This window comes from Diplotaxodon limnothrissa, linkage group LG1 (assembly GCF_057381915.1).
Source record: "Diplotaxodon limnothrissa isolate DT_005_m linkage group LG1, D_limnothrissa_male_GT1.1, whole genome shotgun sequence".
Classification (NCBI taxonomy): Eukaryota; Metazoa; Chordata; class Actinopteri; order Cichliformes; family Cichlidae; genus Diplotaxodon; species Diplotaxodon limnothrissa.
This window is the reverse complement of record NC_140596.1, coordinates 19,362,440-19,640,717: the sequence shown is the minus strand read 5'-3', so window position 1 is coordinate 19,640,717 and position 278,278 is coordinate 19,362,440. Positions and strand designations below refer to the sequence as shown.

The 278,278-nt window shown below is 40.2% G+C and overlaps 7 protein-coding genes across 9 annotated transcripts in view; 2 read left to right on the top strand and 5 right to left on the bottom strand.

Moving 5' to 3' along the window:
• Nucleotides 1–2,250: 2,250 nt before the first annotated feature.
• aqp9b (aquaporin 9b) lies at nucleotides 2,251–16,307 on the bottom strand. The gene is made up of 6 exons (XM_085374843.1): nucleotides 16,199–16,307; nucleotides 15,369–15,495; nucleotides 12,138–12,275; nucleotides 11,799–11,917; nucleotides 10,431–10,648; nucleotides 2,251–2,433 (listed from the first exon to the last, which is right to left on the bottom strand). The coding sequence occupies exons 1-6, from the start codon at nucleotides 16,298–16,300 to the stop codon at nucleotides 2,271–2,273; spliced, it is 867 nt and encodes a 288-aa protein (XP_085230969.1). The 5' UTR covers nucleotides 16,301–16,307; the 3' UTR covers nucleotides 2,251–2,270.
• A 3,734-nt stretch (nucleotides 16,308–20,041) lies between these two features.
• On the top strand, nucleotides 20,042–46,871 carry aldh1a2 (aldehyde dehydrogenase 1 family, member A2). Its single transcript, XM_085374740.1, has 13 exons — nucleotides 20,042–20,230; nucleotides 27,773–27,877; nucleotides 29,384–29,524; nucleotides 30,082–30,211; nucleotides 32,546–32,607; nucleotides 33,285–33,413; nucleotides 35,702–35,815; nucleotides 42,921–43,023; nucleotides 43,633–43,817; nucleotides 43,934–44,098; nucleotides 44,417–44,574; nucleotides 45,752–45,826; nucleotides 46,058–46,871. Exons 1-13 carry the CDS (start codon nucleotides 20,114–20,116, stop codon nucleotides 46,128–46,130), a joined length of 1,557 nt encoding a protein of 518 aa, XP_085230866.1. The 5' UTR covers nucleotides 20,042–20,113; the 3' UTR covers nucleotides 46,131–46,871.
• A 39,186-nt stretch (nucleotides 46,872–86,057) lies between these two features.
• polr2m (RNA polymerase II subunit M) lies at nucleotides 86,058–90,842 on the bottom strand. Its single transcript, XM_085374635.1, has 4 exons — nucleotides 90,546–90,842; nucleotides 88,430–89,026; nucleotides 88,044–88,266; nucleotides 86,058–86,683 (listed from the first exon to the last, which is right to left on the bottom strand). Exons 1-4 carry the CDS (start codon nucleotides 90,653–90,655, stop codon nucleotides 86,540–86,542), a joined length of 1,074 nt encoding a protein of 357 aa, XP_085230761.1. The 5' UTR covers nucleotides 90,656–90,842; the 3' UTR covers nucleotides 86,058–86,539.
• Nucleotides 90,843–98,949: 8,107 nt separating this feature from the next.
• myzap (myocardial zonula adherens protein) lies at nucleotides 98,950–109,659 on the bottom strand. Of its 2 annotated transcripts, none has more exons than XM_085374453.1 (14): nucleotides 109,187–109,659; nucleotides 108,350–108,430; nucleotides 104,986–105,078; nucleotides 103,841–104,002; nucleotides 103,633–103,725; nucleotides 103,406–103,519; nucleotides 103,139–103,291; nucleotides 102,355–102,480; nucleotides 102,024–102,152; nucleotides 101,287–101,381; nucleotides 100,560–100,665; nucleotides 100,051–100,134; nucleotides 99,703–99,809; nucleotides 98,950–99,614 (listed from the first exon to the last, which is right to left on the bottom strand). In XM_085374453.1, the coding sequence occupies exons 1-14, from the start codon at nucleotides 109,262–109,264 to the stop codon at nucleotides 99,014–99,016; spliced, it is 2,022 nt and encodes a 673-aa protein (XP_085230579.1). In that variant the 5' UTR covers nucleotides 109,265–109,659; the 3' UTR covers nucleotides 98,950–99,013. The 2 variants fall into 2 exon arrangements, with proteins under 2 accessions (XP_085230579.1, XP_085230649.1); XM_085374523.1 differs by having other exon boundaries at nucleotides 99,703–99,764.
• Nucleotides 109,660–123,338: 13,679 nt separating this feature from the next.
• cgnl1 (cingulin-like 1) lies at nucleotides 123,339–156,639 on the bottom strand. Of its 2 annotated transcripts, XM_085374286.1 has the most exons (19): nucleotides 156,494–156,639; nucleotides 151,819–153,409; nucleotides 151,565–151,659; nucleotides 149,797–149,902; nucleotides 149,286–149,387; nucleotides 148,601–148,737; nucleotides 146,477–146,615; nucleotides 145,946–146,158; nucleotides 135,901–136,107; nucleotides 135,678–135,782; nucleotides 135,441–135,593; nucleotides 134,583–134,753; nucleotides 130,350–130,511; nucleotides 130,071–130,160; nucleotides 125,719–125,802; nucleotides 125,403–125,527; nucleotides 124,979–125,087; nucleotides 124,629–124,792; nucleotides 123,339–123,999 (listed from the first exon to the last, which is right to left on the bottom strand). In XM_085374286.1, exons 2-19 carry the CDS (start codon nucleotides 153,355–153,357, stop codon nucleotides 123,849–123,851), a joined length of 3,852 nt encoding a protein of 1,283 aa, XP_085230412.1. In that variant the 5' UTR covers nucleotides 153,358–153,409; nucleotides 156,494–156,639; the 3' UTR covers nucleotides 123,339–123,848. The 2 variants fall into 2 exon arrangements, with proteins under 2 accessions (XP_085230412.1, XP_085230462.1); XM_085374336.1 differs by lacking the exons at nucleotides 123,339–123,999; nucleotides 124,629–124,792; nucleotides 124,979–125,087; ... (1 more) ...; nucleotides 125,719–125,802; nucleotides 130,071–130,160 and adding an exon at nucleotides 130,183–130,224.
• A 4,969-nt stretch (nucleotides 156,640–161,608) lies between these two features.
• On the bottom strand, nucleotides 161,609–252,549 carry tcf12 (transcription factor 12). Its single transcript, XM_085374212.1, has 20 exons — nucleotides 252,401–252,549; nucleotides 251,523–251,611; nucleotides 251,224–251,296; nucleotides 238,480–238,571; nucleotides 227,923–228,025; nucleotides 201,934–201,995; nucleotides 199,495–199,627; nucleotides 197,013–197,065; nucleotides 181,298–181,397; nucleotides 179,902–180,041; nucleotides 179,243–179,384; nucleotides 178,981–179,051; nucleotides 176,302–176,446; nucleotides 171,928–172,001; nucleotides 169,592–169,783; nucleotides 167,090–167,195; nucleotides 166,847–166,997; nucleotides 165,349–165,578; nucleotides 164,767–164,914; nucleotides 161,609–163,690 (listed from the first exon to the last, which is right to left on the bottom strand). Exons 2-19 carry the CDS (start codon nucleotides 251,592–251,594, stop codon nucleotides 164,772–164,774), a joined length of 2,082 nt encoding a protein of 693 aa, XP_085230338.1. The 5' UTR covers nucleotides 251,595–251,611; nucleotides 252,401–252,549; the 3' UTR covers nucleotides 161,609–163,690; nucleotides 164,767–164,771.
• Nucleotides 252,550–267,403: 14,854 nt separating this feature from the next.
• LOC146639688 (zinc finger protein 280C-like) overlaps nucleotides 267,404–278,278 on the top strand; it is a 20,585-nt gene continuing 9,710 nt past the window's right edge. Inside the window, exons 1-13 of the mRNA XM_085354709.1 lie at nucleotides 267,404–267,508; nucleotides 270,647–270,771; nucleotides 271,848–272,056; nucleotides 272,159–272,258; nucleotides 272,380–272,601; nucleotides 273,161–273,235; nucleotides 273,337–273,443; nucleotides 273,600–273,787; nucleotides 277,003–277,160; nucleotides 277,253–277,353; nucleotides 277,444–277,590; nucleotides 278,028–278,162; nucleotides 278,250–278,278. The exon at nucleotides 278,250–278,278 is cut by the window's right edge and continues 201 nt beyond it. Coding sequence (XP_085210835.1) covers nucleotides 270,654–270,771; nucleotides 271,848–272,056; nucleotides 272,159–272,258; nucleotides 272,380–272,601; nucleotides 273,161–273,235; nucleotides 273,337–273,443; nucleotides 273,600–273,787; nucleotides 277,003–277,160; nucleotides 277,253–277,353; nucleotides 277,444–277,590; nucleotides 278,028–278,162; nucleotides 278,250–278,278 — 1,589 coding nt within the window. The 5' untranslated portion in view covers nucleotides 267,404–267,508; nucleotides 270,647–270,653. The remainder of the gene's footprint in view (nucleotides 267,509–270,646; nucleotides 270,772–271,847; nucleotides 272,057–272,158; nucleotides 272,259–272,379; nucleotides 272,602–273,160; nucleotides 273,236–273,336; nucleotides 273,444–273,599; nucleotides 273,788–277,002; nucleotides 277,161–277,252; nucleotides 277,354–277,443; nucleotides 277,591–278,027; nucleotides 278,163–278,249) is intronic.

Below are 278,278 nucleotides of genomic sequence, written 5' to 3'. Positions count from 1 at the left end.
GCAGCCTCAATGCATATTATATTGTAAGGTAAGGTGTTTGGTATATTAACCTTACTATTAAACACTCTCTATACCTGTTCTGAACAGCAGCTATATTTAAAGCTGAGGTTTGTTTAATACATGATGTCGCCTGACACACTTTCAGACAGCAAACTTGATGACCCTGCTCTTTGCCAAGGATTGTGTACATCCATGCCTTCTTCACGTGTGTGCACACAGTTTTAGCAGGCAAGGACTGCCTTTGTGATGGTACTTTAAAAATTTACATACAGATGAGGGAAACATGGTGACAGCATAAAGACTGACGGGGAATCAAAGCTGCCATAAACACTTAATCTAGATCACAGCATGCAGCAGGCTCGGGTAGTGAGAGGCTGCTTTCTGAGGAAAAACCACTGATAAGCAAAACACTTTGCATCCATTCTTCATGAAGCTGTTTAAGCTTCACAACCTGTCTTCACTGATTCGTTTTAAATGCTGCTTATCAGTTTACTACATTGATACAGTGACACGTGTTAAAGAAGAAAATGTGTCACACATTACAAGTACATGTGATTTCAAACAGCTCTAACATAGAAGTATTAGAAAAATAAACAATGAAATATAATCTCACTAATGAACAGTTGCATACATACAGTTAACAGTGCAGCGTTTAATGGACCAGTTCATGCATGGTGCACAGACAAACATCAGAGATTATGTCATCATTATTTCCTGTTTCACAAAACAAACAACTTTTAAGTGCTTTGAGTGCTTTTATATCACTAAACCACTGCGTTGCTGTAAAATGACACTCAGCATAGTAATTATGTGAGAACGGCTATTTTTCTTCAACTGACAGCCAATATCAGCATCCATGCATTAGCAGAGATTATATGCTTCCTGTTTTCTGACAGCAGTGCCTATTCTGAGTGATCCAATCTTCAAGGCTGTGTTTAACGTCATGTTATGCTGAAAAACAGCCTTATGAAGACCAAACAGGTGATGTGATTGGTTTAATTTATTTGTTTGTTTGTCTGGCTTTTTTCTTTACTGCACATATGGCTCAGCCCATCTAAGCAGTGATTCACATATAGATGAGGCATGTCAAACGCATTATACATGGTGGGCCACATGCAGCCCACGTTGATCTTATGTAGTGAAAATGAAACCTGTCGCCTTTCTTTGCTTGCTGGGCTGATTCTGGCCCCCGGGCCTTATGTTTGACACCCCTGTTTTAGAGTATATGAAGATGTAAATTAGATTCTTCAAGGCTGCAAGATCGGGCAAAATTGGACATTTCAAATCATGTCTTAAACAAATACGTATCAAGAGTAAATAGTGCAGATAAGATAATCTCAAAATATCACAAACTAATCTGAATCAAGAGGCTCAATGATTGTGTGCTTTGGAGGGAATTTTCAGCCTTTATTACACATTTCCCACATTAGCTGCGAGAAGGTTTTAATGTAAACAGTTACAGTCAGTGTTTGCATACTGCCTGTGATACAGTGACACTACCGCTACAAAGAACATGAAGGAATTCAGTGACATGTGCTACATTCTTTGCAGAGAAGAAAAGTTTATGCGAGCATACATAAATGAAAATATAAACTTATACCAGTATCGTCATTTTAAGGCTCGACTTTCTACATATACACGTTAAAAAAACAAAACGACAACAGCAAGATGCAGCAATCGTACATTTTTACATGCACGCAAAGGATGGTGTGACACAGAGCGAAGACACTCCACGATACCAATTAATGCCACTACCTAAACATATCATAAATTGCTACCTTTCAGCAGTTTTCAAATACATGCTGTATATTTAATGCCCACTTGTTTGACAGAAGCACATAAAAAAACAATATTGTTCAGAAACTTGGCAAATATTTCTAACAGGAGAAGATGGTCCCAGTTAGGAAATAGGAGATTAAAAATACTGCATAGCTACTGATTAATGCAGAAAAAACACTTTATATAAGGTTTTATTATTATGATACTAAAGAGAATATATTTTTTGTATAGTTGATATATTATTTTAGTCAAATTTGATATATAAAAGAGCCCCTGGAAGATAAACCCTGATACCTGAAGTCGTATAGACTTTTAAAAAAGAGAGACTTTAAAGGCTTCATAAAATATTCATGTGTATATAAATAAATGACTATAAAATGTTCCATTCACGTACATGCTTCATGCAACTATTCACTGTAAATATACTCAGATATTTTTTTATAGTAGAAATAGATTTCAGTTTTCATGCTAACACCTGTTTTTTTTTAGTATTAAGTCATAGTTACGATCTCATATTTGTCCTGGACATTGTTCTCCTCTTGTTTTTCAGGTTCAGGGTGGTGCAGCTCAATGAAGATAAGGTAAACACCTGCTCCCACTGCGCCACCCACCATGGGCCCTACCACAGGAATCCACCACCAGCAGCCTCCAGCTCTGCAGACAGGGGACATACGCAGAGATTATGATGTCACAAAAACACAGCCCCAAACGTATCTGGTCTTATTAAGGATTTAAAAATAAAAATTTGCTTATTGCGCAGTCCTAAAAAACAAACAAACTAGGATCATGAAGTAAAAAGTTTACCATACAGAGAGAGGCTGATGTTAGATTCATGCCGAGGAATCACTAACAAGAGTGAAATTCTAATATTTTTATTTAGACTCTAATAAACGGGATAATCATTAAGACAGACAGCTGACGGAAATGTCTTGTTAGGATTTTAAAAAACACTACAAACAATACGAAAATATTACATTTATGTTTTGGTTTCAAAGAGTAGTTTTATGTTGATTTGCTAGAACTGAGCAGGAACCTCCAGTGCTGAAAAATGTAACAAAAACTGTAGTTCCTCCAGTGGCCACTTGAGGCCAGCTCCAAAAGTGAGTTAAAATCATTCTTCTAATGCTCGACATAGCCATCGTCACATCAGGAATAAACAAAGTTATGACCTGATACAAAAATTTTGTTTTTTACAACTCTGACTTCACTTTGAGTTTCAAAGGTTGGTGCCAGTAGAGTATGAGTTACTTCATGGCTAGGTTTGTAGAGTGTGTTGGACAAACAATATGACTAACATTATTGTTAATTATACCTGTAGACTGCCCAAGAAACCTGAGTGCCAGTTTTGAGTTAAATTCTAGTGGTTTTTGTTTTTCAAATTAATGTTACTTAGCCCTAACTAGCAGATATCTCATTCTGTGAAATGCAACTAGCTAGCATTATCTGATAACTTAGATGTAGCTTCTGGGTCCGAAAACAGGAACCAGTACCCTAAACTTGCATTCCTTTTAATGGCCATCAGGGGGCGAAAGCTATGTTTGCAGAATGACTCACAGTCCAATAGATGTCTCTCTACTGGGACCACAGTAAATACTGTTAAGGTTCAAAATTGAGGAAGGAGAGTACAAACCACCCATGGTCCAGAAGGTCTTGGTCAAACAATGATTTTAATGAATACACACGTGTGGGAAGAACACTCTGTACGCCGACAGCAAGTGATCTCCGACTTCCTCAAAGCATACACAGATTTTATACCGTCAGGGCTTGTTTACTGACGCCCCTTCATGCGTCACAGATACATTTTATACATAGATCAGATCAACACCACAATGACTTTTAACCCAGAAGATCATCTTCTATTTTCATGGCTGGTACTTTCCGTTCTTGTCTTAAAGTGAATTGTTCCTCTTTCTTGCCGAGACATGACTAATCTCTCCTCTAAATAAATCTAACTCATGTGTGTGTGTCACGACCTCACATGCTCTTTCTCAATTCACCTGTTGCACTTCTGACCTTTCACCAGACCAGAGGCTCACTGAGACTATATGTATGTCTTCTACTAAATAAATGTTTTAACCAAGAACTTCTACTAAAACCTTAATATAAAATGACCTGATATAAGTGTTTTGTAAGCATGTATTGCAATTCCTTCTATGGCTCCAAGTCACTTGCACAATAGATTGTCCGGACATCGCGCCGAACAAAGCTTCCAACCCCCAATTAATTGACCGAGCTCCAACTCTTTAATAAGCACAGATATGCATTGTGTATAAAATAGTCATAACTGCACCTGAAATACAAGGTCAACATAATAACTGTATGCATAACATCTTAAGGCCTTCTTAAAGCTATCTGTTACATTGTTAAAGCCTCGTCTTAGCCTGCTGCTCAAAATAACTTCCTGCTTCTGCAAACTCTCTGCAAGCCTGTTTCCTGTCAGCCTGTGACTTTTAGCCTTTCTGAAAGACACACACTGTTCAACCCCTGGATGCAATATAAACTCCAGATTATATTATTAATGCAATGGTAATAATGATGATTATTTAACAATAGCAGTAAAATAATTTCCCTGCTCCACAATACTTTACTGTTGAGTTTATGGTCTTTGGAAGTATTTTCTGGTTATACTGTATAAAGCATTGAGTCCATTTTGTAATGTTTTATAACTTTAAGTTTCAGAAAGGAGGATTATCCAGGAAATATTCATTAGCTGGCAACTTAACAACTAATGAGCCAAAAACAAGTCAGCAGCTAATAAGCATATGGCTTCAAAGTCAGACATACCCCTTATTGTCTCATCTCAAAATGGCTCAAAATGGGACTTCATCAGCTCTGTCCATCTTTTACATACAGTCTGTGGCTAAAACCTGAAGAGTCCGTCTCCGTCCTAAGATAATTAAACCTACCTACCACCACCTTCAATGCTCAGTAGGTAACATGTTTTATCCCATTTTATTGATCTAAGGATTTGCAGGTTTATTGGTGATATTGTGGCCGATTAATCTGTCCACATCACAGTGGGTTCATGGATGATACTGCTATGCTAATATAAGCAATTATGGTGTAACTAGCTACTAGGATTGTCTTTATTTCAGACATAGATGGTGTTTATTACTTGCCTTTGGCTGATGAGTCTCTTGTGTTTGTCCATCTCGCACTGACACATGCTGACACATGTGAGATGGTTTTTTTTGTTGTTGTTTTAACATTTTGAGTTAAAAAAAAAAACCCCAAATGGATCAGATGGGAATGAAGATTATAGTCATAATGCCTCAGATAGGCAGATATGCTAGCTATATTTTTGAATCAAAATTGCAACTTGGATGTTGTTTTAAATGCTATAAAAAATAAAAGACTGCAAACATGGCACAAATGCAGCACAATTAATGTTGTATTATTTTTTTTTCTTTTGTATGATCTCTAATTTTATTAATTAATTAGGTAGGTTAATTAGTAGGTTTAAAAGACATATTGTGAACTGCTTCACTAGTCTCTTTGTTTATGTTAGTATCCTCCTACCGGAGACAAGTTATCCCAGATTACAATAAAGACTAAGAAGCTCTGTTTGTTGGACCAGCTGCTTGTGTCCTCATTTTCACTCTGCCCCCCCCGCAAAGACTCTTTTACTTAGAAGAGGGAGTTAGAGTCTTGTGGGTTAATGTAGCAATAGGTGAAAGGGCTTCAATTAAAAGAGCAGGCCTGAAAGTAAACAAGGTCCAGCAGACATTCAGGAAGTAGACTTGAGGAGAGAGGCACCCGGATTATAGACTTTAATCTATGGCCACGGCTAAGATGATCAGGCTGGGAGGCAGACACTCAGTGGGTCACATTGACACCATCAAATGCAAATAGTGAGCGAGAAAAGAAACGGAATATCAGGAAATCCTCAGCCCGACTTCCATTTTTTCTTTTGTTTTACTACATGTTGTCTTTTGTTGCATTTTTTTCCCAACAATATCTTTTTTTTTTTTTTTACATTTTAATGACTTACAAACAGTCCAACATTCTAAATACTACATGAACATACACTCCTCTCAGACAGCAAAAAGAAAACAAAAAAGTCATCAGATTTATCACTCCGTTAAAGGCCTAAATTTATCATTATCCCAAATCAAATGTCATTGCCCTCAGTCCTCGTCCTCCTCAGATAATACAAATCCTTCTACAAAATTCACAAATGGTCTCCACACCTTCTCAAAAACATCCAATTTCCTTTTCAGTATACATGTTATCCGCTCCAATGGCAAAGCCACCATCATTTGTTTTATCCACTGTGTGATACTCGGTTCCCTTGTTCTTTTCCATTTTAGTGCGATTAATCTTTTTGCTTGTAACAAACCCATATCAATAAACATTCTGTCACTTTTTGTGTACTTCATGTTTTCCGGGTACAATCCCAAAATAAGGAAGCCAGGATCCAAAACAACCTCTTTGGATAATATTTGTTTCATAGTTTGTGTTACTGCAACCCAAAAAGAGCCTATCTTCCTGCAATCCCAAATACAATGCCAAAAGTTACCTTTATCTTCATTACATTTATTACAAGTGTCTGGAATATTAGAGTTGTACTTATTTCATTTTTCCGGAGTAACATATATTCGCATTAACCATTTGTATTGCAACAACCTTAGTCTAGAATTAATAGTTTGTTTATGAGCTTTTGCGCAAACCAATGCACATTGTTCCATGGATATGTCCTTCTTTAAATCATTTTTCCAGGCGTTCAACCTTCCCAAAGAATTGTCAGATGTTTTGGACCTAATCTTTTGTTGCATTTTTAATCAGATTTACCACAGTGATACGAACCTCTTCAGTGCATTTCTACCCAGCGAGAAAAGAAACGGAATGTCAGGAAATCCTCAGCCCGACTTCCATTTTTTCTTTTGTTTTGTTGCATTTTTAATCAGATTTACCACAGTGATACAAACCTCTTAAGTGCATTTCTACCCATTAGTATAGAAACATTGCTACACATGAGATATTTACGGCTGTAGTGCAGTAACAGATAACACCAGAACATTTATATTTCTCAGGCTTGTTGAAAAAAAAAAATCCAAGTCTGCATTTATATGCCCTATATTATTCAGAGAGCACCTGGGTCTTAGTTTGTGCTCAGACACTTTCAGGTCCAGGGGTTAAAGAGATTGGATCAGGGCACAGCCAATGATGATCGGACGCTGAGGGCAAATCCACAAACAAACAGCACAAACGCTTTGTCTTCAGGCAAACTGTACTATTAAACTGTGTTATGTTGCCAACCCAAAATAAACATTTTGAGTTAAAACCCAGCTGGATCAGATGGGAATGAAGATTATAGGCCTAATGCCTCAGAAAACTGCCATCAGTTCTGAGGGGTACTTTTACGAAAGCTTTAGTTTTGATTTGGTACAAAGAATTTGCTTTGGGCAGAGAAACCCAGAGGATACTGTCTTCATAAAAGGGAAACCTGAGGGAGAATGAAGCAACAACTGGAAAAACTAAACATGACCTGGAATATCTGGAAGCTTGAATCCTACAGGAGTTAGTTAAAAAGCCCAACACTGTATATTTGCCAGCAATTGATGAGATCAGCTCCTGAAAATTCTAATACTTCAGCGTTCAACAGCTGATGTGGTTTTCTAATATCACAAAGATTCTGGGGAGAGATCTTCTAAATTAAGAATAAGAATCTGATTCAACACTCGGAGACTGAGATGAGCCATCAGAGGAGTGTTTTCTAACTCTGTTAGGACCAGAAGTCTAAGTGAAGACGGTGTAAATGATAGTCTGTTCAGTGATACTACTTCTTGGGGTCTCTGTCCAATATTTTCACTACAGACATTACCGATTTGTGAATAGTTGGTCAGACAGCTGACACAAAGTTCACTGTTATAAAGCATTCAGGTAATTTACATGTAGCCAGACAGTTCTGTTTGCACTCCAGTCAAAGTCCAAAGTGAAAGTGAGACATGGAGACACACTGAACCCATGTATGTTTGCAACATACTGGAAAAATATAAAAGGTACACTTTGATGACACAGCATCATTTTGATGGTGGTTTGGAGTGGTCAGTACTTCTTGATCTTTCTAAGATTAGTAAGTGGTTAATTTAGGAATCCACATACATATTTATGTGGTCTGAAGGGTGCTAAATACAAAAAAACTGTCTCAATTTCCCAAATTTCCAGATAATTTTTGGTTCCAAGAAGCAAAACATTTCACAGAAATGTCACAACACCTGGATTCTGCAGGTTTCTCTAAACTGTTAGGGTTTCTGTCAACTCTAAATTGCCTGTTTGTCATGGTCCTGGGTCGTGTGACCCAGTGTGTTATGCTTAACCTATTTTGATGTTTATTGTTTGCTTAGGTTCTTTAAGGTAGTCCAGTCCTTTTTGTAATTATGTTACCCTTGCATTACGTCTCCCTTGCCCTTCGTGTGTTTATGTCTGTGTGTCTTGTACTGTCAAGTTCATGCTGTCAGTTATGTCACCTCCCCCTGTACTACGTCTCCCCGGTTCATGTCTCATGTTTCCTGTTTTACTTTGAAGGCCTGCATTCACTGTCTGTGTATTCAGCTCACTCCTCCTGTCCTGTCGTTAAGTTCATGTGTGTCAGCTGCGTTCCCATGTGTGGCCACTTCCCCTGATCATCCCTCATGTGTATTTAGTCTCTGTGTTTCTTACAGTCTGTGTCGCGTCGTCTGTGTTCCCACCCTCCGTGTTTCCATGCCTGGTCTGTTGTCTTCCAAGCCATAGCCTCACCATAGTTTGTTCCCAGTTTAGGTTTTTGTTTAGCCACGCCATCCCTGCTGTATTTGCACACCTTGTTTTCAGCCATAATAAAGGCTCGCCTTCTGTTAAAGCTCACTCCTGTCTGTTCACTTGTGTACGCACCTGGGTCCATTACACGCATTCTCCACTCGGTCCGTCACAGCGGACCGTGACACTGTTGTTTTTCTGTGTCTCTATGTCACGAGTGTGTACCCTGTCAGATCCGGGGAGCTCTGTGTGCAACCTTCATGACCCTTTAAATCACTTCTTAGAGGGAGGAGAGAAATTTTACAGAACATTGCACTGTTGTTAAAAATTCTTTGTTCGAACATTTACATATAGAAAGTATTAAAGCACAACTTTTTTCTTTTTTTTTCTAATTGCACTGATAACACCCCGCCTGAAACCAGTGGGATGCACCTGACAGTTACAGCTGAGTTTAATATCATCTTCCACATAGAAACGTGTCCTGAGCTCCTGACTGAGTCTTCATTGAGTCAGGACTGACTCACATGGGTAAGAGGGAGTGGGAGCAAAGTTGTCATGCTCTGAGAGTTCAGGATACTTAACGGGTTGGCCTAAATACTGCGTGAGACACCTGCTGGTATTTCAGGATAAATCCACCAGTTTGTTGCGACTGGGGCACAAACAGTCCTAAACTTTAGTTTTAAAATCAGGGAAGTATGAAGTGAAATGTTGTCTGTGCTAAACACAGAGATCGATGATGTATGATTTTCTCCATTCCTCAGTTTTTCCATAAACTTACTTAGAGAATGGATGTGTAACCTCCTTACATTTGCAACGTTTTGCTCTTTGATTATTTTTCTTCATTCTTTATTTTATATACAGATCTTTTAGGTTTACTGGAGGATTTGCTTGGGTTATTAGGGTGTTGGATTGTTAGACGGTGCTTTAGCTTGGCTTGCTTAAAACCGAAGAGAGATCTGTCAATAAAGCCAAAATCAACATATAAATCAACATCATCGTGTCACAGCTTCAAAAATGTTTCCATCCTGCCAATGACGCTATCTTCCCAGAGCATAGCCAACAGTTTGACGATTAGCCGTTTTCGTGGCGATGATTAATTGAACGCTTTTGTAGCAACTTTGAAATAATATTTCTCAACTTGTTAGAATTTCCTTTGGCTCAGAGATAGCATGAGGGAATCGGGGTCAAAATGATGTATTTGTTTTTTATAAGGGGTGTTAAATATATTTTTAAGTTAGTGGAGATTAATCAAAGAACCCCACTTTAACTACTGCATATACCGATGGACAGATGGACTTACATGAATGCACATGTGACAGTTAGTTTTCATCTTTTATAGCAGCTGTTACTAGTGATTTAAAATACCCCAAAAAGTGCCATTAATGTAGTAAGATAAGATAAGATAAGATAAGATAAGATAAATAGATGCAGCATAACCTAACACTAATAATACTATGCAAAAAATAGACAAAAAATATGTAAGTGTATATTATAATATACATGCAGTGGTTGAGTGTTAATAACAGCAGGTATTGAGTACTGCACACTACATGTGTAGACAAAATAACCCTTTTTGTGATCTTCCAAATCTGATTAAAACCTTTTTGTGGAAAAACACAAAACAGGACCAGCTGAAGGTAAAAAGGAATAAAACTGAGGAACATCCAGTTGTTTCATTTCAGTAACAAAGCGCTGAATATTTTATATCTATCTGCATTGGATTGCCCTCTGCTCCTCGCTCTCATTGAAATATTAATTCAGTTGTCACAGGAGTGAAGATGGTGCAAATGCTGCTCATCATGTGCAATAAGAACAGAAACTCAATAAATGAAATTCTTCCCAAAGTCTCAATAAAATGCACTTAACAGTCGATAACAACCACCTTTTGTTTAAATATCAGACAGCTAAGTTACCTGAAAACTTCCATGCCCCATCCAGCCAAAGCTGTGAAGAAACGGGGGCCAAGGTCTCGAGCCGGGTTGATTGGATAGCCACAGTTCAGACTCATGGACACTCCAATGCCTGCGATGATCAGGCCAATACTCAGAGGCTCCATGCCCTTTGGAGCGCCGATATTCTTCCTGTCAGTGATAGCCAGGATGCATATGACCAGTGCAGCGGTTGCAATTACCTTAAACAATAAAAAATAAGGCAGTTAGCACAACTCTGAACATATTTGCTATAGTTGCTGCTGCAGCTGCTGCAGTGTTTGAAGGACTTCACTGTACATTAAATATATTCCATAATGAGATAATAACAGGAATATTATTTGATGATTATTTGATGTTAGTTTATTTAATATCATGTTTATCAACAATATAAGCATATTATGACACACTTATTGTTAAAACATCTCTAAAACAGTGAACATGTCAGTTAATTTGGAAATGTTATTATACTTTTGCATACCCATGTTACAGTAGTGTTTGTGCTGTTGGCAAACTGACATACTGTATCTCATTTAGAAAATAATAAGTAGGGTTGGTGGGTCTTTTTTTTACTCCAGATTATCTTTAACCATGTCATGTCTTTTTTGGGCGCACTGCAATGATGAGGTTCTCCTCTATCACATAAATGCCATTGTTAGGTGGTTGCCAGGCAACATGATGGCATCATGATATATGATAGTATTCAAATTTTAAACTAAATGAACATAACTGCTGTGAAATTTTGTATACAGTGTTACAGGCCTGGATAATTTGCTTGGGGTTGCTTGGCAACATGATGGTGATGATGATGTCATGTCTGATATAGATAAGAACCTTCAGCCGCCTGAAATGTACCTTTGTATCCCTGATCATGGAGGAGGAGTTTGCGGACAAAAAGGTTTGATGTATTATAATAAAATGTCTTATATATAATTTTTTCTTTTTTGGATTATTAATTTTATATAAAAGAAATTAATATTTTGTAAGGTTATAATTCACATTGATTCAATAACATGTTTTGTTTTGTCTTTTTAGGCTTATCAGGCCATTTATATAGCTTGTAAAGGTCTATCAAATGTTATGCTTTTACTAAAAGGGTAAGTCTGGCCAAGCTCTTTTACCTCAATTATATATCTAAAGCTCAATGTATTACGGTAGGTTTCATAAACACACATGATTTGAAAATATATTTGCTTTCTGCTCTTACTTGTGTATGCATGTAGTCCCAAACTCAGGGCACTTCTACTTCTACATCCACAATATACTGTGATCAACTGACAAAAATATGTAAAGGAGTGTAAAAGTCATTAAGATCTAAATTACAAAATATAAGTGACAGGTCTAAAGGCCCACCTGATCACCAAGCCCGTTTAGGACAGACAGATGTTTTGAAGGATAGCTTGCAAATATGGTGGCTGTGGCATTTTCACCTGTAACAATAAATTCTCCTTTGGTAAAGTCCATCAAAGCATCTGCAAAAGAAATGTTTATAAAATTACTGCCATGAAGCTCATCTAATATTTAAAAAAGAATTCAGGCATTAAAACAGTATCAACTATAATAATGAGAAGCATCATTGTTTCGGCTCTTTAACATGTACATCTGGTTTGTGATTATTGTTATTGTTGGATGGTTATTCCGGGTTTCCTCAGAAAAATCCTGCCTTTTGGTACTGGCGAAATTTACACCCACCATAATACAATCCATAGACGGCACATGATCCAACAAAAGCCCCCAGGAATTGTGCTGCCACGTATATGGGGAACTTCTTTAGAGGCAGCTTCCCCAGGATCAGCATGGCCAGAGAGACTGCCGGGTTCACATGGGCTCCTGGAACAATGCAACAATGCATTAGGAACATAGCATTGCAGCATTTACAAGTCAAAGATGAGAAACAATAGTAATCAACAATGATTTTATGACACAAAAAAGCTTTGGCAAAAATTAAGACCTGTTTTCTATGATGAATGATGGCCACACAGTTCTCAAAGCCCTATAACCTCAAACACTGAGTTTATCACTCTGAATACTTTGCATTGAGCATGAGACTCTTATATTACACCTAGGCTCACTGTAAGGCTGTTTTTTTAAAAAATAATCAAAGAAGATCCAGCATGGCTACAGACGTCATTAACTTCTTTATTCCATAGTCTTCTTCCTTGTTAAGCTACATCAGGCCTTTCTCCCCTCCCCCACATCATGAAATATTCCCCTAGACCTGCAAACAAACTTAGATTTGTGAAATTGACGGAGTTACCCTTTAAACGATAATTATCAAATGTTGATTGACAAATTAATTGACTAACCATTTAAGCTCTAAATCAGATGTCAAACATCTGAGACCAAAGAGGAGGACTTGGCCAGGCATTTAAAAGTCTCTTATGTCTTACCAGATGAGGTGAAACCAGTGTGCAGTAGATTAAAACACTTAGTGACGTCCTGTCTGATCATTTCATGCTTGTGATCAAACCCTCTGCTAACAATCTTCAGGATACTTTCAAACAAAGGGCACCGGGTTTGTGTGCCTTCAGAGTCAATACTTTTTCTTCTGCATTGTCCTGAAGAGGCGTGTTTGAACACATTCCAGCCAATTGTTATTGGGCTGTGATGGCAGTGTGGGGTCATTTATTTAACACTCTGGGTTCTTGGCTTTGACCTAGATGTGGTAACACCACTGGGGGTATCGGCCATGCGCCCATTGTTAATCTCCCCATCCTGTTCACAAACACAGACCACGACAACCAGCCAGACCTGCCTGTCTGAATTGCATCTGACATAATCTGCCTGAATCTGCTTAAGGCACACGTAGGCTGCGGGTCATTAGAGTGACCATGATGTGTCACACTTACCGTATACTGTCATCTAAAATCTCAGACTACAAAGTGAAAACAATTGTGTTTTCTTCTCCTATGGAGCCTCCCTGCCAGGGGAGCCTAGAAAGCCAGGCTTGCCACACCTGACTCCCCTCCTCTCCAGAGACCCATGCCCCAGTAAAGCTCATTAGTCCAATACCTATGATCATCTTCAGAGATGTCGTTGGACAGAAGATTCCCACTGAGCCGTGGACCCCAGGGCTGAATGGCTCAGTCATGCAGCAAAAGCTCTTCATATATTAACCTTGCTGTCCTCAAGTTTTTCAGCGACTCTTCTGAAGCTTTAAACTATTCTTATTAATCATGTCGCGCAAGTAAAACTGAACCATGAGTCTCAGTGCTCACAGCAATCATCCCTAACAGCAAAAAAAAAAAAAAAAAAAAGGAATGGAAATAGGTGGAAAAAAGTAAAGAAAAGGCAGGAAAAATTCAACCACATTATGGGTGTTGAGCTTGCGTAGTTAACCAAATACTAAGACCTTTAACGAAGTACAGCCTACATGACATTAATATTTATATATATATATATTTATATTTATAAATTCTTTTAATGTCGCAGGCCACATACAACATACATGGGATCTTAAGTGGGCCATATTGGACCAGTAAAACTATGTGATAAGTGTGTGAAATTACAGACAAACTTCTGGTTGTTCATTACTCAGACTGTCCTGTAATTATGAAATATAAAGTTTTTAATTCACTGAAAATTTCAATGTTTTGTTTGCTTTTGTAACTGTGAAGTCACTGTAAAGTAAAACCAAGCAAACAAAAAATCAGTTTTTATGGCAGATGGTGAAAAAACATGTACTTTTTAATCATTTGATTGTTTAACCAGAAATTGCTTTGGTTCGGGCCAGATTGGAGTCTTTGCTGGGCCGATTCTGGCCCCCAGGCCGTATGTTTGGCTTCCTTGATTTAGCGTAAATTGGATATTTCAGTCTTTGATTCTTAAAAAATAATAATAATTTTAAAAAAATGAATTCACTTATTATACTATGTTTGTTTGTTTTTTGTTTTTAAAAACCCAAATTTTATTTATGAAACTCTGTCTTCTCCAAAGCCAAAAACAAACTCTGAAGCCTGCAAAGAATTGCACACGTAACCCTCATGAAACAGCAAATATTCACTTTTAAACAAAGGTGCTGGTAAGCTCATGTTACCACTGAACTTGCCGCTTCCCCTTACTTCAGATACATTAAACTTTTCTTTTCAGCGGTGACTAAGCCTTCAGATGCCACAGCATTTATATAATCTCTTATTTCAGCCTTGAAGCTTTTTCCCCTTCAAATACTGATGAAATGTCCATACATCTCATGGAGTCTGCACAATGCAACCCTTGACACACTGGATACTGTAATCACTGATTAATGGACGCTCACTTTGGCTCAGACAGCCTGTGAGAAGCACCGTGACATTTAACAACTATCCCCTTCTATCCCTGTCATTGCTGGCAAAGCCGAGCAGGGTCTGCTTAATCCTCAAGGAATGCACCCGATAAAGTCCCATTGGCGCAAAATTTCCAGACTTAGACCATTCAGACTACTATTAAACAGAAATGTAGCCCATTAGAGAGGATAATTAAATAATGGCAGTAATTTAGTGTCACAAGGATCATAAAAATATAAACTTTACATTAAGACCTGTGTGTTATCATTTAAACACAGAGAAAAGTCATCTGGAGCAGAGTGACCTTCATTACCAGCCTAGTTTTGTTTTCCAGGGTGAATTATTAAGTAACGTTAAGTATTTTATATAAGAAAACAACTGAATTAGTGAGGGAAAACAATGTGACAACAAACTGAAACTAGCATTTTTATCATGTGCCTGCAGGTAGACCCTAAACACATAGTTATTACACAATTATGTGTCTGTATTGTGGGAATGTGTCCTTTCCTTTGTTACTTTTGTTACTTTTAAACTCAGTATTTTGGCTGTTTTTAACATTTGAGTGACCAAAACAATCGATTCATCTGCTAACAATCTGATATTCAAATTGTTAGTTGTTTAAAAAAAGGGGCGACATAATTAACGCGAGGGGAACTTTTACCTGACACTCCCCCTGCAATATAGACGGCCATCATGACTCCAAGAGTGAAACCAATGTGGACGCTCAATATGTCACCGAGACCTGCTCTGCTCAGGACCATCTGGGCCACCGAACCACATCCAAAGAGCTGGAACACAAACAAGAACAGAAACGTAAACAGCAGAGGCAGAGAGGCTCACTGTGTTTAATTTAATTGGTCCAATTATACCCACCATTAACACTAGCCCCCTTTGACCACCATCTGCAGCAATTAGTACAATTTGTAGCTGGAAACAGTAATGAGTCCCCCACTTAATTAGGTAAAGGGTGTGGGTGATTTAAAGGCAAATAAAAAAGGAAGCTGTTGATGGTGTGTCACAGGCTTTGGAGGTCGGGGTGGACAGGTGGATAGAGGAACATAACTGTAAAGCAGGCCACCGCTTGAATGAATGAAAACACCAGGGTGGGAAATAAACACACTTCCTATTCCTGCTATAATTTAAGTCCATGTTCAGCCCCCCCCCACATGTGACATAAGAATTATGATGAAATAACATGTTTGCAAATTTTCAAAATTTGTAGAGCGGGATGCCTTTGCTTGCCTGAAGAGAAACATTCCCTAAATCAGAAACATTTTGTTGTGATTTTTACAGTCTGTCAGCAGCAAATCAAAGCTGAGCACATGAAAGACAAAGATATTTTCAAGATATATAGTCTGTTAATAGACTCATGACAGACAGCAGTTACAGTCCCTGGAGACCCAGTTTGACACCTTATTATCATAGGCTGCTGGCTCGCAGCTTTAAAGCGTCTATTTAAGCTGGATGACAGGTGCAGAGGGAGGTACTCACTATCAGGAAAAATATCCCCAGAAACTCCGCCAGGAACTCCTTAAAGATGTCTCGCCTCAGGCCAAGTTTCTCCTTCATCTTCCTCCTGTATTCGTTTTCCATTTTCCCCTGCGGCTTCCTTCTTGATGTCTTCCTTGTGACACAACAAACAGCTAACAGCTCTGATGGAGTCTCCGTGAAACACTGGCGGTGTAGGTTGTCGCCTCCCACTCGGTGCGCTCGGACCGCGCAGGCTGACAGCGATGTTAAGCTTTCTCAATCCGTTTCCCTTGGTGACCACAAGAGGTCTACTTCTACTTCAACAGGGTTTTTTTTTTCAGCTGCTTTCACTGAATTTTCAAATCTCACTTGAAGTTGTAAAAACAAAAAATGAAATGCTTCCTGTGCACAACACCAAGAGCACCAGCGCACATTTTTTAACACAGCTAAGCCAATGTGACATCACCTGCCTACCACCTGAACGGTTACTAAATTGTAATGGGCTAGTTTTACAGCACAAAATATGCTGGGGTTATTTATTGTGCAAGTCACCACGACGGCCGAAATCTGTCGATCCTGCAGGTGTAAGTCACACGAGAATGTGGATTGTAAAACAAATTTAGCCACGGCGAGAGGAGGTCAGCACAACGATGCACGGGCGTGCAGACGATGGTTGCAACATGCAAGCCAGTTATTCCCAAGTTACGCTGCAAAGGGATGCAATAAGTGCAAGAATTTCTGGAAAAAGGAGCGACATGATGAGATTCCCAGCAACATTTTGTTGCTATATGCACACGTAGGCCAATGCTTTCTTTCTACCACACGTTTTTGGGCACTGACGGTCTGTGTGTTTTGTTCAGTGCTGGGTACAAATGTATTTGTTCTTTATATTTTCCCCTTGTTTTTGCTCAATATTGTATGTGTTACGTGATCATCGCAGGGCAGTTGATTTCCCCTCACGTGTTAGCGCTCTTTTGCTTTACAAGTTATAGGTTGAACCATGTGCTCAGCATCGGAATTAAACACACAACAGCGGCCAGTTATCTTTCCTCTTAGAGATTTAGAACCACAGCACATCCAGTGTCAGTGAAAACATGTCGGGCCACTTTTCAGAAATTATCATAAGTCACTTGTAGCACATTCAGTGACGCAAATTATGAATTTTGGCACAAAGAGTCTGAGCCAGTTACGGCATTTTGCAGCTTAAATAAAGATTTCTACTGCATGTATAGACGGTACTAAGCAACTGATCTTATGTGAAGAGAACTTTAAAGTTTTAATTTGAAATATACAAAAGGCAAAAAATGCTAAATATGCTCCTCAAATAACATAACATTTTATACTTAAGTTCCATGGGAAATGTGACCTAAAAGCACACATATTTTACTTTACACCCATACAATTTCAAAGGTGCAACAGTTCTAAAAAAATCTCTTATTTTAATGAGCTCTAGCTGAGGGATTTACTTATAAGTACATTTAAATATAACCCTATAAAACGGATTTTTCTATTGGGCGTTTAGAGGATTTTTTAAAAGCCCAAACAGACTAGTTTTATTTATTTTATTTTTTTTGAAAGACTTTCGGGTCTGAAGTTACATTTAAAAAACATTATGTGTGTGTATTTTAACAGAACGTGATAGGAATTACAGGCTTCTCTATTTGGTGCTCGAGCAGCCGCCTTACATCAACATATGTTAAACCTTTAAATAACAAGCAGCTTTGTCTCGGTTTAAACCATAAAATCAAATTATTTATGCAAAGTAGACGAACTAGTGCACAGGGGGAGTTAAAGTTAAGATATTTACAAATGTGTGCGCCATCAAATAACCAAATAAAACTGAGAATAGTTTAAAAATTAAAATATTAAAAAATATGTTTAATCTACCGAGTATAAGAGGTTAACCTCGGTTAAGGGTTGAACAGATTATCTTCAGCCTCGTTTCTTGATTTAATGCGTCTTTCCATCAGTATTATTACGCTTGTTTGTTTTGTTTTTTTTTTTACATTTTTAATCTCACTTATGGGAAAAAATTGAGTCCATAAAAAAATTTGGTTGATTTTGTGAATAAAATATTTCGTAACTTTCAGAGGTCTTCACCACCATCCATTAGTCGCGTATTTACTCTCTGTAATTCGTTTGGGGGGCAACTGGGAGCGATGCTGGTTCATTTCGGGGGACACTCACCTCTGTTTTCTCTCTGAAATGCTTTCCCACTCACCTTCTTTCAGCCTTCCTTCAGGAGGGTTTGCGCTCCTTGCACTCATCCTGGGCTTTCGGTCATGCCTCCATTTGTTATCGTTTCGTGTTCCCATCACTTCAGCTTATCGAGTCGCTCTCTCCAATTATTCAGACTCATGTAAACGTGTGTGACCCTGCAGAGTCCTGGGCTCTCTCCGTCCAACAGAGGGAGCTCCATGAAAACATTTGAAGTGTTGAAGTGGCGGCTACACGTTTGTCACACCGTCTCCCCGGTATGCCTTATCTTCCGTTCACTGCGCTCTGTGAAAAGGTGAGACGACAGGCTGAGAATGGGATGTTTTGACTCCATTAATCAATGTCACAGTTTCGGAGCCGTCCTCTTTGATGTGAAACAGACACTTGGAGAGTGTCGCCCATGCTGTGAGAAAAAGAGTGATGTGCTGATGGAGAAAAAGCATCCTGCGGGGATTTGCAAATTATGGACCTACATCTGTCTCAAACTCCTTTGTGCTGTCAAGAGGCCCGCGTTATGAAATCTGAAATTCACGCCTCTTCAGTAAGCCCTGCTAGATACACTTTCTCCCCCCACGCCGTTTCTTCACATTTCCGCCAAACTTAATGAGCAGATAATCGTAAATAAGCACCTCATTCACCCACAAACTGCTGAGTGAGTGACGTCACATTTAAGTATGACGGTCTATTTGTTGTGGATGTGTTAATACGCGTGGATTTTCTTTAAATCCTTTAGTTTTCCCAGATAGGGCCTCTTTCGGCTAATTGGAGGATGTATATTGGCCGGTTTTGAAGGAGGCGCTGGAAGGAATTATCACCTACAGGACAAATCTGTGCCAACAATACCCCGCACGCAGGAACAATTGCTCCAGTGCGCATTTGCATGACATCTCAGGCCGTGGGGAGGTTGTGTTAGGCAAATAGGACTACATGGTGACTGTGAGGCGAAAGGTGGTGCGACACTTTAATGTCACTTAGGAAAAGGTTAATGACGGTGTAAGTGTGAGGTTATGGTGTGCTTTATGTATGAGGGGTTGTTTTGTTGACTGTGGGATCCGAGAGACAGAGTTAACTTTTAATCTGAGCCGAAGCAAGGCGCTTAAAGGGCTCAGAAAGACCGATATTTGCACATTTACAACTGCAAGACAACAGGGCAAACTCCGTTTGCGGCGAAGGAGCAAGCGATAAGCTCCAGAAACTAATGGACCCTGTTGCGAGACTGGTTTACCCAACAAATATGTTGGCTATTACGCTTTAGTAACTCTCTGTTTCCCTGAAGGGCCCATTTATATTAACTATATAAACTTGGCATAGCTTTTACATGCTGAATTGTTATTACCATTGAGTAATACTACACTTGTGACTATCATAACAATCCATTTCAGACTTTCTCGAGTATGAGCGTGGTCTATTTGTACATGTAACAGGATGAATTAGTGTAGAAAAGCGTCAGCTGTTGGTGAGTGAGAACACTGGAAACTGAGTGCACCGGGAGTGTGAGGTGGGTGGGGTGGATGTGTTCCTCCTCCTTAACACGCATGGCTTTATGTAAATGCTTGAATTTATTTTTCAAAAGGACAGCCCTTTTCTTTACCCAATGAAAATGAACCGCTGCTGACACCTGGCTATAAACCCAGGAAGGAGTCCAAAATCTCAATCAGAACTGTGCTGAAAAAACCCAGAGAGGCGCAGGCAGGCAAGACGAGCGCAGAGACGGCCGCGATGACTTCCAGTAAGATCGAGATCCCGGGAGAGGTGAAGAGCGACCCCGCTGCTCTCATGGCATCGCTCCAGCTGATGCCCTCACCGGTGCCCAACCCGGAGATCAAGTATACCAAGGTCTGTGTCTCTCCACAAACCGCCGCCGACCGAGCAGAGTTTATTTTACGCGTAACGACTCACAGCCTGTACGCGCAGATCTTAAACCTAAACTTGGAAATCTTTAGAAGTAAAGCGAGTTTGTGAGTCAGCAGCTGGAGCTTCAGTGTCAGAGCGTGTGGCTGAAAGCAGACTAGAGGTGATGAAAAATGATCCAGCAGAACTTTAGAGCTTTAAACCTGGCGCGCTGCAACTTTTAATTAGATTGTTTTTCCGCTCGCACGCGCTCAGAGATGATCATTAAATCTTAAACAATCCGTGCGCGACTCACTGAAGCGGTGACGAGCGTGTGGCTGATAAAACACGTTTTATTAATATTTTTAGATTGTTGTGTTCTCTAGATAGGCCCATCGCTTCGTGCGTTTTGAAACACAACTGGTTTCCTAACACAGTTCAGCCTTTTTGTTCTTAAAAAAAATTAAACATGGTTAATTGGCCTGGTTTTGCTTGTAGTTAAAAGTGCGCATGGTGCACAACGGCTATGATTTTAAGTAGACGCCAACAACGTATTAACAAAGGGCGTGTCATAGTTTGACCGTGTTTTAAGAAGTGCACCACATGCTAAACTTTTACAACACTGAGTCACGTGGCCAATTTTTTCCGCCGTTTTAATGTAGTTTTTATATTTATTCCATCTGGAATACATTATCCCTAATATCACAGGCCAACCTCATTCCAGGTTACAGCGTGGGAAAACAATTTATAAAATATACTTTAAAGGGGTATAAAATAATGATACTGGGAGACTTGAACCATGTATTGAACCACTGGTTTTTATTTAGTCTATTTTTATTTTCCTTCCTATGTGTTCTCGTCATATTCACTGAGTCGATTTACTGTTATTATTACGGCCCAGGATCATATTAGGCATCAGCTAAAAAGAAAAAAAAAACCGCAACCAAAATAGTTTCTACCTGATCTTTAAGCATTTTTCTATTAATGACATGAGTGATGGCAGCACACTCAGGTCAAATGTTTCCGTTTCTTTTATCTAAGAACAACATATTTAGTGAGGAAATAGTTTAGAATTAAAATTTATTTAAAATATATTTTCTATTGTTCTTTCCTTTTTCTTTTCTTTCTTTTTAAAGATATATATATATATATATATATATATATATATATATATATATATATATATATATATATATATATATATATGGTGAATTGCTTAATCCTGCTTGAATAAATAGATGTCTCTTAAAAAAACAAAACAAAAAAACATTAATTAATCGGATGATGTCACTTTAAGCCTCTGGGCTTTGAAAGTGAGTCTTCACCCACCACAAGTGATGAGTCACATGAAAAACTGGCATGATATGAGTTGTTTTGATTTGGTTTGATGTCTAGATTATCTTCATTCTTTCAGTTTTATTTTTTATTCATGCTTATGTTGCTGCACTTTTAGGTAAATTCACAGTATCAGTAGCAGAGGTTTGATCATCAGTCTGAGCAGCCTGATTGTGTCTTGCTGCACTTTGTCGCTACTAAAACAGTCTTTTAGCTGCAGAACAAATGTTTTTATGATTGTAAGATTAAAGGGCATCTCGTGCAGAGGACAGGCTGATGATAATGTGGTGGAAGTTCATTTGCTTTTATAATTGCTCTGCGTTAACACATACCTCAGTGTTTTAAGTGCAAAGGGCACACTACTGCTGCCCTGTAAAGACAATGGTGTGTGTTGTCCTGCTAAAAGCTTTTCATTCCCTCTCAGTGCAGAATGTTAGTTAAAGGAGTGGAAACAACAGTGTACAGGAGGAAATTTAGGAAGCGACTTGGTGAATTAACCCCCAGGAATTTGGATCATCCAGTCCCTGATGGTTTGGTGGACATAGGGGGCAGAAGGGCCCTGATTTATGGGCACCCCTGGCGTGGACTCTCCTCACACCCTGTTCCTGTTCTCCTCCCTGCTGACTGCAAAGGAATCAGCCCACATTGTTCACTGATGCAGTCCTTTTCCCTCAAATATGATTTTTAAACACATTTTCTGCAACATAAAGGCATCTGAAACTTTTTCCAACTTAATGAGAATTCAAAAACTTTAATCAAACTTTGATCGCAGTGACTTTTCTTTGCTTTGCAATGCAAAGATCAGATGACTCCGGAAGCAGAGATATGCTGATCCATTATCGTGCTTCAACAGATCTATAACAGGGAAGCATTTGATTAAAACAAAAGGGATAGTTCAGCCAAGGTTTGCCCCTTGTCCTTTTCACCAAGTCACAAACCACTCACAGTGAAATTGTGTGATCGTATCAAGATATCTTCCTGCTTGGATGCAAATCATATTAAAGTGGCATTTATAGTTTTTTAATACCTTCAGGAGACTTTGTAGTTTTAATAAATACTCTAAAACCTTGAAAAGAAAGCATACCCCCTCCCATCCTCTACCCCCACATTTCTATTATTAAAAGGATCCAACAGCTGGGTTACAAGACAGAAAGAGTTTAAAGCCTGATATTACCACAACGGAAGCCATAAATAAGAGGACGATGATAGCTATTTATTGACATTTTCCACTTGTGCCAGAAGTGGAGAGGAGAAAGACTGATAAATAATTAAGGAGAAAGTATCCCTGCTCTTTGTAGCAGGTGATACTTGTGGCTTTGTTGTGGTTTTTCACACTGTTGAGTGGTAATGACTTGTTAAAACAGACACTCGGTGGGACAAATTTAACAAGAAAGGCCCAGCTTTGTTTCTTCTGCTGTGGATGAAGAGTCTATAAAATGTTTTTACATGTGGTGAGAAGAGACGATTTAGAGGTATTTTACGACATTTTTATTTAGTTATTCTTAAACGTTTGCACATGTCTTGTCTTTCTGATATTATAGAGACTTTATTAGAGACTAGAAACTACAAGAATGCTCCACAAATGTTAATATTAAGCTTCTGATAAAAATGCACTTTTGTATTTGCGTTCATAGCACAAATAAAGTGAGAACGCATCTGAAGAATTGACAAGGACCAGATTCAGTGGCCTTGTTCACCGTCTGAGTTACAGATCTCTTAATCTAATCAAGTTATAAATTTTCATTGTTGCTTTACTCGTGGTGGCATTAGTGCACTTTCACCATAGGAACCTGTGCAGAGCCCCTCTGATGAAGACCCATGAATTTGTAAAGCAGTCTATGCACAGACATCCACTCAGTGTGGATGAATAAGAGACTCCATCAATCTGTCACTGATTGAGATAGTACAGATGGAGGCTTGGGGCTCCCCGATGCTAGGTGCTGTCCACCGGGGTGTAAATTATGACCCTGCCTCACTGTGTGGGTTAGTGGCCCTGCCTTGCCAGAGTCTGACCTGCAGTTCTGGAGTTTTTCACTTCAAAACCACCATCTTACCGCGATCAAGATCAAACAGAGGCAAAGTTAGTGGATACTGTGCAACTAAATGATTTATCACAACGAGCACAGCAAGATCCCCTCCCTCCTTTCTGTGCCTTTGCTTTCACAATCTCCTCGTTCGCACACACATGGCTGCGTACTCTCTAAAACACATCTCTTTGATTGTGACAGGGTACGTGTGCACCGCCATTAATGTGTCCATTGGTGTGAAATGCCTGCTTGTGCAGCGAGTGTAAATTATCATCTTAGCAGACACGTCAACATCATGTCCCCTGTCTCTTAATCACTTTTTAAGGAAGAGCAGTGACAGCGAGGTTACCCTGTTAACTTCCCATACCTTCAGTCTGCGGCCCTCTTGACAAGAAAACGTGTAAATCCTTACGGTGTCATTATGAAAAACACTTGGCTTCATAAATCTGTTGGAATGGGCTCTTTTTCGCCGGCGAGCACAACACGACACAGCAGAGACCGCTTTTCTAGATGTTTATTTGTCCGTGGAAAAAAAGCATGACATTTCTTTATAAATTACTTCCTCCTTGTCCAGTGATCCCATGAGTGAAACTATGTTAAAACGTTCTTTAAAACCTCCCTTGACCTGAAATATAAAGAGTGGTTAAGTACACAGGAAACCCATCAAACCTCAAATGGTAGAAAAAACACCACGAGTGAGAGGAGAGGTCAGTTTTATTGTTGATTCATGGAAATTAAGCCGCACATGGTCTCGAGGTTTTTTTTCCTTTGTTTTATTTTGCTCTGTCTTTCATTAGGACTGCAGATTAAGCTCTTCTAGGTTTTGCAGTAAATAATATTCATATTGAGTCTGATAAAAATTGAGCGTTAGTGTTGGGATTCATTGCCGGCCGAATAAATCTGCCCAGAAACGTTGTCACACTGGCACCAGCATCACTTCTGGGGATGTTATTAGAAAGGTGTGCGTTGTGTTAAGCTTGTTTCTTGCTTAACGTCGTTGTCAGGACAAACAGCCTTTATCAGTTGCCTACTCAAATTGACAAGACAAAGGCGTTTGCCAGGCAGTGACAATGAGGCCGCCCTCGCCAAACCCGAGAGGGCAGGGTGGCATTGTCTCTGGGTGTGTGAATGAAAAACATGAAGGCTCCACGGTGTCAGACATGTGGAGAGGAGTAGGAGAAAAAAAAAGAAAAAAAGAAAATACCAGCTGGTCTCCACTTTCACATGCTCTCCACTCACTTGTAACAGTAGTAATTATAAGAGTTTTGAACACCATCCAAAACCAGAAAGGAAATAGAGGTCCTGTGATAGGGGAGGATATGAAACTTCCTGCGCAGACGAGTGTTGCAGGTGCCCGTAGGATTCATCTGGCTGTGGAATCTTGGCGTGTTGTGTGTAAACACACACGTATGTAAACCTTCACACACACACGCGCGCGCACACACACAGACGCCCCTAAACCCCCGCGCCCCCTCTGTCCAACCGACGAGAAACGAGTAGCCTTACATATTCTTTCAGCATGTGAGCTGTGAGAAGAAGCAAAGAGCCAAACAGATGTTTTGTTGGCTGCATGAAGTATTTTGGCATTTCATACTTCCCGTTACAGTTCACTCCGAAAAAATGAATCGACACAAATACCGCACAAAGTTTTTATTAACGTGGAAAAAAAGAAGGAAAAAAAGGAAAAGTCGGTATCGTTTACATTTTAAACTTTGTGTAACATGAACAAATCCTGATTTTAACGTTAATTTATTTGTTGTTGTTTTTTGTAATTACAGAAAATTAAAGCTGAATTGAAAAAAATACAATCTTAAATTGTAGTTGTTTATATTGTGCCTCATCTTTTTGTGATCCCCATCCCTCGCAGGCTCGTACCGGATGATGGGACCGGCGATTTTTATAGAAAAGCAAGAGATTTGCTAAATGTTTGCAGCTGCTCTGTGACCCATGCAGAAAGCCCTGACCTATAGGCTTACTCATCCACATCAGGCCTCCTCGTTATTATTCAAGCAACATATATTGGACTCAGTTTTAATCCTCTCTCCCATTTGTATAAAAAGCTGCAGAACTAGATCTTTAAAGAGTTTTTCATACCTCTAGTTTAAAATGAAATATAGAGTAAATAAAACCTGGGATTATTTGTATCCATATTAATTATTTTCTTTCATCTTGCGTGCACTTTTGGGATTTTAGGCCCTGAATGGCAGCACAGACTTTCATAAACATGAACCTATCATGTGAAGTGATAGTAACGACCCCGCAGGGAATGGGAAAGAAAACACAATTAGTCATTTGAAAATGTGAACCCTTGCACTTGCTTTTTCATCCTTGCGTTCTTTGCCCCTCGTCCAAATGATCCTAAAAGCAATTTTAAGAAACCTTGAGAGTTGATTTACGACTCCAGCCTGTCATCTTAATCAAGTCTCTCAATGGAACGAGACAAAAGTCTAACACCAGTCCGAGCCCAGCGAGAGGGCTGAGCCAAACGGCGTCTGACAGTTGTCCTTTTCTGGCTGTGATTTAGGTGGGGCCTGCTCCACTGTTGTCGTGCTTCATCCGTTCTCCTTTAGCAGCATCTTGTGAGAGGGGTTACGCCATGCATAAAGCTACCCATGGTCTGCATTCTTGCTCGGACTGTTGAGGCTGTCAGGGGGCTCCTCTGATTTAGGGCGCCCCACTTCAGTGGCCCCTATAAATTTAAAAACTAATTCAGTGCTCTACAGGACTTTTTGTTTTTGTAGCTGGCCCTCTGCTCCTTATTGTTACTGACAATTTTATGAAGTGCTCTTAATGAGCAGCAGATTAAAGGTGGCCTCTGATGGTAGGCGCCTGAGAATACCAGGCTGGTAGAGGGAGAAGTTACTCAGGCCTTTGTGTGGGGGACGGTTTGGGGGTAAGCAGTGCAAAGGAATGATAGGAAAATGATCGTGTACTGTATTTTTTTGCCTTGTGAAGTGGTACATGGAGATACTGAACACCTTAAACACGTGAATGCGAGGTAATCAGATGCAGAGTCCACATTATGAGCCAGTGAGCCGTGGGAATGATACGGAGGAGGGATTGAGGGAGGGAGGGGGGCAGAGTGATGTGTTTTTACTGTGACTCCAACGGTTTTCAGGAACTTCGGCATTTTATACCAGCCCGAAAGTAAACACAGCTAACACTTTACAGCCAATTAAATAGTACTTAAAGCCCGGCGTTTATGGAGGTAAACATGTTGGAGAGTTTAGGGAGGCTACAGCCAGTGGGATACTTGAACCCTGCTCTCAGGTTTGCTCTCAGTACATCAGAACTCCTCTAAAGTAGAAGGAGGGTAAGAGCGAATATATACACAGAGGGATTTGTGCCAGCAGATGTTCTCCTTGCACTCTATCTATCAGGCAGACTGACAGCCATTAAAAACAGTGTGAGTAAGTCAGCCTAATGAATCCAAACATGTCAGCGGGGAAGGAGGTTTTTGTCGCTGACCTAATATGCTGGAGGTACGTTTAAAATTACATATGACACATACATGTACTTCTGTGTCATAACTCTCAGTTTTGGAGTTGTGTAAACATTTATTTTTCTTTTTGCTCGGCAAAGATGTTGCATATGTCTCGTGTTGGAATCCAAGGACTTGCTGTTTAACGGAAGACTTGCTTTAACGCATCACAGAAACCAAGTGCAGCACGTGTTTTATGATCTCGTAAACGAGCAGCGATGTTGTGAAACGTGTGTCTGTGTGCTTGGGGGGTGGGGGGGCGGATTGTGTAGGTGGGTGGGGGTCGAGTGTGTGATTGGGATTTATCTGTACCCCCACATCCACCCACCCCCTTTGTCTGGATGGTGGAGCACTCCCTAGAGAGCAATGCTGAACAGACAGGAATCTGTGTCCAGATTTCCAGAGATTCTCCCTGGACGTGTCGCTGCGTGAGAGCTGTTTTTCTTTCGCAGTCCACAAACACATAGCTGCAGCAAAATGGTGAAATGAACGCATTACTTAATATAATATAAATATTTTTAAATTAAAAAAAGAGCAGCCATTGTTGCACGCTCATGCTTAGCATGTTTGGAAACTGCCTTTTCAGGCTTTCAGTGCTACGTGTGAAAAGGATACATTCCAATAATAATTTTGCCTATTTAATGAATTTAAAATGGGTTATATCTCTTACTAAAATGCCCAAATTATCTTCTTCTTTTTTTGCAGATCTTCATCAACAATGAATGGCAGGACTCTGTTAGTGGAAAGGTCTTCCCTGTCTACAACCCGGCTACTGGAGAGCAGATCTGTGAAGTCCAGGAAGCAGACAAGGTAAATGTTATACAATGTTTTATGGTGGAGTATTATTATAAGTATTACATTACATAAGTATAGTTAAACCAAGTAAATGGTTAAAGTCATTACTGTTGATGGATGTAGAAGTTTTTATTGGTAAAACTAATTTTTAACTTGTTCATGTTGGACTAGCGTGCAGGCTTAAACAACAAAAGCAAGCGTTCAGTGGATGTTAGACAATATACAAGATAAAAAAAGATAAAAAAGACAGAAAAGATAAAGGCAGAACTACACACACACACACACACACACACACACACACACACAGGTGGGAGGGTAACCCAAGTGAACCTCATGGGGTGGGGCAGATGATCCCAAAGGACAGAAAGCAACATGAGCAGAAAGTAAAACCTCAACAAGACCCTTGATGTTCAGCAGATACATTCACATGATGTGCAAACACAGAAGAGATAAATGCAGCTAGAAATAACAAATTATTCTTAAAGTTTTTCTTAATTCATTTGCTCCATATTTTTATTCTTGGGCTTTAAAAGAGTAGCTTTAAATTATTCATAGTTCAGTGTTATCTTTATTAATCATATACTTGGCCTTGCTCCATTCCCTTAGTTCATCAGTTTAGCCCCTCCCACTTAAAGCCAGTTTTCTTTTGATTGGCTGTCTCTCACAAACAGTGGGTTTGAACAGCTGCCAGCGTGGCCTCTGTACTCACAGTACAGTACTTTGAGATGAAAACGTTAGGATGCCCTCTCTTTCTCTTTCTCATCACACAGAGCCAAGAGTTAAAAAAAAAAAAAAAAGCTGGTGTAAACTGAGCATGCAGTGAGGTCTGGAGTTTCTGGCTCACAGGGATTACTTTTATACATGATGACCTAATTTTCTGAAACTTAAGCCATGTTTAAAGTGAGCATGTAACAGTATATATATTTGAAAAGCATAATGGAGCTACCTTAAATACATGTAGTACAGTAAAAAGAATAATGAATTTCTCTGTACTTAGGTTTCAGCGCTGGAGAGTCTAACAATGAAAGGTGGGGGGGGGGGGGGGGGGGGGTTACCCATAATCAGGAAACATATCACTTCATTTGCATCGCAAAGATTAAAAAAAGTCACACTTTAGGGTTAAAGTTGAGACTTTCTGTGTATCTTAGTGAGTGCCCTGTAAAAGGTTAACCATCTTTTTATTGGATAGGGCAGTGCAGAGAGTAGGAAAGTGGGGAGAGAGTGAAAACATGCAGGAAATGGTCTGTAATGAACTCCAACTCTGGCTCCTGCAGTAAGGACGCTATCCTTTGGTACATGCGTTGCATGCTTAAACAGGTATAGCAATAGTGTTGGCCTGGAGTCTAGTCTTTAGCCGTCATACATGAGTGAAATAGCTGGATCTGAAATATTAAAGAAAAGCAAAAGCACAATATGAGACAAATCATCTTCAGCATTCAGCATATACACTTCTATGTCAGATGTAGGCCTGCTAAAATGCAGAGACAGATCATGAAGTGACATGTTTTTTTTCCCCTGTAGGCTGACATTGATAAAGCCGTGCAGGCAGCTCGCCTGGCCTTTTCTTTGGGCTCTGTGTGGCGAAGGATGGATGCTTCAGAGAGGGGTCGACTGCTGTCCAAACTGGCTGACCTGGTGGAGAGGGACAGTGTCTACCTAGCAGTAAGTGGACAAATACTGGGAATGTTCTCTTATTTTTCCTCACATGTTATTAAATGCATTTTATGCCTTTTGGAAAGAAGGATCTACAGTTGCTTTTGTGCTTGATAGTACAAATACATGCAAATTCTATTTATCCCCTTCGTATATTTTATTTATATTGTCTCTGTATTTATATATATATGTGTGTGTGTGTGTGTGTGTGTGTGTGTGTGTGTGTGTGTGTGTGTGTGTGTATATATATAATATTCTGTAACTCTGTAACTTCTGTCGGTGCTGTGCTTTTTTGGAAATCGAATTTCCCAGAGGAACCCACCCGAGGGATTAATAAAGTTCTATCTTATCTTATCTTATCTTATCTTATCTTATCTTATCTTATCTTATCTTATCTTATCTTATCTTAAATGTCCTAAAGCGAGCATATTACTGCCGTATTTGTAGTTAAGTGTTATCTTAGTGTCACATTTCACCCATGGGTGCGTGTAAAAGATAGAAAACAGTATGGAAATATGTGAAGATCAAAAGGTTATATCACATATTTGTCCCTCGTCTCTCTTCAGACTATTGAGTCACTGGACAGTGGAAAGCCTTTCCTGCCCACTCTGTTTGTGGACCTCCAAGGAACCATAAAGACACTGAGATACTTTGCTGGATATGCCGACAAGATCCATGGTACTTCCATTCCAATGGGTAAGAGCCATTTGGACTGAGAGAGATGAAGGGTACTAGCAGTTAAAGAAAGGATTAGTCAGATGGTATTAAAGAAAGAGCCAGGTTTGTGTTTTTGTGTTTGTTCCTCTGACTTTTTGGTACCAAAAAACAAACAAAAAACGCAACAACACTCAACTGAAATTGCAAACTTAACATATATGATTAGTCAGGATTTAAAAACTGAAGCATGTGTGGAAGATCTTTAAATCTACTTCTTTCTTCTAATGGCCAGCAGGGGGCGACTCCTCTGGTTGCAAAAAGAAGACTGACTGTATAGAAGTGTATGAGAAAGATCACTTTCTTTATGATCTGCTCTTTGACCTCAGTAAACACTTTCCTTGATTAATAAACCAGTTAAACGCTTAAAGATTGCAACATGATGTTTATTTTGTCATTTTTAGTTCCCATTTAGAGAAAATCTATGATAATGAAAGATATGCCTTAGGGCGTGGCAACCTGTAGTTGATAAATCAATTCAATATGAATGCAACACGTCGCTCTTTGCATCAGCTTGAAGTTTCAATACAGAATTCCTCAAACAATTGTTGATGTTGAAAAAGTTAAGAAAGTGCCATCTTTATAGAGATCCTTAAAAGTATTAATACCATGACGCTTCCACTGTACATAGGTACCAAAATCGGTGTTTATTATATACAACAAGCAGCTATAAACATGATTTTAAAACACTCAGAACAATAAAATAAAAAAAATCTTTGTAGCCTCCGTTAATCTTTTCCTACGCTGACTGAAAAGCATGTGGACAGTCAGGAGAACTATGTTATAATATAGGAACCCTGTAAGAGGAGCATGAGAATGCACAATTAATATAGGGATTTAAGTTGTGCAACATAAATTTTTTTTGCTTTTAAGCTACTTTAGAGACCTTTGACTAGGATCATTGCATAAATTCTTGCAATATTTTAATACAAGGCTTTTTACAAGTACAGGAAATTTTAATCTTTTTTTGGGGGGGGGGGGGGGGGGGGTGTCTCTATTTGACATCACCATTTATTACATTTTTTAGTAAAACAAAACACTCTTTTTATTTCATTGTGTTCAGAGTTTTGCAGAAAGCTAAGCTTACATTCAGCGGGTGAAGGTAACAAATTGGTAATCAATCTAAACACATTAGAGCCAGCTGCCAGTGTTGCCCCTCTAAAGCAGCTGAATCTGAGGGTGGAAGAGAAGAAAGTTGGCTGTGTGTTTTAAAAGGAAGAAAAAAAAGAATGAGAGAGACTGAGAGGACATGGAAAACATCCTGATACCGCTGTATTGTCCCTCTCAAAGCTTCTCTTGTACGCTGCTGCCAAACCAACCACGGCGAGCGTTTTCCCAGGGCTTTGGTCTAAGCTTTATTCCACTTGTAGGCTTTCAGAGTAAATAAATAAGGGTATTCCTGTAGCCTGTATGATGTAAGTAATCATGTTTGTTCACCTGTTAGAATGAGGCGCAACACAGCTACCATGAGCTGCTCCTCTGCAGCTATTTGTCTTGCCTGTTATGCTGATACTGTGGTGTTAAATTTATATCAGAGACGGCATGAAATGAATGGGGAGTGTCATTATGTGCAGCACCTTTGGCAGTACAGTTTGGTATCATTTACACCACCTGTGCCAAATTGAAATATAATTCATGTGCAGGCGTCATTCTTTCAAACAAGGCTTCAGATACTCGAGTTCCTCCAGAAAATGTCATGCCTACTGGGTTTGTAGATTCATTCCACAAACAATAGCAGTTTTGCAAGATCCACACTGGAATACACGGACAAAAAAAAGAAAAAGTTGAAATATGGGAATCTTACTGCAGTTTTGTATCTGTTGTCAACGTGATTGTTTAACTTGTCATCCCCCCACTGATCCTTCCAGTCCAAGTGCAACATTAAGCAATCATCAGCTGACCACTGTGGTAACAAATTTATACACACATTTCTCAATATGAATTGTTTTTCTGAAAAATGAACAAGCATGGCACACCCTCAGCAAGTACCTCCTTTTTACTCAAGTAATGCAAGAGGAATGAGCAAACCTTTCCAGCATAACACCCATCTCTATGACCTAAAACAGTTACACACATGCCTGTGCTGCTGGAGGAAACGTAATCTCTCACCAGGGTAAAGCAACAAGGAACAAGGAATGTGGATTCATTTGCAAATTAACATGTCGAGTCAACAACACCAGGGGAGTCAGGTGGTGACGTTTTTCATGTGTTTAGAGGGATTTTTTAGTATTTCCTATTAAGTGCTTATTTGTTAAAGTGTTAAAGCTAGGAATAAATAACCCAGTTCTCTCTTTGCTCATGTGTGTTCCTCTACAGATGGAGAGTATCTGACATTTACCAGATATGAGCCTATTGGAGTTTGTGGACAAATTGTCCCTGTGAGTATAACTTTTCTGAAAAGTGACATGCAAACATGACAGGGAAGTGTGAAGAAAAAATAAAAAAGATGGAGTTAGCTGCGTCTAAAAGTACTGAATTACATTCTGAATTTTCCAGTAATTCCCTGTCAGCCACAGTTTTTAAATCTTACCGGTAATCCCCCGCAACCACTCCAAACCCCACCCCCTCCAGTGTGCCGGTGGCTTTGAGGAAAAGGGAACAAGAAGTGAGAAGCAGAAGAATGAGCTAAGGGATTTAACAGAGTGTGTTTGAGGAAAGAAGAATGATGAGAAAGGAGGAAAAGATCAAGGAGAAAGAGACACTGTTGATTGTGTAAGAGTGCAGAAAGCGTGTGGTTCTGTGTTGAGCCCCATGGGCTCCTGTGCAAAGCAGAAATAACACAGGCCTGTGTGTTGAACAGTGATACGGGTCTATTGCACATGTGTTGCAATTTCCCGACTTTCTCAGAATACTGTGGGAAGAGAAAATACTGTACAAGTGCCGAGAACATTTTCTCACTTGACTATGTTTAGACAGAGTGAAAATGAGAGTGAGTGACTTAAGAGCGATGAGTTATTGAACTTGACTTGTGACCACCCAGTGTGTCAGATGCATGATGTCTTTTTCCGGTGTTTGTGTGTGTGTCTGTGTGCGTGCGCGTGCGTGTTGTACACAGTGGAACTTCCCTCTGATGATGACAGCATGGAAGCTGGGCCCAGCACTCGCGTGTGGAAACACTGTCGTCCTGAAACCTGCTGAGGAGACGCCGCTCACCTGCCTCTACATGGCAGCTCTAATCAAGGAGGTAAATGACAGAGTCACTATGACGACAGCAAACATTTCGCACGCACAGTTTCAAGCATGAGTGCTGAACTAACTGAAACAGAATCACTTATAGATTTTATTTTGCCAAGGACACAGTGTTCACTTTGACTTTGGCCAACACTTTATTTAGACAGTTCAATGTTAATGTAACCAAAAGGCGATAAAAAACAGATGTTTAGTGAAGTGTCACATCGATTTGGTGCATCATCTCAGAGTCAGTGAAGTAGGACTTGGCCTTTATGTTATCTCCAGCCAATATAGAGCCAAAATGAAATGGTTAGTTTGCCTCAATTATGCAAATGAACTTTTTAATGATCTAAAACATACACATTTTAGTCTCTTAATACAACAATAAAATTAATTAAGGATGATAAAAATGAAACATTTAAAATCTTTCTTTATTTTAATGAAAAAAAAAAAGCTCAGAATTAGCATCTGTCTGGTGGGAAATGCTGCAGAAACAGTAATAATGAGATTAATATTGTGAATATCTATTTTTGCTGAGCTTTCACGCTGCATTTAAAAACCTTCATGTTGGTCTCTGTCACATAATTAAGTGTCAGAAATACAAAATAATTATCTGATGCAGAACTAAACACATGTCTAGTGTCTCTAGTTTACTACCTCTGGTAGTTTAGTCAAAATAAAATCCAAATATTAATATTAATACAGCTAATTCAACTCAATTCAATATTCACTGTATGGACAAAAGTACTGGGTCAAACCTATTAATCTTTGAATTCCAATGTTTTCATCTACTGCCTTCACACACATTTGTAAAAGACTGGGTCGTTCTAAAGAACTCACTAAATTTGAACGTTTTGCTGTAATAGGATGCCACCTATGCAACAAGTCAGTTTGTGAAACTTCTACCCTCCTAGATATTACACGATCAACTGAAAGGGGAATTACTGCAATGCGGGAGGCTTTACTAAGAACAGCAACTCAGCCATGAAATCAAAGACCACATAAAGTTATAGAGCAGCAGCACCAAGTGCTAAGGGAAAATAGTCCCTGAATGTCAAATTACAAACAGCAAAACCTCCTTTTGCTTTAACATCAGCACAAAAACTTTGTGCCAGGAGCTGTGTCATCATTGTGTCATCAGTACTCGAGCAGCATTAACAATGTGTCTCACATCCTTCAGCAAGTATGGATGTGGTATATATATATATATAAACAGTATATGAAGTATATACAGTACTGCTGTCTCATGATAATTAGGTTATGTACTTAGCAGAAATGGCTACTGAAGCATTTCACAGTGGTTAGCAAGCTAGCTGTGCCATTTTGTAGACATTTACAGCTTAACTTAACATGTAACCACTCATACTAAATTCTTCCACGGGGAACATTATTAACAATATTTAAACATTAATACATAGACAAGAAAAAACACCCATAATGTCAAGGTCTGCTAAAAATCACCTGCTGCTCGGTTGCTAATTAGAATTAGCATTCCCTCGTACAGACTTAAAATATGTACTCCCTAACCTTCTGCTAAGATGGCAACCTTTGAGAATAATACAGGCAGTATTTTAGCAGTAATAAGTACAGCATTATCATACCACATTGAATAATCCCACTTTAACAATAGCATGAAGAGTGATGAGAGCCTAATGATGCACACACTAGCTAAAATGCTAAATGACTAATAAGGAAAGTTATTTTAAGTTTTTATTTCTAAATTTGATATCAGTTTATTATGAATTCAGAGAGATCACAAGAACAAATGTTATATAATCACATAGTTTCATATGTTAAGTATGGATGTGACAGTCAACATAAAAGTGCTTTAGAAAAATTAATTCAGGGATGCTCTGGTGTCAACTTTCTTTTTTCTTTATTCAGTTTTTCCTGGCAATAGTGCCGAAAACTCCACAAAATAATAAAATAAAATCTGAACATCTTAAACACGCTGATATAAATCTCGAGTAAATTCCAAACCAGAGCTCTTTGTAGTGAGTGCAGCTGTGTACAATAAGGATAAACACATGAGTAAGTTCAACAACACAGCCTGACATGGCAATGTATTGAAGCCAAATAATGGACAAATTTAAGTGTCTACATCCTCTCTATTTTTCCCCTGTCCTCTCCGGCCTCGCCTCTTCTTGGAGACTATCTGTCTGTTGCCTTTTTGATGTTCTCCCTGCTCTCTGCTTGTAGGGAGGTTGGGTTGGGTCCGGATTCCCCCACACTGCCTGTGGTTTTGCTTGGCTCTGCTGTCATCTCCGCTAAAGCTTGTTTCCTCTCATATTGTTTTGACAGGCCGGCTTTCCACCGGGAGTCATCAATATTTTGCCAGGATTCGGGCCAACAGCAGGAGCTGCAATTGCTTCACACATGGGCATAGACAAAGTGGCTTTCACAGGATCAACCGAGGTACTTTTCTCTCTAGTGGAACTGCTCAGATCAGCATCTGCCTACTGCTAGCTTTTGTCACTGAACACAGTTGACACAGTGACCAACATGTGCAGAGCATAAGAGCAGGCTGGGTAATTAGGGGATGTTGTGTGCCTGTATTGAAGTTTAAATGACAAACAAATGGGGTCTTACATAAGCCGCGCACCCTGTCATTACTCCTCATGACAGGGCTCTGATTTTATCGCACACACATGCACATATTTGCGCTGTCGAGAGTATACAAACAGGTCTCTCTGAAAACACTGCCTCTCGTCTGTTTTCCCTCAGCTGTCTTTGAGGTATTAATGCACCTCCATACCGCTTTTCATTTAGCTCACCATCAGGATATACCCTTACAGCTCTTGAGAACAGGGAAGCAGTTAATAGGAAGACAAAGGACATACCATGTTAGGTGTTGAGCCTTGTGGTCTGAACAGATTCCTGGAGTCAGCGAGAACAGCCAGAGTGACGGCAGATCCCTTTCTACAGATCATTTATAAACATCTGTCATTTCCATGTTGACTAACCCCTGTATTAAAACCATTTACAGTAGTCCTGATGTTGTAGTGATATTTTTATGTGACCATCCTGTAATTTACACCTATCTTTAGCAAATAACACGGCCTTATGTAATATTTGTTTTGACTCCTGCATTGTGTTGGAGGCGCCATGTGTACAGTATGTGTAATTGGAGCAGTCCCTGATAAGCCCATACAGGTACAGATGTCACAGATAAAAGCAATGAAAGCAAAACCGACTGGAACAATGAGACATTCGCTCGTTGGACCTTTTTTGCCTTCAGAGGTGCCTTAATCCGTCATAGCATAGGTTCTACAAGGTGTTGGTAACATTCCTCAGGGATTTAGGGTTTTGTTGATGTGATGATAGCATCACACAGTTGCTGCAGATTTGTCGGCTTCACGTCCATGATGCAAATCTCCCGTTCCACCACATCCCAAAGGTGCTGTACTGGATTGAGATCCAGGCAAATTGTAGCCTTCCTGTTTTTAACTGCTGTTAGCCGACAGGAGTGCCACCCGGTGTGGCTGAAGCCAATCTGCGTGCTGTGCGCTTTAGCGATTCTGCGCTGGCATTCTGGCCATTCCACTCTGAACTTATTTCCACCCAGAGAACTCCCACTCACTGGATATCTTCTCTTTTTCAGATTATTCTCTGTAAAATAGATGGCTGTGTGGGAAAATCCCAGTAGATCAGCAGTTTCTGAAATAGTCACACCGGCCTGGCACCAATAACCATACGCCCTTCAAAGCCGCTTAAATTACATTTCTTCCCCATTCTGATGCTCAGCATGAGCAAGGGGCAGTTGAACCAGTGTACCTAATTAAGTGGCACATGAGTAGACATATTCCTGTAAAATGTAAACGTGAATGTCACAGGGAGAGATCATCATTAGTGTACGCCGTTGTTTGCATTTCAAAGATCCTGGATGTCGATGAGGCGGATTTTAAGTGACGCTAATGGACTCGAGGAACAGCTGTGAGAGTTGACCAGTCTGTTGCTTCAACACTGAAATTTCCCCAAAACATTTTTAAATGACTTTGGTGATATGCTGGGTTTTTTTCTTTTTATGAAACAATGGTGGATTTTTTTGTTTATTTTTTTAAATATCTGGATAACTTGCAGAACTGAATTTGTTACACACATTTATGTCTCAGTTTAAAAATCAACATTAGCATCTGGGCAGGAGAACAATTCAGCTTCAGATATATTAAGAACTGTTGGTTACAGTTATATCTGCTAAGGTTTGGGGTTATGCAGTTGTTTGTGGGGTTCATTGTTATTATAATAATAATTAATATTATTATGTTGTGTGATTTATGTCTGTCCTCTTGAAAATTCCAGTAAATTTATTGTCTACGTGATATGGAAACAGTTGGTGTTCGTACCAATGGTTCTAACTTTTAGAAAGTCATGACAGGGACCAGACTGAAGTAATTGCAGGTAGTGGTTGCTGTCCAATCGATTAGTACTGAAAAGTCTCATAAATGACATTATTCATTTATTAGCCTTTGTAATCTTTACCTCTGTTCATTTATAGGCTGCAAAGCGGAGGCATCACTCCCTCAGGACCTTTAGTTTCTTCCATTTTAAAACCAAAATATTCCCAAAATAGTGATTTTTAAAAATATTTTCACAAACAAATGCTTCCATTTGCTGAAAGGGTGTCGGGAGTCTTTTGCCCTGCTCCCTGCACTTGCTGCACAGACAACCCTTAACAAATATATCATCAGTTGCCTGTCGTAGGACTGACGGCAGGCCGTTGGAAAATATTTACATATTGCCCAACCCAACTAAGCATGTTAATATCATATTGTGTGTTTGTGTGCATGTGTGTGTGTGTGTGTGTGTGTGTGTCCATGCTGACATAAGCATTAAGCTCAAACCACAGCTGTAGACCATATTGTTCCTAAAAATGGCCACAGCATTGCAGAGTTTGTCTGTGTGGAGCCAGGACCTTGGGCTAGCCCATGCTGGTATTAGTTACATTAACCACAATGTGTTAAAGATAAGCATTACCAAAATAATGCATGACTGCATCATATCAAAGTCTCCTTAAATACAAACAGAGTAGTAGAAGTGTGCGTCTGGAGAAAAAAAAGTTTACTCTTTAAATAGAAACTCTGAAACAGCTGTCAGCCAGCTGTAAATCAACGCCTCCTGCCGGGCGTTACAGCCTTCCGTTAGCTACCAGTCTTAGTAACACAGCAGTAATTTATAAAATGACCAATGGTACACACATTAGATTGTACAGCTGAAATCATCAAAAACTAATGTGATCTAGTTTTTGCGGGAAAAAACGGATCCATTTTGAAGCAGGAGACACATTTATTTTGGAGCCAGCATCTAGCAGCTTTCAGCAACACTGCATTAGCTACATTTTGGAGACTAGACCACACTGATATTAGAAACGATCAGACACCCATGAGTAGTTCTTGATCAGAGACTGTATAAAGCATGGATGTGCCCACATTCAGAAATTGTATTGTGGACTCTGTTAGCATTTTGGCTGTTGCCATGTTGGATTTTGGGAGGAAGAAGTTACTTTATATGAATAAACAAGTGGCGTGCTAATTTATCACCTATCCATGAACTCGAGTGCAAAACACAGAAGCACATATCAGCAAAGCATGTTAAGGCAATTTACAAGCGTAGTGTTCATACTGTATTGGTTAACACATGTCAAATGATTAAGGGACACAAATCCCTAGGAGGGTTGTGTCAGGAATGGAATCTGGCATAAAAATCTGGCAAATCAAACTTATTGATTTATCCGCTTTTGTGGTGTCTTGTGAATAAGCAACCCAAGTAGTGAACTAATAAAACACCAGAACTTCACTCACCAAAGCACATAACTTCTGGGATGATTTGACCACACATCAAGCCCTAATGTTAGTCAGATAATCAATTAAAAATTCACCTACGGCAATACCGGCCCAGTCTAATGGCTGGATGTAACAAAAGTGAGGCCTCGTAGATGCTAGTCAGCTCCAGCTAAATGTGTTGGGAAAGCTGTCTGTTAATTAATAAGGCCACACCCCTAACTCAGTTAAGCAGGTAGATCAGTTATTAAAAAAATAAATCATTCTACTTATAGTTGATCTGAATGGCTATCTGTAAAGCACAGGGACATTTTTATGTCAAGCTAAACATGCTTTGTAATGCTGTACATGGCCATTTTATCATGGAAGTCTAATGAGACTCACTCCCTTTTGAAGCCAGCCTCAAGTGGCCACTAGAGGAACTGCAGTTTGTTTTGGTTTTTTTGGTTTTTTTGGGTTTTTTTTTAGCATTGTCTTAATTCATTCCAAGGCTTCTGATTGGCTGATAACAGTAACTATGTGTCCTTCCCTGAGTCGTACATGTATCGTCACATGATTTGACCTTTTCTAGGCAAACGCAAATAGTTCCTAAAATAAAAGTTCAGAACAGAAATGCGCTATTGTGGACACAGCATCCTTTGTGTTCTTAGCTTACTTATTTGTGTGTGTAGGATGTCTGTTCAATGTTCGTGTGAACTGGAGTCAATTACTGAGAAAAGAGCCAGCACTGTCAGAGACTGCTGATGCCCAGACAGTGAGTCACTGCACTGTAGTAGCAATGGTGGGATCCTAGCAAGCACCTCATCTCCTCAGACAGGATTGAAGGTGCTGGAGTAGCTACAGGTGGATTTTAGGAGCTCAGCTCATCTCTCACTGACTCACATGTGGCGGAGGAGTCTAGCAGCCCAGTGTGTTTCCTTTACCCTTGAATAAACACATGCTAAACTCCCCTTAGTCAGCCACTTTATGTTTCTGATCAAAGACAGACAAAACACATCAGAAAAATGAAGCCGAGCCAAGTTTTGTGTTGTATTTAGGCAGCTTCGGTACCAGCCGCAGCCCAGCTGTTCTGATCTTAGTCTTTCAGTATATAATGGGAAGTAGAGCGAAGAAGAAAAGAGCAAGAGAATGAGTCTTTAACATGTTTGAAGATGTTTTTCTTAGGGGTGGTTTGAAGAAGGGGGGGGGGGGGGACTTGGACACTAAGGGGTTTTTTCTTCTTCTTTATCTATAAAAGACACAGTATGAGTAACAGGAAGATGAATACTTGTTTAGGGTGTAGGATTGTGAGGGTGGTGTATGGGATTTTCCAGGCTTGTTATCAGTCCAGTTATTGCAACGTGTCAGAACAGTGAAAAATATTGATTAAAAACTGGTGACTCATTCTCACAACCTAAAATCATGTTTACCGAAATTGGCAAGGGGGTCAAATAGCGTCCGGCAGTTTTAACCTGTATCTTTTCATGTCGAGTACGTATTACTGCAACTGCCTTTATTAGTCTTAAAGCAGCAGGTTTAGATTAAAGGCTGTAACCAGAGGTGCACAGTCAGCCTGGCTCTGTCCAAAAGTGATGAATCCCACCATGTATTTATTATTTTACCAATTTAATTATTCATTTAAATGTCATGTTTATTTTTTTTAAGTTGCCTCATTATATGTTTGTTTTGTGTCTCATTTAAAACACGTTGAGTTGAATTGAAAAAGTGCCTAAACAAATAAATGTGCCATGACTTTAATCTCATATTAGCACAAAGTTCTGTTGCCTTTAGCTCAAGCTAGTTTCTCCTGCTCATAAGCTCATAGATGGTATGATGAGTGGGCGTTGCCACTGTGATGTCGCCTGTTTGGTACCTGAAATCTTATTTGGATTCCCTGAGTGGTTGGCGGTGGTTGCTGGAGGCTGCAACAAAAACTCTTACCACCTGCTCTCCAAGTGGTAGTAAAACTGGGAAAAATGCAATGCAAACTGGGAAGGCAGAACACTCACCTTCAAAGTAAAAGTTGTACCTTACCACTGGAACCAGAAGATTTCAAAAAGTGCTCAACTTTTACTTTGATGGTCTTTGTTCCTGGTTGGTGTCGCACTTTTAGCAGTTTTAGCAACACTACCGCTAGGCGAGCAGTTAACAAGCAGAGGCCCATAAAATACAAAAATTTCAATCACCAAAGTGGAGTACAAACCTGGACAAATAATCACACTGAAAACCATACTAATCAGTATGCAACAAAAACCTCCTAGTGATTGCAATCTTCTAGTGGCAATCTACCAGCAACACTAACAATCTGCTAGCAAAGCAAGTAGTGTGTTGCCTTTGCTTTATCATGTTTGTCTTCAAAATATCTTTGACCACTAGCCAAGCACTAGTAAAACTTAAAAAAGTGTGTCACAAACTGAAAATTGTAAACAAGAAAAATTAATTTGAGCTTTTTTAACAAGGTTGGCTGCAATGCTAAGACACAAATTTAAGCATCTCTTTTTCTGGTTTGTGTCATACTTTTCACAGTTTCAGTATTAGCTCAGACACTAGCTGGACAATGTTTATATGCAAGTACAATGCTTTCTTTTAAACTACAACTGCAGCAAAATGCTAACAGCCAAAGCAATCACAATGAGGTTTTTGCTAACTAGTTGTAGAATACATATTTTTGCTAGGGAGCATGTAGGCTTGCATTACTGGGATTTTATCAGTCATCTCCCAGTGACTGCCATCAGCATCCAACCACTCCTAAGCAGTCAGGGAATACAAATTTTTTCCTCATGACCAGTGGTTCTCCGATGTTTGCAAACTAGTTTCTTGGTCTATGAGACTAATGCCTTATTCAAGCGATCCTACATTGCCACCAAGCTTACTACACATCCAAACAGTGAATATATTAATGTTATGTGGTTAATGGTCACGTGCCTCCAAAAACCTCATCGCCTTCAAGTTTCACTAAATCTCCAGTCACCAGAGAAAAATATCTTTTCCCTGACTGGCTTACTGGTGATTGGTGGAGGTACAAGGGTATTGCTTGGTCTTCTTACCTTAGCCTGCTTCTAAAATATCTTACTATGCATAGCCTGTAATGTAGCAAAAAGAAGTGTGGATGTTATTTAATGATGTATTACAGAGAAAAACAAGGTTCAAGTAAAAAAATATTCATGGCTTGTATTCAAAACATTTTCAAAGATTTAATGATTTGTACTAAATAAAAATAAAACGTTCTCCCCCAGGATGAATTTTACACATGATTCTCTTGAGCAATAGATCTTTATCAAGGAATGTTATTCCTCAATCCGTAATTTATTATTCTTCATTTAGGTCATCTGATATCATCGCTCCTGATAAGGAGTAAAGTGGAAATTAGGGCAATAGAAGGATGAGATAAAACACCACAAATCCCTTGCCGTCTTTCATATCGTCACACCAGGCCCAACTCATACCGAATATCCCGTCTCGGTGTTATATCACAGTACACCACCCACACACCTTGTGGTTGCCTCTTCCTGTCCTACGGCACATATCAAATACTCTTCCCGGCAGAAACATCATTTTGTTTTCCTCTCGCTGTCGCCAAAAGCCTGTAACAGATATTCTTTCTGTGTGTTTGCAGAACTCATGTTTCAGGTGGCCTACCAGTATATTCCTTGTTAGGAGCTAACCAGCCTATTTAAGATATTTAATGGTTCCAGCTGATTTACTGATCTGGCTGTGAGCCTTGCATCGCCACGAATAAACCTCTGATCTGTTTCCTCTGTTAGGTCGGCAAGCTGATCCAAGAGGCAGCTGGGAAGAGTAACCTAAAGAGAGTGACGCTGGAGCTGGGAGGAAAGAATCCCAACATAATATTTGCAGATGCTGATTGTAAGTTTTGTTTTGTTATTTTGTTATTTGTCACTTCATTTACCTGACCCCCTCCCACCCAATGTCTGTCTGTCACAATCACGTTTTTTTTTGTAGCTGTGTGTCATATTCTTAGAAAAGCACTCACAGCTCTCACCCTTACTGAGAACCTTAAAATGTTCGGGGCTTAGCAGTGCTATGAAAACCTCTGGATGGATGGGTTTCATATAAACTCCAAGTGTCTCACCAAACTGGGGTTGCAGAGCGTCTCAAATGCTTTCAGCAGCCGTGAGAGGGGCACACTAGGGCCTGTAAATCAAGGGAATGGACCCCGACTCGGCCGAGACCCATAAATCACAGGGGTCCATTAACCCTTTGTGCACAACAGCGGGATCCTGTCTCTCAGGTGTCAGGTGTCAGATTTGCATGGGATAGCTCCAATAACATTGCACACATTGCTTTTTATAAACAGATAAATTTGTTCTGTCTTTATTGATATTTAATTTGTGCGTTGTTTCACTTTTAAAGACCAGTCAGGTCTTTTTTTTACCTAATAAGTAGCTTCATGGTTATAATTCTATACTACTTTTGTTTAGTTATTAACAAGCACAAATCTCTCCATTTCCCCAGTGGATCTGGCTGTAGAAGAAGCCCACCAGGGTGTGTTTTTCAACGCAGGCCAGTGTTGCACGGCAGGCTCTCGCGTCTATGTGGAGGAGCCCATATATGACGAGTTCGTCCGGAGGAGCGTGGAGAGAGCAAAGAGGAGGATAGTTGGCAGCCCCTTTGACCCCATGACTGAGCAGGGACCACAGGTGAGGAGCACAGAATCAGAAGCTGTGATCGGTTTTTCTATCATTTGCTCTGTAAATTTCATATATTGCTCATTTTTTCTGTCATAAGGGAGTAAGTCTGTCCTCCACCTCCACAGATCAGCCGAGAGCATCAGAGCCGTGTGCTGGAGTTCATCCAGATCGGCATTACCGAAGGGGCCAAGCTGGAGTGTGGAGGCAAAGCTCTGGGCTTGAAAGGTTTCTTCATTGAGCCTACGGTCTTCTCTAACGTCAGAGATGACATGCGCATTGCCAGAGAAGAGGTATAGTGATAAAGACTCCAGCACTACTAATGCATCTTGAGTTGATTTAAGGGCTGCAATAGAAGAGGTAGCAAAACAGTTCATGAATAAATGTAGAGGCTGTTAATAACCTGTTTCTCTAACCTGGAGAAAAAAAGAGTCACTAAAGCTGTCAAAAAATGTAAAAAGGTACCAAAAAGGATGGTGATACATAAATTAAGTCCCTAATTAAATGCGTTTACCTAAGAATAACTAATAATTTTGAAGTTCATAGTGAGTCTGTGTATTCTCATTTCTTTGATGTGTGATGTTAGCTTACCATTTACCATATTTCTACAGATTTTTGGGCCAGTCCAGCAGATCATGAAGTTCAAAACAATTGATGAAGTGATAGAAAGAGCCAACAACTCAGATTATGGTTTGGTTGCCGCTGTATTCACCAAGGACATCAGCAAAGCCATGACCATATCCACAGCCATGCAGGCTGGCACTGTCTGGTAAGCTCTATCTGCCGTGCTTCTTCAGCTCCATTCAGTAATATTTTTCATGTGAGAAATATCAGCCACTTTCCCGAAGCTTTAACTAACAGTCTGCTGATTTAGAATCATTACAGTAGCCACAAAGAAAAGCTTTTCTTCCCTTTTATCCACCCATAAGCTCAGATATGATGAGAAAATATCAGAAATAATGTTCCAGGACAGGACAACTGAAATGAAATTAATAGTAAATGTTACTTGTTGAGTTAACCTGCAATAGTTTCCATTTTTAATTACTTACAAATGGTTATGAGTAGAAGTATAGATAGCTGCCAGAAATCTTGCGTCACTTGTTATGCTTAGCTATTTTAATAACTCTTCCTTCATCAATGATGTTGACCTAATCACCATCGGGCAATTTTCATCACAAATGCCACATAAATTATTCTGTAACCAAGAAAGGATATTATATGCTCCATCCTTAATTATAAACATTATATTTATGAGTCCAATCACAAGACATCAGTAATAGGTAAGATCCAGAACTTTAATCATAGACATTGAGAAATTCACTCAGCAGGTGGTCAACTCAGGCAAAGAGACAGACTCCAAAAGAGGGGAGAAAAGTCATGTATGAGGAGGCACACAAATATACAAAAACCTGAGCTAGAAAGGAAAAAGAAAACACAAGTAGTGCAACTATTAAAATGGCATGAATGTTTGAGACTAAAAGGACAATCTAGAAATTGGGGGGTACTGTACAGGGGGTGTATGAAGACTCAGAGAGCGATCAGCTGAATGTGGTTCAAAAAACTGGCGAGAGAAGAACAAGGACATAAGTGATGAAGCACGAGAACAAAGTCTTTCAGCAGAAGGATGAGAAGGAAAAAAATCGCTGAAATATTTAATAATTTTACTTCATATTTTCGAGTTACTTCAAAGCATTGTTTCTGCAGCTACAGCAGCTGTAATCACTACGTTTACAGATATAGAACCTGACATTTTTTAACTGTGTTTGCTAAACAGCAAAAGAATAATTGTTATTGAGTTCAGGGGTTTTTAAAAATAGCTGTGATGATGAGAATGTAATTTTACATCCGTCTTCCCAAATGACGCTTTGGATAAAGTTGTGCAAAATTTTTATAGTAAACTGCAAGTCAACTGATCAAGAGTGATCAATGCTTTGTGTATTTCACAGGATAAACTGCTTCAACGCTCTGAGCACACAGTGTCCATTTGGAGGATATAAAATGTCTGGCAATGGACGTGAAATGTGAGTAAGACTTGGTCGTCTGCCCGCTGAATACACACAAATTAGTTGCAACACTAGTATTGCTGACTTAGTGTTTTGAAAGCCGACTTTCCAAAAAAGCTTAACATGATGTAAATCGCTATCTAAGAGGAAATATTCCTGCTCCAAGGGCCTCCAGCAGTGTGTACACTGTAATTCAATGTTGCTGTCAGCATTCGAGTTTAAACAAAATGTTTCTATTTCTTCTTTCAGGGGAGAAAACGGCTTGAAGGAGTACTCAGAAGTGAAGACCATCACAATAAAGATGGTCGCCAAGAACTCTTAAGGCAGCCACACTTTTTTTGGGAGTGGGGAGGGAGGAGGAGGTAGTGTCTTCCTCATTGTTGACAAGCTTTTGTCAGTCTGTCCATGGTGTCACACCACGACCCATCAGAGCTACTTATATCCATGATAACTCCAGGCTGTACCCACTCACTGCCTCCCATCCCTCCGTGGACATTCAGCCGCTTCCAGTCCAGGTATCGCCACTTGTGTTGCCCCCCTCCCACAGTACTCCATACCTTCTCCACTAACTACACTAAAGCACTCACAAAGACGATGGGGGAGGCTGCTCTGACTTCAAAACCCAATAACGACGCCCGTCCCAGCCGTTACAACCCCGATTCTCACCACCAGATGCTGGATGCTCAGAGACTCAGTTGCCGCACTTGCAATCAGCCCTTTAGCAGCTTGTAACCCGCTGGGTGACAGTTTTTCTCTGTACTGTGCGGTGTGATCGTCAAAACCTCATGTGTCACTGTCTTGTTAGAATTTGTGCGAGCACGTTCGCTCATTCAAAACCACTGATGTCGTCAGCCTCAGACACGAATGGATGAAATGTTAATTCTGAATTAAGATTGATTTCTAATTGTCTTTGTTTGTATTTTAGCTCATATGACTTAACACTGTATGTCGACCTTTGACTGATGTAAACGTGAAAAAACTTTAACCTCTTAAAAGCATTTTACTCTCACCTGCTAAAAGAGGAGTAGATGTGTTTTAAAATACATGTAACTGATTTTCATTGATGTCCATCTATTTTTATGTTTATACAATCATATGCTATAAAATTATAAAATGACTATAGTTGTTTTTTTGTTTTTTGTTTGTTTTTCAGTAAAATCTTTTTTTCTTGGAAAAAGTGTTTCGAGTCTTTGCCGATCAAAAAGTCTCACATTTTAATTCAGGCTAAATCTGTCTATTTAATTATTACATTAAATATCTATACTTAGCTCGTTATATTGATCCACATGTTGAACAGTACTAATAGTACTACTCATTATTATTATACTTTGAATACTAATTCAAAATCTCCATCCACTCAGATGTATTTTTGTCAGTGTTTGGAAAAAAAAATCAGTTTTAGATTTACCGAGCCAAAATGATCTGTGACGTATAAATCAGCCCATCCAGGTCCAGCAGGGAAGTTACACAAGTCTGATGTGAACATTTGAACTCTGAGGTAAAAACCGTTTCCAAACTTATGAAATTGGAAATATTTGCATAGTGATAAACGCTAGAGTTTTTACTTGCACCACAGAGGAGGTGGAGGTGTCATTGTGGGAGTTATTAATCATATTTTGTGGGGGACAACATTTAACACACTACTTATCCTCTTCCTTCCTTATTTAGTTGGCCAGTGCTGCAAAATATTAAAGTTGTATCAAAGTGTTCCAGTAAAAAAAAAGTCGTGGTGGGGGCAGCGGCAGGTAGCAGCGGGTAAAGTTAAGCCTACCAGGTGAATGGAAATACTGTTTATTTCTATTATGAGAACACCAAAACTGCGTAAATAGCTCTGACACAATTCCAAAGAAGAAAAGTAAGAATAACGTTAGCGTGTCACACACATCCTCTTGCTGTGTGAATTGCTGTTTTACTATAAATAATAGAACGCTTGTCAGCATGAGTGACGGTTGTGTCCTATTAAGTGGAAGTAGGGTGGGACAAGGAAGTAACTGCTTAATAACAACTTCTGACATTTACATGTGTGACCTTACGCCTTCATCTGTCTCTAAATTTAGACTTCTAAAAGCAACTGAGGAATGTCAAAGAAGTGGAACATTTGAGTACATTGCATGAAGGAGTAAAAACACATATATTAAATATGAGATTTTGCCTCAGCTGCCCTCTTTACACACTATTTGTTTACTTAAACACAGGCTGGTTTAGTTTCAGGTCCTGGTGTCGTGCATGCTGGCTCATAGTTACTCAATCACAGCTTAATGGGACTAAATACAAAAACAAACAACAAACTGCTATTAAGATCTTTTGTCTGTGACATGTGGAAAGTCTGACACAAGAACTAAACCACAAAGGCAGCACGCATACTTTTTAAAAAATGGCCATTTAGAAAAAAAAAAATCACTTTTCCTTTTTTTTTTTAAATGAAAGAGGGCCCTAAAGACAGAAGTGACCACTGAGGGAGGCTACAGCAGAAATATGAGTCTGTTTGGTGACGGCGTTCATGCTGGAGGTGAAGACACCGTGCTGGAGTGTTTCTTTGGCAAATAGCTTTTAATTTACCAGGCTACGGTTTCCCACAACTCCTTTCCCAGTTTATATCAGTCTTTCCAAGGACAAGATGAAAAAGTGATCTCCTTATTGCAGCACTCTGTTAACACTACAGGGTATGTCAGTGCAGACCAGGAGATTACACTCTCAAGATAAAAACGCATTTATGAACCTGTTTATCTTCTGACTTATTTAAAAATTTACTTCTAACCTCTATCCTTTTTTGCTCTCTTTTTAAATCAATTTAAATTCACCCTTGCAGCGTTAACACTACCCTGTGAAAAGTTTCTGTCACTTTTCACACAATTAAAAACCTCACATGCACTCAACAACATAACAATCAGCAAATGAGAAAGACAAAGAACTGAAATTTCCTTTTTTTTGAGGGGATTTTATTCATCTTGTTCTTCTTTAAGAGATTTTGAAATGAACAGACTCAGTATTTCCTTCATGCAGACGCTTCAGAGCATCTCATTTTCTCAGCGTGCACGTACATAACCCCACAGTTAAGGACATCAGCCTAGAAACAGACCACACACTGACAGGGACATTCACCCTTTGTCCAGAAAAAACCCTTATCCTTCACAAGCCTTGTTTATAGTTTCAGTTAATATTCCAGAAGATAGCGCTGCTTTTCCTATTATCTGTTCCTTCATAATATTTTCTCACAGAGTTAACGGAACAAACAGATGTGTCTTTGTGATGTCCGGTCCTCTTTATTTGTCACAAAAGCGATTTCCACATTTACGGACACTTTGGAGAGGTAGCTAAGGACAGAGATTGTGTGTGTATGTGTGCGTGCGTGCTTTTGCAGAGGTGGTCTGATTCTTCTCACTGAAACATTGTGCAAGCCTCTCTCTGCATGCTTCTCATTCCAGTTTAGTGTGAGTCAGGGCTCGCTGAGCGAACAGAGACTCCTCCACACCAGCGATGCTGTGATGAGTTAATGTGTGCATGCGAGCGAAGAAGAAATGGCTGTTGAACATTACAGAAAATAACAACAGCCCTGGATGGGGAGCCTTTGTCCTTAATTTAGGAGAATTAAAGCAATAAATTCAACATTCACAGAAGATGGAACTGGCGCTAGTGTAACTGGAGGGATCATTGCAGGGTAGCAGTCAGTTAAAGGGGCATTCTTAAACACAGAAGTGTACTTTGTTCTGTAAATGAATACTGCTTCTACTACTGCTGCTGCCCTTCACTGCACACTTGAAAACTACAGAGTTAGAATGAAGAATTTCTACTTTATTATGTACAGCTTGCTTGTACCGGGTTGGACCCCATTTTGCCATCAGAACTGACTTACTTCTTCCTGGTACAGATTCACCAAGGTGCTGAAAACATAAAAAACATTCCTCAGACATTTGATTGATATGACAGCATCGCAAAACTAGTTTGAAGTGATCTGATGTTTATGACATATCCTGCTGGAAGTAGCTATCAGAAATACATAGTGAGATAGACATCATCAAGAACAATATTCAGCTAGGCGATGGTGAAGTATCCCTGAGAAAATATCCCTCACACGATTACACCAACACACTCTGAACCGTTGATACAAGGCAGGATGGGTCCATGCATTCGTGTTATTTATGCCAGCCTCTGATCCTACCAGCTGCACGTCACAGCAGAAACTCATGAGTCCAGACAACATTTTTCTAACCGTCTGGTGTTCGATTTTGGTGCGCCTGTGTGAAGCACAGACTGGGTTTAGTGTTCTTAGCTTACAAGAGTGGCGCCTGGTGTGGTCTTCTGCTGCTGTAGCCCATCTGATGTCTTGTGCATTCAGAGATGCTCTTCTGCATACTTCAGTTGTAACTGCTATCAGACTGCTGATAGGAAGGCAGTCTGGCCATTCTCCTCTGACCTCTGACATCACAACAAAGCATTTTCACCCTGGGATTTGCAGCTTACTTCTTTGGACCTTTTCCCTGTAAACCCGAGAGTTGGCTGTGTGGGAAAATCCCAATAGATCAACAGTTTCTGAAATTCTCAGAGGAGCGCGTCCAGCTCCAGCAACCTTACCAGGTTCAGACTGACTTAACCTCTTAGCGTACAGTGTATCATGTTTGATACATAAGTTTTTGTGAGTGAGGTTTTGAGACTTCTACATCATCACTGTGATATATTCATCTTCAAAAACCTAAAAAATTATATACTTTAAGCATAAATTATAAAGAAATAAAATGCCGGTTCTAACAAATTAAGAATCATATGTGCAAATTAATATTTTTTTAATCTCAGAAGGTTCAATAAACACTTAAACTTAAAAACAAAAAGAATGTCCTCACAATTATTTCATAATTGAGGTCTTAAAGGGTTAAATCACTTTTCTGTCCTTGTTCTGCTGCTCGGCTGACTGAATATAATGAGCCATTGAACAGATGTACCTAATGAAGTGGCCTGTGAGTGCGTATCAGTGCACCACTCATTTGCTTTAACCTCTTATCTGTTGTGATCATGAACAGATTCTGTGTAAAAGTGAGACAGAAGGGAATCATAGTTGATGTTCTGCTGAAAAATGCATTAATTCCACATTTAGACAAAAAAAAAGGATGCGTTTTCTAGACAAGCTTATGTGTGGATAGCAGCGACATGGTCTGTCTGCACTGTCAGAATGAAACATGTAAACATCTCAGGATTGCCCCAGAGACCGCTGACTTTCCAGATTCATACCATGAATGAACGCACCGGTCAGGATTATATCGACTTCTAAACTAACTGTCTAAACATGCGTGTCAGCATTTTTAAGCCAGTTGTGAGAAACTACTAACTTCCGAACGCAGCTTTAAATGTTTACATGAAAAGCAGTGATGTTTACTCTACTGTATGATGATTCTGTGGCGTGAAAGTCTTCAGATATAATTGTGGCAGGCAGGGTCAGGGTCAAGAGAGCCAGCTTTCAACAAGAAGCACATGACCACAATCAGCATTCATACATCACTGTCCTGCTTTGTTAGTGCATTTATGCAGATTCGAACCTGCTTAACCTGACAGAGATTAAACGTGTCTCTGGAGCAGGTTACGTGTGTTGCTACTGCCTGCGATCCCCTGAGCAACGCTGTTACACGTCAGTGTGTCAAAATAATAATAATAATCGCATGACCATAATATGGGAAACATGCATACAGTAGCAACCTTTCACAAAATAAAAGGATAGAGGTGCCCTGTCATGAGTACATCTAGGTGATGAATAGGTCACTAACACCTCCGGTTTAATTTATCACATAAAACATATTTTACATTAAGAAGCGATATCCTTAAAGACTGGTCAGCCGTTATGGGATAGATAATGTATTGGATGATTTAAGCGGTGCCTTGGAATTACTCCAAGGTTAAGTGGTAATCCCATATCCATCAACACGTGAATCTCAATACAAATGACCTGGACTGCGTATTTATTGGAAGGAGCACTTACAGAGCTTGATAAGTATCATTCACCAGCCATTACCCTGTAGTCAGAAAGATGATTTATAGGAGCCATTTGCATGGAAATCTCCCCATCTGCTCAATAGCCTCAAAGATTCAATTCTGAAGAACAATTTCTCAGATTCAAACACTGAAATATAACTTCTTTAAGAACAGAATTACTGAGGTGATCTATTGAATTTCCATGGTGTGCCAAATCCATTTTGCGGCTAATGAAACGACTCATTTGTACCATAAGGACTTTAATGAGATAGTGACATTGCTGCTTTGAATGTCATCATAAAACTTGTGCTTGACATGTCTATGATCAAGTCTGAGTAGTGTTTTTCCAATAAAACTGTGGCAGAGAGGCCCAACGGGGTCAGTCCTCAAGGCAGAGATGGCTAATTGTTTAGCTTGGCTGATTCAGAAATATTCCCCGATTGTTCTACCAGCGTAACAGCAAATATATCTCATGGATTATATTTCACTTCATCAGGAACTATTTGTAAAAGCTGGGTGGGGTGTTAATTTGTCCACAAAGGAATTCCAAAAATAACCACCGGCTTGCGTCCAGTGTGATGTCAGTGTAATGAACATAATGCTCACTGATGATGTTGAAATAGTTTCCATCTGCCGATCTGATTGAGCACGAGTTAAAGTAAGGTGCATGCGTGTGCTGTAAACTATTCTCTCATTTTTAGACATTTAGAGTTTACAGTTTTTGTGGGAACTTATCTGCTTGCAGCAAAGACTTGAAATAAAATCCACTTGCAAGTACTCGCAAGTACAGTTGAACTTTTTAAGGTTATGCATGCAGCATCCAAACGCCTTTTTGCCACTATATTGATTATAGGGATTGTTTTGCACAATGTAAAAAATAAATGTTTGCTACAAGGTTGATTTAAAAAAAATATTCCTGGTATTTTATCTTAAAAAGGGACTGTTGATATAAAATATTCAGTACTCCAGCACAGCCAGTCAAATCATTTTATGCCTTCTTAGCCTGTTGGCTTTATTGTATTTGAAATATCATGTGTAACGTGTCCTGCATCGTCATGAAAAACAAAGCAAAAGTGTTTATGGTAGTGTAGAAAAAAAGCAGGGTCTGCAAACCAAACTGCGGATTCACACAGAAACAACTTCTTCTGTTTACATCATATCGGTCTCGTTAACATTTTTTAATGTTGCAAAAGACTTCATGTAGGAGCTGATCTTCAGCAGCTTTTATCGTACTACACAGATCTGTTTGTTTCTGTTGATAATATTGCAGTGATTTTGCAAATGCAAATGTCTAAACAAGCACTAACTGACCAATTTCAAGTCTGTTCCCAGAAGAAGAGAAGAGAAGCAGGACTGTATCTTTCCGGTTTCCCGGACAGGTTAAGGACAAAAACACTTATCCTTTCTGAACTAAATCTTCTGACACTGTGCTTCTAAACCCAGTTGTACATTTTTAAAGGAGCACTCTTATAAACCCTCCTTCACTATATTCATGAACCTCCTCTGGGGCCTTCCTGTTTCCTCCTGCCTGGCAGCTCCATCTTAAACGTCCTCTCTGTCAAGGGAGGCCATCTGTGGAACAGTCTTCCTCAACCCATTAGAGAATGCTCTACACTCACTTTGTTTAAGGCAAAGGTTAAAAACTGGTTATGGACAAATCAAGTGTGTGATCATGTATGAGTTGTATAGTTTTAATGTTTTATTTGGGAACAGAATGGTGTGTATGTGTAAGTTTGGTGATGGAGTTTTTATTATGAATGAATGATGAATTTTTATGAATTATTATGTCTATTTTTTATGCTTAAGGACAACAGATGGAAATTAGCCCTTGGCTATAATCTGGTATGTTTACATTCATGTAATTTTTTTTTTTTTTTTACATTTATGTTCATTAACATGCACTGTCCTAAATAAATAAATAAATAAAATCATGTCCATCTTCTGGACCTCAACAGACCATCTCAACCTTGCCTCTCTGACTTTGTCACCAAACCACTCAACCTGAGCTGTGATCAGCTCTAATCTTGTCCATCCTGCTCACTCCCGATGAAAATCTTAACATCCCCCTCCAGCTCAGTCTTCTGCCTTTCTTTTGTGCCACTGTCTCCAAACCGTACTTGATAGCATGTCTCAGCACCATCTTGTAAACCTTCCCTTTCACTCAGGCTGCTATCCTTCTGTCTTCTGTTACGAGCCATCCCCAGCTCTCCTTTCCATCCACATGTGATCCAATAGTAAAACTGGATTTAATAAAATAACAATAACAGTTTTTTTTCTGTCACCTCCCTCAGAGAGGATGGCATGAGAACAAGCTGTGAGCCATCACAAGCCTTCACAAGAAACTTTATTGAAATTACATAACTGCTGCCCAGCATCCATAACTGATTCTTATTCATCATCACTGCTTAAGCACAGACTGTACATCTGCACACGTTTGCATTTGCTCACTCTTAACTTACTCACACAGCATCCAAGGGCTTTTATGAGACAAGGTTCAGATAAGAAGATGCCAAAGTTACAATGTAGTCTGCCTGCAGGTTGCCAGGAACCAAACGTTAGCCATCCCTTTTCAGTTGATACTGTAGACTAATTTGTATTTAATCAAATTACCCAAACTGACTGACACTCTGCCAGTCTGGGTTCTTCAGGCCATCTGGCTCTGTCAGTAATCCACTCTTGGTACTGAGAGCAACATTATGCAACCAATGCAACACAGGTGCACCTCCTCTGAGTGAACTGGATGTAGCAACAGCTTGTGCCACATTTCCATAAACAAACCAATCTCTCATTTTATCCAGTATCTCAAGACTAACTGTACCACTCTTGCACAGATCAAGACTGATAAAGATTCTGATGGGTGGGAAAAATACTGTGGGACCACTTTTTGGTTCAAATATGCACATTTTGTAAACCTCAGCGACAAGGACTGGAGATATTGATGCTTCTGCCAGGAATTCAACTGAAGCTAGACTCGCTGTCCTACACACTCACTATTTGGATTAATTCGACCTGAAATATGGGTAAATTGTTCTTCCTTCTTCTTCTTTTGCCTCAGATCTTTTTCCATGTATAAACTGGATGTTGTTCATTTGTTGTGTGTGGCAGTTGTATTTGTTTGCAATGTTTGTTTTTAATGGTTGTGGTCACCCCACCATCTGATCTGTAGTCACCCAGGAAGTGCTGCTTCCTGCAAAACAATGCAGGAGTGCCACTAAATCGATTCAAGCATAAATAACTGTCTTTAATAAAGCGGAGGACTATCCTAACATGTTATATAGCAAATAAATTATGATGCCACTGTATACAATACTGTCAGTTTTCCAACAGTGAGACTTGTGAGCTGTGCTGTGAGAGCATGTCACAGATTTGTGCAGTGACGGTTTACATCAGCAAACTCTTTCAGATGCAGAAATGCTGCATGCAATCTCTCCAGGAGGCTCCAGAAGAGTTTAAACTTTAAAAAGTCTTCTCTGATCCCTCCCCTCCAAAGGAGTCACACACTGGGAACATTTGGGGGATACAAAATGGTTTTTCCACGTTATAGATCGGCTGGTGTTGATTTTCTCATTACTGGTGATGAAAGGCTTGCTTTAATGTAGCAGATGAATTAGTTTGTCCATCCAGTCATTTGTCTCAGTTTCATCCATTTACAACAGTGCGTTTCATCAATGCGCAGCCATCTCACTGGATGTTCCATTTAATCAAGCTTTTATATTTAACCCCAAAATGACAACTATTAGTCCACAATGATAAATCACAGCTCTGTGCCTGATATGCTAAAGGAGGCAACATCCTGTCCATGCAAGCCATTTGGACGGAGTGACTATGCTTTTAAGGAAAGGAAAATGGAAAGAGAATAAGGAACATCTTTAAGCCAATCTGGGTTTCTGCCAGCCTGCCTCTAACCTTTGCTCTTTTAGTTTGGGAGTTAGCTAGTTTCCTTTTTCCTCTGACATCACTCTCCAGGATCCACACAGTGATAACACGGCCCGACTGCATGACATTACTGCTTCCTTCAATACACATGGGAGAATTGTGTTAAAAATCCCACATGACTACAGCCTAACTGCAGTTTCCAGTGAGCACCAGCTGCACAGCTGGTGTCCATGGGAGAGACAGAGCGGATACACAAATTCCAGACTGTTATGAGGCAGGGAAATACATTTCCTTGGGCAAGATTTTTCTTACGGCACACCACACTGTGGTGTGTGTCCAAACTATTATGGTATCATATGGCAAATGTTACCTCATGCACATGTTTCTGCGCCACAAACGCAGAAACATGTGCATGATGTTTCAGCCGAATATTGCAAATGCCGCGTTTAGCAACTAAAATCAAACTCTGGAGTAGATGCATTCATTCATTTTTTTTTTCATTTAACAGAGTGCAGCTGACAGAGAAAGCTGAATGAAATCAGTGTTTTGCAGTCAGTTTTTCAAGGACTTGTGACTTCTTGGCACTCTGTTGGCAGAATCAATGACTAATCAGGTGTGATGAAAATAAAATAAAAATATAAACATCTAAAGCATGAAAAACATGGAAAAGTCCTGCGTGCTGATTTGTTGATGAAAGTTTGATCAGGAATACTCTTGCTTGCTGAAATCTTAGTGACAGTGCATTTTACTTCAATCCATCCATTTTCTTAACCACTTATCCAATTTAGGGTCAGAGGGCGACTGAAGACATTCCCAGCTGGGTAAGCATTAGAACAGAAATGTGTATTTATTTACTCCCTAAATAAATACACTGGAGCTGCTATATGCAAAACATCTCTAAATTAAAATCTGATAATAATTGTTAGGGACTTGGGACCTGTTACAAGTAAAGGTATTTACCTACAAAACAATCTGAGTCACTCTTTGCCAGCTTTGAGGAAAAAAGGCTTCTGTTATCTTTGTAAAACAGAGCTTTATATTGTAATAAACTTTGCAGCGCTTTCAAATTCTTGGATTTGATATGTTCAGACCCCCAGAGAGTCTAGTTCTGAAATCTGAAAGCAAATTACTGCTCCTCATAAGTTTTGTTTTTTGTCTCATGCCTCAGATCTTAATTTGTTGTTCTAGCCTATTTCAGAAATATGAGCCAAATACTAAAGTAAAGCACAAAGGGGAAAGAAAAAAATGCACCTTGTGTAAAAAAGTTTTTTCTCTTTGGTAATGCAAGCCAGATGTGAGCGGGGACCATGGAAACAGGTGATGATAGCATTACACTGGGATTGCAAACAGATGGAGAGAAGTTTGAACCTATTCGGGTGTCACTGTCGAGGTCATAAATTAAGATTTCCCCCCCCCCCCCCCCAATAAAATAATTTCTGTATAAATAATAGAAAAATTTTAGGTGCTGGGTAAACACAAGGAGGCCTCGTTCATTGTTTGGCAGCAGCTGGTAGCACTTCATGGACCGATCGTATATGTGTATCCATAAGTTACACTGTGGTGTGCATATGTAGTTATCAGTTGATTGGTACAGCAAAAGCCTCACTGCTTTGAGCTTTGGTGTTTCTCGACTGTTTCCCCAGCAGACATAAAGAGTTTTCCTCTGTGAGTGAGTGTACAAGGCACAGGTCTGCTTCACATCAGGTGGATATATCGCTGGGAGAAGAACGTCTCCAGCAATCAGCCTTGATGAGGCGGATGCTGGAGCTGTCCTGGGAGACAAGGGAAAGCCACTGTACGTGTTGGACCGGTCTCCGAGAGGGAGAGGACGCTGTGCAGACCCGTGCTGAATGGCAGCGTGGCCACCCCTGAGAGATTGTTATTTAGTGAGCAATTACATCTCGCAGCACTGAGAGAAGCAATGATCCCCCCCACCCCACCCTATTCTCCAACAAAATACCAGCTGGACTGTTCATCATGTGACCTCATCTCAAGAACTGAAGTTTGCATCGAACATCTGCTGTTGCATAAAAAAAAAGTAAAAAAAAAATCTAAAGCAGCTAAATCAGGACGACTGAGTCACAACATCATGTGTGTTTCAGAAGCAGTAAAGACTTTTTAAGGAAAAAAAATACCAGCTGAAAGGATTTTAAACAAAGTGAACATTGCCATTTTCCAAGCTATCCCCAGAGCTACCACAAGAGAGCACAGCTGGCTGACTCTCCCACTCTCTGCTGAGCCTCCCCTGTGTCACACACAGGTGTAAAAGCCCAGGCCTTCAGCACAGATTCATACTGTCACCGCTTCAACCAGCCACCCCAAATGGGGCCTCGTTCTCTGCCATTTGGGAAAATAGACTTTCACAGTAATGGACACTTAAGAAGGCGACACCTCGGCCCATCATGGTGCCACTTGACAACATGACACTGAGCTCTTAAATCGTTAGATCACAGTGAAATGATTTATTGGCCCCTGTAGCATACAGTGTTATCGGGGGAGCATTAAAGATGGTCTTTGTTTTAGATTTCACACATTCTGTAATGTGTTTATGCAGCTGGATAGTTTTATTGGAGCAATTGAATTAAGCAGTGATGAGTGGGCTCAAGTACCACGCACAACTCAGAAATGTCACACCTGTCAGTGCTGGGAGCTGGATGGGTTATGAAATGTTGTGCGTATGCAGGAACTAAACTGATCTGACCTGACTGATCTGAAATGTAAAAAACTTGGCAGTCGAGATTCAGATTTCTGATACACAAGATCCTAATATAAAAATAAAAATAATTTATCTGGTTTTATTATAGACTTTTACCACAGTCTTGTTGGTTTGTACAAGGCCCGTTACACAATTTTATTTTGTTTTTCCCTCCTCTCGGTGCCGTTGATTAAGTGCTACTACAGTTTTTCTTTTTAAAAAAGGCAAAGCTTAGTTGCGGTCTGCTCAAGAGGATCAGCTCATTTCCTTCAGCATGCAGCACAGAGCGCTGAGAGTAGAGCCGTCTCGGCTTTTGTTGAATCGGTCATGCAGCTTCTTTGACACACAATGGCATTGGGGCGGTTGGTGGGGTGGTGACGCTTTCGCATGCAGGACCACCTGGCCGCCTATGGGTGACCAGGATACACAGACTCTCTCTCTCACACACACACTGGTGATTGTGTCTTTATCTGTCTACTGACAGCAGATTGTTTGAAAGTTTCTTTCTCTCCCTCCCCCTACTATAGAGTGAGTTAACATGCTTTATTCTGCTTTGACATACAAAACCGCATACGCTATGATGTGCAATAGGCTCTTACATGTCCCAACTAACTGGTCCCTGCTTAGAGGATTATTTGAAACACTAACCTACAGGCTTCATTCTAAGTTTTGTTTGAGAAGTTAAAGCTGTTTTCCATTATTAAGCCTCCACATTAATCATCCATACTTCTTTTTTCTATAGCAAGACAACACACCCTTAAACATCCACCTCATTTGGCATGTGGTGATAATCTCTGAATGTTTTGTGTACTCGTAACATGTTTCGAATAGAAGGCCTCTGGGTGTAAAAGTTTCCTATTGATTTGTTTACTTCTGGGATATTCATGACCCACATTATCTCAGCAGTTAAGGAAAACTTTAAAATAATTTTTCGGCGCAAAGTAGGGAGTCTTGGAGCAAATAATGAACTCTGCTGTTATATTACAAACATCAGAAAGGTATTTTTCATGTTTATCTTTCTCTCTCGTAGCCTCAGAAGTACTTAAGAGGAAAAGGCAACCAGACCTTAACGTGCAACTGCACATTCTCATTAAAACGAGGTTGCTAAGACAAGATAGAGAAACAAAATAAACAATCACCAGTCGCACCATTCTTCATCCGGAGCAAGAATGCAGAAGCTGAGGGGCCGCTGGGATTCAGGGGCCTGTTAGTGATGACACTCCTGATCCAGCCTTGACAAAGTCCAGCATCATTGCCCCCCGCCCCCCCCCCCCCCCCCCCCCCCCCATTGCTCTCTCCCTCACACACACACACATAGAGGCCATTTGTTTTGTTAAGTACTTGCTAAATGCTACAAGCTGATTATCAGGAAAGACCTGATCTCAATTTTCTTCAGAAACTAAGGGGTTTAACACTACACACCTCCTCCTCATCCTGTTATCACTGACTTATTTATTTATTTATAAAAATCTGTATGATGAGGTTTACTTGGTAGATGTGGTGGGAATTACAGCTAGATTGGAGTTACTTGTGGATGTTTAAAGGCATTAGTATTAGTAATGCATGGGAGTCCAGTGCATGGGGCTGCAGCTAAAACAAGGCTCCCAAAGAACGTTTTTTTTTTTTCACTTTTTCAAAGTGCATTTATTCAGAATTGCCAGCGTTGCTCTTTCTACAGGTCTCCAAAGGACTGGTTTTACACTGTCTACACGCATTACTCCCATAGTCTGTTGAAGGCTGATCCTGTCACCCACATCTTTCCTGCAGCCGGGCCACCCAGCCTGGATGTGCCACCAACATGTCATCCCTCTGTGTGGTCCTCAACAAAATAGAAACAGAGAAACAGAGGGAAGCAAAGCATTGCCAACCAAGAGAGAGATGTTTCAAAATATGACAGTGTCATCTCTGGGAGGGGAGTGCGCAGCAAAGAAAAGGGAAGCGAGAGTGGAGAAAGAAGCGTGTGAAGAAAAGCTGTATGCTGAACTGGAGCCGTGGTAAATTTACTGTGAGGTGGATTTCAATCTTCAGCTGATTAAAAAAGAAAAACAAAATCTGTATAAATGATAAAAAGAGAACAAGAGGAGTTACATGAAAAATAAGTATATGAAATATTCCTTTTTGCCAAATGCCAAAAAACAGGAAGCAATTCATCTTAAACTATTGATTGCACCTGCAGCTTTATTGAGATTTTAGGCCACTAAATAACAAAGAATCCTCCCGTTTGTTTTTACATCAAAAGTATACCATTTCTCTCACAGAATAAATGAGAAAATATTATTATAAACTGTAAAAATAAAAAAAACTATATGAATATAAATTTAAAAATATAAACTCTAAAATTATAAACAGCTGTACAGTCATTCATTATTCAAAAAAATAAAAACAAACCAAAAAAGAAATGGAAAGTAAAACTGTCACAATGTTTGGGAACTTTGCGGTGCTCTGCCACACACTTTCGCAGCTTGACATTTTTGCAGTGATTCCAGTGTATTTTGCGGTCTTTTGTGATTGTTTCCAGTTGATTTATGTGTCAGTTGATGGATATTAAATAACTTTCACTGGCATCGTGCTCTTTGGGAATTTTAAAGACAACGATCTCCAGGTCATGGGATAGATATCCGATGTACTGAATGTGTTTTGTGTTAGGGAACTACTCTGATGGCTGAATGATACCAGCTTCACTTCTGTGATTTACGTAACATGACATTATAGAAAGGAAAGATAAGCGATGGAAAACAAATGATCTGCAGGGCATGATGATTGTTCGAGTCGCCCTCTAAACTCTTTCCCCCCATTATTACAGCTGAGGTTCTGCTAAGTTAGAGTACATTCATAACTACCCCTGAGCCTCATTTAACTATTCATTTGATGCTATCTGCAGCTGTTTGCAGCCAGTCCTATTATTTTAATTACAATCAAATGTTTGTTTAGCACAACGGCATTTCTATTTTTTTTTTTTCCACAAATGCCAGATATTCATTGGAAAATATCAAAAAAGGCCCCTATAGCCCTTACCAAAAGTGCCAATATGTGAGTCAGTACTGTTTATATTATTGCTATTACAACGGCTTCCAAGGTCCGGTGAGCAAACTGTCCTGAGTGTATTTTTGCACATGTACTAAATTATATGCAGTAATCACTCAGCCACCAGGACATCAGCGCTTTGAAACATAATTCTTGCAATCAGAAGACACGTACCAGCAACAGCAGACACACTCAGTGCAGTTTAGTGAGATACTGCCCAGTGGAATGGCAGAGCTCAGTCAACTGCCAAGGCCAATGCCCTGTTTGCAGTTTTAAAGAACAAAATCTAATGTTTTTTCTTTGCCCAGGTGCTACCTCTTCACGGGTAGGGGCTTAGCTGCTTTAGTCTGCTGACAACCAGAAAGATACACAAACTAACAAACACGACAAAAGCACAACCTCTGACCATGTTACACCTCCTTGATAAATGTCTCAACTAAGAGCTGGCAACATAAGCCCCAATATGTTAGTGTAATGTTGAGCATTTAATGTGCCAAACGCTGACTTAGAATCAATTCATTGTCTCAGACAAACACAACAACGATGATGAAATACAGATGTGCCAAGTTGTTGCAGTCAAACAGTTTACAGTACCCTGTCATAAAAATATAGGAAAACCTTTCATCTCCATAATAGGTAGGGCCTTTGTCTTACAGTAAACATTTTTACAGTTTGTACATCTACTATTTGCATCAATGAAACACACGCTGAGACTATAAACTACTCTGCTGACTTTGCCTTTTATGATAGAGACAAAGTGAAACATTACAAGTAGAAACAGAGACAAGAAAGCTTCCATGACCAAAAATGATGCCTACAGATTCTCGATATGCATAAGCAGATATCAGCTTGCACTGATGAATGAAAACACAACACGACCTCTTACAGATGTTATTTTGCATTGGACCACACAAATAGGTGATACTGTAACCGGAAGCGATCATTAGTATGAAAGTAATGCAGGGCAACAAAATGGGGAGAGGATGTAACATCCCTTTATGAAAAGTGTAGTGTTTTACTCCACGTAGAAGTTCCAGTGTTCAATGTGATGGACCTCACGAAAGATTTTCTATAGTTTTGTGAGTTGATAGTTAGAGAAACGCATCATCTGCATACAGCAATAATCTTCCACATGCTTTTGTCTTTGGATTTATAGGTGTGGGTGGAAGTGGGTAAATGAAACTGTAAAAATGTGGGAAAAGACTCTTAAGAGTTAAACTTAAAATAAAAACATGGAGATGTTTTTGGTTTATCCCTCTCGCTGATATTTCACTGCCAAGCCACATGAGGTCAAATTAATTTAGTTAGTGGTCTGTTCATGCATCGAAATGTTACACTGCTTTGACAGATCATTGTAAATGCAGCATGGCATGATTTAGAGACAAAACTTAGTGGGATCTGGGGTTTTAGACATGGTGGAAGAAGCCGGCAAGATGATAAACACACAACGAGCTGTGCACTCAACAAGTGGAGATGCCACTGAAACCAGAGGCCCTAACTTGCAGCTCATTTAAACCTCTCTGGTTTAAATGAGCCAAAAAGCTTCTGCAAATGATGCAAAGGAAATTTGGGAATTTCAGGGTACTCTGCTAAGAGGAAAGGAAAGTGCTCAGTTCATTTTTTCTTGCTCCAGTTTTTGTGTTCATGCTGTTTCACTGTTTCTGATTTAATTGGGCTACATGTATCAAATCAGAATCAGAATCAGAATCAGAATACTTTATTGATCCCTGGGGGAAATTATTTTTTGTTACAGTGCTCCATTTTAAACCAACATTAAGACAAGACAGACAATACGCTAACTAAGAATAGTACAATATATACATATATATACATACATACATACATAAGTCACTTATAAATAAATATTTGGAAAAGAAACATGTGTAGTTGTAGCAGCAAACAGTGTGTTAAGTGGATGCGTTGTACAGGGAGATGGCCACAGGCAGGAATGATTTCCTGTGTCGTTCAGTGGTGCTTTTCGGTAATCTCAGTCTCTCACTGAACGAGCTCCTGTGACTGACCAACATGTCATGGAGTGGGTGGGAGGTGTTATCCAACATTGTCTTTATCTTGGACAGCATCCGCCTCTCCGACACCACCTTGAGGGAGTCCAGCTCCATCCCCACAACATTGCTGGCCTTACGGATCAGTTTATTAAGTCTGTTGGCATCTGCGACCCGAATGTAGAGGATAATACTTACATGAAAAAAATGCAATAAACAAGAAATTAGCAATAATGTTAAAGTGAATTTCCCAAGCTGAAACAGGATCTGTAAATGCTGCAGTCTTAGGCATTAACTTTGTTTATAAGCCTAACATACCAACACCAAACCTTGTTTAAGCCTTGTTTAAGGCAGCTAAACTCTCGCACCACATGTGAACAGTGTTTGCCGCAGACAATTGCCACTGCTGCATTACACAATACGCAACACCACCAGTACATCCAAGTCCAAAGTTATGTGCAGCATGTGGTAATTTCACACGTAAACTAATGACACACTGGAAAGTGAAAGGATGTGAACGATACCGTAATGTGAAGACATTATGGGGGAACAGCTGGGCAACTTTCAGCCACGACGCTGCACTGCTCTGGCCTGTAGAGATCCCACTCATGATCATTAAAGGGAACTCTGTATCCTGTCCCAAAACCTCCAGCCTATTTATCTTTGATTTCAGTCTCCCTCTGACACACACAAAGACACAGTTTCATTCATTCACACTGTGCTCCACACTCATGTCTCCTGCCCCCTCAAACACGAGACAGTGAGTATGAGCAGAAATACAGAGAAACAGTCACGCAGCCCATTTTCTGTCTAAGCTTTCATTGTCAAATTAAGCTCCATATGTTAGTGGACAACAAGCTACAAATGCCTGGCCTAAACAACAGTGCGTTCCTCATCATTTGCTGTGAAAACAGTTCCTCTGGTGGCCTCCCTGCCCCCGGCCCACATTTCCCCACTGTAAATCATGATAAAATGACTTGCAGGTGTCAGGATTAAAGAATTCTCTTGAAGGGCTTTGGGCCACAGACGCAGACACAGCTGCTGCCGTCCTTTTGCCAGGTCCTTTATTGCTATTTTGTTTTCAGTTTAGGGTGATGATGGTCTTGCAGTACCAGTGCTGGTTTGGACCAAACGACAACTTCCACAGGGTGTGTATGCATAACTTACCAGTCTTATAATGTTAATGACTGAGAAAGTATGGAGCCATCCTAATGTGCAGCGTGTTTCCTTTCAATGAACATCAACTTATCTTAATTACATTTTTATTCAAATGTAAAGTTTTGTTGTTCTTTATAATCCAGCATTGCAGTCTTCTTGTCTGCACATGGAAAATGGAAAACCTACATTGCATCAATGAAGAACTGTTATATTTCCAGAAAGATCTGAAATATAATGATGTCTCCTCAGGCTTAATAGTTTGTTTTTTTAATGATTTCTTCAATTAGTGATAAACAGAAGATGAAAAACAGCAAGAATCATTTGTAATAAGCTCACCCTTAATATCCTAAAGTATACTGCAGGTCATTTGATGCAGATTCCAAAAACAATTTATTAACCCAGAGGGCCAGATGAGAAACTGCGAGTGTTGTGGATGACCGCCCTCAACAACAGTTCCAGTTTCTCATGTGGCCCCTTGGGAAAATTAACTGCCCTTCCTGGTACTACACAAGTTATTAATGACACCCTTCGCTAACACACTTCTTTTGATCAAAGTGCTGGTGGTCATTCTGAACATGATTTCATAACTCAGCAGACATTCGGTATCAAAGAGAGAGATGGAGCGACTGACAAGCAGTTTGGAGCATTAATCACCGGTAAACTCTGGATAATGATAGTTATTTGTAGTAGTTTGATCTTTATTAAACTTCTTTCAACAAATTTTAGGTTCACCATAATTATTACTAGAATAAAAATAGGACAGAAACTTCCTTGTGACTAAGACAAAGTTGGTGGTTGTCCAGTGATTGCATTCAATGTTCTTTTGCTGTCGGAGGTCCTATTGTTCTGACTCCAAGGTTCACCAGGTGGGAAGTAAACTTCCTTCAACAAACTGTGTCCCATCTTGGAGTGACTGCACTTACTCTTGGGCAAACTGGTGAATTTTTGCAAATAATTTCTCTCTAATATATAAATGCAGACATAATGCCAATATGTTGCAATCAATCAAACTCAAAATTGTACTTACTATGTAGTCTTGTTCCATAATCCCACTAAATGCTTAAGACTACAATACGGCTCTCTGCTTTATGAATGATAATACATTTTCAATTATCATCATTAATATGAAAAAAGTTATCTTATTTCTCAAATAGTTAGGAAAGTCAGTTGCTTCAGTTATTAATTTAATACCAAAAATACTTGTGTGTATAGTTTTAAGTTGTTTTAATGTGCACAAATGCCTCAAAAATGGGTGATTTGAACACGTTGCTAGGTGGTTGCTTGGTAACGTGATGGCGTCATAATATATGATGTATAATTCAACTTCTGTGGAAACAAAATAGATGTAGCTGTTGTTAAATTAAAACGATATCATGCTTTTACAAGGTGTTAATAGTTTCATAAAATAAACAAATGGTTCCATTTAGCCTGTTGCTAGGTGGCTACTAGGCAACAAGATGATATCATAATATCTGACATAGATGAGAACCTTGAGGGAAGACGTACCTGTGTGTCAATCTCGATTGCTTACCTCCTGATTGTGAAGGAGTTCAAACAAACAAACAAACAGAGACTTTGTGGTGATAATGGGGCTTTACTCAGCTATGTGAGCATGCAGCTCAGACTGGAAATGTTCCCAGCCACTAATATAGACATTTCTCACAGCGGTCACTTTGATTTGTCAGGTGTAACTAATAATATTATGTGATGGCTCCATTCCATTTAGGTGGCCCAGTAAGCCATGACGGTGAGCCAACAAGCACAACAGAAGAGGCCTGGGCTTGGCACCAGAGCAGTTAGATCTCACACGGCCATCGTTAATGTTATTAACCACACCTGTGTTTGGCTGTGGAAACATCAGTGGAATAACAATGACCACAAAAAATAAAACACTATTCAACTGTTAAAACACAGTTAAATCTGGATAATGATGTTGTTTAGCGAGGCTTGAGGGAACATTTCCTTCGAAACCTCACCGACACCGAGATGGGAGGGAAATGTAATTTGTCGAGAGGCCAACGAAATGAGCTTGTGCAGATCAGGCTGCTCAGAGCAGTTTGTTGGACCACTTGTGTATAGTGTAGAGCTGTTCCAAGCACGTACCAGCCACACTTGACGTGAAACTTTGACGTAAAATAAATGTGTCTCTCTGCTTTTATCACTCTTGGGCGACGAAGCTATGACTACTATTACCTTGCACCTTGAGTCCAAAACCACTGTGGGGAGTTTTGTGAAGTTGCTGGGCAGTGATGAGCGCCACTCCTGCAAGGCTAAATGGAAACTGGATGCCCAGAGGAGTTAAACAGGATGGGAATGAGGTTTCCTTGAGGATACATTCCTCACAATGAATGCCTTTTGGTCCAAGTGTTTGTTTTTTAAGCACATATTTCTCATAGTTTTACTTGATATGATACATTTGTACTTTAAATTAAACATGCTTTACCCTAGCACTGAACCATTTGTGTATATGAAAAAAAAAACTTGTAACAAACCCAATGGGAATTATCGCCCAGCTCTGCAGCTTCACGCAGGATTGACCTTTTCATTTTTGGTCCATACATTTGGTTGGTAAGTAAAAGGTTGCTATGTTGATTCCAGCCAAAGACAAATTCTTTCAGAGCTGCATCAGGAAGGAAATCAGGTGTAAAAAAGAAAAGAAAAGAATAAAAGCTAACAACTGTATGGTTGACAGAGTTCTTATTTTATTACTATAAGAAACTATTTTCTGGAAAAAATACTCATGGTATTGTGCAAACACTTTCCAAAGGTGAAGCAGGAGTCAGTGGGCACTTGTGTGTTTGCCTGTAGACAAACAAAAATCTCCTGGAGCTCACAGTATTATCATGAGTCTGGTTTCTTAGTGATCTTCTCTCCAAGGTGCACTACCCATTCACAGGGTTCATACACCTGCCAAGTCCCACTTTAACCCCTGCTTGCAGACCAGTTACAGTTGTTCATTAAAACAGTTTGACAGAAATCACATGAGATCATTGTTTCCATTAATTAAAGTGTTGATGCTAAAACACTGACCGTGTTATAAGGTATATTTTTGTGATAAGGGCCTTGCTGGCTATGCTGCATAAAAGGCTGAAAACTATAGCACACAAACTTGCTTTTGGGTTTTTTGTTGTTGTTGTAAAGCACTAAAAATAAAATTATAGTTTTAGTTGCTTACAATTTTGAGACAAATACAGCCTTAAGCAGAGAACTGAAGTTCTCAAATTTGAATAATATCAGCAAAATCACACGGTTATACCAAGGCAAATCACAGACCTCTAATAGGCCCCTACAATCACTACTTTAGTTTAAAGACAGGAGGTTGCATGGTTGTATGTATGTTGGTTGCCCTCGGGAAAACCATTTTTGGAGATTATACTGTCTATTAAAAATGCAATCTATCCATCCATCCTCCCCAAACTGTTCTCACAAAGTTGGGAACTTGAAATGATCAAAAATATAGCATTAGCAAGAAAAGGAGCTTGAACTTATCATCTTAACGGCTAGTTGTTTGTTTACTGATCACCTTGGCCAACATGTAATATAGAGGAGTAACACTGTAGTGTGTACAGCTCTTTTAGCATGTTAGCAAGGAAAGTCTTGATGGTTAATGAAACAAGCAAGCTGAAAAAGTTGAAAGCTCCACCGTGCGTTGTCCATAATTCTGAGTAACCAGATTTGTGACTTTGTTGTCAGACTCCTGTTGTAGCTAGACTGATGTGTCTGGAAGAAAAAGGAGACAATCAAGAACAAATGAAAGGTTTTTATTTATCTTTAATAAAACACCCAGCACGCCCCTGCGGGCGGTTTATCCTTCAAGCTCGGGTCCTCTACCAGAGGCCTGGGAGCTTGAGGGTCCTGCGCAGTATCTTAGCTGTTCCCAGGACTGCGCTCTTCTGGACAGAGATCTCCGATGTTATTCCCGGGATCTGCTGGAGCCACTCGCCTAGCTTGGGAGTCACCGCACCTAGTGCTCCGATTACCACGGGGACCACCATTACCTTCACCCTCCACATCCTCTCGAGCTCTTCTCTGAGCCCTTGGTATTTCTCCAGCTTCTCGTGTTCCTTCTTCCTGATGTTGCTGTCATTCGGAACCGCTACATCGATCACTACGGCCGTCTTCTTCTGTTTGTCTACCACCACTATGTCCGGTTGGTTAGCCACCACCATTTTGTCCGTCTGTATCTGGAAGTCCCACAGGATCTTAGCTCGGTCATTCTCCACCACCCTTGGGGGCATCTCCCATTTTGACCTCGGGACTTCCAGGTTATACTCGGCACAGATGTTCCTGTACACTATGCCGGCCACTTGGTTATGGCGTTCCATGTATGCCTTGCCTGCTAGCATCTTGCACCCTGCTGTTATGTGCTGGATTGTCTCTGGGGCATCTTTACACAGCCTGCACCTGGGGTCTTGCCTGGTGTGATAGACCCCAGCCTCTATGGATCTTGTACTCAGAGCTTGTTCTTGTGCTGCCATGATTAGTGCCTCTGTGCTGTCTTTCAGTCCAGCTTTGTCCAGCCACTGGTAGGATTTCTGGATATCAGCCACCTCCTCTATCTGCCGGTGGTACATACCGTGCAGGGGCCTGTCCTTCCATGATGGTTCCTCGTCTCCCTCCTCTTTCTTGGGTTTCTGCTGCCTGAGGTATTCACTGAGCACTCGGTCAGTTGGGGCCATCTTCCCAATGTATTCTTGGATGTTCGTTGTCTCATCCTGGACTGTGGTGCTGACACTCACCAGTCCCCGGCCCCCTTCCTTCCGCTTAGCGTACAGCCTCAGGGTGCTGGACTTGGGGTGAAACCCTCCATGCATGGTAAGGAGCTTTCTTGTCTTTATGTCAGTGGCTTCTATCTCCTCCTTTGGCCAGCCTATTACCCCAGCAGGGTACCTGATCACGGGCAGGGCGTACGTGTTGATGGCCCGGATCTTGTTCTTACCATTCAGCTGACTCCTCAGGACTTGCCTGACCCTCTGCAGGTACTTGGTGGTTGCAGCCTTTCTAGCGGCCTCTTCATGGTTCCCATTTGCCTGCGGGATCCCCAGGTACTTGTAACTGTCCTCTATGTCTGCAATGTTGCCTTCTGGTAGTTCAATCCCCTCAGTTCTGACTACCTTCCCTCTCTTTGTTACCATCCGACTACACTTCTCCAGTCCGAACGACATTCCAATGTCATTGCTGTATAGCCTTGTAGTGTGGATCAGTGAATCGATGTCTCGTTCACTCTTGGCATACAGCTTGATGTCATCCATGTACAGGAGGTGGCTGACAACTGCTCCGTTCCGTAGTCGGTATCCGTAGCCAGTCTTGTTAATGATCTCACTGAGGGGGTTCAGGCCTATGCAGAACAGCAGTGGGGACAGAGCATCTCCTTGGTAGATCCCGCACTTGATGGTGACTTGTGCTATGGGCTTGGAGTTGGCCTCTAGTGTTGTACGCCACATCCCCATTGAGTTCCTGATGAAGGCTCTTAGGGTCCCATTGATCTTGTACAATTCTAGGCATTCCAGTATCCAGCTGTGGGGCATTGAGTCATAGGCCTTCTTGTAATCAATCCAGGAAGTGCACAGGTTGGTCAGTCTGGTCTTGCAGTCTTGGCTGACTGTTCTGTCTACCAGTAGCTGGTGTTTTGCGCCTCTGGTATTCTTGCCAATTCCTTTCTGTGTCCCACTCATGTATTGACCCATGTGCCTGTTCATCTTAGCCGATATGATGCCTGACAGGAGCTTCCATGTAGTACTGAGGCAGGTTATTGGTCGGTAGTTGGAGGGGACCGGTCCCTTCTTGGGGTCCTTGGGGATCAGGACCGTCCGACCTTCGGTTAGCCATTCCGGGTGTCTCTCGTTAACTAGCAGCTGGTTCATTTGTGCTGCCAGACGCTCGTGGAGTGCAGTCAGCTTCTTTAGCCATATATATATATATATATATATATATATATATATATATATATATATATATATATATATATATATATATAAGATCCTGTGGGACTTCCAGATACAGACGGACAAAATGGTGGTGGTAGACAAACAGAAGAAGACGGCCGTAGTGATCAATGTAGCGGTTCCGAATGACAGCAATATCAGGAAGAAGGAACACGAGAAGCTGGAGAAATACCAAGGGCTCAGAGAAGAGCTCGAGAGGATGTGGAGGGTGAAGGTAATGGTGGTCCCCGTGGTAATCGGAGCACTAGGTGCGGTGACTCCCAAGCTAGGCGAGTGGCTCCAGCAGATCCCGGGAATAACATCGGAGATCTCTGTCCAGAAGAGCGCAGTCCTGGGAACAGCTAAGATACTGCGCAGGACCCTCAAGCTCCCAGGCCTCTGGTAGAGGACCCGAGCTTGAAGGATAAACCGCCCGCAGGGGCGTGCTGGGTGTTTTTTATATATATATATATATATATATATATATTAGGGGTGCAACGATACACAAAATTCACGATTCGGTTCGGTTCGATACTTTGGTGTCACGGTTCGATATTTTTTCGATACAAAAAAATGTTCATGCATTTTTAATTTGTCATTTATTAAAATTATAAATATATATTTTAACTCAAAAGTACAGTTTTTAAATTTAACCCTAACCCTTGTGCGTGTTTTTTATTTTGACAGCGAATGCGCACCTGCGGACCACTTATGTGCAGCCCTGGTTATTTAGCTCATCATATTGCAGCCACAGAAATTCTTTTGTCCATGAAACCATAAAGCTGCACTTTCTTTTTGCCTTATAGTCTGATTTATCATAACTTCTCCGTTTTGTGGTAAGCTTTTCTTTGGCTGTCACTTCTTCACCCTGACCTGTCTTATTTGGCTCAGCAGAACTGAAATGCTTTTACACATGCACTCACATAAGCTCAGCGATTCTCTGCGCGATCAACCTCTCACATGTTTAAGCTTGCTGCGGGAGATTTCACTTGTCATGTTTTTTAGATTAGATAGAACTTTATTAATCCCTCGGGTGGGTTCCTCTGGGAAATTCGATTTGCATAGTTTGCATAGTAAGCTAACGATTAATAAGACGATGTCAGAGGAATTGGTGCACAAATTATCATCACTCACAGATCAGTGCTGTCGCTCTCTATACACAGTTCGCACGATTGCAAAGTGAAAGCAAAAAAACAAGCGCAAATTCAAACGCGACTTCAATATGTCACATATTGACAGTGGCTCACCGATGCCAATGACATAATTACCCAGCTACATTTCTGAAAGAATGCAAAAGCATTGACATATATTTTTCCTACAATAGCCCGACGGGCAGGGAAGAGATAGATTTTGGTAGCCCGACTGAAAAAATCGCTAGCTCCGGGACGTCGGGCTAGCGATATTGAAAGCCCTGTATCTGATTGAGGAATCACTCATCTTTGGAAAAGAGAGTTTATTACAGAGAAATGGCTCTTTCCAAAATAAAAGCTATACTATCCGCTTCTTCTGGGCTATATTCTCAGCAGCATAAGGAGAATCATGTGCTAACAGCTGTCTAAATGACTCGGCTAAAGTTAGTAGCATGCTTGCTTTTTTTTGTCTGCTTCCACTTGTCTTTGCACTAGGATGATGTCGGCATAAATGTGCACTCATATTCGTTGTGTTCCCACTAGTGCTTTCAGGTTAATCTCGTTGAAATGACCTTAACGCCACAACACGGCAAATCTCCGTTAACGAGCTACCGCCGATCGCTCCGTGCATGGGGCTAGACGGCCAACACGTTAACGAGCTAACTGCGCTAACACACTAGTTCACACCAATGTAATTGAGCATTGCATGGCACATCCAACATACTGTTTTACTTTAGTCCATGACTCGCTTACCTTCAGGGTCATACGTCACATGAAAACCAAAATAATTCCAAACGCCAGATCTGAATGAGGTTCAACTTGCCTGTTGCAAGGAGAGCTTAACTTCTGTCTCGCTAGCTTGCCCTGCGCTCTTCCTTCTGACTATGCTGTCTGTGTTGAGCGCTCAGTGGATCTGCGCTCGACAGTGCAGCCTAGGCGGAGTAGTCGAACACAGATTCACTGAGCGCTCAACACAGACAGCATCGTCAGAAGGAAAATTGATAAAATAAATTACAAATGTTGTATTGTTCGATACATATGCGTACCGAACCGAAAGCACTGTATCGAACGGTTCAATATCGATACGAATATCGTTGCACCCCTAATATATATATATATTATTGAAGAGACGGCCAAGCCACCTGCAACAAAAAGATAAACAATAATTACCGGAAGTAGGTCAACCTAAAACACACAAAGGAGTAAGCCACCACAGATACACAGCTCAGCCATAATCACTACAAAGGCTCTCCAGCACTAGAGCGCTTCTCTTCCTCACCTTAAATACTCGCAGGCATAATCGTTGAATAGAGTGAGCTGTGCGCATTTTACTGGCTCCACAGGAAATCGGGCAGTACCTGAGACAGGGCAGTGAGCCATAGCACACACTCACAGCCACGAGCACAGTGGGCTTGCTACGGCTCTAACACTGTTATTCATATTCTTGGAAGTGAAGTCTCCAGAGAGAGTCACAGAGGGAGTCTCCAGAGGAAGTCATGAGTTTTCATTGGCATTGATGTAGCATATGTCCTTCCTGAGGGGAAAATGAACAGGTGAGTCAGGGACAGTGTTGAACACTATCCCTGACTCACCTGTTACAGCGAGAACTCAGAATTCCCCAAGTCTGACCATGAAACAAATCCACTCAGTAATTCTGGTAATATTTCTCAACTCTGACTTCTTCATTTTAGGCAATTTCCCAAAACAGCCAGTATTAGTGTAAACAGATCTAAATATAAATATTCAAATCTAATCTAGTTCAATAAATACAATGATATTTTTATTTCCAGCTTTGTGAATTGAACAAAATGAGAAAATTTTTCAATCTCGGGTTGACTTTCTCTTTTCCAATCACTGCATTTATATGAAGTAGATTTAACCTCAAAGTTTGATAACTGAAGCCAATGTGAAAGCTCCTTGTGGTTCATGGTCAGCTGGCAGATGGCTGGCCCTCCCTGAACCTGGTGCTACTGGAAGTTTCTTCCTGTTAAAAGGGAGTTTTTCCTTCCCACTGTCAGCACGGGCTTGGTCATCTGATTATTTGGTGTTTTCTCTCTATTACTGTTTGGTCTTTACCTTAAAATATAAAGAGCCCCAAGATGACCTTTGTTGTGACTTGGTGTTGCTAAATTGAATTGAAATGTATTCTTTCTAACGACCAACAGGGGGCGACTCATGTTGTAACAAAAAGTCAGAGTTAATTCAGTGAAAAAAACCAACCTTACCTGTAAACTGATTTATAACCTCATTAAACATCTAGTTGTTGAATTTATGGTCTCATTCACTGGTTTTAAGTCTTGATGTGAATTGTCATGCTGTTTCTTTTGTACAGTATTATCCCATGCAGAGCTAAACAGATTTGTAAATCAGCGAATTGACAAGTGCTGGGTTTCTGCCATATTTCAGCTGCAGTGCTTCAGACCACACTGGCAACATATACAGTGTTTGGTGATATATTCTGAAATTGGCCAGATGCTCAATGCTGTTCCCATATCTGACTTGCTGCTCTGTGCAGCTTGACACGTCTGCGCTCATGTTTCTGCAGCACAGAGTGAAGATGTGCTCCTTAGATGCTTCCAAATAAATTTACATCCTAAACGTTGTCTTGAGTGGACAACATCAGCTCTGACAACTGAGTTATAGCCAGATCTATGTGTAGATGCCTCTCACCTGTACTACAAGATACTTTAAGGAAATACTTATTCAATTTTTCTCTTAACCAGTTTTTCTTGCATCCCATTACTTGTGATTAATGGGGAAAAAGCTATACTCCACTGCAGTAGATTATAGGCCTTTCATTATCTGGTTAATTCTTCTGGTCCTGCCAAACCAATTGGTGATGTCAAAGAGTCTGAATCCCTCTTACAGTCTGTTCTTCCAAGGTGGAACAAATACACAAAGACAGGTCACAACATGCAAGTCCTATCATATCATACCACCACCTACTTTCACTGTGAACCGGAGTCTAATCAGGATAATCAAGTGAAAACACCTGTGGGAATGTGCCTGCAATTTAAAACACGTAGTAATCAAATGGCCTTGTCTTCATGTATCTGAATTATCTTTTTTTTTTATCTTGGTGTTTGTTAGACTTAAAAGAAGGTTTAGCAAAAGATAACTTTCAGTCCCAGAGAATGAACTGATCGTGGTAAACATCTGCTAGAGAAGGTTAAAAGACTTCTCCACTTGGTGAAATTACTCGCAGGATATTTTTTGTAACTCGCTCAGTGTGTGAGGCAAAAGGAAACAAGGGGGAAAAAATGATGGGTCGACCACATCAAAAAGAGATTTAGCTTTTATGTAGTGACACCAAAATTACCAAGGTGATTACACAGCTGATTCATGCTACATTCACTGCTTATTTACCAGCATGTGTCAGAGCTGGCATTCACCAGCTCAGACACATGACACAGAGCACCTGCTCTATGATGAGGCTCACGCAAACAAGCCTTTGAAAATGACCAATACACCAGACTTAATAAAACCAGTTTGTCACGGCCTGGCATTTATGACTGTTAGAGAAACCTCCTTTACCCAAAATAAAACCATGGCCTTTGAAAACTTCCTATGTTCAAATCAACACAGAGAACACTTTATTAGGCACACCTGTACAACTTAATGCAATCCTGACAGATCAGCTAATTTCAGGGCCAGCCTGCATCTCTAGATTTGATTAAAAGACTGCCCACAATGACTACACATCTGCAAGCCACTTTGCAACCCACTTCCACTTGAGCTCCAGCTTTCTGTCTGACTTCATCACTGTGATATTGACACTGAGGCTTAGTCTAATGTGTTCAGCCAAGGAGGTCTGAAAAAAAGGTCAAACAAAAAACTGTTTCAAAAAATTACAAAAAAGCTGTTATGGTTTATTGTTTGTTTCTTTTCTTCTTCTTTTTTAATTATTATGAGTAACTAGCATGAACATTGTCACTACAGGCTCACTCTGCCCTTCCTGGAAGCGCACCATGCTTAGAGTAAAACATGTCACAGAGGAGTGCAGCCTTGTTCTCTCCTCTACATCTTTGTGCAAACAGGACTTCCACCCATGCTTTTTATTACCCCGTGCAGTGGCACCTGTAGAGGCTGAGACATGGACGTATACAGAAGCGAAGCAGGACCAGATGCAGCTTGTAAATGTTTGTCTGAGTGTGATACATTCTTCATTGGTCATGCGCTGTCATGTTGTAGGTTTCATGCTGACAGATAAGAAAGGATAACAGGAAGACAAACAGCCTTTATGAACTTAGTTAAGGCGCTGCAAAGAACAACAATAGAAATGAAAATCTCTCCTACCGGCTTTTGTACGTATGCGCCAGTAGAAATGTAAATGAGGTCTGGGTGTTTTGAATTTCGGGGTCCGATTGGTGACTTGTTGGAACAAGTAAAGTGATTTTAATATATTGAATTTCAAACACACAGATCACACCATTTTGTCTCTACTGTAGTTAGTTTGGGTGTGTAATTTCAGTGGCATTAAAGTAAATAATTTGTATGTTTTAGTGGGAGATTACCGTCAGCTGTAGGAGTCGAATAAGCCCTTCATAATTACTTCTCTCTAGTTGCAGAACACTGAAAAAATGCAGACAAGCTGATCTCTATTACGCTCTATTTCTTCTTTTATTTAACAATGAATTCACTTCAAATGTGTAATGCTGTATGAAGGTAAAACGAAACCCACAGTCTGCATAATAATGGAGCGGTTCGGCTTCTTTTAACCAATTGTTTTGGTTAACTGATGGCACGTGACGATTACTTTACAGTTCATCTCTGATGCTGCTTGCTTTTGTACTGAACCTTTGGTATATGCACAGCTTTTGCAGCAGAGGTGTTTGCAGATACTTTGTGCGCTAGCTTTTGGTTTCGATGTAATGACAATAAATAAGTAAATAAAACCTGGGTGTATTTTCTGTACTGGGCATTGCATCGCCACAGTTTGCAAAACTTGGCAGGAAGAAGTTAATATAATCTTGAGGAATGGCTGAAACTGTGGCGGTAACACCCATGTGTTTGTTGCTTCTTACAATTACATGTATTTCTTTAACCCTCTGAGATCGAAGTCATCACTGGTGGTAACCCTAACCGTACATTAACCCTTTGTTAGGAGAAAGGCAAAGTTTTTGCCGTGTGTCTGTCAGACCGGTTATTATCTTTGTCCCCAGACTGCAAAGACTTTGGAGAACTGTTTAACAAAAACAAAAAGTACATAGTGTGATTGTATGCAGTTAAGGTTGGGATTATTACTGATGATGTCTTGGACATCAAAGGGTTTAAAGGCATTCTCTTTGAGGTAGGAAGACTACCACCAGAGGGCAACACTACCGGCTGTTTGCTGAACTTTTAACCATTCACTGGAACTTCTTAGTTCTGTTTTGATGACAGGCGATTCTGCATCTAGTGAATTGGTGCAGTGACATCTGAGGAGTGTGTGAGTACTCACATGTCACTGAAGGTAGAAGAAATGACAGATATTCACTGGGAGGGAAATTCAGGGATGAAGGGACAGACCCCGCCATTCTGAAGCAGACAGTATGTAGAAGATGTAAGTTGTTTGTAATAGAATAAAAGTGAAGTCATTATTGTGTCTGTTCAGCAGAGCTCATCCAGACTGTCCCCCCTTTTGAGCTATAAAATCCAAAAGTTGTCTATGTCTGTAGGTGTTTATCCAAAACACTTTGCACGCTGACATGTTAGATCTCAGCTGGAATGTATTTACTCAGCAAAGGAAGTCATCTAATAAGAGGGTGTAGCTGCCTGTCTGTCTGTCAGCTTCTCTCTGAGAAAACAAAACATTAATAAATAAATAAGGAAAACAGTCTGGGCCCTATACTCCCACTCGGTCTCCTCTGTTTTATCATACTTGTATCCAACCGCCTTATGGGGCCAGAGCCGTGCTGCAGAGTGCGCGCTCCAACGTGCTATACTGCAATCAAAAACACCTGGCCTCGGGGCTTGGAATGGTCACAACATCACAGCATATAAACGAGCCAACTACTCCATATAGAGGCCCCATAATTGTTGGACTGAAGAGGATTTTGTGTGTGTGTGTGTGTGTGTGTGTGTGTGTGTGTGTGTGTGTGTGTGTGTGTGTGTGTGTGTGTGTGTGTGTGTGTGTGTGTGTGTGTTAGTGCATAATTTTACTATTGTTGTAACACTCGAGAACCAAAGCCAAATTTCACCATCCAGCACAGATTTTATGCACATAATTTTACAAATAAATAGCAACTTCCCAGAGAGCTGTATGACATGCTGTGAGACTCGGCCTAGTATGACCCACCTACAAAATGCATGTATAAGAAATGCTCTGGCATCAACTCTCATCTGAGAGTCATGCACACAAATAAATTTACACTTCTAGTGTTTGCTGGTTCAAATCTCCTCAAATCAAGTGGCATGATTTCACTCGCAGTTTTAAAATAATAATATTATGTTGATGTGCCTGTCGGTTCGCTCTTGTTGTTAGATTGGTGTCACAAACAACACTAGCCAGGAAATGATACCTTAAAACACAGAACTATTTAATTACCACAACTTCTGAGATAATAAGCAGGGCTTCCTGAGTTTCATCAAATATAAGTTAAAGGGGTTGTAAATGAAACAAATGTGAAGCATTGAAGGGAAAAAAAAGCGAGAGAGGGGGGAAAAAAAGTTGGACAAAAGTGCATTGTTGTTGTAACATTAATGGGAATACAAGAATAAGAATTTTCCTCCTCATTATGACCAAGCTGCTGGGCAGGGTCTCTGGTTTCTCCCCCCTGCCGTGCCCTGGCACCCCCGCAGCATCCCCACAGAGACGGCTTCCTTGCCGTGATGAGCTTTTGACAGGCCCCAAAACAGCCTGCTTAATACTGTGCCAGGCCAGACATGGAGCGGCTGGGATGCTGGCAGCTTCTTGGCCCACACTACACATCACGGGCCTCAACCCATTTCGCCCCCCCTTTTCCTCCTGCTCTCTCTCCACCCTGTCTTTCTAGTGCCTCAGGATTGTTATGCAAAGCTTTCCAAGCAGAGATTGTGGGAGTGCTTTCAAGTACAGATGTATCCAGATCATATTTGTATAGTCTTCCATTGTAGTGAGAAAAGGAGTTCCAGACTGAGAGCTGGGATCCGGGAAGAAGCTGAGCAGCCAGGTGTACAGACTATCTGGAATCAGATGGTAAACGCTGAGGCTGCTGATCCTCCACTTTGCCTCAGATGGGGATTCTGGCTTTGCAGTCTTTAAGGAAATAGCTTCCCTGCACTCAGATGGCTATTGATGATAAGATTAAAACCTCCCGAGAAGAAATTAAGCCGCAATGACATACCTTACATCGGCAAAGCTGGCTGTTATTAAAGCTGTATTGTGAAAATGTGATATGAGCATAAAATCATAAATCTGCAACACTGAAGATACACCACTGCCATCCAGTGTTGACCTCTGAGTACTACCTGCACGGAGTTAAAATAAACACACAGTCCATCTGCTACAAGATGTGGCTACACAAGGATAACTCATTACAGCTATACCATGCCTTTTCCATTTGTGGTCAGTTTTATGGCTTTTGAACTGTAAACATTGTTCCAAGGAAAAGGAAACACATAATGCTTGTGTTGTGACATTCTTATCTCGCAGAAAGTCCACAGACTGCTTCTCTTACATTAAATCTGGTAGTTAGTTAATTACAGGCAAAAGGATGTAGTGGAAACATAAGAATATAACTCTGCTTTATAATGAAGTTGGCCATGTATATAATAAAACAACAGCACACATGCATTTCATTATGCTGCACCGAACATTAGAAGCATGTCATCTTCCTGAAACTGGAAGAAAATTGAATTAAAGTGATAATTTGCTATCGGTTATACTTGTTTATTCATGATATAGGTGGAGGAGGCTGAGGCAGCTCTTCTCAGAAAGGGATTGCTGTTATTAACAGCAACGTAACGCCAAATGTATCTTACTTCATACATGTGTTATTGTGAGGTTTAGGTTTTGAGACCTCAACGTCATCAAAACCTAAATACATTTAGAAATAATTTCTCTTAAACTATGTGCAACAACATTTGAATGTGTGGGGGAACAAAGTAGTTTTTACTGTCTTAAGAAATAGCTGATGGATTTAAAAAAAAAAATCTCAGTTTTTCTGGTGAATACTGGAAAAAGATGTATCGTTTAATGTATTGATGATAAAGTTTAGTGCAAATTTCTAAGACTGTACCAATATGCAGTAATTGGCTACAAACACCATTATGTACGAACTGGTAATAGATACAGAAATGGTGTGTATGGATGGCAAAAAGGTTTTGCAGCATGATTATTATAATACTCCACACCAACATGTATCGCATCCATAAAAACACCTTGAAATCATCAGGCAACTGAAAATTCAACAGATATGAATGAAATATACTGCAATCATAATAAATAAACTGTCCTGATTGCATTTATATGCAATGAACTAGCTGTGTCTATTGTATGTTTAAAAAAGAAAGAAAGAAAGAAAACAATCTTAAGAATGTAAAAATCTAATAAATCATTCCCATGACTATGTTTTACGACCCCCACTCATTTCCAGACACCTCTGTCTTTCTTTTTCCCCTGCAGTAGAATAACCCACCAGTAGGGGAACATTTTTTTTATCCACATTACTGGTGAGACAGCTCCAGGACTCTCTTGAGTGTTACGGCCACATATCACGCTTCCTCGGGCAGCCAGCAGCTATGACACAAACTATGTGCAAGCTTCCTCTCACACACACGTTTCATGGTGAGATAACTGGAGACCTCAGCACCTCTGTGCTGTCAGGAAAGTATTTACTTTCCTCCTTGCCCTGTCAGGAGGACACACACACACACATAACACAGCACAGTCACACATGCAAGCTTGTTTGGTTCTCATTCACAGCTAATACCATTTGCATATGAAACATCTGTTTAGCTTTAACACTTGAGACAAACACCAATGAGAAGCATTGCCTTCCACATGTTAAGATTGATTAAAACATCCATCTGGTGGCTACCTGATTGGAGGGACACCACCAAACGTTTTACAATTCCATACAAAATGAATGTTTTTGTCTTTTGTTTTTTCAGTCCAATCCACAACTGCTGAGACACAACACCATGACTGAGAAGCTGTGAGTGGTTTTGAAACATCATGCAATAATGTAAAGCCTCAATATGTGGCTACATAGCATGCCATCTGTGCCTGATGTTATACACAGCACACTTTAGTCCATCTCAGATCAGCCATTGTTTAGAACATCTTCTGTTCGGCCATCCCCAGTTTGCCCCAGTTTGCCCCAGTTTGCATAAAAATGTTATGGTATAAAGTTTGGACATATATAATGAGTGCTTTGAGATTTTAGCTTCATGTGTCAAAGACTTTTCAACATATATGTATAGATTTTATTTTATTTTTTAAAAACTGGTCCAGCAGCGTTTAGACATGAATATCTCAAAAATTATTAAAGATAAAAGAAAATCCAGTACGATTTTCAGGCTCTTATCGGCAATGGCTTTTATAATATTTGTCTTCACATATTGCCATAGTGTGCAAGAAAAAGGGAGGCCTGAAAGTGAGTTACATGGACCTTTTTGAAAAATAGAAATTAAAATTAAAATCAATCTACTGTTTGACATATGAAGCTAAAATTCCCAAATTTTATACAGTCAAATTATACAGTGAAAAGTTTTCATATAGCTATCTGCAGTTCTGTAAAAAAAACAGAAGAAGAAGAAAGAATACCCCATGATTCAGTAGCTTTTAGAACAAATTTTAAAAGAAATAACTTGAATTAATCATTTTCTGTGTAACTTTATCAGTCTCTCACATCATTATGGAGGAATTTTAGCCCAGTCTTCCCTACATGTTGCTTCATCTCATTAAGTTTTTTGCCATTCATTTATGCACATCTCTCTAAACGTACCACCAAAGCTTTTCAATCAGGTTGAGGTCTGGACTTTCACTGGGTCATTGCAACACCTTCATTCCTTTCATTTTCAGCCCTTCTGCTGTTTTGCTGCTGTGCTTGGGATCATTGTCCTGTTGCATAATTCAAGGTTTAGCTTTCAGACAGATAGCCTCACGTTTGACTCTAGAATACTTTGATATGCAGACAAGTTCATGGTCAACACAGTGACCTCAAGGAGCCCAGGTGTGGCTGCAAAACAAACCCAAATCATCAGACCTCCACAACTGTCCTTGATAGCTGTTATGAGGTGTTTGTGCTGATATGCTTTTTGTTTTTTTATCAAACGTGGTGCTGTACACTATGGCCAAATATTTCCATTTTGGTCTTGTTTGTCCAAAAGACATGGTTTCAGATGTTTTGTGCTTTTTTCACATGCAACTTTGCAAACCCATGCCATGCTGCCATGTTATTTTCAGACAGAAGAGGCTTTTTCCTGGCAACTATTCCATGCAAACCATACTTTTTCAACCTTTTTCTAATTGCACTGTCATTAACTTTAACATTTAACATGCTAAGTGTCAGAAACGTAGCTCTAGGGTTCTTTGGCACTTCCCCTGAGCATTTCCTCATCTGACCTTGGGGTTATTTTGCTGGGACTCTTGGGAAGACCACAATGCTCCAGACGGGAAAACTGCAAAAGCTTCTGCAGTTATAGAGGCAATCATGCTCGGTGATGATCAGCTAATGAAGTGCATTTGATTATCAGCACCTGGCAGCTACTTACCCTTTTAATTGCATAAGTAAGGGTGTACTTTGCTTTGTCCTGTGAAAACTCTCTTTGTTCCATGACTGTAACAACATATAAAACATATATGATAATTTTACTCTTAAATAAAGTTATTTCTTCTGTGTTTATCATTCTTTATGCTGTCTTAATCACAGTTGCTAGGTTACAAACGAGCTAAAGCTTTGCAGTGGGACAGCACAATGCCGGTTCATGCTGTTGCTCTGCCAACTGTAATACTACTTAAACATTTAGGTGGTCATCAGTTCAGTTCAATTTCATTTATATACCACCAACAGTCACCTCATGGAGCAAGCACTTGGTGGCAGTGGGAAGGAAAAAGTCCCTTAAAACAGGAAGACACTTACAACAGAACCAGGCTCAGAGCCGGTCGGTTGGGGTTTAAATATCAGAAGCTTGCTTCCTCATTCACAGGAAACATGAATGCATTTGTACATATTGTAATTTATTTGCTATAGGGAAGGTTACAAAACCACAAAGTAATATGGATATGTCCTTTGGTGAGGCTGATTGGCATTTATCAGTGGCAAACAGTTGTTCTGAACAAGCAGACCAACATCTCCATCCACCTTTTTGGCAAGCCAGCCATGACGCTTGATTCACTTGATTCAGTTTTGGTGCACTAGATGAGGGAGAGCTGGTTCTAATTGGGATAGGAAGATAGGCTGTAACCTTATCTACAGAAAGCTGCTGTGTGCTGCATTATTTCATCTCCTCGTGTGCCCTGAAAAAATATGACAAAAGCATCAGAGAATGGAAAAACTATGAGCTCAGACTTCGTAACCTGGCAGATATAATCAAATCATTCTGCTGAGGGCCTAACTCGTGTTTAACGCCAGTCTATACATCATACTGTATATCTAATTTAAGGCCGAGCTGACTGCTCTTTGAAGAAGCAGTTTTGAAATCACATTCCAGTTTCCCCTCCCAAACAGCAAATTATTTCTATTCCCGCAGGACGTGTGATTTCGGACTCGGAGTTGGAGCAAATCACTTGCAGACTACTTCATGAGGAGCTTATTAATCTGAGTCAAGGGGTCTGGGATTCAAGCTGAAGTATAAACAACCTCCTCATCAATGGGCAACGTTTAGAAAAAAAAAGGAGAAGAGAAAAAAAGCTTTGACTATAGAGTGAGCTTGGTTCCACCTCGACAACGTCAACCTACGTGCAGACTCAGGTTTGACGCCAGATACCACAGAGAAAAGCTACGGCAAAAATGTGCCCTGTAATTGGTAACAGTCTCTAAATTTATGTAAGCAAGGTAGGCTGTAATTAATCCCAGCACAATGAGGATCCTCTGTGGAGGAGTGCATATGTCTTTGTTATTGGACATCACCACAGGGCCATTCTGCAGCCCATCAGATACAGTGTCTAAATACATAGCAATCAGATGTGGAAGGGTTTTTTTCCTAAAACATCTCCCACCAATGCCTCAGCAGCAATTACAAAAGGTTATCAAGGGGCATCGACCACCAGTCTCTGACCTACATGAACCCGCCCTCAGTTCCCCTAAAAAGGTGCCTCTGTGCCTTTTCCCCCCCTTTCTTCCTCATTAAAATCCCAGAATCAGACTGTTTAAATTACGATGGTCTTCAGTCCTCACAGCGAGTTGGAAGAAAGATGATGGGAAAGGCAGTTTGGAAAGATGCTGAACGTAGCTGGCACTTCTTATCTGCCACATATTAGCAACGTTGAGAAATGGTGTTTGCCATATTGCATTAGCCCGCTGCCGTCCCATCATCGCCTGCCATTCTCAGCAACAACATGATCCAAATGCATTCCAGATGTCTCAGCCATCAAGCTTTAATATTTCACTACCCTCCATTAATCTTATCAAGTGTGAGACAGATCCCTGCCTGATAACATCTCACAGCATTTCAGTCTATCAGTGCCTGCAGCTGACCACAGTCTCACTAGAAATTGAAATTTATATCACCTTGCAGATCTCCTTTGCACATAAATTAATTAATGTGCTGGAAGCCTAACAATAAAATAGCTAGGATCTTTTTTTTTTAACACTCGGAAAATAGTGAAACCTAATCCGAGTAGAAGGTTGTATTTCATATGGAAGTGGAGATAAAAATGTCAAGAAAACACCCTTCATCTCACAATTATCAAGATTATGGAAAATACACACTATACACAACTTTTTTTTCCAAACAAAATAAAAAAAAAAAATAATAATGAAAAAAAGTGGTGTCAAGAAAAGCAAATAAATGTCCAAATTCACAAAAAAAACCCAGTTTCCTCTGTGCTGCATCACATATTCGAGATTCTTGGAATTCTGGGAATGGTGGAGATCCACTGTGGTAGTTTTGAAAGCAAAGTGGTTTGTTGTGAAACAAACAGGCCAGTGTGGCAGGCAGGCTCGCTGTTGTAATACGTGCAGAGTGTGGTTTGGCGCTTTCTTGCTAAAATAAGCATGAGCTAACCCTGAATGATCTCTTTGCGGTTCTTGATCACAATTTTGTGGTGGAGTTTTACACTTAACATTTGAGCAAAGAGTAATATGACATTTAGTCCCCAGACATTAACTCTCGTAACATCATGAACATCATTCTGAACATTACCACATTAATGCTTTTTCTGTTCTCGTTATCAGAATGAATATATATTCGCTGGACACTTTGTTAGGTACACCTTGTTAGTAGCAGCCTGGACCCCTTTTCACTTTCAGAATTGTTATAACTCTTCATGGCACAGATTCAACAAGCATCACAAAGTTGAGCACGCAGTTGCAGATTCTTCAGCTGGACATCCATGACGAAAATCTCTCGGTCCACGACATCCAAAAGTGCTCTACTGGATTAAGATCTGGTGGCTGTGGAGGTCGGAAGTGACCATAAAGGGGATGGAAATGATCAGCAACGATACTCAGCTAGGTTGTGGTGTTTAAATGATGTTCAGTTGGTACTTTAGGGCCTAAAGTGTCACAAAATAGTCCCCACAGCAAAACCACCACCAGCCTGAGTCAATGATACAAGGCAAGATACAGTCATGCTTTCAAGTTTACACCAATTCTGACCATGCGATCTGAATGCTGCAGTTTTTCCAGTCTTCTATTGCCCTGTTTTGGTGTAACTGTGTGAACTGGAACCTCAGGTTTGTGTTCTTAGCTGACAGGAGTGGCACCTGCTGTGGTCTTCTGCTTCTGTAACTCATCTGCTTCACGGTTCCATATGCCTTGTGTTCAGAGATGCTCTTCTGCACACCGTGGTTGTAACAAGGGGTTATTTGAGGTACTGTTGCCTTCTTACCAGCTCAAAGCAGTCTCGTGTGTAGTAAAATCCCATCAGATCAGCAATTTCTGAGATACTAAGACCAGCCTGTCTGCAACATTCAAAGTCACTTTAAGTCACATTTCTTCTTCACCCCAATACTCGGATCATCTTGACTATGTCCACAAATTTAAATGCATGGACTTACATTTACATTAAGTAGATGAAAAGGTGTATCACACTGATCACACTACAGCCAATGAAGCTGAGACAGCAATTACACCATGTATACAATACAAGCAACATACAATTTACTCCATCAGTACCTGTATTTTATTTCACTGACCTGACTTTTAAAATTTTATACTGAAGAGACTACTCAGGTCAGGTTAATTAAATAAAGTTTATCTCTTAAATATAATTTTTTCTAGAAAACTGATGCCATGAAAACGCTGAATGTTATTTTTAAAAAAACAACAACAAACAGGCATTTAGGAAATCACATGATTTATTTGTTCATGTTACACATTCTGTAACATTGAAGTTTGACATAACTATTTGCAGGCTCACGTCTGCTTCTCCACAAAGCTGTAAACAGTCACCACTGATGAGCTTTAAGTGAATTGAATTATTAAAAATACTAAAAACAGAAACCTCAGCACTCCCAGGATCTGAAAGCCATGATGTCATCAGTCTAAGCATGCTGACAAGAAACACTTTCCCACATGACACATGTTTCAAATTTAGCACTTAAGCGTCGTAGTCAGCGGAAGGTGTTGTTATTCCTGCAGGACGCTGAAACAACTGAACCCACTACAGACTGAATGACAATTAAGTAAGCTAGTTTCTCAACCTGTCATTCAATTTCCTGAGCTGAGTCTGGGATACCGACTATTCCTTCACACCATGCAAAAGACCCTTTTCCTCTCTGAAGAATTGTTGCCCTTGGAGTGAAAATCCTGTCTGATGGGTCCTGATCACAAGGTCCAAAGCCTCTTTCCCTCAGGGCCAAGGTCACACTGGTTTCCCCAGCTGGCCCTCCAGGATCAGTCTTCCTCTGAGGAGAGCTGTGCTCCTTCATCGTGAACCTCTCTGTAGGTAGCCATGGGGCCACCGTCAGGAGTGTAGCTCCCCATAGAGATCTTCAATCCTTCAGACAGTTTCTGGGCTGCCAGCTTGGCCTGCAACTCCTGAAATTAAACACCAGACAGAGAAAAAGCTGACATGAATAGGCTGGTAAACAGAAGACAAGCACATTATTATAAAGCAGCACAGCCACTGCTATTAAACTCTCAACAAAAGTAGGACTGATAATGAGCTCAACCGCCTCCATAAGTTGACAACAGCACACTGTGTGACGTACACGGTCCCGACGCTGCTTGAATGCTGCCCTCTAGAGACAAGAAAGCGTCTCAAGCAGGGCAGCCTTTACCTGAAGATTTCCATCAGAAGAAACAAAGAAATCAATGAACTGATTGTGATAATATTTTAACAGAAGATGAGAGATGGCATTTCCATTAATGACGCTTTAGGACAATGTGGAAGAACAAATATGTTTTATATGAATTCAAGTTTCAAGCATAGAGGAGCGCCTATGTTTGTCTTATGTAATACTCTTCTATAGGGGCGACCGTGGCTCAGGGGGTTGGGAAGCGCATCTGTAACCGGAAGGTCGCTGGTTCAATCCCTGGGCTCTCTGTCCTGGTCGTTGTGTCCTTGGGCAAGACACCTTACCCTACCGCCTACTGGTGTTGGCCAGAGGGGCCGATGGCACGATATGGCAGCCTCGCTTCTGTCAGTCTGCCCCAGGGCAGCTGTGGCTACAACTGTAGCTTGCCTCCACCAGTGTGTGAATGTGAGAGTGAATGAATAGTGGTATTGTAAAGCGCTTTGGGTGCCTTGAAAAGCGCTATATAAATCCAATCCATTATTATTATTATTATTATACTCTCGTTCAGCTTTCTCTAATAATAACTGTTAAAAGGTTTAATTCTTAATTAAATTAAAGCATCCTAAGTGTTCGCTATTAACAGCGTCAACGAGCTCTCTGAGACTTCATCCCTTTATAAATACTTATTGCACTAAAGTTTTCTTTTCTGCAGTAGCTACTCAGTTTGGAATCACCAGCATGTCTTTGGACTGAGGCAGGAAGCCAGAGTACTTGGACAGAACCCACGCACGACACAAGAACATGCAATCTCCACAAACCAGCCTTCTTGCTGTGAGGTGACGATGCTAACCCACCATTGTATCAGCTGTCAATAAAAGTCCTGACTTTTTAAAAATAGTGAGAATCAAAGTGTAAGATGCTGATTGAATTTATGGCACAAAGGACAAGAGGATAAACATGATTGTTGTTCAGATAATTACTTAATTTTCTTTTACCAAATATTAAATAAAATTTATGTCTATTAAAAATGTATTTCTTGTATAAAAGGAGACATTCAGAACAGCTTTGGTTGAACCATATTGCTAAGTGATCTAGGGAGGCACTGGCTGTTTCCACCCAGCCTGTTTAGCCTCCTTAGAAGGGCACTCGGCCTCACTAACCAGCTGCTTCTTGGTTTGCTTCTTCAGCAGTGCAGCTGACTCCTCCAGAGATAGGAGCTGGGCTGGATTGTGATGGAGAGGGGGGAGTCTGGCAGCAGTGATGTCATCCAGGTGTTTTCTGTCCCGCTCCCTCCTGGCTTGCACAGACAGCGGCGATGAGCCTTCAGAGGACTGACTGGGTGACGAGGATCCTGATGGAGAGATGTCACTTCTATGAGGCAGCCTGGAAACACATTAAGGTGCATATTATTTATACTCAGTTAACTTACACAGAGGACAAAAAGGCAGAATGGCAAACTATGTCAAATGTCTTACTGTATAAAATCTGGATTATTGGAGCATTTTTGTTGGAAATGTTCAGAAAACAGTAAATAAAGTCCACTCACTGATTTGGTTTAAATTTTTGCTTCCTGGGAGCTGCAGACTTCTCTGTTTTTTCCAGGACAGTTATATAGTGAGGCTTCTTTGGTGGTTGCTTTCTGAGAAAGTAATTGTCTCTTGCACTGCTGTTTAATGGCTCTTTGGATACGCTGCTGCCACCAGTAGTAGTTCCAGACAGCGTGACCCTTTCCAGGGCCTCCACAAGGTCACCCTCTTTTGTTTCATCAGAGTTCAGAGAGGCCCCACGAGCCACCGTTTCCATGGTTTCCACAGCAGTCGCTCCGGAGACAAACGGCTCTCGTTGCTCGTCCAAAGTGTGGTTTTCTTGCACTTGAGCTGAGGCAGGTGAGGTCTCGCTCTCCTGTGCAGCATCACCTGCAGCAGCGTCATGTTGCCTGTTTTGATGCGAGGCTGCTGGTGTGATGGAGGCAGCACGCCGGTGAGCAAAAGCCTGCTGGTACTTGGACTGTAACTCTGTCCTCGCAACAGACACTAGGCTTCGTCTCCTCTCCTCCTCACTGTGGTCATCAATGGCAAGACGCACTTTATCTGCAAAGTCTTTTATCTTTTTCCCTTTGTCAGGTAGCGTCTGCAATAACTTCCTGCAAACAACACAAACACATCATTGTAAAAAGTATACTTCAAGCAATATTTCAATACACAACGAGAGCAACAATAAATGTCAGACACATACATGTCTGTAACCCCTCCCTGACCCCAAATAAAAGTCTTTCATGCCATGTTTTCCTCTTAATTGTTGATAATGGCAGCCAAAGCTGATACTGATCTACTTCATGGTCCTACTTCCCATACAATCACATTTTTGATAAGAATTTTTTTTTTTTTTAAACATATTATGTTACATTATGTGAACAAAATCCAGGAAAACTTGTCTGGAAATATTATGTGGTGCAAGTGTAACACAGAAAACTACTGATGCACTCCAACAAATTATATATAATTTTTTGAGTAAATTGGCAGAAAGATACAAATGGAGGCAGTATGACGCATCTGATGCAGTGATGAAAACCTAAGGCCAGATTTACCAGCATGTTGCACCAGCACAAGTGGGTTTTGGCATTAAAAAAAAGTATTTAAAAAAAAAAAAAAAAAGAGTTTCTTTATCAAGGTGTGAAATATAGGGAGGAGAACATTTAAATAAAGCATATAAACTGATCGACCAATGCCAGCAACATGTGTTTTACTACTAACTACATATTTGAGGTTTGAAAAAAAATAAAAAATAAATAAATTTGCACCTTATTCTGAAATGACTGCACCCGTGTTCAGAAAACAGCCCCACATTTGTAAATCACCCGTAAAACTGAACACTCCTATTAGTGCCATTTGGCCTCAGTGACTAAATCTGGCAGTGTAAATGTCTAAGTATCCTCAGCAGTTGCTGTTATAGGTTAACTGCATCTGTAAAGGTGTTCCCATATTAGTTAAACAGAAAGAGGATTTCTGTGTTTCTGATGGTATTAATAATAATGGTAGTTTATCGTTTTCAAATGGTCTACTTTTTATTTTTATTTTAGTTAAATAAAATGTTTTGGTTTTTTACATCTAGTTTTAGTTAACTATAACAAACTTGCTGGAAAACAGGAAGATGGGTCAAAAGTATGGAAATGGTCACTGACAATACCCTGGTAGGCTTCAGAGTTTAAATCATGCTCAACCGGTGCTAGGGTGCCTAAAGCGTGTCAAGAAAATGTCCCTGACATCATCATCATTATTGTTACCACAACTAGCTCCCTGAACTGTTCATACAAAGCAGCATGCATCCATACTTTCATGTTTAAGCCAATGTCTGATCGCACCGTCTGTTGCAGCAGAAATCGAAACAGGTGTACCTAAAGTGGCCGCGAGTGTTTGTTTTTTTACCCCATGTTACAGCAGAGTAGTGTCGCCCGTGCATCGTTTTTTACAAAAAGCATTTCATATTTTCACCTGAGCCAAAGTGGACTTATATAAACACGTCGTCAGTAGATCATCTGTCTTAGTTTTAGGGCATATTCCTGAACACATAGAAGTCACTTTACCAAACCGGATCAAAGCTAACGGGATGGCCGTGCGCATAAGTGTCACGCTTCTCTCATACAACCTAAGGGTTAAACTTACTTGTTACTGAGGATCCCTTCTTGTCGGAGTAGCAGTTCCTGTAGTTCTTCTTTACTCAGGTGTCCCAGGTCTCCCACCTCTCCCTGGCGCTCTGTCCACGACGAGGACATCACTGTTAGCTAAAGTAAGCTAACTACAGCCATCCACAAACAGCACGAGCCCGCTTTAAACTTCAGCGTAAACACGAAGGTTTGCGGTAAATCTAACGGTTGATTGATTCCTTTTTTTATTAGAGAGCTTCAGAAAACTCTTTAAGTGACAAATTCACTTCTTCAACACATGACACAACAACATTTCAAAGTGGGACCCTTCTTCTTCTTCTTCTTCCTGTGTGGAAAAAATAGCCCTCTATCGCCCCCACTGTACGGGACACGGTAACACACCTCTTCCCTACAAAGACTATGAAGCTTCTTTGCTGCCCTCTCCCGGTCAAACGTGGTAACCAGCCTGGATGCAAGAGCTTTCTCTCTTAGCAGCGCGATCAGTACAGACAGTCTGGACTGGGCTGGTGTCTCAGATTTTCCACAGCTGCATTTCCTGTCCGGATGTTTTCCGATCCACTTCTCACTCAGCTCAACTGACAATGAATGACCCAAACACAGCTGTGTCCTCTCCAGCCTGTGTCAAAGTTCAAAGTCAGTTTTGGTTGCAGCTGTGCCATTGGAACAAAGTCTCTGCAGACTTTACCTTTAGAGTTCAGACTCTAAGTCAAAGTTTAAAGTTTTCCATTTTTTCCTGAATGTATTATTCCAAGACCTATTTCTCAAGTATCCCAGATATTGTCAAAAAGAGAAATGCTTCTTTTTTCACGCTTATCTTTGTTAATCAATTGTAATTAAAGTAAACATTAAGTTTTATTTTTTTAGTCCTGTCAAGAGATTCATTCTAAAAGACACTTCTTCAGCTGAGAGTCAGAGAGTAGAAAGACACACGCTGCAGTTTCTACTTGCAAGGCCAGTCACAGAGCGCTCACACCAGAGTGGGGGCCCTGTGATGTGCGCTCTGTTCTTGCACTTGTCTTTATTTATACACAAGAAAAGTAATACAATAATGAATACATTTGTTCAGTGGAATGTTGATACGTGAGCATGTGCGTATGTGATTGTGTGTGTGTTGGAATGTGGGAAGCAGCCCTTTTTCCTGGTAAGAGCTCAGAACTGCTTGTTCAGCTTCTTACTATCACTGTGGGAAGATTCAGATAAAAATATATGAACAGGTTTTATAAAGACCAATCAGTTCTAAGTAATAAAAAGGTCATCATGCAGTATTCTATCACATGTACACTTATATCATTAAAAGCTTATACTGACTACTAAGTACAATTTTCCATTGACATTCCCTCCCGTTGTCACGTATAACTTTTAAGTGAGATATTAGTATGTAATATCTTGTCGTACATTTTCTGTCACATCATCATTAATCACACAAAGTCTTCATGTTCTAACAGGTCGGGGTCATCATCATCATCATTTGTCACGGCTGTGTATGCAGCAACAGTGGATACAATTATGCGGTTAATCATGAGTTTTAGACATGGCAGGATACATGTTACAAAAACACAAAATAAAAGTGAAAATGTTCCAACTCCAATGAGTAGTCTTTTTAGCACCTGTAGCAGGAGCCAGTGTAAAGCCAAGAAAACCAGTCACTTGCATTACTTACATAATCCTGATTTTGGGCCTGCTGGATCTGTCTCAAGGCGTTCAGGGCGTCAGTCATGTTTGATGAGTGTACATTGTCTGGTATGTAAGTGCAGCAGGTGTTGTTGAAGAGGACGCAAAGTCCCCCTTTTTCTGCTAGTATCATGTCCAGAGCTACTCGATGTTGAATCACTGCAATTCGTAATGCATTGATTTCCTGATTCTGCTGTTTATTAATCTTGCACGAAGCGTTCAAGAAAAGTCCAAAACTGTAGTCCAGAGTTTCAATCCTCAGCATGTTTTTTCCGGTTCCCACCCAGGGGAACAATGAATGGAGTACTTTCTGTCCGGTAGTCCATAATTTGAATTCCTCGGGTACGTCGCTCCCCCATATTGGGTCATGTGGTTGAATTTCAGGGAGTGTTGATCTTCTTTTCCGGCGTACTGTAGAAGTGGTGTTTACTGCGGTCATCCTAAAAGTGTGGTTTGACAGGAATGTGGGAGCACATGTTCCTGTCCAGCCTGGGGGCAGTATGAAACATGCCCGTTGTCCACATTGCCAGGTGATGCCTTGCACTCAGTATGTGCCATTAGATGGTCCAGTCGTGTTCACAGGGGCACCTTCTCCTCCTCCAGCGGCCCGGTTGCAGTTAGTGATGTTTCCAAGTGGCCTGTTACCTTTGTTTTGTTTATAGCACATGGAGTGGTTCTTCCCTGGAGTTTGGTCCAAGAACACTGGGAAATGGATGGCTGTATTCCAGGTTGTCACATTGAAGTTGATCCAGAAAAGTTGATCACATGCTCGTTATCAAGTCCAATGTCTTCAATGGTGATTTTCTTGTAACCCTCCATATAGTGTAGGGTGTGTCGACGTGCTGGGCATATAAGAACAGACATAACAGTCTGCATTTTCCGATTCTGCCCTGGTCCTGTCGTACCAGGCATTATTCATCCAAGGGTGGATGTGGTCTTGTGTCATGTCTCTTAGGTGGGAGTTGTCGTGCGTCCATCTTTTCAGTCTGCCTCGTGGTTCAGCTGTTGTCGGCATCAGCTGGGGGCCTGTAAGGGTGAGCGTCGTAGTCAAGGTAACCAAGAGGGTCCACCTTCCCATGGCTGCGTACTACACACTCTACTACTTGGTTACCCTAGAGTTGGTCAATGGCTGGAGGTGGAAGTGCGAGCAATGCTCAATCAGCACTTTACCCTCAACACTGAAGCAACCAAGCGAGGGTGAAACTTTCCCTTACTAGTTGATTTCTGTGAAGGAAGTGGAATCCTCTGGGACCTCAACTTTCTTGCGGTGGCTTTGGTGTATCCAGGAAGGTCTTTCCGCTATTTTGCAGGCAGTTGGAGTGGTCAGAAGCACTTGGTATGGACCCTCCCACCGTGGCGAGCTCCAATTTTTCCTTGGAGTACTCGGACAAGGATCCAGTCACCTGGCTTCAACCTGCAGGAAATAGAAGAAGAATCTTGCGGCAGTTTATTGTTCAAAACAACATCTCTGTTTGTCAACAATTGAGTCATCCAATCTGCCAGAGTGGTTTCACAGACTGATTTATCTAGTGGCTCGCTAGTAACTGGTAGTGGAAAAGGTCGCCCATGTATAATTTCAAATGGGGACAGTTTGTTATTTCCTTGTGTTATTCTCATCCACATTTTGACTAGGCCTACACATTCTGGCCATGGTCTGCCAGTTTCTTCCATTGTTTTCCTGAGCCTTTGTTTTATAGTGCCATTTGTTCTTTCCACTAATCCTGCACTCTGTGGGTGGTAGGCACAATGGTGTTTTAAACTAAAACCTAGTGCTTCAGATACTTTGCTGATCACATCATTTACAAAATGGGTTCCATTATCTGATCTTATCAGAGTAGGAATACCATATGTTTGCAACTGAGATTGCGTCTGCTTTTTTCACTGGGTAGATTTCTGACCATTTTGAGAAAACATCTATAATTACTAGAGCGTATTTTGAGCCATCACACTCATTCAATTCAATGAAGTCCATGTGAATTGTATGAAATGGGTGGTGTAGGAAAATGTCCTCTTTTTGGTCTTATCAATAAAGGACTACCGTAGTAAACACTTTTACTAACCAGATGGACAGGCGCTCTGCAGGTGGGATTGAGCGCCTGTAGTTGGTGTCTAGGCGGGCAATTCTAGGACCGATGCAGGACAGCAGGTCCTCAAACTGTACGAGTGAAAGACGGTGATATCGCTAAAATCATCCAGGCGCAGCTCCTGGAGCAAGTGGTGAAACTCACCAAACTGCTCACGTGTCTGGAGGATCTGATGGACCCAGGTACGGCGAGGACGTCCTTAACGCCGCTGCTCTGCTCTCCACAGTAAATAGAGAACGTAGACTCTCTCTTCAAATGCTAGCTCGACAGCTGCCATCTAGCAAAGATACTGGTCTGGCACAACTTCCTCCCACATCCCTCCCACATTTCCGGTTCACGCGTGTCAAAATATGCAATTTTGAGGCGCGATGGATTTTTCTTGGACACGCATTGAGGTGCAAATGTGCGTCTATCGCGTTCGGTGTGAACACACCGTTAAGTTACCTTGGGTATTGTGTTTTTGGCAGGTCATACATGTTCTCACGTATTCTTTTGCTGAAGTTTCAAAATTTATAGTGTAGAATTGTCGGTTTATTATAAAGACCATCCCTCAGATCATCCCTCCTGTTGAGACATTGCTCAAACCATGGCTCACTAGAGCGGCTGTTTTGTGCAATGATTCGGGAAGAATGGGTTTTCCTGCTATTTTCATTATGTCATCAGTGTCCAGTACTGCTCCGTGTTTCAGCCATTGTTTTGGTTCTTTTGGTGGTGCTGCTTTTTGTTCGTCCTGCAGTACAGATAGTGGAATGGTGTGGTTTTCATGAGTTGTTAATAAGACTGTGGTTGCTATGGCTGCTGCTTTTGCAGCTTTGTCAGCAAAATTGTTTCCCTTTGTAATTTCAGAGTCATCCTTCTGATGTGCTGCACATTTGCAAATTGCTAAATGTCATATCACATAAGGAGTTTCCTCTCATGTAAACAGATGTGTGCCATGATAAAACCTTCCTCCACACACTAGAAATAAGAAACTAATCTCAACCCTTATTTTATAATCCAGTCATTTTTCCAAATCTAGTATCAACCAACTAATTTGCATATCAGCTTATAATGCGCTAAGTTGACAGGTCAACTGAAATGCACATTCAAAATATTATCACAAAAGAGAATTTCCTTCATACAGTAAATTATTTGTGTTGCATCAATCAAACAGAAAACATCTCACAATTCATTGTATTACCAACTAAATTTATTGTCTGATTACTGCTTGGTCATACCAGACTCTCTCGATCTTTATTTTTTCTTCTCTGTTTTCACAAACGTTTCACCTATTGTCAAGCTGAAGAGTTAAATGTCAGCAGTGGATAAATTCAGCATTTGATAACAAAACTCTGTTAAGTTTTCCCTGCTTTAACACTAATGAGAGATATAGGCGCATGTATAGTGTGTGCTGTAGTGTAAGCTGTTCTTCATTGCATGTATGTGTGTTAGTACGCTTGCATGCAGGGCCTGTGGGCCTGTCTCACCCAAAAGGGCATTTTCTTAACAGTTGCCTTTCTCTCGCGTGTGTTAAGAAAGGCAAATGTGCTTGTAGCAGTTGTGAGATTATTATGCCGTTATATATTACATTGTACCTGTAATCAAAATGAGTGAATCATGATACTGCTGTAGGCCACATCATACTTCTTGTATAATCAGTATGTAGTTTTAGTTTGAGTCATACTTTTGAGTTAAAAGAATGTGAAAATAATTAGATTTATTAGAAAGGTTTGCCAGTCTTGGCAGCCGGGGGTTAGTCCGCCAGGGCCTCCGCTCCTGGCCGCCACCCGGCACACAATGCACCCGACCCCTATGGCGCCTCCTGCGGGTGGTGGGCCTGCGGGAGGATGGGCCCACGTCTCCTCTTCGGGCTGTGCCCGGCCGGGCCCCATGGACTAAGGCCCGGCCACCAGACGCTCGCCCTCGGGCACCCTCCCCGGGCCTGGCTCCAGGGCGGGGCCCCGGTAACCCTATCCCGGGCAGGGTAAACTGTTCCCTCGATATTCTTTTCATAAGGGTCTTCTGAATCGCTCTTTGTCTGCCCTCACCTGAGAGGCACACCCTCTCAGGTGAGGGCTCTGTCCCTCAAAAGTGAAGCCAAACAGGTGTTATGAGTCGGGGTGTAAAGGCACTGAGAAAAAAGCGTTTGATAAGTGTATCACTGAGAACCATTGTTCTTTTGGAGTGACTGGATTCAGTATAGTGTGGGGATTTACTACTGGTGGCATCATTTCAGTGATTTCATTTATTGCTCGCAGATCATGCACTAGATGGTATTTTGCAGTATTAGCTTTCTTCACCACTTAAACAAAACATCACTCTTTGTTTGTTTTATTATTATTATTTTTTAAATTCTCCTTTCTCAAAAACAGAAAATGAAATTGTAGTTGTTCTTGGCTGAGAAAACACAAAACCTCTTTCTTGTAAGCGCAGCCATCTTGTGACACATTCAGGATCATTTGCACAGTCTTTATTATCCAAACAGATGCTGGCCTCTCATCATTAATCGTAGTATTATATGTATCAACGAGGAAAAGGCACATCATAAAACTATTTCAAACACAGCTGTGGCAGTACAGACAACACCTGGATAACACTTGTGCCAGTGGCTCAGGAACGGCAGTCACCTCATTAAAGTTAATATCGTTAATAACAGATTTCTCAAGAATTTACCACGTCCTATTTTACCACATTACCCTGCTTCCAATTAAAATAGCTTTCCTTTCACCACCAGGATCACAGAGTAGGCTGTCACAAAGGCACAAAGCATGGTAATAAATATTATATTATTGACAGTAACAAAATATCATATGTTTAATTTGTACAGACCACATATAAAATGATAGGAAAATACACGCAATAACCATATCGACCTTCATATAGGACTGAACGCTCATAGCTCAGTGAGCAACATGAATAGAATAGATTCACTGTAAACAAAAGAAATATATTCCATATTATATCAGTTAGAAAAATATTTTTTACATAGCATCACATCATTTACATCCTACATCAAGCTACTTTTATCATTATTAGAGCTATGTGCAAACATGGGACAGAAACCCACATAAGACTTTTTTTGCTTCACTGGCCAAAAATCATTATCTCCGACATAAATGAGTGAGATATTACTGACATGGATGTGCCAGCTTTAAAATGATTTAAAACTGATTCTTGTGTTAGTACATTTTTAAAAGAATATTTGTAAAAATAAATAAAAATTGACCAAAGACAATAGAAGTTTAAGGGAAAAAATTCCACTCTTTGGTCTAGTTAATATTAACAGCTCTGACTGCATAAGTAACCCTCTTACTTTCACTATATGGACAAAAATATTAGACAATTCTTATTAATACTAGAATTCAGTTGTATAAAGTCAAATGCCTGGCCAGGCAGTCTGTATTTACAAAGAATTGGTTGTTCCAAAGAGCACACTTTAATGCTCCCGTTGCATGGGTTTACATGGCAGAGCAGCTCCTGCAGGTGTGCTGTGTGTTGTGTTGTGTCTGATATCCCAGTGTTGGTGTTGTCCCTGCATTATCATAATAATCTTGGTCCAGGATCAACATTGCAACTGACCATTCACTTTGTTGATAAAAGAGGAGGGGGGGATTCTTTTGTTTATATAAAACGTTGTGTGTTTTATTAACTATATTCTTTATAAAGTTATGCAATGTAATAAATATATTATCAAGTTAGGTTGGCTGTTATCCAACTGGCATTATCAAGTTAGGTTGGCTAATGCCGTTTAGCATTAGCTTAGAATGTGGCTAAATTCTAAGCTAATGCTTGGCTCACTGAATGCTCCAACGTCATTGGTCAGGTGTAATGTTGATGCTGGATCAACATTATTATGATGATAACAACATCAACACGGGGATATCAGACCGTGAGTAATGTGCAGCTAGGTCGGTAGTTCTGTCCACGTAGCTTATTTACATATTATTATTTTGCACATGTATTCTGAGTCAGCGGTATTCTTGAAGCACACTAGCTGATGTTTTAATGGCTAACCTGACTTTACATCACCACTTTTTCACTTTCAATCCTAAAGTTAACGTTACTCTATGTTATATACCAACACAGAGTATGTTATCATATTACATTATTAAAACTTGTTTTTAAGACTGTTATTTTTTACAATTTGCTGTGAACAATTTGACAATTTTATGGTCCATATAGTATGTAAATGTTAAGCTCAAGTAAGAGAATAATAAAGGATGTTACTACTGCACTACTCCAACCAGTTTTTTAATACGCTTGTCTCTTTCCCAGCATACGCAGACTGAGTTAGAGGATACTATTATTTAGCTTTACCTACATATTTACTGTTGACATACAGGTTAGCTCTGTACTTAGCACTGATACAAAAAGAGAGAGGAAACACAAAATAAAATCCAACTGTCAACAGGTTTAAAGAAAAGTAATTAAACTGTTCACTCATGTTGTCATCCACATGGAAACTAAGCTATCATCTGACAGGGAATCTGGATCAAACTAGTTTGTAACTGGGGACAATGACTTCCGTGAGTTTCTTTTAATTTCCAGTTTTTTTTTTCACTCCCAGTTTGATAAAATGTTATTTTTGATTTTGTTGCTTATGAAAAGAAGTTTGTGCGTTACTTGTTAACCCTGTTTTCAGTAATTATACTAAGTTAAATGGCTTCATAGCTTCATTGACGCTCCTTATTTAAGTCTTGGCTCATGCATTTTCCAGGACTGCTACTTAACTTTAATCTATGTTTATCTTTGCTGTCATTTCCATAAGTTTCATGAACGGCGTATAAACTCGCACTCCTGATCGTGGTTGAGAAGAGGGCGGGGATGAAGTGGACTCTTCTTGTATGGAGGGTGTGCCTCTGCTTGTTTGTGCGTCCAATTCGTCTTCTCCAGGCTGGACCGGACTGACACCAGCTTCAGACTCAGATGGGTGGATGTAGGAGAATGTCCCATGCTCCTGTGAGGGTCTGGAATCCAGGAAGCGGCTGTACTGGACAGGAGTGTACCTTAGTAAACTTGAATGTAGCCTGCTGGGGGGAGGGTTATTAAGCTTAAACGTCCTTGGCTGAGTGGGCAGTGTTAGAGAGATCGATGGATGTTGAATGGGAGGTGATGATGAGGGTTGTGCCAGGGATGAGGGCGCTATGGAGGAAGGGCTTGGTCTAAGTGATAGAGGATGAGTGGGTGACAAAGGCTGTGTCGGTGACAGTGGTTCGGTGGGTGATGGGAGTTTCACAGGTGATAGAGGATGATCAGGTGATGGGGGTTGGATGGGAAAGAGATGAGTTGGTTCACACTGAACAGGTTCAACATCATACCTCTGTGTTTCATGTCTGCAGAAGCACAGTCAGAAACCAGAGTGAGAAAACACCTCCTAATCAAGAAAACACAACCCAATGCTACTTAGTATCACAATCCTACCTGGGGAGCAGATCACAGCCTACTCCTTTCTCTCTGGTTTCCAAAACCTCTCGCGTCTTATTCTGTGTGGACATAAAATACTTGAGCTTGTCTTCTAATTCATTATTCTAGGAAAAGGAAAACAGGAAACAAGAAATATCAGGTCAGTTACATGCAAAAGACTATCGTCACTTTGCATGAAAAAAATGACCTGACGCTTGCAGCAACAAGCAGTAGAGGGGGATTAACACAGTTATTCAGTTATTCAGTGGTCAGAAGCCCATGTGATCATCTGAAGCCATGAAGCAGATTATCACACCCCACCACCAGTTATTAAAACACACAGAAAGCACACCAGTCTCATCCTACCTCACACTCCACTATTGCAATCCTGTCCAGAAGCTCAGAGATGAACATGTCCTTCTGAGCAACTTGAGCTCGCAGAGATTCGACCTTCACAAATTCAAAAAGATAAGCATTTTAAAAACATTATATAATTTACAGGGAAAACAGAAATGGAAAATCCAGTTCACGGCAAACTTAACTAGAGTCGTTATCTAATCTCGGTTTTTCCATACATAGAAATGAAGGCAATGAATAACTGAAATACTTCAGTGAAGACAAATAATGCCCCTTTATCTCCAACCCCTTCCCATCAAAATTATGAACATGAATTCACCCCGTTAGCATGACGTCCCGCCCTTTATTGACTCTGTGTGCAGTGAAGTTCTCCGTTCCTTGTGTGCATTGACATTGATCCATGGTTTTAATGGTAAACAGGCTACTTGTGTAAATGTATGAGACACTCCCACTATCAAAACAGTGGAACAGAGGAGTTGAATCCATGGTCTACATACAGATAAATAAATCCTACTCACCTCCTCAATCATTCCTTTGACCTTCCTCTGTTGACAGAACACCATGTCGTTCAAGTGTTTGATCCTCTCGCGGAGATCACCTGCTTCACCTTCCAGCTCTTTGGACCTAAAAAACAACCACGATGTAGTCCCACATATGAAGGAAATACGACTCTAGCACCCTGATTCATTTGCAAACATCGATGAAAAAGTTATGTACTTTTTTCCCTTCTAGGTAATTAATCTGCCTGCAATGCTATAAACATCCTGCTCCAAAGTGCATCTTGCTCAACTGGTTTAAAGGGCCAAGCGTAAGCCGCTCTGCTTCAGGCTTCAAGAAAAAGTGTTATGAAGGTTCTTAGCTGACTTGAAAAAACCTTTCAGGTCCGCACTTTAGGTAAACGTACGAAAGAATTTTAAGCTGAACTTTTACACAAAAACTAACATGTTTTTTTTTTTTTTAATTAATATCCCATCCTATTCAATTATTTCTCAGTATTATTGTTGGATGTGCTGTCTGAGGTGGGGTTTATCATGCATCCTGTGTGTTTGCAGCTCCTTGTTTAAGATCTCTGCACCAAGAATGAAAGTTTATCCTTGATGTTTGAGAAAACAAACCAAAGACAAAGAACTTCCTCACATCTAATGCAGTCTTGGCGAAGTTTTATCCACTTTTAGAGAAAGGGCTGTAATAGAGCCTTCAGATTCACGTGCAGCTTAAATTTTCTATCTGGACTTTAATTTGTACCTTTTGGCTACAGTTTCGTCAGTTCTGTCCGTCACCTCCATCAGGCGTAGGCGCTGTTCGCAGTCCTTCAGCTGCTCTTCCAGTTGGCTCTTCTCCTGTGGAAATCACAACATTTTATCTGTTTTCCTATGGCTGAATGAAAATCCTAATACTCAAAAGTTTGAGTCTTTTTGGGAAGTAAAATCACTGACATCGGTCGTCTCCTTAGATTACAGGGTCCTGATGGGGAACTTTGGCACGTAACATCCACCTGAAAAGATTCTCCTGGCAGGAAAACACTCCAAACTCCAACAATCCCTATCAGTTTGATCATCAACTAAAGCAAGGCAGCAATCCCAATCCATGGAGGCCCCACCCCACAGTCCACAGGAGTCAAAGGATTGACTGCTGGCGCCCCCAGTGGTCCCGTGCCCAACCGGTTTGAGCTGTAGGGAAACCTCGGTATCAGGCATGTGGTTTTAAAGTAGTGGGTCCTAGGTGTTTTTGCAGCTGGCCAAGTGTTATGTTGTTTGCAGTAAACATGGACTGAACTCCACTACGTGCACATGTATACGGTCATAACCTTTTACAGAAGGTTGCTTTTGTACATTTAAGAAGTATCATCTTCATCGTTTCCTAAACATTTGACTGATATATGACAGATCCCTCAAAGTATTGTGTAATTTTTGTTTTACACAATTTTGTTCAAGGGTCAAGGGAACAGGAAGACATATACATACGTTACATTTTTGACTTACTTTTCCCATGCACTCCAGGAGACGCTCCACTTCCATGATCCTCTGGTCCCTCTCTGCAATCTTGGCTTCTGCGATTTTGATGTTTCTCTCCGCTTCCTCCAGTCGTCTGATGTACTCATCGAGTTGGGCCTGTGCAAACAGAAATATGTCTGCCACTCTTCTCTCAGCTTAGGCTTGCCTCATTGTCAAGAATTTTGTAACTTTTTTATTTGTAAATTGTGTACAGTTATTTCCTTAGGTAATCTACGTCAATAGGTTTGGTTTCTGCTGTCAAAATAAAAACAAAAACAAAGTGTGATGTATGTATGAATAAGGACCAAAGAATGCAGACCTGTAGGTTTTCAATCTCCTCCCTGTGCCTGCGTTGTTCTTCCAGCAGCTTTTCCTCATACTCTTTCTCTAGCTTTTCCGAGAGCTCCTTTAGCGCCTTATCGTTGGCCTCCCGTGAAGACTCCGCCTGGACAGTCCACAGCATAGCAAAAATTAGCACTTTGCTCAGCTGATTAGGCCACATTCTGCTCAGGGTAGAAGATGCAGATGCAGCTGATGTGTTTCTGTTCCGCAGCAATATGATATGTTAACAGAGCTGCTCGATAAAAGTTTGCTGTGTCTCAGATCACACAGTGATTTGAAAGCTGGACTCTCTGCTTTCTAATGTAAATTAAAACTTAAAAAAAAAAATAGGACAGGAGATGGTTTCTCAAAACTTCAGGAACTGTGATGATGATCGGTAAAGCTGGATTTTAATGTTACCTGCTGCAGAGATAGAAAAATGTTCTTTCATTTATTGATTTATTCACTGTTGGTAGGGGTCATGAAGTCCTAAACGTCCTGTCCTTCCATCACTCTTACTGACTCATCAGACCACTTTGTTACAGGACAGCTGAGCACTTCACTGTCCCTTTAAACATACACAAAGTAGCACTTGCACAAAACTTGAGGGAAAATTTTGAATTCCACCCATTTATTTTGGCCATGCTGACATCTCGGTCTCGTGGCCTTGTGGCATTAGAAGCAGCCACTTCCACTGTAAAGTTTTGGGGGGTTTTTTCATCTGTGGACACACGTGGATTCATGTTCATTCCCACAGAAAGAGTTTGTGTTTGCGGGACTACCTGAAGCCTGAGAGTTTGGTTTTCAGCCTGTACTGCAGCCAGCTCACGCTCCTTGTCTCTGAGCTGTTGTTGTGTTTTCTCATAGGTGCTCCGCAAACTTTTCACATCGTCTCTCGAGCTCACTCTCTTCTGACAGTCGTCCAGAAGGGATTTCTGCAAAGGGAACTTATTTTAGCCAGTGAAGACTTTTTGTAACAGCATCCAGCTGCCGGAGTAAAAAAAGAAAAGAAAATGTCTTCGGAGTGTTTGGTGACTTTGATTTGTTACCTGCAAGGTGAGGTTAGCAGATATGAGGGAACTGTTCATCTGATCAAAGTTCTCCATGGCTGCCGTGCGGATCTTAACCTCTGACTCTAGACTCCTCTTGTGTGCATTGGCAGCCTGCAGAAACACGTGGCACACAGCTTTTTTCAGATTTATGCACAGCTTTACAGGTCAGAGTTTGATGAGGAATGTCAGTGCATCCGGTCACATGGTGTTGTCATAATCTTTACCCTGAGTTCCTGCGAAAGCTTCTGCATTGATTGCTGCATTCCTCCAAACTGTCCGTACATCCGCTCTCTAACCTTTTCAAGAGAATCTCTCACCTGCAAACAGAAACCAGGAAAACACAGATATCATCTAAACAGAAACCCACTCTGCCTTGTATGGATGATGTGATGGCAAAAGAATGATTGGCCTGAAGGCTCAGTCTTTCCTCACCTCCCTGATGTATCTCATCTCATCCTGTAGGTGACTGGTTGTCCACTCGCGTGCCAGCACCTCCTGTCTATCTGAGCCTGTCCTCTGCACTACACCATACACTTTGGGCCCATGATGCTGCAGCGAGGTCTCTGGCACCCCATTGGTCATGTCTCCGAGGTGCTGAGGGAGACAGGATTGTGCCGGTCAGGTTTCTGTAGCTACCTACCGCTGAGGCAGGCTTATGCTGGCATGGTGTCTCTGTGTTTGTGTGCACACTTACAGATGCACTGCATGAGTCTGCATGTACATGCACATGCATACATATGTGCAAGTGATCAAGTATTTCAGCGCCCACGCTGCTGTGCAGTGGAAATAGGAAGTTGGCAATGTGCAGCTAAAAAATGGTGCAGAGTGCATCGAAGGTGTCGTGTTTCTGCAACCCAGGACATGAGCTGCTGCCCATTTCTGTCTATTGTGCCTCTAACAGCCAATGAAAACAGATGCACACCAGCACAGGAGCAGTGTGGCACAATGCAATGACTAAATAATACACAGCAAAAGTCCTGGGCACAAATAAAAACAACTTTAGCTCAGAGACTACATTTTAATCAGTATTTCAGCTGTAATTCAAGAGCAAGGTGCTTTACTTGATAAAGAGAAATACAGCTAACACTTTTGTTCATTATCAATTGGTCTTCCTTGATAACTTTTATTTATAAAGTGCTTCACAGTGTACATGCGCCAAAATAGAAACACACTGTCGAGCATGCGGTCATATATCCTTATATACACACATTTGGTGTAAAATGATGAAGAGCTGTAAACAGACTCTGCAGGGATTTTTCTTCTGCTTCAAATGTAACTTAAGCAGTCAGTTATTCTAATTGAATTGAATGTTAATTGAATATCTAAGTAAGTCAAGTTTAAATTTTGCATGATCCAGCTCTTTTTATTAGCTTTGCCATAGTTTATCACTTGAAACAAATAAAAACAAATAGAAACACTTTGAACACGCCTGCTGTCTTTAAACTGTGATGGTCACAGCATTTGCCACGGTCACCTGTGAGCCTCTGTTCATGCTGAATGTGTGAATACAATATTAATGACAGCCTCACGGTGCATGCGCAGGGCACACTCAATGAAGCAGTGGCTGCTTTGTCTACCTGCTGAGGTGACTCCTGGCCAGGTGGACTCTCTCTTTGGATGAGCCCGTTCTTCCTCTTCCACATCCCATTGACATCTTTTTCATTTTCAGTCTGCAAAATAAAACAAAAACAGGTCAAGAACACTGATGTGGATGGCTTCCATTCAACCATCCTTCCATTGATTCTTCCATTCTCTTGACAGCATATCCAAGCAGGGAGCCTGCTCTTAGGTTCATTGCCAATTCTAACATCCACGTCTTTAGTACAAACAAAGCACTCAGTCAAACTCCACGCAGGCACAGGTTCAACATTCAAACACTACACTGCAGGTTCAACCCCATAACTTCATGTTGTGAGGCTATAGTGCTGACCACTGAACCACCATGCCACCCATGATTCGTGTAAAACAAAACATTTTCAATTAAGCTTTATCATTTCTGTATATATTCTACAGCACGCCTCATGTGAGCCTAAAGTGCAGGATTCTAAACAAAAATGCAAGTAAACACGCTCTTGAAGTATTTATTTAACTGTATGTGAATATTATATAGTTTCTATAGATCTATAGATAGATCTAGAGATAGACAGATTCTGATATCTTTTAGATGTCTCTACACAAAGAAGTCATTCATTGAGGACTACTACTCAGAAAAAGAGGCATCAGTGTCCACATCTCACAGAGATACGAGCGAGGAGGAACAAAGATGCCAGTGTGGTCTCGTGGACAGAGCCCAGCCTCACATTTCTGCACCACTCAATCTACAGAGGACCTGCTGTTGAGAAATGGAAAAGGCCTGCTAATAGGTGGGAGGATGTGGATTCCAGCAGATGGGAGGGAAGCACAGCCATCTTTATCAGTTCGCTTCACGAAGCCCTGCGTGCTGCCCATTCAGCTTTGAACTTTACAATGTTTGACCACATGCTGGTCCGTGTTTACCTGCCCTTTGTCAGTTTTGTGGGAGAAGCACTCTGGCTTACTTTTCCTCTGTTGCTTGAGGAGCTTGAGCTGTTCACAAATGTTAAAAAAAATGCTCGGAGACAGCTCGGTAAAATAATCTTGCATCAGTGCATTGTCATCTAACACTGTCATTTGTTTGTATGAACTCACTCCTCTATCATATGACTGCACCGTCTGACCTGATTAGCTCCTTATTTGTCACACAAGCACGGAGGATGCTCACTGTAGCTCACTGGGCTGAACCGTGTTCACTTTACGGCTGTTACGGAGATGAAATCCAATGCTGGCGGTATAGAAACATCGTCTGGTAACAGTTCTCTGTTTACTTCCTCTGCATGTGTCATGATTCACATGTGCTACATATCATCTAGGCCGCAGTCGCCGGTTGGATATAATCCACGATGTCTCGAGTTGCAGGACACGCCCTTTCTAACTTCACAGCGAAGAACCAGCATTCCTCTTGAAACACGGTATCGCTGGATATCTCTGAGAAAAGATATTTTGGTCATTTCCTTCCTCGTTGATTAACTGGATGCAGTCCCCATTACCACATTCCTGCTGACCTTCATTTGACCTTCCATGGTGATGACATCTAAGATCTAAGATAGTGTAACTAGAGCGAATAGTTATCTGAAAAACAAGCATCAGTACCCAGTGTAAACACGTGCAGGTATTTTGCAACAACACAGTAATTACAGCAGCGCCTGCAGAGACCTTAAAGCGCCACACTGAAAACATGATGAACAGATGAACTAGGCACAAGTTTTAACCTCTTGAACCTCTAACTGGCTCCAGCCTGATGTTTTCTACTCTGTGCTGCAGTTCCACGTACACTTTAAGCTTCAGTTTGCTGTTGAACTTCAGTGAAACTGAGGCTGATGACTTCATGGTGATTAGGGTTCAGGAATGATAAGACTGCTTTCAGACTTGCAGCAGTCACTGGCGACATGTTGTCTAATACTTTCTGATAGGAAAACTTTTTTCACATGATACAAGAAAACAGGAGTGGTAGTGTGGAGTAAAGTGGTATCTTTATGATAGCTTTATGATGATTGTGAAATACCTCACTGTAAAGAAAATCTGCATCTGGATTGGTCTCAGAAATCCAGTTTGTGTTGCCATGAATCCCACCCAGCAGCGGTGATGTTACTCTGTTACTCAGCTGTTTTTATTTTTAAAAACACCCTTCTCTTCACTCGTTACATCGCTTGTTGCCATTTTCATCTCACAGACAGATGCTGACGCTGTTGCTGGAGTCACCGATGTCTGTTCTGGGACAAACCGGCTGCCACTCGCAGAGGGCACAAATCTGCATCCTTCCCAAACACTAAAGTGCACATCAGCTCTAAACACGTGCGCTTCCCTCCACTCTGTGTTCACACTTCATCAGACTGTCCTTTGTCATCAGTTCCTATAGTCGCAGTCACACCCTCCCAAAGGCAGCCACATTCAGAGATTACTTCAGTGTGCTATCGGTGGAAAGAGTGGACATGTTGTACAAGGTTCATTCAAAACTAGCCATCATGTTTCTGGATCCTGCACACCGCACAGTCATACAAGGAAAAACCTCTCCTCAGAGATTAAACCTAACCCAAGCATTGCACTCAGTTCTCGCACTTTCACTCTGAAACTTTGGCATCAGCCTCCGATCACAAACAAAGACCGGGGCAGAGCCACCAACAGCAAACACCCACGCAGCCTGCGGCGTCGACTCAGCCATAATTCACAGGATCACAGAGCATACCAGCAAATATTAAACGTGACTAAGAGTAATTCTACACCTCGGTAGGCAAATATTAATTTCTCATGAGCTCTGTTTGTTTTAGTTACCGTCCTTTGGAGTTAATACTGTTAATACTTATTAGCATTTTCTGTTCTGTGGAAGAGTGTTAGAGCACAGATGGAGCAGAGCTTTGAAGTAAATGTAAAACAGCTGTGTGTGCATTATCTCACACACACACACACACACACACACACACACACACACACACACACACACACACACACACACACACACACGCCCTCCTGTCATGATTGCATAACTGGACCAGATGATAAAAAGCACATAAATCTCAGCTTTTCCACCATCTTTCTTTTAATGGTTTATAAGATGAATTAAGGTGTGTGTGGGAGGGGTTTCTGTTTGGTTTTTATTGGTGCTTTTACTCCCACACGTCACTATTTCTGATCAGCAGTGTCAAACTGAGTCGAGTGTGATGACGTTTCCTCTTTAACTCATTCACTGCCATTGACGTCTATAGCCGTCAATTGCAGTGCATGAGTCAATGGGTTTAACTCATTCACTGCCAATGGCTGGCAGTGAATGAGTTAATGTAACTTTACGTATTGTACCGTATGGATTTGAAGCCGGTTCTGGCCGGAGTAACAGGGTGGAGGTAACACCGAGGGAGACGCAAAACTTACAGTGTCTGACTTTTCAGTTTTTGGCTCCTTGTTTCCATTTTCTCCGGGATACAGAGTCAGTCTCAGGCGTCTGATTCTCCTCTGGAAAACAAAACAAACACACACAGACAAAAAAGGCAAATGTTTGAATTTAGGGGAATTTACAGATGGTCATCATGAAGAAAAATAAAATTCAGATCTAAATATCTCTGATATTGTGGCAAAGCTTGAACTGTCAACTAAAAAATTCTGTGAGCTTATTCACATACAGCAGCAACAGGGCACCAAACAAAGTTTATGTAAATGCAAAACAGAGTAAACAGAGTAAAATGTTAAAAAGTAAAACAGATACATGGAAAGTGGGAACTCTGTTTGATTTTTTACTATTTTGAGGTTTTTCATAAGAAATTTAGTACAAAGAAAAAAACCGAACTCTTCAGCAGACCCTACAAGCGTGCTTCACCAAATATTACGGTACGTGTTGACCTGCATGAGGCGACCATGGGAATAAAATAAAACGTGGGGCAAGTACAAAGGCCTGTTTTATCAGAGAGCTGTTCAAATAAACATGACAGCTCTGCCTCCTGCACGCTCAGCTCCCATTACACACTCGTGTAAGTGAACAGAGCCACACATCCTACAACAGAGTCAGAAAACGTTAGAGAGAGAGAAAATGGATCTCTTTGCTTACAGACAGGAAAACAAGTGTCGGCAGAGTTAAAAGCAACAGCCGACAAACAGAAGAGGGGAGGAAAAAACACTGGACAGGACAAAACACAGAGAGAAGAGGAGAGCAGAGAGAAATGGGGGGAAAGACAGAGAGATCTTCAGTGTTCTCGCTTCTCTCGAGCTTCTTACCTCCCTTAAAGCCTCTGGAGAGTCCTCTGTTGTGGTGGTGGTGGTGGAAACAGTTGGTCTTGAACCGTAGCGAAGCATGTCTCCTCTAATGTCCACTCCTGGCTTCTCTTCCTCTCCCTCTCTGGCTGTCCTCCCACCCTTCCTCTCACTCTCCTTCCTGAGTTCTGCTCAGATTCTCAGAGCGACCATTCGCCACCGGCCCCAGCCTGGGAACAGGAGGGAAATTCCACTCTAAGTCTGCTTCTGCTGCTGCGTCTGCAGTGGGTATCCTCAGGGCTGCGAGGTTCCCCCTCAGTCAGTGAAATGAACAGGTGCAAACCAGCTCTCAGCAGCACAAACACAACAATGTCATTGTCCTAATTCCAGCCAGACTGCTCCTAAAGCCACCTGACTGACAGGCTTGTCAGTCACTCAGCAATCCTCTCTGCACTGACTACGTCTCTCTGCACTCCCATCAGACCTGTCGGGCCACATTTCACCTGCTTCACTCTTTTGCGCCTCCTGGCCCTGAGAGCAGGACTTTCACAGGCAGGGCGGGTCCTTTTACTCGGGCTGGGACAGGTGGAGTGCGCCTTATCAAAGGGAGTGGCTAATAAGAGGAGCCCACTGTTCACATGAAGCAGTGAGACAATAACTGCCTGCCAGGCCTGTTATACATACAGGAGTTATTAGACTTAAAACACATTTAGATAGAGGTTTTGCTTTGTGAGAAGAAGAAAAAAAACACATTGAGTGGCAGAGGTAGGGTTTTTTTTTTTAAAGACTTAAAATAAAGAATTTTCATTGAGATGGAATCTGATTTCTCCCTCTTATTCACTCGCTCTCATTATTTGCTCTCGCAGGTAGGACAGCCGCATTATGGGGGCTCTTATATAATAACCTTTAAAAATTAAGGGTCTTCATCTGATTGAAACCTTTACATAAACTAAGAGAGTTATTCTTTTTTAAATTTGCTAATAAAAGTCCATAATATAACTTAAATTGGAGGTTATATGTACACAGCAAATTCAAAAGTGTTAAATTTTTTGGTGTTAATAGTCTCCTTGCAAAAGTAGAGTTAATTTTACTCTAAGCAGAGTCACATTCTTTTAATGTAACTCTGAGGTGTAAAATGATAGTAGTTAAAATCGAGTGTTAAAAATGAGTGTTTCTATTTCAAATCTGGAGGTGTTACAATGGAAACATTAACTCTTGACCTCTTAACTCTGAACTCCTAGAGGGGCTATGACACCAACAGAGTAAATTCACAGACTCCGCCCCCAGCACGGCTCCAATCGAAGCTGAAGTGAAGCCGTTTCAGAACATTTTGCTCTACATATTTGAGTTGTTTGCCATGCTTGGTAAGTCATTTTTTCAAAGATTGTTTCAATTGTTATTAGCTTTTACTTCTGTGGCTCTTTGGAGTTGAGACAAAGCTGTGTGAAAGGCATTAGCCATGTTGCTCGCTGATAGCATAATATTCTGTTTTAGCTAGCTGAAAGGTATTGTTTGCGGGCAAATACCACAGCCTTGAAAAAAAGCTTGCATGTGAATTTTCAGTCAAACTTTTGGTCAAATACACCTAAAACAATGTCTAGAATGTGAAATGTTGGTATAATGGTGCTACTTGAAGCCTGAAAACGATCGCCCATAAAAAAAATAAAAAAAAAACGAGCAAACAGCAGTAGCTGACGTCCTGACTGGATTCTACGGTAGCATTTAGATCCCTCCAGAGTTTTGTGCACACGGTTTAGGTAAAAATGAAAAAAGTTGAGGTTTTACATTTAGTTCAGTATTACCTGTTGCCTGTGTCCTTGTCTTTTGGGAAAATACTTTACACAAGTAATGGCTCAAAGAGGATTCCTTTTTTTTTTTACTGTGCTGCAATTGTTTACTGGATTATTTGTGCCGTTAATTAGTGTCAACTAATTTTTATTCAATCTCCACACAGGATATGCTTGTGAAGATGGAATATGGGGGAGAGCAGAAGTGCGTTGAAGTTCCACAAAGGGATGAATGAAGGACATGCATATTGTATTGAAGAAATAAGTGATGAGAATGCTGTTATTTGCATTTACCATGTCAGACCTTTTGATAAACAAAATTCTAATGAAAGTGAGAACATGTACACTGTTACATCTTTCAGAAAATGTTTTGAAATTGTGGTGCACAGTTCAGAATAAATGTTTTTCAAAAACCATTGCATCTTTTTAGTAAATGTTTATTTCCAAAAGAAATTTCTAGAAGTTCAGAACAGTAAAATTCCCGCTTTTTAGAATGAATTAGAAGATAACTCTTACGTAGTTAAACTAAAATACTCTTTGAGAGTTAATATATAAACTCTTAACACCAAGTGTTAAATTATCAACTCCAGACAGATTTGGTGTTTAACACTAAATCAGAGTTAACGTACCAACTCTCCAAAAAGAGTTAAATTAACACTCTCTGGTGTGGACCCATATAGACACTTTAATAGTGTTGAAATCAAATCCGACAGTGTTAATTTGGACATGCTGGATTTGCTGTGTAGGAAGACAGGCCATAGAATAAAAAGACAAAAAACAAAAGCTCATAGACTTCCATGTCTGAATGGACAGTATGTCATGCCCTGTGATTTCAAAGGTCTGTTTATATCAGAGTTTATTAGTTTCCTCAGTTCTTTCTCCTACTTTCCTTCTGTGTCCTGTTTCCTGTATCGAGTTTTCCTGTATTGAGTTTCCCGCTTTAGTCATTGTTACTTTCTTCCTGTTTTACTTTGCTACTTAGTTGTCCTCTGTCTTGTGTTCAGTCTTACTTCCTCCTCTGTGATTGTGCTGATTGTGTCCACCTGTGTCTTGTTTCCTCCCAGCTGTGTCTCTGGTCAGTGTGTGAGTATAAATAACGCTGTCTTACCTTTGTCCTCTGTTACAGTGTTTGCTTACCCTTAGCACGCTTCCTTCTGTCCCCCCCCTGCTGGATTTAGATGAATTTGTTTATGGACTTTGTTATTTGAATTTTATGCACCAATGAAGGGGCGCTTTTTGTTTGTTTCACCTGCGTCACCTCAGTCTTCTAAACAAACCATACTTGTTCTGTTTTCAATCGTACAGTCATAAGCTTTAAGATTTAACGTGCTGACTGAGGCCTGTAGAGTCTGAGATGTAGTTTTTTTCCTTTTTTTTTCATTACATGATCTGACCTGGGGTTGAATTTGCTGGGAAGATTGTGGCATTGTGTTAACACACAGCTGAATGATACAGACCAGTAAACCGACAGAACTTGTGCTTTTATAGAGGTGCTGACTGTCACTTAATCGAGTGCGTTTCATTAGCAGCACCTGGCTGCTACTCATCCTCCTAATGAAAACAGCGAGGGTGTTGCTTTTCCACATGACTGTGAATGCCAACCAGCCAACAGAGGTGCTACACTAGATCAATTATTGATATCGTGAGAGGGATGAAAAGAAAGACCGCACTGCAAACATGATTTTTTAATGTCCTTCCTTACCACTCCATGTTTTACTTGGTTTTACACTGACATAATATGCGCTCTGCTTATGATTATTCATGCTGACAATTATCTTTGAGGACCAGAAGCACAGTCTTCTGCACAGCCAGATCACATTCCTCTTTTGAATGGCTGCAGTCACTCCCTTTCAATAGAAACTAGAGACAAAGTCTCTGAAGAATGAGGAATCAAGTTTAAAGACTCAAGTTGCCTGGCGAGAGCTCGTTCAGCTGCACGTGGTGCTTCATCAAAGCTTTGCTGTTAGCTCACGTCAATAAATATGATGAGAAAAGCTCGCAGAATAATACGAGATGCATTTCTACTGGACTCTGTGGTTAATCGTTAACCAGACATCAAACAAATGGTGTTTCTGCAATCAGTAAGGCAGCCACTCTGTCCAAGTCCAATGTCATATGGAAGTTCTCTCTCATAATGATATTCACCTCCCGTCACAATCACAAAGTCACTCTCTGGATTAAATCCACAGTACTGGTGTCACAACATCAACCAGATTTACAGGACAAAAAAGTTTCTAAAAATACTTTCTACATAAAGAAGCAACACGAGTACATTTATAAGCAGAAAACAGAGTAATAATTCATACATGACAAATAGCAAAATAGAGTAAACAGTGTTGTTAATACGAATTCTATTTAAAATTTTTAACTCTGTGGTGAACCCCCGTCCCTCTATGCCACTGCTGTCTTCCCCGGGTCTTTGTGGAAAATTCTCAAACTATTTTTTAGATAAAGTTTTATCCCTTAGATCTACTCTTCCTCTGGTGACTGATTGTATGTCTACTCCTGATTGTTCGGCCACTTTTTATCAATTTGAACCCGTTTCTCTCTCCACTCTGAAGCGTCTAATTGATAAACTGAACAATACTAACTGTGTACATGATGCTCTCCCATCCCGTATTGTTAAGGATTGTTTCAGTGTAATTGGACCTTGCTTATTGTCCATATTGAACTTCTCCTTGCTTTCTGGCTATGTACCTTCAGCTCTCAAGCATGCCATAATCCAACCTGTTCTAAAAAAAAGGAACCTTGAGCTTAGTGATTTTGCCAATTTTAGGCCAATTTCTAAGCTTCCCTTTCTGGCTAAAATACTTGAGAAGGTGGTTCTGCTCCAACTGCAGACCTACCTTGATGAGAATAATATAAATGATAAATTTCAATCGGCCTTCAAACAACATCACAGCACAGAATCAGCATTGCTTCGTGTTTTCAATGATCTCCTACTAATGGCCGATAACGGACGCCCCTCAGTCTTAGTGCTTTTGGATCTATCATCGGCATTTGACATGGTTGACCATAATATCTTATTAGCGAGACTTGAGCACACTGTAGGCATCAAGGGCGCTGCCCTGGATTGGTTTAAATCCTATCTCTCCAATCGGCTCTCTACGGTACATCTGGCTACATCCTCTTCCTCGGCTGTACCTGTTTGCTGTGGTGTCCCCCAGGGATCTGTGCTGGGCCCTACCCTTTTCTCATTATACTTGCTTCCTTTAAGTGCCATCTTTGAGAAATACTATATTGCTTATCACTATTATGCAGATGATATCCAGCTCTATCTTGAGCTAAACGACGATCTTGCTCTGTCTCTGAATAGCCTCCGAGAATGCATGTCTGAGGCCAAGAAGTGGTTGTTGTCGAATTCTCTTATCCTTAATGAGAAGAAAACCGAGATTATGATTTTTGGTAGTAATGCCCTTCGTGCCAAACTCCGGGATGCCTTTGGTTTTCTTAGTTGTTCTCTCTCTGATACTGTCAGGAATCTGGGTGTCTTATTTGACAGCTCCTTTTCACTTGACAAACAAGTGTCTGCTGTTGTCAGATCTAGTTTTTACCAGCTTCGTCTTATCTCTAAGGCTAGGCGCTATATCCCGCATAAAGATCTCGAAAAGCTCATCCACGCCTTTGTAACGTCGAGGCTAGACTATTGTAATTCACTTTATTGTGGTCTCCACTCTTCCCTTTTACAGAGATTACAGACAGTTCAGAATGCTGCAGCTCGCATTCTAACCAAAACCAGCAAGTTTGCCCACATTACTCCTGTCCTTGCCGATCTGCACTGGTTGCCTGTCAAATATCGTATTCAATTTAAAATTTTGTTGTTTACTTTTAAAATTACTAACAACACTGCACCCAGCTACCTTAAGGACCTTTTAAACCCTTATGCTCCTGCTAGGGCTTTAAGGTCATCGTCACAGTTACTGCTGGCTCAGCCCAGATCTCGACTTAAGACTAGAGGTGATCGATCGTTTGCTCTTGTTGCACCTGTGCTGTGGAACAATCTCCCGATTGGCATCCGGGCATCTGATTCTATTCATTCTTTTAAATCACAGCTTAAAACATATCTTTTTAAACTTGCCTTCTCCACCTTTTAATTGCTGGTTTGTTTGTTTGCTTGTTTGGTTGCTGTGACCTATTGACCTCTTGTATTAATTCCCTCCTATCTTTCTATTGGTGTCTTTTATTATGGTGGTACAGCTTTTATCTTGCTATTACCCATGTGCTGTAGTCATTCTTATTGGTAGCTTTTATCTATGAACATAACTCGTTATTTTTATTTATCCGTTATCAATGTTTGAACCTTTTATTGTTTTATGTAAAGCACTTTGGTATGCCCAAGGCTTTTAAATGTGCTCTATAAATAAAGATTGTTGTTGTTGTTGTTAGTAAACAAAGAACACTAAATAGCGATTTTAATTCATCTTTAGCGATGCTATTAGTTATGTCATAATATTGTGACATAAACAATAACATTCTTCTTCTTAACTAATTCAAGGTCACAGACAGGTTGGAGTCTGTCGCAGGTGTCATAGGGCAAGACGTGGGGTACACCCTGCACCAGTGGTGGGCAACTCCAGGCCTCGAGGGCCGGTGTCCCTGCAGGTTTTAGATGTGTCCTTGATCCAACACAGCTGATTTAAATGGCTAAATTAGCTCCTCAACATGTCCTGAAGTTCTCCAGAGGCCTGGTAACGAACTAATCATGTGATTCAGGTGTGTTGACCCAAGGTGAGATCTAAAACCTGCAGGACACCGGCCGTCGGGGCCTGGAATTGCCCACCCCTGCCCTGCACCCTGGACAGATCACCAGTCTAAGAGTAAACACAAAGAGAGAGAGAGACACAACCTCATATTCATACCTGCAGCCAACTTAGACTCACCTGCTCCACACAACAGACCCACACTGTGGGTAGATTTAAAGAGACTGTGAAGCAACAGTGCTGACGAGTAGACCACTATACCATCCGTTAGTCTGTTTTTATTCATTTATTAATCATTCACAAATGTTACGTAAGTGTGAGTCTGTCCTCCTATCCAGAGCATCAAATACACCTTCAGTGCTCCCACTGAAGGTGGGAGCACTGACAAGTGAAAAGAAAAATAAACAGTGAGTGAAGCAGGCCACAGCCTGCAGCCTCCAGCTACACAGTCTTTTATTTATGACGCCACCACCTGATCTTCCCATTTCACGCTCTTTAAAGCAAATGTAAATGGCAATTTTAACTTTATAATAAGTATGATTGAGTTTTTAATGATTAGTAATAAGTGCATAAGGATGTTTTAGGAATGTAAAAAATATTAGCTGGAGTTTTACTTCTACCCAAAGGAAATATGGTTAAACTGGTATGTACAGGTTACAGATTAAGATTATTCAACTGATACTACCGTAGCAAGAGCACACAGAGAGCACAACTCCCTGCGGAGGGCAACAGCTGTACTAAAACTTTGTAGTTTAGTCTCTGTCCCGAATATTGTAGTGAGGTTTGGAGATGACATAAAAAAACTGTGGGTAATATACAGTTTTACTGATTTCAAATTTGCTGTTACTTTGACCCAATTTCTACCAAAATGAAATCAGCTCAAGCTGTATCTGGTTTAAACTGTCACACAAAATTTGTGGCTGGAAAAGCAAGTTTTTGCTCAGGAAACTTTTACTTTTTCCGGTCTTTCTTTTTAATTGACGAAGGCAGAAGATCGTGGTTTTGAAGACACCAGCCAGGTGGGGCCTGTTTCTGTGCAGACTTTGCTTGTTCTCTCTGACTACTCCAAATACTCGGGCGTCCTCCTATCGTTAACAGCTACAGGCTCCAGCCCCTCTGTAATAAACACGAGGAAATGAATGAGTGATGATGGCGGTAATTGTCAGATTTGATCAGTAATGATTACTTCTGTAAACTCCTGATCACACAGTAATGACTCAACATTAACAAAATGCTAATGTCATGTATAATACTACTACAATCCAAGCTGTTAGAATGTATTTTCTTCGACACTTTCAGTACATTTAAAAACAAACTGCATACTTGCATTTATTTATTTCCACTGCAGTAGTTTTACGTAGAGGAATGTGTATTGCTGTTGTGACTTAATTAAAGTATCTGAGCACATTCGCCACCACTAGAAGACAATGATAATTAGAGGTTCACATTAAACACAGTAATAAGGAGACTATTGTTTGCTGTTGCGTGCAGATTACAGGTGTTTGATCTTTTTGGTGTGTGGGACTGGCTGTTTGTGTGGGATTTAGCTGTTGAAACCGACAACAGTAGTTGGTGACTTCTCAGCATCCCTGCAGCAGTGAATTTCAGCTTGTAGTTGCTGCTACTGTCATGATCCCTGGTTTTGGCCCCAAAAGTTTGATCCCATAGAGTTTTGTGCATTTAGTGTAATATTCTGTCTTTAGTTCCTACTTCACGATTATTCCAGCGATGAGTTTCATCGAGATTTGGTTCATGTCTTGATTTTGATCCGACATCTCTTTTTTCATGTTTAATGTGAGTCTTCTAGTCTCTATGTTTAGCATATTGTCATGGTCTACGGTGGGTGGCTGGAGTTTCCATTAGGCTCCTGAACTGACCTGGGATCCGCCCCTGGGCAGGGCCAACTCCAGCTCCTGCACACCTGGAGCCTATTGCAGGCAATCAAGCCAGAGGGATTTAAACCACACATCGATGTTCACTCACTGCCAGTTCGTCATCAACCCATGTTGGTAACAGGTCTTGTGTTTCAAATTCTCGCTGTGATTTATCTTACTAACAAAGACTCTTTTGTACTACAGTTGCTGTACCCACCCTGGCTCACTCCACCTCCGGACTCGGGATACCTAGTGATCATTTTGGAAATCCCTCTGTGCCTCACCTGCCTGCCCTCCTGCCATCACACTCCATCTGGAGCCCCGGATCTCAGGTCAGCCTTTCCACGCCACTCAGCCTCCCCTGGATCTTCATCATCCCCCTCTCAAACACTCCAGGTCCCTAACTGCAAGTAAGAATTGCTGCTCTTATACTGGCCACTTCTGAGCTGCCTTCACTACCTGCCTAACTCCTATATCCTCTCCCCTCAGTGTGACTGTTCCCCCACTCAGCTCCGTTCCACTTCTCAGGCCTCGTTCCCTCGCCCTAGCCACGTTCCCCTGGGCACGCCACACCAAGGCTCCACGTCTCGTCATTTTCTGTCTTTGCCACGTTTCCCTTTTTTTTCCCCCTTGCACTTAACCGTAATAAACTGTTAAATCATCTACTGTCTCCGCTCTGGGTTTCTGCACCTGAGTCCTATTCAGTACCGGCCATCCGTCGCCGTGACACATATGTTCTTACCTAGCTTTCCTTTCCTGGCCATGTTTTCCTTGCATCCCCGATTGTTGCCATTTGTTTTATGTTGTTCTGAGCTTTGTTCCCTACCTCTCTGTGTATAAACGGTCCTGCTGTATGATCAACCCTTTATGTATAAATAGTCCTGATGTCAAATAAATAACTTTCTGTGTATAAATAGCCCTATCTTCCATCTTGTGTCAGTTTGACCATGGATCTCGTCCTGTATCGAGTCCTCAGTCCCACACTTCATCATTCCCTGACAGCTGCAGCAGCAACTTTACAACTGTTGACAGACAAATGCTGCATCTGTGATGAAATGACATGGTTTCACAACGCCATGATGTTTTTAGAAATGTGAAGCAAGCAGGTGTTGCTGTTGGAGTTCAGTCACCCAGCATTAATGAACTTTAGGCCACTGCTTTTGAGGTAATCATATTTCCATTTCACGTCACTTCCTAGCAAAAAATTTACTTTTAACTCCAGGAGAGTAATCAGACAGCCAGTGCACGAAATACTTCACATTTGCTAAACTTCGAACACTGAAATTTGCAAAGTAATGCACAGGTTTTATTAATAAAAACTCACATTCACTGATAATGCTGGTGTGCTAATTTGATGTCACCTGATTTCGCATGACCTGGAATGGAGTTTAAGCTGTTTTTGTTTTACAAAGTAATATATATGTATACTGAGAGATTAGTACAATGTTGAGCCTTGATAATTGTTCCTGAGGCGGCCATCTAACCTGTTGGGCGTTTATTCTTTCAGATGGAAAACAAACAAAACACTCCTGTTGTGACACAGCGTTAGATGTTTTCCCAGCCTCTGTGCCGTAAATAAAGGACAAGACATTTACAACTGTCCTTTGAGGCTTTAGCCTTTATAGCCGGCCATCAAGTTTTGATAACCCACCTATTCATTGATCTAATGTCAAGAATCAATTATCTTGTTTATAGTTCTGTGACTGACTCCACTTGATACTCCACTCCTGTCAGCAGGAGCTTTGAGGGTATCAGATTATATTATTTTGAGGCTGCAGGTAAAGAGTGTGAATAGTTCCTTCACTGTAGGCAGTGCTGGAAACACCCTGAGACCCTGAGAGCAGGTTTGTCCTGCTGCACTGTAACATTCAGCGCCTGAGGCATCCACAGGATGTTTGTTTAGTGTCTCTGAGTGATGTTACTGCTGCTGATCAACACAGAAAAAACACAATACAACTCTGTGGGTGTTGGTTTAAAAATACACATTGAATTAGTCACAATACACACTGGAGAGGTGCAGTTTAATGATGCCGAGAGGTCACTTGTTAATCAACATGACCACGCCTGTAGCCCTGCAGGTGGATGAGCTACAAAGAAAATCACTCACATGCTTTTGATGTTTGGGTTTCTCTACATTGCAGCTCTAGCGGCACCTCTAGCGGCAGCTAGAGTAACTGCAGTTTTTCATACAGAATATCTATATGCAGCAAATAAGTGTAATTTCTCATAAACCCTGGATATTAATAATCAAGTTGAAAGCAATAAATTAGAAATAAAGAAATAAATCAGCATAAGCGAGCATACAAGCGGAAAAAGTGATGGAGCAGAGAAGCAGGAATCCCATTTAATTCCTATTCACCACTGAATTTTTCTCATATTTAGTTAATCTGGTTGAATTTTAGGTAACTGCATTGGTTTTGCTCCTAACCAAAACCTTATCAGGAAAAAGTGAAATATGAACTCTGCTATATTTTCCACCTCTAGGGGGCAGCATGGCACTGTGACAGTTCTGGGTCCAGCTTTCTGTCAGACTTGTAAAACTTGAAAGTGAAGCCGTGAAACGGTGAGCTCCGTGTGAAATAGATTGCCTTCTCAAAATTTATAGCTTCGTGTCACAAAACAGCCACAGTTCACCTCCAGGACATCCCTCTGTGCCTCCTGCCTGCTCTGCAGCCGCTCCTGCTGAAACCAGTGAAGCACATGAAGGAATCCCAGGAATGATCACCTTGTTAGGCATACACAACTTTCCCCCCTAAGCCTTGCAGCCTGCGGGCCCTATTAGTTTGCTGCTTGGCTTAACACAGGAGAGAGAGATAATACTGTGGCACTTGAGGAGGTTGATTTGTTTGTCCCACAAAGAAAAGCAGCAAACTAAGGTCGTGCCCTGCCAACAATAGCCAGTCAGCCAACGAGGATAAGAAAGCTCCATCTATTCAACTCCTTTTAGTGCTGTGGTCAGCCCCAAGTGGCAAGAAAGTTTTCAATCTGAGTCCTCTACAAAATAAAAGCACTAAAAAAGAGATTAAAACTCACATTAAACCTTCTTTAAACAAGAAAAAAAAACAAATTTAAATGTCAAAATGAGAACAGTTCTCTGCATAATGTTTGAATAAAATAAAATACAATAAAGAGGACTTTTAGCTCTGTGCTCCTGCTCCGTGCCAGGACTCTTTTTTATTACCCCAGAGACTGAAGGAGGTCAAACCTGTGCTCTGAAACTTGATCTGGGCCAAACATGGGCTGCATTTGCTTCATACATTCCAGCAGGAAAAATATTGACCCGCTGAGAACGAAATTAAAGATAGAGCCTCTGTTGACACAGCTGCTTTGACCCTGCACAGATTTTACCCGAGCACGAGGGAAGTCAGCGGCGATCATTACACAGCAGACTGATCAAATCGTCTCAGCCTCATCCAGGGGTTTCAGCGCATTTACTCAAATACTGCAGGACATGCAGTCGGTGGTTTGATTTACTCGACTGTTCATATTTTCCTTTTTTAATTATATATTTTAACATGACAGACAAACAGATGACTTTATCTGATTGCTCAGGTTGCTTGCATCTTGCGTCATGCAAAACTCCTTCAGGTAGTTTTCTTTTTCACAAGGTTCATGATTATTTTTCTTTTGTTGTTTTACAGCTGTCATTCATGTCTAGAGTTTTTTGATACAAGGTGATTTATGCCAGGGCATAGTCGGTAAAAATTCAGGTCATCAAAATATTCTGAAGAAGATCCTCCTGAGTATTTCTCATAGATCAGTGCTCTGTGCAGTCCAGGGGGAATTAAGAGGGTAAGTAGCAGCCAGATGCTGATCATCAAATGCAGTGATTAACTGATCATCAGCCAGTGTGAGCACCTCTATAAAAACAGATGTTTTGGCAGCTTGTTGGCGTGGAGCTTTCAGAAGTGGGTTAATACAATGCCCTGGAGAAAAGATGTTGGCAATGATCTTAAAGAAGCAAATGTTGCTGACCGTAAATCTGGGAAACGGAGGGCATTTCTAAAGAATTTGAAGTCTATTATTCTACACGGACAAGAATTATGCACAAGTGGAAAACATTCAAGACATTTGCCAAAACTACAAAAAAAAGAGTTGCATATCAGACTCTATGCATCTCAGTTAGCATATTAAATGTTAAAGTTTACGACTGTAGAATTGGAAAAAGATGGCTTGTTTGGAACGGTTGCTTGGAGAAAGCCTCTTCTCTTAAAAAGAACATAGCACAGCTTATGTTTGCAAAGTTAAATTTGAACAAACCAGAAAACCTCTGGACAGATGAGACCAAAGAGAAACTAAACACAGTATATCAGCACAAACACCTCAATAATAGCCGTCAAGCACGGTGGTGGAAGGGTGATGATTTGGACTCGTTTTGTAGTCATGGGACCTGGACACCGTACAGTCAGAGCGGACCATGAGCTCCATGTGAGGCCATCTGTCCAGCAGACAAAGCCTGACTGAAATCAGGTCATGCAACAGGACAATGATCCCAAGAACAGCAGAAGATCTACAAGAGAATGGTTAAAACAGAATGAAGGTGCTGCCAAAACCTTCCTATTCTTAGAAACGCATTTATTCTGGAGTATTAAATGCTCCTCTTCTCAAACATTTTACAGTGTAGATATCATTTATGGATGCAATTTGCACTACTTGCTTGCATTGTGTTATCACTGTTGTACATGTAAATTTTTTCACCCCACAGTATCAGGCCCTTACTAAGCACATGTGGCACTTTATTGTAAACTGCACAGTTTTTTTATTCTTTTCCTTCAGCTAGTATCTAAAATGGGTTTTTTTTAAGCTTCATTGTGCAAGATGACAGTATACTTTTTAAACAAACGGGGCAAGTTTGTGTGTGAAATATAAAACCTAGAAACATTCACCACCACAGCTATGGCACAGTGAAGACCAGCCCAATTTCCATATCTGAACCCTCGAGTGCACTTAGACTGAAAGGAGGGGGAGAAGTTTGAACTAGAAACTTAAACTTAAAAAGAACATGATGCACAAAATATTCTTTAAAAAAAATGTCTAAAAGAAAGAAAGTCTTGAGAGGAATAGTTGTCAGGAGGTCTGCACCAAGCAAAAAACAGGTGAGAGTAACTGAAATGAAGTTTATTTTAGCCTCAGCAGGATTTAAGTGTACAGAGAGGTAGTGGCAGGAATTTGTCTCGCTCATCCACTCTCCAACTCACAGAGTGCAAATCATCACAGTGCAGCAAAATATTGATTGTCAGTTTATCTGAAGAAATTCCCTGATTTGGTCCAAGGAGGACCCATAAGGTCCTCACGTGGTCCTTACAGGCACTGCTGATGTACACAGCGGGAACAGCTCATCACAGACAGGTAAGAGTTTAAACATGTTTTAAATCAAAGCGTTTCCAGTATAAAACAGCTTTAATGTGTGCAGCTTTGTTCGGAGATGCTAGAAAAATCACGTTAAGACAGAAAAGCATCTTCCAGAAGATGTGTGAGTAACACTGTGATGTCACTAATATCAAAAGAAACCTGCATGATGAATGGTGATTACAAACTTGTAATTTTACTGCTCATTAGATTATATAAAACTGTATAAAAATGAATGTGTACAAAGTCCCTCATTTACTGTTCCCTAAAAAACAAAAAAAAACAAAAACAAAAACACAAACACAAAACCTCTTACTGAGAGGAGATTTTGTATTTATAGCTACAAATAACTTAAAAAAAACATCCTGGCACATTTCACTTCATATACCCTTGATTTCCAATCATTAAAATAAAATAAAAAAATAAAAAAAATAAAAAAAGGAAATATTTTGCATTTAACTCAATGATAAAAAATAAAATGTATATTCAGATACTGTGTGTAAATGTGACCTATTAGATTAAAAAGGAAGGGGTCAAAACTGGATATCGGTTACAAAGACATTACAGGTTTCATTTGTTTACAATGCATTCAATGCTGGAATAATCATTGACAAGCATGTTTAACCCATTAAAGGAAGATCCACTCAGAGTAGAAAGAAAAATGTTGGAAGATGGGGCTTAACGCAGGAATATAAAATGAACATTTTAAAACCGTATTTACAAAAATTTTCACTGGACAGGACAAAACATCATTGCCTTTGTGATTTCACCAATTAATCAAAGAGCTGCTCTAATAATACTGAGTGAATTCATGGACGTTGAAGCTGCTGAAGTGAGGATTTTATTTATCTCACCTAGCTGGAAAGTCTTAATATTCACAGCTCAGTGTTTACAGGAGCACATGGCACAGCTCTCCAGCCGTTTGGTGTGACAGTGTTGCACATAAAGCAGCTTTACTTCCAGCCTCAGAGTTTGTTTATAAAGAAAAGGTCGATAAGAGGTTGTCCTGACTCGAAGAGCGCTTGTACCCCGAGGAAGAGCTGAAGTACGTCTCCCCATCGGTGCTGATGTCATCGTCTTCGTCGTCATCCAGATTGCTGAGCAGCGAAGCAGGCGAGTTCTTGCGTCTGAACAAACAAAAACAAACAAAACTATTAAGAGTGTTCTTGTTATAATGTGTGTGTTCTTTGACATTACTAGAGCAGCTCTGCATTATTTGCAGGCCCTAAATCCATCCTGAGTGTGAGCTCCTCCTCCTTGCACCTCATAAACTAAAGGTTTGAACAGGGACAAGGTGGAGCTTCTGTGAGATTATTACATTATGCATCTCTGTGTGACATCATAAAGATCTGAGAGCAGAAAAAACTGCCTGAAACACACCTCTGACTTGTACAAACACAAACTTCATTTTTAACAGGAGTGTTCACCATTGTTACTGTAGGTCTTTAAAAAATAAGCAAACGTAACCTGACCATCTACAAATTAAATTCCTACATCAGATTTTAATTTCTGACTTTCTAAGACCCTTCAATGACCTGCAGGAGCCCACCAACTTAACTCAAGTGGCATAATTATTTAATTAGTAACTGTAATCTAATTCATTTCAGATACAATAATGGTAAATGGTCTGATATTTATGTAGAGCGTGTGCAGTCTAAGTATTTTAAGCACTCTACTCTTGCCCAAAGGCACGTCAACATGCAGGAAGGAGCCCAAAAAGACCTCCAAGCTCAGCCTCCTGAGTTTGTGCTTTTACCTCAACTCGCTTCGCAGAGCTTTGAGCTGACTCTGGAGCTGCTCGTTGGCCTCCTGCTGCTCATCGAAGTCTCTCTGCAGCTTCTTCTTGCTGTGCTCAAGTCGGTCTATCTCCTCCTCGGCCTCGTCCATCTGTCTCTTCAGTGCCTTCAGACGCAGATTTAACTTCACGAAGGGGGAAAAGAAAAACATGTCTAGAGTTAAAAGAGTTCTACTAAGATCAAATTGTATTTTCTTTTTCTTTCTTTTTTTTTATTTGCCTGATAAATTATTAGTCTTGACATTTGTCTAAGTCAGAGCAAAGAGAGTTTAATGACTGTTAGAGTGGGCATGAAGGTAAGGGTTACATACTTGGTCCTTTTGATCTTGCATTGATTGCTGTTCTTCCTCAACTTGCATCATCATCTCTTTTACCTTCCTCTCCAGCCTGCGGTTCACCAGCTGCATGTTAGCGCGCTCCCTGAAACACAGGCGATGCATCACTAAACATAAACATGAGCTAATAATTCAGACCAGCGTACATTTTATGACGCAAAGACCTACAAGCTGATCAAATTCTTTAATATGTTTGATCACACAGAGTCCGACGATCTCCCAGTGCAAACTAAACTATACATTTAGATAAGCTCCAACTTTCTGACTCTGTGTCCTAAATCCATGTGTTCAGGTATAAACTTTCATCTGAAGCTTTAAACTAAACTCTCACCGTTTCCTCTTACATCACCTCAACCACAGCACCCCTCAGCTCTATTCCCAGTTGGAGTTCCCATCTCACCTCTCCTCCGCCTCCAGCCTCTCCTCCAGCTCATGTATGCGTTCCTCCAGCTGAGGTACCTGGCCCTCTCTGTTGGACTTCTGGGAGCCTTCTAGATGACTCACTCTGGCCTTCAGATCCTTATTCTAGAGAGGGCAGGGAGAGAAAACCACTGATGTGTTTGACAAATGTATGTTTATACCATAATCATGTCTGTGTACAGATAATAAAATGATGGAAATGGACAAATCAAATGAATGTGATGAAAAGACAAATGAAATGAGTGTGTGTTTTGGACTGAGTCTGTAGCTGTTATCCTCCAGACAGGAGTGTGTACCTGTCTCTCCAGAGCAATCTTGTCACACTCCAGGTCCTGTCTGCTAGCCCTCTCCTGCAGGAGTTCATTCCTCATCTGCTCCACCTGTCAAGCCGAGTCCAGACACTGTCATCGCTACAGTCCCACACAGTCTGACAATAGTTATGATCAGACACTGACTCACAGCAGAAACCCACGTAACACCTACTGAGCCAAAATGCTAAACAATAGAAAAGTTAATGCTGTGTGAGCTCTGCTTAATTGGTGAGCAGGATTTCCTTGCTTGACTGCATTCCACCCTTTTATTGTGATTGTGATGCCAAACTGTCAGAGACACAAGGTTGTAGTACAAAAAAAAGACAAACCAAAAACCCCACAGGTAGCTGACAGTAGTTTCTATGACGCAAGAGTCAAAACGTCCTGTATTCATAGAAACACAGAATGGCCTCTGTTTCATCTGAAATATCATCAAATCCCCTGATATTACTGACCGATAAAGGCATATTTTTTGCTTTGCAATAAGCTCCACTGCATTCACACCTTCTCGTTATCAGACACTTTCACTCAATCCAACAGACCTGCTACTCTTCATTGTGATCTGGTGATCTTCGAATAAAGCAGAGTTTCTGTTTAAAGGATTGTCTGGTTTCCAGGTGCCTCTTCAGCTTGCTTGGCAACTTGTTGCTCTAACCTGACATCGAGCATTAGTTTCTTCTGTCAGTTTGTTTTCCTTTAAGAGGTGTTGTGTGGGTTACTCTACAACTTGGTGATAAGTTTCACATCATCAAAAATTGCATCTTCCTCTCTAACTCTGATGTGTGCCATTATGGTAAATTTATACGTCACTCATTTTTAGTGCAGCTCAACTAATATTTGGCTGCCACAAATCCCATGGCACACCTGGGCTCCCCTTGAGCCAAACCCACGTCATCTGAGATACACTGCTGTAAAGAATATGTCTGTGTGGGCTTTCAGATAGTACAGAAGGTATTAGTGTTTAACAAGTTGATAAGCGAGGATTAAATATAAAGCCAAAAGCAACAGCAAGGCAACTTAACTTACGGAAAACAACAGCAAAAGGAAACATTGATCCTGGATTTGTCCCCTGGAGACAAAATCCCCCTCCAACACTTATTTTAACCATTCGAACAAAGTAGTTTTGTTTGTATCGAGAATTTTAGTAATATAGCCAAGGGTTGAGATGCTGGACACAGATTCACCATTTCAACCATGTTCAGTTTTTATGCTAAGCTAAAGCCCCTTTCAAACCTGCCAGCTTTAAATCAGCATTATGGTAACTTTTTGGTAAAAGTTGTTACCTGAACCTTATTCGGGTGGACCTAGAAACATTTTAACTGCAGGCAGACAAAAATGACAAATAGCTGCACACAAAATTAGGACTGTTCACATCTCTTATGTATCTTTGTGAGTTGCTCAGCTCACCAGAGAATGCCCTAAACAGCAATAACACACACATAATGATGTTTTATCTCATCAGCTGTTCCTAATTTGCAATAAGATTAAAACATTTGTCTATGATGCATTTTTCGTGTTCCCAATCGAGTAGAGCGATCTCACTTTCTGAGCCTCAGGGGCGGGGCAGCTGCAGCACACACACTCACACACTCTTGTGATGATGGGATCACAAGGAGTAAGAGATTTAAACAAATAAATGTGTCGTTTTCACTTAATTCAGCAGGGTGTATGATGCCAACCGTTGTTGCTAAAAATGCAGGTAAATGCTTGTATGGCAAATATCACTATTACTGTGGCACTCTCGCCATTGTTGTAACTATGTGTGAATAAACCTTTAACAAACATTAACATAAATGTCTGACTTGCAGAAGGTTGTTAAGAGGTTAGCAAAGACAGAGGTTTGCAAGTCATGCACCCTTTATGTGGAAAGGCCTTTTTGTTTAAAAAAATATGTCATAAGTTATGAATCCTGTGTAAATCCATCAAACTCAATCCACAAAAGCACTAATGGTACCTCAGAGAACACAGTACTGGGTGTGAGACTTTAGAACATCTGACTGAGAGTTAAAGTAAGATGACTGTTTTTTGACAGTAGTCTGGTGGCTGTGATGAGTCCATGAGCACATCCTTACTCCCTGTTCAGCAGCACTGTCTGACAGCAGCTTGAGTGCTAAAAACTCTTCTAAATTGTTTGTATGCAAAAAAAAAAAAAAAAAAAAAATATATATATATCTATCTATATATATATCTATATATCTATATATATATCTCTATATATATATCTCTATATATATATCTCTATATATATATCTCTATATATATATCTATCTATCTATCTATATATATCTCTATATATATATATATATATATATATATATATATATATATATATATATATATATATATATATATATATATCTATCTATCTATCTATCTATCTATCTATCTATCTATCTATATATATATATATATCTATCTATATATATATATATATCTATCTATATATATATATATCTATCTATCTCTCTATCTCGCCACAATGAACAAACTTTAATGAATCTCAGTCTGTGACACATATATATGATTTTTTTTTAAAGAAAGAGTTGTTTGTAAATGAATCAATATGATGAATAAATTCAACTTGTATTGTTTCTGTGTTTAATGCTGATATTATTAGATCTTACAAACACAGATATAAGACCTGTACAGATAATATCATCTGACACTGAAGAAAACAGCGATTAGCACAATTTCTAAAACTATTCCTTCAGTACTTCTGTCATCACACATCACCTCAGTGGATATTGGATCGACTCAGAGAGGCCTGACTGTTCAGTGATAACCTAGTTCAAAAGAAAAGGGGCGAATGAAAACTAATCAATACAGCAGTGATGGCTCTTTGTGAGAGGAGCTGAGAATTGGTGATATTTTATGCCAATTAGTGGGTGACAGTGGGCTGCTCTGATGAACGATGGCCCCTATAACTGGTGCACCCAGCACAGTGCTTGAGGGAGCTGAATCAGCAGACTGGAACATACAGCGAAACTAATCTGCTTTGTGAGAGACGGCAGGAGAGTAGAGGGGAGATTACTCTCATTTAGACAGGAGAGGAGCACCTGGTGCCAGGAGAGACGCAGGTGTTCTTCCTGCTGCCTCCGCTGCAACCGCACCAGCCCTCCACCCCATAGCCCTTCACCCACCTCTCTCTCCTCCCCACAGACATTTGAGCACATGCACCAGCACATACCCGCACGCACGCACGAACGCACACACACACACACTCTGCTGGCACTCAACCTATTCCACTCTTGCCGCACAAAGCTCGAGTGTTGCCTTGACAACCGACCTCAGCCTCATGCTGAACCAATGCCACTTTGTCACAATGCCACTCTTTCCTCTCTGCAAAGATTTTTTAAAAGGGGGGACCATTTATGCAGGTTTAAATACTCTAATGAATTGCACTGGGGCTCTCTTGATGTCGCTGCTCACTTTATTTAAAATTTTGGTTACAACTTCAAAATACGTGAAGGGAATTTGTCCCAAAGCCAAATCTTAAAAGCCCGCCTTTGGCCCCAATAGTTGTTAAAAAAAGAAAGGGAAAAAAAAAGAACTATCTGTGGCTCCATAGTTTTGTGGTATTTTTTAAACTCCAGAGCCAGCTTCCTCCCTCTGATTATTAAGATCTCCCCTATGGACAAACAAGTGTTAAAAGTACATGCAATTTATCTAAATCTTACTTCACAGTGTCTCTGTCAGCAGTTTTATCACAGTGGAAGGAAAACTGGAGCGTTTGCTTGCAAGGACAGAAAAAAGAAAATCTGACTTCTAGCACAAGAATGAGATTTGTTCTCAAGCCAAAGTTACTGAAGCATAATTTCCAAGTGCACTCCACAACCTGAAAACTTGAGACATTTGGCAACTTGCATATTTTGGCTCAGGCGGTGCATTAAGAAGGGTCTTTTGTGGCTGATGCATGAAAATTGGATAGACACTCCTAGACCATGCTGGTGAGCTGCCAACCTGAATGATTATGCAATATCATCTTACAAAGCAATAACCCATCCACTTTATCCAGACCAGAAAGAAAGAGAGAATTTTTGAGTACTGATATTACATGTAAAGACACAGACACTTGAAAAAACCCATGAACCTGCACAAGAATCACACACATCAACTCTTTAAGGACACATCTGAGACCCGAAGCTGTTATATGGAGGTCAAATGTCCCTTTTCATTTAGAGATTAGTGGTTGCAATCATGATGTTAGAAATGGAAGACAAAGTGACAGGAGATCTAGAACTCATTTACAGGCTGACATAAAACAGAGACACGTCTTTGTGTGTACGGACAGGTGAACACTGATGATGAAAACGTGTTGAGTGTTGAGTGTGTTTCACCTGCTCTCTTCCTCGGTCTATCCTGTCCATCAGATTGTCTCCACTTTGACGCTCCTCTTCAAGGTTCATTTCCAGCTGAGCAATCCTCTCCTACAAAGTGAAGCAGTTACATCTTTATGAAGAGTGTGTTTTGCCATCACTGCTCTCTGTAAATCTTCATACAAAATTGTGCGAAATTAAGATTTGCCTTTAAAAAAACTTTTAAAATAAAAAATGTTGAAAGGATACTTCTGGTCTTTTGCAATAATGTAACAAAGCAGTCATTAGTAGCTTGTGTACCTCCATGAGTTTGACGTGTCTGGATTTTTCCTCTTTAGACAAGGCGTTTTTCTCAGCCTCAGCTTCAAGATCACGAACTCTTTTCTCTAGCGTATTCTCCTTGACCAAGGCCTCATCTCGCTCCCTCTGAGACTGTCGCACTTCCTCCTCCCGGCGCAACAACTAAAACCAGAAACATTTATATATTTCACTATGATCTTATGACATACATTTTATTTCTGGTCCTTGAACATTTGAGCACTTTTAAAATAGTGACATTATCTTTTTCAGCATCAACTCTAATCTTATCAAGTGTTAGTGCTGAAGTGATGAGCAACAGTTAGTTGCTGTTTAGCGATAGTATTAATATGATATAATATACACTCCCCTGGGTGACTAATGCATCCAGCACAGTAAGTGTTTCCCTCAGCTGCAGTGCCCCTCACAGCTGGAAAACTGCCCTCACTGCTTAATGCTAAGACTGGAAATTCATCATCTGCCCTCTTTTTACTCCCACAACAGATATTTGCCCATTAGTGTAAAATTGTTATGTGGTTATTCATGTAATGATCTGAGCAATACTTTAAGTACGGCACTGCACTGTTAGAAGTATAACTGGATAGTTGTGCATCTTTTATTGGATCTTATTTTTAAATTTATGCGATTACAAAATCTGTGGAGTAAAACCTCTAACTTCAGGCCGTCTTCATAGTCGGCTTGTAAAAAGAGATTTATACGTACAAGATGCTCACTCGATAATTCAAGTAAAGAAGGTGGATGTATGTAGCCTACACTTCATATGGTAGAGGACTATTGGAACGTTTGAGAACAGCTGGAAAATGTGGACTAAATGAAGCAGTCCAGGGCCCTATTTCAGGAAGCCGGTTTAGAAAACTCAGAGTGAAAAACGATACTCAGGGTTGAGTAACCCCAAACTGTCCAACTCGGAATATTCGGTTTCAGAAAGGCTGATAACAATTAGTTCAGTCAACGCGGAGTTGCTTTAACCCCAAGTTAAGCGCACGCACGAGGATACATAAAGCCCTGATTAGTGGAGCACAGATTAAGCGAGTCACCATGGAGACTGAGGGAAAGAAGGCGCGGTCAATGTATTTTACAGCGCTTGAGGCCGAAATTCTGATGGCAGCATATGCTGATAACATGCAAATTTTGCGGAAAAAAAGTAACACAGCATCAGCTGCAAAAGAAAGGGAGCATGCATGGCAAAACATAGCCGACAGAGTCAATGCGTGAGTGTTAATTTAAACATTGATCTAGGGATTTCCACCCATATAACACATTATTTTATTATATTTTATTTTGTATTTTATACATTTTATTTTGTGATGTGATGTGAGCGCAGGTGCAACCCAACAGGCCCCAAACGTTCCTGGCAGCAAGTAAAAATGAAATATAAAAATATAGTCCAAACAGGTAAGGTGTAATTGTATTATGAGCCATAGTGCTTGGTCTGTTTGTCCGATGTAAATCAATTGCAGTTAGAGGCTACATTAATTTCCCCTCTGTAAGCACTTATTGAAATTATCTGAGCACATTACAAGTACATATTTGCTTACTCTGTATGCTCAAATGTGACCCGTTATAGCCAACAGAAAAAAAAAAAGCGGAGGCCCGAAAAACAGGTGGGGGTCCTCCACCACCACCACTCACAGAGGCTGAGCAGTTGGCTTCCACATTTGTGATAATGTTGGCAGCATCACATATGATCTTCACAGTGCAGAGAACACAAATTAGCATCCATTACTATAATGAAATAATTTGTTAGTTTGAAATGCTACAGGGAACTATGTACCTGTACATTAATGCTGTGGAAAGACTTCCTGTTCACATAGTCTCCTTCATTTACTGAAGGAGCAATGATTGGAATGTGAGTGCCATCTATACAGCCAATCACGCCTGGGAACCGTGAGAATAAATGTGAAATTTAAGTAGTAGTTCAAGTATCACCACATCATAAATTAAGTTTTGTTCATCCTGATACCTGCAATTTTGTGGAATCCCTCTTTGATAAATCTTGTGGGTCTATGACCAGGGAACACCACAAACGAGTACAGGAGACGTTTCAGTGCAACTGTAACATTCCTGACTGCCCGAAAGACGGTAGCCTTGGAAACGTGCTCAGCGTCACCAATATTATACAGAAAGCTCCCGTTTGCAAAAAACCGAAGTGCAATACAAATAATATGTACAGAACTGAGAGGATGTCCGCGATGTGTCACATGAGCAATATTAGGCCTGAGGATGTTATTCAAATAAATTATAGATTGTGCTGAAAAACGGTAACGTTCACACAGAAAATCATCAGGAAATGATAAAATGTCCGAACGCGCTCTAATCACTCTCTCCCGGCGGAGAGCTCTGCGGAGAATTTGGGCTTCAACATCTACTGGCTCTTCAAGGAAGGAGCACGCCATGTCTGACACTTCCTACAGTCAGGTTTCCGACAAAGAGGCGGAGAAGGTCAGGGTTAGTTGAAGTAAACCTGCTAGGGGGCAGGTTAGCTTCACGGAGTGTGTCGTCATAGTAACTCACTCAGAATTAATCTAAACTCGCTTTGTGAAACCGAAAACCCAGAGTTTTCGTTAACTCAGGGTATACTTACTCAGAGTTTGCACTAAACCGGCTTTCTGAAACAGGGCCCAGAGCACTGAATTTCTTGGGAAAGGTAAGTGGAGGAGGAGGATGTGAATCAGCCAGCACAACTTTCACAACAATGATTTCACAGCGCTAACATCCTCCTCTTCCTGTGCACCAGCAGGATAAAGATATCATAGCATGGATGCTGACAGAAAAAAAAAGGAAAAGCCTGGACACTGACCTTATCTTGACAAATGAACTCTGTTCACAACCACATTGTACATACAGACAGACATGCAATGTAGAGCTCCATGTTTGCCCAGATCAGCAAATCAGTAAAACTAAAGGCTGGCCTATTATACATGTGAAAAAAGCCTGCAACTAATGACTACAGGTTTCAGAGAACAGTTCACATAAAAAGGCCTGTCTTTTTTCTTCTTCTTTTTTTGAAAGGCAGCCTCTTGTGGTTTCAAGAAAAAAAATTAAGGCAGAGTCTGCCAATACCTCTTTTTAAAGGTACCCGTGGAGTTTTCATTATAAACAGGCACTGCTTTGTTTACAGCATTAGAGCTCTGGGACACTGAGTGTATCCTTAAGGACTAGCAAGCATGTTTAATACATTTCCTACCTCAAGACCTATTAGCAAACAGTCATCATCTTTTCTTCCTGTACTGGCACATTAGTTCCAACAAGTTCTACCTCACTGTGCAGTCAGGAGAAATGTGTACAGAACCCTGTGAATGTTACTAAAGCAAACAACAAAAACAATATTCACTTTCCAGAACTAGATTTCATTACCTCTACATGGTACCACTGAGTATTCTTTTTGCTGTGTTTACACTTTTTCCACACATTCACTAATACAAGAAAGTGTCAAATTTTTATTCTCTCAAAAGGTTTAAACTCACTGCTAATCAGTTATATAAGCAGGGCTCGCGAAATCGCTAGCGTGACATCCCAGAGCTAGTGATATCTCCGGTCGGGCGACCAAAATCAATCTAGCGATCGGGCTAGCGATTTTGCGGGCCCTGATAATCATAACTTTACACACAATGTGTCTCACACAAATGATCTACCAGAATTGCAGATAAAACACAAAATCTTAGCCCAGTGATCTATGTACCATTATCTGCATTACTCACTGATGCTATACACAGTTTTTGCATCACACATTGTGACATTTCTCCAGGACCAAACTGTTTCAGAGGTCACCAAAAAGAAAATCTTAACTGCCCTACCTCCATAAATAAATATTTTATGTATAAATGAAACAACTTAAGGCAAGCTCATTTCAACATAAATGATTCTTTTTCATCAAAAACATTCTTCACATTCCAAAGAGCTGACAATGATAAACTGCACGACTAAAAACAATGCCAAGGGGTCACACACAAACAGAGCTTTTCTATTACTTGAATTGGCTAAATTCTTTCACTTTAATATTATGCTTTGGGTTTGAAAGGGCAGCGGGGAGCAGAAATACCTAAGTGCTGACATCACTCTCTGAAAGTAAAGATTGATGTTGGTAGGAGTGCTCAAACTGGCTGACTCAGAACAATAGCTCATAATGTGCTGGTCTGCATGGAATTGCTCAGATAGGCTAACTGATAACAGCCTTGATCTGGCCACTGTGTCATTTCTTCTTATTGTGTTTACCTCATTTTGTAGGGTTTTGGTAGTCACCAGGTACTTCTCCAACTCCTGTCCTCGCTCTTTGAGAAGCTTCTGCAGCTCGGCCAGCTCCCGGCGGTTCTTCTCCTTATAAATATCAATCTGCTCCTGAAGCTCGCGAGTGGACGACTGGGATGCCTCCACGATGTCATTCATCTGAAGGTGTGGTGACAGGGACGGAAGAGGCAAAAGAAAGCAAGATGTTATGAAAAAGTAGGGAATTTTAAAGATAATGATGTGGTTCAGATGCAAGTTTGATAGTATTTTATCATTTGTTTGCACATTGGACTGGACTCCTTTTATAGAGTTATTATATAACATGAACCATCTCAAAAAAATAATGTTCTTCTGGAAAGCTTCCTTTAAACAGGACCCTTTATACACCTTTTATTATTGAACCCTCAAGGTAGCTTTAGATGACTCACAGTTCATAATAATCCACCTTAATCTAATACTGGGCCCTGATGCAGCCCATCACTTCATTCACTCTTCAAAACTATGGTTTTTAGCTATTAATCATGTGCCTGAGATGACTATACTAGGGATATCCATCGCTAAGATTAAGTAATTTGATGAGGACTGCATGTTAAGAATGAGTCAACATCGCTCTTCTAAATAAAAGTTTTTTTTTATCAAAGTTTTCTTGGTTACTCTGCTTTAGTAATGAGTCTGGAAAATAATTTTTGTAACAAAGGTCAAACTGAATAAGCACACGGCCTCCATCTTGTTTGCATAACCTAAAATTCTATTCTCTGCATAACAAAAGCAGACATTCGGTGTGAAATTCATTCAGATCAGAGTGAATAAGTGAATTAGTGAATAAACAAACACTCAGAGACTCACCTCCTTCTGAAGTTTTTCCACTGTACGATCCAGCAGCCTCCTTTCATCCTCTATGTCATTCTTCATGCTCTTTAACTGCTCCTTCTGATTTCTCTCTTCTTGAAACCTCTCCTCCAAATCGTTGTGTTCATTGCTGAGTTTGGTGAAGTTTCTCTGCAGAATGACACAATAACAAATGTGTCAAGTTGTGCATTTGCAACTGTATTATCTAACACAGTGAAGTGTTACTAATCTTACTTGCACATCCTCAAGTCGGATGGTCAAAGCTCTGTTTGCACGTGACATCTCCTCTTCTTGCTCCGTAATTTCAGATAGAGATTCTTCAAGTTGCTTTTTCTCTCTCTGTTAAATGGACATTGTTGCATATGAGACTGTCATTTAGTATACATATAATGATGCTACAAGTGACTGTGTAGAACAAAACTAATAATAGTTGAGACTCTGGAACTCCACCCCTTACCTCCAGTCGACCAACTTTATCCCCCAGCCTGCTCTCCTGCAGCTTGGCTTCGTCAATAATTCGGTTTAGTTTGGCCACCTCATTTTCCAGCTCCTGCGCCCGTCTGCGGAGTCTCTCGACTTCTTGAGTCAGACGTCCTGCTTGGCCCTCTGCTACACCCTTGGCTGCCTCCACTTCTGCCTTCTCTTGCACCACTGTGGCGCTGCTCTGCAGATCAGAACAAAACACAAGGCTTCAGTACAAAGGAAGCAGCAGTCTGTGACACTCAACAGAAAGTGGAATAATGAGGCATGATGGAACATTTGAGACCAACTCAAATACCTCATAACAGAAGCCATTTGTAATACTCAGTCCCCCAGTGGCCTTCCTGTAATTCTCTTACACCTTATAATAAACCACAATTGGAGGTAACTAAATCTGAGCTTTTATTAGCTTCTGCTGATTGAGGGTCAGCAGGCTAGCATTGCAGACCTGTTATGCTAGCCTGCTGGGTTAGCACTACACTACTACCAGGTATTAATACAGACTGTTGTGTGGTATATGTCTGCAGTTGTAACACAGATGAAGTTTCAGGTGCACCAGTCCTTTGAATTTGCCTTATGCCCAAATCTACTAATGCAAATCCTTTTAACTCCTACATTTCAGGGTGGAGTAATGACACTAGTCAAGAACAAGCTCTAGCTGAAAATGTATTCCAAATTTTTCAATTCCCTTGAATCATATGCCTTCAAGATTGTAAATTTCTTTAATCAATGCCAGCATGTTTTTCTGACAGCTGAAAAACAATGATGTCAAACTCTTGGAAGTGGAGCTAGAGCACATCTCGCACATCAACTCGTGTGCAAGTCGTTTTGTATTGTGTTGGTAAACTGTGTTCAGACTCAAAGATAAAACTGTTGTACAGATGGGAAAACACATGTATGCCAGTGTTTTGTCCAAGAGGATGAAAGCAAAATCAATAATGTAGTAGTAAAGAAATTGTTATTAATATCCATCCACAGGGTGGAGTGCTGTGCAGAAGAGAAGAAATGGGAGACACCCAGATATATATGTCAGTGCGCAAGGAGACAGAAACAAAGAAAACTGACTACAGTAGAACCACACAACAGATAACAACAGGTTTCAGTTGCGCTTACACCCTTCTACTGAATAACGTCAGCAGGCAACAGGCTTGTAAAGGTTTGTTTGGAAACAAAAATGTTTTTTGGTATGGAGGTGGAATGTAAGGAAACTGGTTTAGTAGTTTACAGCCTCAGTACAGCGAGGTATGCACGCATGTATGGCCGTGAACACAAAATTACAGAACAAAATCTGTAAACTCGATTTGTCACCATTTTAATATATGACAGAGGTGAAAGTGGTGAAACATTAAATACATAAAAGAAATGCTCAAGGTGGGAAAATATGCGAAAGGACTGCGATAGTACAATCATACGGGTCTTTCTGTGCAGGTCTTTGTTATGCATCACACACTCAGCTGATATCCAAGTATGACACTTCAGGTGTGTTTGTATGTGTGAGTGTACTAATGCACAAAAGCACACAAGGCCTTCTGTGTTTAAGAACCAACTGATTGAAAATGTGATCTAGCTGGTGAGACAGATGAAAGGTAAAAATGTAAGAAAGCAAACAATGAAACCAAAAACTGGTTATTCATTCTCTGGCACTTTCTTACTGAAGAGCTACAAACACCTTCCACAGAAGCAGCATAATCACAGAAAGAGTGTCATGTAAAAATCTAATCTAACCTAATCTAATCTTTGAAAAAGATAAGGAAACAAACTGTTAGTAGATTTTAACTGCAACGCGGAAAAGTTTCCTTTTGTAAATTGTCAGACAATTTATTTACAATTTTTTTTAAAAAAGTTTTAAATGCCTAGTCACCTCCTGAATGCCCTTTCATGACTGATATAAAAGGTGCTTGTTGGTTAGCACATCTTGTCATCACCGTGTGTACAAAGAGGCACGTCCTGTATTAAATACGCGATGGGTGCCTCCCAGTTTCAGGCCAGTCAGACCTGTTTTCCGCTGTCACAACATAACCGCCCTCATCACCCACTCACTGGATAATTTAGTTTGGTCAGACGAGAAGAGCAAGAAGGTTCTGGATTTGAATCAACCAGCCGCCTGAGCCTTTGGGTGGAGTGTTTCTATGTTCTCCACATACCTGCAAAGGTTCCTGCCAGGTACCCTAGCTGCCTCCCACAGTCCAGACATGTCTGTTAGATTACTTGGCAAGTTTAAATTGGCCACTATGACTATGCATTGGCTTTGCAAGCCTGTCCAGGGTGTATCCCGCCTTTCACCGTATGACAGTCGGGATAAGCTCCAGCAACCCTATGATCCCCAACTGGATAAACACCAAGAACATGAATGGATGCCTGGATAGATGGATGAACCACAAAAAACATCTGCAGATTTTATAAAAAAAAAAAGAAAAAAAAAGAAAAGAAAAGGAATTTGCTTTTTATAACATAATACAATTTCTCACCAGCACAAACTGCAGCCTCAAAAGTGGCCAAGTTGAATCAACACCTGTCTCAGGAAATATGACATATAGTGCTATTTCCAGCTTCTGCCTTGGACTCTACTGCCATGGCTTTGTTATTTATATTGTACTGAGACTTGGTCTACTGGTTTTAGTTAAATCTTTGGTTGCATGTACCATCTGAAACTTAACATTTAAGAGCAACTTAGCTTTTGGCTCACAAGGATTCATCTACCTGCCTCCCTAGCCACCTATCCACATAATGTAAATGATAATAGTTCCCATTCTTTGCAGGGTGGATGTATCTTTATCAAATTCCATTACATTTTTCGCTTGATGTGCTTCCATAAACTGGCATCTGGTTGAATAAATAAATACTCAGTTTTTTGTGTAAGTTTAGGCTAAAATGTTTGAGATGATCAGATGTTCTGTGTCAAATTGTGTTACAGCAGCCCTCCAAATGCTGAAAACTAATTAAAAAGCTGACAAATCAGTTTTATAGACAACAAATGCTGGTAACCATCTTTATGACCACTTTCTAGGAAGATTAAACTCTATAATAAATGTGGATTTACCGATTAAATTACTGATTAAAGTGTGATTGTGTTGAGGGCAATAAACAAAGCTGTAACTACAGTAATAAAGGAATAACGTGTGGCATGATGGTGTCTGTGCTCCATTTCTGCATGTCCCACTTCCCACATTGGGTCACGTGTTAAAAACAAGAGCAAAGCCACCCAGCCAGAAGGAGAGAGACCCTTCTGCTGTCTGTGGGAAGAAGTGGGAGGGGATGCAGTGACACGATTAGTCAGTTTTTAATGAAAAGTTTCCCATCTGCATCGTTAATTTATTTTAAGTGACTTTAATAGACCTGCACTATAACACATTTATCTCACAATATCAGGAACACCTGTGAACTTAAGTGTTCATACTGCTAATAGAAAAATCTTTTTTTATTTGGCTCTTAGAGAAATACTGAATTTTAAATTTCTTCAGGGTTTTACTGCCTTAATTCTCTTGCTTTTCACTAGTACAAAAAGTTAATAATTTGTTAAAGCAGTATTAAAGTTTACCCAGCAATCACTGAAGGATTAGTACTAAAGAAACCTCACTTTATCAGCTATTATTTGTTTATTTTGTCTATTTATTATATTCATTTATCACCACTTCAACTTGTGACCAACAACACAAGCTGACTTCAGTGTATTAGTGAAATATCAAAGAAGAATACGTATTAAGATTATACTGCTGTTACACTTGTCCTTCTACCCTAAACTCAAAGATTGACTTGGGACCTCATGTGTACTCTAACTGTTTACCTAGAGTTGCACATTAACTAACTTTGTGCAGTCTTTGAAGCAACTCCAATGCTCAAGCGAAGCGAATACTTAGAAAGGTCGTTTGCTACAGTGAAATCTTGGCTTAGCTTTTCCTACCGACCTATTAACAAACTTCAGAAAAAGAGTAAAGAGTGAAATCCTCAAACAGCTAAAGTGCTGATCATGTCAGAGTAACTTCTATACATCACAGATGAATTTAAGATTATTTCATTGGATATAATGGATTATTTAGTACATTAACTTTCACCTAAAATGCTTGGGCAACAAGTAAACAAATCCAAAATGCAACTCTAATACATTCAAGGTACATGTTATTTTTAAATATTAGATTTACAGTAAACAGATAGAAAGGAAGCTTCTCCAAATAAAGACATTTTCCACACAGGGAGCTGCTAAAATGTCATCCTTTCTCCCCCTTCCTGATTCCTGGTGTTGTTCTTTGTGGGTTTTGTTTTCATTCGGGGGTTTCTTTTCTGCAACTTCAAGATTATAATTATAATGATTAATAGATGTACAAAGAACAAAATCCAAGAAAACCTATTCAGGTAGTACAAGTATATACAAAGAACACTACTGAAAGACTGTTTTCATCAAGGTGAGACTTTGATAAAGACTTTTTTTTTCCTTCCAAAGAACACAAAAATAATTTTACAAGAAGACAGAGAGTAGTGTTCTTCGGATACACTTGTACTGCATGATATTTAGCATGCTTTTCTTGGTTTTACTCTTTGCATAACCACCAGCCCTACTGAAAAGCACCTGTTAGAGCAGCCATTTGAGCCACATAGTGCTTTTTAAAATAATATTAACACATTTTAAAAGAAATGCATTACATATATAATATGTAAAAACAGCTTGGGCCTCAGCTAAGAATTCACCATTCAAAAATTATCACCTCCTCCATCTCCATCTGTGCAGGTACAACAACTGATTCAAGACAGGAAGCTAAGTCAGATGGAGCAGTGACCAAAACATTTTTGGCTTTCCCTTTAGATGAATTTGCAATAGAATATATTAACATTTCTTACCTTCCCAACTTTAGTCAAAACAGAGGTCAAAGGTATGCAAATCTGCTAAAATAAGCACTAAAGGCTACAGGAAGTCTTTTATACATTGTCAGTGCACAAAACACCAGAGGGAGTGTTTGATGTGTTATTTGCATTTATCGGCATGTCACTTGCTTATTCTAACTAATCCTGTTCTTGTCACTGTGGAGTTTAAGTTTTTGACAGCTAGATAGATGGAGTTCTTTGCGGTCCTTGTTGGAAAGGAACTACTACACACACATGACTTAAGAAAATAAAACTGCCCAAGGTCATGTAGAGCTCACCGCCTTTTCTGCATGATGTCAGATTATCTGAACTTAACCCTGATATCAGGAAATTAAACTTGAAAAACTTATTCGGGGAGTGCAGAAGCTGTGATTTGGTTCAACTACTCAAAGTATGTATTACAAACACAACAGCTATCTTTAATTTAAAAAACAGATACCTGACAGACACCCGAAACTAAGGTTAACTGCAACAGGAGACCTGTCATGTACTAATGAAAAAAGGATTGAAGTACAAATTAAAATGTGAAACCTGAGAAGTACTAAAATCTCCTTGGGTAAAAGCGTAATCAAATATAGTCTTGTCCTCAGAGAAATGTGAGTGGAAACCAGCTTTTAAAACAGTCTCTGTGCAAGGCCCCTTTGCAAGGACGTAACAACCAGACAAAATGGCACCAAATAAGTTCTATAAGAGGCACTGATGTTTCTTATTTAAGGAAAATTCAAAGCAAGACAAAGTACAGCTGAAGTAAAGCATTCTGAACCACTTTTTAATAAATAAATAAATTACAAAGCCTTTAACAAACAGTGGTAACACTGTTTGTTCACTCACAGACCACAGAGTGTCAGTAAAATCAGGTATCACAGTCCAGAATAAAGTTCAATCAAATGCTGAGCAGAAACAGAAAGAGACCAGAAAACTGCATATATTCTAGTTTTTTCAGGCCAAAGTTGACAGAAATGAAATAGAGCTATGAGTGAGAAAAGAAACACCCATAATACACATCCCACACAACAAGTCAATCCAGAGAATTTACAACAAACGCAGAGACCTCAGCCCACACATCAATTTACTATCACATTTAATTTCATGTGGCGAAGCAGCCTGCTGGCATTAATCCAAATACAAGATGCAAAAGTATGAAACAGGTTCAGATTCCTCTCTTTGTGGCCAAACCAAACAGAAAGCATAACAACAAACATCTCTGCACATCTCAACAGGAGATGAGTGTTTTACTTGACTTCTGTGAGATGTTTTGGCAGATTGGGCTCCTGCAAAAACAATAAATACAAAAATCCAGGCCACTGCCTAGTTTTACACAAACCTGACCCATGTTTAGCTGTGCTGCAACATTTTCTGAACTGAACACCTGAGTGAGCTGCAGGGTATTTAGTTCCTGGTTTTCATAGCTTTTAAAGTCATCAATCTATAAAGTTATCACCACAGCTCTTTGAAGACCAAGAAGTAAATCGCCTAATATTTCAACAAGATATAAACTGCTAATTCCTCGCCATCTCTGTCAAGATAATCATTTCCTTCCTTGCTTGCTGTCCTGCATCTCATGCCTCTTCTTCCCAGTCGCCTGGTAAATCAGCTCCCAAAGCTACGCTGGGAAATACAGAGCTATCATCAAACACACAGACTCATGCTGAAGTCTTTACTTTCAAAACAAGCCTGAGGGGGAACTCTTCTCTGAGCTACACAAGTTTGATGATCAGACAGAGAGACTTCAGTTCACACACTGGCAGAGATTACTGAAGAGGCAGGCTGAGATAGAGTACAGGCCAGAAAATGAACTGCATTTAGGTCCACATGAGATCACTGTGGAGTGTTGTGTGGAAACTGTGGAGTTAGGAAATGAAGAATACAGCATTTGGGATTGAGGTTAGAGATGAGAGCGTGATAACAATCTGGCTGTGTTACACACTGTGGTTTGGATCTGTAGGTGAAACATAACAAGAGCTGGAAATGATGCGATAAGCACAAGGCTCTGTCTTTACAGTTAGGAAGGGCTGAGACCTTTTAAAGCCTCTAACACTGAAAATATGGAGCACTGTAGTGACGGAGAAGCAACTGCAGCACCCTGAAGAGGAATAAATGAAAATATCTGAACCTCTCCCGCAGATCGGAGCAGGTACACTATAACAAAGCTGGAGCTGAGTAAAGAGGAGGTCTACAGGGTGCACATTCCCCACTCTAACCCTGGCATTCCTGGAAACGAACCCTAATCTCTACTCACCACACCTCATCTTTCTGCATTTTTCACATACTAGCACATGTCTAGTTCCCAATGAGTACATATCTTTAGTTACAGAACATTAAGAATGGTGCTAATGCTGGTTAAATAAGCGGTGGCTAATTTACATAAAACAATAAAACCAACGTTTTTCAGCCTAGATAAAATTCCATACATTTCATCTCATCAAAAACACAATGTAGCTTTTAAGTTGAGACACAAAGCAGCCCCCCCACCCTTCTTTCACAGGGGTCAGCCTTGCATCCCCTCTCTTGCAGCATACTGACCCACTTATTCTGCATGTCCCAACCCCCGCTGCTTTTATTGTGTGAAACAAACTCATCATTCATCAGCAACTGAGGTCCACAATTACCCCGACTCTTTCAGAGTGCAGAGAGAAGAGGGGACGTGACGCGATCAGGAACAGCAGCTCATTAGATTAGTGATGGCTCGTCACTGCAATTAACTAATATACAGAGGGATTTCGCGTTCCACTTTCCACCATTCCTGTCCACAAGAGCAGGTCTGGTCACTGCAAATATCAGGGCCAACAAAGAGGAAGGCACCTAAACAAAGGTAGCACTTCAGTTAGAGGGCAGGGTGAAATATTCACAATATGTATTTTAGCTGTGACTGCAAATTATTTACTTAATGTGTCATTTACATGCTGGCAAGACTGTCTATTTAATCAAAATTTGTATGCCATTACAATTGAATTACAAAAAATAAACAAAATAAAAAACAAGATTACTGAGATAAAAGAATTACATTGTTGCTTTGTTGACTTTTGATAAACAAGAAAGGTAAAACCAATTCAGAAAAACTTTTGTCCATTGTGAGGCTCCTTGAAACAAGAGTTACTGTGTTAAACATAATACTAAGCAATCATGGGTATGATTTTTTCTTTAATCGGGCAGCCTTGCATGCTGATTTGTTTAGATTTTTTTTCTCTCTACTTGCATGTTGCCCAGCATAAACAACATATATTAAACTGGTAAAGGAATGCCACTGCGTTAGATGGATACAATTTCATATTCTGCATAGTAATCGATACACCAGACTGGAGAAAACATTAATTCAAGGAAAATAAAGGAAACAATTCAACAAGAGGCAGCTTTTATACCTCACAAGAGAAAAAACAATGACCTTATCTTGCCAAATGTTTACAATGCACTGAGGGTAAATCCCTGATGACCTCAGGCGAGCAGTACCTCTGACAAAAGGAAGTGTTCTCATAGAGCCTTGTTACACAGCAATGCTGTGGACCCCAACCAGGCCTCCAGGAAGCTGAGAACAAGGACAAGTTCCACTCGTGAAGATAAACAGGACACACGTGGGTCACAAAAAACAACCTACTGACAACAATGCATCTTCAGTGCCATTCAAAGCTATTCTTCTCATCTTCTCCTATTTCTGAAACAACAGATGACGACCCCTCTAACTAGAAAATGCACTTTTTTCATTTATTAGTAATGAATGGCCCATCACTAACACTAATCTGGAAATATTATGTGGTGCAAGTGTAACACAGAAAACTACTGATGCACTCCAACTTCTGGTAAAAATGATATATACTAGTGGTGCAGAATAATACGGAATGGTTCAGATTTCTTAAGACAGTTGTGAAGCTTGCCAGAAATCGTCATAATGATGATAAAACTTTCTCTGCGCTACAATAATGACCTTGACTGTAAGGCAATACTTACAAATACAGACAAATGTTTCTAAATTGTAATTTTAAAAAGTTCTCCTTGTAAGAAGACTAAGCCATTAAGAAAGACTTCGCATGAAAAATGATGATGAGCAACATTTAAATGTTACATAGCGTTTTGTTTTCATTTTATCAGTTTGCTCTGTTGACTCAGCTCATCCACAGTGAACTCAAGTGGAGGTCAATTTCCACTTCACTGAAAAGAACAAACAACTCACATCGCACAACTCTAGACTGAATTGATGAATATTTCAAGGTTTAGTACAACACATGCGAAAAGACGAGTTAGTAGCAGTTTTCTACATTTCTATTAAGGCGTAAAGTAGTTTTGAGAAACTACTATTCACCAACATAAATTAAAGAGCATTAGTTTTAAGGGTCAGCAGATTAGAAAAAACAACAAGGCCTTTTTGCTTCCCTTTCATGCTTATCGTGCATTTCTTTTTTATAGAAATGTAGTTACTCTGATTAAAACGACCAAGCGTATCTTTCTGCCTATTTTAAAACCAACTGCCTCGGAATCTGCATACTCAGTGTCACAGCTGTGTAACTACTGAAAGTGTAAATAATGGCACTTCAAAGCAGAGGACCAAACTCTAAGGCTACATCCACCCTAGCCCGGATAGATTTGAAAACAGCGTTTTCGTCTGAAAACGTTCCGCGTCCACACTAGTGAGTGAGGATTAAAGAATTTGAAGAAAAACTATCTGAAGCATGTACAAACTAGGGCTGTCAAAATTGAGAGCAAACAAAACAACTGCTGTATAATACCCTCCACTATCTTTGTTTAATTGGTCACATGACTGCATCACATGACAAAAATGCATCATCGTTTTTGAAAGTCTCCATTTTCGCTGTCCACACTGCGATGCAAAAGCACCGTCTTCAATTGTATTCATTTTCCAGAGCGTTTTCAAAATGCTGCATTTTCCTTCGAGGAAAACGCTGTCTCAGTGTGGACGGGAGACCAAAACGGAGAGAAAACTATGCGTTTTCAAACGAAAACACATTAAGTGAGGACGTTGCCTAAGATGAACTTAAAATCCACAGCAAACAGGGTTACAGTACCCCTGACTGTGCTTATACCCACACCTCTCTGTAACACTCTGTAACATTGTGCTGTGGGTGAGATGGCAAATAAGCGAAAACAGAGAAGGAATCAAAGTAGAGGAGAGTGGAGGAAGGGAACTGAGGGAAACTACATGGGAAGCTGAGTACCTGCTTGGCCTCCTCCAAAGATGTCTGCAGCTTGCTTATTTCCTTCTCGTACTGCTCCTTCATTTTATCCAGCTCCTGATCATGAGCGGCCACCTCTTCCTTCAAAGCTCCTTTCAGAGCCGTTAGCTCCCTTTCTCGCCTCCTCAGCACCTCCTCCTGTTCCTCTTTGGCTAGGATAGCTTCCTGCATTTCTACCTTGAGCTGCATCATCTCCTATGGAAAATGCAGACATTTTGACAACTTTAGTCCAGAATTTGCAGAAGAAAAAAAAAAAGCTTTCAGCAACTATAATGTCAATGTGATCATTTTAGCTACAATGTAAAGAATTTAGGAAATCAGTGATAGGTTAATTGCTATACAGGCTGCGTTTAGATCTTTTGAATATTACGTGAAACAGGAACTTAAAGGCTTAAATCTTCTATATTGTTTTATGAATAAAGTTAATTAACCCTAATGCAACCCCCCCCCAAAAAAACGCAAGAACAATAAACATTTATTTTTCTTTCTATAACAAAGGGCACTGTGGCTCACCACCATAAGCATGTCTTTCTCTCCATCAGCAGCAGACTTCTTGGCTGAGTCGAGTTCATCATGCATCTCTGACAGCTGGTCCTGCAGGTCTCTGATCTCTGTCTGATGTTGCTCCCTTTCCATTTTCACCTGGAAAAGCCTAACAAACCATTCAACATGTCACAGCATGGTACAGGTCCTTTTCATACACTGCACACATGTACAAACATACCCATGCATCTGCGCCTTAATTCATGTACAAATGGCATCAAATGTGGTTGAGCTGAATGTAACGCCTCTAGAGCACACTCGTTAAAATGAATAACTGTATGATTGAAAACCAATAATTTCTAATCTGCTTCTTCATCTCTGAGGCAGAGGATGATAAGTGATGTGAGACACCTTAAACAAAAACCACACAGTAATAAATTGATAAAGACTGGCCTCAAATGCAACATGCTATAATTTTTACAAATTATTTATTCATTTATTTTTTTAAAAGGTAACATACTGATTCAAGAGTAGACGGCATAAACAGAAATGTCCCTGATTGATTTGCAGCTGGAAATAAGGCTCAATTAATTTTAAAGAAAAGAGTCAGAGGAGTAAAGACTTCTTTGGTACTCTTCAAGCTGAAAAGCACAGCTAAGCTGAAGCTACAGATAATAAACTGAAGAACAAGGAAATGATAATTAAAGATCCTGAATTCACAGAACAAAACATTATGATAAAAGGACCAACACAGACACAGGAAGAAATTAAAGAAAAAAGCTCAGTTTTCAACAGCATGAAATTCTCATGAAGTGTTACACAAATTAAAAACACAAAACCATTTGCTCGAAGATTGGCAACTTTGCTACAATTTCCTTTTCAACCATGCAGAGCTCAAAACAAAACAAGGAAGCTATGAATAGTGGCGACACTCTGTACTTGAATGACTGTGAAAACAATTACACGAAAAGCAGTTTGGAACGGGACAGTTAGTGCTGTGATTGAATGGTAAATGAGTCACCAGGCACACAGGAATATAGAGGGTAAAAGATAAACCTACCAAACTCATGGGGACACAAAGAGTTGTACTACAACACAGAGGTACTGATATGGTAACCACAGTAACTATCAACAGTCTGGGCCGTTTCAACAACAGATCTCCATTACTGTTACTTAAATCACACTTTTGATACACCTGAAAAAAGGAGGTGCTTCACCCACTGGCTTTGAGTATGTTCCCAACTACCCATGTGGGGGCTTCATAGCTAGTCATTAGAAACCAGTACTGCAGCAATACAAACAAAATGCCACCACATGCACTTCCAGTTTTAATCACTTAAGGACAAAAAACAACAAAAATCCAGTATGTGTGGGTTACGGGGGTGCATTCGTCCCTATGGCATTGGCAGCTTACACTTTGGGAAAGTCACCATCAATACTGAAAGGTTTAAAGAGGTGTTTGAGCAATACATGCTCAAATCCAGATCACTTTTGGGTTTGTTTATTTTTTTAGTCAAGTCCTTGCGGATTTCAGCAAGACAATGCTAAACCACATATTGCATCTATTACAACGGCATGGCTTCATAGTAGAAGAGTCCAGGTGCTGAACCTGCTGCCCTGCAGGTCGAAAGTCCAGATCATCAACTGAAACATTTGGTGTATCATGAAATGGAAAATGGACTGCTGAGCAAAAGTTCTGAAACTTGTGTCCTCAGTTCACAGATGTTTTCACAGACTGATGTTAAAAGAAGCTACACAGCTGTAAACATGGCCCTGTCCCAACTTTTTAAAGATGTGTTTCTGCCATTTATTAAAAATTACCTTTTTTTTTAATTTCTTAAGGTGAAACATTTTGTCATTTTTTTCATCACTGTGTTGGACTGCAGCTGATGATGGTAGACTTTGATTTGGTGATCCACTGAAAGCTGTGGGATCACTCTTACCAGAACCAGCAGCAGGTGGAGAATCAATAGTCTACCATCACAAGCTGCAATCCAACACGGTGAAGTCAGAGTTCATCTGCAGGATGAGAGAGTCACTGGAGAGGCAGCTGACAAAAAAAATACCCATTTATCTATTTGAAATTAACTGCTTATAAAATATTTTATTTAATACGCCTCTTAAGGAGGCAATTTGCAACTCCTTTACACTTACTCTTCCACTGTGGTCTGTAGGTCAGCTTCTGTTTTGGCATGTTTTTCCTTCAGGTGCTTGTACTCTTCCATGCTCTGCTGTATCTTCTCCTGCAGCTCCTTTAAATCTGCAGCCGTCCTTTTGTCAGCCTGATTTTTCTGTAAGTAAAAATGACAAGGTTATTACAGCTTGTGTGTTTAAGTAGAGACATGCATCTAGTCTTTTACATTTCTTAAACTAAGCTTTAGCATTTGAAATGAACATTTTTATTTATTGTTTGCTGAAAGTAAGTTTGAGGATTCAGCGTTTTTTGATTACAGGACGTGTTTTAAGTATAGCAAGCAGTGCCATTGATATACCATCAGCATATCAATGGCACATATTTTACCCCAAAGTCAACGCCTGGCCAACACTATCCATATTTGATTATTTAGCTTCTTATTTAATTCCTTACCTAACAGATCAACTAAATAATGAGTTTTCAAGGGAGTAGCCTATTTGTTGCATTATTCTGTTAGCCTTTGTACTACGCTTAGTCAATGCTACACCCAAACACTAGTCTTTAAATTCAGCTAGTTGAACAGTAATCCTGTAAAGCTCCTTTTCAGCCAAACCCTTGATTAAAGGATATTCTCAAATAACAACAAGTTAAGCAATAAAACCAACATAAACAAGCTGGTCATAGAGACAGTCGCACTGTTCTTACCATGCTTCGTTCCTCTAGTTCTCTTTTCAGTTCAGACATTTCTTTCTCCAGTTCAGCATTTTGCTCCTGCAGAGCTTTGGTCTGAGCAGCAAGATCCTGGGCCTGGAGAAAACAAACAATTTAGAGGTGCTCATTTCTTATTAATCCATTACAAATACAAATGGAGACTAGGTCTTTGGACAGTAGTACCCTGATAAATTAAATAATCTTCGGGTAACAGTAAACAGCTTTGGTGTTAACATCTCATGAAAGCACACAATATTTAATCATCAATCGCCTTAAATAAAAATGAATTTTAATAATGAAACCAGTCTGGCTAATCTCCCACCCATTTAATGGTAGGCAGACTAAAGAATTAAGCTGGTGCTGCTCTTTTACTCCACCCCAATCACCACCAATTGTGATATAAAGATGCATAAAGATGACATCTTGTTTGACATCTCGTTGGCATTTAACACTGTAACTGTAGACTGCCACTGTGCACAAGCAGAATGACATAAAATGGCCTTACTTTGTTGTCGCCTTGCGCACTTGCTGTGGCCCGAGACTTCAATGTCTGTATCTTCTCAAACACAACGTTGACCTTTTTCTTCGTCATCTCATCATTATCATTGCTCCTGCAGACGTGCACACAGACAGTTGCGTTAAAACACTCTGCTTATCAAAGGTTTCAAAAACTTTATTTCAATGTTGTGGCGGCCAGAAGTTAATCCCAGATTGTTCTGGGAAAACAGTAGCTTATTCCCCTCCTTAGAAGGGGAGAGAAAGGATCATGCTGCCTGGAAGTGACACCTCACAGCACAAACAGCGCCATTATAGCCATCCAATAAACTGTTAGACACATAAACACAATCCAAATAGGCAGTGTATTTTATTTTCGGAACTACATTGGTATATAAAATGCAGCTATATAAATATATACATTTCAGTTTTTTCTATTATATATTTAAAAAATGGCTACAAGGGCTAAGAGATCTCACCATTCCTACTCCAATAAAAAACGCAAGTAAATTTCTGTAGTCAGGTCTAAGTTTCGTTTATTTTAGATAGTAAATGGACCAGCACTTACACAGCACTTTTCTACCCTACCTGAGAACTCAAAGCGCTTTATATAACATGCCTCAGTCACCCATTCACACAGGCCTGGCTCTGCCTCCTGAGCTACAGCCACCCGCCCAAATAATATAATAATTACTGAAACAAAAGATGGTGATGAGAAAGAAGCTAGGATTTACAGTATTGGGTAGAAGGACAACCACACCCACAACGTTTCTACACCAGCCCTATTATTTTCAAATGTCTTTAAAAACTAACAGACTAACCCATTGTTCTAAATAGTAAAAAAACATCAATTTCCTCCAACTTCAACTTCTCCTAAGTTTAAAAAGCAGCTTGGTCCTCGGCGTTGAACAATGCCCATTTCTGAGATCATCAACAGATGTCTGAAGGCCCAACGATCAGGGGATTTTCTAAAGTCACAGAAGAACATTTAATCCTTTAGTTCGGGTGAAAACATAAAATCAACAAAACTGAAGTTGCGCCATTTTCACTTGACAGCAGCGATAGATTATTTCAATAACTGGTGAGACTGACACTGAAAGCCAAACCCCTTAAATCTCCCCTCTCCTCATACACATGATTTTCATTAAACCGTTATAACCCCTGTTGCTGCATGTTTTTCTTCTGGGCCTTGGGAATGTAGTTCAATTTCAGCCCCTGCACTTCCATCTGTGCTTCCTTTCATTTGTCCTGTGGCTCCTGACCTGTTGCCCGACACACCCAAACAGCTTCCTGTTCGACTTCTACAATACCCCGATTCAATAACACATCCAGAAACTGTAGTGATTGTATTAACTGTAACTTTCTCCATGAAATTGTTACTGATGACAGTATTAACTGTTTAACTACTGAAAGACTCGCTGGTATCCATAGCCTAAATGCAAACTCGATGTAATTTTTTTCGAGACAGATCGTCTCCTCTACAGAAAGACAGGATTTTATTCATTATTTCACACTACACAAAGAACAAAGCTGACTAAAAGTGGGATTCTGCAGGAAAACAAATTCCAGACAACTGGATCGCTCACAGCCTGGATGGGAGGGTACGAAGACCACATTCCTTCGTTTTTATCACAAACAGTCCAGCTCAGATAAAAAAGGCACATTAATTTACTTCCACAGAACGGTTTCTTACTTTGTGTGAACAACACTCAGTTCTTGAGTCAAGATGTTTTCACAATATCTGGTCACATTTTGTATGGGAAAAAGTTCAGACTTACCCATCTTTAAGGTAATTGAACAAAATCTGTTTTGCTGTCTCTTCATTTGTTTGTTGTGACAGCTCCTGCTGACCTTTCAGGAGATCAGGTGTTGCCTGGATATGTCAGGAAGAGAGAGTGAGATCTTAACAAAATAAAAGAGAGGAACACTTCTCTCATAGATCATATTTTGAAAAATGCTACTTTAAATTAAAACGAAACATAACTTAAAACAAACAAATGTAGGATGCAGTGATAATGGTCTGACATTTTACCTGCACGTCCGCGTCTGTCCCGGGTTTTTTGTTTGCTAAAGAAGATGGCCTGGATAATGACGATGACAGTGATGATGTCAAAACCTTTTCACTTTCCTCACTCGCTTTAATCTTAAACGATAGAGAAGAGGACTGAGTCTGAGGGTTTTTGTAACCCTGTATAGAGCCAACACCTTTAGAAATGGTGTTCTGTGGGGAGCCAGGTGCACTGGTGGCATGAGATCTGGAATCAACGTGATCTAAAAGCCAGGAGTCCTGACTTCCAGCTGATTTCTGCATCCTCAGCTGTGAGGGAAGCAGGACATGCTCCTTGGATGTGCCTTGATGTAGCTCCGTGTAGCTAGAGCTATTTTGCAGGCCGAGGGCGCTATCAACACTCCGTGAGCGCTTCCTGTCCTCTGGATTGATCCTGTTTCTGCGCCCCGCCCTGCCTCTGCGTTGAGTGCCATCTTTGCCGTCAAACTTCTCAATGAGCTCATCAACACCGGGTATAGAGCCTGTGTCAATATCTCTGCCTGAACCAGGCATAAAAGGGATGTAGCGACGATTCTCGTGACGGTTTATGGTGTCTGCATAAAGGGCCTCCATTTGTTCATCCATTGGCGTCTTAGAGGTGGAAGATGAGGAGGAGTGGCGGGAACGGGAAGAAGGCTGAAGAATTGGCTCGCTGGAATCAGTCCTGCGCAGGGGAAGGACATCAGGCTCACGAGGGGTGCGCTCAAGGCTGGAGGTGGCACTGCTCCTAGGGCTCGACACAGTGGAGGGCTGAGGCTGGGCTGGAGGAACTGGTTGATGTGGAGTTTTAGAGGTCAGCTTGGGATGAGCTGGATTCAGGGTGGTAAGAGGAGCTTTGATCTGTGGCTGAGACAGTTGTGACTGTGGCCTGCTCTGAGGCTGAGTGAGCTGTGGCTTCAGCTTAGGAAAGCCTGCCTCATTCACACTCTGGGATGTAGGTTGTCTGTTCTCAAGCGGCGTGGCATCTTTTTTCCGGTCAAGGCTTGATGCCCTACGGTGAGATGCTGCAGACCTTGGGGACCAACTCTGGGGCTGGCTCCCAGTGTCAGGCCTTGAAGGAAGGCTGTTGAAACCCTCAAGGTTCAGGGAGTTGGTCTCTGGATCATACGGCTGTAGTATCTCAGGGTGCTTCTGGAAGTTCAGAAGGGAGGATGGTTTCTTTTCTTGGGATTCTGTGACACCATTTTGGGGACCAGTATAATGCAACATCTTCTGAGTCCTGTACTCCACAAAGGGGCTGTTAGATTCAGCCTCTTTGCCACGTCTAAAGTCATACTCATCGTAGCTGTTGATAAAAGAGTCTTCTGTGTCGATGTAGCCATTACCTCTGGGGTCCATATAAGTGTGGGGACCCCCATCCTGGTTGTTGAGAACCACAAATGGGTGTCCATCTATACCTTGGACTCGGATGCTGAGACCATATGTTCCAGCTCCATTACTTTGTGGCTTGGAAGGGCGGGATGGCTGAGCGTAGCCCCGCTGTGGTCCACTGCTAGGAATGCCAGACACTCTGTATGACTCCATCAGGAATGCAGAAGGAAAATAAATCCCTCTCCCTGGATCAACTGGCCCACCTCTGCAAGGAGAAGATTTAGAAGCACTGGATTAGTCAGAGATGAGATGCTACATAATTCAGCGACATCAACAAACATTCCTTAGATGTACTTTCAGCCAATAATGAAACTTTATTGTTCTAGCTTTCATTTTCCCTTCTTGTCTTGCATTCCTTCTATTCTACTTGTTTCGCAGGAGAGACCTTTGTGTCAAACTACTCAAGTAATGTGCTCTAACCAAATGAAGACAGTGCCCTCCCCTTGTGTTGCCTGTAACATCTCAGAAACCATAATATCCCTCAAGAGATGAGTCAACTTCTGCCACATTCTTTAACAACAGAAACAGCCAGGTACTGTTTAGCAAGGCCTCACAAGTGTGTGACTAACAGGTATGATATAACGAAATGACTGTTTACCATGCTTGACAAAGACTATGCCTTTCTCTTCACCTGCTAAAAGGTATCATCATGAATATGAATGAGTTAAACCAGGGAAACATCTCAAAGCTGTCATGTCTAAATAACTTCAGCAGGTGTTGGGTTCAGTTCTCTGTCTGTGTGCACAAACGGCACAGGTGAGCCTTGTAAATGACACTGTTAATTGCAGCCCTGGGAAAAGTCATGAAAAGCGGGCAACAAAATGTTATCGAGCCCTTTTCTGTCACATGCATAATAACTACAGGTCTGTCAAAGCTGACAGATTTGCAGCTAGACCGTGAGAGCGCAGCTGGCAATAAATATCAAACTGTGTACAAATATTAAAAGTGAGCCACCCGGTGTTTTTCAGGGAAGCCAGTGGAGACAAAGCCATCAGCAGCCACCATGTGCTTTTCACTGGACAATGGCCTTTCAATGTGTTCCTGTTTGTCTTGCTGATAGCATCCTTTTCTGATGTTACAATACAAAGATGGACAGAGGTGGGCCTGGAAGGAGGACACTGATAAGACTGACAAGAAAGGGCAAAAGCAGGATGTATCACATAAGTGTGAAATGGGTCAAGACAGACTTATGGACACAGATAATCATTTTGAAAACATAGTACTATGAGGGGTTTCATGGCAATGCACCTGTAAATTTGGCTGTTTTACATGTCTATTTTCAGGTTTTTCTAATTTGCTAGAAAGTGGATATTGCAGCAAAATGGTGGATTTCTCCCTGGTTTACCTTACCAGATGAACAGAGCTAGCTAAGGTAGTTCAACCATCTGCCTCCTGGATGCCTTACTTTGGAGGTTTTCCAGGCATGCCTAGCTAGGGGGAGACCCTGGGTAAAACAAAGAACTCCTTGGGGAGATTTTACATGTCCTTTTAAATTGCTCTTAAGTGGGTCAGATCAGTGTAACTACTCTTTAATAATATATGAAATAACACACTTCCTTTGAGATCTTCCAATATTGTACTATTCTACTGCAGTAACTCAAAGAAACCAGTAACCAACTTTGTCCTGTAATTTAAAAAAAGTGAAAAACAGGAACCTTTATTTGATGGAATACTAATTTAAAAAAAAAAAAAAAACATTTGCTGGTTAATCTGTCTCCTACTAATTTTGTCAATGTCTTTCATTAAGAATAATTTAAAACTTCATTAAAAGAAAGTTAAGTCCTAAATGTATGCCCTCTGTCTTTACAGTTTACACATTCACTGAAGCCAGTGGGACCAACTGGAGCCTCCAATGGGCCAGTACTGGTGTGTTTGACATTCCTAGTATATGTCACGCAGCCTAGGAGTATCTCGGGATCCCCCAGGAGGAAATGGATAACACTGCTAAGGAAGAGGAAGTCAGTAATACCCTGCTCAGCCCACTGCCACTACCTTCAGATAAGCGGGCGGGCGGGCGGACGGACGGACGGATAGACAGATAGACAGACAGACAGATAGATAAGCCAAAAGAGACATTCATCTCTGGTTATCTTATCTGGCAGGAGATTTTAAACTAAGGCATTTAGCTGAGCTTGAAAAACCACCCTGATCCCCACGTATTTCTTCACTGATCAAATGTGTAAATGCCCCCCCCACCACCACACACACAAATACACACCTGCCATATAAGGCATGAAACAACAGCTACCTGGGAAGCATTTAACTTAATGAAACTAAATAAAATCTTGCCTTATAAACAGCCAAAGTTTCCACCATGAAATACTGCAAGAAACTTTTGTGGGCCACTCCTAGCAAACCACGAAGATGATTCAACTCCAGTTTGTTTCCACTAGACTAATGACATGATGTTCCAATTAGCCAGAATTACTCAGTTTCACACGCAAACGGGAGGAGAGAAAGGCTGAGGTAAGGTGTCCTGTCAGGGAGGATGAGCCAGATTAAAGCCTGAGACGACACAATAGACCCTTTTATGCTCAGTGTATGTATCTAGCACACAAGGGCTCCAACAAGTGTGTTACTTTTTCCTCCCATTGTGTTTTTCACTCCAAAAAGGAGGAAACTCTCAGTGAGCTGCCTCACTGTCCTACACAGGGTCGGTGCTTCCTTCAATGACCCCTGTGCTGCCTGTGATGTCCATCCAGAGTGCAAGTTAGGATGCAAGCGAGGGTGAAGTGCAAAAAATTGTCTTTTTCTGTGTCAACACCTGTAGCCACTCACATATCAAAACACCTAAATCCAGATGGGACCAAACTTTGGAAAAAGTTGGAAACAAACCTGCCTGTGAGGGTTTAAACGGTGGGAAACTATTATTAGGTTACGTAACATGAATGGGAGTTCACTAATCTCTAGCGGCAGGTACAGTAGAAGCAACGTGACCTTACAGGAGCAATTGTAAACATAAGTCAGATAAAAAACAGTTAATTGGATGCAGATCTGAGAACTGAAATCATACAGTAGCTCGTTAGCCAAAGTGAAGAGGTAGCGCTTTGATTTGACGCAGTTTCTCGTTATTTGGCTGCTGAGTGCAACAGGTGGCAGAAACACATCACCATCTTCAAATTTTACTTCACCTATTTCTCACCTGTACCACTCACCTGAAGTAAACGAGCTGTGTAGAAAAATAAGCGGCCCTTCTATTCGTTTAATTTTTTTCTCCTCCGGCTGAGTTTAACGGCTGTTAAAGAGTCTCGCGCACAGGACAGTTACTGATAGCTAGTTAGTTACTCACCGGCGTCGTTGCTCTCGCTTGCTCACTTATCCCAGGTTTGGAAAAAAAGTTTTCTTCGAGCGGTTTTAAAAGCTAAACTCTTTTGCAAAGTGCCCGCGCCGCACTTTGCTAACTTATTTGGTCCTGAGTTGTTTTCTGAGAGTGAGTGAGAACCGTTTCAGAAGGACGTTCTGAGCCTCCGGGCCGCTCCGCCTCCTCAAACAAGCGTACTTTACCCGCCCACCCACTCAAAAGCAGTCCGCTGGTCCTGGAGCAGATCTCACACAGACTACCCCCGAACTCCCAGGCCCCACTCAGTTTGGACCGACTCGGCTCTGTTCAGCTCGGTTTTTAGAAGCTCCTGCACTAGCGGGGAGTATTGTAGCCAGAGGTGACACCTGACAAATAATTAATTCATAAATTTTTCCTTCTTATTAACTCCTTGTAGTTCAAAAATGTGTTTGACATGTAGTGTAACACAATAAAAGTTTGTACATTTCTATTAATTTCTAAAACAAACTAAAAGTTTTGTGACTCCTGGGAAAACTTCCCACGTTACATAATGTACGCATAAATCCAATTTGTAAGTGAATGTCTTTAAAAACCGAGAGCGTCATCTAGTGGATGGTAAGCTCACCTGACTGCACCTAAACGCATCACCAGAAAGTCAACAATGAGTATCTCAGAGAGTGATTTAAAAGGCATGAGCTAGTTATTATGCTGAGCAGATATGCTAGAAAAATGCTGATGATTGTGGGGAGTGTATACTGTTTGTGTGCAGCCTCTGTGATGGTGAGCATGCTCTTAGTGGGGGGTGCCAATGGCACTGTGCAACTATAAACGACAGCAGGATTACAGTCAGTGTCAGTGATCCTGAGGTGCTGTGCTTGATGCTCAGTTTCCATCATAAACAGTCACCTGTAGCAAGCAAGTGTAGCCACATGCTAGACAAATATTATTAAACAAGCCACAGAAGAAGATGCGAATAATAATCATCAAGTTTGCTTCTTATTTCTCAGGCTGTTTTAAAATTTATGGAACAAATGACCTTTAAAACAATCAAGAGATAATGTAAAGCTGAAGATCTCCGGTGTATTTGAGGCTTAAATGCTATTGTACTGAAATGTTTTATGGATATAATCTTCATCGTCACTTAAGATAATGAAGATTACATTGAGAGCAGTCTAATTTTAGAAAAACACATGTTTAATATTTATTTATGAAAGAAATAAACGTTGCAACTTTGAAAGGTACTTGAAACCACATTATGTAAATTTAATATAACATAAATACACAGGAACCATGTTTAGTTTAAATATTACTAACGTCGGTCGATCAGTTAGATGTGACCAGTACCCATCTAACTGATATTTTCTTTGGGCCTAATCAATGCCATGAACTTCAAATAACAGCTGTCATACAAATCAGAGTGGCATTAAAGTGAGTGCTGCTTAAAGCACCCCCAGCCTCTCTTTTCAGTGCATCCATGCTGCTCCTGAGTGGCAGGAGAAAGAAACGGTGCATTCACTTGTCTTTTTATAGATCTTGCCACTGCAGTGTAAACTTCATTAAACCAGGGGCCTAGCTTCCCCTTCGCCTTTGTAGTGGCCCACTGTTTATATTTTTGTCCGCAGAGACCACGCGGCACCGCAGCCTTTAATCTGAGCCACTGTGTTGGGTTACAGCCGCACACAATGGGAGCTCTGTTCTCCGCTGAGGTGCCACAGCTGGGACCTCTGGGCATGCTCAGTGCACACCTCAGTCTTATCCCAATTATACAATAAGGGGGTCTGCAGGTTTTCCAGGGGCAGGTCAGCCCAACTGACCTGTAGCAGCAATTGTGGAGATGCATTTTATTTTTTTGATTTCATCTTTTCACAGTCACCGAGCCATTGTGGGAATTTTATTTTAAATATTTAATTGTTAAATTATTCCTAAAATATCCACATTAAATAAAACTCTATTCACAGTTTTTTAAAAACACTTCTGTTTCAAATGCCAGTTTTGGATCCATTAGCGTTCCCACATATTTATATTCATCAGCTAATCTTTTCCTTGCTGCTATCTGGACTTGGATCTCCATTTAAAAATGTACACACAAATATCTAATGAGCCAATCAATGGTAGTATAATGGTGTGGGTGATGTTTTCTTTTTGGTACCTCAGCCCAGCTGAGCATCTTTAAACACCATAGCCTACTTGAGTATTGTTGCTGACCATCTCCATCCCTTTGTGACCACACTGTAGCCATCTTCTGATGGTTGTTCCCAGCAGGGTAAGACACCATGTCACAAAGCTATGATCATCAGAAACTGTTTTTTTTTTTTTAATATGACAAGGAGTTTGCTGTACTCAAATGGCCTCCATGATCACCAGATCTCAATCCAACAGAGCACCTTTGGTATGTGGTGCAACAGGAGATTCTCATCATGATAAGCAGAAACTGTGTGATGCTGTCAAGTCAACATGGACCAAAAACTCAGAGGTTTCCAGCAGCTTGTTGAATGTATGCCATGAAAAATTAAGACAGAAGGCAAAAGGTGTCCAACTGGGTACTGGCAGGGTGTACCTAATAAAGTGCCTTGCCCATGCTACTTTCTGGATCTGATTTCACTGTATTACTGACACTCTTGCTTCCCAGCTTTGGTGTGTAGATAACTAACTACACCATCAGTGCACATCTGGCAGGTTACGGTGGGTGCACAAATGTCAGGTAGGTCATTAACACACAGACACACAGGTGAACCTCATCAAGCTTCACCCTGTCTTACTGCTCCTCATAAAGATGTTGTCCCTGGATTCCTTACTGAGGGAATCTGATACTAAAAAGACAAACTGTGGAAGTTACCAGACTTCTTGTGTCTAATTCAGAACCCTGGAGCTTTTTTGTGGCCTTCTTAATATAAAACAAGGACTAGGTATTTTATCCATCACTCTAAACTGCTTCAAAAATGGATCTCTGTGCAGCTGGTGTGGGCAGGAGGAGCAGTACATTGTTGTTTTGAGTACATGTAAAAGTAATCTTTGAAATTACTTTTGTGCTGTCGCATTTGCTTTCCACACTTTATGCCTAAAACTTCCATTATTGACAGATAAGCACTTGCTTTGTGTCTCTGTGAAATGTCTGAATATCATATCCTGTTCTCCTCACTATGTTGAAATGGTCAAAAAGCCTTGAATCTTAAAGAGCTGAGATTAGAAAGTGAAACAGAAGACAAGAGGCCTGTTCAGTGCAGCGTGCATCCTGAAAGTGGCAGAGAGGCGGATGATCTTACTGTTAGAGCAGGAGGAGCAGCAGGCTCTTTGGTTGAGATTCAAGGATGTGAGCCAAGGACTTTCTGTCAGCTGGCTCAGCCAGCAGCCATGACAGGAAGTCAGCCTTCAGACATGGTGGTCCCACTCCTACAGAAAACATGCACACCCACGACCACCACCACCAGAGCTCAGCACAGTCACACGCTCCGTTTATCCCTGCGAGGAACGCTGGAAGGCCACCGCGCATCACTGAGCTCACCGCAGACAGAACGGCAGTCAGCACTTTTGTCACCTCAGTCTGACGAATGACTCGAGATCAGACCTCTCAGGACGCAATGAGCGGTCTCCATGCTTACATCTGCACGGAGATAATTCTGCGCAGATGTACAGGCTCTGAGATTTACAGCACAGCAACAATCTTCCAGGTTCAGAGCAGTATTTTCACAACGCTTTTGGGATTCATTAACTTCAGTCACAGCACAAGTAGCAGATTGAGTACGGCAGGTTACAGAGAGAGACACTTCCACCAAAGCCATTTATTAAAAAACTGTTTAGGTTTGTGCTTTTCAACATGACTGTGGAAGTTCAATTTCAGTGCTGGGTGGGTCATTTTGTTTTGTGTCAAAATATAAGACAATTTATTCAAATATTATTTAACCTCCTAGGACCTGGCGTCCACATATGTGGATATCACATTTTGGGTTGTCTGGACCTAAAAACACAAATTTGTCTCTACAAGAGCCTGATATCCACTTACGAGGACATTATCCTGCCACTGTTCTATCAAAATTTAAAACAAATGTCCTCATATGTGGATCTCATTTTTGTCAGAAACACAAATCAGGTCAAAAAATTAATCTGGCAATTCTTTGTTTTTACATTCATGAGGTCCCAATATGCCCAAATATCAAAGAGAAATTAAAAATGCATGCCATGGAAGAGTTCAGGTCTTAGGAGGTTAAGGCACGAGGATCTGTCTCTATACTGCATAAATGAACTTGCAAAAAAGAAAAAGTAGGAGCACAGCACATATACAGTACGCTGCTATCACACTTTATTAAAAATAGAAACATATATTCATAGTACTTTTCATACAGACTACAATGGTCCACTGGTATTACTTTCAAAAAAGAGTTACATACTATAAAACACTCATTTGGCCTAAATCCACTGTAGAAATGTCTCAAAAACAAAATAACAAAAACGATAAGGAAGTCTAAATGAATCCCATTGTTTCAGAGCTCTTCCTTCCTGTGCGTTAAAACACAACAAAGGTTATGGAAAGGTGGAAAAATGTAAATATGGAGAGGAAGATGAGCGAAATAAATGCACATACGATCGAGTTTAAAAAAAGATGGCACATTTATTGCAACATAAATGTTATATACATCGTGTTTTTCTGTTTGAAAATGACAGAAAATTCAAATTCTCGTTGCCGCAGTTTTTCAATGTGCATCAACAACACCTTTTATTTGACACAAGAACAAATCTTTTTTTTTTTCCTTTTTTTTTTTTCAATCAATCAACAACGGAGACTGAGGAGTACGATGGAGGTCGCGCTTTTAGGAATCTGGAGCTCATACGGAGCCTTTTTGAAGTACTAAACTACGAGCAGCAGTTCAGCCGTGTTCTTGAGATGCCATATGTAACTTTTTTGTGATAATGGACAGGTTATGGTAAATAACCGTACATTTTACTATCTAATATAGTAAAATAAAGTAAGAAACTTTTTACTCAAAACTTTTGCTTTCAAAAATCTAGAAAGAGTAATATTTAGAATTCAAGAAATATTCTTACAGTATTATTGTATAAAAGACTAACTACAGTGAAAAATAAGCCAAATGTTTTTTTTTCTTTTGATTTTCTTTTTTTTTTTCATATATTATACAAGGGAAAGCATCTGGGGATACAGCAAAGTTTAACTTGGCAAACAGAGGAGCAAAGAAACACAGGAAGAACGGGAAGTTTAAAAGAAAGAAAGAAAACAAATGAAGGGAAGCGAGCCGGAAGTGACACACATTATACCCTCAAAGTCTGCCGACATGAATACAGGATCATGAATACTGAAATGATGAACAAGGCCTCATTCAGTCAGAGAACACACCACAACCGACCAGGTCTCTCTCTTTTTGGATTCTTCTTCACTAAAATGAGGTTGTTAAATTGTAAACTCATCATCTTTTATTCTAATCAAAGTCCCTTTATCATACAGAATACTCGTTCTGAATGCGGCAGCCTTGTTTAAGGTGTAAATAATGATAGAACGCAATATACAAAGAAATAAATGGAATATAAAGCAAGTCTTAAGACCGAAAAGACTCAAAAAAAGGAAAACGTAACGCATGCACACGGATAGGGAAAAAGAAATAAAGCCATGACCGATGTCTTGGAACATAAAAAAGAAAAATCCTGCTTTTGTTCATCATCATCATCCTCATTATCATGATCATGCTACAGTTCAATGATACTCAGAATAATCCATGAAATGTTCAGTCTGCTTTGCCATACTGAGAATAGCATGGCTTCCATCAAAACATCACTGAAAATAACTTACAGATTTTCTCTGCTAGCTAAAAACCGGAAATTATAATGCTGGACAGAAAGGACTTGTTACAACAAATAAGCATAACTAAATTTTAGTCAGGAGTAACTGCGCTTATTAGAATTTAATGTCTTGAGATATTAACAGAAAGAAAATTGATATGTTTGATCAGGCCAGGAGAAACTGTGGTCGTCGTTTTGTGTTGTTTGGGGTTTTTTTGCGTGTTTTTCTACTTTTGTTTTTTTTGAACGTCTTCATTAGGAGATCTCTGATTAGCTGGTGGCAGAAACAAGAAAATAATAACACATTTTCAAAAGAAAAAAAGCCACTTCTGTGCCAACACAGCCAACACTTCTGTGCTGACGTCCGGAGGAAGAATCTGCAAACATACGCCACTGCTTACGTTTAACACTATATGGCAAAGGGAAGCGAGGGCGCTGGAGTCGCCTCTTCCTTTAGTTAAGACACTAAAATATGCAGGGAATGCTAAGGTTTGCAAAAAGTTTGCCCTCTGTATTTTCACTGCTCACTACTGGGAAAAAACAAACAAAAAAAACCAATTAAATCTGAGCCTTCAGTGAAGCTACAGTTTGCCGTTTGTGCGTCACCTCCCGTGCTGTTGACGCTATCGTAGCTGGACCTGTTACCTGCCGGTCAGTAGCACAGAGACAGATCTAAACTGCTCAGAAACAAACATAGGTAGTTTTGGTTTCACGTGTGGCCAGTGGCAGAACGAGGAAAACAAAAATATAAATAATATATCATTTTTTTTTAAATTTATATTTAAAAAACGGGTGCTTTTGTTTTTCAGCTCGTGATGATTTTCAGTTGGGTATAAATATCAGTCTAAACTGGCCAATAAATTAATCTCTAACATTTTTCCCCCAATCTCAGACTCAAAGATTTTCCCGGGGTGGAGTGCTCAGGGTTGATGGCGACACTGGCAAACTATAGATCGACTGAAAAGCCGCATGCTTCTCTTTGTATTGACCTAACTTTCCCTTTAGACATACACTTTATAGCTCAATAACATAATAAATAGGAAAAAAACCAAAGAAACAGACAAATAAAAACAATTGCTGTTACAATGCATTCGTCAATTTAGTTTAGGCACAAGGCAATTTCCACATACGGTTGGAGGAGATTGCGAAGTCTCTGATTGTTCAGAAGCAACACACTTCTTGCAGACAGTGATATGTGTTGAAGATTTTTTTCTTGTGGGGGAGAAATTTGCAAATGGAATCTGGTCACAGGGAGCTGGACGCTTGGCTCTACTTCAATCTTAGGAGTGGACTGTGTTAGACTCGTCGTTTTGCTTCAAGTGGTCTGTCTCCTCCAATTGGTGTCACAAACTGCGAGTCCTGTCTGTCACTGGGAAGCAAGGTCACCGACGGGACAGAAATGATCTGCATCGCTCTGATCTGGAGGAGAGGAAGCAAAGAAGGAGCACTGATCAGAGGTGCGCATCAAAGGAGCTGAGCGTAGGCCGTCCAAATTTTAGCTTCAGCACTAGAGCTGGTGATTAAAGTCCTGCTGTTTTACATATTTATTTTTTAAAAAGTCTGACATAAATCAGACATAAATCAATAAAGGACAATTATAACATTTAAATTAAAGGATTTTTCCTCCAAATAAAAATAAGGGATAAAAAAGGGGTTTAATTTATTCAAATACAAAATACAGTTTTGTTGATCGAATAGCCAAAAATGAGAAGAAAATGCACTGGCTTACTTTAAATGAGGTAACATAGATTTAGAGCCTTACTAAAAAGTGACGCAGCACAGGAAAAACCAGCCAAAGATGCAGATCGCCGGCCAAGAACAACCAGACTTTCCAATATTTCCAGTGTTTGTTATCTTCACTGTCTCTAAAAGTATGTCTGGAAAGTGCAGTTTATTGAACAGATTCTGATGCATAAACGGCAAATAAGCCGTGCACAATTTCACCCCAAATCCTTGTTTAACAAAGCTCTCAGCCATGAGGGGGAAACCCCGCTCAGCACAGCCACGCACGTGGCTGGAAGCGCGACCAGTCAGCCAGCAAAATTTGTCCTCTTAGTGATGGCTGGCAACTTTAACTCTCATGAAATGTGACTGATTGATGGTTTCTGGTAACCTTAGCAGAGATTTTATTAAAATTTTAATAATTTAGTGAATATTCCATCTATCTGCATCTTTTTAAATAACAACGATTGAAAGAATTTTACAGTTTGACATCTTCAAGTTAAAAATTTTATTTTAGGAAACATAAGTAAAAAATGAAGATTGTGGACTTTAGCTGGGTTTAAACATGCTGCGTCAATATGATTCAATCATGCTGACCTGTGTAATCAACTAAACATCAGTTAAACCAGGAAAACACACAGGATGACCGCAATTATCATGGTATCAAAGTGCAGAAAGAAAAAGAAAATATGCTGTCATGAGATGACCGATTATTCAGTTATTAGAGAAAACCATCATAGCAGTGTGTGTCGCTCAATTAGAGGTGAGAGTACCTGTCTCAGAGGTGGCCCATGGGGTTGGATGTGTCGGTCAGGCCTGGATGGACTCCTGTGTGGGCTGGTTGGGCATCACTGGAGCCCCCAGACACTTTTTCTTCCTCCCTTCTCTTAAGGCAGGCTGCTTTGGGGTTCAGATTTCTCTCTGTGAGTTCACATAAACACAGATTACACTTTAATTAAACACATGTCAAAGCTTTTTTTAAAATAAAATTAAGATAAAATTTCAGAGAGAGACCGAAGCTTTAAGGGTGTTATAAAAGGGCGTTACTTTGTTTGTCTTTCGCCTCAAATCTTTCATCATTACTCATTTTAGTACCTCTAAATGCAGCACTGCAGGGAAACATCTGAGCTGAATAAACGCCCTGCATTTTCTTTACTGTCTGTGATACTCTGGCAGCTCCATTCCCTATTTTTTCCTTTCTAACTCCACATGTATCTGCTCTGGATGTGACAGTGAAATTAAATTACCACCTGCAGGAACGCTGCATCAAAACACACGTTGTTTTTAAGAGTCAGCAGTGATTTGATGTGATGTAGCATTTCAGTTAATTGCCGCAGCAGCGCTGCAACACTGACCTCTGACTTGCTGCTCCAAGCTAAGTATGACAGCCACAGCCTGATGGAGGATGAGCAGTTTAGTCTGGGGCTTCTCGCTTTTCAGGTGCAGCTGGCACATGCGACCCAGCTCTTTGAAAGCCTCGTTGATGTCTCGCACCCTCAGGCGTTCGCGAGCGTTGTTAGCCATCCTCCTCTCGCGCTCCCGTTCAGCCTTCTGCTCGGGATTCAGATCCTCGTCTTCGGTGATGCTGCAGCAGAGAGAAGAAATCAACCCGCAGCCACCATTCAGTCATCTGCACCAATGATAGGATGGTCTTCAAACCATTAATCTGACATGACCGTGATTAAACCATGAACTATAAACATGAAGGAAGAAAATTTAATTCATTTAACATCCATGAGTTTTTACCACAACGATTTCACTTGACGCTGAGAAGCTCCGCCTTCTCAGCATCAAGTGAAATCTGTTGTTTCTTAAGCATGTGTTAATGAGACAAAAGATTTGCCTGACAGGACTGGTTATCCCTCCCACCCTTAGGGGAGGTCTCTGTTTGTTTGTGTCCCGGCCGTTTTCAGACACCCGGCTTTAACTTGGTTGCAGGCTTTCTGAGGAAATGAATGAAGTGTATTCACTTGTCTAATGTGAAAGTGAATGTGCCATTCATAGGAACCAAACTGATAAAAAACCGAATTTTATTTGCTTCCTTTACACATATAAAATGACTACACATGGTGGCTAAGCTAACGCAAAATAAAACTGAAAAGTAGCCACATGGAAACATAAAACAAGCACATGAACATCTGAACAGTGCCAGTGTTAGTGTGTCGGTGCAAAACTGCCTCTTTTAATAATTTCTGTTACTTTTGACTTTTCTTCACTTTGTATAACAACCGTTTGTCCCAGATTTTTAGAAATATTCTTTCACTTTCAGTCTGTATTTGAGTTTACCATCACAACAACAACAATCACCCATTGTCTGTAGCTTAGTGTTTTGATCGTTAGCCAGTGCTAGGTCAATGTTAAACAGGTATTGGTCTTTGGATGCATGTTTCCTTTAAGGTGATCCAAGTATAGGATCTGAAATGATCATGGGATTGTATAGCCAAACATTTCAGCAAGCTCTGAATGAATACTATCCAAAAGGGGTTTTATTTTTCCGAATGTCCAAAACATGTGAGTATGGTTTGGTTCCATAATCTCCAGCAGGGCTGTTTCACATTTATCTGTTTGCTTGTAATTTGGGGTGTTAAAAAGCACCGAATCCAGTATTCTCCACATCTCCTCTGGAATTTCTTTACCCAGCTCTTGTTCCCATTTGTTGACATGCCTATTTTAAATCAAATAATGACAGTAAAGGTTAATACGATATGTATCAGATTTTCCACTACCTGTCGCATATGAAAGACAACCTTTCCAGCCTTATCCCATGTTTCTACCATCTCAAAGCATGCCATAGAGCTTATTTTCACTTCTGAAGAATGTTTCACACGTTTTCGTATCGAAAGGTCCTCTTACCTTGTGCGTGGGCCTGCTCTGGGTGTCTTCATATCTCTTCTGTCACTCTCGTCATCTGACTTGTTATCGGTGGAGATGCTGTCGAGCATCTCATCCTTGTCCTGTTTCTCCACCTTCAGCTCCAGGGTTGCTGGAAGGCCTGAAGTAAGACCTGTTATTAGTAACAGAAATGTGGAGGTAAGACATCATACGTAAACCGAATCGTGTGGATATCGTAGAGTGGGACGCCGTGGTGGAGCTGACCTCTGAACGTTTCCACTTGGTGATTGAGTTCTGTGCTGGATGTCGAGCCGGCGCTGGGCAGGCCTCCGTGGCTGTTGTTCAGGCTGGCAGCATCGTCGCCGCCCTGCTGCAACACAGACAGGAAGGACACGTGAAGAAAGGAAGCAGCCACACACTCACTGGAGACTGTTCATAAAAATGAAACAACACTTTTGAGCAGGAGAAAAGCCTAAAATGGAAAATCCCACAGTTTTAAAGAAAAAGAGCAACCTTAGTTATACTGATTTGCACATTTTGGTGAGCACTCTACACTGGTTGGATCATAAAAAAAGATGCTTTTATATATGTATATATACATTAGATTAGATGCTGTCTGTAGCAGTGTTTATTAAAACCTGTAGTCACAGCATGGGACAAGTTCTGGGTTTAATCACCATTCAAGTCAGTCATTACCAACACCTGTGGGTACTTTGGAGATTTGCTCCACAGCAGCGTTATAATGCATAATCAAGGGTAGGAAATAGAAAATAAACACAAAAAAAAAAAACCCACCTGTGCCACAATATTTAGCCATACTTAAAGGTCCATATATAGCCTCCTCATTTGTCTCTGTCACTGTTGCATTTTGTGTTACTGCTCGCTGCAGCGACATTCTCAGACTCCCCGCTCTGTAACCACAACTGAGGACCCGTCTGTTCCTCATGTCTACGAGAAGAATAATCCTTCTGTGTTCAGTTTCAAAAGAAGTCAAGCTAAACCCACTCCAATGTCTGACTATCTCCTTGTTATTTTGTTCACATGCATAACATAGAAATGGTCAACTCCCACCACGTTGTGCCACAAAGCCCCTCCTTTACCACATGCTCTAGAGCCATTTGATTTCCTTTTTCAAGGACTGAGGAAAGGCGGAGAAATCATCACTAAGGGTGGAGAGCATCTCCCTCTTTTCCTCTGGAATGTGATCCCCAGTCACTGTTGGCCTCTGTTAACCCCACCGCTCCGAGATCCTCCCCTTCCCCAGCGCTACGCTAATCTTTGCTGTGCTCTCAACAGGTGTCCAAACAACTCTTTGTCTGGAGGAGGAGGAGTGAGGCTGGGGCTCTGGCAAGAAAAGAACGCTGCCATTTTCATGGCTGGGCCTGATTACCATACAGCTGAGGACCTCTATTTGGGTGGAGGCTGCGGGTTCAGACACACGTTTCCAACGATTCAGATTTCCTGGGTTGTTAAAAAGAAGTGATGAAAAGGGGTGGAAGGGGGTAGAGGGCGGGGTGACAGCCAGAGTAAAAAGCCTGTGGCTGTGCCGTGTCGAGGCTGTTGAGCCCTGTCTGAAGGGACCTCTTCCCACACAGGAAGTGCTGTGTTAGTGCAGACACAGTATGTTCTATCTCACAGTCGCAGTCGGTCAACATCACTGCCACAACCCAGCTCTCTGTAACAAATACATCAAACTGAGCTCTTCTGACAACCACAGTAAAATTCTTGTTAAGGGACAAAGCGAGCTACCCAGTAGCCTCCGCGTACGAGTGAAAACAACCATCGACAGGAAAAATACCACCTTAAAACAAAGAAAAAAACGAAACTGCTTTGAAAATAAATGAATTTCTGCACGACAGCTCCACTGCAATGATCAAGACACGAAAACAAAAAGTGCAGACTGAGCACTAAAATGTCGGTCTGCACTCAGAAATGCATCTTTTCATTCTTTCTTCATGCTGCATCAAAGTACAACCTTACCAAAACACTTTACTCACAATACGTGCTTGTTTTATAGAAAATTTTTTAAACTAATTAATTAATAATCAATTTACACACAAAAGGAGCCTTTTGGCCTTTCTGTATAACAGTAATCTAAACAAGAATATTAATTTTAGGTCTGAATTTAAAGGCAACACCACATTTACAGCTAATCACTGGCTTATTAGATACAAAATCTCATCACTGTCTAACTTTTCCTTCCATCATTTATCTCAGAGAAAAAAGTAATCTAAACTTCTTCCCACGTTCAAATTAATTTGATCTTTTTCTTTTTAAGTTTGTGTTTGTGTCAAACTTTTTCCAAACACCTCCAGATAACAGTTGGACGAGTCATCCCATTTTAATTTCCACTGCAGATGTGTTCAAATCTCCTGGCTCTGTACAATCAAAAACCTCAGAAGGAGGATGGGCGAACACGTCATGATTTACACCGAGACCGGCATTTCCCCAGTTCTCAAGGGGCTTCGAGTTTAACTCTAGAAGGATTGCAACGTACAAACACGTCCTACGCCAACTTTACTTCTTTGTGCCTGTTTTCTTCATTTCTCTCTCAAACTTGTGTATACAGCCGCTCTCAAGAGGAGGGTGATCCTACGGCCAGCTATTACACTTATGGAAAATATGCCGGTATAAATTCAACTGTTCGTCTGCGGAAAATGTCTCAAAGCTCTCCTTTTTTTGACCAGGTGGCCAAGGTGTTTTATGTGGTGTAGTTTGAAAAATACCGTATAGTAATAAATAAATACTTATATGAAGTTATCGTACCATCGCTGCAGTCCGACTTGGAACCAATGCAGAGGCAGGAAAATTTGGTCCAATGGCTGTTATTGGCCCATTTTGTGCCTGTCCCAGCAGACTGTGTATGTCGCTGGGCAGACTGGCGGTGGAGCCCACTGCGTGGTTCCTCAGAACAAGGATTGCATCATCCAATCTGTCCAGGCGATCCTCCATTCGAGACTGGGAGGACCAAAGGGATTGAGAAATGAAGGGTTAGGGAGAGAAAGAAGGGAGGAAAAGAAGGACAGAGCAGCTTAGTATAAGCAAATTAGGACAAAAATTGAAAATGCTGATTGTATGGTGAGAAAAAAAACAAGATAAAGAAGGCAATTCAAATGCAAGATCAAATGAGCCATTTCAGCTTGAGTTGTAGAAGTCAGGATATGTTCTCATTTGTTTTTCAAATGAACAGAGGCACTGCAGCCACTTAATTTCATTGTCATCTGAACCTAAGCTGATTACTACAAGCTGGCATGGCTGCAGAAAAAAACTAAAACAAAAAAAACGACAACAACATAACATGAGAATAAGGCGACAGAAGTAGTAATAAATGAAAGTGCATTTCACTGTGAAGAATGTAGTCGAACTTGTGCAAGAAAACAAAACGATGTATGGAACACACAATGGGTAAAAAAAAAAAAGAGTCTATCTGAAGAGTACCTCGCAGACATCCTTTAAGAAAGACATGGCATCCTGGAGATGCTCATGTAACTGCTGATGAACTCTGTTTTTCTGGCAAAGTCAAATAAGAATAAGAGAGAATTAAGAAAAAAAGATCAGAATCTATAAATACTACAAACACGCTGTGGGTAAAGACTTTTTTTGGTTTTGTGATAGCACATAGAGAGAAAGAGGCAGGATTTAGAAAGAAGCACACAGCTGCTGACGACTCACTTTGTAAAGATAAAAATGGTTCGCTGTTTGCGTATTTACAGACCCCTACTACAGCACTTGTCACATTTTCTGCATCGCCACAAGTTTAAAACTTTACACTGACTTTATGTGCTGGGATAAATAATGTTGTTGTCTTTTGTGCCTTATTGCTTTGCCTTCTTATGTTCATTTCATCCAGCTGTGCGTGTTTTGTTGATTACCAAAGTCTGCCGTTTTTAAAAAAAATTCGTCTTAAACGAATATAACTACTGTTCACAGCCCAGTCCAGTAACAAAATTAGTCATTTTGACTGTAATCTAATCCTCAAAGAGCTTCATCACCATTTCCAAGAGCTCTCTGGGACTTTCCAATGTTCCAAGTAGTTCTGTCGTAACTACCAGAGGACCGTGATCTACGATTTTATTTCAGCACACTCTTGAACGTTGCTGAGAATAAATGAGAATTTCCTTCAGTGGCTGCCAGCTGCATTTTTCATTCATCATTCAATAAAAAACTGCAATTGATGTTTTTTTACGTCTTAGAAGCCTAAATGATTCAGAAACAACCGGGTATGGGTTCAAGACATTCTTAAGGAACATCTCTACCAGGTAGATATAGGATCCTTTATATTAAACCTGGATGTCTTTTCATTGTTACGTGTGAATACGGATTATGAAGGAGCTTTGCAGACGATGTCAGGATGAATCTATGTCCCTCTAAGATCACAGCATGGCTAAAAGCTCCATCCTTTACTTCTGCGGGTCTTCTCTGTGAGGTCATAGAAACATATAATCATGTTAAACTTCGACACCAATACAATTTGAATTGCTGGTGATAAGAAAATTCAATATCGGTCAATATTTTCTTTCTTTCATACACATGAAACATAAATGCATTTTGTTAACACTTATGATCCATATGTTTTATGAATTCACTTGTTCACCCATTGCTTGGATCAGCTTGGTTATTGCCTAACATTATACTGTCTTTATTTATCATATAAATATGTCTGTGGATCTGTATAGTAAGTTTATTTAAGTCCGTTTATCCCTTGAATAAACTCCCAGTAGAGTATGTAAACACATGACATGTGCATCAGGTAGCAGGGCTGCATGAAATCCGATCTTCAGCTCTGGTCGTACGGCAGCGAAGGAATTCTGGAGAAGAGGTTCAGCAAACAGCTGCCACCCCCACACCAGCCCCCATAACTAAACCCATCCCCCAACTGTCATCCCAGACCCGGCCCACAGAGTGGAGGACAGATGGCATGCCCCAAGGGACAGGTATTGTTCAGTTTGGTTATCCCTCTACCCCCACCTTCCTCAGCAAAACATTTGTCAGACAGGAATCTCACTGTAATGCTAGCTCAGTCCTTCATGGGCAGCTTATCTAAAGCGAGCATCCATCATATCCTCCTCTCACTGAATGATGGAGGCGGGCAGAGAGCTTACCAGTGAGTGAAGGGAGTTCTCATAATTTGGGGAGGAGGGGGTCTGCCCACCAACACGGGGCCACTGGTTGGTACCTGAGGAGAGACAAAGTGAAGGTCAGTGTTAACAATTATCTGATTCAGTTTTGGCCAAAAGCCTCATCCTGGTACGCCGACACAAAAAAATCATTCACTGACAAACACAATAACATGCAGTCATAACACACTGACATCCTGATTTTCTGGTCTCTTGTTGTTCTATGAGAGGTATTTTTATCTTTCAGAGCTTAACTGCATCACTTCCTGATGGCTGGACTGCATCCTGACACATGAGCCAGCGCAGGGTTTGACTAACACCCACTTCCACCCTGAAATGAACGCTGCATCTGCACATTAATAACCATGGCTATGAGAACAATGTGAGCAGTGAAAAATATCACGCTCAGGACTAGTTTTCACGCATGTTTTAATTTTATTCCAGAAACGTGCAAAAACATCAGGAACCAGTAATCAAAAGTGCACCGTTGCTGACTGTTTTAGTACCTGATCTTCATGCAGGCTTTTGGTGAAAGAAATAATTACATGGGCTTTCTTTTTCTTTAACTTTTAGTCAGTTTAAAGCATCTTTGACTGGTGATGTGGTAGCACTAAAGTCAATCATCTTTATATAATTTACATCTGTAAATATATGAGCCTGAATATTCCACTAATGTGTCCCATAAAGTCAAATCTAATTCTGCTCTAAATAAAGACCAGTGCATTTTAATCATATGATCTAAATACAGAGATATCTAAGACACTCTGCACTGGGAGAGAGATTATAATTTACCTTTGGCACAGTGAGTTTTTGCATGTTTATCTGAGCCAAAAATTTAATCTACCGGCCAGTACAGGAAAGCAAATCAAGCTGATTTGATCTGGTGTAAATTAAAGAAGAGGAATCCACATCTGCTCATCACATTTCCAGCTACAGTACAACATTTCTTTCTTTCCTTTTTGGAGTCGCAATTATCCAAGTAGTGCCAGCCATGTGCAACAAGAGGCAATGCATTATACTGCAATCAAATAACCTTAATGGACTTTGACAGTAATGAACCTTTCCAGGTTATTTACAGAGTAGGATAGGGTGTCCGTAGTCTTTCCAAGCTCTTCTGGTGTCTATTATAGTGTTAGGATGCTAAACCCAGCCCACATCCTTGTAAATGGTGCGCACTGCTGCGTGATCCACACAAGGAGACTTTGTTTCTGCTATCAGTCATTTCGCATGATTCTAGAAATTCATTTTGCTAAAATAACCAGCAATGAAAACCCCATGATAAAGGCAGAGGAGCCTGAGGAACGCTGATGGTTTTTTATTCTTAATTTAAAGCTTAATTTACATCATTTCAAAGCTATAGCGTGCTGAGCGGGGTGACGCAGCGTTTTTATTTCTCAGTTTTACAAAATCAGACCGATGTTGTCAGAACAAGTACACAAATAACTTAGCTATTAAATCCTTTAAAGCCTAAACCATGAAATAACTTCTAGAACATTGTGTTTATGTATATTAATTTGCATGTGTGAGTTTTAATATGTATCATATTTGCTACATTTGACAGTCTTGCAATTATTTCTTAAAAATGTATTTTTTCAGATTTTTCAGGGGGGGAAAAAAACAATCACACTGATGATGCAGAAGCCTCAAAACCTCTTGCAGTAGATATGACACACTTGGCTTTAAGGGGTTAAAAGTGGTAAAAATGCAGCTGATGTATATTTTTGACAAACACTAGAAAAATCACACCTTTCACGCTCAGGGAACTTACATTAAATCATCCCAATGAAATGTCTAACAACTCTTCTGTGGTCTTATGAGTTTTCATGTTTCTGCACACACACTCACACACAGCCTTGGAAAAGCCGACTTTAATTAACAGACTATTAAAAGTGACTTTGGAGGAGGAAATGAAAAAGTCTCTGTTCTGCCTCAGCTTTCTCCCAGGTGAGTGAGACAGGAACTTCACATAAGCCTCTGCTGGCTGGCGGCTATGAAAAATTAGACTGAAGCTCTGGTCCCCAAGTGCACCAGAGAAGGCTAATTGAACAAACCAGCCTTGAGTAATGTGCTGTATATTGGTGCAGTCCCAATGATGAATGGATTTGGAAACTTACATCAACAACTAGCCAAATTTTGGGCTACTTTCAGAGTATCGTTCTTTTTCTAAGCCTGGAGGCACATTAAGGACGAATAATTAGTAAAACTATATCTTTTTCCCATAATTCCACATGACATATTTGGCAGCAGTGCTTTATATATTATATAGATATATATCTATATAATATGGATTTTCTTCATTCAATAAAACACTGAACTGTTTTTTCAGCTTGTCATATTGTTGCAGTTTTCAGGTGCAGCGCGCTGTACTGGAAATAGGTCAACAGACACATCACCGCCACTCTGATCAGCTGAGTCACAGCCACCTTCCTTCACTCACTGGTGAATAAATGGGGCATTTTGCCGCCTGGTCTGCGTGTGTGTATGCGTGTGTGTGCTGGGGGAACAGCTGTCCATGGGGCAGGGCAACAGCTGAGGAAGAGGGGGGCATACGTAGAGACAGCTGTCGCCACTCCATTACCACACATGACACAACTGCCCGTTAAAACAACACACTGGGCTTTCCCTTACTGTCCCCCCCTCTCATTCTCTTTCCATTGGTCTCCCGCCTCTGTCAACATATCTGACGGACCATTTTCTTCGTCTACATCTCTTTTCCGGTACTTAAAAGTACTGTGTACTACAAACAGGATCCCCTTGATGGGGCCGCCCTGATTTCCTTACTACTTTCCTGCTTTTGTTCTCTGAATTTGTTGCAGAAAATAATTACAATTCAGAGGGAAACTGGTCGTCCCATCCCCCCCCCCCCCCCCCCCAAAAAAAAAAAAATCTAACTACAAAAACACGTGTCTGGGAAAGCAGGATTATATAACAATAAATCTACTCCTGAAACTGTTTTACTAAAAGTAGAATGAATAGTATGAGCTGCTATTATAAGCCATAAATGCAGTTCTGCAAATATGAAAAGCTTTTCAATAACTTAAAACCCTTCGCCGCCCCAAGAGCCGCAGTCATTCCACAGTTTGTCCATAAATTTCTATCACTTAAAGGAAATGACAGCAGAAAAAATAAACTACACGTAATTCTGAAGGTACTTCTTGGCTGCATTTAAACTCCCGAGCTCGAGCAAAGTGCCTCCTAAAAAGCTGAGAGCCAAAACTTCTCTGTGATGTCACCGGGAGTCAATGCGGAGCGGCTGCCTCAGCCACAAAAATAAAGCCCCTGACGCAGATGCAGGTGAAGAATAAACTTGTAACACAGATTTCATGCTTTCAGTATAAATGGTGTCACTTTTGTGCTCGTGGACCGCAGAAAGAGCACAGCCAGCAGATAAATCTGGCATGAGGCATCTCTTCTATTTGCTTGAGATTAAACTTCCTTGGAACATTTTCGCTTGAAAATTAATTCTCGCGTTTCTTCAGTTTTAAATACTCATCGTGGCTGTCAATTCAGTGGATGTTCACCCTTATCCCAGACTAAACTAAGCTTTCTTTTAGGATGGATTCATGTAGAAATGGCATTAACTGCCCCGACTCAGATAAAGCACGGAGAATGACGACCAAATGATTAGAGATGCTCTAAAGCTAAAAGGGGGTATTAAATTAAGTTTTAGGGAAACTCTTCACAATTCACTCTACTTAGGCTTTAATTAATCCGACTAATGCAGCACAGAGTAAAAGTAATTAATTGAAGTCACAGGGCCCTATATTCACTGACCAGTACAAGCAGAGCTGTGACTATTACATAAAATACAGACCTTCAAATTCATTACTTCCTCTTTTATTCCTAAGATGCATGACGGTGCAGACACGGTCACAGTTACTGTATGATGTTTTGGCTAATCATGTGAGATAAAGCAGAAAAATTAGCTGTGACAATAACTCCAGCGTCCACACAATAACACACTTTCCTGGAGAAGCCTACCTGTCGTTAGCACAGCTGTTTAGGAGGGATGACAACACTGAGTGAACAAGACTCGGTTTATTAATCAAACTCTTTCATTTGCCTCCCACTTCAGTTTCAGCCAGCCTTTTTATACTACATGAATCAGAAAGCACAGCTGGAGGCAGCCTAAAGACCTGCCTTTTTGTGTGGGTTATTGCACTTCCACAGTTAAAATAGGGCACATATTCATGAAAGCCTGATAATTAGCTTGGCTATTCTAGGAAAGAAATAGCCATTGAGTGAGTTACCGGCACTTTACCTGGGGAAAAAAGCCTTTATGAAGCAGTTTCTGCTGGTATCTAGTATATGTGTGCAGACAGTGTTTATGAGATTAAAATCCACAGGCTGGTGACCTACCTGGCCTTCCAGACGGGGTGCCAGCAGCAGTCACCACTGTACCTGCTGAGGCTGCACCTGCTGTGGCTGTTAGAGGTGAAGGAGAACCCACAGGTGTCGACGGATTGGATGGAAAACTACTGCTAGTGTGGTCAGGTGAGTAAATCTGCAGAGGCAGAGAGGAAGACATCAGGAGAGACAGGATAGATAAAAAAAATAAAAAATAAAAATAAGATGAATTTGAAGCAGGAGCGTGTTTACCAATGTACACCACCCTTCTATAAAAACAGTAAAGTAAACATGCTTTTCCGGCTTTCCAAATCAAGTTCCTAACATCAAATGGAAAATTAGCCAAAGTCCGAAAGCCACCAACTTTCTGTTTCAAATGTTTCAATGAGGTCGTTGCACTATTTTCAATTAAATTAATCGTTTAAACGCACTCTCAAATTTCATTTGTTTTTTAACCTTTTTAGGAAACGAGGCTGTTTTAAAGGAGCACACTTTATTTTCACTCGTATACAGACTCTCTGCTTATAGGTGTCCAGTTTTTCCAGTGTGCAGACGCCCAACCTGGAAACCCCGTTAAGCCAACAACAGGAAATCTCAAGGGGCACAATTCAGGCTGTAGCCAGAGATTATACTCTGAGCCATATATCAAAACCCCGTCATATTCAAATGTTGTTTTTTCTTGCTTCTTTTTAAACCTCATAGTCTATTTAAAGAGGACAAATAGTTACAATTGAATTACTTTGGTTTCATTGCTGCAATACTGGCAGTTTTCGTCGTGCCATCCTCGGATAGGTCACGCTGAGGTCACTGAGTTTTAGGATGACGTGTCAATCACAAGGGAACGAGGAGATTATGTCTTCAGAACTTTCACAGGGATTTCATTTGTTTAAACAAATGCTGGATTAAAGCACAAACACGTCCCTGATTTTTTTCCCTTTTCCTCTTTAATAAGAGGATATTTGTGCCATAATGGAACATGCCTCGGAGAAGTCAGGGTATTACGGTGGATCCTGACTAATTAGCAGAGAAAAAACAACAGATCCACAGAGATTTCTCCTCCAAGTTAAGATCAAATTGAGCTTGAAGGAAAGCGTTCAACTTCTGTGGGGATGATAGAATGCACTCATTATTAATAATCTCCTTATTCAATCTTGATCTCAGGGCTTTAGTTTTTCAATCAGCTTGGAGTATCATGATAGAGGCTTCACTGAAGTGTGTGGCGCTGAATGTGGAGGAGGATCGGCCGTTGTCTGAAGGGAAGAATGAGTATTTATGCCCCGCGACACTCAGAGAGCAGAGAGCTTCTCTCTGCTCAGCATTTTCACTCCCAGACATGCAATTCAGTGAAAAACTAAGGAGGATTAATAGCGCGGTTATCTCTGCGTTGGAAACCAATAAAACTCAAGACAAATCTCCAAATTTTTCTTAGTTTCTCGACAGCTGTTTACAACCGTGACTTCTGACCCGACAATATATGACTTTCTATTCTTTTCACTCACCGGCTAATAACGCTGCATTCAAAGTGAAACATGGCTCATTTTACTGGAATAAATGAAGCTCCGCCTCATCATCAGTTACGCTCCCGCAGGCGGCATTGGGCCAATAAGCACGGCCAATTTAAAAGGGCCGAGAACAAAAGCTCTACAAAGGGGGGCCCATGGAGTTGAGCCACAGCAGTTATAAACTCCCCTGTGCACCCCTGATCCATGCACCCACCCCCACCCTAGTCCAACCGTGTCCATTTCACTCCAGCTTTGTCATGCTAATAGAATTGAGTCTGCAAATATAAAGGACTTAATTTGTTATTACCATGCCCAAATTCTCATATTTTGGATTCACACTCCTAAGAAATATTCCTCTTACACGAACAGCTCGTGCTGTGTGTAAAATTAAAACGCTGCTTTCATGTTTGTGCAACATGTTAAACACCATTTGAAAATTTAGCTGAAATATCGAGGATCATAGGTTTGAAATCCAAAGCAAAAATACATCCAGTGCGTAAATGGAAACAGCAAATATTGTTGCTGAGGAAACAAGGGAAGGGTTTAGGATAAAAAGTGTCTGTTGTGTCACAAAAACGTTTACATAAATGCACATGTACGTCATCATTTTCATCATGCAATTCAAATAGTGACGTTTATCTGTGAGTCCACTTCGGACACATAACACTATAAACAACCTAAAGGACTGAACCATTACAGGATGTCCCTGAAGTGTAATCCATTGGCTTTAGGAGTATTTTTTAATGTACAGTTGCCTTTCTTGAATACTCTTAGTTTAAGCCCACAATTATCCAGGCTTAGGCCAAAAAAACAAAAGACAAAAAAACAACTATAAACTTGTCCTCTGGGCTGTTTTAATCAGCGGTCAGTATAGCATTTAATTCCCTGCATGATTACGGAGGTCACCTTCTTTGGATCTTTGGAGACAAAACACTAAAAAAAAAATTTTTTTAAATAAATAAAAAGGGGGGGGGGGGGGGGGGGGTATTTTTACTTTGATTTGCAGAAAAATCAGAACCATTTGAGCTCGAGGGCTTAAAGAAGTCAGACATGAGTTTCACACTTGACTAGAAATGCAAAAACTTCTTTGAACTTGACCAAAATGCCTTAAGCAACACTGACGCTACTCGGAAAATACTTAGTATTGATAGGCAACGTTTTCCATCATAGACATAACAGCGTAACTCACCGAGGCTAAAGCCTTGCCCAGTGCGTCTCCAGTCTGCGAGCTTCCAGTGGCAGTCCCCCGATTTGCAGCAGCTACAAAAACACAGAGCGAAGCTTTGTAATCGCAAACTCAGACAAATGTGGAGCGGTTACAGTGCACAAAGCAGCTGTCCCCCTGCATGACTCAGTGCCTTCACAGAATGAACATTCAGCTATGATTACACTGCGGTGTCAGTAATTAGCCAACCTGAGCAGGTAGCTGAACTGTTAACACAAGAACGTACCCATGATCCCATCGGCCGAGGTGACGGACGGGGTGTGTGCCGCAGTGACGAATGGTGAAGTGCTGGTGTTGCTTCTGTGGAAGCTGGACATGGGAGGAAGACTGGCATTGATGTCTGGAGAGACTGAGTGTGCGGGGTAATTCTGGAAAATCGGGAAGAGAGAAAAGTGTTATTTTCAATCATAAATGTGTTTGTGTGAGACAGAAAGAAAGAAAGAGCTTATTTATTTATTCTTGAAATTAAAAATGCCCTTTGACGTCTTCCAGGCTGTCACGCAGTAAAAGTTCGTGTAGCGGGGGAGGGACAGAGATAAAGAGAGGGCAGGCAGCATCTGCAGCCTCCCTGTGATGCCCTGCCAAGTGAAGCAGGCAGGCGGACGAAAAAAGATCAAACGCTGACACAAAGAGGGTCAGCGGTGTCTTCACTGATAATAACCAGACAACAACTTAAGACACACACAGATCCCTCCAACTGAGGAAGATGCGCTATGGGAGAGCAGAGCAAAAACCAGGGCTTCAACAGAATTTATTTGCCCTGCGTGTTCAACAATACACACTGGATCGTTCATGTAAACGTGAGGGCAAAACAGAAACTTACTAGCAATCATCTATCACTTATTCATAAAGCCTAAGTGCTGCCGGCCGAGCTGTGAAGCTTACCAAACGGTTGTGTGAGTGCAGGCTGCTGTAGTTTCCTGACTGTGGCATGTGAGATGAAGATCCTGCGAGTATTCCCCCGTAGCTGGGCTGACTGATGCCATTGGACGAATTCCACGGGTCAGACGAACTGTGGGTACCATCTAAAACCAATAAACATATCACTTTAGCACACAATGGATTAGAACTGAAGGAAACAACATGTTAGACAGACGGCTAACCCCCTAACTTTACCCTTAAAACTTGGGGGTCATCCAAAGAGCACTTTTTAGGTTTTTTTCCCTCTCGGGACTGAAACACGATCCTTGTCTTGAACACAGCTGAGATAACACAAACGCTAAAGAGCAACAAGAAGACGTTTGTGTTTGTGTGTGTGTGTGTGTGTGTGTGTGTGTGTGTGTGTGTGTGTGCGTGTGCGTGTGTGTGTGTGTGGGAGTCAGTCCCACTGAAAAGAATCTGAGCACACATCTAACAACTCAATCTGTCTGGCAACATATAAACTACAAAATTAAATATAAACAGATGTTTGGTTCAGTGGTTTTGGAGCTCACGATAACCGCCAAGGTTATAACTGTTAACAAAACTAAACAAAAAACTAAAACTAGGTGTAAACAAAATACTTCAGTCATCTGAAATACATTGTGAGCTTAGAAAATTGACTGAAATAAACAAAATCAGGCAATTTTCTTTCACTTTATTTTTTGTCAGTCTGGCCAAATGCGTTAACCTAACAAACACCAGGTTTTTTCGTGACGCATGACATAAAGTGTTAAATTTCTATTGAACATCTGATCTCTGACACAAGCCACCCACATTATAATAACAATAAATTCAAAATACTACTGAAACTAATAAAAACAAAACTGAAAAGAGCAAACCCACTCAGGAAACTAAAATGAACTGAAAACAAAAATAAAAATGCAAACTAATGGAACAAACTGAGGTTCTAGGTGATAACTTGATGAAAACATACCACACTGACTTTAATTTAGGCCAGAGGTTCTCAAAGTTTTTGTGACTTAATGGGAGTTTAAACAGTCGAAAGAATGCACTCATCTGGTTTATGCTGTTAAATATGACGTTTGTCCTTGTTTATGAGTTGGTGAGATGAGGTGGCTGCTAGATTTCTTGACATTAGCTGTGTTTCTCAGAGGTCAATGGCTGGGATTGCAAAAAACCCCAAAACCCAGAAATGCTCACTTGGTCTTATCCTGCTTATCCTTCTAAATAATGAGAAATGAGCATGAATGGAATATACAGTAGTGCGTTTAATCCTTCTCATACTTGCTGGTTAATCGTGCACAAACTCAACACACACCAGTGTAATAAAAGGGTATTAAAAAAATAAGCAGTAGATGGTAATTCTATCCAAAACATGGAGACTTTGCTTTGAACCTACCGAAGAAAGTGCTTGCAAACATATTGCTGGAGGGTTTTGGAGAAGAGTACGAAGGTGAATCTCTGTTGAAGTCTTCTGAGTTTGGAGATGGTGCGTACACCTGCCAGGAGAACATGATCGTCATTAGAAGAAACCGAAACACCAAGACTGTCACACGGTATGAGGGTGTTCAAACTCATTCAGCTCTCTTATATCAGTTTCTGTGAAGTAAACACGCTTCCTAAAAATGCAAAGCACAATCATATTAGGGTCTATACAAGTATGTGATCTCACACGCACACATCCACTGCAGAAACAGCCCTACAACTATAAATACACACATTCTAATGACTAGCAAGCAATCAAGCTCATGACGGGGGGAGTGGATTATCAGAAGTATTTGCATTTCAGATCAACTCAACCTCTAATGGAAGTATAATGACACCCACTTACATGCATAGACTAAATGCCTGGCAAATTGCAGCATTCCCAGAGAGGCAGAAATCAAATAAGCGCTACAAAAAGAGCCTGCTTTGCTTTCTTTATACTTCTACCTGCAAGCTAGCGGGGGAAAGGAGACACAATGAGCACGCTGTTGTACAGCTGTGAGTGTGTGCCAATCTGGGCGGTGAGATCAAAAAGACTGGAGTCCAAACACCAGTGATGTGGTCTCTGACTTCATCCACTCCAGATGGAGGTCGAGGGAGCGAGGCAGAGCATAAAGGAGGGAAACAGGGAGAAAAAGTTTTGGACAAATTCTCCCTCCCACAGACAGGACTGGATGACCCCACTGTCGTGTAACACTAATCAGAGCCAGACCTGCCAGCTCGATTCCACCTGCACATTTCCAGCTTGTGTCCCCACTCAGCAAGATAAACCTGCCGTTTAATGGCCTCATTTCACACTCAGATGTTGACAGCTCACTCCTCCAAATTGGTTCCTAATGCACGTGGACGTGATGACGACCACAAAGGTTGTTTACTTACTTAAGTTCTTTTATGACGGGGTGCTGATGGAAAATATGCACGGCAAACAAAGTGTTCGCGCTGAAACGCTCGCACATACACGTGAACATCACATCAAAATGCAGCTTAAGCGAGACTCTGCTGAGTGAGCAGGTCTCCCGCACGCTGTTGTCTGGGTGTGTAATTAAAGTGCTCTGGGAGGGGTGCAACCCTCATGGGTCTTCTGGCTTACACATGTGACCAGGGTTGATAGTAAGTTCCAGAGAGATCTCAGGTTAGTCTCACACGGGAACCCGGGCTTTGTCTTTCGCCTCTGTCAGACGCTCAATGGGCAGCATATGGCAGCGGATAATGCTAATTGTCCTTTTTACCCTGGGCTAACCAGTCAAAGCATTAATAAACCATCCCAAACACCGGGTGCCTCATTCCGCCAGGCCTATGGAGGAGAGGGCCCGCCTGGGTTTCCTTTTACAAGGCCATTAATTAAAAGCCGTCACTCACACGGATCAGCACACCAGCACACGCCTATACTGGCTATTTGAGCACCAGCCGTTATTTCTTAAATAAAATCAACACAAAAGACAAATCTTACAGTGGCACCTTTTTTTATTTACAACTAATTATTTGAATATGAATCATAAATTATGAAAGAAAACAATGACTTTTAGTTAATGATAATCTATGAAGCTTGATTTTGGTGAATATATCCTCCACACCTTCCCATGTGCCTCCCAGCCTTGCGGTACCTGTGTTTGAAGTTCACGCCTTACCGATCAAAATATCAAAGGCTGAAAGAAAATCTGTCGACGACCACAAAGGACATCACAGAATAACAGGAAGGGAAGGGAAATGTAAAAATAAATAAAAGTAAGGAAAGAATCAGTCTGTCTAATTGCCAAAAACCTCAAAGAGAAGAGTTCAAACACACTCTTAATGGCTTGTCCTGTTTTATATGGTATGTCTTTACTTGGAATCGAACCAACTCTCTGGGGCATTTTGTTTCAAGTCCAAATCTTAAACACTTACAGGGCTTAGAAAGAATCGATGACTCTTCAAACTAAAGCTGAGCTCAGTCTCCTCTCTTAGAGGGGCGTTGTTCGACATTTGTGTGCGATATCTGCCAATGTTTTTTGGAAAATAAAAGCTTCAGTATTTTTATGCATAAAACCGTGACACTGAGCCAACACAAAGACCAACTTTTAGTGGCACGACGTTTTGATGTTGTAAGAGTTAGCAGTGGAAGCCAAACGCTTACATGAGCATGTGAAGAAATAAAAATTTCAGTGAATTCACATTTAAGTGAAATATAAACATTAAATGCCCTCAAAGAATTGAATTCTTGACTAGAAGAAAGCAAAGAAAGCAACTGAAGGAGATGGATAGATCTGAAGAGAATAATAATGTTTATTCTATTATATCATATCTAATAAAAACATATAAACTGCTAAACAGCTAAATCTTACATCCAAATGTAACGTCAAGAAGCACAAAAATACCTTCCAGTCAGTAATGTCACAAAAATTTGGTTTTGGCATCAACACAACTTTGCTGACTAATCACAGTATGCCGTACAATTTATGCAAATACTCTGACTTTGTCCTGGATATTTAGTCAAGCATGCATACTGCAGTGCAGAAAACACATGCGCCATGTAGGCTTCTAGAAAGCAGGATCCAACCTGTTGCACCACAAAAACAACAACAACAACAGGCATGTGGCACTTTAAAGAAAACATGTTGTGACATTAGCGTTTTTGCTATTTTCTGGTCTAATTTTATGTCCTTCCACTTGTGAAGGACAGCTTTCTGTGAAGCAAAACAACAACCACCACCAGAACAGCAACAACAACAACAACAAAAAGGGGTCTAAAAAAAAATCGCTGCAGGGCTTTCACTTCAATTTTTTCTTTTCCACTAATAGGCAACGGAAGAAAGCTCAGTGAGCTGCTCCATCTGTATTGGTACCGTGCCACCAACTCACAAGCCAATGGCCCACTGTGAATTCTCCCAGTGCTCCAGATGGTGAGCCTGCTATGCAACTCTGCATTATAACAAATTAATGTGGATGAAGTTGGTGCAAAGAATGAGCACCATCCTTCTTTTTCCTTGCAAGCAAAACAGGAAAAAAAAGAAAGAAAAAAAAGTTGTTGGTGGTTATTTAACAAGTGCTTTTGATCATAAAAGTTTGCCCATTCTGTCCACATGCTATCAATTTTCTCCCCATCACCAAATGTAACACAAGCCTGTTAATACTTAATATGAAAAAGATCAAAGTCATCTTTTGTGCAGCGAGAACAAAAAGGGAAATGCCGTAATGGGTTATGAGGAAAGCTGAAACACAAGCATGAGTAACATGACCTTTTAAATACAATGCCATAAAAAAGCTAACCTCTTCATTTCTCTTTCAAATGCCCTTTTTATCTAACAGCAAAAACAACACGTGCAGTGACAGGTGGAAATCTGTCGGCGTAATTTGCTTATGACAGGATCATTACTTAAGGATTACTGAAATGCACTGCAGAGCTACTTCACCCGTTGTTAGACTGCCCTTGAACAGACTCATCAGTCCACTAGATTTTTACAGTAAAACACCTCAAGCATAGCTCGTCTTTACACCTACAAGTCCACACACACACACACACACACACACACACACACACACACACACAAAAACTATGGAAACTCCAAAGTTCTGAGGGCAGCACACTTTAATTAACGTATGTATTGACACAAAAGCAGTCACAGAGAAAAGCTTTTTAGAGTAACAAAAATCAAAGAAGTCATTACAGAAAAGTTCAGAAATCACATTAGGCTCCCTGTGGCGTCAAGAATGCTAAAGTGATTAAAAACAGATGGAATAACAGCAACACTGGTGCTTGGAGCTCAATCTGCAAACAGGAAAGTCTAACCTCAACAGGCAGCCTCTTTCCCTTAATCATTCCCAGACTCCCACTTGCTATTATTTCAACCCAGTCTCGGAGTTGAAGCGAGCAGCCAGTAAAAATAATTCAAGACTGCAAAAAACGTTCTGCTGCTCTGCTTCATTCTCTGCATGAGAGGAAAATGCTTTGGAAAAAAAAGGGCAAAACCTCCTTTTTTAAAATATGTCTAACCTGGAATATTTACTTGTACGTGGTACAAAGCAGGTTTGAGTCACTTGTTTTAATTGCACTGTGTGACAGCTTTAACTGATGCAGTGGAAAATGAGGCAGAGGAGCATCGGACGCTTGCACTTGCATGCAAGGAGGCGAACAAAGTGCTTTAAAAGTTCAAACCAATAAGTGCAAAAACTTCACATAAAATCAGACTGACAGTCAAAGGGATACACTCGTATACATACACACACAGGCAACCACACTTTATACAGCTCCCTTCTGTCTCAGACACACACACATTCCCAGAGAGACTACTCACCGATTTTCCGTTGTAGTAATACATTAAAGAGTTACTGCCCATTCCAGGGACAGGGTAGGCGCAATACATTATAGCTTTAACAATTTAAGTGATAAAGGTATAGTACAGCGGCACGCTAGCTTTCTCTCTAGACATACATCCAAACCGTTCAAAAGGGACTAATAATTCTTTCAGTACTGGCCTTCACACACACACACAGACCCACTCAGAGGAAACTTATGCAAAGCAGGATTGTACCATTCCACACTGTGGGAAGGGGTGGCTGTAAGAAGGGAGTGGCTCGTGTGGTACATCCCTCCCTTAAGCCTCTAAGTGCTGAGGCGAAGAGGACGAGGAGGGGGGAAGGGAGTCGATGGGGAGGTGGGTATAGAAAAGATAAAGGGAAGTGGGTGGGACGGAAAACAAATGTGTGAGCGGATTTAGAAAGAGAGGAGAAAAAAAATGTTTTAATTCCAGGCATAGAAAAATGCAGATTTTCTGCAGGGGAACCCCGACAAACTGGAACTAAAATAATTTTGTTCTAAGCAGGGTTTTATTGTGTGTAATTCAAAGGCGATCAAATGAGGGCTTTAAATAAGTGCGGCGAGCCTGTTCTCTTCCACACGTTTTAATCCCGGGCGTCTAATCTTTTTGTTTTTGTGATGATTAAATGAGTCTACAGGCAGTGAGGTGAATTATGGCTTTTGGAAGAGCAAAGCCATCTGGAAGCTCATTTTACCTGTTCCCACACATGGTTTGCACACCAACAAGGAGTCATTAGAGTGGAGAGAGTGACGGCTCAACATTGCAAGAATTTTTTTTTTAAATCCATGAATCCAAAATCCAGCCAGCAATACAACGGCTGATTTATGAAATGTGAGAGTTTGGGTGTTAGCGCAGGGGGACCTTTAGCTGGAGCCCCTGTAAACACAGAGTTGTAAAGCATGCAACAGCTGCAGAGGGGTTGGCTTGTGACGTCGAAACAGGAAAATAATGCTCCATTTCCTAAACCCTGGGGGCCTCAGACGGGGGAGAACTAAAGGGGTGGGTGGGTGGGTGGGAGCAAAACATTGACAGCCATTTTACCATGGTTTACTGTCACTGCAAGCCACACAGCTCCCCATTACCTTTATCACGGGGGAGGAGAAGGAGGGGTGGGGGGTGGGGGGGTAAAGGAAAGAAGAAGAAGAAGAAGAAAGGAGGGGAGGAGGCGAGAATAGATACCATATTCTAGCAAGAGACCGGTCTGGACAGCCTGACTGGAGCCTTTCATGTGTGCCACTCGAAGCTTGCTCGACTAAACACAGGCCTGTAGACTCATTGAGAACATTACTGTTATAGAAAGATGAAAGCTTCCACTTCCTTAAGAAAACTAGGCCTTTATTATGCTTTTGCTTTTAGTACTGTTATTATTTATCCCCCTTTCTTCTCAGAGGTCCTTTTAAACTCATCCAAAACACTGGCTTTGCATGTTGTTACCCCTTTAAATCTGGCACTGTTTCAAGTTGATGCTTTAAGGAAAATGGTCATGATAGAAGTGTTTGAAGAGATCTTAAAACAAGTCCAGACACACATCGCAGTGTTGCGAGGAAAACACATGAAAGCAGGGACAAATGGGCACAGACACACACACCAGTTCTGGCTGATTCAGGATACATCAAACTAATTTCTCTCACTACTGACTCTGAAGGAGAGAAAATGCCTAAAAGAGTTCATTAATTTATAACGTATGAATGACCGTGACTCACAGTTCACAGGCTTGATATTGCTGGAAATCGTCACTGTTGAGCTGGGAGGTGAAGGTTCAGCTCCGCCCACCTGTTCACGCGATCCTCTCTAAAGACACTCAAGTCATCACAAGGTGCTTTTCTTGGGATTTGTTTGGGTGTTGAAAAACCCCGAGCAAATCCACAGGCTGAGGTCACCCCCCAACTCACGCATGGATTTAGCGGTGATGTCATCGGGCAGGAAGATTGCTTCCTGTAAGAAGCTCTGGTTCTAATTAGGGAGGGCTGAGTGCGGGGCGCATGAGGGGATTCAAACCTTCTCCCTCCCAAACTCCTGGCTTTATCATGAATGGAGACTCAAAATTCAGTGTTTCTGTGCATTAAATCAAAAGACCATTTTTTATTATCATGGACCATTAAACCCGCATTACCCAGACAGTAGTAACACTGGCAATGATAGTGATGGTTAATATTTTTATAGACTCTGGCAGCGTGATGCTAATTTCTAAAGTTAGCTGACCTGGATCCAAACAAACAGCAGATGGGGGATTACCCAAAACAGGCTCATTAGCCCTATTTATATGTATTTTAAGTTTTTTTTTAAATAAATGAATTTAAACTTACTTACTAAAATTTTTTTTTGCTTACATAGTGCTCAAGAGATTCGTTTTCTTTACATATTAAAGTCTATTAAAGTATTTTTGTTCATTTTATCACAAACTATAAAAGAAAATGCAAAAACCTATTCACTGCACACTTGATGTCTAAAAAAGGATTAAATAATTAAATAATGATCTCTGTAAAGTCTCAGTTACTGTATGACAGCTTGCATGTTTATATTTAACTATAACCTCTGCGTACGCTACAGAGCAGTGAGCTTGTATAATTGAGTCCAGTTATAAAAATTAAATTTCTCGGCAATACAAGCACACTGTACTGCAGGAGAAATCTCATTAAAATATGAAGATAAAACTAACAATATACATTATGCTGCATCAATGAATTGCATATGAGGAAAGTATAAAAAGTCAGAGCAAAGAAGTGAGTTACTGAACCTGTTTAGGAAATTGATGCTTCAAAGCCAGCTGCAGGCTTTAGTTGATACTGTTAAAGGCATCAGAGTGTAAGTGGATGAAGGGGACAGATTAAACACGAACGTGTATGAACAATAAGATGAGTGGCACTGATTTTTGTAGGGGTGCATGAAGAGGAGAGACAAAAATGAAACTTGGGGTTGACAGCACTGAGGCCTGTCTGCATTATTTATCTCCATACCCGGAGAAGAAACACACACACGAGGAAAAGCTGTTAAGACTGTGAACACTACTCATGCAGATCCATTCAATCACAGTTTTGTCATGTGAGGCCGGATCCTGAATTCTTCTGTATGAGAGCAGAAGCAGAGATGCTTTTGATGGAAATTTAGATGTTCTGACAAAAAGGAGAGGACAAGACAGATGCTGTACAAGAACACAGCACAGCAGCACCTTTTGGTTGATTTAGGAGCTATATGTTCACGTGTCCCAATAGTTCACGTAAGATGTTTTTTGTAAGATTAGCCTATAAAACATTTGAGGAAAAAAACCCTCACCTACAGTTATAAGTAAGAGAGACTGACTTTGGATCCATCCGATCTTAAACTACAAACTCATTTTTAAAAAGGGTTAAATTTCTTTTTCCCATGAGATGCCACATCGTTAATCCTGACTTCTTTGTGTTTTCCGCTTGAAGAGTTCAGGGAAGTGAAAGTAGAGACCTCCTTTTTGCATGAAATGTAAAAAAGTGCTGGGATGGGACACCTGTTTGCTGTTTTGCTGCAAATCTATTTGACCTCTTCATAACAGACATTAAGGAGGGGAAAAAGTATGTTCTGGGACGGATGGCACATGTTTGAAATTTCAAGTTAAGCCTAATAATAGGCTTCAAAAGAAGAACAAAAATAAAACACAAGGTTTTATTTATTTTACTTTTTGTGGATTTTGTGCTTGTTGCATGTGACTGCTGGTCTCAAAAGCTGTTTTACAAATACTGAATGTCCACATTACAGACTGCAATTTAATACAAGTGACACGACTCATGGACTCATCAGCAAGAATGAAAAAAAAAAAAAAGCACCCTTATGTTTTCAATCATATTTACAAGAAGAGTGCACACATTTCAATAATTAGGCACTTGGACTAAAAACCTGATGGCAGGAAATGATAACACAAAGCTTCTAACCATATTTATTTTATTCTCCGAGCTAACAGAAATAAAAGGAATTTTAAAAATTTACATAACACATTTGTGCTGTTTGGACATCTGTCTAAAACCATATGGCAGGGAAACTAAAAACAACCTAATAACATTATCTCCTGAAAGAAAGCTTCCTTTTTTGACTTTTTCTCCTGCTGCTTACACTTTTACTTTACACTGTAGAATAAATGTGAAAAATGTGTAAACCAGAAGAGAATAGAAGAGATTGAAAGAACTGAATAAGACAGAGCGAGACTGGGGCATAGAGAATGAAGGCTTCTGTGGTTAAACGGTGAGGATGTAATCCTTCAAAGGATTAGTTTCATTACCTTCACGGGGACTCATTCATTTGTTCTGGAAGGATCTAGAAGGTCACTTCATCCGGGGTACAGATATGACCCAGTGGAAGCCCAGAATCACTATTTTGAATCTACCAACTTAATTTTTCACATGATTTTGATTCTAGTTACAGATGATGTCGCCAAACAAATAAATAACAGCACTGTTCACTGAGCAAAGCAAACCCCTGATTGGCCGTGACACAAGTAGGACAGTGCTCACTAGAAGTGCTGGGCATCTTAAAGGTGTAACTTATCTCGTCAACGGCAGACAGCAGAGCCGGTGAAGACCACAAGAAAGCTAATCAATTAACATCCTGGAAGCATCAACGCAGCAGAGACAGAAATCACCACTTCTGGTCAGATCTTTCAGTTTAAAATAAGATAAGATTATCGTCTCCCACAGGAGAATATCGACTGAGATTTGGTGAAATTCGAACAGATGAAGCTGCACCTTTACTGCATGTAATTTCCTTGCTCCATTTCCCCTCATTTCCTGCCTTCCTCTACTGCTCCTATCTAATAAAGACTATCAAAAAAAGGAATAAACAGGATGACGCAGCGGTCCAGTGAGTTGGAGACTGACTTTCTATCCACTAACTAATTATGTAGGATAATTATGGAGGATCGCAGAGCTACCCCAAAAGATCTTTATATGATCCTCTGGCCAGCCAGAATTTTGCAGGAAAAGAAGACTTACAGGGTGTCTTTCTACGCTGCAAAACCATCCCTTAAATGGCTCTTTTGTATTTTAGACTGCATGACGAAAAGCTCATTCATCCCTCCGGAGTGCTGCAGGGATGACTTTTGTTGTAGGCCAACCTGAATGTTAGCATCACCCTGGCTCCCTCGCCAAAAAAGCAATGGGATTTTTTTTTTCTATAGGCTTTTAGTGTGACATATAAGTGTTCGATTCTTAAACATTTAATTCTGCATGATAATCTCCACAAATTAGCAGCACAGTTATAACCTGAATAGTAATACATGGGTATTTGCTTGCATATTTGTTGTAGAACAAAATGTGAGAGTGACTAAAGCTTCTTATTACAGCAGACCTTATTTTTAGGCATTGAACAAGAAGCTTTGACACAAGAGAACCAGACGTACAAAAATGCAAACCTAGTGTTCATTCTTTGGCAGTCTGCTGCAGCTGATGGGCAGAGGTGAGCAAACATTTACACCTGCACATATTGTGTCTGCACATGTTCAATTTTAAACACCAACACCAACATTATGAGGATGATTGATTTCTCTGGGTCCTTGAACGCTTCAAGATGCTCCAATACTTCCGAGCTGAATAAACTTCCTTTGCCTTAGAAGCAAGCTGACCGGCACACCTTCAGAAACCTGAATAGTCGCCATCTATGGTCGTTACACTGATCTCATTTATCCCTCAGTAATACACGCATCACACATTACCTCTGACCTACAGCAGAATCCTGTGGTTCAGTGATGTCTTTTCCAGGTCACAGCAGCCACCCTTAGATGGTCTCTAAATAACAAACTTAGTGATTGTTGACAGGCTGTGTTCTTGAGTCTCCCAGCGATCTCAAATCAAGGTTTGCATTAATGCCGTACACTCACGCAAGGCTTACATGAATAATTTACAACAGGCCAGAATGTGAGTAATGACTTTAATCTGTTCATTATTTTTGTGCTCTTAGTCCTTTTAACTCCTTGTTCTCCTCACAGATGAAAGAGGTCAGGCCTCTGGATTGTTTGCCTGTTCCATTATCTGCAGCCTCTAATGTCAGTGGTAAATTTCAGCCACCCAAACAAAGATAAACACAAAGCCCAGGGTCCCAGAGGTGGCTGCGACTGTTCAGCATCATCCCGTCAAACCAAGGATGTCTATCTAATAGGGCTGCCACAAACGATTATTTTGATAGTCGACTAGTCACCGATTATTTATGCGATTAGTCGACTAATCAGATCATCATCCACTGGACGTAAAACTACAGCTTATTGCACCAGCAGCATCTGCTCTTATATAACTATCATTAGCTTACAGCTTTAAGCTTTTAAGGTGCTAACTAAAAATAAAGACAAGATGATAGTTTATTCAATTTTAATGAAATTTGCAGATTGTTTCGGTAAAGTTTAATAAACTCCTTGCTATCTAAAATATAACAGGACACCGGAGTATATTCTCCAGCATCTCACACTTCTGATAATCAGCTGTCTGCTTGACATTTATTCAGCTGTGTAAAAACTATAACTTTAATCTCAGCCAAACCGATTTACTCAGGAACAAATAAAATACTAAAAAAAAGCCAAACAATAACATTTTTAATTTATCTAAGTGACTCATATATATTTAACCTGAGTCGCGAAAGACAGCGGTGGGTTTGAAAACAATTTGCCGGGAGTCCGGTGTTCTCACGGCGCTAGTGACCTAGCCCCCGGCTAGCTATCGAGCTAGTGGGTAACAGAGGTCTCCGAAAACGTCGGAGCGCTTTTGAAAATATGTGGTGTCCTGATAAACTGAGCCGATATTTGAGGTTTACACAGCTACATTTTCACCTGAAAATATGTTAAACGTTTATTTTGTGACCCAGAAAGAATAATAAGAGTAATATTAAAACTAACTAGCTACCGCCATTGTTGGAAACTAAGCTGGGCCGCGCTATGAATTCTGGGACACAGCTGCTTCTTCTTCTTCGGGGTTTAACGGCAGCTGGCATCCTTGTACATGCTGTGCTGCCATCTTCTGTTTCAGTCCGTTATTACACTCTTAAATCCTGCTATTATTCCTGCGTCTTTTGCGATCTTACAAAGCTTCAAACGACACGTCGACTATTAAATCAGTCGTCGACGATTTTGATAGTCGACGTAATCGTGACTAGTCGACAAATCGTGGCAGCCCTACTATCTAATCAGCCATCTGATGAGGTCATCTCTGGGGAGCTCGCTAACTGGGGTCAAGTCAAAGCCTACAATATTGGCCCCTGTCAGTTTAATCACCTATTATAAAAAATTCAAAACAATGACATACAGAACATACACCAAATTCTAATTTTTACAGTGAACTGTGGAACAATCAGGAATAATTTCCAGCTTTACAGGTGTTACTCTTTAAGAAATAAAATTAAAAGACGACTTAACATTTGCAGCTTGGTCTGTTGTTAATATGAAACCCACAGAAGTAGGGCCTGCTGTCCGATAACAGCAACCAACTGTCAGCAATCAAGTCTTTTTGAGCTGTGCAAGTATTTAATATTAGCTAGTGGTCATGATACTAGAATTTAAAAACTTGATACCAAAAATCAGGAAAATACTCCATACGCGATACCACTTTCAACACCACAGGGAAAAAAGTGAGAAAAAAGAAAGTGTAATTAGCTTTTCTCTGACAACGCCGCGCTCTAGATAGATAAATTTCAAAGGCCTAAAAACTGTATCAGCGTCATTATTATTGTTATTAATCCAATATTTCCCTTGTTTCACATTAGAAACCATTAACTTGTACAACGAGACTGGGAAACAGATCTCTGTTTAGTGACTTCCTACAAATAAATAAATAAAAATCAGCAGGCTACTTCAGGATGTAATTGAAAGTGTATGCATGCACGTTTGTTTATAATGTTCGTCCCTGCGGGTGTCATTGTTTAATTCATGTTTTTGTGGATTTACATCAGGATATCAAAAGGCAAAAACACAAAACATGCAACTTTATGCTTTTCTGCTGGGTGGCCCCAGAATCTAATTTTGCCTGAGACTTAAAAAGGCCCGGAGGTTTACAAAGGGCTTTACTGATGCATTTCATCTAAGATCTCTTCCCTGAGCCCTGTTACTGTCCCATCCTGCCACGGTTCAAAGGAAGAAACAAAAAGAAGCTGCTCTCACTACAACAGGAACCCTAGCTTACCGCTGCAGTACAGTATTATTTTTGTCTTTGAGCCGTTAATGGCAGATGGAGAGAGAGAGAAAATATACCATTTGAAAGTCATGCACCAGACAACACTGCGAGGAACATTTCTAGGTCTTAAGATTCACAGCCTAGAGCAGACTTCCTTTCTTACAGCTCACACAGTACAAATCTCTCAGAAACAAGGGTGTCTGAGTGATCTGTCAAAAGCAAATGTCAATCTTTTTTGTCATCCACACTCAGGGTTCTCGCTTGCAAAAGCCCCCAAGGGGAGCCGAATCTCAGCCCACCACTTTCTTTCTCTCATCCTGCAGCCATACCGTCACCAAAGCCAGGGAGGAAGTGTCACATCGAGCCGCTGTGCCTCTGACAAGGCGGGGATGGGGGGATGAGGCGGTGGGGGAGGATGGCACAAACGCTATTTACACAAACAAACTCGACACGCACACAGAGATACACACCATGCCCTTGCAGATTCCCAGAAATATCCTACAAGAGGCAACTTTCCCCCACGAGCTACGAGCTTTCTCTCCCTCCTTCTTCAGTCCTTCTTGTCAGACAGGTGCCCACGCAGCTGCCCATCAGCATCCCTCGGCGTAGCAGCCTGTCTGTCCAATGACAACAAGCTCTGTCCTTCATATCCACTGTTCAGATTATACAGTCAAATAAAAGCAGGCGGCCAATGAGATCCGAGGTGTCTACTGTAACAGAACTAATGCTTCTATCGGTATCTCCCGCACAAAGTGGTAAGCTATAAATTTATAGATAAACAAACAGCTTTGAAGAATCCTTTAAACAACATATTGCTAGGCATATACATCACACGATTATACGATTACAGCCACTGCAGAATCCCACGTCTGCAAGCACACAGCCAGCAGACCACAGAGGAAAGTATGAGTGTGGTTGATGTGGGGGTGGGGGGTTTGTCTGTATATAAGATGAAAAAGCCCTATAAACATTTAAATATTTGCAATCACCAGCTGGCCCGTCTAGATAGTGTTCACATCCCGGTGCACTGCAGTGTCAAAACCTAACTGCACAGAGGATGTGCTCCCGTAAATATTTTGATTCAGCTCCATCATGTAGTGTACACACACATCACGCCTGGACTTGCATCTTCCATTGCCCATCTGATTTAAAAGTCTGAAATTTATTTTTAGACTGAGAGAGCAAAGAATACAAGCTGGGGAATAAAGAGGGGATTTGAGAATGAAATAAATAAATAAGAAAATTCCCAGCAGTAGATATAATGATGGGAAGCACTGTGTTGATTTTTTTTTTTTTTGTAAATCGAGCAGCTATTCAGGTCTCTGGTGAGGCTCCCGCGTTTGCTTACACAAGCAAAAGCTTTCGGTGGCATATGCAGCTGCATTCATGCTTTACAGGTACGCTGCAGGCTCTTCACACAGCTGCCTGTGGCAAAGTAAATCTGACTCCAGGTGCGCCTTCCCCTCGACACTTCTTCAACGGCAAACCTCGCTACATCCACAGCCCGCAATACAAACACGGCTCTCAGCTGATAACCATCCTCAGAAATGCAGCTTACACTCCCTCCAACAGTCACCAGACACACCTTGGAAGGCCGCAGGTAGCACTTTTCCCCATCCGATAGCTGCTACACCCATGCCTCACCTTTGCTTCCTATTAGCTCACTAAGCAATAAAGTAACAGCTCCTAAAAGCTGCCACACAACCTCCCACTCTAACATTTTCCACATATGCCAACTAAAAGAATAAAGAGGAGAAAAACTCTTTATGTTTTCCTTTCTCTGTCAGCCATCTTTATTCTTTCAAATGGGATCAAAGACTAACTGGGATAATTCCTCCAAGCTCCAGGCTTTATCTTCTGAGCTGTACTGAGTGACAAGAAGAAGCTGTATTTTATCCCATGCTCTGTCACTGTTTTTCCCCATCTAGCATTGTACTGCTTGATTGTACTCTTATGAGTCACAGAACCGCACCTGCGCCCATGTGTTAAGTACTGACAAATAAAAGCCCAGCGTCCATTTACACAACAAAGAGATGTAACCCGCGAGGCAACCATTCTTTGCCTCCCTCCCTCCGTCTGACAAGACCTCAAATATATCACTTACTTAAGAGGAAGGCAGCGCACGTTCCTGCTCCTGCCAGGGACTGCTCTCTCTCCCTCATGCTCTGACAAACTTCTTTTCAAATACAAATCCAGAAACAAAACACATGCCACCCTTTTATGTTCGGTGGCCTGTTCCATATTTAATTTCAGAGTAACAGCAGTAGAGGTGATGATTATCAAAGCTCTGCAAGGCAAATCCAGTCTCAGACTCCCTCGCCAAAAGAAGAAAAGAAACCCCGTCATTGTTTAAGGAAAGAAAATGTTGGATTTTTGGTAAACCAGTTGCTTCTGATTAAAAAGGAAAAAACATTTTTTAAAAATCCTTGTCTTCTACTAGTTCTGAGAATTCAAGGCAAAGCCTAATAAAAACCTCTGACGATCCACCGGGGTTTTTAACAATGAACATCTGACTTAGTGATTTATGCATATTAATGAACTCCAACACCCCCTGTCTAAGCGAATACAAGCTGAGCTCCACACTTCTCTGCATCCTAATGGTTTCTGCTCCACCGGGATCATTACCAATAGAAATTTCAGATATTCTGTGCTATTAATCTCTGTCTGTCCTCCTGTTCGGCTACGTAATGACTAATTAAACATCAAAAGAGCAGAGCTGTGGATCCGCTCTGACAGCCTCTCTTTCTCCCAGGAGAGGCTGTGAGGAGGCTAGACTGTGACAGGGCAGCACTGAAAATCAATCACCTCAAGGTCCACATGTGTATTCACACACTCGCACGCACGCATGCATGCGCTTTTGCACGACACACCAAAAAATCTGCAGGAAGTTGTCGCCCGCCGAGACCTTTACGTGCTCTGATTAAAACAACAAGCATGTAAACAACAAACACTAAAAGTCTAAATCAAACAGCCACCACCGCAGTCGCTGTTGAACAAGCCGCACAGAGACAACACAATTTCAATCCGAGAAGTGTGCCGGGGTTGTCAAGAGCGCTCTGTGTGTACAACTGTGAAAAGAGAGGGTGTGTGAGTGGTAAAGATGTGTGTGTGTGTGTGTGTGTGTGTGTGTGTATGTGTGTTTGAGTGAGTGTGTTTGTTTAGGTGAGCTCACTGTGAAATCTATTTATATGAGAGGTACCGTAGATGATCTTCCACTCACAGATGAAGGCAGGCCAGGAGGGACCTTGCGAACCTTTTTTGTTTGGAGAGGATCTGTGGAAAGATGAAAGCAGGGTGTATTCATTCAAAGGCAGAAAACAAAATAATAAAGAGGCAACTGTACAGAAGCCATAACTCACCAACAAAATCCTACGAAGCATTGTTTGTGATTTTCACATAAAGAATAAAAGAAAACTACACACAGTCCTACATGACATATCAGAGAAATATGTCGATACTTGTTTTTTTGTGTGTTTTTGTCATTGCTCTTTCAACGCAGCCTGATGACGACTGAAGCCAGACACCAAAGCAGGGTGTGTTCATATTAGGGCTGGCCAAGTTTTATATCAAATGTGGAGTTATTACAGCTGTCATTTTTTTTATTAATCTTATCAAGTGATTATATAAAACTAAACTAAAAGTTAAAAGTAGATGTGAAAATCAGTAACTAAAATAAATATAAAAACTAGACTTTTGAAAAAAAGGAAAACTAACTGAATTATTTACCATTATTTACCTGCTTGTTTCAGTTTAGCTTTTATTAGTTTTGCTGTTACTTTTAGTTTTCCTTTATTGTGCAGTGGATGTTAAGACTGTCAAACAATTAACACTGTCACGCAGACGCCCCAAGGCTCGATAAACATTAGAAACAAAGCCTCACCATGGCTGTACATAAATATAAATAAGTATTTAAAAAATATTTACATAGCGAAAATGAGAGAATCACAATTTTTTTTGATATAATATTAACAGAAAGTTTCTTTTTCTAAAAGAGCTCATTTAGATCTTGGAAATGGTTTCACACCTGAGGAATATCACACTAAAGTTAGATGAAAATGTTTGGTTTTTTTCCATATTGAAGCTATAATATCTGTGAAACCACACACATGATTTGCGCAATTTTAAAGAACATGTGCCATGAAAATGTGAAGCTGTAAATATAACAACCTATTGTGATTTCTACTCATCAGAGATCAAACATACAAAATACCATATTTTTCGGACCATAAGGCGCACTGGATTATGAGATGCACACTGTAGATGAAGGGATCTGTTTTCATACATAAGGCATTGATGTTGAATTCTCTCGCAGCTGCTCCATTCCCATGTTGTTGCAGTATATTAATAACTAACCTCTTATTGTGGATGGATTATCTCAGTTGTTCTCCTGACTGAAGTTTGGTCCGTTTACAGTACACTACCATGCAATTGCATTTGTCAAAAACCATCGGGAACCCTCACCTTAACTTAGTTAGCGTTCATCCTCCAGCTTCACTGTGGTATGCTTTATGTTATGCTAACATAGCTGTGTTGCTAGTGATCACATAGCACAGCATTATATACCAGCTAGCCCAACCGCAAACGTCACTGCTGTTTAGTTTTCTGTCTTCATTTATGTTGGAAGTGATAGCAGAGCTGTACGTTTTTATTTTTTTTCCAGTCAGAACATGCTATATCACGTTTAGGTAGCGAAGCTAGCGAGCTAACTTCCTGCTAACTTCCAACTCCATTAAATTTAATAAATTCTGTTTTGAATGAATGAATGCCTGGGTGTTAACGTAATTGTTACACCTGGTAAAGCAGCAACGCTGATCATTTTATTAAAGATGAAAGAATTTAGACAGTTTTAAATTCTCAGTGACGCCAGAGTGTTCGTTTGACTTTGGGACCTGAATAGACGGAGTTTTGGACCCAGATTACTCCGAGTCCATGAGGCTCCTAACTACGGTAGCCCTAATGCTCAGACAATCCATCAAGCAGTGCCGCTTGGTAGCTTACCAAAGTCATACTAAAACATTTTTTTGACAGATTTTTCAGGCCATGCACCACATAAAATCGGTTAGAGGACAGTAAGCACAACCAGAATTCATACATAAGGTGCACCGGATTTCAAGGTGCACTGACTATTTTTGAAAAATTAAAGGATTTTAAGTGCGCCTTATAGTGTGGAAAATACAGTAATTCAGTTAACTTTACCTTAACTTGAGCTACACTCCCGATAGTGTGTGATCATAGAGCCCCAGCGCCTAATAATTACTCTACTCCTTTGCAGGACCTAGCTCAAGTAGTTTTCTACATAATTGAATTTAAATATTGCACCTCAAAACAGGAGCTTGAAAAAAATGCCCAGATCCTCATCCTGTTTTTTTTTAATCAAAGTAATGACAGTATGGACCTAAAATCTTGCACATTTCTGATTAAAATACAATATTTTCCTTTATACAGCCAAATCTGAGATGAGAGGCATATGAAGAACTGACTGAGCAATAGTTCGTATGTAATTGGGATTTCTCAAGCATGAGCTAAAGTGGTCCAAAAAACAACTTTATCAGAAAGGCTCGAATCCTGCATTGCATAATTAAGGCTGTCTTTATCTAAACTTGATCTACTTTTGGAGCACAATGTGAAATTCAAATATTGTAAAACCTGCTTTGCTGGTCATTTAAGAGCACTTTTCTTTCAGTCATGAAGACGGCACTGACCGATGGCTGGAGGGTCTGGCAGAGAACGTCTTCTTGGATTGGCTGCAGTGAAGGAGAAGAAAGGAGTAGCAGACTTCCCTGACGTAGTCACTGAACTTGGACTCGCCAACCCAATGTCTGTCCTTACAGAAGGCTGAAAGAGAAAACACAGAAATGTTTAAAAACTAAAGGAAAAGAACAACTTTTATTGTCCAAACTGACCTTCAACCAGTCATTTTTTTAAGCTCTCTGCATTTAAACAGAGCTTTGTTCAAAATAACACATATTTTAATAAAGAGAAGCACTCAGTGTCTCTCACTTGACCGCTTGTATTAGATCTTTCTTTAGTACACTAACTTCAGTATATTTAAAAAAAAACATGCAAAAAATTTACTTCATGCTATGAATATTCTGAGTTATGTGGTTTCAAAGTAGAAAGCAGTTGATTTAAATTTTGCACTTTTAATTCACATAATTATTCCAGCTTTTATGAGCCCATATAACTTCTTAAGTATCCACATGAAGCCTTCAGTGCTGAAAAGCACATTTAGGCTCTGTTAAAATCTAAAACCAAATCAGTTTTACACCCACAGCAAATGCCACAATCAAAAACCAAAATCTTCTTCTTCTCAGTATTTTCAGCACTTTCTATGACCAGCTTTGAGCATTAACTTCTAATGCCTTTAAAATTTAAAGGCTATAAAATGTAACTGAGATGGAATACGTTCTTAAGCTCTGCAAATTGAATGTGTCTATAAGTTGTGAGGGCTCAGAATTTGGAAAAAAAAATTTAAAAGAATTAAAAAGTGTAAAATTGAGCCTAGCTCAATGTGTGTGGAAATTTTGGTGAAATTCTGCATGTCTTTATTAAATAAAAATCAGCTGACTGGGAACTTTCTGTCAGATGTGGTTGATTTTAAAAGAAATGAATAATAAGAAAAAAAAGCAGAAAACAAAAAATTCTATTTTGTTTTAAAAAAAGATTTCACATATCTTTTTTTTTTTTTTAACATGAGAGGACAGACTCCGCCAGCCTTGAAAGCTTACCATGTTACCCTGCCACCAATATCTGTTTGACCTCTACAACCCTGACAAACTGGGTTAAGACGCCCAATTAAGAGCTTGGTCTAATTAGAGTAATCGGCTGGAGATCAGGAGAGCGTAGAGTGTGTGAGTGAGGTCAACTCAGCCCGATGAAGAGTAGTAGTAGTTGGCTTGAAAACCTGCCTCATGTGCCCTCTTGGATTCTTTGCAAGCTGAGGATTGACACAGTTTACCACTGAGACGTTTCTATCTGATGCTTTAAAGTTCCAAATTTAGTTGGGACTAAAAAAACAATGTGTACATGAGAAGCAGCACAAAAGAAATGAAGATAATTTCGCTGATATGAAATGTAGGTCAGGAAAATAGTTTGCAAAAAAACAATCTGTCACTGATGCTGGAGCTTTCACATGGCACAACAGACCCACTTCTGCTGTTGCCTTTGTTCAGTGACATTGAATACCTTCAGCAGCACTGGGTCTGACCTCCTTTATGCTACTGTAGTCAGTCTGGGAGGAACAACATACGAACATCACTCAACAATCATCAGCTCAGCTCTTCCAGCTTGAATAGATCTCAAGATTGTACAAGCTTCCCTATTCAATCTCAGATTTTGTGGTGAAAAAATCCTGAAATTCTGATATTAAATGTTAAGAAGCCACAGCTCATGTGAGGCACACCTCAGCACCAATATGCACAAAGGTACAAATGGTACCATGCTCTCCCAAAAAGCTGATTCTGTTCATCTGGACGTAGTGTTTTCAGTGGGAGAAACGTTTCGTCACTCATCTAAGTGACTTCTTCAGTCTCAGCTGACTGCAGGTTATATTTGCATAAGGACTGAAACTAGCACCACTGACAAACAATTGGCCGTGAGGTCAGTTTCATAATCATTCATATGCAAACTGTTACCACGCTGTCTTCTGAGCCAAGTTGGGAATTGTGTAAGTCTTGATTGACTGTAAAATGACCACACGTCATGTGCCAAGTAGCTCATGAGATCAGTCGTCTTGTTCAGCTATTTGTCCTGATTAGATGTCAGTTGGTTAATCTCAGATCTGTGCAGCTGCAGGTGTGCACTCTTTCCTCTGTGCTTATTCACAATATCTAAAACAGTAGAGTTAGTCAGAAAGCCAAAGCAAAGATAGTTTACATTGTAGGAGGGGGTCTTGGTGGTCTTGTAGCCTCAATGGGACAAAGCCGAGAAGCCATAGCTTGGCACCAGCCTGAGGTATGGGGGTCTGTTTAACTTTTAACGCTCACTACTCAGCACAGCACACTCACCACACATATTTGCTATAATGAGACTGCCTATAACAATAAAAAAAATACTGTTTGACTTATTTTGAAGTAAAACATTTTAAAAGCGGGATGGAAATGATGCAAAGGTCTATATAGAAGCAACAATGAGAGACTCACCTGGCAGCCAGATGCCGCAGGATCCCTGCCATATCCAAGAAACGAAGCCCTCTCTGATTTACCTGTAAAAACAGACAAAAAAAGAATAATTACTATTTCAGTATTTTATGGAACTTTTATGGAATGCAGATGGTTTTATAAGTAATAACAGGCTGCGGTATTTAGCCTGCAGTCAAGCGTTTAGCGCAAGATGAACACTTAATTTGCTGTAATGTGTTCTTAGCTTTACTCACAGTGATTTGTACATTGTTGCACCTGTTTGCTTAAAACAGGATTTTCACATTATTCAATTTAAGGTCACACATTTGCTTCTGGAGCCTGTCTAGTACACAATCACTCAAACAATGCTAGTTAAAAGCAGCCACACTGGAGCGGTGAATGCTGTGATGCAGCTCCTGTGCCGAGCAGTCACAGAAAGGAGGAGTTTGGTTTCCCTGTGCGTTGCCCTTGTAATGATTTAAAACATTATTGCTATACCTGATGAACACCTATTCTGCTGCTGTCAGATGTTGTCTAATAAGCAAAACTGAGGGCTTTAAATGAAAAAGAAAAAACTCACAAGCATGCTTAAATGTGGTAAAAATGTTATTGCAAAGGAAATACTCATATCTTTCTTTCTGGGTAACAACATGTAAACAACACAGAAGCCCACAAAGACTCTACTGTAGTATACTGACATATCATTTAACAAATTTGGGAGCTTTTATTCGAGGACACGAGCAGGATTCTTTTTCTGTTTAGAGCAATAATAAAATATCTTTGGACAATCTTGGAGCTGCTGTTCCTTTCACTGAAGCGAACAGCCCAGTTTGTCCCACTTTCATCTGCTGTCTACTGTAATATCATCTGATGCTGGCAGGAAAAAGAAGGACACAAAGAACGAGGGATTGAATCAGTAGACGGATTAGCTGACGGACTCATGGATGTACATCAAGTGGAAATCTCCGGGGCTGAAAACTGAAGCCAAGTCCTGGCAGTTCCTCTAATGGCCACTTGAAGCTGTCTCCAAAAGTGAGCCAATCCCCATAGACTTGCATGTTAAACTCAACAATTTTACAGCAGAAATAAACATATTTACAGCCCAGTACAGAAAATAATTTTGGTCTCTATTGATAGTTGGATAATTGGGCGGTGTGGTGGTGCAGTAACTAGCATTGTTGCTTCTCTGTTGTGAGCATAGAAGGCCACAGGTTTGAATCCCCTAGTCATGGTCACCCCAGTCTAAAACCAAACATGTTAGCTTAACTGGTGACTCTAAATTGGTGTGAATGTGTGTGTAAATGATTGGCACTGCAATATACTGATGACCTGTCCAGGGTGTAGCCCATCTCCAGCAAGTCAGCTATTTAAGATTTTTTTTCCAGTTTGAAGGTAGGGGTATATCCCTTTTGACAGGCAGAAGCTGCCTTCAGGGTCTCAAATCTGAATCTGAGAAGCCGAACTGGACATAACCCTAACCCTGTTGGTGAACTGTAGAGAACTTTTAATGGAGCTATGTAGAAAAAAATGGCTTACTTTGCATTAATTGCACTCAGGACCAGGAATTTTAGAACTTTAATAAGCCCACTATGACGTCATGTGCCCTCTCAACTTTCATACTGGTGCTTCAGGCAGAACGGACTCGCTGCACTCAAGGAAAGCAATTGCCGAGTCTTTCTCAGAGTTTTCTCAAGAAAGTCTCACATCAGTTTCAAGATGTTGCAAGATGATCCCTCTCTGTAATCTCTGACCTCTTGCTCATACACGCCTGTCTTCAGTCCAGCCACGAAATGCCAAGTTACAAAAAACGTGTGCAGCAGGCCAAAACTCTGTTTGTTAGCGTAACAACAGCAAGCATAAATGGGGCACTAGTCTGTTATTTAGCACCAACTAGTAGGTATGTGTGTCTGCTTGACACACACAAAGTCCACAAATGCAAAACTATTGCAGTCGACTGACATCTAAGTATGGCTCCAAAAACATCAACACAGCAGTGGCAAAATGGGAAGTTCTGAAACCAATATTTTATGTACAGAAAATCCTTTACATTCAAGAGATCAAATGTACTCAACTGTCCTGCAGTAAATGGTTCAGTCACGAAAAGTTTCCTTATCTGGATTCCAGTAAAAGCAGGTTCTGTTACAAGCACTATTCAGCAGACCAATAGCAACACCTGCAATACTTCTGTAAAACTGCGTTATGACTCTCAAAGTTTTCTGTATGCAAAGTATGTTTTGGTGAATAATTACTGATCCAACTGTCAGAGTCCGTCTCTCAGTGTCAAATCCTCAGAGGAAGGCTCCCAAGGATCCGTCAGGGGGGGAAATAGACCTTAAAGCACACAACACCCATGAATCACACACATCACAATATCCACACTCAGCACTTTTAGTCCCCTGGAAAAAACAAACAAACAAATGAGAGCTCCTCTGGGAGAATGATGAATAACTTTAACGGCATCGTACATTATTTTTGTCAGACTTCCAAATATTACAAGCACAGACAAAAGTGTTGGAACTAAATTCTGTTTACTCTGGGGACAAGGAAAATATTTTTTGTGCGTTAAAAACCTGCATAGTTCAGATCTTTTGTTACACAATGACTGATCTGAACAGCACTTTCACATGCGCAGGTGAACCGAGGCACATCTAAGAGAATTCACTTGTGCTTATCTGAGCAGTCCTGCAGGAGACAGTTGTTCTGCATCTGTCCATGCCGCCTTTAGAGATGAGGGAAGCTGAGGGAATCAGAGAGGATCGTTTAACTGGCAAAGCTGCTTCTTTTCTAACAATGATGTGAAACAGTTCTGAGCCATTGCGCTTGCAAAAAAGAAATAGGATTAAGTTGTCAGTTACCACCAACGTTTTCCATCATGGCAGGATGATGAAATGTCTCCTCTGAATGAGAATATTAATTTCTTTATTTTCTGCCTCATGTTCGAAGACGGTTTAGTGAAATTCATTTTCACTCATCAGATGTAATCAGAGAGAAAGGTCTGGTCAAGGGCAAGAGTTGAATATTCACTGCAAGCACGTGTTCTTGCACACACACCGCGTCTGACGTGAATAATTGATCGTTAGTGTCGTAGGCCCAGACTCAAACAACAGATGTGTTTGCAAAAACAGTCGCACTTTACACTATGACACAGAGAAGCAGTCCCTCAGGGCCATGAGAACAAAGCCTAACAGAACGAAGTCTAACAAGTGCTGCCTACTGTGTTTAGCCCTTTACATCGAGCGTGTTGCTAAAAAACTACATAAAATTCCCAATTTCTCAGATGGAAACTTGTACACGCCGAAAGATCTGCGGGGGGGGGGGGGGGGGGGGGGGGGGGGGGGGGCAACAAATTCATCCACAAGAAGTGATGATGAGCTGCTCTGGATTTTTCTAAAGAAGAAAGAAGAAACTGAGATTCTGAATTCATCCAATTCTCACAAGAAGGTTTGATCCAGCAGTAGAGGCTGAATCACGACTGCTTTCGTACATATTTCAGGATGTGAGCGAGGGCAGTTTCAGCTGTCATCAGCAGAGTTGGGAGCACATCAGAGGAGGCAGATAAATCACTTCAGAGAGCCGATTGACCCACAGCAGCGTCTAAGTGTGTGTCTGAGGTAAAACAGCATGGCTTTACTATTTCCATATCTTTGTAAAATTCAGTACCAGGTTGCGTTTTGAGCTACAAGCGCACTTGTTGCCAAATGCAGTTGCCTGATTAGTCAAATCTGTTTATTTGACAAAAAAAATAATCTAAAGAATTTCGCTTAATCTGAAAAAATAAATGCCACAAATATGTCCTGCAAAATTACACGGTTGGCATGAACAGCTACAGAAGTCAGAAAACTGCTGCTTTGTATGTAATGTTACTTAATCATAATAGACAGGTTGCATTTTTCCTTAAATGGTGCCAATTTGCAAATATAGGGCATAGTTGTCTTGTTTTTTTGCTTTGATTACCCTGTTCTTGAGAGTAAAAACATCATTATTTAGCAAATTGAATTGACTTTAAGAATAAAACATCATGGAACAGCAAGTGTAATGTACACTTAATGTACATAGGTTTACAACTATCAGTGAGAAATAAGGTGTCAGAGCCACAAATTTGGAGAAACTGAAGCTAGACTAAGCACCTGTGAGACCACAAGACATGTCAACCCCCATTCAGACCGCACTCTATCTCTCATGAATCTGTCAGCAAGAAGAGATGGATGCAGCAGCACTCGAAGGACCAATCCAATGGCAGCGCTGGTTTAACTTCAGGAGTATGCACAGGGATCATGGATGAGCAGGTCTCTTAGCTTATTTAAACTATTCTTCAGCAAATGCAGCAGCTCTAACCTCTTTATCTGATCATGTTTCTCCCTGCTGCCCTCAGCAAACACTTCAGTGCCTTCTGCGATGTGTGGTGCAAAAACACAGCTTAAATCTCTCTGTGGTGTGATGTAGATTTACAGGAATTTGCTCCCAAATTTCAGGAGAATTCATATTTATGACGCTGAGGTAAAGTAGAACAAAGTGATACATCAAATGGAACATAATGCTGGGCTGGCCGGTTCTAAAGCCAGGAGCCTAAATTAGCTGAATAAAATATCATGCAGTGACACCATCTTCTGTCTGACGCACAAATACTGCAACTTACCGTGAGGAAAATAGGTCACAGTACAAGAGTGAATTTCCCATTAATGAACACGACTCAAAGTAACTTTTTAAACTGCACATTCATGATTGAATTAGTTACGTTTGAAGCTTATACATTAAAGCACATCCCTACTGTGAGGAAAGAGAATTAAAATAAAAGCAGGATTTAACCGTTTCATGTACTTGAGGCTTGTTATCGGCCACATTTTGTTTTGCCTCCTCCGTGGAAGTCTGTGTGATCACAGCCTCACAACAAGAGCAACACAAATATTGTTATTATTACTTCCTGAGTGCGCCCATTTTTTCTGTGCGGCTCTACATGGGACTAAAGCATGTGTTTTCTTTTTGTGCCGTCACAGGCCCACTAATGAGTCACCGAAGTGCAGTGATTGATAGACAGCACAATTCATTAGGTGCCTTAAAACATCAGTGAGAGATAGAAAATGTAAGAAAGCAACGCGAGTAAAGTGGCTTAATTACCGCAATCACCATCAATAATACGAATGTATATATGCAGACATCACTCAGTATATCCCCAATGCAATGAAAAATCAATCTCAAGAGTGGGAAAAAAAATCCCATCAATTCTGATTTAAATATTCGGCAAAGCTGCTCATTAGCATATCACACAGAGATGAGAAGGTGTAACTACAATTTCACTGCAGAGGAGGATCCATCTTCAGCACAACGCAGCTGATTCACTGAGGTAAGTCTTTATCTCCCAGGCCACACACCTCATCGGCAGTTCGGTAAAAACCTAAAATCCTACAGCCATGCAACAAACTAGAAAAAGGACTTCCCCAAACAAATAGTATTATATTAATAAAGGAGAACAAATAGCAAACACTCTGGTGTGTCTGGGATCAGCCTTCGAGGAGCTTGGTCATTCAGAGGAGCTCAGCCGCTACTCCTACACATCAGAAGGAGCACTCAAAGAAATGATTCTTCACCCTCAATAAACATGATAATAATATAATGATAATTTTGATTAAAGACTGCAACTGAAATATATGAAAACAAAGGTTTGCTAATTCAAATAGTTCATTATTAAGGAAAACGTGTCTGCTATAAACTGAATGTATACCAGTCATTCCAGTAAATGTAACATTTTATGCTGTTTTTATGTAACAAAATTAAATGGAAAAGTTACTTGAAATAAAATTAAAGTCAGCATTTTAGACATAAATGTTTTTTGACTGAGCCAACTGAGGGGACCCAGGGTCCTCCTAGGTTTTGGGCATGTCCCATCTCGGAGGAGGCCCGTGCACATCCAGGACTGGAGAGATTAGACCTGTGAGACGGCCTAGGAAATGCCAAAGTCTCCTTAAACCCCCGTTAGTGACAGGAAATGGATGGATGGACGGATGAATCAAATACCAAACTGAAAACATCCAGCTCTCGGTGTTAACACACTGCAGAGACACTTTTGGAAGCTTTAACAGCTTTGGGTCTTCTTCTCTGTGTGGATATCACACTTTCAAATACAGCACTGCAGTTTGTCACTGGCACCTTTGCACAGGCTGTGAACAGGCATCATGAAGTCATTCCACAGATTTTAAAGCATCGCTCGAGTAGTGCCACGCGAGGCTTTTCACACACTTGTAGTGAAGCTACTCTACTCAGAATTTAAGAGTTTTTTTAATCATCACGCCACTCCAAAGTTTTTGGCACAGTGAAGCAGAAAAACTTTCATATCTAACAAATAATTTGGCTCTTCATGGTCCTATTGTACTACCATCGTGCTTCAGATGACAGATATGATTTCCTCTGTGCCCAGTTTCTGCTAAATATAGCACTTTTATGACTTTTTTTTTAGTTCACCTATTGTTGAGCCAGATCCAACAGTTGCTTTCCTCATGCTTTTCAGTCTTTTGCTGTTTTTCCATTCTCCGGGCTACTGCCATGTGCCTTTTATCAAGAGTGGCTGCTTTCTACTGTTTCTTCCACACAGACTAAATTTCGCAAGTGTTACCCTGGTACATTAACTTCTGGCACATTCTCTCACTGCATCTCAAGAGGGAACATATTTCTGTCAGTTTTCTCTTTAGGGTCTTGGTCTCCTTGTCTGCTTATTTCCCTTCTTATTTTGGGGCTGAGCACATCTCTGTTTTTAATTTCCCAACCTAGACTGCTGGTACTCACCAAGCAAGAACTGTCCAAGACACCTGTTTCCACTACTAGCTGTTACACAGCTACACTACAAAAGGTGGGAATTTGGTATTTTTGCTCAATAAGACTTCTGTAGATGTTTTCTATCATTTCATAACTTTAACCCACCAACCTCAGAGGGCATATACTTCTTAAACTGCTTAAAAATGAATTCCACATGGTGTTTCCTGCAACAGCCAGAGTATAAAGCACAAAAGATGACAGACCACATGACTGAGAACCATGATTGTCTTCTCAACATCGTTAGGGCTTCATTATCCCTTCAATCATGTTTCAAAAGGCACAACTTTTACTCTAAAGGCGAACATTCTCCGTTTCCTTTCATCCATCCAACCATCCATTTTTTACTATTTATCTGGGTTCAGGTCATGGGGGCATCAGTCTGAGCAGAGAAGCCCAGACTGTCTAACGGGCGTCTATAAAGCACCCCTCTTCGGGTGTTAATAAACAAAATTAATTTAAATAAAAGCAAACAATTTGTAGGTAAATGCTAAATACAATCTGCACATTAAACCAATAAAAATGTAACTCATGTTTAAAAGACTTTAAATTTTTCCTGCAAGTTTTAAACCAGTTCAGCGTCATCTGCCTAGAGCTAGTGGAGCAGAGTGTAAACAACAGTAGGTGCAGGAATTTTGCAGAAAAAAAAAGGCAAGCTGGCCAGTCATTCACAGCATGCCTCCTTATTGATCACAAGACTGCACCACAGTATAGCACTGCACTGTGCTGAGCCCCTTATTTTGATACTGTGAGAGGTAGTGACCTAAGCATCCCCAGGGATCAATTCAAAACCCTTGCCACAAAAACAGCCAATTAGCGAGCGTGCTTCACTGCCTCTCAGATGCATTCCAAGGGTCTCTTTTTTCCATCCACAAAATGAGTCAGTTTCCTTCGCTCCAAGGAAAGTCAAGACCATGAAAACAAACACATTATACAGTATGAGGAATTATGCTTAAAGCAAGTGAGCTTATCACACGCCGACTCAGTTAGTTTGTTTTTGCTGTGTCTGTGGATCTTTGCTCATACGCGTCATTATGTGATGACTCCCCATCATTTTTCTGGCTCCCAATGGGCCTTTGGGGGGTTACTACAGATGTAAGAACAACTGGTCAACATACAGCAAAAGTAACGTTATTTCGCTGGAATCTGTGCATTTTTGACTATTTGAGTAAACCCGATGTGTATTACGGTCGAATACATCAAAACATGATGAATAAAACTGAATCTTTAACTCCTAAACTCAAAACGTTTCTTTAAAAAAGGTTTAGTTGCAGCCAAGATTCAAAATTTTTTATGTGACTTTAGCATTTAAATGTAAATATTTTAATACAGCTTAATGCTGAATCCCTAGAGAAAGATGTGCACTACAGGAGTCAGACTCCGACGTGACTAAATGATAAACTGTCAGTAGGGTACTCTCGGCTACACGACGCTAATGTTTTAGCCTGTCTGGGTGCCTTGGAAGTAAAATTAGGCAGGCTCCATGGTTACTAATACATTCCTCTGGCAACCAGAGATGGTACAAGGACATGCCAGGCGTACACTCACTCCCTTTTCCCCCATACCTTTTAACACGCCTCCTTTTGTTTCCTTCACTTATGAGTTTGTGTACATCCATCCATCCAAATCTGTTTGATGCTTCCCAGCAGATTTTTTTAGACTGTAAATAAAAGCTGACTGGGTTAGAGGTTAGGGCAGTGTGTGTGTGTGTGTGTGTGTGTGTGTGTGTACACTGGTGGAGGATTTCTACAGCCCAGCATTAGAAACAACAGTAGGACAAAGGAAAATAATAGAGCCACAAAGCACCGAGGAAACATGACTCCCTCGCCCTGAGCTCAACATCAATTCTGCGCACAGCCTTGTCAGCGCCAACATTATTCAAAACAGCAAGAGCAAATGTTAATGAGTTCTTATTTGCATATTTATTTTTTTCTTTGTTGAAATGTCACTGATTATTATGTACTATGATGATAAATGCATCTGCTCACGCAGCCTGATGTGTAATTAGCCATTAGGTGGAATGAATAGATCAATTAAAGGCAAGGGACCAGGATTAAGGGAAATCAAACTGGGAAGAATGCAAGAAGGAGGAACAAAATAACACACTTGGCTCAGGGGGGGAGAAAAAACTATACTGCTTTTAGATGAGGCAAAAAATCCAGAAGGGGTTACTAATCAAGAGAAGGTGTCTAAATCAGCGAGATCAAAGATATTCCTCGTTTTATTGCGCTTTTTTTTTTTACCCCTTAAGTATGAGTTTGAAAATCAGGAGCAGCTAGCTTCTGCCCTTCGCTCCAGCTAACCAGTTTATTTTCCCCCTAAAATCCATCTCTCTGTATGAGAGGAGAGATGGGGATTTCCTGATTGTATTTATCCCCTCTCCCAGGATAATCAGGTGCCGTGGCTCGGTCTATTTGAATTTCTTCTAACTCGGTAAAAGGGAAAAAAGGGGGGGGGGGGGGGGGGGGGTGTGGAGGTGGACAGGGGAAAATGTTTTTGCTTGGCCTTTGCCTTTTTCCAAGCCCAACTATTCTCCTGCCAGTGCTTGTTATTCACAAATGAGGAAAAAAATGCATTACTGCGGACCAGATGGGAACATTCCACATGACCAAACCAATCAATCACCTTGGTGGGACGCAGGTGTGACACAGCCGTGCAGCAACACACCATTTCACAGTCTATCAGGCACAAACACATGGTCACCAATCAATGGCACCCTGAGGACCCATGAGGAGGGGTGCTTCTCCGCAGCCTCACTGGTTCATAGCTGATGACTTCATAATCACACATCCATTCTCTCAGAGGAGAAAGGCGATGAGCTCCCTAATAACGTCTCCCACCATGTGAACACCAACACTGTAATGGATGCTGCTGTAGTGGGGACACTAACATGCTCCCCTGCATCTCGCATTCACGTGTGAGCTCAGCGCCATCATCTCTGTGAGGATGAGACAGAGCGCTGTCTGGGGAAACAAGAGCACATTTAACAAGCTGAAGAAATGTCCCCCAGCCGGCTATTAGAATCAAGTCAGTGTGTTGCATCAAAGTACAAGATTATGTTTGGTCTTAGATGCCAAACAACTGTTGAACAGCAAAACAACAGAGAGAGCTGGAGAGAGGTGAAGGACAAGGAAGGATACACACATGGGTTAGGAATGCTGATCCAGCTCCAAGCACTGTGGGAATATTTCCTTACGCAGATATACCCCTAAACCCCCCGAAAGTCTTCAGAACAAAAGCCTCCACTAAATAAAACACCAAAAAAAAAAGCCTGAAGGGGATAAATCTTTTGATGAGTACTCTGTGTGGATGGCACTGCACGAGGGCATAAATTGTAGTCACCATTTAAAAGAGGTTTGTTGATTTTCAAGTTGGAATTTTGTTGGTTTGTTTTGTTTTGTTTTTTACCTTCCCACCCCCGTTTTCATGGCAGTAAAGAGAAAAAAAAGTCTCACAGAGCCATGCTTCGCTCTACACTTCCCACACTTCACACTCTCGGGGCTGTGCCAGCGCAGGAGAAAATGTCAGGCATTGTCAAGTGGGAGTAAAGGCGGAACAAATGTTTGCATTTTATTATCCAATTACAGTCCACTGCAGTCCAACAAGACGGGAGTGTAACATTATCTAGTGTTTTGTTTGCCAGCACTCCCAGCATGGACGCAGGACGCCTGGGCAAGCAGTTGTGACCGTGGAAAAAAATGGAGGCGGGAGTTAGAGGAGGGGTGGGCAAGAGAATTAACGAGCTACTGCCGGCCAGGCTTTCTGTGCCTCGTCTCGACAAGGACCCAACTTCTGAGGTGGTGGCCAATCGGTTTCCCTCCAATCGGCTATTGGAGGGAAACTACAAAGTTCACTCAAAACCTGACCTGTCCGTGTTGAAGAAATTGATGTGCGGGAACCAGGGGTCAATTTCATGCATTCTCCAGTTTAGCTGGTAGAGTTAGCAAAAAAGAAGATCTAAGGATGAATTTGTCACCCATCTGTGCCCAACCTGGGTTCAAATACTGCTACCAAAGGGAATTTTATCAAAACTGGTCCAGACGTTTACGTGATGAATGCAAGAACAGCTCTACTGTTTTCAAGCTCTAATCTTTAGAGCTTGAAAACACGTTAGTCCGGAGACATAGTTTCTTTGTTTTTGTTTTTTTCATGTGTTCTTTATTTGTGATGGCCAACATTTTTTATTAAATGTGCTACAGTGTGCGACAGGTGTGTACAGCAGCACGTGCTGACAGGTTAGATTATGAGCATGGGGATATTAATTTCAACTGGCCTCCACTGACAACAACAGGAGCTTAGCCCGAATGATCGAAAGACAACATCTGTAAATATCACCAGTACTAAAGTCAAAGGTGATGTTGTATAACATTTCAAAACTAAATAACACATATAAGGATCATGTGAAAAGTTTGCCTAACAATCTCATTTAACTCGTTGTACATCAAAGCTACAGACATATAACATTGCTATCAACAACGCAATGTGAAGCAATAAAGTCAGCAGACTTAAAGTGTTCCTCTAACATCATTTCTTCTGAATGAATCATTTCCCTTTTAGTGTTGTGCTTGTATTAAATAATCCCCCAACATTCCTCTTGGCATCAGCTGCAGGCAGAAAGAGACGAAAGCAACGAGAGAACGGGGGGAGGGGAGAGCGATGTGGGATATACGAGGAAACAAGTACAATGAGGAAGGATTTGGATTAATAAAAACTTCTTTTATGGGAAAGTTTTAACACAGAATTTGACTCTTTTGTTGTGCAAACATCTGCAAACACATGTGTGCAATTAAGTATCTTATAGCCTCGACCTTGCAATTTCAACATGATTAAGTATTACAAAAATGAACTAAAGTGACTGAAAGCAGCAACATTAAGACACCTTTCCACTGCTGATAAATATAACTTTGGCACTCTAACCCCTGCTGCTGTCTCTCAGAGACTTATTATGTCATCATACCTTAGCTATACCACAACTCTTCTATCCTCTATGGAGAGACGGCCCTCGAGGCCTACTCAGACTACAGCTGATCCTCTGCAGCTGGTCAGCCTCACCAGTCACATGCTGGGGGCCGGGGCCTAAGGAAGCAAGGCAGGACGGCGCGGGGTAGGGCCGAGAGAAGCGAGGAGGCGGGGTGGGCTGGGATGCGTGGGGAGATGTGGGCGGCACGGGTAAGGAGGAACAGGATTTGGACCCTTTCAGCTCGTCTTCAGCTTTTCATGCTCCACTGACCGCAGTAATAGATAAGCACACCCTGCAGCTCTGCATAATGACCGGCTACAGCCACTAAACTGTACTACACACATCCCCTCGTTTTCCCTTCTCTCGTCTCTGCTTCATCACACACACACACACAGTCTATCTATGCCACATCACTTTTGATAAAGCAATACGTGTAAAACAATATTTGAGTCCATATTTTCTGCTCTTATTGTGAAAGCTTGTAGTAAACAGTGTCTGTGTGTATGTGAGAGAGTCTGGGTATGAAGAGGGAAAAGGGAGCAGCATTGGCAGCACCTGTGACCCAAACTGCACTGCAAACCGAGTGCACACCTGAACAGCACCTGGCCACAATCACAGCCTGGGTATGAGGAGGGTCTCCTGTGGGACGGCGCATTAGCACATGACACCTGCCCCAGTAAAAACACACTGGGGATGCCAGTGTGAAGTGGGATTTGACACTTCAGGGAAAGCCTTGAGGAACAATTAGACATGAAAAGGCAAAAGTCTGGAAGGGATGAATTCTTTCTCAGTGCGAAACACTAATCAGTGCAAAAAAGAAAACACTGTTGTGTCTTCTTTGTACTTTAAAAATACAATCAAAATGTTAAGTTCGACTGGTTACAAAGAAACAATATCACAAATTTTGCTACTAGCTAACATTACTTCTGTTTTACCAGCAGCATGCTGTTCCCATGTAAAATCTCTAAAGGGTCATTTCATATACAATCATGTAAAAATAAAATAAGCTGACACCTGCAGAATCACCTTTTTTTTTTAAAAATTATCACAGACATGCTAATTTTCTAAAATGTTTGAAGTTAGCAAACTACAATAATATGTTGTGTTGGTTTTAAAATTTTGAGCTTTTCCCTTTTTTCTTCCAACATATTTGAACCCTTTTTGAACCCATTTTTTCAATCTTTAACTTCTTAAGCACAGGATATATCCACATTAAATTTCCAGGGCTGAAAAACACATTTAAGCTCCATTACAAACTGCAAGCAAACCAATTCCACCCACTCGAAGTGTCACAATCTAGAGCCAAAATTTTATTTTCATCCAGCATCTTTTTTCTTCTTTTTTTCCCCAACCGACTTCAAGCATCTATCATGGGGCAGATCACAGTTTCGACAGCAAAACTGCACCAATTTAATATCTAAGATCTGGAGTAACAGAACCGAGCACCGGTAAACTGGATATTTGATCTATTATTATTTATTCATTATTGTAGGGTCCTTACCTTTCAATATAAAGCGCCTTGAGGTGACTGCTGTCAAGATTTGGCGCTATATAAATAAAACTGAACTGAACTGAATCTGCTGTGTCACATTGAAAAGTGGAAAACTTTAAAGGTTTATAATATCACGTGGGAAAAGTGGCTGTTGAAATCAAGTCATATCATATAAAATCTCCTTTTTTATCTATATTTATCATCAGGCTCATCCTTCAGCTCTGATTTTCTCTGTGTTACAGTTTTCTAATATCCTCATATTTTGATAGAAGCCTTCAGTGCTTGACTGAAAATGAAAGTTTTTTTCTGATAGTGTTACGAGCTCTTGCTCTGTGGGTTTATACTGTCATCCTGCTTCTATCGGAGGCGATTTGTAATCTCGGAATTTAATGCTTGTCTTTTTCATCTACACCGATCAGGCACAACATTATGACCACTGACGGGTGATGAGAATAACATCAAGTATCTCTTCATCATGGCACCTGTTAGTAGGTGGGACATTTTCAACATTTTCTCCTCAGAGTTGATGAGCTAGAAGGATGAAATATGTCCAAGCGTAAGGATTTAAGTGACTTTGGCAAGGGCCAAATTATGATGACTAAACGACTGGGTCCTCTACAAAACTGCAGTGGTCACTATCTAAAAAGTGATCCAAGGAAGAAATGGTGCTGAACCAGCAATCGAGCATCTGTGGGATGTGCTGGACAAGCAAGTCTGATCTATGGAGGACCCACCACAAACCTTACAGGACTTAAAGGATCTGTGGCTAACATCTTGGTGCAGATACCACAGCCAGCCTGTAGGGGTGTAGTGGACTCCGTGCCTCGACAGGTTGGGGCTGTTTTGGCAGCAGAAGCGGGGACCAACACAATATTCTGCACGTGGTCATAATGTTATGCCGGATCAGTGTATATTTCTATCATGAAGGACCTACCAACTTTACGAAGCCTGGGCAGAAATCTTCATTGTTACCATGTAGAACTTGTATCAGTACTCATGGGATGATCCTGTACTGAACTGCATCTAACAACGAGCTTCCACTGAATAGAACAAAAATAAAGAGCTACCATGAAAGCAACAAGAAGCTGTCAAACAATCATTTTAGAAGTTATAGTCTTCAAAAAAAAATGTTAGCTAGCACTTAAATCCATCACACTAAAAGAAAGCTACTTTCGGCTGCTGCCTTGTTCACAACTGTTACCACAGCAGGTACCTCCCTTCTCTTTGAAGTGGCAGAGGTCATCTACTGATTGGAAGGTGGAAGATGGTTAGATTCCTGGCTGCTTCAGTCTGCATGCTAAAAGTATCTTTGTTGTATCCATCAGCGTGTGAATGTTAGATAGAAAGCACAACAAACAACTATGCATTTTTACAAATATTAAATACAAAAATATGTGAAGTCCTATAAGTTTACAGCAGGATGAAACAAAAGAGGAGAGCAATAACTGCCAGGTCATCATGTGAAAGTCACGTGTGTGCAGACCGGCAGGACGGAGCACGCGGCCTTATGCATGCGGCTTTATGCATGCGTCGATGACAGTATTAAGCTGATTAATTGTCATGCAGGGCTAAAGCCGTATGAGTAATATACATGAAGCACACCAGAGAAACGTGAGTGGAGAAACTACAACTCAGCAGTTGTGATATCACGCCTCGGACACATGGCCGGAGAGAACTGATGCTAAAGCGGTCCACAGATTCACAGCGAGATCCCACATAAAGCCCAGCTCACAATAAACACGGGCATGCCTTTGGCACTTCGTTTTGAAATGAATGCTTCAGTATATGTGGGTGTTGGTGTGTGGAGAGTAAAATCAAAATAAACACATAGAAATCCAGACGATTTTTATTTGACCTTGTTCGTATTGACAAACTTGCAACTACAACTGTGATTCTTTTATGTTTCCCACTCTCCAATCACAGGCCGTGCCTTTAAATCCAAGCCAAGGCCACCCTGAATGGAAAAAAGACCTTAAAGCACAAGAAAGAGAAAGACTGTTGTGAATTAACATAGCTTGTAATTTTAGCCTGAAAAGCATTAAATAAATAAAAGAACAATAGGGAGGCCTGGAGTATTTTTATTATTCCTTTGAAGTCCCTATAATACATTTCCCCTACGTTATTTTTAAACTGACAAATGACAGCTGTGAATAGCTTCAGTTCTGTCCTACTAATTTTGTGACTTTAAAGCTATTTATCTAAAGTTGCCACACTTAATGAAAAACAGCATTAGTCCATTGAGTAAATAACAGCAAAAAGGCAAACACTAAGCAGTGCAGACTCGAAACACAAAGAAAAATAAAGGGGCAGAGTGCAGCTCTTTCAGTTTTAGCTCATCGCCTCTGGTAATTGCCCAGAATTGCTTGAAATCAGCCTCCCCTACTGACTTTCCCATATTGAGCTTAAATCACAAGGAAAAAAAAAATCTCTGCTGGTAATTAGACGAAACCATTCCTTGTCAGGGCTGTGAACTGTTGGCAATCCATGTGGCTAAACATTTAGAAAGAGCAAATGAGAACCGGCCATCCACTGCAGGGCGAGCAGAAGACCTGAAGTGAAGTGCCACGATGAAAGAAACATAAATGAATAAAGGTGAAGACTCCCTCACACACTCTTCTAAGCTGCTTTTCCTCTGACAAAAAGCTAAAATGCAGCGTCTCTTTACTGTTTACAGACTGAGAATTGTTTTCAATCCAGAGACGATTCTGAAATTAATCGTCGCACTAAGAAATCGATTTAAATCCTAGGATTGCCAAATGTTGCTAGCTCTGATACTATTACTTATGCAACAAAGTACGAAAATCTAATCCATGCTAACAGAGCTTTCACGGAATCAGTTTTCCAATCACAGCAATTAATCATTAAGTAAATAGTCCATGCATCTACGTGACTGCCAATAATTCCTATCAGATCACACGATGTGCTATGAATGCTCTGACTAAGTCTGTCCAAGTGTAGCCTGTGTACTTAATACATGTTATGAGTGGCTGAGTCACACAGACTCACATGGCTGAGGCTCTACACATGAACAATGTGGCTGCCACCTGTCGGGCAGTACGACGTGGATGGCGTGACGGCGAGTAAGAGGATTTTAGCATGAGTGAAGCCCGTAGTCTGCCCTAACTCGAACCCGGCCCCCCCTTTAGGACAGCAGCATCACATGATCATTAGGCACTCAGAGGCTCCCCAGCGCTAAACCAAAATGCCCGTTCTTCAACTTCAATCATTCCCGATTAGGCGGGAAAAAACCCTGTGATTTGGAAAAAAAGTTTGCTAAATTTCTGTTTTAAAATGAATGATAAAAATAACAGAACAAACCACTTCCTGCATCTATATGTTACCCATAATAACTTACAGCCTCACCTCTCTCCTGCCCTGTTAAGAACATGGAACCTATGCCTTCTCGAAATGAAACTTAACGGAAAAAAATATACAGATTACTGAGAGTTACATGATTCTGAAACACTGAAAACACTGATAGATTATGTTGTACAACCCTGCAGTAATAATGAACAGTAATAACAGGAACAGTTATGTATGTGTTGTGGCTTGTAGGAGTAGTTTACAGGTGCAGAGGTCTACTGTGCATTTGCAGTGTGCAGTTTTCTTGTGCAGATTTTTTCTTCCTAATGCAGGAAGTATAAATGTTGCAAAACTGAAAAGAGAATTTGGTTAATAAAATACTTTTAGTTTCTGAATCCCAATATCATCATGCTCTAGAAACTACACATTCAAGCACTTTCTCTAGATTTAATCTTAACCACATGCAAATTCTAATATAAAAATTTCAAACACTGTATATTCATTGTCTGTCTCGCTTATCTTCTGATGCACACAATTACTTTTATTCCCGAGTTTGGTTGGCAGATGTCAGAAACAGTAGCAGCTTATTTCGCACAGGCTGTGGATTTTACAGAAATGTGAGCAGTGTGCACTTTTGCTTACAGTAAAAAAGAAAGTGCTCTATTAGAGCTAAAAAGCACTATATGAGTGCATACGGTTAATTGTAGTGATCTTTAAATAAATACAAATTAAATCTTTAGCTTTTATCCAAGTAGCAGTATGACTTCCCAATTAATGGGCAACAGGAAAGCAGATGGGGGCATAGGACATGAAAGATATTTTAGTTGGTATTTTTGCCAAGGGAAATTTCCAAGCAGCTTTTCTCATACAAGCCTGGTTTAGATCTACTGTGTTGATAAACTAGACTAAACAAGTCCATGTAAACATGGAAATGTAATTAAGAGTTATGGACTGGGAGCTTCCGATTAGGAACAATACACTGACTGAGAGGCAGGAAATATGAAGCGGTCCTCAGGGCCCTAACACACCACAGCTACTGCTGACCAGCTCTGGGTCGTTTTCAGATGTCTGCAGCCATTCACTGGGCACAGTTTGTCTGACGGTACAGCAACGGTTTCACTGACTGAAACTCAAAATGACAAATTAATGGTAGAGGACTTGACTTGAGACAAATTACCTCTTCAGATCCTCTACCAAATTAGTTTCCAAGTTTATTCTCCACGTTTCACATTGGCAATGATTGGTATTCAGATTACAGACTAATCAATGTGATCTTAACCCAACAGCAGGCCACAGCCAGGCTCCACCATCAGCCAGCAGGCCACAGCCAGGCTCCACCATCAGCCAGTAGGCCACAGCCAGGCTCCACCATCAGCCAGCAGGCCACATCCAGCAGACCCAGCCAGGCTCCACCATCAGCCAGCAGGCCACAGCCAGGCTCCACCATCAGCCAGCAGGCCTAGCCAGGCGCCATCATCAGAAATTCCGCTTCCGGGTCCCTCGTGGTGGCCGCCTCGTGCTCTCGCTTCAGTATGCCACCCAAGAAAGGCCCAACACCAGAGGAGGTTGAGGACATTAAAACCTCCCTCGGAGCGCTGTGCGGAGACGTGGCCGCAGTCAGGGCACAGCAGGAGCTGCTTCTGGGGCTTCTGGAGGAGGTAAAACAGCTACGCCTCCAAAATGCCGAGAAGGACAGATGGATCATGGATCTCGAGCGGCGGGTGGATGAGCTGGAGCAGTACACCCGTACGAACGACGTGGTCATCAGCGGTATTAAAATCAAGCCGCGCTCGTGGCCGGGAACGTCGGGGAGCCCAGCGACGAGGAGACCCGCTCGGTAGAGCAACAGGTGGCGTCCTTCCTCCAAAGCAAGGGGATAGAGATGGACCTGGAGCACATAGAAGCATGTCACTCACTGCCCAGGAGGAGTGACAGACTGCCGGCCATCATTATGAGATTTGTCAATCGGAAGAACAAGGTCGCACTGCTGAAACAAGGACGCAAACTGAAAGGCACGGACGTTTTCATTAATGAGCATCTGACACGAAAAAACGCAGCCATCGCGAGGAAGGCAAGGCAACTGAAGAAGAACGGTAAAATACAACATACATGGGTAACAAACTGTAAGATTTTCATTAAGCTAAACGGGACACCAGAAGAGGCAAAAGTACTGATAGTGAGGAACATGGAGGATCTGGACAAGTATAACTGACACCAATGTATCAATTACACCAGGAAATGACATGGACACGTTGAAATTAGTTCTTCAACAGAAAGTAATTGATCTAGATTGTGAATATAAGGAGCATAATATAATAGATCCAGAAATAGATTCTGAAAGTAACTTTCTCTCTTCTTTTGTTAAAAATTGTAATTATTTCACTCAGGAACAATATGAAAAAGAAATTAACCTAGACGGGAAGCTCTCATTAATTCACTTTAACAGCAGAAGTATGTACTCTAATTTTGATTTCATTAAGGACCATTTGCAACAATTTTCTCGCCCCTTTAGTGTTATAGCCATCACTGAAACTTGGTTCAATGTCGATAAAGGAATAGATTTTTGTTTGAATGGATATGATTTAAAATACATGAATAGATTAAATAAGGCGGGCGGCGGGGTTGCTATATATGTTCATAACTCTATAAAATATAATGTTGTAACAACTATGTCTATGGCTATTGATGGAATTTTGGAATGTTTGACTATTGAGATTATGAATGAAAAAAAGAGAAATGTTATAATAAGTTGTATATATCGGACACCCAGTTCAAGTATTGACACTTTTAATGAATGGATAGAAAAAACGTTTGCTTCGGTGAACCAAAAATTACTATTTATCTGTGGTGATTTTAACATTGATTTGCTAAATCCAACAAGGTTAAAAGCCATTGATGACTTTACTGACACAATGTACAGCTTATCACTATATCCAACAATAACAAAGCCAAGCAGAATAACTTCACATAGCGCCACTATTATTGACAACATTTTTACTAATGTCATGGATTTCCAAATTAATAGTGGTCTGCTTGTCTGTGATATAACTGACCACTTACCAGTTTTTACTTTGTGTGACTGTGATTTAAAAAAAATAGATACCAAGATCATGATAGCAAAGCGAACAATAAATGAAGAAGCAATTCATGCCTTCAATTTCGATTTAGCACAACAAGATTGGAGTTCGGTGTATGAAGAGTCAGATGTGGACAAGGCTTATGATAATTTTCTAGATATTTTTACTATGTGGTACAATAAACATTGTCCTGTAAACGAACACATGACAAAGAAAAAAAAGATAAAAAGTCCTTGGCTCACAAAAGGAATCATTAATGCTTGCAAAAAGAAAAACAATCTGTATAAACAGTTTATCAAAGTAAAAACAAAAGAAGTGGAACAAAGATATAAAGCATATAGAAATAAATTGACTGATATTATAAGAACGAGCAAACAACTTTATTATAGAAGAAGATTATATGAAAATAAAAACAATATAAAAGGAACTTGGGATGTGTTCAACAACTTAATTAAACAAGGATCTTCTGGAACATCATATCCTGAATATTTTACTGATGCAAATGGTGAAAATCACAACATGAGTAATATTGTCGATGGGTTCAATAAATTCTTCATAAATGTTGGCCCTGAACTAGCAGCGGACATCCCGTGTCATAAAAATGAAAATATCAGTAATATAAAATCAAATCCCTTTTCACTGTTCCTCTCAGCTACAAATGAGCAAGAAGTAATAAATATCACATTAAAATGTAAAAGTAAGTCTTCAATGGATTATCATGACATAAATATGTCTGTAGTTAAACAGGTTATTCTGAATATTGCTAGTCCCTTAACATATATCTGTAATTTATCATTTCAGTCCGGTTGTTTTCCAAAAAAAATGAAAATTGCGAAAGTAATACCACTATATAAAAGTAATGACAAACACAGTTTTACTAATTATAGGCCTATTTCTCTACTGCCTCAATTCTCAAAAATTCTAGAAAAACTTTTTAATTCAAGATTAGAAAAATTCCTTGAAAAACATCAAATAATAAATGATAGTCAGTATGGTTTCAGAACGCAAAGAACCACTTCAATGGCGATAATTGAGGCAGTAGAAGAAATTACTGATACACTGGATAAAAATAAATATGCAGTTGGTATTTTTGTTGACCTCAAAAAGGCCTTCGACACAATCAATCACTCAATTTTACTGGATAAATTGGAAAGATATGGTATTCGAGGGAAAGCTGGTAACTGGTTAAAAAGTTACCTAACAGGTCGGGAACAATATGTTAGCATAGGGCATTACCATTCAGAGAAACTTGGTATTACATGTGGTGTTCCCCAAGGGTCAGTGTTGGGACCAAAACTTTTCAATGTATACATAAATGATATTTTTGATGTTTCTCAAGTACTTAAACTCATACTGTTCGCAGATGACACCAACATATTTTTCAGTAGCGATGATTATACTGATCTTGTAATGACTGTAAACAGGGAGCTAAAATTAATAAAAAAATGGATGGACATAAATAAATTATCATTAAATATAAATAAAACTAAAGCAATGTTTTTTGGTAATTTAAAATATAATATAGAATTACCAATTATCATTGAAGGTGTACCAATTGATAATGTGAGTGAAAACAAATTTTTGGGAGTTATAATTGATAACAAAATTTCATGGAAACCCCACGTCAGACACATAAAAACCAAAATTTCCAGAAGCCTCGCAGTTTTGAACAAAGTGAAACAATTCCTTGATAAAGATGCACTTCGTACTCTGTACTGTACCCTGGTTCTTCCATATCTTACATATTGTGTGGAAGTGTGGGGAAACACATATAAAAATACAACTAATCCATTAGTCACAGTACAGAAACGAGCACTGCGTATTATTCACAAGGCTGGTTATCTAGATCATACTCACAAATTCTTTCTTCAGGCAAAGTTACTTAAATTCCAGGATCTGGTTAATTACAATACATCCATAATTTTGTATAAAGCTTTTACTAAACTTTTACCGGCAAATTTACAAACTAGATTTGAAATTCGAGAAAAGGTTTATAATGTGAGAGGCTTTGGAGAATTCAAATTACCCAGAACTCGAACAACCCGTAAAGGCTTTTGTGTGTCTGTATGTGGTGTGAAAATCTGGAACAGTCTGAGTTTACAATTGAAACAATGCAAAAATATTCATAGATTTAAATTTCTCTACAAACAGTTGGTCTGGTCACAGTATACTCAATGATGGGATTTAGTGTGCTCTGTAATGTCTGTCCTCTTACCATTGCTGGTATGGATTCCAAAATAAAAAATAAAAAATAAAGTGTGCGTATGTATGTACATATATGTACTTGTGTGTGTAGATATATATGTATGTATATGTATGTGTGTCTGTTACTTGTAGTTATTACTGCCTGTTACCTGTGGTAATGCAATTTATAATTTATATATTCTGTATTCAGTTATGAAGGCTCTAATTGTTGGTTGCGAGCTGCCGCTTAGATGCTTGTATCTGCCCGGGGCTGTTGATGGGTCTGTATGCAATGATGGGCGTAGCTGCGGGAAGTTTATTGTTTTTTTTTGTTGATGAGTGAGTATAGGGGTGGGATTTAATAAGTTTTCTTCGTCCCACTCCTTTTTCAGGCAAGTTTTGTTTTTTGTTTTGTGTATTTTATGTTCAATATAGGTATTTGTTGTGCCTGAAAATGAATAAATAAATGAAATGAATGAATGAAATGAAATGAACATCATATCTTGAGGATCTGAGTGTATATGCCTATAGTCTGACCACTTTCTCATCATCTCATCGCTGAATTTCAGAAACTTGATGGAAAAATCATCTGCTGTATTCTGCGAGATGTTTCCTGGCTTAAAATAGTTCATTTAACAGCTCAGAAACTGCTGCGAATGCCTTGAAGTTTACAGATCTACAACATATGCTCAGATTCAAGAAACTTCAGCAACACTGGAGTCCCTGTCTGAAGCCCTCATGCAAAAAACAACCCAGTTTCTCCAATGTTTCTCGGGTTTGTTGGGTTTTTCTGTATCTATGAAGCGCCTTGAGGCGACTTTTGTTGTGATTTGGTGCTATATAAATAGTGTTTATATAAAGGAGTTATACAGGAGGAATAAAAAAGAAAAGTCATGTCATGAATATCAGTAGAACAGTACAATTAATCTTGTCCTCAGCTTTACTGTTTTATTTATTTGATATACAGAATACAGTGTATAAATATAATATATATGAATACAAACATTTTACACACACACACACAAAATACACACATATCATTACAAAACATAAATACAAATAAAATAAAACAAACAGTAAAAAAAACAATTAATATTCGACTTCTAAGCTCTGTTAATAAAAGAATACAATATTTGGTGCTAGGGCTGCCACAAGCGATTATTTTGATAGTCGACTGGTCACCGATTTTTTTTGCGATTAGTCGACTAATCAGATCATGCATCCGTTGGACGTAAAATGTACAGCTTAAAACACCAGCATGCATCTGCTCTTATCTATCATTAGCTTACAGCTTTAAATTTTTAAGGTATGCTCCAACTAAAAATAAAGACAAGATGATAGTTTATTAAATTTTAATGAAATTTGCAGATTGTTTCAGTGGAGTTTAATAAACTCAGCCATCTGCACCTTGCTATCTAAAATATAACAGGACACTGGAGTATATTCTCGAGCATCTCACACTTCTGATAATCAGTTGTCTGCTTGACATTTATTCAGCGGTATAAAAACTATAACTTTAATCTCAGCCAAACTGATTTACTCAGGAACAAATAAAATACTGAAAAAAGCCAAACAATAACATTTTTAAGTTATCTAAGTGACTTATATCATGTTTAACCTGAGTAGTGAAAGACGGCGGTGGGTTTGAAAACGATTTGCCGGGAGTCCGGTGTTCTCACGGCTCTAGTGAGCCTTGAACCCCGGCTAGCTATCGAGCTAGTGGGTAACAGACGTCTCTGAAAACATCGGAGCGCTTTTGAAAATATGTGGTGTCCTGATAAACTGAGCAGATATTTGAGGTTTACACAGCTACATTCTCACCTGAAAATATGTTAAACGTTTATTTTGTGACCCAGAAAGAATAATAAGAGTAATATTAAAACTAACTAGCTGCCGCCATTGTTGGAAACTGAGCAGGGCCGTGCTATGAATTCTGGGATAGGTTGGGCCATGAAGTATACACCCGACCCATCCTTCAAATCTGGGGAAATGAAGGACGCATTTCTCGGCCGCATTTGTCGGAGTCTTCGAATTTGTACAGGCTTCGTCGTGTTGCTGTAACGTAATCGGCCTACAAATGCGTTCACAGGAGGATGCGCTTACTGAATTCGGACACAGCTACGATACCGGACACTGCTTCTTCTTCTTCAGGGATTAATGGCAGCTGGCATCCTTGTACATGCAGTGCTGCCATCTTCTGTTTCAGTCCGTTATTACACTCTTAAATCCTACTACTTATTCCTGCGTCTTTTGGGATCTTACAAAGCTTCAAACGACGCGTCGACTATTAAATTAGTCATCGACGATTTTGAAAGTCAACGTAATCGTGACTAGTCGACTAATTGTGGCAGCCCTATTTGGTGCACAAATGAGTCTGCTGTGAGGAATGACACCTGTTATTTTAGCTTTAAGTGACAGGTTATCTTTTTCTCCAACTGTCGGTAGTGTTGCTGCATGTAGCAAGAGACTCCCAGCAGTTAACAGACATTTATGAAACTTGGTTAGCTAGCATTACCCAACATTCTGTTCTGTGGCATACAGTTAAAAACAGTTTCTCAAATTATGTTTATTATTATGCTATGATGTCTGCCCTTTTTAAGATGGTTTGTTGCGGGTTTTTAACTATGTTATTTTTTTTGCATCACATGATTAGAACATGAGTAAGAAGGGCACACATTATAATAGAGATCTCATCCAAATACACTCCACAGCACTCCTAATAGCCAAAAATACATTAAATATAAACCTGCACATAAGTCACAGTAGGCATTTTGTCTGTTCACTGGTGTTGTGGTACTTTTACTTTTCTTCAATCCCCCTCAAGTCTCCATTTTAACTGCATCTCAACCATTTAATCTCCAATGTATTATAGTGGCATAAAAAGCCTAACTTCATGAAAATGATGTCACTGCACAAATATTTACAGCCCCAACCATATATTTCACTACTACATAGTTGTTCTATCCTGTGCATTAATGAGGAATAACCTTTCAGACATGGCTTAATGAGGGTGCTGAAAACTATAAATCTGCGCAGATATTACTTCTGGAAAAACAATTTAATAAGACCACAGTCATCCTGAATTCCCATCCTGAGATAAGCGCAGGCAATTCCAAGTTTACAATCATGTTGCCCAACTCTGACATATCATTGCGACAGATCACATCCATATTCTGAAGCTGGTGAGCACAATTACACACACACAGTGGCAATGGGTGGGGAAGCAGTCATGTGATCAATTGCAGGAAAGATAATAATTTGTTTCATTCAGTAGCGCCCTAACCGCTGTGCTTGGAAACCAGTCTCCAGGGCCATTACATAATGGGCTAAGCTGTAGTTAGCCATAAAACTGTCGAGTGGTTACACATCACAACGATGCCAGGCCAAAGAGCTGCACACAGCTTTTAACCGCTACAATAGCAGAGCATATTGTAAGCCAGTAACACTATGTCTTTTAAAAAGTGATGACAGAGTATTAAAACTCAAAGTACGATGTGTTTGGGGAAAGTGCGTCCACCTGCTTGTGATTAAATTGATGCTAATAATAGGAATGCAGAGTAAGTCACAAAAAAAAAACTTGGAGAATAAAAGCCAAGAAACACTACAGTAAAGGTCCAGAAATCTAACTAACTAGTAAAATGAAAGCCAAACAAATGCAAATAAATAAATATATATCTTTTGTATGAGCAAACCAGATTGAGCTAAAGGAAACGCAGCACCTGAAAAATCCAAAGGCAAACACAGCAACAATCCCAAATGAACACAACTGTATGATCTACTTTCAGTTTAAAAGCTTGTTTCTGTTTCACAGTGGGGTCTTTGATACAACAGTCTGTTTAACCCTACACCCAAACAATACATAACTGTGCTGCTGCTGGAAGCTGCTGAGGGCGGTTTTGATGTCTAGGACACAGCTTCTTATGACGGAAACCTATACTGATGGTGTGACTCCTAGCCTGGGGGAGGGTCATCTCAGGAGGAGGAAGAGGGAGATGTGGAAAGGGGAGGGGGATTAAAGAGAGGAAATAAAGACATGAGGGGCGAGAAGAAAATTGTCCTGTAGCCTGCAAGCCTTTCAGTCCTGCTGCCTCCAGTAAATGATGTGCCTTAATCTCAATCAGTTTTTTTTAGGATGTCTTTCCACCACCAAAGGGCATATGAGGGTGAGTTGAAAGGAGTCACTTACTTACCCATTATGTTTGAGTTCATAAAAGGTGTTGGGGACAATCCTTCATGGGACACTAATCGACTGTCACTCAAATGATCGCTGTAATGAGGGCTGTCTGCGAAGCCCTGAGGGAAGAGATCAGAATATTAAGCACATTAGTAGGCAACTTTGATAATTGTGTGCTATAGCGTACTCCTAATTAGCAAGGCGAGAACACAATTGATGCCAATAAAATCTGCAAGAGAAGCCCAAAAATTTGAAGAGAAAGATGGTTCACATTAATAACACTGGTTCATATTTAAACCCCCAGTATCTGCCATAAAAAATACAAGAACTCTATAGATGTTTTAGTAACCTCTCATAACAAGCTGCTATGTGCATTGCATTTTGTGATCTACTGGAAATTACCATAGTAAGGAAGGCTACACGAAATCGGTCAAGAAGAGGATGTTTTAGTAGCTAGCAGAAAACTACTAGCTAAGTGGTAGTGAAACTGTAAAAAGTATCAAGTAAATTGGAAAAGTAGAACTTCTGAAGTAAAAACTGTATTACCTCTCAACAAATAGTTGGCATCCTCCATGTAAACTACATGCACCATTCAAATGCTACTGACCAAAGCAATCACAACAAGGCCTTTGGTCCAGCATCGCGTACTTCTTTACGACCAGTCTCACTTAACGACAAGTCTGGCACACATTTTTCCACTAGCAACCAGTGACAACCAAAAGGTCCCTGTAAGACTGAGGCCTTACTGGTCCTGGGCCATCAGGCTGTTATATTAACCCAAGAGATTTTATCATGTTTTACCATTATTTTATGTACAGGGTGGGCCATTTATATGGATACACCGTACTAACATGGGAATGGTTGGTGATATTAAAGTCCTGTTTGTGGCACATTAGTATATGTGAGGGGGCAAACTCCTCAAGATGGGTGGTGACCATGGTGGCCATTTAGAAGTCGGCCATCTTGGATACAACTTTTGTTTTTTCAATAGGAAGAGGGCCATGTAACACATCAAACTTATTGGTAATGTCACAAGAAAAACAATGGTGTGCTTGGTTTCAACATACCTTTATTCTTTCATGAGTTATTTACAAGTTTCTCTTTGTTCACAGCCATTGACATGTCGAAGAGGTTAACACGTGAGAAGCGGATCGAAAGTGTGTTGATATCTGGTGAACGCAGTAACCGGGTCATTGCAGCAGATTTCAATGCAAAACACCCTACGAGACCACCCATCTCCCATGCTACAGTTAGCAAACTGCTTGCTAAGTTTCATGAAACTGGTTCAGTGTTGGATTTGCCAAAATGTGGACACAAGAAAACTGCCACTAATGAAGAAACATCAGTGGCTGTCCTAGCTTCATTCAGCAAGAGCCCACAGCGTAGCACTCGCCGCATGTCACTGGAGAGTGGCATTAGTCGAACATCCCTTCGGCGGATATTAGCTACTCACAAATGGCACCCTTACAAACTCCAGCTACTGCAGCATCTCAACGAGGATGACCCAGATTGGCGCACAGAATTTGCAGAATGGGCAAAAAATTTGAACAGGACCCTCAGTTCACGCAGAAGATTTTCTTCAGTGATGAGGCAAACTTTTATGTGAATGGTGAAGTTAACAAACAAAACCACAGCTATTGGTCTGACACTAACCCACATTGGATGGATCCCTCCAAGACTGCTGGAACAACAAAAGTGATGGTTTGGTGTGGTATATGGGCTACAACGATAGTGGGTCCATTCTTCATCAATGGAAACCTCAAGGCCACTGGATATTTGAAATTGCTACATGATGATGAGTTTCCCTCTTTGCGCACTGAAGCTGCACGTTCCCTGAGTTTTTCCAGCAAGATGGTGCACTACCACATTATGGGTGCCAGGTCCGAGCTAGATGAACAGTTTCCTGGAAAGTGGATTGGTCATCGTGGGCCAGTTGAATGGCCCCCAAGGTCTCCCGATCTGACCCCCTTAGACTTTTATCTTTGGGGTCATCTGAAGGCAATTGTCTATGGTGTGAAGATACGAGATGTGCAGCACCTGAAACTACGGATAGTGGATGCCTGTGCTAGCATTTCTCCTGCAGTGTTGCTATCAGTGTGTGAAGAGTGGGAGAAGAGGGTTGCATTGACAATCCAACACAATGGGCAGCACATTGAACACATTTTATAAGTGGTCAGAAACTTGTAAATAACTCATGAAAGAATAAAGTTACGTTGAAACCAAGCACACTACTGTTTTTCTTGTGACATTACCAATAAGTTTGATGTGTCACATGGCCCTCTTTCTATTGAAAAAACAAAAGTTGTATCCAAGATGGCCGACTTCTAAATGGCCACCATGGTCACCACCCATCTTGAGGAGTTTGCCCCCTCACATATACTAATGTGCCACAAACAGGACTTTGATATCACCAACCATTCCCATGTTATTATGGTGTATTCATATAAATGGCCCACCCTGTACAATAAAATATATCATGCAAACGGAATTCAAAACCAAACTCTTTAACCCTCTAACACCAAGTGTGTCATATATGATACATACTTTTTTTCCCCTCGCCTAAAAATAAGAAAACATAAGAATTTGCACAATAAATTTTTAAGCAATAAATTGCACATAAATGTCAGATATAGCAAAAATTATACAAATGAAAATTCATACATGGAACTTCATATTTCCTCTCTTGTCTTTTTATTTGATTCAAGTTTCAATAAATACTCCAGTGTTGTTGTTGGGGGGGGGTTGGCAATTATTTCTTAGTTCAGGCTTTACATGGTTAAAACAGGTCTCCAAATTCCACAAACAGGCCACCGACTTTCTCAGTATAAGAATTCTGTGCTGTCATCTTAAACCCAACAACTCTTTACCTTAAATGTATCTATAGTTCTATAAAATCAAAACGTATAAATCCAGTTTCTTAAAGTATTCTGTCTTATTCAGTCGTTTTGTGCAAGTCATAAAAGGTCTGTATACCATTTCATGCTTGCAGATGGTGTTGTTTAACAGAAGAGGAAGAAACACAGAGATGCAATCCTCCACCATTTCCAGGTACCTGCAGCTTAAAAAAATTGCCTTTTTTTCTCCTGCAGCTTAACAGTGCCTTTTCATGACAGTTATCAGCTTCAGGAGCTCAGGTCTAAATATCGGTCACAGTATGGTTTTTGAAAACTTGGGGTCCCATGTAATAAAAGATGCTTCGTTACAGTGCTAATCCCAAGTCCTGTGAAAATCCTCCTGTGCTCCAGTAAAATACATCTTCCCAAACTACATTAACTCCCACCAGAGGGACCGAGCAGCAGTGGGCTTGCATTTGTATGGAGCTATTTTCACCAACTCATACCCATTGCATTCAACATACAGTTTAAAAAAAAAAAAAGAAGTAAATCTTATTATCCATCTTTTCTTGTGAGTGGATGGTGATGGAGTAATTTCAAAGGCAGTGGAGTGTTGTGCTGTGTCGAGGGAATCCTCAGAGATTCCCTATTGTGCTCCTGCCAGGCCGCGCTCACTGTTAATCACACCATGAACCGACTCAATAACAACAACAGCCCCGTGAGAAGCTCTAGCACACATACACAGACTTACACATACGGAAAGCATTCCTTCTCATATACAAGTAAAAAGCATCAACCTGACCACTCTCTGCAAGGTTGCTGACCAAACTATGAAATACTGAGCTATGGTCAGCAGACAGTGAAAACAATGGTTAAACAACAAAAATAGATTCTAATCATAAACATAAACATAAACATAAAACCATATGAAAAGCTCTACTTTTTTCTTCCTTTTTAAAATTTGTGCAAATATCAAGAAGAAGAAAAAATGTGTGGTTTCACAGAGACTTATAGGTTGAACTATTTCTTGGCTGGGAACACACCAACTTTCAACAGTCTCTGCTTGTTGCCTGGCAAAAACTGCTCATGGCCAGAAAACAATCTGACAAAAGTTGATATCAGACCAAATTGTCAGCTCGTTAAAACTGTTTTCATCCTCAGTCTTACTGCATCTACTCCAAACAGTTTCCAGGGGAGAGGGGATTTGGTTTTCCCTCGTCGATCACTAGAGACCAATATATCTGCCTGAATCTAACATGAGGTTAAGTCACTATGCCAACATACTAGTTTAGCCAGGACTTTAAAAGTGTGGCAAAGAAAAAAACAGTTCAGTAGCCATGCCTCATGGGTGAAGAAAATAAGTGAGCACTGGCAATTTAAAATTTCACTTCACGAGCACTTAGCTTGGCAACAAGTAGCAAATTGTACTTCCACTAATGGCCATTTGAGGCTGGCTTCAAAAGCGAGCTATTCCCCACAGACTCTCTGGCTAAAATGCCAAACTTCAGCTATGAAACAAACACGTTTAGAGCCTGATACAAACAAATAAGTTTTAAGGTTTTAAGGATAGATTCCCCCCTTCGTAACAACTGCAACAAATCCATTTGGATTTTATGAAGAAGTGAAGTTAATGAAGACATTATGATGTCCAATATTTGGAATCACTGAGCTGGACCTCTCACTAACGCCTGCCTTGTTGGCGTCTTTTTAATTTAATTAAAAAGACAAACAATAAGGCCAGCTGTGAGGCACAGCATAAGCAAGAAGTTTATGCTCGAGTTTTGCTGAATGAAATTCTAGTTTGTTTTTGTTTGTAAGTTATATGAATGCAAGGTGCACCCATAAACAACTCCAGGAGGGGCCAGTGGATGATGACAGGACTACATCCATATTTTATATACATTCTATGACTGACAGTAGTGTTAATCCTGCCCATGATGCTGACTGGGAATTTGTTGCTTACTTTTCCACTGAAAACTTGCAGTTTTATGTCCAACCACCTAAGGAATGAGTCTCATGGAGCAGATGGATTTAAAGGTCTGAAGCCAAGCCAAACCTGACACAAAATTTAATGTAAAATTTCAATTTTTTTGTTGTTAAAATTCACAACATTTTACTAAACTTTAGAGCAATATCCCCCTGTTTTCACCCTTAAAGGTGAAAAGATATCTTTAACATACAGTGTTGTACAAACCTTTGCATTCAACTCCATACAGTGTATATATGTATATACATTTAAAAATATTCATGTATGTATGTATGTATGTAGGTAGGTAGGTAGGTAGGTAGGTAGGTAGAGAGAGAGTTATATATTTATATATATTTGACTCTACACAGGAAAGTTAAGCAAAATATCAAACTGAAAAGCACTTCCTTTCAGTTTTATAATTGCAAAGCAGGAAGAGACCATCAGGGTCAGTCAGCAGTGCAGGAAAAAGAAGTAGGAGGGTAACGGTCAATCCAAGCTTAGTGCATGTTTCTACATTCATCTGCGTGTTCACACTGGGACTGTTAGATCGTCAATCAAAGGTCCCTCATCATTCCCAAACACTGGTGGCCTACATCCATCCAAGACACTAACACACGCTGTCATTGTGCCACAGGGCCACGTTAGCACTGGTGGCTAAATAACTGTCAGATCACTGTGGCAGCGTACAGGCCGGAGCCCATGCCTCATTCCCCAGTCGCTCGCCACAGCGTTTAAAGAGTCATCTCTTCCACACTCTGTGTTGCATCCCAGGTGAACATGTGGCTGCATGTGGCAGCTTGGGAAGTAATGATATGGTCATGATGGATGCGTGTGGGGTCGAGTATCAAGTTGGGGCAGGGCACTAGGGAAGTGGGGGTTGTTGTGTAGTGGCGGTGGGCACAGCCCTGCCTGTCAGACCGCCAGCCTACAGCCACAGCTGCCCAGGATACATCGAATGGCTGGGAGCCAAGGTCAGCACGCCAGGGCTCGGGACTGTTCACAGTCGACTGGTCACACACTCGTAGCAGCAGCTCAAACAAGCTCAGGGACAACACTGAATTCCCTTTGTAACACACTGAAAGATGAAGCACTCAGATTTTTTTCCACGAGCCTTGGACAGATACAATGAACAGAGAAAAACTGGGAAATCTTAGAAAGTAAGTCTTGTTTTTAATTTAGTTATTTGATACTAATTTAATAAGTTCTATAAATTACACTGAATCAAATCTCCAAAGTTTCACCTGAGATAAGAACAATCCAAGAGTCTGTTCTACTGTTCTGTCTCTGCCTAAAAAAATTCAGGAAAAAGGGGAAAACAGCAAGATTTCTGCAGCTCAATTTAAAAATCTCATCTTCTGTAAAGATGCAGAAACATATAAATGATGGTTTAATTGCAAATAGATTTTTAAAAGTTTATCTTAGTGGAACAGCTTCTATAAATTGCCTATGCAAATGTCAGGCTCTTGCTGGGATAGGTGATTCAGCAAATGGAACTCAGTAAACAGATGTATTTGAATTATATTATCCAGAAATCTCAGTCTTTACACAATATCTTTCACTAGATGGTTTGTAAATGCAAAGTTGGCAATCACAGAAATCCGAGTTACTCTAACTTTTACTGGCACCACCTGATTTTAATATCGGCCTGTTTTGGTTATGGTCTGTCCTGAGTGCTCAGGTTCAAGAAAAGACATTGACAAGTTAGTAATTCCCATCATCACAACAATACTCCCTTACTAATGCTTATAATTAATGATTACAATTAGGTTAAATTAGCCAAGATTATTCACTTTGTCTGTCTCTTGTGTGCAAATTTATATTAAGTTAAAAAACAAGGCTAGAAAATTGGTTACAGGAAATGTAAGACAGATTAGTTCTAAATGGAAAAATGGATCTGAAACAAACAAATTAAATGTTCCATTTATGAAAATAACAATGTTAATATTTAGCCTGTCTACAAATTTGCATCATACATCATATCCATTTCCACTGCAGGTGCCTCATTATTTTAAAGCTTTCATTTAGGTAAATTTAAGCAAAACACTATGCTAATCAATCATTATTTAGCTGTTATCGATTACAAAGCACATGAACACTATGGCTTCTTCAGGGAGTTCAGTACTGCCACACACAGTCATTTATTTAGTAGTGCTGGGGTTATTACTTCAGCCATGCTGTGTTCAGACTTTGGTTGCTGTGGTTTCCTTTGCCTGCCTGGCCAAGAACAGTGTTATGGTTTACCTACTAACAGCCCACCATTACTGAGACTCCTGTAGTGACGTCTGGTAAGGGCTTGTGGTCAGGGCTGCTGTTTAAAATGTAAATTAAAGCAGTGTTCTCGTAGCTATGCCGTGCAACAAGCACATATATCATGACATGAGGAGATTTTGCTGTGATATTAATATTTAGTGCAGTTATGCCTCAAAGTGGACCGTTATGCTCATGTGTGCCCCTATATTTTTATTCTTTCATTCTACTACAGTAGCTTTCCATGATTTCAAGTTTAAAATATTCCCTATTTTACCTTATAATTTTTCTTTGCTGCACCTGTTTAGTTCATTCACTGTCTGAAACAAGCTTTTTTAGTTCAACACTCTTTAAGCCAACATTGTGCTGCACCTTGTTAACATTAAGTTTCAATAGCAGCCTTTGGTGCCTGAGATGACCATGATATGGTTCAGTCATTCAACAGTAAAAACCTACAGCAACCTCCTTGTGACAGGAAAAATCAGTTGGTTGCATGTGACCGCACTGAATGCTTACTGCACATGCAACACCCTTAACCTCAGGGTGACCACTTTTGATCACAAAGTGATTGCACAATACGTAGCAAAAAGTCATGGTCTGACTTGGACTGCACGCAATCACTCACAGATGAGTGGCGCTTTATAAGTAACCACTGTCTAATTTATAAACATAGATGGACTGCCAGCACACTGTAATCAATCTTAGTCAGTCTGTGCCAGTGAGCTTAAGTCATCTGCAATGAATCTCTTTGCAGTGGGGACCCAACTCAACTGGTTGGCAACTGGTTGAAAGGTTATGTTCTCTATTCTATATGAGGTTCTAACAGGACCAGAAGTGGTTAATAATTGAATCTCTTTTTAATGTGAATTTCTGGGAATATAGACAGCAGGCATCAGTCTTGTCGTGTCTTGATGTACCAAAATCAATGAAAGACAGCAACAGACACCTCTCTTTACTCACCATTTCTTTATATAGCGCACTGCATTTAATCATTAGTTAGTGTTGATCATTTCCCTAAATCCCTCGTTTTGCACAGTGTTGATGGGAGCCATATCTTTGGTCAGGTGATAAGTGATAGCCTCCGTAATTTCTTTGTGCCTGCGGGAGTTCGACGGGTATAGGGAAGCGCTGCATAAGGTTCCCGTTATTGGTGTTTGGGTGGTTGACCGGGACGGATTTTCTCCTGTCACTTTCTCGTCATCCCTGACGTGCTCTCCGTTGTTTTTTCCCTGCTAATTTTAGCATCACACGGCACAGCTTCTGTATCACGTGGTATAAGGCTCCGCCCTTGTCATTTGTTGAGCAGGAAGAGTGAGCGCTTGTTTTCATGCAGATTACGTCCCGGATCAAAATGCGGTACAATCGTCGTCGTCGTCTTTTTTTTTTTTTTTTTTAAATCGTTGTCATTTGGAAATGAGATCGCACATAAGTATGAATCGAGATCGCGATTTTCTAACGATTAAACGTGCAGCCCTAACTGATGATGTATTTATTATTTTCTTTAGGCTTTGGTTTTGTGAAATTTTTTGTTATTCGTTTTTAATTCAGTTCTTTCCTTTTATTTAGTTATTTCATGAGTATTTTTCTTGCGGTAAATAATAATAACAAAAAAACTTTTTTTTTTAAATATGCAGCTTTTCTTTGAATCTAATTAGGTCACCTTTCAGATGGTCAACAATGTTTGCGAGCAGACATCAAAACTATGTGAACTGTATTAAAAAAAAATCTCAAAATACATTATTCATTGAAAAAACTGAAACTGTCTGGACAGATTACTATAGTCTATTGAGCTTTACAAGAAAAGCCACTTCTTTCCTAAACCAGCATATGCGGGATATAATATTCTATAGGGTATATAAATCAAATCTGTAAGGTACGTACGCAGCTGTGTGTGAGTGTTGACATGCACGCCTTATGGAGGTGCAAACAGCTGTCTGCTGGCTGATGGTGTGCCTTGTAATGTCAGAATCACTCATTTATATGCACCTGGAGCAAAGATATCTCAAGCGTCTCAGTCTTATAATTCAAATCAAGCTGCCTATGTTACCATAGCCTGTAGATGTTCATTCGGGAAGGGCACAGAGAAATAAACAAGGTAACGCAGCTCGAGTGGCTCTGACATTTAACTGAATTCTAATAGAAAGTGACAGGAGATTGACATTAAATGAAATTCATACAGGGCATCTAGAACAACCAATGTGTGAGGGACAAACAAACGGGAAGAGCTGTTCACACTTGCTCACACAAACAGTGAGATGTTCTCACTTAAACAAAGAGATACAGTTTCACATGGAAATGAACATGCACACATCTTGTTCATTATTTTACAAATGAACTACACTTGAGAATATTTTGAAGATACGATTTACAGTGGATTAGGTCATCACAAATAAAGCTACATGACCTTTAAAATTTTTTAATTCCATGACATATCATGTTAATTTACACTCCTTAAAGTGACAAATTTAAACAAATTTCTCATTTCTACTTCACACAGGCCTGAGATCATAGGCTAAATTGTACTGAACTAACTGTGCATAGTGCAGGGTAGCAGAGTGCTGGATATCAGCAGATATTAGTTATGGACAGAATGAAGAAAATAACTAAAAATATTGTTTTCTGTAAATATCTTCGGATATGCAGCCATGAATAAGTTGATCCTTTAATTTTAAAGTCCACCATTTGCCATGATTTAAAAAAGGACTAACATTAAACATTTACATTTACAGACAGGCTGATTGGCCTGCGGAGATGATCACAAACCATATTTTCCTGCAATGCAGCTTATAACATAATAAACATAATATTGTCTTGTTTTCATGGAGAGTAAAGTTTTTAAATGTACGGCAAAAAGCACCTGCTTATTCTGAAGCTCAGTTTTCTGACTGAATCAGTGGATCAACAGATAAAAATCTTGCAACTATTTTGGTAACAGATTAATCCTTGGCATTTTACATTCTCAAATTAGATTATTTTGCCTGCATTTCTCTGTTTTATATGATTTAAAAATAAGTATATTTTGTTCAATTAACCAACAAAAGGAGAAACAAACCCATATTTAATTTAACATGCGGATATTTTCACTACTCTCAGTATTAGACACTCAAACTGCCGATTTAGTTTTGCAAAATCGTGACAGGGTATTTTTTTTAATCTTTCATTTATATCTTTAATTTAGTCATCTACTTTCTGACAGGGATTGGATTATTTTATCAATCCCTTTATCAAAAGTCTTATTATGTTATTGAAAAAGACCTTGCCTCATTGTGGAAATGAATAACAAGCACCATTTAAATATAGCCTGAACTGAAATATTTTTTAAACTAAAAGGAAGCTCAAGAATAACACCAGATTCCAGTGTTTTCTAACCTTTGCTGGTCCCGTCTGTCACACAAATACATGTCTATCATAGGTCCAACAGCAACAATGGTGCTGGGATAAGGTCTTTGTTATAGTAAGTGTTAAACGATGTGCTGTGGAGCAGAAAGGTCACTCAGGAGCATTATCGTGTGGGTCATCTTACCCGTGAGGACTCATAAGAAGGACTGGACTCATAGGAAGGACTGGACTCGCCACCTGGGGTCCAAGATGCTTGGGTGGTCCGCTCATCCATACCTGTCAGAAACAGAGAGCACAACTCAGTCAGAAAGTCACGATTACCCTCACAGTTCAGTGTACCCGTACCACATGTACCTGTGTCTTCACTCAAACAACACCGGTTTATTTAGTGTCCCTGTGGTTGTGTTTAACACGACATCTTCTGTTTATAACTCACTGTATATAATGACCCTTATATTTATATTTGCTTTTGTAATCTTTTTAACTATAAAAAATGTTTCTTACACATCTGTTCTGGCATGGCTAGAACATTGGAAATGTGTGGAAAATATATGAACCTTTTTTTAACATTAAAGGCTTTGATTTCTTACAGATTTGCTGGCAAATTTTTTTTCATAATTACGAATCTGTTTTTGGGAATTTTCAGACATTTCAATTATGTAAAGAGTTTGTGTGTTTCCGCACGGAATATTTATTTTGTAAGTAGCAAAAGACAAGCACGAGAACAATCTATATAAATCTGTGTTTGTCCAATTTACGTTTCTAACTTTTTTTTTGGTATAAAAGTTATTATAATCCATAATGAATTAGATTACATTAGAATATGTTTTACAGATAAAGGAAAGAGTTCACGTGTGAACTAATAATATATCCAACTAATCGTACTATAACAAATTAAATTTCTGTGTCTCTGTTTGCCTGTGAATTCCTTCCACAAGATTGACACCTAATGAACCAAATCTGGCACATAGGTACATCACACAGATATAACTTTTATCCATGTGACATGATGCTATCATGTTGCCTGGCAACCACCTACCAGGACTAAAATGACCCATGTGCAGCGTTCATGCACTTACAACACCTTATAAAAGCATTGTATAATTTTTATTTCACAACAATAATATCCTACTCAGCAAATATCGAATGTAACTGTTTTTCACATTTTCCAATGGCAATGTTTAAATCATTAACATTACAGTATAACATCTGACAATTAAATACATTATACTATATATCCATCCATCCATTCGCTTCCGCTTATCCTTTTCAGGGTCGCAGGGGGCGCTGGAGCCCATCCCAGCTGTCATAGGACGAGAGGCAGGGTACACCCTGGACAGGTCGCCAGTCTGTCGCAGGGCCAACACACAGGGACAGACAACCATTCGCACTCACATTCATTCGCACATTCACACCTAGTGACAATTTGGATTATCCAATTAACCTATCCCCACAAGCTGCATGTCTTTGGACGGTGGGAGGAAGCCGGAGTACCCGGAGAGAACCCACGCAAACACGGGGAGAACATGCAAACTCCACACAGAAAGACCCCGGCCTGATGTTGGAATTGAACTCAGGACCTTCTTGCTGTGCGGCAACAGTGCTAACCACCGTGCCATCGTGCTGCCCTATATTATATATAATATACTATATATAAAATATATAATATATATAATATAGTATGACTCCTATATCTACCTATTTCTTTGTCAAAACAAATCTACCACCCATATTTTTTTTAATTTTCTCAACGTGATTAAGTTTACCAGTTTGACAACAGCACAATAATAATAATGAAAAAAAAATGCACTTCTCTTTTATTCTGGCTTTTCCAGCTTGAAATGTTTTCTGTGGGGTTTTTTTCCTTTTTCAATTTTCATTATTAAGAAATATATCTGAGTTTCGGGTGGTTGTCTGAACAAAACAAGATATTTGCATATGCTGTTCATTTTCTAATATTTTATTCAGGAAAAAAAATCTGGAGGAAAATAATTCACAGATTTACTGATGACAGTAATTAGTGAAATTAGTTCTGAGCTGCAACACTTAATGTCCGCCAAAAAACATCTTCAGCCAGCAGCTTTGGATATAACAATGACCACAAATGAGCAAAAAAGAAAAAACAAAAAGAAAAACTTAATAACCTGGGTGGGTCACATAAACAGACTCTTGTCTTGCTTACAAGTTGGAAATGCTATTTAATTACAGGTGCAAGCCTTTGGTCTGATTAACACCCAGACTGCCATGACAGCAGTGTGATTTTTACAACAAAACAAAAAGAAAAGTGACTAACTGATATCTTTAAATGTGACACATAAATATATTTTTCCTTCAAATTCTCCTCATGTACCACAAAGCAACCACAAACTTGGTAATCCGATGTATGGCAGGCTAAACAGCTGAGCACTGAAACGTGATAAAACTCATTTTCTAAATTAAAGAAAACCTGAATGTTTCAAAACTCAAACTGATAAACAAATAAAATCAATAACGCCAACCAATCTGCAAAGCTAGAGCATCTGGCACAGCTTGAAAAACACAATATCTGATTTTTACAATCTAATTTATGTGATATAGTCAGTAACAAATATTTGATGCCTCGATTGAACATTATTGTGCTCCTGTAATAGCCAAAGTCACCACAAAGAAAACATAACTGCAACGCAGGTAAAGCATCAATATTCTCGAAGTTATTGATTGTCCCTGTTGTAATAATATCTGTCCCAGTAAAATGCAATCCCATTTGTTCATTTCCAACTTCAAATAAAGAATATCAGATTTTATAAATATTGGGTATGCTCAGAAAAAATAATACAACAAACAAAAAAAACTTTTTTTTTTACACTTTAACAGGTTTAACAAATTTAACAGATGATATGCAGCAAAGCTGGTCTAATAATCAAAAAAGCTGAATTTTTCCAAGTGAAACTAACAAACAACAAGTAAAAAGCAAAAGTTAATTATGCACAGCTAAAAACAAACCTATAATCACTGATCAAAACGTGTTTGGTGGTGGTCCTCTGATTCACCAACATCTAAATACAGCTCTGCAGCCCTACATATAATGTTCAGTTTCACCTAATGAGGTTCAGTGCAGCTTACATGGAACTTTTTATGCGTCACTAAAGCTAATAATCACAAACAAAGCCCTTTGGTGTTATCGGAAATTGATGAGGATGTGGAACAATGATTACAAGATACGGAAAAAATACCCAATCTGAAATGATACTGCAGTTAGATTTTTTTTTTTTAATTTTTAGTGTCAATACTACAATTTCAGCCTCCATTCTGCCAAGAACTTCTTAGTCAGAAACCTGTTTGTCTAATTATACATTTTACCCGAAAGTCAGTGACATTTCTGTAACCAGAAATCACGCACCAGTGAGCAGCGCAACAAATAAGTTTCATCCTGACAGACATGGTGCTTTGCTGCTTGCACGGAGTAGATTCATTTCCTCTTCTTCAGTGGGCAAACTATAAAGTTAATTTGTCTCGCTTTTGTGATTTGTCGGTTTTGTCATCCACATTTGAGGCCGTGATACTCGTGTTACTAATTGAACTACTAGTGTTGGTAGTGTGATGACACGATGGTGACATGCTGTCGCCCAGCTGAGGCATTTTACACTGTGAATGTAACAATGGTCAGTGTTTGCAGTCTGGGCCACTGGTTGTCATCTTGTCTGATTACCATCTCCAAAAGGGCTCTAGGGTTCCCTCTCTTCTCGGTACACAGACAGCCACCACAATGAGATTACTCACTGATACAAGAGGATAAAGAAAACACACAAATACACTGGCTGGCTGCAATGTAAGCATAATGAAACATGGAGAATCAGGTTCACATTCATCATTTTTTTAAGAAATGTTTGGTCTCCGAGTGTGTCTCAGGGTGTTTTCCACTATGTTAGACTAGAAGTTCTTTACACTGATAGAAAGGGGAGTTTAACTGGTCCACCCGACTTGAGCTAAAAGTGGGCTTTATGTGGCCCGCAGTGTCCAATGACTTTGACGTCCCTGCATTAGACTGAGCTCTTTTTTTTTTTCTGTTCTATGACTTTAAGACCTGTCCACCTCATCTGATTTTTGTTCTCCAGCTTAATTGACCAGCAAATTTGTAGGAACATCCCTAATATTCAGTATGTAGTCCATCAAACCATTATCAACAACATGTTTTCAGTAGAAGGCTCTGGGTGAAAAAGCAAGCAGTGTGGTTGTAGTGGTTGTGTTTGTAATAACATGCTGACTCCTCCTTTCTTACCATCTCTACGGCATCATTCATGAACAGCTTGCACCAAACCTAGATTCAGTTAAAAGCCAGCCAATAAAATTATTTGTGCACTTTTTGTACAAATGAAAAGATTTGAGCATTAAGTTCAATATTACTGATGCAAGAAAATTCAACAAGGCTGTGAAAGTGTCTGCTCAGCAAACTGCAGGAAAAAAATAGCCAAGCATTACAGTTTGTATTTAGAATTTCACTACTAGTGACATTTGCTGAGATAGGAATCTATATCATCTTACTCACTTGGAGAATGAATACTTTTCATCACTCGAAAACAGTTGGCAGCACAACCACACGCCAAATGTTATGCATTTATTTTACAAAAAAGAGCATTTGGTCCTGGCAGTATCTGAAATACACTTAACATAACACATGGGGCCCATAATACATAAATTGCTCCTATGGGCAAAGACAGTGACACATTTTGTATACAGTGGTCCCTCGCTATATGTTTTGCGGATTTTTTTGTGCAATTTTGCATGCTTTTTTTTTTTTGCAGTGCAATCAATCAATCTCGTACCGTGTCTCCTGTACAGTACAGAATGCATTCAGCTTGTCAAATTTACATAAATCTTCGATCGCTAGCAGTGTGACTCTGAAGTGCTGTACTGTATGTTTGTAAGTTTTCTACCCAACAAACGCACCAATGCTGACAAAACTTTTATACACCATCAAAGGCATAACACATGGGGCCCATAATACATAAATTGCTCCTATGGGTGAAAAGTGTGAAAATTTTCATGCCTGTCTGAGAAAAGTGTATAAAATGTGTAGCCTTAAAAAAACCTATAATAGCCTTAAGCCTTAAAATCTATAATAATTGTCAAAAAATTAAGTTGGCTACTTTACGGATTTCACATATCGCAGGTTATTTTTAGAACGTATACATATATATATATATATATGTGTGTATATATATATATATATATATATATATATATACGTATGTATGTATGTGTGTGTGTGTGTGTGTGTTACCAGTCATTTGGGAAACCTCAAGAGCTGTAGAGTAAGTTTGAAACAGTTATGCATGTACTTTCTCATACATTCTCATATTGGGTTCTCAGTTTTGGACCCTTGGGCTATATCTATTTCCATGTGTGCATCATGGCGTTACATGAAGAGCGTTGGCAGAGGAACAGAAAAAAAAATCTAAATCAAGATGGAAAAAGGCTGCAGTAAAACTGATGGCCAACTAATAATGAGTTGCAGCTACTATATGGAAGTACACAACTGTACTAAACTGCAGGATTACAATTTGCAAAAGAACATGAAAAGAAGCTTGATGAATACTGGGTGTATAATCTTTGTCTATATGAGGCCGAGATAAATCTGTTTGACTCAGATGAGGTGTGTGGCATGAAAGTGGGCCGGACGACCACAGTAAATGAGATGCAAACAGTAACACACAAAAAGGACTGTGATGACCTGTGGCTTGTGTTTGTGTATTTGTCGAGTTATATTTTATTTCTTTGTACAGTTTTGCTTCTTATTTGGGGGGGGGGGGGGGGGGGGGGGGGGGGGGGTAAGTACATTGAACTTGTGTGTAATAAAATCTTCTATATAACAAAACACTAGCTAGAAACATTATTTCCTGTCTCCAGACACAAGGTACTAGAGACTAGACGAATCTCCCATAAGTGCCCAAAGGAGACAGACAAGGTTCTGACAAAGATCTGGCCAGGTACACTCAAAAAACCAGAGCAACGCAAACATATCTTGAGCATTTCTTCAGATATTGGTGCAACACTATTATCCCACTATCCCAGTAATAAAAAGGTTGACTAACGCTCATTACGCTTCTACCATGGGGCCTTTAATGCAGTAAATGAGGGATGTGGATCATTTGATAATCAGATCTATTTTCCAAAGGGATGTATTCACTTCTGGCAAATAGTGCAGCGTGATATAGTTTCCATGTCTGTTAGAGTAATGCTAGGGTTCACACAGGTCCGAGTGACGTAAATTTCTACATCGCAAAGATGATGAATGTGAGGCTCTGTGCAGACGTCCACATGCCTGCCAATTTTTTTGTGACCACACAGACTTGTCCATGAAGACACTACTCCACAATACACAAGTACACATGGGGCCCCTCAGGGAGAAGGTTTTTGGGCTTGATGTCTAATTGATGGTTTCTTGTATAAATGATCTTAGAGCAGCCCAGTCAAAACTATGACTGTGCCAAATGTTTTCACGCAAATCACAATAATGTGAAATAGCAACTGAAATCAGACAAATCCAACTGATTCCAACAGGGATACACAGGGTTAACATCAACCCTCCATTACTCCATATAAGCTACACTTACACCACACCTTTTTATTTACCACAATCTTTTGCACTAGCTACAAACACTGGCTACAAAACAAACATGTCCATGATTACAGCTAGAAACAGTGAATTTCAAACACGCTGTTTCCTGACATAATCGACAATCTCAAACACTATATTTCAACAAATTTAAATTAAGACCTGTTAGCCCAAAATTAGGGATGCATCTACCGTATTTCCCGGACTACAAAGCGCACCTAAATATTAGCCGCACAAGCTAAAATCAGGGGAAAATCCTGTTTTGTACATACATTAGCCGCACCTGACCAAAAGCCGCAGGTGTTTCAATGTTGACTTATCATATGTAAGAGAATATGCACAAAGGGAATTGTCAGGAAAGAGATGGCTGTTTGGAGACATCACTTTTATTAATATTTTGAAAAACAAGTTATGGGTACATATTTGCACATGTAGTACATAACAGTAGCCTACAGCACACCAGAACAATAGATTCGGCCTACCTTTTAGGCTCAGGTGCAGTGACACAGCTTTAACAAGAAGAAAAGTCAGTCATTCACCACCATCTTTCTCTTCTTCCTGCGCACTAAAACCACCAAAGTCCTCTTCTCCAGTGTCGGATACAAACAGGCTCAGGATGGCTTCGTCATCCACTCTTCTTCTCTCCTTCGTTGTCACTTTCAAAACCAAAGAAATCCTCATTGTCAGTGTCAGAGTCGAACACCCTCAGAAGGGCCGTGGCGGTGTCCTCCTCTCCATCATGCAGCAGTCCAGCCCTTCAAAATCCGTTGGTGATCGTGGATGTTTTCACACTTTTCCACGCTGTCAGAATCCACCGGTGGAGTTGGGCATAACTTGCTTTTTGGGCATAACTTGCAAGTTTATCGCCGCTCATCATCCACGACTCCCGCTGAACGCGTAGCGCTACTTTGAAGTTTGTTTTTCGCGCTACTTCGTACGGCACTACGTTGCCTGGCGGACGGACATGTGACTAACATACCACTCTTGAACCCCGATCCTTCCGCCAGGCAACGTAGTGCCGTACAACAGCGGAACACACAAAACAAATCGTCTTACGATATGACAAAAATCACGGACAATCCATAGAAAAGCCGCACCTGACTAAAAGCCGCAGGGTTCAAAGCTTGTGCAAAAAGTAGCGGCTTATAGCCCGACATTTACGGTAATCGGGACAGAAATGTTGATAATATGAGGTGTGATCAAGAGGCATGAAGCACAGTTCAGGCTGTTTGCTCTGAATGTTCTCCCTCAGAAACTTCAGACTGACCCCAGAGGAAAAGAAATTCTTATGCACGACCGTGTGACTATCAAGAAAAACAAACGGCACACTCGTGGATGTGCTCCTGACCTCACTTGCCACTTTTGTTCATTGACACTGACAATTCTTTAACTGAAACATGCTCATTTGTAGATGGACACAGTTTGAAAGAGAAGTTTAGGATTGCTCTCTGCACAAGTTCAAGGGTGTGTGCAGAAATCACAGAGCACACAGTGCAAGTGGTCATAGCGGGACATGCAGGAAGGAAAAATAAAAGTGGGGCTGAAAATGGTCAAGAGATGCACGTGAAGATAATCTTAAAGGGAGAGATCGGGTAAACTCAAATCAGATACGGTTTTTGATTTTCATGATCTGGTTTCCAGAACATTTTGATTACACCTCATAACATTCAGCCTTTACTCCTCCCTTTCTCGGAGGGAAAGATTACTTTTCTCTAGAACTTCTGCTCTACATCACACTGCCCTGATTCATTTGGCCAGAAAAATATTAACCACTGCAAATGTCTTATTTGGTATCTATATTAGATATGAGAGGAGCTGGAGCCTATTCATGAGGTGCAAGTCTGTCTATCACAGGGCCAACACAAAAAGACAGACAACCAAGTTATGGTTTCTCCAATTCTGCTATCAGAGATCAGCCAAACAAATATATTAAGGACTTCAAGCATCCACCGATCTAAGATAACCTGAGCCACACTCCAGCGAGTCCACATTCACAGAGCCACATCACCAGCCTTACCTTTATATTGAGAAACCTAATGATAGTAGGGACCTGATTTGTTTTGCATAATTCCTTTTAAGAAGTTTATCTGTCCCCTGGATTTTTATTTCTTTTTCAGGCGAATCTGAGATGCGGTCAGGTGTAACGGAGGTGAAGAACTGACATGGAATTACCCCCATTACAAACTAATATTTTATTTTTAGAAACAAACACGGTTATTTAACAGCAAATAAAAGATGTAGTGTTACCATAAAACAATAATTAGAGTTATTATAGTTCCAATTTAAAACTATGTGTGGAAAAACTGTTTAATTATCACACTCATATTCACACAAACAGCCAATTCAGAATCACCACTTCACCCAACACACATGTCTTTGGGCTGCGGGAGAAAGCCAGGGTACATGAAATGAACTCACACAGGGAGACTTGAGCCAGCCAGTGTATTCAAACCTAGGAGCCTTCCTGCGAGGTGACACCCTGCAGGGTATCGTTCCTTCATACACGGTTGAACAATTTTAACTGGCATATGCTTACATCCTTCAGGTATCTTCTCTGTAATGCATTTCTAAATCATTGAAAACCATCTTGACTTTACAGGCAAGAGTATTTATTTTTGTTAGGTGACATCAATCTGATAATTAATAACCAAATCTGATGCTTTGCACACAAAACTGACCTCAAAGTGAGGCAGCAGCAGTGACGCTCTCTTTGTAGCTACGACCGGCAATGAGACATTTCATTTTGGGATCCATCTGACTGACAAACCAACCTACAACAGCTGCTGGTCACAGTCAACAAATGTACCACTACATACCCACTAAATGAAAATTACCCATTTCACAGCAGCCCCACTCCACTGAAGAGTCAATGGCCTCATCAGATTTGCCTCATCAACACAGCTGGAGGAGAGAAATGATGAATCTCCGTTAGAGCCACTTTGGCTATTTTTTCCAATCCATCTTTCTCTGACACACTTTTGAAGGGTCCTGCATGTCCCACTCTGCCTCAATTATCTGGCTATGCCCAGCTGAGATGCAATAATCCAAACCCTCATTCCCTGCAATTTCCACACTCATGACTGCACACTCACTTGCCTTAAGTTCACAATCACTTATGTAGGTGCTTCTTCCCCTACCTTGAGGATCAGAGAGACATGAGCTCTGGCTGTAGGCTAAAGGGAAGAGGGATTTACCCGCTATAGGTGTCAGTGCTGGAATATTTAAATTAGAACGTATACATGCATACATATGCAAACTAAATTTAGCCTCCTGAAATTACAATCCACTGCAGAGTCAAAGTTGTGCGGATGCTTGTTTGTTGGAAAAAAGTGGTATAGCTCATACGAGCAGTTTTTGCTTCAAAAACACAAAATACTAAAGCAGACAATAAATTCCCTCTCGCTATTTAGATGTAAGACACTTTTAGTGGCTCATCTTCTCCATGATACTGCAGCGTGATATAGTTTCAGTAGTGAATTTTGCTGAAGTTCCACAGGAAATATTTAAGATGTGACTTAACAAAATACCAAACATTCAGAAATTTGAAACTAAAAAACAGAAAAGCTAAAAAGCTATGGAAATCTTTCCAGAGTGTGTCTCTTACAGCAAAATATATCCTGTGACACGAAACCATAAATGGATGTAGAAATATCATGCAACTCAAAAACACTTGAGTGTAATCTCTCTGTCCTACATCTAATTATTTATCAATCAAGTTATATATCTATATAGATATATAATTTTTTAAAAACACAGTGGATCATTCAATCTCAATTCATCCAATTAAAAAAACCACCATGACATATTTTGAGTATAATATTAACAGAAAGGTGCTCTTTGTAAAATAGTTAATTTAGATTTAGTATATGGTGTCATACCTCAGAAATATCACAGTGAAGAAATATCAGTCCCCTACCTGCAAAGTTATGGTTTCTCCAATTCTGCTATCAGAGATCAGCCAAACAAATATATTAAGGACTTCAATCCACCGATCTAAGATAACCTGAGCCACACTCCAGCGAGTCCACATTCACAGAGCCACATCACCAGCCCTACCTTTATATTGAGAAACCTAATGATTGTAGGGACCTGATTTGTTTTGCATAATTCCTTTTAAGAAGTTTATCTGTCCCCTGGATTTTTATTTCTTTTTCAGGCGAATCTGAGATGCGGTCAGGTGTAACGGAGGTGAAGAACTGACATGGAATTACCCCCATTACAAACTAATATTTTATTTTTAGAAACAAACACGGTTATTTAACAGCAAACAAAGATGTATTGCAAATTAAAGAACAAAAACATCTGAAGTGTTACCATAAAACAATAATTAGAGTTATTATAGCTCCAATTTAAAACTATGTGTGGAAAAACTATTTAATTATCTAACACAAACAGTCAAACCTAGACTGTAGGGGGAATAAAAGAACTGAAACAAAGCTGCCTATTTATAAATCTGTACTTAGATAGAAATAAGCAAAAGGAGACATTAATACCTAATCTGAGCTCTTTAAATCTGCTCTAAACATAGTTCATGTCATAATAATAAAAATATCTGCAGATAGTATGTTTCTCACAAAATATTACATTTACAAATTGCAAATAAAATCTACAAAACATCTTGTAATTACACAGTCACGCCCACATAATTTTTATCATTTTTGTTTTTAACCAACAGCCCAGGTGTAGCCTTAGTTCAGTTTTGAAGAAAAAACTTGGTTACCAGAAGACACACACCGGTGCCAATGAGCTTTGAGCTGTAACTTACAATTCTCCACAGAAAAAGCACCAGGCTGGCCACAGTGTATTTAAGAGCACCTTCCTACAATAAACCACAACAGCACATAGTTATGCCTTACAGTGCACTGCATGGACAACACCAATGTTTAGTCATCCTAGTAAAAATGCTTGTTTTGCAGATAAATCAACATTAAAGAAACCTGTTTCATTTTTTGTCATCAGCTTGCTGCAGCAATGACAAAACAACCCGGCTGCTGAAAACATCCACAATTAGAGAAACATTCACTGAGGTTTCCACCTGTGTAATCTGACACAATCAAGTGAAAAAGCTCTGCAATACATTTCCTGTCTGGCACTCCTGTAACTTGTTTCAAATCGGCTCTGACTTCTCAGGGAGCAGATAGTAGTGGTGGCGGCATGCTCAGATTTATTATTTTTTATAAAGGTATACCTAAAACACTGTCACATGAAAACCTTCAAAAATATTGACAACGCTGTTGTCAATGTGAAACTTTGTGTTATTATTACATTACATGAACATATGCGTGGGAAGCTTACCAGAAAGGTGCGACTATTTGAAAATTCTCAGAGCAATTTCACTAGAATTTCTTGCCATTTGTTTTACTGAAGAGACCACACACACACACACACACACACACACACACACACACACACACACACACACACAGCATCATCGTTACTTGAATGATTAGGTATTATAAAAGTCAGCCCCGCAGTTCATGTGTGACAGCTCTGTTCTTGTTTCTTTGTCATTTCTCCTCAGTGTGTGTCTTTCGTTTCGCAGATAACCGATGACAACGAGGCTTTGTGGATGCACACAAGACATGCTTTCACAATACATAAAGCTCGATTGTTGACTTTCTCTAGTGGCACATCAGACAATAGATGTGCTTCGGATTCATGTCCTGTAGCGTTTATAGATATAGGAAGCGATCCAGAAGCAGAAAAGCTTAACGCTAGTTATTACGACCAAACCACCTACTAACCCTAACCCAAAGAGACCAGAAATTCATGGAAAACACACTTAAATGTATGCGTATATTTGAGGGGCATCATCAATATGCTCCTGTAATCTTGCTCAATAAGAAAATGTCACACAATCCCACTAGGGATATTAACAGCATTTTCCTGAAGGAAACCTTACAGCGAATCCTTAACCACAAGCTGACAAAAGAACTGCCTAATTAAAGCATCTGACAATGCGATGAAAAAATGAATAACACTCACATTAGATCAATAAAACATTTACACCCGTCTGTGTCCTAAACCAAGCTTTGTTCTACATCTTTACTACAGCACTGCACTACAATTCCAGGTGGAGGGCTCATGTTTCAAGCACCAGATGTGAAAAGCACACACACACAGAGGAGAGAGAAGAATCACATGCAATGCTGAAAACTAAGACAGTTTTCTTCCAGTCTCCATTTATATAAATAAGTCCAAACAGAACTCAAACAAATCAGAATCAGGTAAACAACCGATCTTCAAGTGCAGAATTATGAGTCATGCGAGCAGGGATAAAGAGAGACTACGTATCAGAGGGTTTACAGAGAGGTCTTTGGGACCAGGTCCTACCTGATGCACTGAACTGACTGCTTCCAAGTGTGGTAGGCCTATTTTTCCCTCCGCTTACAGGTGGAGAGAACATCTGAAAGGAGAAACACAGAAATGCATACCTACAATTAGAGCAAGTCAGATGTGCAAAAGCAACCATTCACATAATCCAGTGCCATGACACTAAATCAAGGTTAGCCTGTGAAATCATACTACTCGACATACTAACAGGAATTGATCAATTAGTCATTATTAAGCCTGTTTAATCATCACATGTCTTGGAGCTGCATGGCAAAGCGTTTAAAAAAAACCCAACCTACCGCACTAAAGTCCAGCAGGTCACTTAGTTCCTTGTCAGTTCCGAGAGCGGCAATCCGCTGCTGGGGGTTCATCCTGGCGATCTAGAAAGCTGGAGAAGACAAAGTCCATCAGATTACATCTTTGCTGGTTTATTGAGCAGAGGGGACTAGTACCACATGAAATGACTGCCGCGGGAGGTATTTGTTATGGATGAAGAATAAAGACCATCACTGTGAAGTAAAGTTGACTATGGCTTTAACCTTCATGTGGCAAACACGGACAGAACGGGCGTATAATCACTGATGAAAGTGTGCAGAAATGTTTCTCTTTACTTGTTTTCTCTCACTGCGCTGATTAAGAGAGATGAGACCGTTAGTAGGAGCGCTCTGAATGGATGGCTCTGCTTGTTAAAGCCAGGACCTGCAGCATCGCGTTAGAGCGCCGTCAACGTGCCTCTGTTATCACTCCGAGACGTTTAAACGACCCTCTGCCCGGGCTGTCACTAACCGTGTTAATGTCAGTGGTCTGTGCGGCTTATTTTCCACGTATAACAATGGTTATCGCCTACTGTTCGCGGAGGCACCTAACGTCGCTTAGCTAAGCGGCTAACACTAGCTGCAGTCCCTAGTTCATATGGGTTGAAAATAGCTAGCGAGCTGCAGGCAGCTGCAGCGTTTTTAGTCCGTGTAGACAGCAGTACGGAGAAGACAATGCCCTCCGATAGACCGAAACGTAAATTACAGACCACTTCAAGACAGGCAACACAGATAAACAAATACTGTAAATGATAATCTCAATTTCCAGCTCCGGAATACAAAACGCAGTGATGGTCTTTCTCAACTCCCAACTTCTTTCACGGGTCCGAAAGCTTTTTGGCAAACTCCTTCTGATATTTTACCTGTTTTCCGATTAAAATCCCGACTAGGGTGATCTGGTGAAGAGTCGTTTTCTGAAAAGACGCCTCAGAACAGCGAAATGTGGGTTTAAACAGCAATTACTGGGGGAATATCCTCTATATATATCAGTTACGAGTTTCCCTTAGGCAGACATTTTTGCTTTGCAAAAGCCTCAGCACCACGATGACATTGGTTACTGTATCCCTCCGCCGAGCTCAGTGACATGATGGTCCCACACAGGGGGAGATGCTGCGGGAGTCAGCGCGAGCTGCTGTCCTGGGTCGCGCTGATGCACGACAGGTTTATCTGTGCGTTATTATCACTGACTGCTAATGCGAGTTTTAGCAGACTGTGGAGTAACACTGTTCCTCAAAATTCAGAAATAAGGGCAATGAAATGATGGGAGTCTGATTTCCCAGTTTAAATAGGTTTTTATTAAAGATTAGCCATAATTGCCATATCAGAATCAGAATACTTTATTGATCCCTGGGGGAAATTATTTATATACTCCCTCGTTATGTTGTATCCAGTTTAATCACTGTCTGTTGTCTCTGCTTGTTTGAAAATTTACCTTTAAGGATGGATGGCTTACCTACTGCAAATCAACTGTACCTACTGGGTACAAATAACCTGAACCTGAACCTTTTATCTTTATCTTTCCTGCATAAACGTAGTACATACTAGAGCATCCCACACTTCCAGATTAAAAAAAAAAACCTTCATGTTCACTGCATGTAAGATATGGTCATTTTATTTGTTATAAATTTGTAAGACAGTCTAAACCAGTGATTAAAGTAAATCAGCAGCAGAGTGGATCCTGTATTATCTGCGTTGTGTGGTAAATGATACCTTTATTTAAAATCTGTTTACCCCAATCTTTAGTTTCTAAGTAAAGTATGCCCCTGTTTTAAAGTCACTTTATTCAAAGAGCAGGACTGCAGAGGTTTCACCTCAAAATTTCTGCTTTAATCAAGTTCTCATTTTTATAGATGTTTTCGGGGACTTCACTCCTTTATTTCTCAGTTAAGAGGCAGATTTATGTTTTGTTAATGCAATTAGATAAAGGTATCTGCATTTCGTGAATTACTCTTGGGTCTGCTTTTCTTTCACAGATTTAATAAGCGGATCAAAAGGTGTGTGTGTGTGTGTGTGTGTGTGTGTGTGTGTGTGTGTGTGTGTGTGTGTGTGTGTGTGTGTGTGTGTGTGTGTGTGTGTCTGATTCAGTTCTTTCCAAGAGAGAGAGTAGATGTTGACTTTTGTTTGATTTCTGAAAACTGTTACAATTGTTGTTTAAAATGTTCTTTATGTAACCTAATTATGCCAAAGCAGAACATTTTCATAAAAGTATTACTCCTTAAAATTTGTGTGTATTCTATATGTCTGAAATGATTAAAAAAATATTTCACTGGAATAACTTTTAGTAGAAGTTTGGAAAACATACATTACTTTTAAAACAAATGTGGCTGCTACATTAAAGGAAATAATTCCACGCTAATGACACATAACCAATAACAGTAATATTAGCCGTGTTCCTGTGAATTCTTTTCCAATGATCATCATGATGTAAAAATCTAGCAGACCTGTTCTGAACAACAGTCTGGGACTTTGTGACAGTTCCTTAGACCTTTCCTTTTAATGGACAGCAGGGAGCGACTCCTGTTGTTGCAACATGACTTCAGTTTGTGTAGAAGTCAGGGCTAAAACGGCCCCAGAGTTTCTTGCTCTATGACCTCTGAAAGCCTTTTCCTAATGAGTTTACGGGCTTAGTCACAGTTTCAGATCACAGTGAACAAAACATGAAGTCAGTTTTGTAAATGGTGGTCATTCTAACAATTAGAAAGGAGAATTATCCAGGGTATGTAGGGTATACTCAACACAAGTCTTCGTGGTTGGACTTTACCAACCATCTTGGTGGCTATGTCCACATATGAGGTGGGCCGGCATTGTTCATCTTCATGCTTGGGCTTGCTGATTACTTCTCCAATCACTTGATGGTAGCACACTCCAATCAGGGCTGTTTGTGTTTTCATGTTGAATTTGCAGCAAATTTTCACAAATGAATGATCATATATATTATTTAGAACAAGAAAGAGCAGCAACCCTCAAAATAAAAAACAAAGTGAAACAAAACTGGGGCAGGCTACAAGAGAAAACAAGTACAAAACACAGATCTGGTCTCTTCTAGATGTTTCCAGTTGGATAGGCAATTGAGCTTAAACTCTGAGATAATTTTGTAAGTGGGACCTGATGGGCACCGATTCTCCGTCACACTTGGGAAAGCGGTGGGTCTTTAACTGATTGACTGAGGCCACTGAATCCTACACACTGGTCCTTTAACACAAAATTAGCACCTCTTTAACCTGAACTCAAAGAGCAGATGCTTAAATCAAGAGTTAGCATTGTTTCTGTTTGACAGGTTGAGTTTGAGTGAGAAGGCAGTTAGGTGTGGGTGTTCACGGTTGATTGAAACTGTTATGACTGAAAAGGGAACAAGTTTGCAACAGAATTTTCATAGAGTGCAAAGCCGTGCAAGGGTGAGATCCCACACTCGCCCCTGCGTGTGGTGTACCTAAATCTGTCTCATTCAGCCAGAATCAAAGCTCTACAAGAGACATGCTCCTAGTTGCCTAAACAAGAACAAAATCTCCCAACTCAACATTAGTTTTTAAAGTTTAAGCACTTCATCTCGCAAACCGTAAACTTAAAAGCAGTATGTAAACAGCTACAAATCACCAACGGAACGAGGTGTCATAAAAGCCATGTGTGAACCTCATGAGGAGCAAAGAGGGGTGTGCATCACCAGGGCTTTCCCCTCCCATCTTATCCAGATGTTTTATTGAATGGGGCCTGTTCCACCTAAACTTCAGCTTCAGTAAACTTTGTCCCAGAACCACCCACACACTTCTGGCACTGTTCTCACTGATTCATGTAAAAAACTAAATAGACATGAGAGGCTGGGAAAGGAGGCCCACCAGGATATGGGAGGACAAATGTTTATTCCTTTGTTGCTGTGATTGTGCAGACTCCCTTTGGCTACATTCCGCACTGATATCTTGTGTTGCAAATTAAAATTAATATCTAGTCTTTATATCAGTGTTTATAATTTAAGTTTTAAGACTGTTTATTTGTTCTAGGGAAATAAAAACAGAGATACAAACTTCTCTTTAGACAGTAATCTGGCTGCTTCTTTTCTTTGAGAGATGTGAGTGGTCGTGTGCGGCATGACTTGCTGTGACACATAAAAGCTCAGTGTTGGTGCTGTGGGTTTCTAATTTCTACTCATTCTTATAAGAGGTTTTAAATGTGTGGGAAGGAGAGAAGCAGTCGACCTCCAAAGCAAGCTCATTTAAAAGCCACACACATAGGTGTGTTTTTTCTATATAGCACACGTGATGCACCGTAGCGCATACAATGTAAATATGTAAGTTTTAGTGCATCATCTGAGCAGTACTGCTTTAGATTAGGACATAACATTGCAGCTGCAATAGCATGCACAAGTTTTTTTAGATTGTAGAGCGTAGAGAGCTACCATCAGGGAAAAGAAGAGCAATGGAACAGATGTCATGGCTCCTGTAGAGCCCTGATCCCAACATCATAAAGTTAAGCTAAGATTAAGATGCTGACAGCCAGTTTCCCAGATATAGATTAAGTCTAGTCCTAAACTCAAAGAAAATGTCAATGAAGTTTTGGAAAGAATGTGTGCAGGTGCAGGCTCGAGGTCTTCATTTTTTCTGTCAAATCAGCCTCATTTTAGTCGTGGTGCCTAAAACATTTGCGCTGAACTGTTTAAGGGTGCATCCCAGCAAACAAAAACATCTCAATACTGCTGCATGTGAACACTGGTGAAGGCTGCACATTTATTCTGAAGTCACATCTGGCACCAGCTTAGACAGGGTGACTTATGGGGTGCAGTGTAATGATAAATATTAGAGGCTTCACATTCTTCATCACTCGCTGACAAGTGGCCGACAACAAGCTGACCCCCGTGTTCACTGGATCGCTTTGATAAAGAGAAAGACCCGTATTTTTGCTCATTTCTAATCAGCACTAAACCTGTACCGTGGATTCCCTCGTCTCTCACTCTGAGACAGATTTTGACAAACCGCAATATGAATGTAAAGCCTGCGACACAACGATCTTAAAATGATAAAACACAGTCACTGATGTGACAGCAGGGCAGTTATTATTCTTATTAAACACACGTATTACAAGCTAATTAACAAAAATATGTCAAGTCATTACATGTTTAGACCAAGTGAACCATTTGTTACATCTGGCACAGGCTGCTGATCATTACACGGGTACAGGGCTGAGTTTTTTTATGAAGCCCCCCTGAATTAATTTGAGAACATCCACACTGTGTCAGTCACCTGCTTCACTGCCATTCATTTTCTACTCAGTTACCCCATTAAAGTAAGTAGATTTATTGATAAGCAATTGGACATAAAGGATCCAAGCAAACAGAGCACAATGAACTCAGAAGATTGTAGACGAGAGATGATTTCCACATTGTGTAACTGAACATAGTGCCTCATATGATTTATTACCACCTGAAACACCGCTGAACCTACTTAATGATGGAAACTGCAGGGCTAAATTATCAACTTGTTGAAAAAAAAAATACTTTATTTGAATATAAATGTATATTGAAGTAAAACCAAAATGTCTAGAAAACATGAGTTAAAAACATGAGTTAAAAACATGTTTTCTCATTGAGGATCCACTGAGAGCGCTCCTACCTTACATTATTAATTGCAGGCTGCCACCTGTTGGACAAACACAGATCACCCTGAACTTCCGATACAATTTTATTTATAAAGCACATTTAAAACAACATTTACCAAAGTGCTGTACTTTAACACAGACACCACAGACGCATGCACAGATACAATAACAATCAAAAAATAAAATGTCTGAAATGCTGTCATTTTGTTAAAATGTAAAGTGTTACATTTTAACCGGGCAAGTAAAATGTACTTGATTGGTGCACATTCGGTTTATACCAAGGATATTTTTCTTAATGATTAACTATTTACATAAATAAACAAATTATTATTCTTTGTTTATTGAAGGCAAAGAATCACAGTTTTGAGAGCAGCCACACAATAATAAACATAGCTAAAAGCCTAAATATCTACAACTCTCGCTCAGGGTTCAAGCCAAGCAATGAAACTGAGGCGTACTTTACAAATCTGCAAGAAGGGGGAAGTGGAACTCAATCCACAGTTTACAGGGCTCGTCCTGAGAAAGTTCAGTCCCTTCGATTCTTCAGTCTAGTCTTCAGGACAGAGGGGAGTTACTGGTTAGCAGATGTCAGTGACCTCTAATGAACATAGTCAAAGGAGCTTGCAAGGAAAGCGTCTGGACTTCTTTAAGTTGCTTGAAGAAGTTTCACCTCTCATCTGAGAAGCTTCTTCAGTTCTAAGGTCAAATGGTGGAGAGTCCCAGATATAAACCCAGTTTCACACCTTGGCTCAGGCAATTAGAGGATCATCAGGGGGTCCTTTTGTCCCTCTGTGGGGGGTCACTCCCACTAGGTTTATATCTGGGACTCTCCACCATTTGACCTTAGAACTGAAGAAGCTTCTCGGATGAGAGGTGAAACGTCTTCAAGCAACTTAAAGAAGTCCAGACGCTTTCCTTGCAAGCTCCTTTGACTACGATGACCTGGATGACTGAGAACCTTCACAGACATCTAATGAACATAAGGTGTTGAGAGGTCAGAAGGCTTTAAAAACATGCAATAAAATCCTGAAGGCAAGAGTGAAGGCAGGCCAGGAAAGGGGCGATACGCTCCAAGTTACAGGTTCTAGTAAGCAGGCAAGCAGCAGCATTTTGACCCAATTCGAGGAGTGAAAGTTAGCATAACTCACACAAACATAAAGGGCATTACAGTAGTCAAGGGGAATTGCAATAAAACCATGTATAACATTCTCAAAATTACAATAAGAGTAGAAGGACTTGACCTTAGAAAGATGCCTCATTTGCTAAAAACCTTAATACAGGATTAATCTGTTTATTTTCACACCGAGGTTATTTTTGAGCACTACTAGGTCATGACCTCAGTCCTGCTTTTCATTAAAGCTTAAAATAATTTAAGGGCATCCAGGCTATGATGTCACCGCCTATAACCTAAGTACCTCACCCAACAGGAGAAAGGTTCACAAGATAAGGTGATAAAATATTGTTTTGTTTTTAATTTCAAATATGTCGCAACCATTTAAAGCAAACATCAAATAAGTTAAAAGAATTTACCATTATCGTTATAGAGATATTTCAGGCATTGTGAGCAAACGTGCTCATATGGCATTTTTGTGCCATCTTAAACACATAGTGCATGTACACGAGGGTACGATATATCACAGGGCTCTTGCTAGTGTTAGGTCAGTGTAACAATAAAACTCAAAGGAAGGTTTCAGTTCAGTTCTTTTTTATTTCAAACATATACATTCACCAACGTTTCATAAAATCATTCCATACAGTTGTTTGAAAAGGAGTAGGCAGAAGTATATACTTATTTAGCCCTACCCCCTCAGGTTTACATCCTCATCATCTAAATTTGAACAACAAAAACGTATACAATGCCTTCAACTTAGAACATAACATCTCAAAACAATATTTTCACATCCCTCCAATTCCTTCCTACATGATCTAACCTAGCTGAGGCAAATGCATGCCTGTTTATCTGAACACATCGTAGAAGCATGTTAGAGGCTGATGTCACTGTTTTGCTATGTGCTACTGCCAGAAAAACCCCACCCCTGTTCTCTGCTGTCCCCATTTTGTTGGTTTTGAAAACACGAGGGCACACATGAGAAGACAAAGTAACCTTCTAGCTTTACTGAGGCCAGAAGACAGTCACTGAACAAGCTTGTGTCAAGCTAATTGGCAGGATCAGAGGAAAGGATTTGTTATCATCGTGGGTATCTGATCAGAATGAAAGAGAATACAGCTATCAACACTAAAAGGCAAACAAAAACACTATTAGGCTTCAAGTCTTTAACTTCCAACTTAGTTAAGGATAAATAAAGTTATTAGTTAAACCAACTTAATCTGTAGAAGTGGAAAGAGTGGGAAAGAGCCGAGTTCCTAAATAATGGAAATGAATGTGTTTATACAGTATTATTGTCTTTGACTTGAGTGTTGAGTATGAGGGGTTATGGATTTCTGTTTTAGTTTGTTTTTTGTTTTTCACGATTGTTCTTTTCCTTTAGCATTTATTACATCCTCTGCATATCCACTAGTTCATGTTCCTAGGTTATATTGTAGTCGAGTCCATGTGCCTTGGTTATGTAATATTTATTTGTCATCTTTTGCGATCCCTTTCCGTTTCCCCATTCATGTCGCTGTTTCTGTCTGGTCTCTCTGTACAGTCTCCATGGTTTCATCCAAGTCTCCATCTTGATGTTTGGTGTTCTCATGTTTTGATTACTCCCCGTTTTATTTTGATTGCCCCTCGTCTCTTGTGCACTGTGTTAAGTCTTCTTCCTTTGTCTTGTTTTACTCCAATTAGTTTCAGCTGTGTTCCCATCTGTCCAATAATCTGGTTGGTGTGTATGTATTGTCTGAGTGTCCCTCTGACCTTTGTTACTTCTTCCGTCATGCCTTGTGCTCTCTCACCTTGCTTCATGTTTAATGAGGTTGAATCTTTCCGTCTTTATTTGAACCTGCACAGCATTTCTATTCCTTGTCCCCTATCTCAAATATCCCAATATGTGGTCTACAGAGTGGTCAGCGCTGTGAGGTCTACGCAAGTCTTCTACTCTGTACAACAGACCTGAAGAGATGCAGAAAGTGGTTAAAGCTCATTCACGACCTCAAATTTGATGAAAGGTGGTATTTCATAATTTCCCCACTTGAACTATTCCCTTTAAAATTCTCAAGTCTATTTTGATATTGTCTTCCTTATTTGGGAGAGCAAGAACACCCGAACACATCTGTGTCAGAAGGTGGCACGTGCATGTGGGATGCTAAGGTAAATAAATGCATTTGGAGGCTTCAGAAATTGTAAAATAAATAAATAAAAATAGAAGTGTTGTGTGCTATGATTGGTGCAAACCAGTTATCAATACTTCAGACCCTGAAAAAGTCAGTTTTCAAAGAAATTTTTTATGAATATATATGAAGAAGTTAAGGATTGTCACCCGTATTCTACTCATTCACTTTCAGAAAAGTTCATATTAATTTAAGCAACTTTTGAATTTCTACCTTGTCAAGTTTAATAGTGTAAAAGTTCAGAGAGAGCTGAATACCAGCAAGCATTCTCCAAATACCTCCAGTGATTCGTCCTGTTAAACGATCTTGCAGGTTTTGTGAACTGCTGTGGAAGACGTTTAACATGATGACATCATAGCTGACATTATAGCCAAAGAGCCAGATGAGTATTGGAGGGGGATAAAAGAATATTTGTTTTAATAGTTTTTATTGCACCAGTCCTTAAGGCACATCACACTGTAAGGTAAATCCCCAGCAGTTTTTTCACTTCCTACACTATTTGTCATTCAGAAAATAATTGTATTAAACATACCTTTCTAACCTACTGCCCTGAATGAGCCTGATAATTCAGGTTAAGCTTTAAATATACTAAGAGTCATTAAAAGCTTAATAAGTACTCCGGTAACATTTTTCATACACAAAAATAAATATAACAGAACAATTAAGTAATGAAAAAGGGTTTAAAAGCTTTTTTTCACGTGAGTAGTCTTGCAAGACCAAGTTGTCGGGTCTATATGGTGCTATGCTAATCCTAACCTTAATGCCACAGGCAAGCAGGGATCACGTGACTGGCATGCTGACTTACAATGAATGCTGCTGTGTGTGTGTGTGTGTGATGTGATTGATATCCATGCTTGTAACTGCTACATTTAAACTTAACCTGAATTAGACTTCTTAGACCAGAGTTCTCCTGGGCAGTGGGTCTCAAAAATGAAAAATATTGAAAGAAGGTAGGTCAACAAAAGCTTTTTCAAAGGAATATATCTTGAAAAGTGAAGCTAAAACCTCAGAGAGAGGACTATGTTTTTCCAAACTATGAACCATTCAATTTTGAGGCAAACTGGGGACCCACATTGATTTAGGATGGAGTGACCCACAGGCCCATGAATGCCACCTCTGGGAGACGTTTCCTGGAATCATCCTTCTTACAACTCTTTCCATTCCTTGTTTTTTGGAGGCATCTTTACACACTTCTTAAAATAGGCTGAACATCTGGACCTCCATTTCATGGAGGATAAAACTTCTCTTGAAGTTCAAGAGGTATGCCTGCACCTGAAACAAAGAAAATAACTGTTTTTAATTGCTTTATAAAAACAAAACAAAAACAAAAAACCCAACAACTGTACTTTAAACTCTGACTGCCTCCACTCTAAATTAATGATAATATATACAGATGCAATAGAAATGCTCTAATAATGGTATTAGGCTCAGTCTAACAGTTTAAAGTCAGCTGCCTTAATATCCAGAAATGGAAAAGTTGGGCTACTTTTTCCTTTTCTAAGTAATTTGCTTCTGGAAGGTTAATAGTTCTAGTTCTTGTTTGTCTTTCCTGCCGGGTCATCACCAGTGTAAATTATCTGCCTCCATCTAACCCCTCCTTTGCCTTCTCCTCTGCAACAACAACCCTCTACATGTCCTCCTTCATCCATGAACATTCTCTATGGTCTTCCTCTTTTCCTCCTACCTGGCAGCGCCATCTTCACCGTCCAACATTTTCACCATCCCTCCTCTGCACATGTTTAAACCTCTGTCCCTCTGCTACACTCATTTCTAATGCTGTCCATCTTGGTTACTCACAATAAAACTCTTAAAATCTTTAACTCTGTACGATCCTGTCTGACACTCTTCACCCCCAGAACACCTTTGACGTACTCATCCACCCAGCCTCTACACCAGAGAATGGTTAGTTGTTTGCAGATCCAAATGGAGAATGCAGGAGGGGGAAGGTTAAGAAAGCAACGATAGACTATAAAAAATAAAACATTAAGGCAGAATCATGAAAATAAGCAGAAACTGACACTAAAGCTTAAACTTTTTAAAATGTGGCAAACAAGAAAAAAACAATAACAAGCAAACAGAATATGAAATAATAGCAAGAATTCAAAGTTTATAACAGAAAACCCAAGGACTGTGACTTTACCTTACAGCATGGTAGAACAGTCAAGTCCACATCCCAACACTCTTCACCTTGCTTCCCTTCCGCCTGGTCTCCTGCAGAAACAATATATCTGCCTTCCTCCTGTCCATCATATCAGCTAGCTAATTTTAAACACCCTACTCTCACCTCCGTATACCTACCTTTCCTTCTCTCTTGTTGCCTCTTCCCCATAGCCTATGTGGTTAGAAAAATACATGGAGTACACCAAAGGTGGAGGATTCTTTGTGATGTAGAAGCAAATTTTATTTTGGGTCTGCATTTTCAGAGGCAAGATATGAAGACTCATATGTACGTTTAATATTGGTACTCCTTCACCAAAGGAGTAAAAACGAGAAGGAACAACACAACGCCACCAAAATAAGAGTAAACACCAGCACAGTAGCCCTTCCCACATTCAAGGGTTGCAGAGAAAAAAGTTTTAAGAGCGATGCTGAAGTTGCCTGCTTTCTGCTTGAAAGCTAAGTTAACAAGTCAGTGCAAGTGTTGTAGCAGATATGAAGTTTAATGGGTAATTTCTCAAAACAAAACAAACAAAAAAAACAAAAAAAAAAAGTCTTACAGCCATACAACAATGTGGGGGAGAAAGGGACCATCAGGTTATGCCAAAGAAAAACAACAAGAAAACATCGAAGAAGAAAAAAAAGTCTTAGTCCTCAGCTTACAAAATAAGCTCAAACATTACATGGGTGGCAACAACCTTCTTACCTGGTGTGTTTAACAGAAAACAGCCAACAAACAAAAGAAATGCACCAGAGCAGCTCAACACATGTGCCAAGCAACCCTAACCAAGGAGAAAAGAGCCCCCTCTAGCCACAGGTGAGTTTCCTTTTATAAGGGTGTCCTCACTCCCGGTTGGTCCATTCAAAGCCTCCTCCCTCTAATTAGGTGGAGATTCCCAAAATGACACCAGCCTGCAGTCTACCTTGGGAAATGGCTAGCAAAAGGAGAGGGAGAAAACAGGCAGTCTGCAGACACGTAACAGTTTTTTAAACATCTTTCATCCTGTGATGCTAGGATTCTGCGGGAGGGGTAAGAAAATAGAATTCAGTTGTTTGCAATCTCCTTACATTTGGCAGTAAGATTTTCCACAGTGTACCTTTAAAATTTTTGTAAAGTTTGTAATGAAGACCAACATGGATCAGTTATTTATATCATTAACCTTTTCCTTGCCCCTACTAATATACTAATCACAGATGAACACAGACATTTCCCTGCTGCAGTAGTTTTACTTACTACGTACTCTATTCATTATAATCAGAGACACTTTCATTCTCTGGGCTCTGTATTCTGGACAGGTGGGAGATGGATTTAACTGAGCCAGAGCAAATTTAATTGTACGTAGAATTCAGTTTTATTTATACTCTGCCAAATTACAGTATAAGTCATCAGAGGACAGCTTACAGTGCTACAGAGAGAAACTGAAGAAGTCCCTTGAGCTGTGGTGAGGGGAGAGCAAAGACTGAAATGAGGACCTTGATCTGAGAGTAGAATCTGCTGCCATGATGATAAATCTGCATCCCCTGATTTGAAAAGTGACACACAAGAGATTAGCACTGATGATCCCCAGTGGATATTGTCTACATTAAATTAAAATAAATGCTAAAAAATAAGAGGAATATAAATGTAAATGTGAACAGTTGTGTTTTCTGTCATTTCTGTCATTTCTGGATTCTCACAATGGTGGATATGAATATTAAACACGGCTGTAGTTTCAGATAACGAGGTCAGTACATGTATGAGTAATCCTTATGAGCCAAACACTTCAGTCTGTTCCAAACACTCAGATCCTGACGTTTTTTTTGTTCTTGTTGTTGTTGTTGTTTCCCCAAATCTTGGCTCTGTAAAACGTCACAGAAGGCATAACCATAATATGGTCAGGATCACGGAAGCCCCTCCCAGTTGCTGATGAAAGAGGTAGCCAATCAGAAGAAAGTTTCTTTAAGGGAAAAGCATTAAAAGGCCTTATTTCCGACGGTACATGAACAGAAGGTCTGCATCTAGACCCAGCGTGAGATAAATAAGTAACAATATAAACTGCGAGTCATGCAAAGTATCCGTATTCAGTACCTAACTGTCTGGACAGCCTCTGCCTGTTGGCTAAGATCTGATCGGCGCAGCTGTTTCAGAATGATGTAACTGGCTATAAATTGGAAAATGCGGTGTTTTATTGATCATTTGCTTTCCCTGCTGCACCTACAAGATCTGTAATATCTCAAAGAGTCGACATGTGTCATTTTGTGTCATCACTGTATTTTATCATTTGCAGTTTTGAGCAGATGGAGATCACAGTGGATAAGAATATATTAAAGAGCTTTCTTGACTTGACTTGACTTAATAAACAGAGCGTTATTTTATGCTTTATTATGCTGTGTGCATCATGCATCACTTGATTCTATCAGCAGATCTGTTTTTAATCTAACGATCTGAAACAACTGCAGTGAGAGCTGCAGGAGCAGATGGCAGGTGTGGTGCAGTCTATGTACCATTAATTACTCAGAGGTAATTCAGGGCTTGTCAAAAAATGTTTCTTCAGGTAATAACGGGTAATCTTGTTTGTTTCTGTGAATTATTTTGATGAATAATTACTTTTCCATTACAAAACAGCTTTAAAGACAGCTTGTTATTAACCTGCAGTTAAATACACTTACAGATGTCATTAGAAGTTTGTATGCACTTATTTCTAATGCCACTAACAAGAAGTTAATAGGTCTCGGCCTTGCCAAGATAAAAGACGCAGAACCTTCAGCACCACCTATTAACAGATTTAAGGGAGTTTGTGTATATATTTAAGTTTGTATGTAAACTTTTGAACATATAAATTAGAGAAAATACGAGTGTGACTGTTCCTCTCCTTCCCATCACAGCAGCTGCACCATGAGCTGCAAAGTCAATAAACTGACAACTAAAGTATGTAGAATAGCATTTTTAAATGCACAACATGTCAAACCTTGAAGCAGATGGGTCACGGCAGCAGAAGACCACACCGAGTGCCACTCCTACCAGGTAAAAACAGTTAACTGAGACAGTTCACATGGGCTCACCAAAACTGCACAATAGAAGATTAGAAAAATGGTGCCTGGTCCATTGAGACTCCATTTCCACTGCGATATTCAGATGGTGTAAATAGTATGAATCCTTATTGCCTTGATCAGTGGTTCAGGCTGTTGATGGTGGTGTAACCATGTGAGGGATATTTTCTTACCACACATTGGGAAACTTAGCTACAGCTGAGCATTGCTTAATCCCACAGCCTGCTTGAGTATAGTTGCTGACCATGTCCATGTACCGATTTTTTGACGGCTGCTTCCAGGAGGATAACACGCCAATATGGACCACAATCACTGAGGAATGTTTCCTGCACCTTGTTGACCTCATGGCACGAAGATTTAAGGGTCTTTTAATGTCATCTGACATCATTTACTGTGTATATTTTTTACTTTAGTTTTTACCTCATTAAGATATTTGTCTTGTCATGTTGCATAGGAATTTCCTAAATGTGAGACAAAGTATATGTTGTTTTATTTTAATTATCTACACATCCCTTGATTACTTAGAAATATATCTAAAAGTAATGACTGAATAAAAATGCAGACCTAAACAAATGTTTATTTAATGTGTGCAAATTAGGGCTGGGTATCGTCACTGATTTCTAGAATCGATTCAATTCCGATTCACAAGGTCCCGAATCGATTCGATCCACGATTCGATTTAATTCGATTCGATTCGATTTAAATCTGGGAAATTTTGACAGTCAGAGATATAATTCAGATCAGGACATTTACATATTTTTGTATCTATAAAAAGGAAGCTGACACTCTCAAGACTTTATCCAAGGTGTGAGCATCACAGCAGATGCCTTTGTGTCAAAGTAGCTGAAGATAAAACACAGAAAAACATGTAGGTGATTTTCCTGGCCTGGGATTTTATAAAAATATTCTGCAGTACATCAAAAACGAAAGAAAACCATTAATTAATCAACATTACCTCTGACGTTACAGCGGTTTTATTAGAGACATGGCTAAGCATTTTGCATTTTGAATAATTTTAAAAAGTTTCAATTTGTTCAGTATTGAACAGCAGAAATGAGGTTTTCTTTTCGGAAGAATGTAAAAGGGGAAAAAACAGCGGCCGACAGCGCTGTAAACAACAGTAGACTTGTGTAACAAGCAAGCGAATAATGAAGAAAGCGAAACTGTTCGAGAGAGGGGGGGGGAGAGAGAGGGGGAGGGAGAGAGGGAGAGAGAGAGCTGCGCATCGCAATGGAAGCAAAACAGTAAAAGAGTGAATTCATGACAATGTTTATGTGAAGCGTTTGGATCTTCTTTTGCTGCTGGTTCGGTCAATATTGTTTGGAGAGAGATCAAACTAACAGCTTTAGAATCAGCGCATAAAGGGCGTGAACACAAAGCGCGGACCCGCCGAAACATCAGGATCAGCGAGCTGTCGGCTTTCAGCCCCGACTGTGAGAAAGGCGACATCTAACTGATTCTGATCCGCGGGTCGCGCTGTGTGTTTAAGTCTATGTGCAGAATCCCTGTACCTGCTCTCATTTACTGTTTGGTGGTTCTTGAAATTTTGTGAGATGTCACCAGAGATTCTGGCATTTCGGACAAAATAAATTTATATTAAAAAATCGATTCAGGATTTTAATGAATCGATTTTACGTTATCCAAGCCAGAATCGATTTTAATCGATGAATCGATTATAAAAACCCACCCCTAGTGCAAATGTGTCTTGCTGAGCTGGTTATTCCTTTGCAGGTGGAGAGAACTGATGGCGAGACCAGGAAGCAGTACATCACTGAAAGGAAGTTCCCAGCGAGGAGCACCGGGTATTGGTCCGCACACGCCGAGCTTTTCCGCCGCCTTTGGGCAGCGATACATCCCTTGGTGTGTGTGATGTGCACCCGCTCTTTCTGAAATCCGCCGTCCTCAGCTCAAGGACTGTGCCGAAACTGGTATGTAGACACAGCTTTTCCCCTAAACTGCGAGCTGGCAGTGAAAGAGTTGTGTTTAAGCACACGTCCTACCGGTGCAGGCTTTGTCCCAGAAAATGTGTGCATGCTAACCGATTCTGGCTAATGTTATGAGGCTTTGCTCGATGACCGGTTACTCTTGCAAAATAATGATACAATGATCTGACAGTACACTGTGCCGCAGCTCTAAAATCTGATTTTGCATTTAATGCTCTAATATTGTGGCAGACTGCAGCGGCCGAAGAGCAGGAGCAGCACTAGAAAACTGGACCTTAGCATTAGCTCTGCCGCTAGTGAAAAGAGACATTAACGTCAAACAGCGCTGCTCGCTATGAGGGAGCTAGGCTAACATGACGTTAGCTGTTCTGTTGTTGAATGTAGCACACAATAATGTCTTCATTTACTCTACCTGTTTTCATGTGTTTATGAAATGTGCACTGAGGTGAGCTCGCTTAAAATTAAAGACCTTTGTGCATTTGTGCATGCAATTTCAGTTAGTTGTTTGTCGCTATAAAAGCGTTCAGGCCCAAATAAGTAATGCATTAAAACGCGAGGCATTAGTATGACTATTATACAATAGAAACTGAGCACAGCTACACCAGCAGGCAGTGTTGTCACCGCCTTAACGTCAATTACACAGCTTTGTAAAACCTTCAGTTTATAAAAGCTCCTTTTAGGGTCTCCACAACACAAAAAACCAAAGCACTGAGACCCAGTTTAAATCCTGTTCACCAATAATCACTGTAAATAATCAGGGGTTTGTACTGTAGGGTAAAAAAACGGTAATGGTACCCACTAATGAGATTTTTCCAGATTGAAAATAACCTGAAGCATGTTTAAAATTTGTTTTTTTTTTGTTGTTTTTTTAAAGTCATGTATTCAAAGCAAAAATAAATAAATAAAAATCTAAACAAACTGGCCAAACATTGTGCGCCATGAAGTGAAAGTGATGCTATTAGGGCTGCAGCTATTGATTACTTTCAGAATGGAGTAGTATATCGATTATTCCATCAATTAATCAAGTAATCGAATAAGAAATACTTTTGTATTATTAATGAGAAATAATAAATATCAAAAAGATAAAAAAAAAAAATTCACGTCTTACCTTTACTCTGTCTTCTTAGAAGGCTTTCTAAAATTAATCGGAGGCAAGTTTTAATGCAGCTGAAAAAAGACATGATGTTGCAGATGTTAATTCATATTAATAATAATTCTGTGTCTGACCTAACAACCCTCAGGTCAGTGGCTCAGAGTTTAATGGCCCTTTTACATTTTAATTGGCTTGTGAAGAAAGCTTTTATTTTTAAACATTAATGCAATTTAATGAATAAAATATTTTATATTATTTCACTTTTAGTCTGAAAAATGTTATGAAAGCCTTGGAATAAGTATGGTCTCGTGCACCCCATACCCCCCTTTAGACTCACCCCTGTTTGCTGCAGGTATTGTTTCCATGTTAAAAAAAAAAAGGAAAAAAAAGCTGTATAATTTAACCAGTCTTGTATCAGACTAACTAAGTCACTAAGTTAACAGTTTATCTGCATATTTTAATACTTCTGGAGATTTATTGTAGAAATAAGCGGCGGTGGATGGATAAGCTACAAAGTTTGCTTTTCTTCACGTCCGGTGTCAAATGACTAATCACATACTGTATAATATTTAGGTACCTGTGTTTATGCGCCAGTGGCTGGTTCAAATTATGGCATCGGCCCCTTATTGTGGCACCCTCAGATGCAATGAAATGCCATGCAATTTGAGGGCTGGATCAAATTGTGGCATCAGCCTCTAACTGTGGCACTCATGGTGGAGGCTTACCATGTCATTTAGGGGTGATGCCATGGCTGCTTAGACTAATACCTCAATCTGTTGCGGCGTTTGGGGTGATGCTGTAGCATATGGAGATGATTCCGTGGCATTTTGGGGTGGTGCCGCACACTGCCAAGGCATTTGGAGAGGATAAGTCAGAATTGTTTAAAACCAAACCAGATGAAGTCATTTGTCTGAACTATGTTATTTTCTTTGATTCGTGATTTGGGTGTTTTCTTAGCTTTTTGTTTGATTGGTGTTAAATTGAAGTATTGAGCTAGTTTGTTGATCAGGTCCTTACGAAAGAGGATTAGGGCCACTGAGGGGGGAAAAAGTGGGCACGTCTTTTTTTTTTTTTTTTCTTCTTCTTTTTCTTCTTTTCCTGAATTCGGTGAAAAAAGTCAGAATTCTGACTTTAATCTCAGAATTCTGACTTTTCTGACTCATTCCAAACCATGGCCAACCTAAAAACATTTCCAGACAACCACTATACATTGTGACATTCCAGTATTTCAAAAAAGCCACAGTAAAGACATTATTAAAAAAAACACACACCCACAACCACACAGCTGTGGCAGCTCAGGTGTTTGGACGAGGTATGTAATGGCACCGTCTCAAAAAGCCGGGATAGGTCGTGGCATCACCCTTAAAACGCTGTGGCATAACCCCAAGATGCCATGTCAAATGGTAGCATCTGAGTATACCACCAGTTTATAATCAATTTCTAATCTAAATTCAAGGAAATCCGTTTGAATACACAAAGTCTCTTCTTATTAAGTTTAAGAAATCTAGCTACTTAACATGTTGAGTAATCGATTATCAGTTCTACTAAAAGCAGCCCCACTCCAGCTAGTAAAGCCCTCATCAGGGGTCATTTATTTTATGCTCAGCTTGTTTATTCTTGTAGAACCGAGTGCTGACCAGCTGTATGCCAAATGCAGATTTTGCAGTTTTTTTTGGTGCAGACTCAGGCACCGGATGCTCAGATTGCACACCTGAATCGAATTTTTCCCAGTAACCCGTTTTCCATGCATTTGCTGCAGCGATTCTTATCGTTACTTTTTTAATAGGCATAATCAGAAAAAGTAATCACAGGTAAAGATCAAATGCCTGTTTCGACAGTTTATCATGAAATACTTTGGGAACACCATTTTTGTTTTTTGTTTTTCTTTCAATAATTAGATCATCCAAGGATCTGTACCTAAGTGGGCCACCATCAGTGATATCTGTGTTTCTTATTTCATCTCAAAGTGGCTGATGGGAGATACGTGTGTTGTTTGCTGAAGCAGTAACTTTAATGTTTTTCTGTTGTAGGTCCACAATGTCCGAACTTTTTATGGAGTGTGTAGAGGAGGAGCTGGAGCCGTGGCAGAAACAAGTTCCTGAAGTTCACTTGATAGAAGATGATGACGATGAGCCCATCTTTGTTGGAGTGCTCTGTATGTTACACCACATTTTTAGAAATATAAAAACGTCTTATTTTATTGTTTAAACTTTAATGGCACCAATGAATGTATGATAATACAAAAACAGACTGGATTCCTCCACCAAAGCTGAAATTTACCTGGAGAGCTTCCCTGTGCCCAGATCCAGATTAGTTTGTTAAATATTCGGGAACATCCGCACAGTATCGCCCAGTTCTTAATATGCACTTGTAAATATAGGATAACTAAATGTCCACTTTTAACCATTTGGAGACAGGATAAAAGTCCTTTCAAAGAAATTTCTGGCACCAGATCAAATATTGTCTCTGACATGTAGAGCTGTTTGTCCTGCTAGATTGTTTTAGTTTACTCTATAGTACTCATTTATGCCATCAGGCATACAAGATTCATAGTTTTTTTTAAATAATTGGGTCGTGTTTTCTGGAAGGAGACGGTGACAATGTCTGTAAATTTTTGCCTCAGTACGCCACCCTGTACACCATCTAGTGAAGTTATGAGGAAGTAAATGTGTCATTGACAAAGCCTACAATGGGAAAAAAAGCTGTCACGAATAGATGCAGTTCTTTGACTCGTGATCTGAAGCATATCACATCATCTGTCAAACATGATGGTGGTAATGTTATGGCTGCCACGTATGACTGCCAGTAGAACTGAGTCGATGGGGTTTGTTGATGATGTTACTGCAGATTGAAGTAGCAGGATAAATTGTTGAACTGTGTACTCTCTGCTCAGATTCACCCACATACTGCGGAACTGATTGGATAGTGCATTATAAACTGTAGGCAGAGAAACCCACAAACTGCAAGTTGTACCAAACACAGTTCGGACGTATAAATGTCCCTATATTGTCCCAGCATCCAGAGGAGAAATAGTGTACATTTAATTTTCTGTAACTCGCTATTTTTAGTCAATTGCAGCTCATTACAGAAGTTGTTTTTCTAGGGTTTTTACTTGTTGTCCAGCAAGTTGCACATATTGCCTGCTAAAATTCTAAGTTTTCAATGCTTTGACTTTGTTTCTGGTTGTTGTTGTTGAATTGCCTATTTTTGCCCCCCTTAATGTTCTCACAGCGAATAACCAGAAGGATGGAAAGCCTTCTAACCCTCCGACTCCTCAAAGGAAAAGTGCAGCGAAACAAGAAGTAAAGTGCCCCCCTCCTCAGCCTGCTGTGGTCCCCTCACCAATAGTGCTGCCATTGAATATACCTGGGAAAACAAAGAGTATTGTACCAACCAGTCTGACAACAGTAACTCCACAGCCTGTTATTGTCAATAATCAGGTATTTTTGCATTTAAGTGTTTCTAAATACCAAAAAACTAAATAATAAGAGCAGGCAGAAGGAACAGAAGCTGATAAGGGTGATTTTTGTTTGTTTTTTCAGGGCTTTATTGTCACTTCTCCACAGTTAACAAATAGCAGTGACTTTATTGCCTCTTTTGGGGCCGTGTATCCCCCAAGACCATCAATTACAATCATTCCAGGTAAATCTCAGTTTAATATAGTAATCCTTTTGTGAGTAAATCTTCATTGCACTATATTTTGTTTGTTTATTTTCTTTAGTTTGAGTCTTGCAATGCCAAGTGCGTATCCTGTTGCTTACAGCTGGTCAGCAGCAGATTTTTCAGCAGGTCTCTCCAGCCACAGTCATACCTGGCGCTGTCCACAGGCCACAGGTGCAACAAATTAGCAACAATGTTGTGACACTGTCAAATGTCCAGAGTCCTGCTGTATACTCAACACAGCCTAGTCAGCTTCAACCAAACAGATCCACCTCACAACCTCTTCAGACCTTTTCTATGTCTGCAAAGGACACCAATAGCAGAGGTAACGCTCTAAAAGTTAGCTATTTTGCTTTTCCTGATTTTTTTTTTTTTTTTTTCTGCCACGTGTACATGTTTTGTAGTGGTGGTTCCTCATATTAAACACAGCCAAAGTTTCAGATAATGAGGTCCGTATTTGTGCAAATAGTCTTTATTAGTCAAAAGCTCTAGCTCACACCTTAATGAAGAGCAGTGAAATAGAAAAAAGTCAACTTTAAGGGGGGAGGAGATTAAAATGTATTGGTTCAGAAAGCGCAGGAATTGTTGGATTATTTTGATCTATGAATCATGTGAAGCTACTCTTGTAGAACTTAGAACATATAACTTTTATTGTCAGTATACAGTTGCTTGCACAGTGAAATTAAGTAGCAAGACCACAAAGATGAAAAAGTAAAGAAAACAATATACCTCTTCACAACCTCTTGCTGTGTATACCTCTAGTGTATGTTTATTGTAGAGTCTAGGGATAAAAATGTGGAACTGTGACAAAAAAAAACAACTGTGTTTTTAGCCTCAGGCAGCTCAATTATCTCAATTGTCAATTGTTTTACATTTCGGTACAGATCAGAGCTTACTGAAACGAGGACTGGCACCACAGGAAATGGACAACGTAGCAAAAAAATCAAAGCCTGACTTGTGTAAGTTTTATTGACATTTTTTTTTTTTTAAACTCAAAAAGATTCTAATCCAAGTTCCTGCTGTATTTTATTAAGTTTAACCTTCAGTTCCTTTTCTGTAGCACCACAAAAAGTAGTCATCAGAGTGGAAAATGGCATGGTAAAGAGAAAGTGTCCCAATTGTCAAGAAGAAATTCTCACAGAGGAAGCTCTAAAATATCACATGATGGTGAGTAAAACTCTGGTAAGAATATGTTATTGTCAAATGGGATTATATGAAATAATTATATAAAATAATGTTTTTAAAAGCCCGTCAGTTTTAGCAAACAATCATTCGTGTGTTGGTTTCCATGAAACATTAATATGTTTAATCCGTTTATGTCAGAACTGCCGTGCCAACGGAGGAAGCACAGCTCCAGCGGCCCTGAACACGAACTCAAACAAGCGCATCATGCTGGTCGCAGATTTCTATTACGGTAACTTTGAGGGAGACGTGCAAAAGAAGGAGGCACAGAAGACCAACACCACCTTTAAGTGCCAGAGCTGCTTAAAAGTTCTCAAGAATAATATCAGGTAGGAAAATTTGCTTTCATTCTTAAGTAGATAGCCGTAATTTTTCTTTATGAATTGTCATTTTTCCCACAAAGAGTGCAGACTTCTTGCTGATTTCAGCATTTTGCCTTTGTAAGTTTGAATTATTTACATTATTTTATTGGTTCCTATTGGCTGGCACCACATGTAAAACAACAGGACGCAAATACACAGTAATTAAAGCATAATGAATGGTGCACATCCATAAATGTCAGCAATGACTTCGGCCACTTGCGCAAGTTACATGAAAAGCTCTACAAAGATTCCCCAAAAGTCTAAATCAGACCTTACTCCTTGATTGGTACATATGCCACTATATTAATATGCATAATATCCTCCTGAGAACTGAGGAAATTGATTTTATGATTTCCTGCCTCTTTGGAGCTTAAAGAAGCCACCCAAACATATGAGATATCATTGGAAGGGCCAGCATGTCCTCTGTGAGCACATCGGCACCTAGTAAGGGTAGCTCAAACAAGTCATAAGATATAGAAAGAAAACAAATGTCCAAAATAGAGGAAAAAATGAATAGGCTGGGTCTCAGGAGGATATAATGTACTATACATTTACAAATATTGGTTTGTTTTTATGTGTGTTTCCTTGTCACTAAATAGAAATTAACCAGCATATATTTGCTCCAAATATCCATTAGATTGGGTCGTCGTGTTATTGTTTTATAGTAGTAATTGGGCTTCCTGCTTTAAGGAAGTCTGAGCAGCTCGGCTTACAGGTGGCTGCTCACCTCATAACCAGGCTAATCGCTTTCTGCTGGGGAACATCTGATTGTATTACAGTAATAAATAGGCAGGTTGGTCTAGTAGTAATTATTCAACTTTAGTATTCTGTTTTGCTCAGTAATAGGAAGGCATACGGATACTGATCTAAACTCCAATGGTATTGTTAATTTGTGGGAATTATATTTTGAAATCAACATTCCCTTCATGAAGGGGAGTAAAGGCAAAACCATCTGCCTTTTCCAACTCTAACATGGATTTGAATAAAGTATTAGTGAATATTTATGGTGTTTATAGACAGTGCTGTAGTGTTTGGCTTGTTTTGTCTACACACATAATGTTCAAAAACCAAACTGAGTTTTCAAGGACTTTGTGTCCAGTGCCAATAAAACAAAAGAGAGGATGGGGAGGGAGGTTATCTGCCTCTGCCCTAACTGCAGCTTTTGTCTCAGATGGATGACAGTATCTGACCATTTTCCCTCATGGGCGTAGAGATGAAAAATGACTGCTAGTTTAGGTGGCGTAAGAAGTGCTCCTTTGATTAAATAACTTTGCTTCAGAACAGTGGGGCAAAAAAGCTTCTGTAAGCTGCTTTTAATGGGAAAACACATTTGTACTGCAACCACACTCTCACAGCGGAGGTCAGAGATCAGCCACATAAAAATTTCTATTAGGGGAGCTGAGGTAGCAGAATGTGCAGGCTGAAAAATGGGCCATGCCTCGTCAGGGCAGCAGTGGCAGGTAGCTGAGGAGGTGCTCAATGCAGCCGTGGGGCACTGTATCATTAAGCAAAACAAAAATCTTTGTGTAATTGCTGATATTATAGCAGCCATTATACATGCTTAGAAAGTGAAGCGCGAGCAGAGCGCTTCATTCATCTTAAAAACCTTTGGGACCTGGATCCGGTGCATGTACACAGGCCATGAATATTTAATTTTTCCCCCACAAAGCTAAAGTTGATGCTGTTTTAGTGCACCTATTTTCTCTTTAAAGATAAATCGTGATCAAATTTGTTCAAGTCCGCACTTGTGTATTTATTTATTCAACCTTGAGCTGTTTGTACTGACCAAACGCAAACATTGTTATGATGAATGAATGGAAGGGCTGTGTGGAAAATACACTTAAATGTAAAGTAATAGCTCACCTAATAGTTTCTGGCTTATAAATTAATTCTTTAATGTAGCAGCTTTGAAAATGTAGGGCTTAGACAACCAGCAGTATACAGATGTGGAGTAAGTTCAGTTAGCATGCACTGTAGCTGATCTCAACAGGTTTAAGCTGATCTTTAACTATTCAACAAATATATAAGTGGCCTGCCAAAATTTTCAATCAGTAGTACCAACACTAATATCTTGAAAATATATTTTTGTTATGGGTTAAATTTAACCAATTTAAATACATTTAAAACAGGGTTAATAATGAGCAAAAACTGAACTGTAAAGTCAGAACACCTGTTCATCATATAAAGTATATTTGTGAACAATTATAGAAACTCTTCCTTTCGTTTATAACCTGAAATGAACTTTTTTTAAATTAATTAAAAAAAATGTTACTCTTAGTTTACTCACTCCACCTTTTGTTTCTTAGGATTCAGGATTCAATATTACAGGTGCAACAAATATAATAAGACATGAATGGGGGGGAAAAAAGTTTGACTAATGTTTTCATATAATTTAAAGTATGAAAAGCAATTATTAAGATTAATTTTGCATTCCAGCAGCAGGTGGTCTGGGCTAGAATGAATAAATACGGGTAAATGCATCCATTTCATACTTTCTAAGGTTTCAATCACACAGGGCTAGAGACCAGTTGGCAACCTCCAGTAACTTGGTAACAACTGGATGATGAGTGGTTGCTGGCTGTTGCTAGGGGATATCAGTTGTAATGATATGATGCTACACTGAAAGCCTCATTGTGATTTCTTTGGTAATGAGCAGATTAACAAAAGTCGCAAAAGTCATGTCTGCAAACACTCAGCAACTACTCACTGATCTGTAACAAAGATGAAAACACGATGAAAACCAGAAACGGCCGTTTGCCTTATGAGCACAGTTGTGCCTCGACGCTAAAACCAAAAGGTTTCAAAACTTTTTCGATGAAGGCGATTGCTCTTTCTAGCCTGCTTCATGCTTTTCACAGGTTCAGTTCCACTCTGCAAATAATTAGTGTTTGCAGACAAGCTAGCATCTTTTATGGGCAAGCGATGCTAGCAACCAAAGCAATCACTAAGAATACATCTTTGTGACCAACTATTTGCGAACCAGTTGGGAACACCGATTTTTCTTAGCAACCTGTTCTGAGTGGTCTCTAGGTCTTTACTGAGGCCTGAATCGTCAGTTCAAATAAACGTCAGCAGTCTGTTCTTGATAACAGTTAAAAGCTGGCTAATTGTTCAAAGGCTGCCACATGCTAACGAGTTGGTTGACATTTCCGTGCTCTGTGTGTTTCCATTCTTCGCTGCAGGTTCATGAACCATATGAAACACCACTTGGAGCTGGAAAAGCAGAACAGCGAGAGCTGGGAAAGCCACACAACCTGCCACCACTGCTACCGACAGTACATGACCCCGTTCCAGCTGCAGTGCCACATTGAGAGTGCTCACAGCCCAATTGAATCCTCAAGTATAACACGATGATTCATGAAGCTCATTCTGGCTTTTTGGTTAGAAATTTATTTTCCATATCTGATTTTATTCTATTTTTTTCCCTTTTAGCCAATTGCAAGATATGTGAGCTGGCGTTTGAATCAGAGCAGGTGCTTCTGGAGCACATGAAGGGAAACCACAAACCTGGGGAAATGCCTTATGTGTGCCAGGTCTGCATTCGTCTTAGGGTTACAGTTTCTTTTAATGTGTGCAGAGAATCGGTGGCCAGTACTGAATTTGTGGTTTTACTGCTTCCACAGGTTTGCAATTACAGGTCTTCCTTCTTCTCTGATTTGGAGACACATTTCAGGAGCGTCCACGAAAACACAAAAGACCTGCTGTGTCCCTTCTGTCTCAAAGTTCTTAGAACTAGTCATATATACATGCAGCACTACATGAAACATCAGGTATGAAGCTAAGTTCACCCTCGGTTTGAGCGCCTTTCAGAAACAGATGTCAGTTTTAACTGCCGCAGTGCAAAATACAGTTTAGTGAATTCAGATTTTCTCCAGGAAATTTTAAACATTTACAGGCTTGGAGTTGTTTTTGGTTCCTGCCATTACCTCCAAGTTTGAATTGATTTAGGTGTCTGCCGAGCACACAAGTGTAATACATAAAAGCTTCCACAATAAAACCTGCTTCTCTTGCCCTACAAAGCAATAAATTTGGTTGAATTAGAACCAAAAAAAATTAATTGCCACTCTATTAATAGAAGTGAAATTAGTCTGTTTCGTACTTGTTAGACTCTTTCAGCGAATCCAAATGAAACATATCAGCTATTAGCCTCCCATAGAACCACTTATTAATCACATTTTTTTGTGTTTCTGCCCCCCCCCCATTTCAGAAAAAAAAGATCCATCGCTGTGGAAAATGTAGACTGAATTTTCTCACCTACAAGGAGAAAGTGGAGCACAGGACTCATGTCCACAAGACTTTTAGGAAGCCTAAAGCCCTGGAGGGCCTTCCTCCTGGTACAAAGGTCTGAGGCAGTCATAATAAGATCTGTGCTATTATGTTAAATGTTAAAGAAATATAAATTTGATCCAGTGTTGTGTTCTCACTGCAGGTGACCATTAGAGCTTCCCTCACAGGAAA

Excerpts from the sequence above, each read along its gene's own strand:
- myzap (XM_085374453.1), bottom strand. The coding sequence starts at position 109,264 with ATGCTTCGCTACGGTTCAAGACCAACTGTTTCCACCACCACCACCACA. Across the intron at positions 102,481-103,138 it reads ACCAAACTCTCAGGCTTCAG|GCGGAGTCTTCACGGGAGGC; the intron begins GTAGTCCCGCAA and ends TGGACTGTCCAG. Across the intron at positions 99,810-100,050 it reads TTGCAATAGTGGAGTGTGAG|AATAATGAATTAGAAGACAA; the intron begins GTAGGATGAGAC and ends TCCTTTTCCTAG.
- polr2m (XM_085374635.1), bottom strand. The coding sequence starts at position 90,655 with ATGTCCTCGTCGTGGACAGAGCGCCAGGGAGAGGTGGGAGACCTGGGA. Across the intron at positions 89,027-90,545 it reads GAAGGGATCCTCAGTAACAA|GAAGTTATTGCAGACGCTAC; the intron begins GTAAGTTTAACC and ends TGTTGTTTGCAG. Across the intron at positions 88,267-88,429 it reads CAAAAATTTAAACCAAATCA|GCTGCCTCATAGAAGTGACA; the intron begins GTGAGTGGACTT and ends ATGTGTTTCCAG.
- cgnl1 (XM_085374286.1), bottom strand. The coding sequence starts at position 153,357 with ATGGAGTCATACAGAGTGTCTGGCATTCCTAGCAGTGGACCACAGCGG. Across the intron at positions 130,161-130,349 it reads GACACGTCAAACTCATGGAG|GAGAGGATTGCTCAGCTGGA; the intron begins GTACACAAGCTA and ends TTCACTTTGTAG. Across the intron at positions 125,528-125,718 it reads AGATTGCTCTGGAGAGACAG|AATAAGGATCTGAAGGCCAG; the intron begins GTACACACTCCT and ends TGCCCTCTCTAG.
- aldh1a2 (XM_085374740.1), top strand. The coding sequence starts at position 20,114 with ATGACTTCCAGTAAGATCGAGATCCCGGGAGAGGTGAAGAGCGACCCC. Across the intron at positions 32,608-33,284 it reads TTTGTGGACAAATTGTCCCT|TGGAACTTCCCTCTGATGAT; the intron begins GTGAGTATAACT and ends TGTTGTACACAG. Across the intron at positions 45,827-46,057 it reads TCTGGCAATGGACGTGAAAT|GGGAGAAAACGGCTTGAAGG; the intron begins GTGAGTAAGACT and ends TTCTTCTTTCAG.
- tcf12 (XM_085374212.1), bottom strand. The coding sequence starts at position 251,594 with ATGAACCCCCAGCAGCGGATTGCCGCTCTCGGAACTGACAAGGAACTA. Across the intron at positions 197,066-199,494 it reads GCCAGACCCTCCAGCCATCG|ATCCTCTCCAAACAAAAAAG; the intron begins GTCAGTGCCGTC and ends ATCTTTCCACAG. Across the intron at positions 179,385-179,901 it reads TGCACTCACACAACCGTTTG|AATTACCCCGCACACTCAGT; the intron begins GTAAGCTTCACA and ends CCGATTTTCCAG.
- aqp9b (XM_085374843.1), bottom strand. The coding sequence starts at position 16,300 with ATGGAAAACGAATACAGGAGGAAGATGAAGGAGAAACTTGGCCTGAGG. Across the intron at positions 15,496-16,198 it reads TGGGGATATTTTTCCTGATA|CTCTTTGGATGTGGTTCGGT; the intron begins GTGAGTACCTCC and ends TTTGTGTTCCAG. Across the intron at positions 12,276-15,368 it reads TATTGCAGGGGGAGTGTCAG|GAGCCCATGTGAACCCGGCA; the intron begins GTAAAAGTTCCC and ends GCATTGTTCCAG.